General features: G+C 42.1%; 1 protein-coding gene across 1 annotated transcript; it reads right to left on the minus strand.

Annotated features, from left to right (window-relative positions):
* Nucleotides 1-6,762: 6,762 nt before the first annotated feature.
* On the minus strand, nucleotides 6,763-225,261 carry tlk2 (tousled-like kinase 2). Its single transcript, XM_060849077.1, has 21 exons — nucleotides 224,992-225,261; nucleotides 173,665-173,750; nucleotides 135,776-135,844; nucleotides 134,612-134,684; nucleotides 132,790-132,833; nucleotides 130,328-130,426; nucleotides 129,210-129,305; nucleotides 121,220-121,312; nucleotides 107,212-107,322; nucleotides 104,226-104,362; nucleotides 99,881-100,033; nucleotides 97,180-97,246; nucleotides 96,022-96,119; nucleotides 82,340-82,421; nucleotides 80,247-80,338; nucleotides 68,538-68,627; nucleotides 63,222-63,391; nucleotides 55,996-56,134; nucleotides 35,454-35,565; nucleotides 34,237-34,344; nucleotides 6,763-12,390 (listed from the first exon to the last, which is right to left on the minus strand). The coding sequence occupies exons 2-21, from the start codon at nucleotides 173,743-173,745 to the stop codon at nucleotides 12,223-12,225; spliced, it is 2,082 nt and encodes a 693-aa protein (XP_060705060.1). The 5' UTR covers nucleotides 173,746-173,750; nucleotides 224,992-225,261; the 3' UTR covers nucleotides 6,763-12,222.
* Nucleotides 225,262-262,278: the final 37,017 nt, after the last annotated feature.

Below are 262,278 nucleotides of genomic sequence, written 5' to 3' on the forward strand. Positions count from 1 at the left end.
ACTCCAACTAAGGGCCCATGCTGCTGTGAGTGCATAAGAGGTACAAAATCTAGATTAAAGTTACAGTTTTGTCTATAATCATGGAAAGTCCAGTTGAGGATAAAGAGACAATTGTAATCAAATTTCAGTCATTTTTCCATTGTGTGGAGACCAGAGCAATTACTAAACAAAGTCCATCACTAGAAAGAAACAGTTAACATTTTGAGGCTGGTATGCCATCTTCAGAACTGAAAAGTGTTGGAAGACTATTAAAAATATTTTTGTCAGAGGTGGAGGAGGAGTGAAGATGGTATTGAAGGTCAGTACAAAAGACATTTGCTCGTTAATGGTAGTGAAAGAGAAAGAGAGATGTAAATGTGTGTAAATTTAAGGTGTGAAAGAGAGGGACAAGGACCTCTCTCCTCAGAGCAAAGTAAACAAGAGAAGGCTGGCGAGGGTGAAGAAAGAATCCGTGTGTTCAGGGTTAGCTGGAGCCACAGACAGTCACTAACGAAGTGGCTGTAGAAGCCTTAGTAGAGAAAAATAAAAGAAGAATGGAGAACAGATATAATACAATCAGTTTCTGAAGTTATGGAATACAATGGTAAGATAGAAGTTGTGAATTGTCTAATTGGAAAATTAGGTGCTGTTCCTTGAGCTTGCATTGTGCTTCATTGAAATATTGCAGGCCAGAAATGTAGCATGGACAGCAAGGAAGTTTTTTGAACTAGCAAGCAACTTGAAGGTCAGAGACATTCCTATAGACAGTGTGGAGGTATTTTGCAGTGCGGTCACCCAGTCTGTATTTGATAGCACCAATGATCAGCGAATACAGTAGACGAGATTTGAAAGGAATACAAGTAGAAAGCTGCTTCATTTGGAAGGTGTAAGAAGGTGAATGGGCAAGAGGTACACATTCTGCAATTACATGGGAGGGTATCAGGGAAGTGAGGTATGTTAGAAGTGATGGAGGAGTGGACAAGGGTCATTGTGGGAATCCCTGCAGAATGCTGAAAGCGTAGGGGGGACAAGATGTGTTTGGTGGTGGAATCCTGCTGGAAGTGACAGAAATAACAGATGTGGTTACTAATAAAATAGCGTCCTTAGCAATTGAGCCCAAACAAATGAGCTCAAGTGCAAATAGAGATTGGAGAACCATTTGATTGAATCTAGTCAAACCAGTTCATAAATCAGAGATAATAGAATCGCCATTAGCCTATCGAGTCCACAATGACCCTCTGAAAAGCATCCCATCCAGATCCATCCCACTATGGGTCATCCACCTTACCTGCACATCCCTGGACACTAAGGACAATTTTGCATGGCCAATTTAGCTAACTTGCACATGTTTTGGATTGTGGGAGGAAACCAGAGCACCCAGAGGAAACCCACACAGACACAGAGCCAATGTGCAAACTCCACACACTATTAACCCAAGGGAACTGAACCCAGGTCCCTAGCAGTGAGGTAGCAGTGCTAACTAATAGTATTGGTTCCTAAAGTAGATGGATCCATAGCCATTGTATAGATTATAGAAAAGTAAATATAGTCAAAAAGATTTGTAAACCCAATTCCATGTTTGGAAGACTGCATTAACAAAAAAGAATGAGGCACTGGCAACTCTTAAGGTATATCGATTAAGGAAATAATGGCATTAAGATTGAGGGCTAAAGAAATACCCACTTTTCTAGCACCAAATGAGTTGTATCAAAGTGGAGTGATGCTATTTTGAGTTAAAGACTGCCCCAGCTACATTCTGAAGGCTGATGAATTAAGTTGTAGCTGAGATTTGAGGCTATGTAGTATATAGTAACAAATGGGAAAAGCATGTGAGAAAAGTAAAATACCTGTTTTATCCAATTACAATTGGCTGAGGACATATTGCAGGAACAAGGAAAAATGTTGCCAAAGAGTGAAAGTGAGGGCCCTAATAGCATGTCCCATTCCCAAAACTAGACAAGAAGTGATGAGATTTTTAGCAATGTGTTGATTTTATCAAAAATGTACATGTAATTTCAGCTTAATAGCTGTACCATTATCAAATGTGTTGAGGAACCAAGCCAAAGTGGCATGGTCAGCTGAATGAGGGAGCAGAATGTAATCCCAATACATGAAGCACTGTGGGCTGCCTTTAATTTCTTTAGACCTTTCAAAATGAAAACGGAAAAGCAATAATTAAGAATATTTGAAGATAGTAATCAAGAATTATTAAAGGAATTGCTGCACATTTTTTTAAGAGTAAGTAACCTGGCACTCTTTATAGCTATTACTTGCACTGCTATGGGGAGAAGTACAGTTGGGGGTGGGACATTGCAGGAAGTTTGTGGACGAGTTGGAGACAAGATTTGTGAATGAATGGAGCTTTGGCTGGCAACCAGTAGCTGATTGCCTATGTACTAGTGACCAATTTTATCAAAGTCCTCCATTCTGCCAACATGTGGATGGGTCCCAGGAAGTTGAACAGGTTGGTGTTGTGAATGTCAAGGAGCAGCAATCAGACCTCCGCAAAGGCAAGAGCTGTCTCTTTGCAGTAAAAACCACTTTAAGCCAGAAGAATAAAGACAAAATCCTGCAGATGCTGAAAATCTGAAACAAACAAAATGCTGCAGAAATACTCAGGTCTGACAGCATCTATGGAGTGAGAAACAGTGTGAATATTACAAGTCTGGTATGACTTTTCTTCAAAACAGATGCAGGAAAATGGTTGTTTTACATTTTTGACAGATTTGGAGGAAGAGCAAGGGGGCAGATGACATTGACACCCCACTGAGAGCAAAGTAACACACAAAAAAACCAGCTTTGTTATGTTTGTAAGGTCAAGGAGAAGAAAAATATATATCCATGCAAGGTAAAATAGAATTGGAGACATATCCAAGGAAGGAGATGTGGCCTTAGAGGACCCATTCTTTCCATTTTGCACTTTAATTTATACCCACCTTTTTGGTAGCCCTTTTTGTCTTTTGCATTGTACTTGCTACTCTGTCTGTGTCAAAAATATATTTAAAAACCCAGTTTCCAACACCATTTAGGTCTGTAGTAGACATTCCAGACTTGAAACGTTAGTATTTCTCTCTCCATAAATGCTGCTAGATCTGCTGAGTTTCTCTGACATTCATTGTTTGTTTAAACCTGAAGAAAGCCAATTTAATTTTCCTCATCAGTTGCTCAAAGTGCTGCCCATAAACAGTAAGCAGATTTTAGACCGTGGTTGTTGACACTGGCAACTGTGCTCAAATACACATGTGCCCATTCGGGAAAATCACCAAATACATCATCATGTAAGCATTATATGTGATGGCATGTGCAGTAGTGTGCATGTACCAGCAAGCATGAGCTACTGGGGGTCAGTTGTGGGGAGAGAGGACATGGGACTGGGTGAACATGCCTGAGAGTAAGAAGGGAAGGGGGCCAAGACACTGGTTGTCGGGTAGGGGGTGGTTAGTAGCGGTGATGACAAGAAAGGCCCAGGAGCCGGGCAGTCCTCTCCCTCTGTTTTCCTTCTTCCAGTTCACCCCCCCCCCCCCCCCCCACCCCACCAATCACCATACTCCCCTATTTCCCTTCTCCCTTCCTGCTACTCCACCCCATCATCCCTCCAGATATCTCCCAGAGACATTGGTGAGGTCACTTTTACAATACTGCATTCAATTCAGGTCTTCATGCTGTGGGAGAGATGTTGTACAGTACAGTACAGTACAGCATAGGACCAGGCTCCTCAGCCCACTAAGCCCGTTCTGAATCTTAATTCATATTTCGAACCGCTCCTTATTGTCCATGCATGGTTTCTATCCCTATGTTTCCTCCTGTTCATGTGTCTATCAAGATATGCTTTGAACATTGCTAACCTGCCTGCTTCCACATCCTCCACTGGCAGTGTGTTCCAGGCATGCACCACAGTCTGTGAAAAACTTTCCCTGCACTTCTCCCTTAAACTTTCCCCCTCACCTTGAACCTGTGTCCTCTTGTAATTGATCTGTCCACCCCATCTTTGACCCTTGTAATTTTGTACACCTCTATCCAAAGCCTCCATCTTTCCAGTGATAACAATGAGTTTTTATCCAACCTCTCCAGAGCAGGCAATATCTTAGTAAATCTTCTCTGTACCCTCCCCAAAGCATCCGCATCCTTCTGGTAGCATGGTGACGAGAATTGCACGCAATATTCCAAATGTGGCCCAAGTATAAAGCTGAAACATAACTTGCCAACTTTTACATTTGATGTCCCAGCCAGAAAGACAAGTGTGCTGTATGCCAGGACGTCAATGCTGCTAAGGGTTTTGCCAATTATAAAATTCACACCTGAATTTGATCTTCCATAATGCATCACCTTCGTGTGGATAAATGTAAGTTCCATCTGCCATTTCTCTGCCCAAATCTGCTAACTGTATCCCGCTATATCCTTTGACAATCCTCTTTACAATCTGCAACTTCATCAATTTTGGTGTCATCTGCAAACTCATTAATCAGCCCACCTCCATATTCTTCCAGATTATTTACATATATTCCAGACCACAAAGATCCTAGCACCATTAATTACTGATTTGCATGCTGAAAAGTACCCTTCCACTGCTACTCTGTCTTCTATGACCAAGCCAGTTTTGTTTACATCTTGCCAGCACACCCCGGATCCATGAGGTACCTTATCAAATGCCTGACTAAAGTCCACGTAGACAACATCCACTACCCTTCCCTTCTCAATCAATCATTCTTTTCACCGCCTCAAAACCCTCATTCAAATTAGTGAGACATGACCTTCCCCACACAAACACATACCGCCTATCACTGGCATGTCCATTTGCTTCCAAATGTGAATAAATCTTGTCTCAGTGTCTTCTCCAACAGCTTCCCTGAAGTCAGACTCACTGGCATTTAATTAACTGGATTATCTCTGTTTCCCATTTGAAACAAAGGGACAATATTGATTGTTAACCTTGAGGGTTTGGAAAAGATTTACAAGGGTGTTACTGGGATTTGGTATTTCAGCCAGTTGGAGAGGTTGATTACGTTGGGGTTTTTTTTCTCCTGGAATGTTGGAGGCTGAGGGGTACTTTATAGAGACTAATAAAATCACGAGGGGAATAGTTAGGATGAATAGCCAAGGTCTTTTCCCCAGGATACAGGAGATCAAAACCGGACTGCATAAGTTTAAAGTGAGAGGGGAAAGATTTAAAAGATTTGATTAGATTACTTACAGTGTGGAAACAGGCCCTTCGGCCCAACAAGTCCACGCCGACCCGCCGAAGCGCAACCCACCCAGACCCCTACATTTACCCCCTACCTAACACTATGGGCAATTTAGCATGGCCAATTCACCTGACCCGCACATCTTTGGACTGTGGGAGGAAACCGGAGCACCCGGAGGAAACCCACGCAGACACGGGGAGAACTTGCAAACTCCACACAGTCAGTCGCCTGAGGCGGGATCTTTAGCAGTAAATTTTTCACACAGACTTGGTGCATGTATGGAACAAATTGTCAGAGGAGGTAGAGGCAGGTACAATTACAACACTTAAGGAATCAGGATGGGTATATGGATAGGAAAGGTTGAGAACGATATGAGCTAATTAGCAGTTGAGGATATCTAGTCAGAACAGACAAGTTTGACCGAAGAATTTGTTTCCGTGCTGTACAACTCAATGACTCTATCTAGCACAGTCCCCCATCCCAACCCTGATCACCCCCTCGTCCATCCAGATCTTTCTCCCTTACCCCAGAATGCAACCCTCTGAAATCTGCAGAGCACGATTTAAAGTGGTGCCTAGCACACGTGTTGGTGTCAGCAAACTCAACCAAGACTTTATACAAGTGAACCAGCCACCCTGTACCTTCTCTAAGCAAGATAAAATAGCTGGAGGAGAATAGAGGAGCAACATTGAACAAGCTAAAAGGACAATTAAAGCTAACATTGAACAAGGATCACTGAATTTTCCCAGTCTTTTCCTTCACCAGAAAATCTAAGTGTCTTTGTCTGTTTGTGTATGTTGAATGGGTGGGTTAGAGTTTTAATTAAAAGATAAGTTGATGGTTTAAAACTACTTATCTGTATCTACAATCTAATTATTCAAAATAAATAACATTTCTTTTTAAGTAAAAAAACCTGATCAGTGCTTGCTGTCAACCTGGCAGGTTCGTTGGGGGGAGTTTTACCTTTTTTTTCGTAGTCATTAACCTCCTACAGCTATCTTTACCTTCAGGTTAAAGGCCCACCCACTACAGAGGTAAAAGCATCCCTGACAGGTTGATTAGAAATTATGTGGAATCATTAACTTTTGTGACAACCCCAAGAATAGCCAGCTTGACTTCCAGCACATTCAGTAGATCACATTCTTGATACACCTCACTGAGAATGGTGAAGCATCTTGAGGAGCCTACTCATACATGCAATTTGTACACATGTTTGTGCCTGCTTCTCCCTGGAACAATCTTCAAATCAAATTCTTTTTAAAATAGTTTTTCTTTAAACATCAAATCAGACACTGCTTCCTTTCTTATGCAGAAACCCAGTATATTATATATTCACTTCAATTTAGGCCAAGAGAGGTATTTAAGTTCATCTTCCCAATAACCAGAGAAATATTTTTCTAGCTCCGTATCCAAAGCTATGATTTGAAGTAGCAATATTTCATCAGCTATGACACCCAGTTCCCAGTCATAGCAACAGGACTGGAGGCTATCCAGAGCAGACAACTTGAACATCAGACAAGAGAAAAGAATTCAGGAATATTAAAAAAAATGTTATAAGTTTCAATTTATTAGCAGATGAATAAAAGAAACAATTTCTACACTGCAGCAGCTATCAATGGACATCTAACGGTTTGGAATCTGCACAGTCAAAGCAATACAATTTATTGAAATATACACAGCAACCCTCATCCACAGACTGGGTCATTAACCAAGCATGTATTTCACAGTGACACATACTCACAGGGGCTTCATGGTACCTTCCTTTTGATTCAAAAGAAAATATCCGTACCGGTTTAAACTCACCCCTTCATTTTGTTTCTCTTTTGTACATTAAAAGTAAAGCTGTAGTCTAGGAGAGGCTCATGTAGTTGAAATCAGAATCGTCATCATACCACTACAGTATACAGTTAAATAGAGGCATTTGTACAAATTTCATTTTAAAAAAACAGAATAGTTGGAAAGAGGAACCACAGGGAGAAATAAACTGGTCTGTAAGCTTACCAAACCAGGAATTATTCACAGTGTTTAAACTAGCTGCAATGAAATAAACTGAAAGGAACACTCAAAAAAACCAAAGTTTCGCAACATGTGCAAGTGCTGAATGACACTCAGCCATAAGAGCACGTTACTGAAGGATTTAGCTGTGGGTTGCACCTTTGAGATCTGACAGTAAGTTGGGGTGGGAAGGGGAAAAGAATGTAAAGGTGAAGAGGGAGGAGGAGTTAGTCAAAGATTATCCGTCAGCTGTGAATGAACTGAGGAACACAAAATTTCAAACAGAAAATAAGTGATAGATGGAAGAAACAAAAAGGGGTGTTTTCCATCAAGCAGTATGCACTTAAAAACTGGGATCCAAATTTGTGACATCAGTTTATTTTAATAAAGTCAGAATTATTTTAATCCTCATCTGAAAACGTTTCTGGAAAAAAAATTATATACGATCAAACCCAATATATTGGGGACTGACTAAACCCACTAAGAAAATCTTGTACTCTTTCGATCATGTGTCATGGAACTTCTGCAGGGTATTATATTCTAGGGTATTACAATCAGTGTTAAATGGATTAACTTTCCAATCTGCTAAAAAGACTTATCACATTCTCGTGAAATCCACCATAATAAACTAAGAACTGTAAGAACACCTTTAACTCTGTTGGATATTTATTAGAACAGGAATAAACAGGATGATTTGTATGTAAGCACCAAGTAGATCTCCTCCTCTGAAGAAAAGCGGCTCCAGTGTTTAAAATATTTAAGAAGTATTTTAAAAAGATATAAGAGCAACTTTTGCAACTCAAGTCATATTTACTTTGCATCACATCTTTTAATGGCTCATCAATAACGTGTAGTACAGTACCCTCTATTAGCTGCACATGCCTAAATATTGAGAGTTGAAATGAATGTTAAGACGACAGTCGAGATGTATGTGGGGAAAACAAAAAAAAATCCAGATCTTTCGATTCTGACAAGATGAGTCTCCTAGAGAAATAAAAAAATCTGAACTCTCACAAAGAGAATGACCAACTGTGCAAAATAATTGTGTTGACACATTGAAGAGAGATCTGCACAAATCTTATTTCCAAACATTTTCCAGAGATCCATTTCTGCTGTTCATACCATCCGATGTGATGGATTAACATCTTCTTGCACAAAAACATCAATTTAATTTTCCTCTGCCGATATTAAGATTTATCCAAGACATGTCCTTGTTTTGATTGTAAATGTTTGTTTCTGGGAGAATGTTTGTTTAGAATGATAATGCGCTGCTTGCAGTGATGAGATTAATGGTTACATGAACTTCCACAAATAGATCATGACCAGAAAATACAAAATTTCCAGTTTGTGCTGGGCTTTGGACAAAGTCAGTCTCAACTTTACTACGATTCTCCCTCCTTCCACAATCCACCATCATTTCAGACTCAGGAGAAATAAAAATGCAGTCCCAGAGATTTGGGAGCAAAGCTGAGAGTTACAGACAACATTTTGTCTTCTTAGAAGGGCTTTGCTATCAAGAACACAAGCACCAATCCTAAACAACTTGGCTGAAATACTTTTCTTTGCATGGAGCAACCTCTAGTTGCAAATCACCAGGAGCTAGACTAAGCTCTAAGCCTTTTCCCCAGGGATGCCTGCACATGACCTACAATTTCAGATAATGTTAGTTTTAAAAAAGAGAACATGACTTATTTCACAAGCCAACCAAATGTGATTACCACAGATTGCCAAACTGCAATTTACTGAACTTGAATTGTGCAATAATTTGCCTTGGTCCTTTAACAAAATCAATATAAAAGCTGAATCTAATTTTTAAAAAAAACAGAAAAGACATTTAACCAGCCCAGTGTTGTTAGTCCTTAATGATGTTTTGGAGACAGCTAGAGAATTCAGGCTGGTTACTCTGTATTAATACAAGTGTGGATGATTCTCTCTCAATTAGAGACTTATTCAAACATTCTGCACAGACAATGCCACAAAATTTAGATCAACATTAGCATTAATGATCAACCAGGTTGGTTTGCTTTTTTACTTTACTCCTGCAGCCTCTAAACTCAGACATGAATATTTACTTTGCATGCAGAACCACTAACTTCTGGACAAAACCAGGTGACAACAACCATATAACTTCATAGTGCCCTTATTTTCAATAACAATGACAATGATTCAATGGCTTCCTAGAAACTCGGAAATTTTGATTTATTTTGGGGGAGGAGCAAATGTAATGTATTTAATCTTATACACTATTTCTTAAGTAGTAATTTTTTCCATATTTCAACAAGGAAGCGCTCCTGTAGATGCCAGTCCAGGTATTGCCTTAAGGTTGAGTGGATCCAGTTAGAAATGGGAGCTTAAGGCTTCAATACAGCCACTCATGCAGAACTTCACTTTTCTTTGGAACTAAATGCAATCAGGCTTGGCCACGGCAAGATCTAGGAGCAATTCCAACCTTAAAAATTTGTAACATTGAAATTCTGCTCAGCTTTTGTTGACTAAACATTGACTAGCAGGATTTGTAGCAAAATCACTTCAAACAGGTTACTGGGTAAATCTGCACTAAGTTTTGTGAAATTACAATTCTCTTGTACTCAATTTTAGTAGTATATTCCACATTAAGCCATTTTGCCATCTGATACTCTCAACCCTCCATCAGGAATTCACCACACAAAGCTGAAGCAATATCCTTGTCTGAACAGGTTTGGATTTGAATTCTAAGCTATACCAGAGGGAAAGTTAATTTGTCACACTTTATCTTACTATTGTGAAAAGTTAAGATCAAAATACTCAATGTAAAAGTAAAGGGGTATTTGCCCCCTTTTAATAAAAAGAGGATCCTTAAACATTCTCTCGTTTGAAATGAGGGTGAATAGGTAACAAATTGTACAGTGCGGAAGGACATTAGTTGAAACTTACATATTTCAATAGGCCTAGCTTGTGACCTCAAGAAACTTGCTGATGAAAATTATGGAGGTGGAAAAGCAACAGTGATGCAGTGAGACCCACTGAGACAGTGCTTGCATGTACAAGAGAGGAGGAGGATAACGTAGCAGAAGGAAAATGAAAGATAAAGGCATCACGAGAAGGCAGAGGGAGGGAGAACACTAATAGATTAAGACTGTAGCACCCTCTCCAATCTAAGCCACTTTGGATGCAAGTGCACAATATGTTACTGTTGTCCGAGATTTCTGGTGCACCACACTTAGTAAGAAGTCAGGAACAAGACTACTCTCCCCAGAAAAGGATGTTCAGATTCAGTTAACCTTGACTGAGTAATCAATAGTGGCTCTCAATATAAAGGAAAAACATGGAGTCTTCTTTCTACTTCAGTGAAGGCAAACATGATAATTTAATTTAAGAGTGTTCAAATGGATTAACTAACCCAACAAACAAAAAACTGGGGCAGCACTGGCATGATGGATTAAGTGGCCTTGTTATGTTGTGTAAGGCTCTGATTGAGTTGAAGTTGCCTCATTTAACCTAAATTTTACTCCACTGCAACAAGAAATTTACTCCTTTTAAAAAAAAACTCCACACTTTTTGTTGCTAGTTTTTCCCTCAAACTCATGTTAAAAACTCACGTTTCATACAATATTTGGGAAAGTGTTCAAGAACTGTATTCTGCTTATTCAGAAATTTAAATATCTCCTAGGGGTATAGTGTTTTTGATACATCTGACCAACTATGTCAAACCCCTGTCCTGAGTTAGGTTTAAGAAAGGTTTTCCCTAACTCTAACTTGTCTGTGATCAGATGTAGGTGGTTAACTGGTTGTTTGGTTACACAACAATGCATGGTCCCTACATTGGTGGAAAGGGACATGTCAGGAGCAAATGGTGTCAATATTTTACTGATCTGAGCTAGACTGCAAAACATCATAATTCATTTCTCTGAACTTGAATTATTAATATACAAAGACAATATCCCACCCTGAAAGATTTATTCCTGTAAAATGAAAATAAAACAAGTCACGTGGAAGCCAGACACTGAAATTTGCCAGGTGAATATCTTCAGTTATTTAACTTAAAATTTAAAAAGAACTACATGGAAACCATGGATCACAAATATTAGTATACTGATAGAAATGCAAACTGAATTGAGAATACACATTCAGAAAACAGGAGTTTACCAAAAGCAGAAATGAACTGCCCAGGTTTGGGGAATGTAAGCAAGAGGGATAAATGAAAAAAAACATGAATGATGAAAACAAAGCAAAGAGAGGCTGAAAGAGAAGATGCCTCAGTGTCAATTCAAGGTACTTTTCCTGTTGCAGGTTCCTCAAAGCCTTAGTGTTGTCTGTGTCTCAATCTACATCCACCTGAGCAGAAAGTGAGCAACATATTAAGGTACTGAAGGAACAGTGCAAGAAAAAGCTACAGAGAAACAGAATCAAAAGGTCAGAGATATGGGATGGTGGGATGGGAAGGACTAGGAAGAGAAAAACTTCAATTTTTTTTTAAGAAAGACTAAAAGGACCTTGTGTTTAACTGACTCAAAAACAGCCACCAACACCAAGAGGCAGCTCCAAACTTTGGAACAATCAAGTCCCCACACTTGTGCTCAACGTGGAACAAATGTCATTCAGTCATTTTGCAGGTTGGCAGGGAAGTGTATATTTGGATGTATATGTGAATTTGCGTTGTGTGTGCTCGTTTGTGCACACCCATGTGTGCATTTGGGGTGAGGGGATAGATAGAAGATATCTTAGAAAGATTTAAAAACAAACACCCATCTTGCTTACTCTCTTCTAGCACACAGCCACTTTCAGTTCATGGCTGTGTCTGAACTACAGCCAAGGGACATGGGAGAAAGATGCAGATTCTGATCATTGTCCTTTTCATTAGCAGCCATCAGTCATGGTCCGTGATTCATAGCCTCTGCCATCGCCTCCTTGCTTCCAGCCTGGAGCATCGCAGTCTTTGTCCATCTCGCTTCAGAGAATCTGTGAGGACGTTCTTCCCCACGCTGGACAGACACAGAGAAAACACCTGGTATAAATCAGGATATTACTAGTACAGATTCTGTACTCCTTTTGTGTTATGTGCCCTCTTAGTGGATCGTCTGCATGCTCAGTTTGAACTGTTGTTATTAGATGATCCAGAGGTTGATGCAACCACACCTGGGCTGGTGCTAGATACCGATTTTCTAATATGAGGCATCAAGTATGGGTCACTGGCAAGTTGCTGAACATCTATCCGGTCCTCTTTACGATATGCCAGACAGCGACGAATAAAAGCCTGCAGCAGAATGAGAGAAAGAAAAATTCTCATTAAAGTGTAGAATTCCCAAAAGCTGACAAGCATCAGACTATCTTGGTATTGATAAGGAAGCAAATCAGAATAAATAAAGACATAAATATTTTATTCTGGAGTTAACTATTACAATCAAGAAGGGAACTGTAATGTAGGTTTTGCTTAATTCTCAAATGAGAAGATTAAATATTGCATGAATAGTCATGTGACATTTTCTTTGGAAAACCATTTGGAATTGTTCCAAGAGGAACGTGTGTCCAGGATGTCACAATGCAAAGAAAGACCATTCACTTTGAATTTTCTAATCATATCTGAAAAACTACACATTTAATAGTTCCTCTTTGCCCCCATTAACAGTCATAAAAAACTTTTATCAATTAAAACAGTGAATTTCAACATTTCTGCTCAGCATTTGCTGTCCTGACAATCCTCAGTCTCTAGTGACCACAGCCATCAATGAAAATCATTTTCCCCGATTTAATCGAAACCCCTAGCCATTTTGATCACTTTGACAAAATCCTTTCTTGTATCCCCTTTGTTGTGTTGAGCAAGCCAGCAATATATGACTGGTAACATTTATGCAGAAGACAGTTCCAGACATGCTAAATAGCAAATCTGCCCAACAATAGGGAAGAGATTTATGCAAATATCTTATCAGCTCATTCAGGATAGTTTTGGGGTGACTGAAGAGTTCAAAGGTTACAGGAATTCAGTGTGAATGTGACAGAGCACCAGAAGCAGATCACCAGTTGCAGGTCACTGTACTACCAAGAACATGTCTGAACTGCAAAGATTCTGAAAAGGGGACGCAGCTGACAAAGAAGGACCAGAAAAAACAGGCCAGTGAATAGTGCACCTGCTCAATTCAATAACTTGCTCTGCGGTAAATGTGGCAGATGCTGCCATGTTAGAGTGGGGTTCCTAAGCACATGGTGCTTAACATAGAGCTAATGACCATGCTCTTACTAAACTGAAGGCTGCCCATACGTACTCCATTAATATCTCTGAAAGCAAGTTACAGTTGATGAGGTGTCATTCAGTTTAGTTTCTTAGAATGCTTTATCCACAACAGGAAGAAAGGCAGACATTATCAAATGTGGCAAAATGGTACGAAGTGACTCAGTTTTCCAAGGCTAAAAAATGACCTCATGCTCCTCCAGCTTTTTTTTGCAGCAATTTATTTAACGCAGAATATCTTCTGGAAAATATAAATTATTTCTCTCTTTGTGGTTTTAACTTCCACATATACTTCTGGTATCTACAGATCTCTAAAAAGTCTTGCTTCTCATAAATTAAACAGAACAAGCTGCAGGTAACACCAGAAATTGATGGTAAATAAATCCATGTTGTGCAAAACAACTGACCATCTGTGACATATCTAAGTCATTTTTTAGCTGCTTATAAATGGCCAAACTGTCCAGAGAAACTGCTCCCTTCTGGAAAATTGTTCTCACACAAGTCACTTAAATGGCTATAGAATCCTAAACCATGACTTCTATAACTCACCTTGCTGCTACACCTGCCATGCCTGGTTATTTTTATTTGAATTAATCCTGGACTACCCTTGAAAATATTTATAAATCCACAGTCATGTCAGACCAGTACAAAATACATCTCTCTCAGGGTAGTAAAGACATTTAGAAGTCAACTGCCTGCCTAGCTGACAAGCAAAAACAAAAAGGCCTTAAATCTGGAGCCTGTGAGTTTGTCTATAAACCTGATCTTTCCCTGGTTAATCCCAACAAGCTAAAGAGTGCATTACATTAACTACATTTGGCTGTACATAATTTTGTAATGGGGTTATCAAACATTTCATTGTCAAGCAACTAACTGCCTAACTTGACTGATCTCCTTGGTTCCACTGACCCATAATACTGAGGTCACTAACACGTCAACAAAATCACACTTACAAACAAGTAAAAACAAGGGAAATGAATTACACTACTAAAATTGTGGTTTAAACTTTAAATGTGGCATTAGGATTGCTTGGTAAGAATGTTAAATTAAACAAGGTGAATTTATTTGTATTATACAAATCTCAGTAAGCATGTGGCAAAACAGAGCCAAGGTAACCATTGTGAAAGCAATCAAGAAACTGAGTTGAAGTGCCTATTTCTGAAGATTATTTAAATTTCCAGGAGGCACAAGAAACATACAAGCATGAATTTGAAGATAAATTTGCCAGTGTAAATACACTGCAGGTGTAAGCTGCAGTGAAGGGGTCTGTGGCGTGAGGTCTGGCTCTGAGGCTAAGAAGGGAAAGGGGGAGAGCAGGAGAGCGCTAGTTATAGGAGACTCTCTAGTTAGAGGGACGGACAGGCGGTTCCGTGGACATGGGCGAGACTCTCGGATGGTTTGTTGCCTCCCGGGTGCCAGGGTCCAAGACGTCTCGGACCGTGCCTTCAGAATCCTTAAGGGGGAGGGTGTGCAGCCAGAAGTCGTGGTACACATTGGCACCAACGACATAGGTAGGAAGAGGGGTGGGGAGGTCATTCAAGAGCTCAGGGAGTTAGGCTGGAAGCTAAAAGCTAGGACAGACAGAGTCATCATCTCTGGGTTGTTGCCGGTGCCACTTGACAGTGAGGCAAGGAATAGGGAGAGACTGCAGTTGAACACGTGGCTGCAAGGATGGTGTAGGAGGGAGGGCTTCAGGTATTTGGACAATTGGACTGCATTCTGGGGAAGGTGGGACCTGTACAAACAGGACGGGTTGCACCTGAACCAGAAGGGCACCAATATCCTGGGGGGTAGGTTTGCTAGCACTCTTCGGGGGGGTTTAAACTAATTTGGCAGGGGGATGGGATCTGGACTTGTAGTCCAGCAAGTAAGCTAGCTGTGTGTCAGGATGTCCAAGAATGTAGGGAGGCTGTGGAGAAGGTAGCACTGACAGGGAATACTTGCGGACACAGAGATGGGCTCAAGTGCATATACTTCAACGCAAGGAGTATCAGAAATAAGGTGGGTGAACTTAAGGCATGGATCGGTACCTGGGACTACGATGTTGTGGCCATCACGGAAACGTGGATAGATGAGGGACAGGAATGGTTGTTGGAGGTTCCTGGTTACAGATGTTTCAGTAAGATTAGGGAGGGTGGTAAAAAAAGAAGTGGGGTGGCATTGCTAATTAGAAATGGTATAACGGCTGCAGAAAGGAAGTTTGAGGGGGATCTGCCTTTGGAGGTAGTATGGGCTGAAGTCAGAAATAGGAAAGGTGCAGTCACCTTGTTGGGTGTTTACTATAGCAGCAGAGATGTGGAGAAACAGATTGGGAAACAGATTTTGGAAAGGTGCAGAAGCCACAGGGTCGTAGTCATGGGCGACTTCAACTTCCCAAATATTGATTGGAAGCTCTTTAGATCAAGTAGATTGGATGGGGCGGTGTTTGTGCAGTGTGTCCAGGAAGCTTTTCTAACTCAGTATGTAGATTGTCCAACCAAAGGGGAGGCCATATTGGATTTGGTACTCGGTAATGAACCAGGACAAGTGATGGGCTTGTTAGTGGGTGAACATTTTGGTGATGGTGACCACAATTCTGTGACTTTCACCTTGGTTATGGAGAGAGATAGGTGCGCACAACAGGGTAGATTTTACAATTGGGGGAAGGGAAATTATGATGCTGTAAGACAGGATTTGAGGAGCATAAGTTGGGAGCATAGGCTGTCAGGGAAGGATGTGGTGGAAATGTGGAACTTTTTCCAAGGAGCAGATACGACGTGTCCTTGATATGTATGTACCTATCAGGCAGGAAAGAAATGGTCGTGTGAGGGAGCCTTGGTTGACGAGGGAGGTTGAATGTCTAGTAAAGAGGAAAAAGGAGGCTTACATAAGGTTGAGGAAACAGGGTTCAGACAGAGCAGTGGAGGGATACAGGATAGCCAGAAGGGACCTGAAGAAAGGGATTAGGAGAGCTAAGAGAGGGCATGAAAAATCCTTGGCGGACAGGATCAAGGATAACCCCAAGGCATTTTATGCGTATGTGAGAAACATGAGAATGACGAGAACGAGGGTTGGTCCGATCAAGATCAGTAGTGGGAGATTGTGTATTGAGTCGGAAGAGATAGGAGAGGTCTTGAACAAGTACTTTTCTTCAGTATTTACGAATGAGAGGGACCGTATTGTTGAAGAGGAGAGTGTGAAACGGACTGGTAAGCTAGAAGAGATACTTGTTAGGAAGGAAGATGTGTTGGACATTTTGAACAACTTGAGGATAGACAAGTCCCCCGGGCCTGACGGGATATATCCTAGGATTATGTGGGAAGCAAGAGAGGAAATTGCAGTACCGTTGGCAATGATCTTTTCGTCTTCACTGTCAACGGGGGTGGTACCAGGGGACTGGAGAGTAGCGAATGTTGTGCCCTTGTTCAAAAAAGGGAATAGGGATAACCCCGGGGAATTACAGGCCAGTTAGTCTTACTTCTGTGGTAGGCAAAGTAATGGAAAGGGTACTGAGGGATAGGATTTATGAGTATCTGGAAAGACACTGCTTGATTAGGGACAGCCAGCACGGATTTGTGAAGGGTAGGTCTTGCCTTGCAAGTCTTATTGAATTCTTTGAGGAGGTGACCAAGCATGTGGATGAGGGTAGAGCAGTGGATGTAGTGTACATGGATTTTAGTAAGACATTTGATAAGGTTCCTCATGGTAGGCTTATGCGGAAAGTCAGGAGAAATGGGATAGAGGGAAACTTGGCCAATTGGATTGAAAACTGGCTAACCGGTCGAAGTCAGAGAGTGGTGGTAGATGGTAAATATTCAGCCTGGAGCCCAGTTACAAGTGGAGTTCCGCAGGGATCAGTTCTGGGTCCTCTGCGGTTTGTAATTTTTATTAATGACTTGGATGAGGGAGTCGAAGGGTGAGTCAGTAAATTTGCAGATGATACGAAGATTGGTGGAGTTGTGGACAGTGAGGAGGGCTGTTGTCGTTTGCAAAGGGACTTAGATATGATGCAGAGCTGGGCTGAGGAGTGGCAGATGGAGTTCAACCCTGCCAAGTGTGAGGTTGTCCATTTTGGAAGAACAAATAAGAATGCGGAATACAGGGTTAACGGTAGGGTTCTTAGTCAGGTGGAGGAACAGAGGGATCTTGGGGTCTATGTACATAGATCTTTGAAAGTTGCCACTCAGGTGGATAGAGCTTGTAAGAAGGCCTATGGTGTATTAGCGTTCATTAGCAGAGGGATTGAATTCAAGAGTCGTGAAGTGATGTTGCAGCTGTACAGGACTTTGGTTAGGCCACATTTGGAGTACTGTGTGCAGTTCTGGTCGCCTCACTTTAGGAAAGATGTGGAAGCTTTGGAGAGGGTGCAGAGAAGATTTACCAGGATGTTGCCTGGAATGGAGAATAGGTTGTACGAGGATAGATTGAGAGTTCTCGGCCTTTTCTCGTTGGAACGGCGAAGGATGAGGGGTGACTTTACAGAGGTTTATAAGATGATCAGAGGAATAGATAGAGTAGACAGTCAGAAACTTTTTCCCCGGGTACAACAGAGTATTACAAGGGACATAAATTTAAGGTGAAGGGTGGAAGGTATAGGGGAGATGTCAGGGGTGGGTTCTTTACCCAGAGAGTGGTTGGGGCATGGAATGCGCTGCCCGTGGGAGTGGTAGAGTCAGAATCATTGGCGACCTTTAAGCGGCAATTGGATAGGTACATGGATGGGAGCTTAATCTAGGATAGATGTTCGGCACAACATCGTGGGCCGAAGGGCCTGTTCTGTGCTGTATTGTTCTACGTTCTATGTTCTATGATTTTCTAATTTTTAAAAAAGCTTCTATGTTCTATGTACACTCAATGATAGGAAGCACAGCATGTCACTGAAGATACATTACATTACCCCTCTAATCATCACATTAGAGCAAGGATATGATTGCAGCCACTCTGACACAGAGATTTATCAGGATGCTGCTCAGGCTGGTGGGGTTTGAGCTATGAGAAACAATGGATAAATTAGGGTTGTCTTCCCTGCAGCAAAGGTTGAAAAGTTACCTGATACAGGTATACAAGATTAGGAGGGGTTCAGGCAGCTTAGATAGGAAGGCTATTTTTCCATTTTTTCCAACCAGGAACCATGGATTCAAGGAGAGAAGCAGGTGACTAAGGAGAAAATGGAGAATTCCTTCACCCAGAAGGTGGATAGAGTTTGGACCTCAGTGTCTGAAAGAATGGTTACATTAGAAACATGTAACATTTAAACAGCACTTGATTCACTTGTGTTTCTGTAGCTTCCAGGCTTATGAGCCAAGAGACAAAAAAATGGAATTAGTCAAGTGGCATTTGGGGCTACCATCTTGTGGCCATATTGGAGACGTGAGTTTCACAGGGTCAGGGATGGTTGTTTGATGTTCCAGGGTTTAGAACGTTTAAAAAGAACAGGGAGGGCGGAAAAAGAGGAGGGGGTGTAGCATTGTGAATCAGAGTGTATCACAGCTACAGAAACAAAGGTTGTTGAGGAAGGTTTGTCTACTGAGTCAGTATGGGTGGAAGTTAGGAACAGCAAAGGAATAGCCACCGCATTGGGGGTTTTCTACAGACCACCTAATAGCAGTAGAGAGATTGAAGATTTCATAGGCAGGCAGATTCTGGAAAAATGCAGAAGTAGCAGGGTTGTTGTTATGGGTGATTTCAACTTTCGCAATATCGATAGGAGCCGTTTTTGTCAGGTGTGTTCAGGAGGGTTTCCTTACTCAGTATGTAGACAGACCGACGAGGGGGGAGGCTATTTTGGATTTGGTGCTCGGCAACAAGCCGAGACAGGTGTCAGATCTCGTGGCGGGAGAGCACTTTGGTGAAAGTAATCACAACTGCCTCACATTTAGCATAGCTTTGGAGAGTGAAAGGTGCAGTTACCGAAGGAAGACATTTAATTGGGGAAAAGGAAATTATGACGCTATCAGACAGGAGTTGGGAAGTACAGACTGGGAGCAATTGTTCCACAGAGAGGGCACAGCAGACATGTGGAGACTATTTAAGGAGCAGTTGTTGTGAGTGATGCACAAATTTGTTCCTCTGAGACAGGTAAGAAGGGGTAAGATTAAAGAACCTTGGATGATGAGAACAGAGGAGTTTCTCGTCAAAAGGAAGAAGGCAGCTTACGCAAGGTGGAGGAAGCAAGGATCTAGCACAGCTTTAGAAGATTACTACAAAGGAGCTCAGAAGCTCCTCCAAGACTGTGTTAGGGAACTGGAGCTGGAGTTGGATGAACTTCGGATCATTCGGGAGGCAGAGGGGGTCATAGATCAGAGCTTTAGGGAAGTAGTAACTGCAAAGATTGCAGACAGATGGGTGACAGTGACGGGGACTGGGAGGAAGCAGCCAGTGTAGGGACCCCCTGCGGCCGTTCCCCTCAAGAACAAGTATACCATTTTAGATACTTGTGGGGGGGACGACTTACCAGGGGTAAGCAATGGGATTCAGACCTCTGGCACGAAGCCTATCCCCGTTGCTCAGAAGGGAAGGGTGGAGAAGAGCAGAGCAATAGTTATTGGGGACTTGATCGTTCGGGGCATAGATAGGCGGTTTTGTGGAGCGAGAGAGACTCATGTTTGGTATGTTGCCTCCCAGGTGCAAGGGTACGTGATGTCTTTGATCGTGTTTTCTGGGTCCTTAAGGGGGAGGGGAAGCAGCCCGAAGTCGTGGTCCACATTGGCACCAACAACATAGGTAGGAAGAGGGATGAGGATGTTAGGCAGGCTTTCAGGGGGCTAGGTTGGAAGCTCAGAGCTAGAACAAACAGAGTTGTTGTCTCTGGTTTGTTACCCGTGTCACGTGATAGAGAGTTGAGGAATAGGGAGAGAGAGAGCGGTCAATTGCGTGGCTACAGGGATGGTGCAGGAGGGAGGGATTCCGGTTTCTGGATAACTGGGATTCTTTCTAGGGAAGGTGGGACCTCTATAAACAGGATGGTCTACACCAGAACCTGAGGGGCACCAGTATCCTTGGGGGAAGGTTTGCTAGTGCTCTTTGGGGGGGTTTAAACTAACTCTGCAGGGGCATGGGAACCTAGACTGTAGATTTAGGGTGCTGGACCTGGAGTTTAGGGAAGTTAGGAACATGGCATCAATCTCGAAGGAGGGTGCCTGGAAACAGGAAGGTGGCTTGAAGTGTGTATACTTCAATGCGAGAAGAATATGAAATAAGGTAGGTGAACTTACAGCATGGGTTGGTACCTGGGATTTTGATGTTGTGGCTATTACGGAGAAATGGGTAGAACAGGGACAAGATTGGCTGTTGCAGGTTCCAGGGTTTAAATGTTTTAGTAGGGTCAGAGGTGGGGGTAAAAGAGGGGGAGGTGTGGCATTGCTTGTCAAAGATAGTAATACAGCGGTGGAAAGGGCGATGGATGAAGACTCGCCATCTGAGGTAGTTTGGGCTGAGGTTAGGAATAGAAAAGATGAGGTCACCCTGTTAGGAGTTTTCTACAGGCCTCCTAATAGTCCTAGAGACGTAGAAGAAAGGATTGAGAGGATGATTCAGGAGAACAGTGAAAGTAATAGGGTGGTTGTTATGGGGGACTTTAACTTTCCAGATATTGACTGGGAAAGCTATAGCTCGAGTACGTTAGATGGGTTGGTGTTTGTCCAATGTGTGCAGGAGGGTTTCCTGACACAATATGTAGACAGGCCAACAAGAGGTGAGGCTATACTGGATTTGGTTCTGGGTAACGAACCAGGCCAGGTGTTAGAATTGGAGGTAGATGAGCACTTTGGGGACAGTGACCACAATTTGGTGATGTTTACTCTAGTGATGGAGAGGGATAAGTGTGCACTGCAGGGCAAGAGTTATAGCTGGGGGCAGGGAAATTATGATGCGGTGAGGCATGACTTAGGATGCGTGGATTGGAAAAGTAGGCTTCAAGGGAAGGACACAAATGATATGTGGAGCTTGTTCAAGGAGTAACTATCAAGTGTCCTTGATAAGTATGTACCTGTCAGGCATGGAGGAAAGGGTCGTGTGAGGGAGCCGTGGTTTAATAAGGAATTGGAATCCCTTGTTAAAGGGAAGAGGGTGGCCTATGTAAAGATGAGGCGTGAAGGTTCAATTGGGGCGATTGAGAGTTATAAGGTAGCCAGGAAGGATCTAAAGATAGAGCTAAGAGCAGCAAGGAGGGTACGTGAAAAGTCCTTGGTTGGTAGGATTAGGGAAAACCCAAAGGCTTTCTATAGGTATGTCAGGAATAAAAGAATGACTAGGGTAGGAATAGGTCCAGTCAAGGATAGTAGTTGGAAGTTGCGCATGGAGGCTGAAGAAATTGGGGAGACACTGAATGAATACTTTTCGTCAGTATTCACTCAGGAACAGGACATTGTTGCCGATGTGAATATTGCGTCACAATTAATTAGAATGGATGGCTTTGAGGTATGTAGGGAAGAGGTGTTGGAAATTCTGGAAAGGGTGAAAATAGATAAGTCCCCTGGGCCTGATGGCATTTATCCTAGGATTCTCTGGGAAGCAAAGGAGGAGATTGCAGAGCCATTGGCCTTGATTTTTATGTCCTCGTTATCTACAGGAATAGTGCCAGAAGACTGGAGGATAGCAAATGTGGTTCCCTTGTTCAAGAAAGGGAGTAGGAATAACCCTAGTAACTATAGGCCGGTGAGTCTCACTTCTGTTGTGGGCAAAGTCTTAGAGAGAATTGTAAGGGATAGGATTTATGAACATCTGGATAGGAATAATGTGATCAAGGATAGTCAGCATGGTTTTGTGAAGGGCAGGTCGTGCCTCACAAACCTTATTGAATTCTTTGAGAAGGTGACTCAGGAGGTGGGGTAAGGCGGTAGATGTGCTGTATATGGATTTTAGTAAGGCATTTGATAAGGTTCCCCATGGTAGGCTGCTGCAAAAAATACGAAGGTATGGCATTGAGGGTGCGTTGAAGGTTTGGATTAGGAATGGGTTGGCTAGAAGAAGACAGAGGGTAGTAGTTGATGGCACCTGGAGTGCAGTTATCAGCGGTGTTCCACAAGGATCTGTTTTGGGACCATTGCTGTTTGTCATTTTTATAAATGACCTGGAGGAGGGGCTAGAAGGTTGGGTGAGCAAGTTTGCGGATGATACAAAAGTCGGTGGAGTTGTTGACAGTGAGGAAGGATGTGGCAGGTTACAGCGGGATATAGATAAGCTGCAGAGCTGGGCAGAAAGGTGGTAAATGGAGTTCAATGTAGCTAAGTGTGAAGTGATTCACTTTGATAAGAGTAACAAGAAGATGGGGTGCTGAGCTAATGGTCGGATATTTGGTAGTGTGGATGAGCAGAGGGATCTTGGTGTCCATGTACACAGATCTCTGAAAGTTGCCACCCAGATAAATGGTGCTGTGAAGAAGGCATATGCCGTACTGGCTTTTATTGGTAGAGGAATCGAGTTCCGGAGTCATGTTGCAGTTGTATAAGACTCTGGTGCGGCCGCATCTGGAGTATTGTGTGCAGTTTTCGTCGCCATACTATAGGAAGGATGTGGAGGCACTGGAACGGGTGCAGAGGAGGTTTACCAGGATGTTGCCTGGTATGGTAGGAAGATGGTATGAGGAAAGGCTGAGGCACTTGGGGCTCTTTTCATTGGAGAAAAGGAGGTTTAGGGGTGACTTGATAGGTGGTGTACAAGATGATTAGGGGTTTAGATAGGGTTGACAATGAGAACCTTTTTCCACATATGGAGTCAGCTATTATGAGGGGGGCATAGCTTTAAATTAAGGGGTGGTAAGTATAGGACAGATGTTAGGGGTAGATTCTTTACTCAGCAAGTCGTGAGTTCATGGAATGCCCTGCCAGTAGCAGTGGTGGACTCTCCTTCTTTATGGGCATTTAAACGGGCATTGGATAGGCATATGGAGGATAGTGGGCTAGTGTAGGTTAGGTGGGCTTGGATCGGCGCAACATCGAGGGCCAAAGGGCCTGTACTGCGCTGTATTTTTCTATGTTCTATGTTCTAAATGGGCTGAGGAGAGCCAGGAGGGGGCACGAAAAAGGCTTGGCAAGAAGGATTAGGGAGAACCCAAAGGCATTTTACTCATACATGAGGAATAAGAGAATGATCAGGGAGAAGGTAGGGCCGATGAGGAAGAGCGGAGGGAACTTGTGCGTGGAGTCTGAGCAGATAGCAAAAAACCCATTTAGGGCTTTCCCTTCGGTTTTCACCAAGGAAAGGGAACGTGTTGTAAGTGAAAACTTTGAGGAGCTGGGAAACAGTCTTGACCAGATCAAGATTGATGGAAGTTGATGTGCTGGAAATGTTGGAAAACATTAAGATTTATAAGTCCCCAGGCCCAGACCAGATTTATCCTAGGCTGCTCCGGGAAGCGAGAAAGGAGGTTGCTAAGCCACTGGCAAGAATATTTGCCTCCTCACTCTCCATGGGAGTCGTATCGGAGGATTGGAAGGAGACGAATGTTGTTCCACTTTTCAAGAAGGGTAATAGGGAAATCCCTGGCAATTACAGACCAGTCAGTCTCATGTCTGTAGTCAGCAAAGTTTAGATTAGATTAGATTCCCTGCAGTGTGGAAACAGGCCCTTTGGCCCAACCAGTTCACACAGACCCTCTGAAGAGTAACCCACCCAGACCCATTTCCCTCTGACTAATGCACCCAGCACTATGGGCAATTTAGCACGGCCACTTCACCTGACCTGCACATCTTTGGACTGTGGGAGGAAACCGGAGCACCTGGAGGAAACCCACACAAACACCACACAGTTGCCAGAGGCTGGAACCAAACCTGGGACCCTGGTGCTGTGAGGCATCAGTGCTAACCACTGAGCCACTGTGCCACACTGTGGAAAGAATTCTGAGGGATAGGATTTCTGACTGTTTGGCAAAGCATAGTGTGATTAAAGGCAGTCAGCATGGCTTTGTGAGGGACAGGTCATGCCTCACAAATCTTATTGAGTTCTTTGAGGAGGCGTCCAGACAGGTCGACAATGGGCGAGCTGTGAATGTGGTTTATATGGATTTCAGCAAGGCATTTGATAGGGTTCCTCATGGTAGGCTCATCCAGGGAGGTTTGGCTATCTTGCAACATATATGAGGTGAGGGAAGCCATTAGCGTCCCTGCTGATTACACTTGCAAGAAGTCCACCCATCTCCAGCTCCTCCAAGGCCGTGTTAGGGAACTGGAGTTGGAGCTGGATGAACTGCGGACCATTCAGGAGGCAGAGGTGGTCATAGGGAAGTAGTTACTCTGAAAGTTATAGAGAGATGGGTGACAGTGAGGGGAAGTGGGAGGAAGCAGCCAGTGCAGGGACCCCCTCTGGTCATTCCCCTCAAGAACAAGTATACCGTTTTGGATACTTGTTGGGGGGTGGGGGGGTGGGGGGGATGACTTACGAGGGGTAAGCAACGAGGTTCAGGCCTCTGGCACGGAGCCTGTCCCCGTTGCTCAGAAGGGAAGGGTGGAGAAAGGTAGAGCGATTGTTATTGGGGACTCACCCCCGGTTTTGCGGGGGCGACAGAGACTCACAATTGGTATGTTGCCTCCCAGGTGCAAGGGTACGTGATGTCTCTGATCGTGTTTTCCGGGTCCTTAAGGGGGAGGGGGAGCAGCCCCAGGTCGTGGTCCACGTTGGCATCAACGACATAGGTAGGAAGAGGGGTGAGGATGTTAGGCAGGCTTTCAGGGAGCTAGGTTGGAAGCTCAGAACTAGAACGAACAGAGTTGTTGTCTCTGGTTTGTTACCCGTGTCACGTGATAGAGAATCGAGGAATAGGGAGAGAGAACGGTTAAATGCATGGCTACAGGGATGGTGCAGGAGGGAGGGATTCCGGTTTCTGGACAACTGGGGTTCTTTCTGGGGAAGGTGGGACCACTATAAACAGGATGGTCTACACCTGAACCTGAGGGGCACCAGTATCCTTGGGGGGAGGTTTGCTAGTGCTCTTTGGGAGGGTTTAAACTAACTCTGCAGGGGCATGGGAACCTGGACTGTAGCTTTATGGTACAGGACCTTGAGTGTAGGGAGGTTAGGAACATGGCATCCATCTCGAAGGAGGGTGCCTGTAAACAGGAAAGTGGCTTGAAGTGTGTATACTTCAATGCCAGAAGTATAAGAAATAAGGTAGGTGAGCTTGCAGCATGGGTTCGTACCTGGGACTTCGATGTTGTGGCCATTACAGAGATGTGGGTAGAGCAGGGACAGGAATGGCTGTTGCAGGTTCCAGGGTTTAAATGTTTTAGTAGGGTCAGAGATGGGGGTAAAAGAGGGGGAGGTGTGGCATTGATTGTCAAGGATAGTATTACAGCGGTGGAAAGGGTGATGGAGGAAGACTTGCCATCTGAGGTAGTTTGGGCGGAGGTTAGAAATAGGAAAGGTGAGGTCACCCTGTTAGGAGTTTTCTACAAGCCTCCTAATACTCCGAGAGAAGTAGAGGAAAGTATTGCGAGGATGATTCAGGAGAAGAGTGAAAGTAGCAGGGTGGTTGTTATGGGGGACTTTAACTTCCCAGATATTGACTGGGAAAGCTATAGCTCGAGTTCGTTAGATGGGTCGGTGTTTGTCCAATGTGTGCAGGAGGGTTTCCTGACACAATATGTAGACAGGCCAACAAGAGGTGAGGCTATACTGGATTTGGTTCTAGGCAATGAACCAGGCCAGGTGTTAGACTTGGAGGTAGGTGAGCACTTCGGGGACAGTGACCACAACTCGGTGACTTTTACTCTAGTGATGGAGAGGGATAAATGTGCACTGCAGGGCAACAGTTATAGCTGGGGGCAGGGAAATTATGATGCGGTGAGGCATGACTTAGGATGCGTGGATTGGAAAAATAGGCTTCAAGGGAAGAACACAAATGATATGTGGAGATTGTTCAAGGAGCAACTATTGGGTGTCCTTGATAAGTATGTACCAGTCAGGGCAGGGAGTAAAGGGTCTTGTGAGGGAGCCATGGTTTAATAAGGAATTGGAATCCCTTGTGAAAGGGAAGAGGGCGGCCTATGTAAAGATGAGGTGTGAAGGTTCAGTTGTGGCGATTGAGAGTTATAAGGTAGCCAGGAAGGATCTAAAGAGAGAGCTAAGAGCAGCGAGAAGGGAGAAAAGTCCTTAGTTGGTAGGATTAGGGAAAACCCAAAGGCTTTCTATAGGTATGTCAGGAATAAAAGGATGACTAGGGTAGGTATCGGTCCAGTCAAGGATAGTGGTGGGAAGTTGTGCGTGGAGGCGGAGGAGATTGGAGAGACAATAAATCAATACTTTTCGTCAGTATTCACTCAGGAACAGGACACTGTTGCTGATTTGAATATTGAGTCACAAGTGATTAGAATGGATGTCTTTGAGGTATGTAGGGAAGAGGTCTGGGGAATACTGGAAAGGATGAAAATAGATAAGTCCCCTGGGCCTGATGGCATTTATCCTAGGATCCTCTGGGAAGCTAGGGAGGAGATAACGGAGCCATTGGCCTTGATTTTTATGTCGTCGTTGTCTACGGGAATAGTGCCAGAAGACTGGAGGATAGCGAATGTGGTCCCCTTGTTCAAGAAGGGGAGTAGGGATAGCCCTAGTAACTATAGGCCAGTGAGTCTCACTTCTGTTGTGGGCAAAGTCTTAGAGAGAATTGTAATTTATGAACATCTGGATAGGAATAATGTGATCAAGGATAGTCAGCATGGTTTTGTGAAGGGCAGGTCGTGCCTCACAAACCTTATTGAGTTCTTTGAGAAGGTGACCAAGGAAGTGGACGAGGGTAAAGCAGTAGATGTGGTGTATATGGATTTTAGCAAGGCGTTCGATAAGGTACCCCATGGCAGGCTAATGCAAAAACTACGGAGGAATGGCATTGAGGGTGCATTAGAGGTTTGGATTAGGAATTGGCTGGCTGGAAGGAGACAGAGGGTAGTAGTTGATGTTATAGGTTCATCTTGGAGTGCAGTTACTAGCGGTGTTCCACAAGGATCTGTTTTGGGACCATTGCTGTTTGTCATTTTTATAAATGACCTGGAAGAGGGGCTTGAAGGCTGGGTGAGCAAGTTTGCGAATGATACTAAAGTCGGTGGAGTTGTGGACAGCGAAGAAGGATGTGGCAGGTTACAGCAGGATATAGATAAGTTGCAGAGCTGGGCAGAAAGGTGGCAAATGGAGTTCAATGTAGCTAAGTGTGAAGTCAATCACTTTGGTAGGAGTAACAAGAAGATGGATTACTGGGCTAATGGTAGACTACGTGGTAGTGTGGATGAGCAGAGGGATCTTGGTGTCCATGTACACAGATCTCTGAAAGCTGCCACCCAGGTAAATAGTGCTGTGAAGAAGGCATATGGTGTACTGGGCTTTATTGGGTAGAGGAATTGAGTTCCGGAGTCCTGAGGTCATGTTGCAGTTGTATAAGACTTTGGTGCGGCCTCATCTGGAGTATTGTGTGCAGTTTTGGTCGCCATACTATAGGAAGGATGTGGAGGCATTGGAACGAGTGCAGAGGAGGTTTACCAGGATGTTGCCTGGCATGGTAGGAAGATCGTATGAGGAAAGGCTGAGGCACTTGGGGCTTTTCTTATTGGAGAAAAGAAGGTTTAGGGGAGATTTGATAGAGGTGTACAAGATGATTAGGGGTTTAGATAGGGTTGACAGTGAGAACCTTTTTCCGCTAATGGAGTCAGCTGTTACTAGGGGACACAGCTTTAAATTAAGGGGTGATAGGTATAGGACAGATGTTAGGGGTAGATTTTTTACTCAGCGGGTTGAGAGTTCATGGAATGCCCTGCCAGTAGCAGTGGTGGACTCTCCCTCTTTATGGTCATTTAAGCGGGCATTGGACAAGCATATTGAGGTTATTGGGCTAGTGTAGGTTAGGTAGCTTCGGTCGGCGCAACATCGAGGGCCGAAGGGCCTGTACTGCGCTGTATTTTTCTATGTTCTATGGATTCAGAATTGGCTGGTTGACAGAAGGCAGAGAGTGGTTGTGGATGGAAAGTATTCTGCCTGGAGGTCAATGTTGAGTGGGGTCCCACAGGGCTCTTTTCTTGGGCCTCTGCTCTTTGTAGTTTTTATAAATGACTTAGATGAGGAGGTTGAGGGGTGGGTTAGTAAATTTGCAGATGACACAAAGGTTGGAGGTGTCGTCGATAGTATAGAGAGCTACAGCAGGCTGCAGCGTGACATAGACAGGATGCAGAGCTGGGCTGAGAAATGGCAGATGGAGTTCAACCTGGATAAATGCGAAGTGATGCATTTTGGAAATACATATATCCCTCAAAGTTGCCACCCAAGTGGATAAGGTTGTTAAGAAAGCATTTGGTATTTTGGCTTTCATTAACAGGGTGATCGAGTTTAAGGGCCGTGAAGTTTTGCTGCAGCTCTACGAGTTCCTGATGAGACCACACTTGGAATATTGTGTCCAGTTCTGGTCGCCCTACTATAGGAAAGATACAGAGGCTTTGGCTAGGGTGCAAAGAAGGTTTACCAGGGTACTGGAGAGAAGGAGGAAGAGAAGAGACACGATCGAGGTGTACAAAATAATAAGAGGAATAGATAGAGTCAATAGCCAGAGACATTTCCTCAGGGCAGGACTGACTGGTACGAGAAGTCATAGTTTGAAGATATTAGGAGGAAGGTATAAAGGAGACATCAGAGGTAGGTTCTTTATGCTGAGAGTTGTGAATGCATGGAATGCTTTGCCAGCTGTGGTGGTGGAAGCGAAGTCATTGGGGACATTTAAGCGACTGCTGGACGTGCACATGGATAGCAGTGAGTTGAGGGATATGTAGATTAAGTTACTATATTTTACATTAGGTTAAGTCTTGACGCAACATCGTGGGTCTTAGGGCCTGTTTTGTGCTGTACTTTTTTATGTTCTATGTTCTAAGTCAGAACTTTGCCGACTGGCATGAATACAGTGGGCTGAATAGCCTCTTTCTGTTATATATACACAAGTTAATGAGGCAAGGCTGGCATTTGCACCACTGATGGAGGTGCTGAGTGGATGAACCACCTTAGTCTTCTTGTGAAGATTATAATATCACAGATGTCAATCTTTAAATAATTTGATTCAATCCACGTTGTGTCAAGAAAAGGTTGAGGCAGTGGATATTCTAAAGACTCTGGGCCCTGACTATGGTGAAGAAGACAAAGAAGAGGACAAACCCAATCCATCCAATTATCACTCCAGCAGACTACTCTTAATCAGCAAGAAAGTGATGAAGGTGTTGACTACTATTGAGCAGCAGTCACTCAGCAGCAACCTGTTCACGTTTCACAGTTTAGGTTTGCAAAAGCCACTTAGCTAATTTAGGACTTGTTACAGACTATACTCCAGACTTGGATAAGAGTTGAATTTAACAAGCAGGGCAAGACTGAAGGCAGCATTTGACAAAGAAACTGGTGGGAAAATTCGCTACTGTTTGGAGTCATACAAAAGGAATTTGGTAGTACAATACTTGTTGGAGTTCAATCATCCCAGCCCCGTGACATAGTATTGGAATTTCTCAAGGTAGTGTCTGCAGTCTCCAGCTGCTTCATCAATGAATTTCCCTCCCACATAAAATCAGAGTCAAAATGCTTGCTAACGACTGCACAACAATCCAGTATCATTCACAAATCTTTCGTTACTGATGTAGTTTATGGCGACATCTAACAAAACTTGACCAACATTCAGGTTCATACTGAATGAGGAAAGCAAAGAAAAATACTCCCCAAAATATTAGGGCATTTAAAGACTAGTACAGATAAAGAACTGTAAGATTTGAATATCAGTTCAAAAATTAATTTAAATTACCAGAGAAAGTAATGGGATTTAAAAGGGATAAATCTGGTCTAAACTCTCAGTGTTGAAAGAACTAACAAGTAGGTTAGACCAGTGAAACCCAGTGGATGTTACTTACCTAGATTTCCAAAAGACCTTTGATAAGGCTGCTGAGTAAGGTGAGGGCCCATGGTGTTCGAGGTGAGCTACTGGCATGAATTGAGGATTGGCTGAGAGTTGAGATAAAAGGTTATTTTTCGGAACCTTTTCCTGCATCCGAGGTGCAGGAAAATCGACATTTTGGGCAAAAGCCCTTCATCAGGAATCTGATCAAAATTTTCTAAAGGTTTACTTGCAGGTTGAGTCCGTGGTTAAGAAAGGAAATGTAATGTTGTCATTTATCTCAAGAGCTTTGAAATATAAAAGCTGAGATATGCTACTAAGACTTTATAAGGCTCTAGTTAGGCCCCATTTAGAATACTACATCCAATTCTGGGCCCCACACCTCAGGAAGGACATACTAGCACTGAAGCGTGTCCAGCGGAGATTCACACTGATCTCTGGAATGGCAGGGCTAACATACGATGAATGGCTGAGCATCCTGGGATTGTATTCATTAGAAATTTGAAGGTGGAGGGGAAATCTAATAGAAACTTACAAAATAATGCATGGCTGAGAAAAGGTGGATGCTGCGAATTTGTTTCCGTTAGACAGGGTTACTAGGACCTATGGGCACAGGCTTAGAATTAGAGGGGGTCAATTTAGAATGGAAGTGAGGAGACACATCTTCAGCCAGAGAGTGGTGGGCCTGCGGAATTCATTGCCATGGTGCGCAGTGGAGGCCGGGACGCTAAATATCTTCAAGGCAGAGATTGATAATTCTTTGTAAGATTAAGAATTTAAGGGCTACAGGGAGAGTGCGGGTAAGCGGCATCGAAATGCCTATCAGCCATGATTGAATGGATGAGTGGACTCAATGGGCCGAATGTCCTTACTTTCACTCCTATGTTTTATGGTCTCGGTGGCTGTGGAGGTGGTAGATGCATTGGTGGTTACCTTTCACAATTTAATCCACTCGGGAGTTGTTCCTGCAGGTTGGAAAGTAACAAACGTAAACCCATTATTTAAAAAAGAGGAAGACAGAAAACAATGCCTTTAAAGGTTTGTTATCCTGGTTTCAGTCAAGTTGTTAATAAAGAGGTTCTGTGGTCTTCATGAATGTCTGCAGTCAGTGTGGTGAAGAAACTCCAACAATGCTGTTACTTAAGGATTCAAGGATTTTGAAAAGTGACAATTAGAAAACTACAATCAAAATGGCACAGTGGCTCAGGGGTTAGCACTGCTGCCTCACATCACCAGGGACCCGGGTTTGATTCCACCCTTGGGTGACTGTCTGTGTGGCTTTTTCCGGGTGCTCCGGTTTCCTCCCACAGTCCAAAGATGTGCAGGTTAGGTGAATTGACTCTGCAAAATTACCCATATAGTGTTCAGTGACGTGTAGGTTAGGTGCATTAATCAGGGGTAAATTAGAGTGGGGGAAATGGGTCTGGGTGAGTTACTCTTCGGAGGGTCACTGTGGATTTGTTGGGCTGAAAGGCCTGTTTCCACACTGTAAGGATTCTATTTATAAAAAAAAACAAATTCTGAAAATGCCACTCGACATGAGATCTTTGACCTGAAAAAGGTTATTCTGCTTCTCAGCACAGATGCTACCTGACCTGAATATTTACAATATTTCTTTATTTCGGTTTCTGGCATTTACAGTGTTTTGTTTTTCAATAAAGAAACTGCATCAATTAATGTAAATAGATTATCTACAGTTCCAGTTTTCTCCCAAAACGAAGTGCCCTGATAGCAAACAGCTATAACTTTTAGTTTTACTGTTTGCAGCAGCATGATAATAAGAGTTGTGTTAGAACATAAAAGCAAAGGTTACCATGTTGAAGTTATTTAGTTATGTGAAGAATCTTTTATCCTCCCACCAAGTACTTTCTCTCTGCTTTGTTCCTTCTTCACTGTTATTTTTATTCATTCACATGATGAGGGCTTCACTGGCTGGGCCAGCATTTATTGCCCATCCCTAATGGCTGAGAGGACAATGAAGAGTCAACCATATTGCTGTGGGTCTGAAGTCACATGTAGGTCAAGATAGCAGTTTCCTTTCCTTAAGGACATTAGTGATGATTTTTCTGACAATCGGCAACAGACTTAAGATCATCATTAGGCTCTTAACTCCAGACTTTTTAAAAAATTGAATCTGCCATGGCAGGATTCTAACCCAGGACCCTAGAATGTTACCTGGGTCTCTGGATTAACAGTCCAGTGACAATACCACCAGGTCATCACCTACCCTAAGGAAACCGCTCCCTTGAGTCTCAATCAATGATACTTTGGAACTGGCCAATGATTTTCTCCCCAGGAAAAACTTGGGAATTCAAACAAACAATGAAGGAAACACCTAATTCCCACCACCAGGGATCATGATCAGGACTGAGATACTTTGAGTATCTAAAGCAAAACTGCCTGTTAAAAGTCTAAATGGATTATTACACTGTGTCCCCACCATAACAAGGTGGATATGGAGATGCATTGTAGCAAGACTCTGTGACGAAGAGGTCGTTTTAGAAGCTCTGTGTAAAGACATTTCTTGCTTAATCAAGGAGAAACAAATTAATACAAGGAAAATGATTTGTTTCGGTTACATCCTGCACTTGGGTTCCTATGCTCCAATCTTTACAAATAACTTTCTGGGTTAAAGCTATAACAGTGATGAAAAAGAATTTATTCCAAATTATTGGAAACAAAGCTTGTGATTATCTCAACTATTTAAGTATGTCAAAATAGAGAGTATGAAGATGCATTCAAGTTTTTACAATTTAAAAAGAGAAAATTATAAGCATAATAGATTTTAATAATGGATTTTAATTAACATTTTAGGCCACTTGCCTACCCCCTCCCCCCGCTCCTTGTGGGTAATCCAGATAACAATCTGACCATAGATCAAAATGGATGTTTAATGTTTGTTAGAAAAAATATTTTACTTAAGTTTACATTCCATATGACGAAACATTCTTTCCAAAATAAACATTCAATCGTTGACCCTCACCCACAAGTGTGTCAGAATTTGATTGTTTCCATGCAAACTTCTGTTTTAGAAATTAAATTCTTCACTGTTATTCTATCTGTGTAACTTAAACTGATATTAAATAAAGTTGTAAAAAATAGAAGACAGACTTTTAAATGCATATGTTAATCCTGTCAGGAAAGATTAAACTATGCTGCAATACAAAACGTTATGCAGTGGATACAATATAAAACACCAAACAGAATAACTGTCCCAGAATGGGGCAACACAATGGCTCAGTGGTCAGCACTGCTGCCTCACAGCGCCAGGAACCCGGGTTCAGTTCCAGCCTCAGACAACTGTCTGTGTGAATTCTGCATGGAGTCTGCACATTCTCCCAGTGTCTGCGTGGGTATCCGCCAGGAGCTCCAGTTTCCTGAATAATCCAAAGATGTGCAGGTTAGGTGAATTGGCCATGCTGAATTGCCCAGAGTGTTCAGGGATGTGTAGGTTAGGTGAATTGGACATGCTAAATTGCCCAGTGTTCAGGGATGTGTAGGTTAGGGGAATTGGACATGCTAAATTGCCCAGAGTGTTCAGGGATGTGTAGGTTAGGTGAATTGGCCATGCTGAATTGCCCAGAGTTTTCAGGGATATGTAGGTTAGGTGAATTGGACATGCTAAATTGCCCAGAGTGTTCAGGAATATGTAGGTTAGTTGAATTGGCCATGCTGAATTGCCCAGAGTGTTCAGGGATGTGTAGGTTAGGTGCACTAGTCAGGAGTAACTGTGGAGTAGGGTAGGGGAATGGGTCTGGGTGGGTTACTCTTCAGAGGGTCAGTTTTGACTTGTTGGGCCAAATGGCCTGTTTCCACATTGTAGGGATTAATAAAAAAAATTCTATAAGAATGAAACAGATTCTTTAAAGCTTGTTTGTGGAGCACCATTATGGTCTGATTTTACCTGGGCACTGTTGGTCACGATACCTCAAGAGTTCTGTGCTATTGTTAGATCCAAATGTATTTAGTGATCACGATAAATAGCAGGTCAGGCAGCTAAGTGCTAACAAGGTTCTACTTTTCTTACAGCTGTCATGTGCTTCAAGTGACAAACATACCTTTGCTTCTGCACTGTTCACTGGCTTCTGAGGGAACTGCACCTCTGTAGCTTTCAGAATTGTGTTTTCCTGAAGGATGTCCTGTTGGGACTGGTTATGACCAAATGGCTGAGGAAGAGAAAGCAAAAAGTTGAGCATATCAGAGTTTAAAAAACAGAACAGCAAGCAGTCATGACTGAATCTGAAGGCTCAAAGAAAAATAATTTTCAAAGTACTCCCCACCTGAATTTTGGTTGATATCTTTTGAAAAAGAAACTTCAAGAATCAATAGATATATCATTAGCTGTCAAAATTACAGGACTGTAAGCTTGCTAAAGTTCAGATACTACTGTTGAGATGGACACAAGGACTTCTTATTACACAAGGACTTCTTTAAAACAGAATTTCTAGTTATTGTTTGACCATGAACCAACAGAATCATGACTTCTAACTTGGAAGAAAGCTACATAAATTTGTCCTTGTGCAAAACAATCCTTGAAATCTATCTGCTATAATTTCAGTAACTATCAACGAAAGCTTGTTTATGACAAAGTTCTTATTTAGGATTCAGGTTTCACAGCAAAATTTGAACTCCTCCTGCATGGAGTCTTGGTTTGAATGATGGTATGCCCATCTAAGTTAGATAGTGCAGACATTCTGGAGGGTAAAAACAATTAAAATCTTGCTTATCTATAGAATCAACGTTAGTATATTTTTAATTCACCCAACAGCTTTCTCAAAGTCTCTCATTCAAATCTAGCGAGACTCTGAATTTTAAGCACAAAATAGTTATTTTTGAATAATAAATTGTATCATAATTACCTCCCACAATTTACCACCCTTAAATTTTATCACTTCATCCACCCCCACTCCCATGCCATCTCCAATCCATTTCATATCTCCCATACTAAGAGAGCGGAAAAAGTCAGAAGTCATCACCTGATAAAGGAGCAGCACTCTGAAAGCCTGTGATATCAACTAAACCTGTTGGACTATAACCTGGTGCTGTGTGACTTCTGACTTTGTCTACCCCAGTCCATCACCGGCACCTCCACATCAAGAAAGGGGAGGCAGAGGACAGTAAAATCATTTGCACTTATGTAATGTCTTTCTCAACCTGAGAAGTGGATGCAGCAAATTATGCTCTCCATCCCAACGTTGTAACACTACTGTGAAAATTAAAACAACTCTGCATAAAATGCAACTATTTTTAAGGAAAAGCAAGAGCCCAAAGTTACCTTGCGTCCATAGAGACACTGATAAAAGATAACTCCCACTGACCATACATCAACTTTATTGGAAATCTTCGGAGGCTCTTTCCCAACCACAAAACATTCAGGAGGCAAATACCTAATAAGCAAGAGAAAGGTATTAGAATATGGAGCAACAAAGTTCTTCCATCAGTGAAACAGCTACCAGACATGCTCGCAAGCAGCAGGACTCTTTGTGCTACACAGATAATATGAAATAATGCAGTAAATGAGCGTGATAGTAGTTCATCAAATGACTTGCCACTAGAAAATGATCCCTTCATCAGTCAGGCCAGTAGGATAAAAGATGATTTCAGACAATGTGCAAAAAACTCCAATTAACGTAAAATTAATCGCATTTCAATTTCCAAATAAGTTAAAATTAAGAATTCCTCAAAGAATCACAAAGCAAAAAATGTTAATTACTTGGAGGCACGCAAGAGGGCACAATCTCTCACGTACAATGCGACCCTAGATATTCAAACTATTCATACCTTCCCACTGTACCAAGAAATATAGGAACTATATACGCTTTGCCCACTGTAACCCTACCCCTACATATCTACAGCATCCTAACACAAACAATCTGCATTCTGCATACTATAACAACACAGCAAGTTATCAAAGTCTTGCCAACTGTAGGGCTGTTGATTCATCAGAGATAACTGGTAGTCATAACCAAAGGGTCACCACAATTCAAGCAAAGGTAGAGTTTTCAGAGGAGAGACCTTCACAGTAACCTCAGCCAGTGTGGGAATTGAACCCACATTGTTGGCACTCTGCATTGAAAATCAGCCATCCAGCGAACTGAGCTAGTCGATCAAAGTACTTGCTTGCCATAACTACTGAAACCGCGCCCAAACTCTACTCAGTGCATGAAAACATAAGCTGCGCACATACTGTGCGCATATGACTTACATTGCATTCACCACACTCGTATACACACATATTCACTTATGTGCAAGCAGTTCTCTCAATGGAACCCTTTCACATGAGGTTGCATGAACCTTGAAGGGCTCGGAACTAGCATAGAATGAGACAGTCAGCAAAACAGCACTTCCTAGGAGAAGAAGCTGTCTAAATTATGGCACACAGTTCAATTAAATGCTTGATGGTTCTGACATCAATCTAAACAATCTATCACAATGAGATAATTCCCTCTGTTTACAACATTCATCCAAAATGTACCTGCTTGCCTTGCATCAGGTGCTGGAAAGGCCACCCAGAAAGCCCAACCATTCAATGCATGTGTCAACTGGACTCTCAGGAGTAACTACTGCAGCTTTTTGGAGACTGCTTGCTTCATAACAATAACTTGTCTCTCACAAGTTCTTTAAGCCAAGTACAGAGACAACAAGTCAGCAACAATCAGGGGTGATGGCTCCTTGTGGTCAGCTGCACAGGAAGCTGGAAAAGGCACCAGTGTACTTTATTGTGCTGTTTTGATCATTGTCTGTGGTGAAGATGACTGAGGGAAATGGGTAATTTTAAACCAAAAACATAGGGAGCACAACAATCAGCAAAGTAGTTGACTCTTAACTTCTCTCTGGGCATTTAGAGATTGGCAATAAATGCAAGCTTAGCCAGTGACACTCATCTCATGAACAAACAAAAAAAATCTCAGATGAACGAACAAGCTAATTTCATGCACAAAGTGGCCTCTTGCACATTTTAATTCTACAAAAGCTTGCATGGTTCTATCCTTGAGGTTCCTTGATTCCACACAGTTGATTTTAATGAAATTGCCAAATGATGTCAATCACCATGTTTTGATGTGGTTGCAAACTGTTCTAAATAAAATGAAAAAAATTATTTTAAGCATCTTGCAGTTGTTACTTGTTCAAGTTACCCCACATGACCATTTAGTCTAGAGAAGTAAAATGAGGTGATTGATTGAATGGATAAAGGGTACATGAAGTGAGATTTTCCTGTTCTGTTGTAGTTAGTTGTGGCAGGAGATAGATGGAGGGATGGAAACTTGACATTTCATGTTGCAAGGCTCATTTGGTTACATATAAATCTTGCAGACTGAATGCTGTACAGAAACTACAGATCAGTACCAGCGCCTTATTAAAAATCGATTATATGGTGTACAAAAAAAAGGTGTCTGGACCAGGTGGGCTCCTTCAGATAATAATATCATTAATAAAATTAAGGGAATGAAAAGGAAAATAAAGAAAAGGAAACAATGACATGTTGAGTAATTATTTTCTTCCATTATTTAAAATTGAGAATCCCAACAATTCCAATATTTATTAATGACAAAGATGACAAGATATAAAATCATATATCTAAATCAGTCAGTCAGTCAGACCTTTGTAAAATCACAGAATTACAACATAGGAGAAAACTGATGTATCTGTACTCCTCTCCATGTGAACAATTCAATTCATTTCATGCTATTTTCCCACTTCCTATCTCTAAGCTGCGCAGTTATCCTTCTCAGGTAACGGTTTTTTCATCCAAAAATGTGGATGAAAGCCAAAAATTGAGATATTGAAAGGTTATTGAGAAGAACTGTGGCAAATGGGTTTCAAATGTAACCAAATAGTGGTCATGCATTTTTGAACTTAAAATATATCAAACAGGATACATCCTAAATGGTGAAGAAGCTAGAAACAGTGGAGATCCAGATACAAATATCATTAAAATTTCCTGAACAAGCAAATCAAATCAAAAAGGCAAACAGATTACTTAAATTTAAAAAATATAAGTCAGGCTGAGGGCTTGATAAATTGGAGGTATCTTGATTGGAACACAAGGATATATTCCCCTTGGAGGGAATGCAATGTAGATGAACACAGCACTCACTGCAAATGTTACTCAAACTGTATTAGAATCGCAGAAAAGCCCTTCAGCGCATTTTGTCTATGCCAGTCAAAAAAACTACCTAACTATTCTCATTCCATTTTCCAGAACATAACCCATAGTTTTGAATGCCTTGGCATCACAATGCATATTTAAATACTTAGAGTGAGTTCCAGATTCCCACCACTGCCTGAGTGAGAAAACGTTTCCTCGCATTTCCTCTAAACTTGCTTATGTAGCAAGAGTCAAAAGGTTCAGAAGAGATGTGAAGAAAATCTTTTTCACCCAGAGGGTGGTGGGAATTTTTGGAGGTAAAGACTCAATGGGGCAAACTGCCTCTTCAGCAATGCATGATTCTATAACCCTTTCCCTGAAATAATGGCCGCTTGTCAGTGACCCTCCATCAAGGGGAAAAGTTTCTTGCTGACTATCCTATCTATGTCTCTCAAAAGATTCTATACATCTTGATCATGTCCACTCCCAATCTCCACTATAGAAAGCAACCTGAATGTTCAATCACCCTTCACAGTTAAAACTAGGCAACATCCTGATAAATCTCCTTTCCAGTGCTATCATATCCCCCCATATGGGTTTCAAATTGCACAGAATAACCTAGTTGTGGCTGAACCAATGTTTTATATAAGCCAAAGTGAGGACTGCAGATGCTGGAGATTAGACCGGTGCTGGAAATGCACAGCAGGTCAGGCAGCATCTGAGGTGCAAGAAAATTGACATTCCAGGCAGGAGCCCTTTATCAGGAATGAGGCTGGAAGCCTTGGGGGTGGAGAGATAAATGGGAGGGAGGGGTGGGGCTGGGGAGAAGGTAGCTGCAAGTATAATAGGTGGATGGAGGAAGGGGTAAAGGTGATAGGTCGGAGAGGTGGGTGGAGTGGATAAGTTGGAAGGAAGATTTACAGATGGGACAGGTCATGAGGATGGTGTTGAGCTGGAAGTTTGGAACAGGGGTAAGGTGAGGGAGGGGGAATGAGAAAACTGGTGGAGTCTACATTGATGCCCTGGGGTTGAAGGGTTCCGAGGTGGAAGATGAGACGTTCTTCCTCCAGGCATCGGATGGTGAGGGAATGGCAGTGGAGGATGCCCAGGACCTGCATGTCCTCGGCAGAGTGGGAGGGGGAGTTGAAATGTTCAGCCACGGGGAGGTGGGGTTGTTTTGTGCCGGTGTCACGGAGATGTTCCCTGAAGCGCTCTGCAAGAAGGTGTACAGTCTCGCCAATGTAAAGGAGACCGCATTGGGAGCAAAGGATGCAATAAATGACAGTTGTGGAAGTGCAGGTGAAACTTTGATGGATATGGAAGGCTCCTTTGAGACCTTGGCTGGAGGTGGCTGCAGTTTTTGCAATTCCTGTGGTGGCAGGGCAAGGTCCCAGGAGGGGAGGGTGGGTTGTTGTAGGGTGTGGACGTTACAGGTAGTCACGGAGGGAACAGTCTTTGCAGAAAGCGGATAGGGGTGGGGAGGGAAATATATCGCTGGTGGTGAGATCCATTTGTAAGTGGTAGAAAGGTCGGCGGATGATGCGGTTTTTGTGGAGGTTGGTGGGGTGGAAGGTTCTGTCCTTGTTGCAGTTGGAGGGGTAGAGTTTGAGGGCAGAGGTGTGGGACATGGATGAGGTGCATTGGAGGGTATCATCAACCACGTGGGAGGGCAATTATGGTCTTTAAAGAAGGAGGCCACCTGGTGTGTTCTGTCGTGGAACTGATCCTCCTGGGAGCAGATATGGACGGTGGAGGCGGAGGAATTGGGAATACTGGATAGCATTTTTGCAGGAGGTAGGGTGGAGTTCCAACCTGTTCTTAAACTCTGTGCCTCTTCTAATAGAGGAAAGCATACATTTTGCCATCTTAACTACTTTATCTATCTGTCCTGATGGCTTAAGGGTCATGCACACCAAGGTCCCCCAACCCGTTGTGCTTCCCAGGGTCCTACCTCTACCGATTCCACAGAATCCCCACAGTGTAGAAACAGGTCATTTGGACCAATGAGTCCGCACCATCCCTCTGCAGAGCATCCCATCCAGACCCATCCCTCTACCCCATCATCGTAACCCTGCATTTACCATGGCTAAGCACATAATCTACACAACCCTGAACATCATGGGTAACTTAGCATGGCCAATCCACCTATCTTGCACTGTGGGAGAAAACTGGAGCACCTAGTGGAAACCCACACAGACAAGGAGAAAACATGCAAACTCCACTCATACAGTCACCAGAGTGTGGTTTTGAACCTGGGTCTCTGGTGCTGTGACTTCATGTATTCTCTTGCCTTGTTACTCCTGCACAAATGAACTCCATTTGCCTCTGGTCAGCCCATTTGACCAGCCCGTTTATATTTTCCTCATTACTAAACATCCCATCAATTTTTCTATCATCTGCAAATCTAGTGGCCAACTCTCCTACGTTTAAGTTTAAATCATTTGTATAAACAGCAAGTGTACAAAATGTATTAAGGAATAGAAGGTGAAATCCAGTAAATGGAGTTCAGTCAGAGATCTGTGATGTTTTCATTGAATGGTAAAATAGATTCAAGGGCTAAATGGGCTAATCTTGTCTTTACGGTCCTACGTTCACAGCAGGAGAGTAAACAATAAGTCTGGAGCCTTAAAGGGGGATGGACAGTGAAAAACTGGTTTAATAATTTGTACCATACTTGGAGGAGTCATGGCAGAGGGAACAAGCTTAACGCTTTCCTTTGCGATAGGGGACTGGGAAGGAATGGCAAATGGAGTTTATCATCTTTGAATCTAAAGGGCCCCTTTCACAGAAGACTGCAAGAGATATAGACAGCCAGAAAGTAACAGTAGATTATTGTCCAATTTGGACAAATGTCAGCCAACTAAACAAAGATGATTTTTTTTTATTCTGAGGTCTACCACTATTGTGTATTTAACTGTATGTGATTACAGGGGAACATCGATTATCCAAAGTACACAGGCGGAGAGTATTTCATTTGGTTAATCAAATTCTGGATGATCGAATGCCGGAAAACATAGTTTAGCCGAGCATCGAGATACTGCGACCTTGCTGGATAATCTAATATTCAGATAACAGATGCTGGATAATCAAGGTTCTTCTGTAAATTAAATGTACCTAAAACATACTGCTTCTCCTTTGAAATCCTCGTTATAACATCACTGGACACCCCATAATGATTTAAAGGTACAACTGTTATCTGTCAGGTAAAAAATTTACATTTGCTTATTTGTAAACAGAAACTTTTCAATGTTTCCACTGGCTGTACACTGTAAGGTTGTGTCTCATGGAAGACTGATACAAGGCTCTTTACATCATTTCCAACTCATGATTAAAAGTACACGGGTAACAAGAGGTAGACCTCCTGCAGACTCCCATTATCGCCTGATTCAATCATAATTGTAAGTCTTCTTGGGAATTCTTGAGAGTTACCAAAAGTTGTTAGAATTTAGCATTTAGTTTGAGTGAGAGCAATCTGGGTTTTGGACACAATTATGTTAAGCTAAAATAATGACAATTGCAAAGAAATTAATCAGAGTTGCTTGAAGTGGACTGGGAAAGGAAATGAACTGAAGAAATGGTTGAGGAACAACGGTAGACATAAAAAAGTCATGACTGACACAACAAAGATATATTCCGCTGAAGGATTCAAGGAAGGGGATAGACCATCCATGGTTTTAAAAAAAAAATCGCAAGAAATTGGAAGAAACAAAAGCAAGTAATATGGCAAGACTAGTGGTAAGCCAGAGGATTGAGAAACCAGCAAAAGATGACAAAAAAAGCAAGACAAGGGTAACTTTCAAATAATGTCAAAACAAATGGTGTCTTTAAATATATGAAAACGAAGAGGGAGACCAAAGTCAACATATGCTTCTTAGAGAAGGAAGCTGCAGAAATAATAATGGGGAGGCAGAAATTGGCAGAGGAGTAGAATAAATACTTTGCATTATGATAGAGGATGCAATACCATTCCAAAAACACCAAATAATCAATGGGCAAAAGAGGGAGCAAAATAATCACAATAACTTTCACTAGAGAAAACTGATTTGGGAAACTAATGGACATTATTAATTGCATTCTAGGGGCAGCATGGCGGCTCAGTGGTTAGCACTGCTGCTTCACAGGACCAGGAAGCTGGGTTTGATTCCAGCCTTGGGTGACTGGAGTTTGCACATTCTCTCAGTGTCTGCGTGGGTTTCCTCTGGGTGCTCCAGTTTCCTTCCACAATCCAAAGATGTGCAGGTTAGGTGAACTGGCCACGCTAAACTGCCCACAGTGTTTAGCGATGCGTAGATTAGATACATTAGTCAGGGGTAAATGTAGAGTAATAGGGTAGGGGAATGGCTCTGGGTGGGTTACTCTTCAGAGGGTCAGTGTGGACTTGTTGCGGGCCACATGCCCTGCTTCCACACTGTAGGGTTTCTATGATTAAAGGAAGTACCACAGGAAGTACTGGTGGTTGATACGCTGGTCGTAATCTTCCAAGATTCTTTAAATTCTGGAGAAGTCTCAGAGGTTTGGAAAACTACTAATGTAGCATCCTAATTCAAAAAAAGAGTGAGACACAAAACAGGTAACTATAGGCCAAAAGTTGTAACAACTATCAGTTAGAAAGTGTTGAGTCTATTTAAAAGGAGTTGAGAGGTCATGTTGCGGCTGTACAGGACTTTGGATAGGCCACTGTTGGAAAATTGCATGCAATTCTGGTCTCCTTCCTATTGGAAAGATGTTTTGAAACTTGAAAGAGTTCAGAAAAGATTGACAAGGATGTTGCCAAGGTTGGAGGATCTGAGCTACAGGGAGAGGCTGAACAGGCTGGGGCTGTTTTCCCTGGAGCGTCAGAGGCTAAGGGGTGACCTTATAGAGGTTTACAAAATTATGAGGGGCATGGATAGGATAAATAGACAAAGTCTTTTCCCTGGGGTCGGGGAGTCCAGAACTAGAGGGCATAGGTTTAGGGTGAGAGGGGAAAGATATAAAAGAGACCTAAGGGGCAACCTTTTCATGCAGATGGTGGTACGTGTATGGAATAAGCTGCCAGAGGATGTGGTGGAGGCTGGTACAATTGCAACATTTAAGAGGCATTTGGATGGGTATATGAATAGGAAGGGTTTGGAGGGATATGGGCCGGGTGCTGGCAGGTGGGACTAGATTGGGTTGGGATATCTGGTTGGCATGGATGGGTTGGACCGAAGGGTCTGTTTCCATGCTGTACATCTCTATGACTCTATGAATGTAGTGACAGCATTCTGAAATAGATAACTTAATCAAGCAGATTCAACATTGCTTCATGAAGGACAGGTAAGGGGGAACTAGTAGCATTTGTTTGGATTTCCAAAAGGATCATAAGGTAAAGCACATAGAACACAGAATGTTAACAAGGTTTCTTAGTAAGATAACACCCCATGGTGTTCAAGACAGTACATTAGCATGAACAGAGGATTGGCTATCTAACAGAAGTCAAAGAACTGGGATACAAGAGGCATTTTCACGATGAAAACTTGTTACTACCAGGAGTCAGTGCTGCGGTCACAATTATTTGAAATATATATAAATTACTTGGTGAGGGAAGTGAATGTACTTTTGCCAAATTGGTGTAAGATACAAAAATAGATAGAACGGAAGTGGTGATTTCCAAGGAAAATAGCTAACAGAGTAAGCAAACCCTTGGCAGATGGAATACTGCTGATTTGCACTTTGAAGCAGGAATAGAGGAACTGAACATTATTTAAATGGAGAAGTATTGCAGAAATCACAGCAGAGAGGTATTTAGGATTTGTCCTGCATATACCACAGAAAGCAGCAATAAACACAACAGTCAAATGGTATGCTGGCCTCTACCAAATGAATTGGATTTTAAAAAGGGAGGTGTTGTTAAAACCATAAAGGCATTAGTTTGACCATACCAAGAATACTAAACATTTTTGGTCCCCTTATTGAAAAAATAAGATTCACTGGAACTGGAGACAGATTGGAGAAGGTTCACTAGGCTATCCCCAGGTATGAGGGATTATAAGAGATAAGAAATAGGAGTGGAAGTAAGGCCATTCGGCCCATCAAGTATCTTGAGTAAACAGTGGAATTTAGAAGAATGAGAGGTAACCTTCTTTGAAACATACTAAATTTTAAAAAAGATTGATTAATGTAGATGCTGAAAGGTTGTTTCTCCTTGTGAGAGAGCCTAGAACAGAGGGTATAATCTCCAGATTAAGGGGTCACCCATTCAAAATACAAAACAAGAAAAATTTCTGTTGGGGGATTGAATCTATGGAATTATTTAATGCAAAGGACTGTTGCAACTAGTATGCTAAGCATATTCAAGGTTGAGACAGACAGATTTGTAATCAGCAAGGGAATCAAGGGTTATGGGAATTAAGGCAGCAAAGGTGAGTGGATGATGATCATATCAGCCAAGTCCTCATTCAATGGTGAAGCAGAGTTGATAGGGTAATGGTCTACTTTTCTTTCCATGTCTTTCGGGATGCAAATGGACAAAGCGCTCACAAAGAAGAGGTCTCTCTCTGGGTTATTGAACATCCTAGTCATCTTCACTCATGCTGAGCTTAAAAAGAGATTGCACACGGGCAGACATGGCACTAACAGATGTAAAATCATTCTATAGCCAGGTATTTATAGTTCAGAAACCATTCTGGGACATGGTCAATCAGTCAACTCACTTTCTTCTCTAATACAGAGGGATGCAGGTAGAAGACGACATAAATAGTAATTAGTTTCAAAGCAAACATTGGTTTTAAAAAAAAGCTGCATCAGACCCACCAAGGCAGCAACTGATTTGATCTTTTAGAAATGACACAATGACCAAGCTTCTCCTGAGGAGATTTTGAATTTAAATGCAAGTTTTTAAAATATAATACAAATACAGCTACATCTCCAGTGCAATGCACAGTTCAAACCTCAGGTCAGACTGACATTCCCCTTCAACTTACTGAACAGTGACTCCTCTGTTGGCAATATTGAAAAGCACAATATTGTAATTTCACCACAGCAATTTCAGATCCCTAATTCTAAGCAGCAGAAACTTTGCTTTCAATTACCAACAGTTTGCTATATGTTCCAATGGACAGAGGTGCCTCCTTACATTTGATTTCTTCCATGGTACAAAGTTTTCAAGTAAGCATCACGACAGCCACAACTTGAGAGGTTTCCCTGGTTTCTCAGGATCTAACTAACTAATAAATAAGTAGACATTATATAAAATAACAGCAATAGATGACTAATGTAGAAAAAGCTGTATTGCATTAGCTACTAGGTGAACTTGGATGCACCTGCATATATTATCTCAAAGGAATCTCTTAATTTTGGTTGTAACATTGGTGAAAATAGACCACATGGCCATGAATTCTATCACTGATGATTTGCACAACCCAAGAGTAGGATTAGGAGAAGCTATCAGTTGGGATAGTGATTTTGTGCTGACTAAATGTGATTGGTGGACCATCACAATAAAGTTAAATTTATCATTGTAGTACATAGCTCACGGCAAACCACAGCCAACTTAAATATGTATTAATGGTTAACTAGATTAGCAAGGTTATTCTAGAGGTCAATTTGGAGATGCATGTCCAGTGTGCTTCAGCACAGTTACACTTGACCCCTTACCTTGTCCAGAAGGATCACATTTGTACCCTGGGGGCTTTTTAAAGTCAACAGCTGATATTCCATTTTTAGCTGATATTATTATTGTTACCCTCTCTGCAAATGCTGCCCTCTCTTCTTTAGGTCTGCCTGTCATTACCCTTTCCTGAAAAAAAGCCCCTTGATCGTATTGTTTTTGCAAACTATATTCCCAGCTCCCTTTTTCCCTCCATTGTCCCTGCATGTGTTGCTGCCTCGCATATTCATGCTTGAATCCTTCAAATTAGGTTTCAGTTGTGAGGAAAGGGCGGGTAGGGTGAATTTTCTTTGGAACAGTGAAGGTTAAGAGACGGCCTAGAAAATGAAGGATATGGATAACGTGTTTAGCATGGCATTTTTTCCATTTGTAGAGGAATCAATAACCAGCGTACATCATCTTCTATCTCATACCATGAATCTAAGGGGAGAATTGAGAAGAATTCTTTTTAGCCAGAAGGTGAAGGGAGTCTGGAATTCAATGCCTCATAGAGTTAAGTCAGAAAATCACGCAACATTTAAGCAATGTTTATATAGTAACTTGCATTATGATAGTCTACAATGCTATGAGCCAAGAGCTGGAAAGTAGAATTAGTGCAGTCAGATTGTTGTTGCCTGGAGCAGGTATGATGGGCCTCTTTCTGTTCTGTAAATATCGGAGTCTCTGTGAGGTCTCAGTCCTGCCACACTATGAAAACAGTTCTGGCCAAATCACAAATAACATCCTACATGACTATAACAATGAAAAATTATCTGTCCTCAAACATCTCAATCTTCTGCAGCTTCTGGCATGTTGGACCACATGGCCCTCCTCCAACATGTCTCTGCTGTCAGCCAGCTCATTGGTATTATTTTCACCCAGCCCCATCTTTATCCATCTAAAGATTGAAAGTTATACTTCCAGTTTCCATACGCCTCATGCTCTTCACGGATCTGCACTTAGCCCCCTACTTTTCCTCCCCATGCTATCTTTTGGCAACATCACTGAAATGCTTTCTTAGAACGGCAGCAGCAAGGTAGGAGGTGTTTGGGTTCTGTGCCTGTATGCTACTGCTCTTCTGACCAACAACATTCTTGTATTTTTTTTTCATTTCTTCATTTCTCTTTTATATCAAAGTTCACCTTTTTCTTCTTTTCTGCAGCTGTGATGCAGGAAGACAATTGCAAGAGTCTGCTGCAGCAGTGGCAGCACAGTGGATCCAGTGACCATTCCTTGTGGCCATGGCTTTATTGAAGGCTTCATTGTCAGTGGGTGTGGTCTGGTCCTCCCGCTGACAGTGTGGCAGCAGCATGACAGTTCTGGTTTATTTCTCATGTCTATGGTGGCAACATGGCAGCTTCGGGCGGTGGCTGAAGTGGTAATGGTTTCAGCAATGACGACTTGGTGTGTCTGGTCTGTCCCTCTTTACTGTAGTGGTGATGCAGTGGCTTCAGTGTCAGCTTCAGCGGTGGCAGTCTGCTGGGTCCAGTCCAAAAATCTTTGTTTTGGCAGCCTCAGGGGCAGCTTCAGCAGCGGTGTTCCATAGCCACTTCAGAAAACCAGCAGCCATCCGAGGTAACAAAAAATTAACTCTGTCCTAATGTTTGTCTCAATTACTTCATTTCATAATTTCTGTAATTAAAATGCCCCTGAATTGTGGTAACTTTTTAATATATATTATTATCACAAATACAAGTGACAATGAATTGCTATTCTATTCAGAGTTAGTTTTCACATCAGCATTGAAGAAATCCAGCTTAACATTACCATCACCCCATCAACTTCACAATATTGTCAGGCTGGTCAGAAACCGAGTTCTGGCTGAACAGCACTTTCCTCCAGTTAAACATCGGGAAATTGAGGCCATGACAAACATCATTCCTTACCCATAGAGGAGAAAGTGAGGCCTGCAGATGCTCAAAAGTTCAATGATTCCAGATGAAGAGCTTATGCTGGTAACATTGACTCTCCTACTCCTTGGATGCTGCCTGATCAGCTGTGCCTTTCCAGCACCACACTTTCTGACTCCCTACTCATTAACTCAATCCCTATCCTTGGCCTACTTGAGACCAAGTAGTTTTGCATTAATATCTATCTTTGCACGATTGTTCAGCTCAGTTCACCACCTGTTGAAATTCTCATGCATTCTTACCTCAAGACATTGAGGGAGAAATTGTAGCACCCTTGTTATGTGCCTACCTCTGAGCCAGAAGCTAGGTCCCATGCTTAAACTTATTGCCTATGAAAGACATGTTTGGAATGTGGCCAGAGTATCAGCCTAGAAATCCTCCCAAGTGGTAAGAGTGACAGAGACTCCTGGTCAGTTATTCTGAAGAAAGCAGTCATAAACCATAGCAATATTTCACCCATAAGCATGAGCCATTACAATGGAGGTCATCTGGGCAGACTTGCTGTCTCGAAGCTCCAGTAACCCGGGTTCGATTCCATCCTTGGGCGACCATCTTTGGGGAGCCTGCATGTGTTTCAGTGGTTTCCTCTGCGTGTTCCAGTTTCCTCCCAGTCAAAAGATGAACAGGTTAGGTGGATTGGCCATGTTAAACTACCCATAGTTTCCAGGGATATGCAGGCTAGGTGGATAAATCATGGGAAATGCAGGGTTAGAGGGATGAGGTAGGTAGTCAGCTGTTCAGACGATCTGTGTGGACTTATTGGGCCGAATGATTCCAAAAGCACATTCTCAGAAATGAGGATAAAAGAGAAGACAGACAGACCTGACACCTGCTGGACTCGACAAGCTAGAGTCTACAGCACAACAACAGTCCCTTTGGCCCAAAACTGCTCCATGCCAACAAAAATTAGATCAGATTAGATTAGATTACTTACAGTGTGGAAACAGGCCCTTCGGCCCAACAAGTCCACACCGACCCACCGAAGTGCAACCCACCCATACCCCTACACTTACCCCTTCACCTAACACTACGGGCAATTTAGCATGGTCAATTCACCTGACCTGCACATCTTTGGACTGTGGGAGGAAACCCACGCAGACACGGGGAGAATGTGCAAACTCCACACAGTCAGTCGCCTGAGTCGGGAATTGAACCACTGTGCCACTGTGCTGCCCGCTAAAAATGTTCATCTATGTTAATTCCATTTCCCTGCACTTGGCCCATATCCTTCTAAACCTTTCCTATCCATGTATTTGTCCAAATGCCTTTAAATGTTGTTAACATACTAACCTTAACCACTTCTCCTGCCAGTTCATTCCACATGCATACCACTCTCTGTAAAAATGTTGCCCCTCAGGTTCCCTTTATTTTTTTCCCCTCTAACATTAAACTGATGCCCTCTAGTCCTTGATTCCCCAAATCTGAGTGCATTCACCTTATCCATGTCTCTCATGATCTTATACACTTTTAAAAGATCTCCCCTCAATCTCCTACGCGCTAAAGAAACAAGTCCTAGCTTGTGCAACCTCTCTGTTTCACTCAGACCCTTAAGTCTAGGAAACCACTTTGTGAATTTCTTCTGCACTCTTTCCAGTTTAATAACATTCTTCCCATAGCAAGGTAACCAAAACTGAATACAATTATCCAAGTGTGGTCTCACCAATGTCCTGTACAGTGGCAAAATAACTTCTCAACTTCAATACCCTGACTGATGAAGGCCAGTGTGCCAAAAGCCTTCTTTGCTGCCCTATGTATCTGTGACTCCACTTTCAAAGAACCATGCACCTGAACTCCAAGGTCCCTCTGATTCACTACAGTCCTTAAGGCCCTACCATTCTCCATGAAACTCCTACTTGGATTTGACTTTCCAAAATGCAAGACCTCACACCTATCTATATTAAACTCCATTTGCTATTTCTTAACCCACTTCACCAGCTGATTAAGGTCCTGATAACCTTCCTCACTGTCCACGATACTGCCTTTTTTTGTGTCATCTGCAAACTTACCAGTCACGCTTTGGACATTCTCATCCAGAATCATTGATATAGATAACAAACAGTAATGGACCAGCACCGGCCTGACACTCTCTACTAGTCACAGTTCTCCAGTCTGACAAATGTCCTTCCACTATTACCCTCTGCTTCTACCATCCAGCCAATTGTCTATCCAATTTGCCAGCCAGCCTGGATTCCATGTGATCAAACCTTCCAGAGCAGCCTACCATGTGAAACCTTATAAAAGGCCTTAGTGAAATCCATGTAGACCACATCAACTGCCCTACCCTACTCAATCTTCCTGGTCACTTCATCAAAGCACTCTGACAAATATGCGAGGCATGATTTCTCACAGACAAAGCCATGCTGACTATTCCTAATTAAACTTTGTCTTTCCAAATGCATATATATCTTATCTCATAGAATCTTCTCAAGTAACTTACCAACCACAGATGTGAGGCTTACTGGACTATAGTTCCCAGGCTTTTCTTTGCAGCCCTTCTTGAATATGGGAACAACATTTGCTACCCTCTACACTTTTGGGACCTCACCCGTGGGGAACAATAATGCAAATAGATCAGCCAGGGCCCCTGCAACAACTTCTCTAGCTTCATGCAATGTTCTTGGATATATCTGGACAGAACGAGGAAATTTATCCAATTTCATACATTCTAATACATCCAACACTGCCTCTACTGTGATATGAACTGTCCGCAAGATATGACCATTAGCTTCCCCAGGTTCCCAAGTCTACATATGTCTTTCTCCATGGGAAACACAGAGGAGAAATATTCATTGATGACCTTGCCCATCTCTTGCAGTTCGACACATGCCCACTTCGGTCCCTGAGGGGTCCTATTCTCTCTCTAGAAATTCTTTCTCCTTTAATATCCTTAAAGAACCTCTTTGGATTCACCCTCATCTTCTCAGCCAAGGCTATGTTGTGCCCCTTTTTGTCCTACTAATTTCCTTCTTCAGTAAACTCCTGTATCTTGTATATACCTCCCTTGATCCCATCTGCCAGTACCTGAGTCAAGCTTTCCTCCTTTTTTCTGGTCAAAGCCTCAATATCTCGTCACCTAGGCTTCCTATTACTGTCAATATTACCTTTCACTCTCACAGGAACATATAGACCTTGAACTGTAGCTATCTCACTTTTAAAGGCCTCCCACTTGCCGGAGGTCCCTTTGCCTGCAAACAAACTACTCCAATCAACTCCTGCCAGCTCCTGTCTAATTCCATCAAACTTCGCCTTTGCCAAATTTCAAACCTGAAACTGTGGACCAGTTTTGTCCCCTCTCCAGAAGTATTTTAAAATTATTACAACTATGGACTCTGGTCCCAAAGTGCTCCCCATTGTCACCTCAGTCCCCTGTCCTGACCTATTTCCAGTAGTAGGTCGAGTTTTTTTCCTTCCGGAGGAGAACATAGAAAAGTACAGCACAGAACAGGCCTTTAGGCCCACGATGTTGTGCAGAGACTTAATCCTAATGTAAAATATAGTAACTTTACCTACGCACTCCTCAACTCACTGCTTTCCATGTGCATGTCCAGCAGTCACTTATGTGTCCCCAATGAATCTGCTTCCACCACCTCAACTGGCAACGCATTCCATGCATTCACAACTCTCTGCGTAAAGAACCTACCTCTGACGTCTCCTTTATACCTTCCTCCTAATATCTTCAAACTATGACTTCTCATACCAGTCAATCCTGCCCTGGGGAAAAGTCTCTGGCTATTGACTCTATCTATTCTACTCATTATTTTGTACACCTCGATCAGGTCTCTTCTCTTCCTCCTTCTCTCCAGAGAGATAAGTCTGAGCTTATTCAACCTTTTTTCATATGGCAAGCCCTTCATTCCAGGCAGCATCCTTGTAAACCTTCTTTGCACCCTCTCCAAAGCTTCTGTATCTTTCCTATAGTAGGGCGACCAGAACTGGACACAATATTCCAAGTGTGGTCTCACCAGGGGCTTGTAGAGCTGCAGCAAAACCTTGTGGGTCTTAAACTTGATATTCCCGTTAATGAAAGCCAAAACACCATATGCTTTCTTAACAACCTTATTCATTGGGATGGCAACTTTGAGGGACCTATGTACTTGCACACCCAGATCCCTCTGTTCCTCCACACTGCAAAGAATCCTGTCTTTAATCCTATATTCAGCATTCGAGTTTGACCTTCCAAAATACATCATTTCGCATTTATCCAAGGTTGAACTCCATCTGCCAATTCTCAGCCCAGCTCTGCATTCTATGTTGCGCTGCAGCCTGCAGTAGCCCTTTATACTATTGACGACATCTCCAACCTTTGTGTCAGCTGCAAATTTACTAACCCACCCCTCAACCTCATCCAAGTCATTTATAAAAACTACAAAGAGCAGAGACCCATGAACAGAGCCCTGCGGGATGCCACTCAACACTGACCCCCAGGCAGAATATTTTCCATCTACAAGCACTCTCTGCCTTCTGTCAGCCAGTCAATTCTGAATCCAGATAGCCCATACTTCCTGACTTTATGAATGAGCCTACCATGGGGAACCCTATCAAATGCCTTGCTGAAATCCATATACACCACATCCACTGCTCGATTGTTGTCGATTTGTCTTGACACCTCAAAGAACCCAATAAGATTTGACTGACAAAGTCATGCTGACTGCCTTTAATCACACGCTGCTTTGCCAAATTGTCATAAATCCTATCCCTCAGAATTCTTTCCACAACTTTGCTGACCACAGACATTAGACTGACTGGTCTGCAATTGCTCCCTATTACCCTTCTTGAAAAGTGGAACAACATTCGCCTCCTTCCAATACTCCGGTACAACCCCTGTGGAGAGTGAGGAGGCAAATATCCATACCAGCAGCTTAGCAATCTCCTTTCTCACTTCGGAGCAGCCTAGGATAAACCCGGTCTGGCCCTGGGGACTTATCAATCTTAATGTTTTCCAAAATTTCTAGCACAACTTCATATTTCTAGCACATCAAATTCATAGGACCCTCTATATACTGCTTAAGGAAATTTTCCTGAATGCACTTAACAAGTCCACCCCATCTAAGCCCTTAATGCTTTGGCAGTCCTGGACTATATTAGGAAAATCAAAATCTCCTACTATGACAACCCAACTGCTCTTGTAAGTCTCCCCAAACTCCCTGTATGTTTGTTGACTATTTGAGGAACCATAGTACAACCCTAGTAACATTACCATTCTCTTCTTATTTCTTAGCTCCACCCACAAAGCCTCACTTCAGTTATTTCATCTCTGATTACTGCTGTGATATTTGCCTTAATCAAAAATGAAACTCCCCCTTCCTTCTTTCCACCATCTCCATCTCGACTGAAGCACCTGCACCCTGGAACATTAAGCTGCCAGTCCTGTCCTTCCCAGCCATGTTTCTGTAATGGCTATAATATCCCGGTCCCACGTATTCATCCACGCCCTGAGTTCATTGGCCTTACCTGTCAGCCCTCTTGCTTTGAAATAGATGCAATTTAATCCAATAGGCATTCCTTGCTGCCTTTGTGTTCCAACCTGACCTGCCTCTTACAGTTATAGAGATGTCCAACCAGGTATCCTAACCTAATCCAGTCCAATTTGCCTGCACTTGGCCCATATCCCTCTAAACCCTTCCTATTCATGTATCCATCCAGATGTCTTTTAAACTCTGTAATTGTACCAGCCTCCACCACTTTCTCTGGCAGCTCATGCCATACACACACCACCCTCTGCATGAAACCGTTGCCCTTTAGCAACCTTTTACATCTTACCCCTCTCACCCCAAACCTATGCCCTCTAGTTCTGGACTCCCCCACTCCAGGGAAAAGATCTTGTATATTTATCTTATCCATGCCCCTCATTATTTTATAAACCTCTATAAGGTCACCCCTCAGCCTCTGACACTCCAGGGAAAACAGCCCCAGCCTATTCAGCATCTCCTTATAGCTCAAAACTTTCAACCCTGGCAACAACCTTGTGAATCTTTTCTGAACCCTTTCAAGTTTCACAACGTCATTCCAATAAGGAGACCAAATTGCACGCAACATTCCAAATGTCCTGTACAGCCACAACATGACCTCCCAACTCCTGTACTCAATACTCCGACCAATGAAGGAAAGCATACCAAATATGTTCTTCACTATCCTATCTACCTGCGACTCTACTTTCAAAGAACTATGAACCTGCACTCCAAGATTTCTTTGTTCAGCAACACTCCCCTAGACCTAATCATTTAGGTATACAAGTCCTGCTAAGATTTGCTTTTCCAAAATGCAGCACCTTGCATTTATCCAAATTAAACTTCATCTGCCACTCCTCAGCCCACTGGCTCATCTAATCAAATTCCCATTGTACTCTGAGATAACCTTCTTCACAGTCTACTACACTTCCAATTTTGAGGTCATATGCAAACTTACTAACTATACCTCCTATGTTCATATCCAAACCATTTACATAAATGACGAAAAGTAGTGGACCCTGCACCAATCCCTCACTGGTCACAGGTCTCCAGTCTGAAAACCAACTCTCCACCACCACCCCTCTGTCTTCTACCTTCAAGCCAGGTTTGTTTCTGAACGGTTAGTTCTCCCTGTATTCCATGAGATCTAACCTTGCCAAACAGTTTCTCCATGAGGAACCGAGTCGAATGCTTTACTGAAGTCCATATAGATCATGTCTACTGCTCTCCCCTCATTAATCCTCTGCCATTTATTCAAAAAACTCAATCTTCATTTTACTATTCCTGATTACTGTATTTCCTTCCAACCTCACACTTGTCTCCCTGCTGTTGAGGATCCCACCCCAACTGTCAATGTAGTTTAAATGCTCCCTTGTAACAATAGCACACCTGGCTGCCAAGACATTGCCTGCCTGCCCCCGCACCCCCCACACCCCCCCCCCCCCAACCCCACCAGTTCAGATGCAACTCATCTCTCTTGAACACGTCACTTCTGCCCCAGAAAAGATCCCAATGATCTAAAAATCTGAATCCCTGCCCCATACACCAATTCTTACGCACACATTCATCTCCCATGTCCTCCTGCTTTACTCTCACTAGCACGTGGCACTGGAAGTAATCTGGAGATTAACAATGACGAGGTCCTGGTTTTTAACTTTTTTCCTAGCCCTGTATAATCCCTCTCTAGGACCTCAATTCTATTTCTATGTACGCCATTTGTGACAATGTACACAAGGACTTCTGGTTTTAATCTACATAAAAGTGAGGGAATTCAGAACCCTGTTGCCTGTGTCTTAATTCACTCCAAAGTGTTTACTTCTCCCCTGCTTCACTGAAATACACTGCATTCCAGTGTCTTGATTTTAAAATTCTCATACACGTCTTCACTCTCTCTATGGCCTTTGTCTTCCTTGTCTTTGTGATTGATTCCAGTACCACAGTCTTCCATTGGTAGTTATATCTTCAGCTGTCTGGGTCCTAAGCCCTCATTAAACCTGTCCACCTTCCCTCCTTGTAAAGGCAGTTCAAAATTTACCTCTTGAACCAAGCTTTTGAATTACTACCTGGGTCAGTGCTTACTTTATTTCAGAGGGATCCATGAAGTGCCTTTGGACATTTTATTACAACAAAAGCATTTATACAATTTTAAAAAAAAATTCTATTGCTGTTTCTTGCTGTGGGATCAATGGTATTGTTTTCTGTCTGGATGTTGTTGTTCTGGCCAATAAGGGAAGATTTCAGACAGTGAAGGTAGTGACAACACAGAAGTTCACAGAAGTGCATAAAATCCCTACAGTGTGAAAGCATGCCATTCCGGTCTATGCTGAGCCTCTGAAGAGCATCCACTTCCCCTACTCTACCACTCTGCATTTTCCATGACTAACCCACTAGTTTGTACATCCCTGGCCAATCCACATCTTTAGACTTTTGGGAGGAAACTGGAGCACCCGGAGAAAACCTATGCAGACATAGGGAGAAAGTGCAAACTACATATACACACACACACACACACACACACACACAGACACACAGACACACACACACTCACCAGAGGTAGAATCAAACCTGGGTCCCTGGCGCTGTGAGGCAGCAGTGCCAACCACTGAGCTACCGTGCAACAAGTACTCTGAAAACAAGTTCTGAACTGGTGCATCTAAAATTTACACTCAATTTATCCTGGATTGTAGATCCAAGGCAGAATAATCAGGAAACAGCTGGGTGGATGTGTCAAGCCAGTGAGCATCTTTTAAAGGTGATCTCACCAGTATGTGCCTGCTCCCTGTGACGTGAGTTCCATCCCATCTACTGAATTGTAGCTGTCATCGTCCATGATTTTAGATAACCCAAAGTCTGTGATTTTTATTTCTCCACAAGCTGTTCCGTTCACCAGGAGAATGTTACCTGTGAAAGTATAAAACCCATGCAATTTAAATTAAGAAATGTTTCATGGCAGGTAATAAAACTAATTATCGCAGCATCAGCCATCACTGCTCACTTTCAACTGCAAAGCAGTTTTCAAATCCACAAATTACAGAAAGTTATTCTTTGTAGAAATTAAATTATGCAATTTTTAGCATTGATTTAGAGTCATACAGACGTTCAACATGGAAACAGACCTGTCGACCATGCTGATCAGATATCCTAAATTAATCTAGTTCTATTTGCCAGCTCTTAGCCTATATACCTCTAAATACTTCCTATTCATGTAGAAGAAATTGAGGACTGCAGATGTTGGAGATCAGAGTCACAACGTGCAGTGCTGGAAAAGCACAGTCGGTGAGGCAGCTTCAAAAGAGAAGAGTTGATATTTTCAGCATAAGCTCTTCATCAGGAATCTTCCTGAAGAGCTGATGCTTGAAATGTCGACTCTCCTGCACCTCAGATGCTGCCTGACCGGCTGTGCTTTTCCCGCACCACACTTTTTGACCGTTCCTATTCATGTACCCATCCAAATGTCTTTTAAATGCTGTTATTGTGTCAACCTCCATGGGCACCTTTGTAGGCATCTTATTCCATACACGCATCATCCTTTGTGTGAAAAAGTTGCCCCTTTTGGTTCCTTTTAAATCTTTCCCCTCTCATCCTAAACCAATGCCCTCTAGTTCTAGACTCTCCCAACCCAGGGAAAAGACCTTGACTACTTATCCTACTCATGCCCTCATGATTTTATAAACCCCTATAAGGTCACCCCGCAATCTCTGATGCACCAGGGAAAATAGCCCCAGCCTATTCAGCCTCACCCTATAGCTCAATAAAGAGTTGTTCCATACAGTGAACAGATTGCCTCAGGGACCTTTTATGGATATTATGTAGCAGCAGAGAGCGGCGGGAGCTGGGCGGAAGTTCAGGCGGAGCGCAAAGCCAGTGGGAAGGTAAGCGATTGCTAATAGAGTGGGTGTGTTCTAAACCCCAGGTCCTACAAAGTAGGGTCTCCCTCCCTCCTCCTCTAACCTAAATTAAGAGTCCACAGACTTGCCACAAAAAGAGGGTCTAAGGAAGTTTGGATCGAAGAGTGAGGCTTCAGCTCAGGAGTCTTTGACAAGGAGGTTGAGTGAAGTGATTATGCCACAGTTGAAGACATGACTGCCCAGCTGGTTCAGTGCGCTCTGTGCTTGATGTGGGAGGTCAACGACTCTGGTGTGTCTGACTCATATATGTGTGAAAAGTGTGGGCACATTCAGCTACTGACAGAGCATATTGCAGCGCTGATGAAAGAACTCGAGGACCTTAGGCTCATCCGAGAGAACGAGATCTTTCTAGACAAGACCTTCAGCGAGGTTATTACACCAATCATGCCAGAAGAGAGCAGAAGAGAGTAGACAATGAGGAAGGCAGAGAGGAGACAGGTGCAAGAGACCCCGGGAGAAGTACCTGTCAGGAACAAGTTGAAGCTTTTGGAAACAGTAGAGACTGATGACACTGCCAGTCTGCAAGGCGGCCAGATCTGTCAATCAAAGGTTGGCGCAGAGGCAGAGCGGAAGAGTCGGACATCGCACAGAGCCGTGGTAATAGGGGACTCCATCGTGAGAGGAACTGACCGGGGTTTTTGTGGCAGCAGCCGGGATTTAAGGATGGGCGGCACGGTGGCACAGTGGTTAGCACTGCTGCCTCACAGCGCCTGAGACCCGGGTTCAATTCCCGCCTCAGGCGACTGACTGCGTGGAGTTTGCACGTTCTCCCCGTGTCTGCGTGGGTTTCCTCCGGGTGCTCCGGTTTTCTCCCACAGTCCAAAGATCTGCGGGTCAGGTGAATTGGCCATGCTAAATTGCCCGTAGTGTTAGGTAAGGGGTCAATGTAGGGGTATGGGTGGTTTGCGCTTCGGCGGGTCGGTGTGGACTTGTTGGGCCGAAGGGCCTGTTTCCACACTGTAAGTAATCTAATCTAATCTAAAAGATGGTGTGTTGCCTTCCTGGTGCCAGGGTGAAAGACATCGCAGACAGAGTGCGAGAAATCCTCAAGGACGAGGGTGAAGAGCCAGAGGTGGTGATACATGTCGGCACAAATGATGTTGGGAAGAAGAGGAGGAACATACTACAGCGGGACTTCGGAGAACTAGGAAGAAGGCTGAAAAGCAGGCTGTCTAAGGTGGTTATCTCTGGTTTGCTTCCAGTTCCTTGGGCTGGTGTGGCCAGAAACAGGGAGATAATGGACTTGAAAGTGTGGTTGGGGAACTGGTGCAGAAAGCAAGGATTTAAGTTCTTGGATCACTGGGGTATATTTTGTGGTAAGCATAAGTTCTACAAGAGAGACGGTTTGCACCTTAATAGATTAGGAACCAGCATTCTGGCAGACAGGTTTTCGACTACGTTTAAACTAAGTTTAAACTGGATGTTTAAAAAGAAAATCGAAGGGAAAGTTAGAACAAGGGAAGTCAAGAAAGACAACTGTATCAATGAGGCAGAAAACTCGAAAAGGGATCATGCTGTAAGGCTGAGTGAAATAGGGGTTGATGGGAAGGGTGAGAGCAGTAACAAATTAAAAATACTACATATTAAGTGAACGAAGCATTATACATAAGATGGATGAGCTTGAGGCTCTTTTGGAAATTGGCAGATATGATATTGTGGGGATAACTGAGACGTGACTTCAAGTGGACAGGGCCTGGGAAATGAATATTCAAGGCTACACATGCTATCGTAAGGACAGACTGACGGGCAGAGAGGGTGGGGTGGCCTTGGTGGTAAGGGAGGATATTCAGTCCCTTGCGTGGGGGGACCTAGATTCAGGGGATGTAGAGACAGTGTGGATAGAGCTGCGAAATACTAAGGGTAAAAAGACCCTCTTGGGAGTCATCTACAGGCCCCCAAACAGTAGTCTGGATGTCGGATGTAAGATGAATCAGGAGCTGAAATTGGCCTGTCGCAAAGATGTTACTACAGTTATGGGGGATTTTAACATGCAGGTAGACCGGGAGAATCAGGATGGTATTGGACCTCAAGAAAGAGACTTTGTGGAGTGCCTCCGAGATGGATTCTTAGAGCAGCTGGTGTAGGAGCCGACCAGGGGGAAGGCAATTCTGAATCTGGTATTGTGTAACGAACCAGAATTGGTCAGAGACCTTGAAGTGAAGGAGCCATTGGGAAGTAGTGACCATAATACATGAAGCTTCAATCTGCAATTTGAGAGGGAAAGGGTACAGTCGGAAGTGACAGTACTTCTGTTGGAATAAAGGGAACTATGGAGCTATGAGGGAGGAGCTGGCCAAAGTTCAATGGTGCAATACCTTAGCAGGGATGACCGTGGTGGAACAATGGCGGATATTTCTGTGTATAATGCAGAAGTTGCAGGATCAGTTCATTCCTAAACGGAAGAAAGATCCCAGGAGGAGGCATGGGTGACCGTGGCTGACAAGGGAAGTTAAGAAACATATAAAATTAAAAGAGAAAAAGTATAACATAGCAAAGATAAGTGGAAAAACTGAGGACTGGGAAGCTTTTAAAAACAACAGAGGATTACTAAGAAGGAAACACGCAGAGGAAAAATGAGGTACGAAGGTAAACTGGCTAATAATATAAAGGAGGATAGTAAAAGCTTTTTTAAATATGTGCAAGGCAAAAAAATGGTTAGGACTAAAATTGGGCCCTTGAAGACAGAAATAGGGGAATATATTACGGGGAACAAAGAAATGGCAGAAGAATTAAATGGGTACTTCAGATCTGTGTTCACTGGGGAAGATACAAGCAATCTCCCTGAGGTAACAGTGGCTGAAGGACCTGAATTGAAGGGAATCTATATTTGCCAGGATTTGGTGTTGGAGAGACTGTTGATAAGTCTCCGGGGCCTGATGGTCTACATCCCAGGGTACTGAAGGAGGTGGCTCGGGAAATTGTGGATGCGTTGGTGATTATTTTCCAGAGTTCGATAGATTCGAGGTCGGTTCCTGAGGATTGGAGGGTGGCTAATGTTACACCACTTTTTAAGAAAGGTGGGAGAGAGAAAGCAGGAAATTATAGACCAGTTAGTCTGACCTCAGTGGTGGGAAAGACGCTGGAGTCTATTATAAAGGATGAAATTACGGCACATCTGGATAGTAGTAACAGGATAGGACAGAGTTAGCATGGATTTATGAAGGGGAAATCATGCTCGACTAATCTTCTTGAATCTTTTGAGGATGTAACTCTGAAGATGGATGAGGGAAATCCAGTAGATATCGTGTACCTGGACTTTCAGAAAGCTTTTGATAAAGTCCCACACAGGAAGTTAGTGAGCAAAATTAGCACGCGTGGTATTGGGCGCAAAGTACTAGATTGGATTGAAAATTGGTTGGCTGATAGGAAACCAAGGGTAGTGATAAATGGCTCCATTTCGGAATGGCAGGCAGTGACCAGTGGGGTACCGCAGGGATCCATGCTGAGACCGCAGCTTTTTACAGTATATGTTAATGATATAGAAGATGGTATCAGCAATAACATTAGCAAATTTGCTGATGATACAAAGCTGGGTGGCAGGGTGAAATGTGGTGAGGATATTAGGAGATTACAGGGTGACCTGGACAAGTTAGGCGAGTGGGCAGATGCATGGCAGATGCAGTTTAATGTGGATAAATGTATGGTTATCCACTTTGGTGGCAAGAACAGGAAGGCAGATTACTACCTCAATGGAATCAATTTAGTTAAAGGGGCAGTACAGAGAGATCTGGGTGTTTTTGTACACCAGTCAATGAAGGCAAGCATGCAGGTACAGCAGGTAGTGAAGAAGGCTGGCCTTCATAACAAGAGGAATTGAATATAGAAGCAAAGAGGTGCTTCTGCAGCTGTACAGGGCCCTGGTGAGACCACACCTGGAGTACTGTGTGCAGTTCTGGTCTCCAAATTTGAGGAAAGACATTCTAGCTATTGAGGGAGTGCAGCGTAGGGTCACGTGGTCAATTCCTGGAATGGAGGGATTACCTTACACTGAAAGACTGAAGCGACTGGGGTTGTATACCCTTGAATTTAGAAGACTGAGAGGGGATCTGATTGAGACATATAAGATTATGAAAGGATTGGTCACCCTGGCAGCAGATTCCGCTGATGGGCGAGTGCCGAACCAGAGGACACAGCTTAAAAATACGGGGTAGACCATTTAGGACAGAGATGAGGAGAAACTTCTTTACCCAGAGAGTGGTGGCTGTGTGGAATGCTCTGCCCCAGAGGGCAGTGGAGGCCCAGTCTCTGGATTCATTTAAGAAAGAGTTGGATGGAGCTCTCAAGGGTAGTGGAATCAAGGTTATGGAGATAAGGCAGGAAGAGGATACTAATTAGGAATGATCAGCCATGATCATATTGAATGGCGGTGCAGGCTCGAAAGGCCTACTCCTGCACCTATTGTCTATTGTTTGCAAAAAAAACTGTCACAAGACAGCAGGAGATTGAGAAGGGAACATGATGGAGATGTATAAAATTATAAGAGGCATAGGTAGAGCAGATAGGAAGAAACCTTCTCTTTTGATAGAGAGATCAATGATCGGGGGATAGATTTATGGTGAGGGGCAGGACGTTTAGTGGAGATGAGGGGAAAGGCTTTTTCACTCAGACGATGGTGGGAATCTGGAATTCACTGCCTTTTAAGAGTGGTAGAGGCAAAACCCCTCATAACATTTTAGTAGTATTTAGGCATGCACTTGCAATGCCGAGACACTTAGATTTTTGATCAGTGGAGGAATCAAAGATTACAAGGAAAAGGCAGGAAAGTGGATCAGCCATCATCCTATTGAATGGTGAGCAGGTTTGAGAAGCCAAATGGCCTACTCCTGTTCCTATTTATTATCGTTTTCAGGCTAAGGCAGGAAAATGGGATTAGAATAGTTAGGTAGCTGTTTATGATTGGCATAGGCATGATGGGCTGAAGTGCCTTTTGACTCTAAGACGAGTTAGGAGCAGATTTGGCTTAACGCTTTCATCCATTGAAAATATGCCTGATTTGATAATCCTCAACTTAAACTTACCTCCATAATCCTCAATTTCCTTACTGATTAAATATCTATCTATCCCTGTCTGGAATGCACTTACCATTCTATCCTCAATAGCTCTCTGTGGGAAAAATTTCCATAGATGTGTTACACTCAGAACAAATTCCTCATCTCTGTTTTGACAGGGTGATCCTATACTCTCCCACAGGGGGAACCCATTGCTCTGCATTTACCCGCCATGCTGCTTAAGAACCTTACACCTCAATAAGGTCACCTCTCTCAACTCTTACTCTTTTAAGCTCCTATGAATACACGCCCAACCAACACAGTCTCTCCAACACATTCCCTCCATACCTGGTATCGGCCTAGTGAACCTTCTCTGGACTGCCTCCAACGCCAATACATCTTTCCATTGATTAGTAGCCCAAAACTGTTCACAGTATTTTAGTCTCATTAGTGCTTTGTACAGGTTTGGCAAAACATCCTTATTTTTATACTCCATTTACTTTTAAATAACAGCCATGTGCTGAACTCGTATGCTAGCTTTTTTTCTGATTTATTCATGAGGACTTCCAAATCCTTCTGTGCTGCAGCTTTCTGTAGTCTTTCTCCATTTAAATAATATCCAACTCCTCTACTTTTTTTGACAAAGTACAAAAACCCAAATCAAGTTTTGCCCATTCAACTAATATGTCTATTTCCCAATGCAAATCCTTTCCATTATTCCCAGTGTTTGCCTTCCAATCTATTTGTGCATCAACTGTAAACTTGGCAACAGTACATTCACTTCCCTCTCCAAATTATTAATAAAAATTGTATTTAACTGTGGCATTCCACTAGTTACAGTTGCCATCCTGAAAATGCTCTCCTTATTTTGCTTATAGAGCCAATTCTCTATCCATACTAATAAAATACCCCCAGCACTAAGGGCTATTATCTTATTCAGTAGCCTTAGATATGGTATCCTATTGAACGTCTTTTATCATCCTTTTTTTGTATCCTTTTCAAAAGTATTTTGAGAAAACGCAACTCAATATTCCTAGTTATTCTACCCTTTGATGATTATTACAAGGATAGACCCTCAGCAGAAATACGTACCTGGCTTAAGGTCATAGTGAATGATAGGGGGCTTGATCTCATTCAGATATTTCAGAGCGTTGACCACTTGCATGATGATGGAGCGCCCTTCCTTTTCTGACATCAGCTTGTGTTGCTTCAGGTAGAAATCCAGATCATTGCCTTCACAATACTCTAACACAGTACAAAACCTGAGGAACAAGATCAGGACATCGTTTTTTTTTGCCCTCTGTCCATGACCAAGAGATTTTATTTCCTCTAAGCATCATCACTTTCACTTGGAATCAACTTGGTTTCAGTTGAGAGAGATGACAGAATGCACTGATCAGCATGAGCAGCAACTATGGAATTTCCTTTACTCTTGTATTTTTCAGTTTTCATATATAAAATATACACGAACACATCTCATTCCTTGCTCAGTTAGGATTCATTACATGTCAAATCCATATACTGTGCTCTACTGTAGAACCAAGGAAACACATCAATATTCTGGATGCAACTCAAATATTAATGCAAAACACATGTCCAAAAATGCTAAGCAACGTTTTCTCTTCCTGCTACTTGATGAACTTCAGTATCCACTCGTGGTCCACATAAGCACCAAGGACATAGGTAGTATGACAGATGGGGATTTAAGGCAGAAATTCAGGGAGCTAGGGTGGAAACAGAGTTGTTATCTCTGGTTTCTTGCCGGTGCCACATGCTAGTGAGGCAAGGAATATGGAGAGAGGAGTTGAGTATGTGGCTAGAGAGATGGTGCAGGAGGGAGGGTTTTGGATTCCTGGATAATTGGGTCTCTTTCTAGGGTAGGTGGGACATCTATAAACAGGACTGTCTAAACCTGAACCAGAGGGGTGCCAATATCCGGGGTGGGGGGGGGGGGGGGGGGTGGGGGGTGGTAAAGGGGGATGGGAACCCAAATTGTCATTTGAGTAGAGAGGAGGTTGAGAGTAGGGAGGTCCAAAATAAGGTTTCAGGGTCACAAGAGGGCGCCGGCAAGCAAGAAGCTGGTTTGAAGTGTGTCTATTTCAATGCCAGGAGCATCTGGCATAAGATGGGTGAACAGCAGCATGGGTCAACACCTGGGATTTCAATGTTGTGGCCAGTTTAGAGACAAGGGTAGAGCAGGGACAGAAATGGTTGTTGCAGGTTCCAGGATTTAGATGTTTCAGTAAGAACGGAAAGGTGGTAAGAGACGTAGGGGTACGGCACTGTTAGTCAAGGACAGCATTACAGTTGCAGAAAGGATGTTTAAGGACCTGTCTACTGAGGTAGTATGGGCTGAGATTAGAAACAGAAAAGGAGAGGTCACCCTGTTGGAAGTTTTCTGTAGGCTTCCAAATAGTTCCAGAGATTTAGAGGAAAGGATAGCAAAGATGATTCTGGACAGGAGCAAGTGCGACAGGGTAGTTGTTATGGGGGACTTCAACTTCCCTAATATTGACTGGGAATACTATAGTTCAAATACTTTAGATGGGTCAGTTTTTGTCCATTGTGTGTAGAGGATTTTCTGACACGGTATGTTGATGGGCCAAGAGGCGAGGCCACAATAGATTTAGTACTGGGTAATGAACCCAGCCAGGTGTTAGATTTGGAGGTAGGTGAGCACTTTGGTGATAGTGACCACAATTCAGTTATGTTTACTTGAGCGATGGAAAGGGATAGGTATACATTGAGATCAAGAGCTATAGCTGGGGAAAGGCAATAACGATGCGATTAGACAAGATTTAGGAAGCATAGGATGGGGAAGGAAACTGCAGGGGAGGGCAAAATAGAAATGTGGAGCTTATTCAAGGAACAGCTACTGTGTGTCCTTGATAAGTGTGTACCTGTCAGGCAGGGAGGAAGTTGTCAAGTGCGGGAGCCGTGGTTTACTAAGGAAGTTGAATCTCTTGTCAAGGAGGAAGAAGGCGGCTTATGTTAGGGTGAGAAGTAAAGGCTCAGTTTGGGCAATTGAGAGTTACAAGGTAACCAGGAAAGACCTAAAAAGAGCTAAGATGAGCTAGGAGGGGACATGAGACATTGTTGGCTGCTAGGATCAGGGAAAACCTTAAAGCTTTCTATTGGTATATAAGGGATAAAAGAATGACTAGAGAAAGATTAGGGTCAATCAAGGATAGTAGTGGAAGTTGTGCATGGAGTCAGGAGATAGGGGAAGCACTAAATGATTATTTTTCATCAGTATTCACACTGGAAAAAGACAATGTTGTTGAGGAGGATACTGAGAAACAGGAATTGAGGTTCACAAGGAAGAGGTCTTAGAAATTCGGGAAAGTGTGAAAACAGATAAATCACCTGGGCTGGATGGGATTTATCTTATGATTCTCTGGGAAGCCAGGGAGGAGATTGCCGAGCCTTTGGCTTTGACGTTTATGTCATCATTGTCTACAGGAATAGTACCAGAAGACGGGAGGATAGCAAATGTTGTTCCCTTGTTCAAGAGGGGGAGTAGAGACAACCTTGGTAATTATAGTGTTAGAAAAGGCTATGAGAGACAGGATTTATAATCATCTTGAAAGGAATACGTTGATTAGGGATAGTCAAAGCAGTTTTGTGACGGGTAGGTCATGCCTCACAAACCTCATTCGGTTCTTTGAGGTGACCAAATAGGTGGATGAGAGTAACGTCGTTGATATGCTGTATATGGGTTTCAATAAGTTGTTTGATAAGGTTCCCCATGGTAGACTACTGCACAAAATACAGAGGCATGGAATTGAGGGTGATTTAGCAGTTTGGATCAGTTTGACAACTGGAAGCGGCAGATTCAAACCACTACAAATGCTGGAGGAAAGATCACAGAAGCGCTTCACAGGAGATTCCCAAGCACTGACGATGTCACCTAGACAGGGGATGAAACATCTGCAACACAAATTCCCAGCTTGGCGAACAGAACCACAACAATGAGCACCCGAGCTACAAATCTTCTCCCAAACTTTGAGTTTGGATCAGAAATTGGCTAACTGAAAGAAGACAGAAGGCAGTGGTTCATGGGAACAGTTAATCCTGGAATTCAGTTATTAGTGGTGTACTGCAAGGATCTGTTTTGGATCCATTGCTGTTGGTCATTTTTATACATGTCCTGGACGAGACATGGAAGGATGGATTATTAAATTTGCGGATGGCACTCATGTTGGTACAGTCATGGATAGTGTCAAAGGATGTTGTAGGTTATAGAGGGACATAGATAAGCTGCAGAGCTGTGCTGAGAAGTAGCAAATGGAGTTTAATGCAGAAAAGTATGAGGTGATTCACTTTGGAAGGAGTAACAGGAATGTACTGTATGAATGGCAAGATTCTTGGTAGTGTAGATGAGCAGAGAGATCTCTGTGTCCATGTACATAGATCCCTCAAAATTGCCACCCAGGTTGATAGAACTGTTAAGAAGGCATACGATGTGTTAGCTTTTATTAGTAGAGGGATCGAGTTTCAGAACCATGAGCTCATGCTGCAGCTGTACAAAACACTGGTGCGGCCGCACTTTGGAGTATTGTGTACAGTTCTGGTCACCGCATTACAGGAAGGATGTGGAAGTTTTGGAGAGGATTCAGAGGAGATTTACTAGATGTTGCATGGTATGGAGGGAGGATTTTATGAGGAAAGGTTGAGGGACTTGTGGCTGTTTTCATTCGAGAGAAGGAGGTTGAGAGGTGACTTAATTGAGACATAAGATAATCAGAGGGTTAGATCAGATGGACAGTGGGAGCCTTTTTCCTAGGATGGTGATGTCTAGCTAAGGGGCATAGCTTCAAATTGAGGGGTGATAGCTATAAGACAGATGTCAGAGGTAGTTTCTTCTACTCAGAGAGTAGTAGTGGTGTGGAACGCACTGCCTGCAACAGTTGTAGACTCGCCAACTTTACAGACATTTAAATGGTCATCAGATAGGCATATGGACGAGAATGGAATAGTGTCGGTTAGATGGGCTTCAGATTGGTTTCACAGGGTGGTGCAACACTGAGGGCCGAAGGGCCTATATTGCGCCGTAATATTATAAGTTCTCTCTCTTCTAGGGGGAATAAATTTTAAAAGCAACTCAGGACTAAGAAACTGTGACACTGAAGGCTAGAAATTCTGCTGATACAGACATTGGCAAGTTGCTTCGAATAAACTCTGCCACAGATTATACATGCCATCAAGTGGAAAAAAGTTCTGCTGGTTTCAAAACCCTCATGCTCAGGGTACAGCATTTGATAATGAAATCACTGTTTTTAAAATGCAACTGAGTGAACACTTTTTGCCAATCCCTTCAACCAAAGGACTTTTATCCATGGAGTTCAGATTACTTCAGCTAGAAATATGGCAATTCGTATTTCAACAACTGGCAAGTAATTTGGATGATACAGATTTAACAGCTGTTTAAATAATCATGTCAGCACAATATTTTCCATGCGCTACATCTACACTTACAATATTTGGCTGTGTAATACAAAAAAATGTTAAAAGTTATGTAACACTGAAAAATAATTTACTAGAGTATTCAACAGCAGCTTGCAATTAGTATTAATGAAAAAAATTGAGTGCAACCCGTACTTTTGAAATATGAATTCCTTTACATTATTGAACAAGATCTGTAACAAAAAAACTTACTTTCCTTAACGTTTCCTTGCAGGAATGTTGAGAAAGCCAAGAAGTTGATTTATAGAATAACATCAGCTAAGACTTGGTTAAGAGGACTTAACCCAAGTGTGCAACAAGAAAAACTTGTTTGATCAAAATGACAACTAAAATTCTAGTTACTATCACACCATTAAAACAGTCTATGATCGAATATAAATATCAAGAGCCAAAGGGATGTGCCTGGAAAGGTGCACTTTTGTTTAAAGTCTTTTTAAAGTGGAAAACAATATGTCCACTTTACATTTCTTTGATGATGTCTGAATTTCCGAAGGCACACTTCAGGAATATCACCCCCTGTTGCAGCTCACTTGGGTCAGATGATTGAGCAATTTCTAGGCTTTACTGAACATTCCTTCTCAATGTTTACAATGAAGTCACTCCTAAAGCCTCTGAGCAAATTATGTCATTTCAACCCAGTAGAGTCTAGTTAAAGGTCAAGACAATTATGTAAAAGAAAACTAAATTGCAGAAGTTTACGGCAAGACTATTCCTTCAATACACAGAGAAATTCTTCCGGAATGACTGAACAAAAGATCACAACTGTAAATCTTTAAATGCATAACCAGCATGAAACATTGTCCAGAGAAGTAATTAAACCCAAAGGTACATAAGATAACATTAACCCATGACAGAACTGAAATTCAACAAGCAATCTTGGGAAGGTTCTGTGAACATGGCAAGGAATACACTATAGCTTAAAAGGAAAAAAAAAACACTTACGAGTCTGTATCTAATGAGAAATAGTCATAGAGTCTGACTATCCTGGGATGATCCAATTCCTTGTGAATTCTATATTCTCTGCAGGCATGCCTGTAACCAAACAATTAACATTATCAGAAAATATGCTCAAAATCTAGATAATTGTTTACAAAAAATGTTACCATAACAAAGCACACGGTAAATTAACCTTTACAGGTAAGGACATAGCAAAACATGCTTTGGAAGCCAGGGAAAAAAGTTCATACGTTCATTTATCCTTTAAACATGACAAACAGACTGAATAATCACAAAATGCAACAATTAAATAGACACAAAGCAACCTAGATGCAGTAATGGAGGAACAATAAACCAAATTGTACAGTTTAAGACTCCTTGCATTCATCTAATGCAGTAATAGATTATCCTGACGCATTTAGAACACTAACTGTATACATCTTTCTGAAAAAGAAACCACAATTCAAATTTCTTTTTCTGCAAACAAGTGCACAAATACCCAATAAAGTTGGTGAACATTGCCTCATTAATGAGATAAACCAAGTGACAAATGGACTAACATACATTGGCTCAGTATTTTCTCATACCAGGTGTCCTGCTGCACTAAGTATCACCGTTAGAACTGAATAAATAGGAACAGAGGGCTGTTTGCCCCAGCACTCAATGACATCCTGGCTAATCTTCTTCCTCAGCTATACAGGCCTGCTCTCACTACATACATATCCTCAAGTTTCTAAGTACTCAAATATCTGTAACTCTTTGAACTGAATGTAATCAAAATTGATAATATGTGGCAGCACGGTGGCACAGTGGTTAGCACAGCTGCCTCACAGTACCAGAGACCTGGGTTAATTCCCGCCTTGGGCAACTGTCTGTGTGGAGTTTGCACATTGTCCCCGTGCCTGCGTAGGTTTCCTCCGGGTGCTCCGGTTTCCTCCCACAGTCTAAAGATGTGCAGGTTAGGTGAATTGGCCATGCTAAATTGCCCGTAGTGTTAGGTGTAGGGGAATGGGTCTGGGTGGGCTGCTCTTGGTAGGGTCGGCGTGGACTTGTTGGGCCGAAGGGCCTGTTTCCACATTGTAAGTAATCTAGTAATCTAATCTAATTGCAATTGAGAATTCTAAAACTTCACAATTCTTTTGAAAGAGATGTCTCATCTCAGCCCTAAATAGAGTATCCTTTATTCTAAAACTGGAGTCTGTCCTTGTTATGACTGGAGGGGTGGAGTTCAAGGGCAAAGATACAGGAAGTAGAGAAGATGCACTGGAGGGCATCACTATGTGGTAGAGGAAATTGTGGTTCCTGAAGGAGACCATCTGGGATGTTCTATGGTGAAACTGCTCCTCCTGGGAGCACATGCAGCAGATGCGGAGGAACTGGGAATAAATGATAGTGTTTTTTGCAGGAGGCAGGGTGGGAGAAGGAGTAGTCCCCTCATGAAGCTTGATCACATCATGCATTTCTAAATGCCCTGCATTTACATTCTTTATGAAATCGCCAATAACAGACATTCAACTATCTGGCCTATAATTACCTGCTATTCTGACCCCTTCCCTTTTCAAATAAGGGTTTTACACTGCTAGTTTTCCAATCCGCCTGGACCTTTTCAGAATCCACTGGACTACTGCCAGTGCATTTACTATCCGTATTACTATGTCCATTCACGCCTTCTAATGCATCCCATCATGTCCAGGAGATTAATCATTCCTGAGCACCTTACTTTCTCAAGCATTTTTTCTCTAATAACAGTTTTTGTACTTATTTCCTCTCCTACTTTTGCCCCTCAAGTATTCAGTAATTTTGGAACAGTGCTGTCATTTACTGTTAAAACTAATGCAAAGTATTTTTTCAGTTCACTTTCTGGTTGCCCATTATTTCTCCAACTTCATTCCCTCAGGGGCTTATGTTCATTTTGGCTTCTCGCTTCCTTTCACACTCAGCTTGCTTGGTCATGATGTCATTAAAACATTTACTTGTAACAAAAATTCAATTGTATTGTGAAGACCAAGACTGAAAAGGCATGTCGTAACTTCACATGGTCATGGCTGTACACTTAGACTTTCAATCCTAACATGAGCATTTCCTAATTGCAGTCAGGCACTGTATGTAATGTATGTAATATTGAACAACTAGCAAATAGTTAATTATTTAAATCCAATAAGATAAACAGATGTGTGCAATTTTGACAAACAAGCATTAACATGATAAATGTAACATATGGGCAATAAAAGATTTTGTAGCTGCACATTAGATCACTCAATATTTAAGAATGCGTTTCCCTTGTCGAAAAGGGAATCTAACGGATTCATTATTGTATATTTTTTTCTTTCAGAAGCTAACTGACAGGCTTTGTATTTTCAGTTTTGAATTTATATCCAATAATAATAATTTTCAGTATTAAGAACAATTTACACAAACACTTGTGATGTCAAGACATACAAGGTTATGGCCAAGTGCTGGAAACTGGGATGGGAGTAGTTAGGTGCTTGGAATTAACTCACCTACCCAATTTAATCACTCCCTTACCTCAGATACATAATCCAAGTGTGAGATCTCTGGCATCGGTCTTGTTAATTTCTCCTTAATTAATTTCAAAGGCTCTCTTACTTCATGCCCAAATATTAAGTCAATGAGAGTAACCGGAGTAGATTCATTTGAGGCATTTCTAATGGTAAACAATATGAATGGGATACCTTTATCCCAGTCATTTGGATAATCCTGAGAGTATGCCCTTAACATGGTCTTCAGGGTTTGATGCCATCTGTCCAAAGCTCCCTGGGATTCAGGATGGCACAAACTTGATTTAAATTGCTGCATGTCTAAGCTATCCATGACTACCTTAAACAGCCTAGCAATCAGGTTAGACCCTTGGTGTGACTGAATCTCTCTGGGTAGCCCATACCGTGTGAAGAAAGCTACTAACTCCTCTCTCACCCTTTTTACCTTAACATTCCATAATGGAATTGCCTCTGGAAATCTGGTAGACACATCCATTATGGAGTTAGCAAATACTGTTTCCCACTTTTAGTCTTAGGGAGGGGACCTACACAATCAATTATAATATGTGTGAAAGGTTCTTCAAATGTGGGAATTGGCAACAAAAGTGATGGTTTTATTACCGCTTGTGGCTTACCTACCATTTGGCATGTATGACATGTACGGCAAAAGTTAACCACATTCTTGTGCACTCCAGGCCTAAAGAAATGCATTGGTACCTTAACCTTGGTCTTCCTTGCACCCAGATGAACTTCTCCTGTAGTTCATGTTCCTAGTAGCTACCTGGAACACTTTCTGTCTGTATACTACTGGCAACACAATCTGGTGCAGTTCTGCCCATTTAACCTCTGCACTAACCTGCAGTGGTCTCCATTTTCATTTTAGGATTCTATTTTTAAGGTAATAACCTTTTGGAATACATTCTGACTCCTTTTCTGAGTATGCATCAACATACATATCTTTTATTCTCTCGTCTTTCTATTGCAACTCCATGAGCCTTTCAGGACTAAATACTTCTGCCTGACCCTCTGCCTGTTCAAGTATTTCCTGCACCATTACTTCAAATAGGGTGTCTGCTAACTGAATCTTCATCTTTCTCTTTAGTTTTTGTTTTGTGCTGTGACTTATGATAGTGGGATCTTGTTACTAAACAGTCTGGAAAAATTCCAGTGTATTTTTCTTTTAATTCTGTAGTTCCCTGGTCTTCCATTGACTCCTCTGCAACAAGGGGTGTCACTCCCACCTTGGATTCTGCTAAATTGTTCCCAAGAGCAAACTGTACTTCTGTAACTGACATGGTCAGTCACTCTCATTGTTACTTCCCTAGTTCTGAGTTGGGACTCTAACCTGATCTTGCATAGGGGATGCTAAATTTCTGTCCATCTATCCCACAAATTACACTCTCTCAGGTAACAGGTCCCAAAGATTACAAATACATTAATCTCTTACTGATTTCTCAAAATTATAACTTCTTTCCCTTCTCCTCCTCTTCTTTCTCAGTGATCTTTACCCACAGAGACGACGTTTTCATAGAGCTCAGGCACTAACTCAATGTTCAGCTCCTGCCTCGGCTGTGCACTCTCCTGCAGTTCCTTGGCTCTTCTTGGGTTTACTTCACTACTTTCACTGATGCCAATGGCTTAGCCTCTTTTACCACATCTTTTCTCACAGTAACTTTCTTTAACGAGCAGCACTGTGACTTTATGTGTCCCACTTTACCGCAGTGAAAATACCTGAAGCCTTTCACCTCCGTTCCATCTTCTTGGACTTCTTTTTTCACCTATGATTAACTATTACAGTATGTTGTAATATTAGTTTTGTAGTGTAGGATCTCCTCTTCTCCCAATTTCTATCCTTGACGGGATGAAATTCTTGCCGGAAGCTAAACTTTGCCTTATACACCAATGCATATTCATCTGTTATCTCTGCCACTCTTCTCACTTCTTGAACTTTCTGTTCATCCAGATGAATTATCATCATCTCTGGACATGAGTTTTAAACACCTCCAGCAGAATAACCTCTCTCAGAACCTCATAGGTCTTACCTATTTTTAAATCCCTTTCGGACTCAACATCAGTCTGACCTGGTTCATTATTTATGTTTCTGAACTGTTGTCTATCTGCTTCTGGTATCAATTCATAAGCACTCAAAATAACCTGTTTGACATCTGCGTAATCTCTTGAACCCTCGTCTAACTGTGCTGCAAGTACCTCACTAGCGCTGCCTACCAGCATTACACAAAAGTTCTCAGACCACTCTATCTGCCTAGCTAATTTTTAAAATGAAATAAAGAAGGCTTCACATCTTTCTCATCAAACGTGGCACTATTTTAACAGATTTGAATACATCACTACCTTCTGTCTTCATCTCCATGTTGTTAACTTGACTTTCCTGATTAATTCACAACGTCTGAAGTTCAAATTCTCTCTCCCTTTCTCTTTCTCCTCCTCCTCTCTGTGAAATAGATACCTGAGTTGGTTGCTGTTTTGACAACAATTTGAATTTAGCCAATCAGTTTAAATTATGCTCCAGGATACTTAAACCTAATCGAATTTGAATTTATTGTTTTTGCCAATCTTGAACCAATGAGATGATCCAAAGTTTAGGGTATTAAAAAAGCAGGCATTTTGAAAGTCAGAGAGTAATTGCCATCAAGAAAGACTGCTATTCAAAATACTCTATCAAAGGTACCTTTTTCATATGAAACGTCTTTGAAATAAAAGACAGAAGACGATCCAGAGAGATCTTCAGCCGAAAGAAGGATAGCGGAGACGACAGCCGCTGTGTGGTTTTGAAATTAAGTTGAAGTAATCTTAATGACGGTTTTATTGTTATAGAGTTAGAGGCAGATAACAACTATTTAAGAGAAAGGAAGCTTAGAGTTGTAAATAGTTGTTGTTCAATGTTCATTTTTAGAGTTAAGGAATAGTTTGATATTATTTTTCTTTAAATAGTGGAATTTGGGAGTTCACTATTACTTATACTTTAACAGATTACGGGGAAAAGTGAGCTTTTCTGCGTGTTTGGTTTAAGTAGCAGAAGGCTTCACTGCCATGTTATAACACTTCTTCCAGCTGAAGATCTCCCTGGGTTGCCTTCTTTCTTTTTACTGCAAATATGTTTCATATAAAAAGGTACATTTGATAGAGCGCGTTTCAATGGTAGTTACTCTGTCTGACTTTCAAACTGCCTGCATTTTTATAGCCCATCTAATTGTTTTTGCTCAATTGAACCAATCAATTAAAATTCAATTGGGCTTTAATATCCTGGGGCATAATTTAAACTGATGGGTAAAATTTGAATTGTTGTCAAAACAGTGACCAAAACGCAGGTATCTGTTTCACAGCTAAATATTACATACTTTCAATTTTCCAGTACACTCTGGACTGCTAGCTATTCATATGATAGGTACTTGCAATCTTTTACTCTCTCCTAAAGGTACAGTCCATGCCTTCAACTTCATAACAGCAGTTCATTCCTCTATGGACAGGAAGCAAGTGAAAAGTTCAGGTTGATGATCCTGTATCAGAATTGCTACTTCTTACCCTGATGATCAACAACCCTATTGATCTCTCATTCCCTGCCTCATCATCCCACCATGAGTTGAAAACAAAAACAGTTTATCTTCCTGATTCACTGTAATTCTGGTTAAGAATTGATGTCTACCCTACATTCTTCCAGTCAATATTCACCATGGGCATTGTTAACCACGTCAACATGGCATTTTGAATGGGTGCCATTTTCTTCAAGGGCACTCTTAATGCCCAACTAAGAAATTAATATGTCCAATTCCTCACCCTTAATTAATTCACCTTTCTACTTATGGCAAATTAATCTCACTATTTCTTGATGAAATCTTATATTTAAAGCATGATATAATTGCAATGGAAGTAGCACAATGATTGGTCCCGATGATGAGAGGGCATTCCTTTGATAAGAAGGTGAGTAAATTTTGTTTATACTTTCAAAGATTTAAAAGAATGAGAGATGATCTGGTTGAAACTGAGAAGGTGCGCAGGGTCATTTAGACATTGAGTGCTTATTTCCACTCGCTGGGGGATCTTGTAGGTATCAATCATTAAAGACTGAGATGAAGAAACACTTCTTCTTTCAAAGGATTAGATTAGATTAGATTAGATTACTTACGGTGTGGAAACAGGCCCTTTGGCCCAACAAGACAACACCGACCCACCGAAGCGCAACCCACCCATACCCCTACCTTTACCCCTTCACCTAACACTACAGGCAATTTAGCATGACCAATTCACCTGACCTGCACATCTTTGGACTGTGGGAGGAAACTGGAGCACTCGGAGGAAACCCACACAGACACAGTCACCTGAGTCGGGAATTGAACCCGGGTCTCTGGCGCTGTGAGGCAGCAGTGCTAACCACTGTGCCACCATGCCGCCCACAGTAAATCTTTGGAATTATCCATCCCAGAGAGTTATGCTTGTTCCATTGTTTCTTTCGCACTGTTTTTGTTTCAGCTTTCCATCTTCCTCAGTTCTTTGTTTTATATTAGTTGGGAAGATGGGCAGATGAGGATGAAAAGTGCAGTAAATGATGTGAAACCATGTAATCAAAGCAACTCATTTGAGTGTGTTTATAACTGTTAGTCAGTATTTCTGATGAAACAAAAAAGCATGGAGATGGTGATAGACAATTTTGCAAAGATTGAACCTTCAGACCTGAGTAAATTGTAATAAGGCAAGTTAATTCATGCAGGAGAGGCCTCCAAGTCTTTGACCAGCACAGACTTGATGGGTTGAAGGGTCTTTTTCTGCATTGTAGACTTCTATGACTCAATAAAAATATCTCCCTACTTTTGGTATTCATATAGCAAATTGCTCAATTTGGGTAACCAGTTTGTGAAGTCCTGACTGCCAAACACTAGGACTTATTGTCCCTTTTTCTCAATGCAAAGATAAACATTTGTACAAATTTAAGTTGCAAGTTTAGTATATGAGGTCTTTTCTTTCCTCCCTGGCACAGCTCCAGTACATACTTGCAGTGTTTAAAAGTGCTTACAACTTCAACTCCAAGTCAGATATTTTTGCAGTTGTAAATTACTGTAAAAGCAGAGATAACAAACCTGCATAAATAAAAATAAAAATAAAAATATCTTAAAAACATGGTGTAGAGCATAGCAACAAAGGAAGCACACTTAAATAATTATTCCATCCTTTAGAACTTGCCAGCTTATAAAATAAAGCAGTTATGAATTTAGTAGTCCGATCCCAGGGGAATATAGCTGTAGTGCAGAAAAATGAAAGGTTGCAACACATAAATCACAATTGAACAGTTGCAGGCCAAGACTGGATTGAATTTCTTATGATGTATTCCATATGCTGTAGTACAGTTACAAGCCACCAGTTGATCACTAATTCTGCTTCTGTCTCATCATATATATTCACATATATTACATAGGCACACATAAACATATATTGAATTGACAGCCTAAATTTCTTTCTAGTCAGTACAATATACCCTAATGATTGTTTATAAGTTAACACCACTTGGGTTGTGTGCAAAAAACATGAACAAAAAGCCTTTCAGAATAGAGGTAAGTGATTACATCAAAAAAGCAATTTTGGCGACAGTTGACTCAATGCTGCAACTGACTGCAAAACACTTTGAGAAATTCCACAACAGTAATAAACCAAGCTTCTTTTTTTAAAGAGTAGTCATGCAATTAACTTAAATGCTTCATTTAAAAAAAAAATTAATTGTCACATGGGGTCAAAGAAGAGTTGACTGTACAGTAAGTCGACCGTATTATCTAGGTAGTAAGTGAGAGGAGTTATAGAACATAGAAAAATACAGCGCAGTACAGGCCCTTCGGCCCTCGATGTTGCGCCGACCAAAGCCTACCTAACCTACACTAGCCCAATAACCTCCATATGCTTATCCAATGCACGCTTAAATGACCATAAAGAGGGAAAGTCCACCACTGCTACTGGCAGGGCATTCCATGAACTCACAACCCGCTGAGTAAAGAATCTACCCCTAACGTCTGTCCTATACCTACCACCCCTTAATTTAAAGCTGTGTCCCCTAGTAACAGCTGACTCCATTAGCAGAAAAAGGTTCTCACTGTCAACCCTATCTAAACCCCTAATCATCTTGTACACCTCTATCAAATCTCCCCTAAACCTTCTTTTCTCCAAAGAGAACAGGCCCAAGTGCCTCAGCCTTTCCTCATACGATCTTCCTACAATGCCAGGCAACATCCTGGTAAACCTCCTCTGCACTCGTTCCAATGCCTCCACATCCTTCCTATAGTATGGCGACCAAAACTGCACACAATACTCCAGATGAGGCCGCACCAGAGTCTTATACAACTGCAACATGACCTCAGGACTCCGGAACTCAATTCCTCTACCAATAAAACCCAGTACACCATATGCCTTCTTCACAGCACTGTTTACCTGGGTGGCAACTTTCAGAGATCTGTGTACATGGACACCAAGATCTCTCTGCTCCTCCACACTACCAAGTAGCCTACCATTAGCCCAGTAATCCATCTTCTTGTTACTCCTACCAAAGTGAATGACTTCACACTTAGCTACATTGAACTCCATTTGCCACCTTTCTGCCCAGCTCTGCAACCTATCTATATCCCGCTGTAACCTGCCACATCCTTCTTCGCTGTCCACAACTCCACCAACTTTCGTATCATCCGCAAACTTGCTCACCCAGCTTTCAAGCCCCTCCTCTAGGTCATTTATAAAAATGACAAACAGCAATGGTCCCAAACCGATCCTTGTGGAACACCACTAGTAACTGCACTCCAAGATGAACCTATAACATCAACTACTACCCTCTGTCTCCTTCCAGCCAGCCAATTCCTAATCCAAACCTCTAATTCACCCTCAATGCCATACCTCCGTAGTTTTTGCATTAGCCTACCATGGGGTACTTTATCGAACGCCTTGCTAAAATCCATATACACCACATCTACTGCTTTACCCTCGTCCACTTCCTTGGTCACCTTCTCAAAGAACTCAATAAGGTTTGTGAGGCACGACCTGCCCTTCACAAAACCATGCTGACTATCCTTGATCACGTTATTCCTATCCAGATGTTCATAAATCCTATCCCTTACAATTCTCTCTAAGACTTTGCCCACAACAGAAGTGCGACTCACTGGCCTATAGTTACTAGGGCTATCCCTACTCCCCTTCTTGAACAAGGGGACCACATTCACTATCCTCCAGTCTTCTGGCACTATTCCCGTAGACAACGATGACATAAAAATCAAGGCCAATGGCTCGGCTATCTCCTCCCTAGCTTCCCAGAGGATCCTAGGATAAATGCCATCGGGCCCAGGAGACTTATCTATTTTCATCCTTTCCAGTATTCCCCAGACCTCTTCCCTACATATCTCAAGGCCATCCATCCATTCAAATCAGCAACAGTGTCCTGTTCCTGAGTGAATACTGACGAAAAGTATTGATTTAGTGTCTCTCCAATCTCCTCCGCCTCCACGCACAACTTCCCACTACTATCCTTGACTGGACCGATACCTACCCTAGTCATCCTTTTATTCCTGACATACCTATAGAAAGCCTTTGGGTTTTCCCTAATCCTACCAACTAAGGACTTTTCATGTCCCCTTCTCGCTGCTCTTTGAGTTCTGTCAAAGCTGTAAGATCTCTCATTTTTAGTGAGACATAGAGTTCTGTAATTCTTTTCCCCACTTTACATAGAACATAGAAAAATACAGCGCAGTACAGGCCCTTCGGCCCTCAATGTTGCGCCGACCCAAGCCCACCTAACTTACACTAGCCCACTATCCTCCATATGCCTATCCAATGCCCGTTTAAATGCCCATAAAGAGGGAGAGTCCACCACTGCTACTGGCAGGGCATTCCATGAACTCACAACTCGCTGAGTAAAGAATCTACCCCTAACATCTGTCCTATACCCACCTCCCCTTAATTTAAAGCTATGCCCCCTCGTAATAGCGGACTCCATACGTGGAAAAAGATTCTCAATGTCAACCCTATCTAAACCCCTAATCACTTTGTACACCTCTATCAAGTCACCCTTCTTTTCTCCAATGAAAACAGCCCCAAATGCCTCAGCCTTTCCTCATACGATCTTCCTACCAGACCAGGCAACATCCTGGTAAACCTCCTCTGCACCCGTTCCAGTGCCTCCACATCCTTCCTATAGTATGGCAACCAAAACTGCACACAATACTCCAGATTCTTATACTCCACACCAGAGTCTTATACAACTGCAACATGACCTCAGGACTCAGGAACTCAATTCCTCTACCAATAAAAGCCAGTATGGCATATGCCTTCTTCACAGCACTATTTACCTGGTTGGCAACTTTCAGAGATAAATCACTTTCTGTGGTTCAGAAATGGCATTCTTGATTCAGAGGTCAAATCGTGTAGGTTCAGGTCTCACCCCAGAAACCTGCGCATATTAATCAAGATGATATTCCAACACAGTGATAAAGTACTGCTGTTCTGTTCTTTCAGAGGTGTCACTAAACTGAGGCCCAGTCTGCATGCTCAAGTAGATGCAAAAGATCCATGGCAGTATTTGGAAAGACAGAAGTGAAGTTTGCTTGTGTTTGATCAATACGTGACATTCAAAAATATGTCACAAATACAGCTCTGAAGGATAGACATACTGAACTCAAAAAATATAATCTGTTTCTCACTCTACAGACACTATCAAACCTTTCAACTTAAGTTTCTCCAGCAGTTTCTGTCCCTATTTCAGATTTCCAGCATGTAGTAGTTTGCTTTTGTTGCAAGTACATGCGTATGGGACTCTTATGGGTGCAAATTTACTGCTGTGTTTAGAAGAGTGACTCACTTCAAAAAAGTACTTCAATGGCTGTAAAGTGCTTTGAGATATCCAGATGATGTGAGCAGCGCTAATAAAGCTACTCAGCATGGCATATTCAGCATCAGAGTAAGGACAGACCAAAATCTCTGAAAGAAGGGTCACTCAACCCAAAATGTTCACTTTGATTTCTCTCCACATATGCTCCCAGACCTGCTGAGCTTTTCCAGCCATTTGCATTTTTGCTTAAAATCTCTGGGAGCATCACCAAGCAAAGCTTCCAACAAGCTCCAATATTGTGACTCTTGGCTAAATGGTAGGAGGAAAAGCGCTGCTGTAAATATTTGTTCAAGTACAGAGAAATTAAGAATTCAGATACACAACTGTGCAGAACTCTTTCTTACTTACTTGTGGTAATTTTCTTTCTTTTCCTCCCGCCAGGTTTTATTTAACTGGTGAATTTTTACTGCTACGTATCTCTGCTCTTGTAGATCAAATGCCTATTCAAAAGATTCAAAACAGAGTAATTTTATTTTAAACTTGGGTCAATCTTCTGAACAAATGTTACTACCAATAAACAGCAGCAAGTATTTTTTACGCTGCAGAAGATCCAATTCCAAATTTTCACTACGACCAAAGCATGTTTGTGTGTAGTGACTGCTTTGTATAATTTCTCAGTGGACGTAAAACAGAAATTTGAGTCAGTTGAACCACTTTGAACTCCCAGAATACAAATTCCACCAAATTCCCTTTACTGTATTCAATTGTTCCTGAGACAAGTCAGTATCTTGGCTTCAAATATCCTTCCTGGGAATCTGTTCAAACTGTTATCACTGTGTAAAGATATCTACCCTGGCACCCATCTTAAACACACTTCATGCAAACCTGACCTACGTATTTTTCCTTTCCATTGTCCCAGTACATCTGGTAGTGTCTTCAATTTCCCTACATCATAACAAATTTCTGCAAGGGCCCCTTGCAAACAGTCCACAGCATGACCTCAAACATACAGACACTATAGTTCAGGAAATAGTGTGTGTGGACGTACTTGTGAGAGTGGAGATGCCGTGTCATATTCTATAGGGAGCTCTGATGTAGCACAACATTTGCTACATGTAGCTAGATGCGTTCCATATGGACAAAGTATGCAACTGATTTCTCATTCTCATTGCTCGCTGCTGCATTGCAAAAATCATTGGAACAATATGATGTGAAACAATGGCAAAGATTAACATTTTGTTTCTGTCATAGACTGATTATTAAAATAACATTCCAAAAATATAACAATTGTAAGCACAGTAATGCATATCTTTACACCACTGGTTTGCATGTAGCCTTTTGGTGACAATACAGTGGTACATTTTTCAGGTACCCTGACACATCTCGTAACAGACTGGTTCGCACCTACAACACTTTCACTCTCAATTCACTATTGGGATTACTGGCTCAGTAACGTTTATTAATATAAACCATAGTATCATTTCTTGTCACAGACTCGACATGATTGGTAAAAATATTCACCTCAATTTATTAGGGAGAGGAAATGCAGTGGTAATTGTCACCAGAGATCCAGGCTGATGCTTTTAGGTCAGCTGTTTACATACCTCCATAGAAGATGGTGAAACTTGAATCAGTGAAAATCTGGAAATAAAAAACCTGGCCTCATAGTGACTGTGTAGCTAGTGTCAATTGTTGTAAAAACCCATCTGGCTCACTAATGTTCCTAAGGGAAGGAAATCTGCCATTGTTATCTGGTTTGGCTCTCATGTGACTCCAGACTCATGTTTGACTCCGAACTGCCCTCTGAACCTAGCAAGTAGCAATTAGTGATTGTCCAGCCAGTGATGCCTCCATCGCATGAACTAATTTAAACAAAAGTTCTCTTGAAGCAAAAATTACAATTAGGAGAAGAATGGGCAATTCATCCAATTTCTGTTGCAAATCTTGCTCCTATTCTTCTAATAAACCCTTCCCTAAGGATACCATGTAAAGATTAAAAACAGTATTGTTTGTGGTAGCTACAAGCACATCATCATGCAGAGCATGCTGTGCCTACATCCAATTATGGTGGTGAAATGGTTAAATCAGGAAATGCAATTTTACGGATAAAGTATCAGAATTCAAATCCAGTTCAGATAAAGGTACGGAAATCTCCTCTCTGTGGTTTGGAAGGGTCTTAATGAAATTAGTTTGTCTAATCTCAATATATTCTGCACTGGAGATGAACCTAACCAGAAACTGCCTCTCCCGTGACACATTCACTTAAGAGCGATACAGTGTGCATCATGTAGTGCTTCAAACAGAAAGGGTTTTGTTCTCAACTGACAAGCCATGACTGATGGGGAAAGGTTTAAAAGATTTGAAAGAAATCCATGAGGGGAAAGTGTATATTTTGTTATTCCCTTCTGTTCCTTATTGTAAGAACATATTGGATAAAAGATGAGCACAACATTAAAGGCCGAAGGGAGAGTACTGTGCTGTACTGTTCTATTTTAGCATACCTTGTATACTTCACTGAAGCCTCCTCGTCCCAACAGGTGTAGTAGCAAATACCTGTCATTTAACGTAGGATGGTCTTTAAATCTGCAACAAGATGTTCATAGAACCAGCTGAGTCAACAGAATAACCACAATGTTTGTATAACTGTTTCATAAGAAGTTTATATTACATTAATGGTGAATGTTATGCCCTTATTCATGGAGGGCTGCAAAAATAATCCTGGGAACTATAGACCAGTAAGCCTAAAATCTTGGTAGGTAAGTTACTTGAGAAGATTCTGGGAGATAAGATGGACGTGCATTTAGAAAGACAGGATTTGATTTGGAGTAGTCAGCATGGCTTTATGAGTTTTTTACTTTTTAGAATTTTTTGATGAAGTGACCAGGAAGGTTGATGAGGGCAGGACAGTAGATGTGGTCTATATGGATTCCAATAAGACCTTTGATAACATTCTACATGGTAGGCTGCTCTGGAAGTTAGATCACATGGAATCCAGGGGGACCTGACAAATTGAATACACAATTGATGGCAGGAAGCAGAGGGTAATAGTGGAAGGACGCTTGTCGGACTGTAGGCCTGTGACTAGTGGACTGCCTCAGGGGTCGGTGTTGAGCCCATTACTGTTTGTTAACCATATCAATGATTTGGATGAGAATGTCCAAGAAATGATTAGTAAGTTTGCAGATGACACTAAAATAGGCCTCTCTAAATAGGCCTCACTAAAATAGGTTAACGGATATTGCAGCAGAACCTTGATCAGCTGGGGAAGCAGGCTCAGAAATGGCAAATGGGTTTTAATATAGATAAGCATGAGGTATTGCATTTTGGAAAGTCAAGTCAAGGTAGGAGTTCCATGGTGAAGGTTAGGGCCTTAAAGAGTGCAATGCAACAGAGGGATCTTGGAGTTCAGTTGCACGGTTCTCTGAAAATAGAGTCATGGTAGACAGGGCAGTGAAGAAGGCTTTTGGCACACTGGCCTTCATCGGTCAGGGCATTGAGTATATAAGTTGGGAAGTTATGTTGCAGGTATACAGGACATTGGTGAGGCCACACTTGGAGTATTGTGTTCAGTTTTGGTCACCTTGCTGTAGGGAAGAATGTTATTAAACTGGAAAGAGTGCAGAAGAAGTGTACAAGGAGATTGCCTGGACTTAATGGCCTTAGTTATAGGGAGAGGTTGGACAAGCTTGGACTTTAGAGTGTAGGAGAATGTAGGAGGATCTTATAGAAGTGCATTAAATCATGAGAGGTATGGATAGGGCGAATGTACTCAATCTTTTTCACAGGATTGGGGAATCGAGGACTAGAAGGCATTAGTTTAAGGTCAGAGGGAAAAGAATAAAAGGGAGCCCGAGGGGCAACGTCTTTTTAACATAGAGGGTAGTATGCATATGGAATGAGCTGCCAGCGGAAGTGGTTGAGGCGACTATATTCACGAATAGTCCAACGAATACAGCAAAAGGGACTGAGTGGAAGCTAGGTAATTCGTCAGAGGAAAAACAAAAATTAGTCAGAAACCATGAATGACAATGCTACATGATGAAATTGCAGACAGCTGAAAATCCAATGGTTTGTCTGACATATCAGGAGGGTGTGGGGCATAACACCCAAAAAATAAACACAAAAGAATTACTTACTCATATTAAGAACAAAATCCATAAACAAGTCAATGAAGCCACATTACTACCAGGCAGGCATGTCTTCTGTTTAAGTAATGCAAGTACACCACCTACAGGACTTCATGAGCATTGGCTCTATATCTAGCAAAATAGAATTACAAGCTGCGCAAAACCCTGGTTAGCGCACATCTGGAGTTCTGACACTAGTTCTGGGCATCACACCACAGGAAGGATCTAATGGTTTTGAGAAGAATGTAGCAGAAATTTAATAGAATGACTACAAGGGTTAAATCCTGTGAGAAGGAATTTCACAAAGTAGGGATGTGTTCTCGAATGTAGAATATTAAGGGAAATTCAAACGAACATTCCAAGAGATAGGGCAGAGAAAGAAAAAACTATTTTCACTGGCTACGGAGGCAAGGAAAAGGGGACATTTTCTTAAAAACTAGAGCCAGCCCATCAAAGAGTGAAATTAGGAATTTCTACACAGACATAGGACGGTAGAAATTAAGAACTGTCTTCCACAAACAGCAGTTGATTCTGGATCAAGTGTTCATTTTCAAGTTGAATTAATTGAGTCAGTCACAGATGTACAGCATGGAAACAGCCCCTTCAGTCCAACCCATCCATGCCGACCAGATTTCCCAACCCAATCTAGTCCCACCTGCCAGCACCCGGCATATATCCCTCCAAATCCTTCCTATTCATATACCCATCCAAATGCCTTTTAAATGTTGCAATTGTACCAGCCTCCACCAGTTCCTCTGGCAGCTCATTCCAGACACGTACCACTCTCTGTGTGAAAACGTTGCCTCTTAGGTCTCTTTTATATCGTTCCCCCTCACCCTAAACCTATGCCCTCTAGTTCTGGACTCCCCGACCCCAGGGAAAAGACTTTGTCTATTTATCCTATCCATGCCCCTCATAATTTTATAAACCTCTATAAGGTCACGCCTCAGCCTTCGACTCTCCAGGGAAAGAAAGCCCCAGCCTGTTCAGCCTCTCCCTATAGCTCAAATCCTCCAACCCTGGCAACATCCTTGTAAATCTTTTCTGAACCCTTTCAAGTTTCACAACATCTTTCTGATAGGAAGGAGACCAGAATTGCACGCAATATTCCAACAGTGGTCTAACCAATGTCCTGTACAGCCGTAATATGACCTCCCAACTCCTGTACTCCATATTCTGATCGATAAAAGAAAGCATACCAAACGCCTTCTTCACTATCCAATCTCCTGCGACTCCATTTTCAAGAAGCTATGAACCTGCACTCCAAGGTCTCTTTGTTCAGCAACACTCCTTAGGACCTTACCATTAAGTGTATATGTCCTGCTAAGATTTGCTTTACCAAAATGCAGCACCTTGCATTTATCTGTATTAAACTCCATCTGTCACTTCTCAGCCCATAATGTCAAGATCCTGTTGTAATCTTAGGTAACCTTCTTCACTGTCCACTGCGCCTCCAATTTTGGTCTCATCTGCAAACTTACCAATCTCCCAGGGAGATAGTGAGGAAACAGATCGATCTGAGACGGGTACAGCTGAGAACAGAAGTGAGTCAAACAACCAGGGCAGACAGAGACAAGGTAGGGCTAATAAATTAAACTGCATTTATTTCAATGCAAGAGGCCTAACAGGGAAGACAGATGAACTCAGGGCATGGTTAGGGACATGGGACTGGGATATCATAGCTATTACAGAAACATGACTCAGGGATGGGCAGGATTGACAGCTTAATGTTCCAGGATACAAATGCTACAGGAAGGATAGAAAGGGAGGCAAGAGAGGAGGGGGAGTGGCGTTTTTGATTAGGGATAGCATTTACAGCTGTGCTGAGGGAGGATATTACTGGAAATACATCCAAGGAAGTTATTTGGGTGGAACTGAGAAATAAGAAAGGGATGATCACCTTATTGGGATTGTATTATAGACCCCCTAATAGTCAGAGGGAAATTGAGAAACAAACTTGTAAGAAGATCTCAGCTATCTGTAAGAATAATGGGGTGGTTATGGTAGAGGATTTTATCTTTCCTGACATAGATTGGGACTGCCAGAGCATTAAGGGTTAGATGGAGAGGAATTTGTTAAGTGTGTACAAGAAAATTTTCTGATTCAGTATGTGGATGTACCTACTCGAGAAGGTGCAAAACTTGACCTACTCTTGGCAAATAAGGCAGGGCAGGTGACTGAGGTCTCAGTGGGGGAGCACTTTGGGGCCAGCGACCATATTTCTATTAGATTTTAAATAGTGATGGAAAAGGATAGACCAGATCTAAAAGTTGAAGTTCTAAATTGGAGGAAGGTCAATTTTGACGGTATTAGGCAAGAACTTTGGAAAGCTGATTGGGGGCAGATGTTCACAGGTAAAGGGACGGCTGGAAAATGGAAAGCCTTCAGAAATGAGATAACGAGAATGCAGAGAAAGTATATTCTTGTCAGGGTGAAAGGAAAGGCTGGTAGGTATAGGGAATGCTGGATGACTAAAGAAATTGAGGGTTTGGTTAAGAACAAGAAGGAAGCATATGTTAGGTATAGACAGGATAGATCAAGAGAATCCTTAGATGAGTACAAAGGCAGTAGGAGTGTACTTAAGAGGGAAATCAGTACGGCAAAGAGTGGACATGAGATAACTTTGGCAAATAGAATTAAGTAGAATCCAAAGGGTTTTTATAAATACATTAAGGACAAAAGGGTAACTAGGGAGACAATAGGGCCCCTCAAAGATCAAAAAGGCAGCCTTTGTGCGGAGCTGCAGAAAATGGGGGAGATGCTAAACGAGTATTTTGCATCTCCTGTGAAAAAGGATATGGAAGATATAGAATGTAGGGAAATAGATGGTGACATCTTGCAAAATGTCCAGATCACAGAGGAGGAAGTGCTGGATGTCTCGAAACGCATAAAGGCGGATTCATCTCCAGGATCTGATCAGGTGTACCCAAGAAGTCTGTGGGAAGCTGGAGTAGTGATTGCTGGGCCTCTTGCTGAGATATTTGTATCATCGATAGTAACAGGTGAGGTGCCGGAAGACTGGAGGTTGGCTAACGTGGGTGTCACTGTTTAAGAAGCGTGGTAAGGACAAGCCAGGGAACTATAGACCAGTGAGCCTGACGTCGGCGGTGGGCAAGTTGTTGGAGGGAATCCTGAGGGACAGGATGTACATGTAATTGGAAAAGCAAGGACTGATTTGGGATAATCAACATAGCTTTGTGCGTGGGAAATCATGTCTCACAAACTTGATTGAGTTTTTTGAGGAAGTAACAAAGAGGATTGATGAGGGCAGAGCAGTAGATGTGATCTATATGGACTTCAGTAAGGCATTCGACAAGGTTCCCCATGGGAGACTTGTTAGCAAGGTTAGATCTCATGGAATACAGGGAGAACTAGCCTATTGGATACAGAACTGGCTCAAAGGTAGAAGACAGGGGGTGGTGGTGGAGGGTTGTTTTTCAGACGGGTTAACAAAATATAAAATCCATCAAATGGATATGGGACAAAGGCAGGCATCTGGAATTGAGCTACAGATCAGTCACCTCACCTGATGATAGAACAGGTTTGATTGCAGTAAACTGTCCCCCGTATTCCTGTTGAGCTCTGGCCCCATAGATTGGAAATGCCACTATTTTATAGCTGACCACATTACATAACCTCGCTCTTGTAATATTACCACACCAGTACATTACCTTCAAACTCCATTCCAAATCATAACATTAATTCCCACTTGCTCATTAGCAATCTTAGAATGACTGCAATCCGGCACTCATTATTTGGCCTGTTATGTCCACATTGGATTTCTGCAGGGACAACTCAGCTACTGTTACTCCCACATCTTTTCCTCAAAGCCTCTTCATATCATGTCTCTTCAGGTAATTATGCAGTTCCTTTCTGATAGTTATGATTGAATCTACCACCACAACATGCTCAAGCATTAGATTCTAGATCATAATGACATGCTTCATCTCACTGATAATACTTCTGCCATTCACCTTAGATCATAAGATATAGGAGCAAAATTAGGCCATTTGGCCCAGTGAGTTTGTGCTGCTATTTGATCCTGGCTGATATGCTCCTCACCCCCATTTTCCTGCTTTCTCTCCATTTCCCTTCAACCCATCATCAATTAAAAATCTGTCCAACTCGTCCTTAAAATTACTCACTGTCCCAGCATCCACCACACTTTGGGGGTAGCAAATTCCACAGATTCACAACCCTTTGTAGTTTCTCCTCAACTCTATTTCAAATTTACTACCCTTTATCCTAAGGCCATGACCTCTCATCCTAATATAGAAGAAAGAATATAAAACAGTACAGCACAGTACAGGCCCTTCGGCCCTTGATGTTGTGCCAACCTTTTATCCTACTCTTAAGATCAAAGTAACCTATCCAAGGCACTAACCGAATGTGCCTATCCAAGAGTTGCTTCAAATGTCCCTAATGTATCTGGCTCTACTACCACCACCAATGGCAATGCATTCCACGCACTCAACACTCTGTGTAAAGAATTGACCTCTGACATCTCCCCTAATCCTTCCTCCAATCACCTTAAAATTATGCCCCCTTGTGATAGCAATTTCTGCCCTGGGAAGACATCTCTGACTATTCACTCTATTTATGCCTCTCATCATCTTGTACACCTCTATCAAATCCCTTCCCACACTTCTTCACTCCAATGAAAGAAGCCTTAGCTCCCTCAACCCTTCTTCATAATACATGCCCTCGTAAGAAGGATCATCCACAAGAGGAAGCATCGGCTCCACATCTACTTTATCCCCACCTTTTATCACCTTGAATATCTCAATTTGATCTTCCCTCATTCTTCTAAATAAATACAGAGAGTATAGGCCTAAACTGTTTAATCTCTCTTCATACGACAAACCCTTCATCTTTGGGATCAATCTAGTGAACCTCCTCTGAACTGCCTCCAATGCCACGACATGTTTCCTCACATAAGGGAAGCAAAACTGTGCAGAATACTCCAGCGCAGTCTCACTAATACCTTGTATAGTTGCAATAATACTTCCTTATTTTTGTATTCTATTCCTTTAGCTATAAAAGCCAACATTCCATTCATTATTATCTCCTGTACCTGCATGCTAGTTTTCTGTGACTCATGAATAAGCACAACTAGATCTCTCTGTACCAGAACACCCCAAAGTCTCCCCCCATTGAGATAATAGGTCGCCTTCCGATTTTTCAACGCAAATGCATGACCTCACACTTAAACATGTTAAACTCCATCTGCCACATTTTGGACCCACTCTCCTAACCTATTTACATCCATTTGTAAGGTTCTCATTTCCTCATTGTAATTTATCGGCCTGCCTATTTTTTGTGTTATCCACAAATCTGGCTATAGAGCTTTCTATACCTGTATCCAAATTGTTAATGCAGTTTGTAAATAGATGGGGATCCAAGGAATGAACCCTGTGGCACCCCACTGATTACATCTTGCCATCCAGACAAAACCCATTTATCCTGTAACCTCCTACCTTTAAAAGAGAAGATTAGGATTTCTCAACTTATCTTCAACCTACATATCTCTCTCCCACATCCATATAACTGTTTCTGACATCTTTTATGCACCAACATATTCACACCCTTTCTAAACAGCAGTATCCAGAATTGAACACAATACACCGGCTGAGCTTAAACAAATTGTTTTCCTCTGCAACAGAAAATCCTTGTAACTGCATTGCCTCCAGTTACAAAGCCTGCAATTCTATATGTCTTCTTTATTACTTTCTCAACCTGCCTTGCCACATTAAAAGGTTTGTGTACACAGAAACACTTGTGCATATACGAAGCCTGTTATGTGCCACTTGGTCTACCTCATTCCCAAGAATTAGATCCAGCAAAGCCTCTTTGGGTCAGAAAGATGCGGACACAAAATTTTCTCCCAAACACACTTGAAAAACTTTATCATAAACAAACAACTGCAGATGCTGGAGATCTGAAACAACACAGAAGTTGCTGGAGAAACTTTGTAGGACTGGCATGTATCTGCAGAAAGAAAACAGAGTTAATGTTTCAAGTTTAATGGTCAATGGACTGGTAACATTAACTGTTTTCTCTCCATAGATGCTGCCAAACTTGCTGAGTTTCTTCAACAGTCTCTGTTTTTGTTTGAGAAACTCTTCCTCCTATTTACTGTTAATGCCATCATTATCCCAGTCTGTAATATGATAATTACACTATTAAATTCCTTGCAAATTTATTCCTCTATATCTTTTCTGCCAGTTAATGGCCTACACAATATACTATGTCCATTGCTCAATGCGGTCTCCTCCACATCGGGGAGACAGATGCAAACTCATGGAGCGGTTCAGAGATCATCTCTAGAACGCATGCACCAAACAACCCCACTGCCCTGTGACAAACCACTTCAACTCCCCCCAAGGACATGGAAGTCCTGGGCCTCCTCCACTGCCAAATCAAAGACACCTGCCTACTGAAAGAAGAACACCTCATCTTGCACTTTGAGACCCTACAACCACCCGGCAACAACATCGACCAGTTTCCAAATCTCCCCACTGCCCACCTCATCCCAGATCCAACCTTCTAACTTGGCACCGCCCTCTTGACCTGACCTATCTGTCCATCTTCCTTCCCACCTGTCTGCTCCATCCTACCCACCAACCTTTCACAATTACCTTCCATCTGCGTCCACCTGTTGCCTTCCCATCTTTCCCTCAAATTTATTTCTCAGCCCTCTTCGCCATCCAGATTTCTGATGAAGGTCTTATTCCCGAAGCATTGACTCTCCTGCTCCTTGGTTGCTGCCTGATCTGTTGTGCTTTTCCAGCACCTTACATTTTGAACCTGACTCTCCAGCATCTGCAGTCCACACTTTGTCCTACACAGTATATCTAGCAGTGTAATGGTACCACTATTGGTTTCTTAGCTCTAACCAAATTGATTCTGTCCATGAACCAGCCAGAACATGGGGAGGGGTGACATATGGGAATGTCACCCAACTAATAATCCAGAACCCAGCCAATAATTCTGGAGACAGGTTAGAATTTCACTAAGCTCAAACTCATTTTTGCAGACAGAATATAAGTGTTCTGCAAGCATTCACCCAGTCTACATTTCCTCTCCCAACTGTAGAGAAACCAGAGTGTGAGCAGCAAATGCAGTCGACCATGCCGAGTGAAGTGCAGGCAAATTGCTACTTCACATTGGGCAAATATGAACCGAGTTTCCAGACGCTTGCCACTTCAACATACCACTGTGTTCCCTGGCCAACATCTCTGCTTAGGCTTGTTGCAATGTCCAGCAAAACTCAGTGCAAGTTGGAAGAACAGCATCTCATTTTCCATTTGGGGATCCTGCAGTTTTCGGAACGTAATATCGAATTCAATAAATTTTAGGGCCTGAGCACCCTCTCTCATGTCCCTTCCCAAACTCCTTCAAAACAGTCCTTGTCATCACATTGGGAGAAAGTGAGGACTGCAGATGCTGGAATCAGAGCTGAATGTGTTGCTGGAAAAGTGCAGCAGGTCAGGCAGCATCCAAGGAGCAGGAGAATCGACGTTTTGGGCATGAGCCCTTCTTCAGCACCCGGTCAGGCTCATGTCCGAAACGTCGATTCTCCTGCTCCTTGGATGCTGCCTGACCTACTGCGCTTTTCCAGCAACACATTTTCAGCTTGTCATCACATTCACAAACAACCCACTGTCAGCTATTAATGATTCCCATTAGCAACTATTGATTCTCCCAGGTTACCCGTTACCTATTCCTTTGTCTGCACAACTGCTCTCTCTCTCTCTCTCAGAGCTCCATCTCCACCTATCAGTTACTTCTTCACCACCCCACCTCCATCCCAACTTTTTCCTACCTACAATCAGTTCAGAAAGAGAGTCACCAGACCCAAAATATTAACTCTACTTTCTCTTCACAGATGCTGCCATATCTGCTGAGTTTCTGCAGAATGAGAGGACATGGAATGAATGACACACAATGTATGGCTGAAAATGTGTTGCTGGTTAAAGCACAGCGGGTCAGGCAGCATCCAAGGAACAGGAAATTTGACGTTTCGGGCCAGAGCCCTTCATCAGGAATGAGGAGAGGGTGCCAGGCAGGGTAAGATAAAAGGTAGGGAGGAGGGACTTGGGGGAGGGGCGATGGAGATGTGATAGGTGGAAGGAGGTCAAGGTGAGGGTGATAGGCCGGAGTGGGGTGGGGGCGGAGAGGTCAGGAAGAGGATTGCAGGTTAGGAGGGCGGTGCTGAGGCAGGTGCTGAGGAAGGAGATGTGGCTGTGGTAACGAGTCTGTTTGAGAACGTGGCTGAAGAGCTTCTGTGCAGAGGAGATGACCTGGGGGGTGCAGTGAGAGAGAGACTCACTGAAATCCTTGTAGAGAGAGGAAGAGAGCTTCTTCAAGGCAGGCATCCTTGCAAGAGGATTCGCAGTAGGTTAAAATCTTCGAGTAAAAAGTGAGGTCTGCAGATGCTGGAGATCACAGCTGAAAATGTGTTGCTGGTTAAAGCACAGCAGGTCAGGCAGCATCCAAGGAACAGGAAATTCGACGTTTCGGGCCAGAGCCCTTCATCAGGAATGAGGAGAGGGTGCCAGGCAGGCTAAGATAAAAGGTAGGGAGGAGGGACTTGGGGTAGGGGCGATGGAGATGTGATAGGCGGAAGGAGGTCAAGGTGAGGGTGATAGGCCGGAGTGGGGTGGGGGCGGAGAGGTCAGGAAGAGGATTGCAGGTTAGGAGGGCGGTGCTGAGGCAGGGGCTGAGGAAGGAGGTGTGGCTGTGGTAACGAGGCTGAGGAAGGAAGTGCCTCCTGCAGCAAAAACTTCCAGCTCGGCGAACACAATCACAACAACGGACACCCGAGCTACAAATCTTCAACCAGACTTTAAACATATATTACATGGCTGAAGTGAGAGAATTTTATTTATTGGCTCACAATGCATGGTTAGGTCAGCATTTATTGCCCATAAATTGATCATGTGTGCCCAGAGGTACATGTAGGCCAGACCCGGTATGGTTGATCTTTCCTTCCCTAAAGGACATTAGTGAACCAGATAGGGTCTTTTTTTGTCAAAAACAACAACTGACACTGGTTAATGGTCACTTTTAGTCCAGCTTTTCAATACAGTTCTTATTGAATTCAAATATCAAAAAAAAACCATGGTGGGATTCAAAGAACAAGAACAAGAACAAAGAAAATTACAGCACAGGAACAGGTCCCTCGGCCCTCCAAGCCTGCCATTGATCCAAATCCTCTATCTAAACTTGTCACCTATTTTCTCAGGATCTGTATGTCTCCGCTCCCTACCCATTCATGCATCTATCTTAAATGACGCTATCGTGCCCGCCTCTACCAACTCCACCGGCAATGCGATCCAAGCACCCACCGCCCTCTGTGTAAAGAACTTTTCACGCATATCTCCCTTAAACGTTTCCCCACTCTGGGGAAAAAATGCCTTTTGCGATCCACCCTATCTATACTTCTCATGATTTTGTAGACCTCAATCAGGTCCCGCCTCAATCTTGATTTTTGTTATGAGAGTAATCCTCTATTCCAGGCAATATCCTGCTGAACCTTCTCTGCATCCTCTCCAAAACATCCACATCCTTCTGGTAATGTGGCGACCAGAAGTGTACGCAGTGTGGCTGAACCAAAGTCCTATACAACTGTAACATGACCTGCCAACTCTTGTACTGAATACACCATCCAATGAAGGAAAGCATGCTGTATGCCTTCCTGACCACTCCATTGACCTGCATTGCCACCTTCAGGGTATAATGGACCTGAACACTCAGAACTTTCTGTACATCAATGATCCCCATGGCTCTTCCATTTACCGTATAGTTCACTCTTGAATTGGATCTTCCAAATGCATCACTTCGCATTTGCACGGATTGAACTCCATCTCCAATATCTCTGTCCAACTCTCCAATCTATCTATATTTTGCTGCATTCTCTGACAGCCCCCTTCACTATCTGCAAATTTGCTAATCAGGCAACCGATATCTTCCTCCAAATCACAAATAACAGTGGTCCCAGCATCCCTGTGGAACACCATTGGTACGGTTCTCCATTTTGAGAAACTCCCTTGCACTACTACTCTCTCTCCTGCTGCCCAGCCATTTAGATGGTACACCTTGGACCCTATGTGACTTCACTTTCTCCATCAGCCTACCATGGGGAATATCATACACCTTACAGAAGTCCATGTATATGACATCTACAGCCCTTCCCTCATCAATCACCTTTGTCAGTTCCTCAAAGAATTCTATTAAGTTGGTAAAACATGACCTTCCCTGCATAAAAGCATGTTGCCTATCAATGATAAGACCATTTCCTTCCAAAGAAAATAGAAAGATTCAAACTCATGTCCCTAGAATCTCTGGGAATCATGCCCCAGCAATTTCTATTTTGGTTTCAGGTTTCCTGTATGCAAAGTTCTTTATTTTACTTTTCCTTTCATTCTGACTCTGGTGTTGTTTACATTGGTTTTTAAGCCAGGCTTTTGACAAGGCTCTACATGATAGACAAGTATAAAATACATCATGAAGACATTTGTACATTTGTGTGGTTGACAGTGAAGAGGAAAGCTTTAGACTGCAGGAAGATGAAGATGATCTGGTCAGCAGAACAGAAGAGTAGAAAATAGAATTCAATCCTGAGAAGTTATGTTATGGGAGGTGTAACAAGGCATGGGATTACACACTAAATGGGCATAGAATCTTGCAGAGTCTTGGGGTGTAGGCCCACAAATCCTTAAAAGGTAACAGGAAAGATCGATAAGGTAGCTAAGAAGCATACAACATGCAATTCTTTATTATCTGAGATGCAAGGAGACAATGCTGGAATTATATAAAGCACTGGTTAGCTGGTTGCTAGATTAAAGCTTTCATTCTGGTCACCACATTGCAGGAGGGGTGTGACAGGACAACATCAAGTTCAGGTGAAACGTATGCTGCCGGGAGTTAAATTTTAGCTATGGGCAAAGGTTCAATAGGCTGTGGTGTTTTTCTTTGAACAGAAGTGGTTGAGAGGTGACAATTGAGATGCATAAAATTGTTTGGGGTCTAGTCAGCACAAACAGTGAGAACATAATTATGTTAGCAGAAGGTCAAAATACAGATTGAAAATAAATGGTAGAAGAATTGATTAGATAGGATATCCTTTCAACCAGGTGATAGGGACTTAGAACTCACTATCTGAAAGGGTGACAGAAGAATAAAGAGTCACATATAAAAAAGAACTTGGATATCTATTTGAAAAGCTGTGACTTGCAGCACTAGCAAAATAGTGCAGGCAGGTGTAATTAAGCAAAGTAGCTCATCGGCCAGCACAGATGAGTTGAAGGGCCTTCTCCTGGTGCAAACCTCCTGTAAATTCTAGGGCTTCCATGTTGTTGTAAAACCTTTCTGCTCCTTATTTCCCCTTTACAATAGTTGAGCCTAGTTTTCAAAGCCTTGACTAGCGTGTTGAATTGTCTCTAAAAGCGTCTTCATTGGTTCTAACCTCTGTTTAGGTGCAACCTACCTTCCTGAAAACCAGTCCCATTGTCCAAAGATTCAGAAACCATTCCTTGGTTACCTTGCTATTATTAACACTGTGGGAGTTCCTTCATTTCAGTGACTCTAGAGGCTCACCAATGTCAATTATAGACAACCAGTGATGGCAATAAATGCTGATCTTGGAGTGCCCACACCCAAGAATAAATCAAATTAAACAAATGGGCATTCAGATCAGGTTTTAGGTAGTGTTTTAGGTATTGTTTTAATTAAAAGTGAACTTTTTTTTTAAGGTTCAAGGGGGATTGAAATGGATTTTTAAAAAAACTAAAATGAGTAAACTTCTCTCAGTTGTTCCATATATACTGCAGCCTCAAGACTTGAGACCAAGCCAACAGTGAAATGTGAGAAAGGTACTTCCCTCTCTCCACAAGATATAGTCAGAAGTCACATAACACCAACAGATTTATTTAAAATCACAAGCTTTTGGACTGCTGCTCTTTCGTCAGATGACTTCTGACCTTGTCCACCCCAGTTCAACACTGTCATCTTCACATCATAAAGTACATATTTGAGAGACAGTGATAACTTACTGTGAATTATCTTCATTGTGTATCCTCTTCAGTTCCCTTATGTGTAAATTGCGTACTCGTTCCAACCGCTCTAGTTCTGCTTGTATCTCTGCCTCCTCCTAACGCAAGGAAAAATAAAGTTTAAGAAGGAAAGATCACAATCCAAATAAACTATGCCCAATGCAGACAGAACAATACATGTAGCACTGAACACAGCAACAAAACTCAAATGAAGCAATAAACAGACTTTAAAATAACTGCATTTTGAAATTTTCTAGTTAATTTGAAAGAGATAATGTTGACTTCGCCAACTACTTGCTGCACAACACTCAGCCAAAGTCAGTTAAGGACAATCAATCCAACCAAAAACCCCTACATAAGGCATCAATAGAAGGCACTTTCTTTAGAGTACCAGCAACAAGAAGAACTGTCCCGACTGCAGCTTGGCAAACAGCACATTTGCAAACAAAATCAATGGGAAGAGGAGAAAAAAGCTAGTTCATCCAGTCTGCCCCACAGAACAATGTCTGACCAAGACTGGGTCAGCCCAAGGTGTACCACAGCACTGAGCCAATTGGAGCAGGAAGTTCCATGCATTTTGTACCTAGTGAACTTAAGTAGTTAGCAGGAGTGATATTTCTCTTCCAGCTGTGCTAGAAAGGATTGCCCATGTGGCAGCAGGAAGAGGAGGAGCAAGGTCAACTGCGGTGCTCGCTACATTCATCATTCAGACTCAGCAATGGAAAGTGGTCACTTGATTGAAGTACCAGAGGATGCCAATACAAGGAGAACGGTGTTCCAGTAAAATACTGCTCTTATTGTTAGATGTTCTTAGGTTTAAGGTGTCTTGGTGAGATCAGGACAAAGCAGTTGAACTGCACAGATTTTTAAACTTTTCTATTCCACAGAACCCTTAAAACACAGAAAATACACACACTCTCCCAAAGGTCCCTGTCCTGACTCCATAAAGCAACAAAACAAAATTGGCAGATTTCTCCATAAACAAATATAAAAATCAGAACTGTTCATTGCAGCTTAATCTGGATTTAAATTTTTCTTCATAGTTGTTAGAAAGAGGAAAGAAACAGACTGAATCTATCTTTGAAACAGTGACCCCCGTTTGGACCCTAGTTTGGAATAGAACATAATCCTTTGGCACAGGTTGAAAGCTTAACAAACCTTCTTTAAATGGCCTAATCTTAGTTTGAAGATTTCTTCCTGTTCGTGGTATTCTGCTAAAGTCAAGCTGCAAAAATGAAAAACAAATTAATAGATTTCTGCTGAGATTAATTCTGGCATCACAGATTACAGCACATCCTTGAGAATTTTATCTTGAAACATTTTCACTCAGGGTTTAAAAACTATTCAGGACCATTTACTTAGCAAACTTCAGGCTTGGTGAAGTGAGATGCCTCATGATTTGGTCTAATTCAAAATAAACTGGTACAGAGGAACCTCGATTATCCAAAGGGGATCACAAGGTGCTGATAGAAACATTACGTCAAAGATCTGTTTCAACCATGATTGTACCTGCAAGCAAAAGATGCAATGATTAAAAACAAACTCGGCTCACTGAAAAGCTGCCAAGAACAGTCAGAGACAGTCCAGGCACCCTCTCTAAATGACTGACCTACCATTCTCTCTCTCTGTCCACCCACACTTTCCCTGGAGGTCTACACAGGGGTACCTTAAATCCCCTTCCCCAACTAATCTCTCCTACATTGTCTTGTACAGGATAGAGGTGGAACCTGCCAAACTTTTCTATGTGCGTGTGTGCGCGCCTTTGCACTCTATTTGGAGGCAGCAGCAGTGTTACTGTTGGAGTACAGTCCGGCTGCTGAGGAAAGGGGGCGGGGCTGCGGACAGGTCTTAGATGGTGGGTGGGAATGAATGGGTGGGCATTGTTGGGAGAGGAGTAGGGACAGCGGGGTTGAATGCAGGCAGGGGGGCAGGGTGGGCACGGATGGGTTTGGGGGCAGGCACGGGGCGTGAGCGGACAGGTTTCAGGATGGGGTGGGAGCGGGCAGTGTTGGAGGCGGGCGGTGTGGGAGCGGATGAGGGCGGGGTGGGAGCAGACGGGGTTGGGGGCCGACGGGGAGTCGGGGTCTGGTGCACAGTGTGCTTTTGCCTAATCTCTTGAAAGGAGAGCAGACTTCACAGAAAACTCCGAGCTCCAGAGGAAATCAATTAGCCAAATAACCAATTATCCAAATGAAATAGTGCCTGCCCATCACGTTTGGATAATCGAGGTTCGCCTGTAGATGGTTCTTTATGCACGCAAGTTTGCCTTCCACCTGAAAGTCAGCACCTCTTGACAAGGCAGCACTCTCTCAGCACATTAAAAAAACCCAAAGGTAGTTCCTTGAGCAGCTGTGATTGCAGATGAAAAAACGTGGCTTGATCTCAAGTAACAAAACTAAATTGAATGGCTACTTTTTACGTAAAACTCAGTAAAGCTACACAATTCCTCCCAACTAATTTGGAAAATATCACAATTCCCCATAAAGAAAGTGAACACAAAAGCACATCTGTATTCCTTGTTACTTGCCATATTCAAAAAGATATGATTACTTTTTAAACATAAACCTAATGGAAATACAACTTTAACGAATTAGATCAAGTTTGATGTGTAAATTACACTTTTTGATCTTCACTAACAAACCAAGGCATTCCTTTTTAAAATTACCACGAATTGTATGTGGACAAGAAAGAAAGATTAAATCACCTTGTAAGTTCAATAGCATCAACCAAGAAAAGAATATGATGACCCTCAATTACAAACACTGTATATCGATATTTTTCTCTCAACAATAACTATGAGTTATTATCCAGGGACTTCTGATAAAATTTCAAAACTAAAAAATGCTCAATTGCTACTGGTAATTTCAAATGATTTGATGTAAATTCATATCACATATGATAAGAATTTATAGGCATTCAGAACAATTGAATGGAAGATACCAGGTGCTACTGGAGTGGGAAGGAAAAGAAGAGAAAGGACAGCAACCTTTCAAACATTGGTGGCTGACAGCAACATGACAAGGCCATCTTGTCTTTCCAGGCAGAGATGGCGGCACAGAAGATGTAACAGAAAATTAATGACATGAAATTTATGACATTAACATTTTCTAACTGCTTTGTTAGGCATTCTTCATCATCAATTTTTGATGTAATTTTGAGGGGTTCATGCCATCTGGACAGTCTACTACTTAAATCTGTAAAAAAAAACTTTCCCCACAAGGTCCCAAGGCACCTGCATGACAGATAGGAGGTATGAACTCTAGTAAATATTCTTCATCAGGTGGCATCTGCCTATGGCAACTTTAGTGAACAAATTATTCTGTTGCAAATACAACTTAAATATCCAGGAATACTTCATTCCAAAGCAGAATTCCGCCAACAGATGTTGCCAAGCATCCAAAGTGGCTCAATACAAAATGCAATTTTTTATGCCAATTTTCCAGGAATACAGGTAAAGGTAGATACAATTAGGTCTGTTATCAACTGATGAACTGTTCAATGGGACATCTGGAGACCCTCTGAAAGCTGCTCATAAAATGACGGCCATTTCTTCCTTGCGCATTTTTTCACCAGAGATGCAAAGATGAGAAACCAGGTCTGTTTTCAGCCCAGTTACGACTATTTATCCATTACCAAGGAACAGTGGTCACTAACATCCATTCCTTATTGTCTTTTATAATAACAGACATATTTATAGAAGGAGGATTTCAGGACTAAGTACAGACTCTAAAAGCCATCAGGTAAGTAGGACAAATTCAACAACAGTGAAAGATGATTTTAAAAAGACCAGAAGGGCCAATTAATTGACTGTACAGCTGAATAGTCACTTTAAGATCAATTTGCTTGCAACCTGACTCACGTCTCGTTTTCTGCTCCGTTTGCTTTGTTCTTCCTCTGTTTTTGCTCATTATTTGTAGGTGGCATCTGACACATGGCTGCTGGTTTCCGTTTTGCTAACAGCTTCCTTTGTCGCTCAATCTCCTCTCGCTGGGTGTTTATCCGCTCCTGCTGTCTGCATAACAAGTTAAAAATTAAAGTGGTGCAGAAGCAACTTGGAGAGAACACTATTGGCAAGGAAATTTTGGCGGGATTTGCTTAAATAATTCAACTCTGTTAACAAGTTTTAATGGACCAAACATGGTACATCTGCAACCAGCCTCAACTACTGAGTCCCCCATCTTTCACGCCTCCATGCACTTGTAGACACACACACAAATATGCTAGACATCATCAAGGAGTGTTCTCTTCACAAGCTAATAAATAATCATCTTAAATTCAACATTTGCTTTGTTTTGGGGATTAAACTAAAATTATTTGGATATGAACAGGGGAGGGATAATTAATAAGTTTGTAAATGACACCAAAATTGGAGGTGAAGTGGACAGTGTAGAAGTTTACCTCAGAGTACGACAGGATTTTGATCAGACAGGACAATGGGTTGAGGAGTGGCAAATGGATTTAATTTAGATAAATGTGAGGTGCTGCATTTTAGAAAGGCAAATCAGGGCAGGACTGATTACTGTAAGTTCCTGGAGAGTGTTTCTGAACAAAGAGATCTTGGAGTGTGGGTCATAGTTGCTTGAAAGTGGAGTCTCAGGTAGATAAGAAAGTGAAGGCAGCGTTTGGTATGACTCCCTTTACTGGTCAGCGCGTGGAGTATAGGAGTTGGGAAGTCATGTTGCTGCTGTACAGGGCACTGGTTTGGCCACTTCTGGAAAATTGTGTGCAATTCTGTCTTCCTCCTATAGGAAGGATATTGTGAAATCTGAAAGGTTTCAGAAAAGATTTACAAGGATGTTACCAGGGTTGAAAGTTTTGAGCTATAGGAAGGTCAGAGGTTGAGAGGTGATCTTACAAAGGTCTATAAAATAATGAGGGACATGGATAGGGTAAATAGACAAGGTCTTTTCCCTGGGTTGGGGAAGTCCAGAACTAGAGGGAATATGTATACGGTGAGAGAGGGTAGATTTTAAAGGAACGTGAGGGGTGATGTTTTCACGCAAGGGTGGTGTGTGTATGGAATGAGCTGCCAGAGGAAGTGGTAGAGGCAGGTACAATTACAACATTTAAAAGACATCTAGATGGGTACATGAATAGGAAGGGTTCAGAGGAATATGGGCCGGGTGCTGGCAGGTGGGACTAGATTGGGTTGGGATATCTGGTCGGCATGGACGGGTTGGACCGAAGGGTCTGTTTCCATGTTGTACATCTCCATGACTATGGTTGGCATGGACAAGTTGGACCAAAAGGTCTGTATCCGTGCTGTACACCTCAATGACTCTAAAATGGAACGAAAGAACAAAATAATATGGATATTCTTACAGGGCAATGCGATTTTAAAAAAATCTGGTTATGGGATGGGATTGGCACGACGAGAATTTTTATCCATAACCAATTTCCTTTGAAAAGGTAATGGTGATAAGCTACCTTTGAACTACTACAGTCCACTTGGTGTACACACATCCACAGTATTTGTTTTGGAAGAAACATCCAGGATGTTGACCCAACAATGAAAGAATGGCGTTATAGTTTCAAACCAGGATGATTGGTGGTGTTGCCTTCAATCTGCTGCCCTTGCTCTTCTCAGTGGCACAGGTAACTGGTTGGGTGTTGCTGTTACAGAGTCAGAGTTATACAGCACGGAAACAGACCCTTCGGTCCAACTCGTCCATGCTGACCAGATATCCTAAGTTAACTTTGTACCATTGCCAGTATTTGTTCCATATCCCACTAAACTCTCCCTATTCGTATATCCATCCAGATACCCTTTAAATGGTGTCATTGTACCAGCCTCCACAACTCCCTCTGGCAGCTTGTTCTATATATGCACCGACCTGTGTGAAATAGTTGCCCCCTTTACATTCCTTTTAACTATTTCCCCTCTCACCTTAAACCTATGCCCTCTAGTTTTGGACTAGCCTACCGTGGGAAAAAGATTTTAAAAATCACAACACCAGGTTATAGTCCAACAGGTTTAACTGGAAGCACTACTTTCAGAGTGCTACTCCTTCATCAGGTGGTTGTGGAGCACACAATTGCAGGACACAGAATTTATAGCAAAAGTTTACAGTGTGATGTAACTGAAACTATACATTGAAAAATACCTTGACTGTTTAAATCTCTCACAGGTTAGAATGACCACGTTAGTTTCATTTCTTTCATATGTATTGGTGTCAACCCAGATAATGTGTTAAAGGTGTTAGCCCCCTGTGTGCTGCAGTCTGTGCCAAAATGTTTAGATTGATTCTAATCTAAAAAATACATTAACAGAATCTTACATGGATTCATGTAGTTTCTGAACAAAGTTCAATGTAACTATGTGTGTGTGGGGAGTGGGGGGTTGAGAGTGTCTGAGAGAGAGAGAGAGAGGAGAGAGAGAGGGGAGAGAGAGAGAGAGTGTGAGAGAGAGTATATGTGTGTGTATGTGCCCGCACGTATGAGAGTGTAAAGGGGTCTAAGTCTGTGAGAGGTTGCATGTATGAATGTGTGTGTCTGTAGGAGTGTGCGTGTGTCTGTGGGAGTGTACCAATGGTAAAGGCAATGAATATTTAAATGTGGAGCACTAATCAAGCAGGCAGCTTTTACTTAGACGAGATTGAGCTTGAGTGTTATTGAAGCTGCACTCATCAAGCCAAGTGGGGGAGCATTCAATCATACTGACGACTTGGATCAACAGGCTTTCGAGAGTAGGCTGTGAGTTACTTGACACAGATTATGTAGGCTCTGACCTGTTCTTCCCACTGCAACATTTATATGCCCTTCCAGTTAAGATCCAAATCAATTATTACTTCCACCAAGTTGAAAGTGGGAGCAACAGGCCAGAGTTTGTTCAAGCTTATTAGCTGCTGATCTAGAAAATGTGGGATTGTGTGGCAATGGGAATCCAATTTCTACCTGTAATTGATGCTAGTTTGTTTCTCCTTTAGATCCTTCATCTAAAAAGGTTTATTTATTCCCATTCTGCTCTAACCCAGTGAGTTACTTTATTTTATCAGTCAACCCTCTTCCCTACTCATTGTAATTTTCTGGCGTCCTTTATAAGTCTCCTTCTTATATCTGTATTTCTGCATCTTGCCTTTCTTACTCATCTTCTGCTGACTTGGGTGATTATTCATGGAAGGATTTACATGCCTTTGAGGAGTTATTGACAGTACAATTTTACTGCATATCTTCTTTTTGGAAACCATTCAGCTCTCGGTACAAGATACATCAAAATACCAAAAACGTGATCGCTCAATTTCCCTCCTCACCACAGTCTTATCTATCCAGTGAAACATCATTGGCTGCAGAGTTTTAATACTTGAACAAAATACCAAACATAATATTATTCTTCAGCTCTCAATAGGAAATCACTACAAGGCAGATTCTACATATTCTGTAGTGCACGCCTGACTTTCAGGGCAAAGTGAGGACTGCAGATGCTGGAAGTCAGAGTCTAGATTAGAGTGGTGCTGGAAAAGCAAAGCTGGTCAGGCAGAGGAGATGACCTGGGGGGTTGCAGTGAGAGACTCACTGAGATTCTTGTGGACAGAGGAGGAAAGGATGCCTACCTTGAAGATGTTCTCCTCTGCCACCTTCTCCCCAGCCTCACCCCCCTCCCATCTATCTCTCCACCCTGGAGACTCCCTGCCTTCATTCCTGATGAAGGGCTTTTGCCTGATGAAGTATGTTGCCTGACCTGCAGTGCTTTTCCAGCACCACTCTAATCTACATCTGACATTCAGCCTATTCTAATGAAGAAAATCAAGTGGGTCCAAGAAAGGGTGGTCAAACACATCGCTGAGGTGGGGAAGGTGAAAGTCTCAACCATGTTGGGATAAGCTGTGTGAGGGGTATGAAGCAGGAACATTAATGCGAATACTATGTGCCCATTTTTAGTAATTCAGGATGGAAACAGACCCTTCAGTCCAACCCATGCACCAACCAGACATCTCAATCTAACCTAGTCCTATTTGCCAGCATTTAGCCCACTTCCATCTAAGTCCTTCCTATTCATATTCCGGCAGCTAATTCCATACACGCACCACGTTCTGTGTGTAAAAGGTTATCCCGCAGGTCTCTTTTTAACCTTTCCCCCCCTCACTTTAAATCTATACCCTCTAGTTTTGGGCTCCCCCACTCAAGGGGAAAAAGAATATAGAACCCGACCCTATTTCTGCATTTCCATATATTGCTAGTCAGAGCTCTCAGTGGTCAGTACTTACTTAATAAGATTCTGAAATGCGTAACCATCTGTCCATTGCTCAGTGAATGAAGCTCCATGCCGCACTGTAGTGAAGTGCCCAAGTCGCAGCCGATCCTGCATACTTTTGTCACGACAGGCAAGCTTTTCCTGCTTTGACTAAACATTTTTTAAAAAAGTAATGGATTAAAAAAAAACTACACATTAAATTGCTAACTCTTCATCCACTGAATTGCTGTGGTCACAAAGAATGACATCCTAGGATCACAAAACTAGAAAGGCTGAAGAAACCAAAACCACTGTACATCCATTGATCTAAATATTCTCTTATTTCTCTTTCCTTTGTCTTCCAAAGTTTCCCCAAAATAGTGACATCCTGTGACTGACATTACTGACTGGTCAATTGCGTAATCCACTGAATATTGGGAAGTGGAAAGAATATTGAACCAGACACTCAGCATCTTGTCCCGTTTTGTTCTAGTGACAATATACCTACTATCAACAGTCCACAAGCAAGTAGACTGAGAAAAATAACACTCAACATCCCATTAGTTTGGCATGCTTTCAAAATGCCACCACATTGAATCTGACAAAATAACTGATTTAAGAATATAGAAAATAATTTGCGAAGTTCTGCCTCAATATCATGATCTGAGTTGAGCATTCAAATCGACTGTCTCCTTGGGAAATGGATGTCAATCTTATATTGTGAGTCAACTACATGAATGAGACAGCATTAAAAAAAATGTCTCTCCAGACAGATACCATTCACAATCGTTCTAGCTGCTGATCAACATACCCAATAAAATGGAGGCATTCCAAACAAAAATGTAAATGTATTCATTGTTAGTAGAATATAATAAACACATTATAATAAATCACATTAAATCTCTAAGCAATTAAAATAGGAATTCTATTGAGTGTTTCTTATTATTTCATCCCAGTTATTGGATTTTTGAGATGGCAACCAATCGAATTTAGGGGAGAAGGCAAGAGACCACTCCTGTATGGTACGGGGACTGATTAAAAATGCTCAAAATCTGCAAGAATCATTTAAACTGGATGAAAAAAAATGCAACAAAATACTTTCTAAAAAAATTCATTTATAGGAAGTGAACAATGCTGACTGGGCCAGCATTTATTAATCATCCCTAGTTGCCCTTGAAAATATCATGGTGAGCTGCCTTCTTGAACTTCTGCATTTCATTTGTTGTAGGTTGACCTATGTTGCAGTTAGGGTGACAGTTATAGGGTTTTGACCCAGTAACACTTAAGGAACAGCAATACATTCCAATTTCAGGGTGACGAGTGGGTTGGAAAGATGATGCATAAAATGTTGGTGTTCCCATATATCTGCTGTCCTTATCCTAGATGGCAGTGGTCATGGGTTTGAAAGGTGCTGCAGAAGCAGCTTTACTGCATTTCTCTAGTGCATCTTGCAGACCACTGCTACTGGGGGTCAGTTGAAGCTGGAGTGAATAGTTATGGGTGTGGAGCCAGTCAAGTGGGCTGCTTTGACCTGGATGATACCAAGCTTCTTGAATGCCATTGGAGCTGCACTCAATCAGGCAAGTGGGAAATGTTCCACCACACTCCTGACTTGTGCCTATATTGAATAGACTTTAAGGAGACTTTATCTCTGAAAGTTGCCACCCAGGTAAATAGTGCTGTGAGGAAGGCATATGGTGTACTGGGCTTTATTGGCAGAGGAATTGAGTTCCGGAGTCCTGAGGTCATGTTGCAGTTGTATAAGACTCTGGTGAGGCCTCATCTGGAGTATTGTGTGCAGTTTTGGTCGCCATACTATAGGAAGGATGTGGAGGCATTGGAACGAGTGCAGAGGAGGTTTACCAGGATGTTGCCTGGAATGGTAGGAAAATCTTATGAGGAAAGGCTGAGGCACTTGGGGCTGTTCTCATTGGAGAAGAGAAGGTTTAGGGGAGATCTGATAGAAGTGTATAAGATGATTAGGGGTTTAGATAGGGTAGATACTAAGAACCTTTTACCGCTAATGGAGTCAGGTGTTACTAGGGGACATAGCTTTAAATTAAGGGGTGGTAGGTATAGGACAGATGTTAGGGGTAGATTCTTCACACAGCGGGTTGTGAGTTCATGGAATGCCCTGCCCGTATCAGTGGTGAACTCTCCTTCTTTATGGTCATTTAAGCGGGCATTGGATAGGCATTTGGAAGTTATTGGGCTAGTACAGGTTAGGTAGGATTCGGTCGGTGCAACATCGAGGGCCGAAGGGCCTGTACTGCGCTGTATCCTTCTATGTTCTATGAGTCAGACGTTGAGTGACTTACTACAAATTTCCTAGCTTCTGACCTGCTTTTGTAACTACAGCATTTATAGAGCTAGTTCAGTTGAGTTCCTGGTCAATGATAACCCCCAGGATGTTGATAGTAGGAGTATTCTGTGAATTGACAAGCCATACACAAGAGGATGGTACTGAAAACACTTTCTATTTTACACAACAAGACTAGCCTCCACTCGTTCCTTCTTGTCCTCAGGGACTACAGTGGGGCCATTGCAAGAAACCAAGAATTAAAAGACTTGTGTTAAAGCCAATGGAGTACTTTTAAGAAAAGCTTGGCAATCAATTTGTGAAGAGCAAGAAGTCATAAAAAGCAATGTGGTAATGACTTGAAAACCTCTTTCTCATGGATGGCAGCTAAGAAATAATCATTGGCCAGGATACATCGACAAACTGTCTGCACTACTTGAAAATACTGCCATAGGATCTTTTGTATCTGTGTGAGACAGCAGACAGGCCATCATTTTAATGCTTGTTGACTTTGAAAAAGAGACTAGTAGAGAGTGAGACCTTGCTCAAAGCCACATTGATGGGAAAGCAGATGCTGCTAAAACAAAGTCAATCAAAAATTTTCATGAAACCAAGTTATGTTCTTCAAACCATGAAAGTTCGCTCCACAAAGAATTCTACCAAGAGTTTCCAGTGGATCAGTCCTTTGAAGGTTAGCATCTCAAATTAATGTCCATAATACCTTTTCTATTAGTAGCTTTTTACTCATCGTCACACATTTATTTAACCGTTCTTTGTATCTTTCGAGCATTTTCTGTTGCTCATCTATTTGTCTTCTTAAATCACAATTCGTCTGAAAGAGAAAGAAAGAAAATCAATAAACCAATGCATTTAAAACAAAGTACAACAGCTTCTATCATTATTGATGATACTAACACTGCTTTTAAGTTTAATGACAAATAATGAGCACGTCTAACATACTTCACTGTAATTAAAAAAGTTTAATTTTGTTGGTGAAAGAGTCATTGGGGATAAAAACATTGCTGCCCTTCAATTGTGCCCTCCTAGCTTACAGATGCCCTATTGGGAAAGTTAAAAACAGAGAGTGTACTGCAGTTGAAATATTGTGTTTGGGCTGTTACTGCAATACCTTCAACAGTCCATTCTTTTTAAGTAGGTTAACTAAAAAAAGAAAATAAAATCAGAAACTCCAATCCCACGCTGCGCATAGACAAGTTCTGAATCACTGAGGTGACAGAAATAGTTTCCACATTAATAACCAAAAAACTCTCACAACTTTCCACACAGTTAAGCTCATTAGCAGTTTGTGGGATATAAGTCACCATAATTTCTTTATTAACAAAAGGGAGTTGTTGGGATGCAGCATTGAATTAGATGCTGGCCTTGCAGCTTCTTATCCAGTCTAACCTGAGATAATGGTTTCTTTGCTCAAGCTGGCTAGAAGCATCCTGCAAATGTTTAAAATATTGGACCATCCCAACTTGGCCCTCAGCAAAAAGCAGACAAAAGCTGGCACGTGGAGAGTTGGAAATCTCACTTGGAGGTCACTGTGGATGACTCATGAAGTGGAAAAAAGTGTCATTAGACTGCAACACAAGGATGCAGTTTTGAAAAGGAAGATACTGATGCAAGGGGAGCTTTACTCGGAGGATGCTTTTACTGGGAAATTGTTTGGTATTCTCCACATTACTCAGGAATGTGCACATTGTGACTCACCAAATATCAATCTTTCATTATCAGTAGTTCTTTTCCTGCCCTTGTTTTTTGAAAAGATGTGCAACTAAGCAAGACTGTAAAATGCTTTCTGCTTCTGATGGTAGTGAAGATAATCAATTATAAAATTCACCAAATGTCACTTTGAGGAACATTAGAACTACCAGAGAAGTAAAAACAACTGAGGATACATCTAAATTAAAAATAAATGTTTCTCCACTTCCACGATAAATGTCAAGTTTTCCAAAATCATCACAACTGCCTTTAAATGGAAGATTTCCTGACAACAACCCCTAAAGAGATTCCTAATCATGTTTTACAGAAGTTGTGCATTTTTTTGAATGGCCAAAATGTCTGTTCATGCTAGTACTTGATCAGCTGGGCTGAAAAATGGCAAATGGAGTTTAATATAAATAACTGTGATGTCTTGCATTTTGGAAAGTCAAATCAAGGTAGGAATTTTATGGTGAATGGTAGGCCTTAAGGAGTGTAGTGGAATAGAGGTATCTTGGAGGTCAGGTTCACAGTTCCCTCAAAGTGGAGTCACAGGTAGACAGGGCAGTGAAGAAGGCTTTTGGCACACTGGCCTTCATCAGTCAGGGCAAGGAGTATAGAAGTTGTGTAGTTATGTTGGAGTTGTACAAGACATTGGTGAGGCTGCATTTGGAATATTGTGTTCAGTTTTGGTCACCTTGCTATAAGAAGGTTGTTATTAAACTGGAAAGAATGCAGAAGAAATTTACAAGGATGTTGCCAGGACTCAAGGGTCTGAGATAGATGGAGAGGTCAGACAAGCTAGGCAAGGACTTTTTTCTTTAGAGAATAGGAGATTGATAGGGGATTTTATAGAAACATATATGATCATGACAAGTATAGTTAGGGTAAACACACAATTTTTTTCCCCCAGAGTTGGGGAATCAAAGACTAAGGGCATCAATTTAAGGTTAGAGGGGAATGAATAAAAGAGAACCTGAGGAGCAATGTTTTGTACACAAAGGGTGGTACGCATATTGGATGAGCTGCCAGCATAAGTGGTTGAGGCAAGTAGATTAACAACATTTAAAAAGCATTTGGACAATTACATGGGTAGGAAAGGATTAGAAGGCTATGGGCCAAATGCAGATAAATGGGTTTAGCATGAACAGACATTTTGGCCAGCATGGACCAGTTTGGGTCAAAGAGCCTGTTTGTGATGTAGGACTCTAACTAGGACAGAAAACAGGATGAGGCAAACCTTCCTGGTGAAATAATTCACTGAATGGTACTGACAAACATATGATTATTCCCCCATTTCAATCACAGATAACATTTGGAGCAGCTTGGGCAGTAAAGCAAGTCCAAAAAAACCATGTTCACAAAAATATACATCTCAGCGTATCAAATTATCTCAGTTAACATAATACTAAAGGCAAGCTAACCAACACAAGCGGTTTTACATAACATTTATAGCTTGTACTTGTGTTCAGGTTCTAACAGGATGTATTTTCACCTGCTGTGTTAATATTGGCCACATACTTTATTCCAATTTGGAGTTGAAGGGGCGCACTACGACTGCCAATACGCTCAATTTCTTTTGGCATGCAGCCAGGACGCAGTGCATCACACGTTAGCTCAAACAAAGAGTTCACGGGCAGAGTGCACAGTGCTTAGAACAGTCGCACCATTCACGATTCATTTGCAAATTCAGTTCTCCAGCTGTTACTGACCTTGCATCTTTCCCAACTTCAGACTAGACCATTCCCATAAGTTACTATATACACTGATGTGGTTGGCAAGAGTATGCACTGTGGAACAAAATGCTAGAAAGATGCAGACTCTTTCCAGTTCGATTTTGTCACTAGGGACGTTTACTTGCATTCCAGTATATTTTATTTCACAGGATAAAAGAATCCACAAATAAAATCACCCTTTGGACTGAAGTCAGCTTCATTTCCAATTTGAAAGGGCAGCTCATTTCACAAACAGGACACGTCAGGACTGGGCTGCACAACAACAGGCTTCTTTCTGTCTCCAAGCTCACGTGGCTGTATAACATGTTGGGAAATGGTCCATTTTCCCTTTACTGCCTGGTAGACACACACTTCAGTTTTCAGGTCATTTTAAAGAAAAAATGAATTATGACATGGGGAGCTGTTGCTTTCTAAGATATGGACACCCACCCACCCCAAAATGCTACTTCAATCTGATATTTCAAGAGACTTACTTTCGCTGCACAACAGTCAGACTAAAATCATGGAAGCCGATGTTTGTCTGCAATCACCTGCTTTTCAAAAGTCTAAATTAGATTCTGTAATAATGCTGATTTGCATTCAATTTGGTTTTTAAAAACCAATCTCCTTGTGAGAGTTTAAACTAATCCTTTACATGGATTTGAATGATTCAATATACAACTCATACGACAAAACAGGAATTTAGTGAAAATACATCTTAACATTATGACAATTTGGACAAATAATCTGGAATAAAACAACCTACTTTACAGCAATAATTATGAAGCATTTCTACCATTAAATCCATGAAAAAAAAATCAGGCTTGTATCTCCTTTTTTACTAATCTCAAACACAATATCATCCATAATTAAGTAGACAATTTATGACTAGATCAGAATTAGAATTTAAAAATTAGTAACATAGGAATGTATTAGATTGAAGACCACTGCAGTTCACCTCCAGTATGAGAAATTATTCCTGCAGTTATTTGTTTCACTACAGACTAGGGCAACATGACGGTGCAGCAAACAACTTTTCACAACAGAATCAGAGCTCCTGGAATGGCAATGAAACAATCAATACAACGTTTGCCAAACAAAGCAACAAGTGAATTAAAAGACACCTTCTGCATCAAACAGGCACAGGCAGAATAGTAAACGTCAACAGAAACAGATGTAATCTAAAGAAAGATGATCATCGCACGAGTAAGTGTCAGTGACAAGACACACAAGAGGCCTGATTTAAAAAGTTATTATTTTCAACATAATTTGTTGCCAGACTTCTGTGAAGATGACTCCATTTCACCTTAACCAAGACTGATACAAGCACACAATTCTTGAACACAAATTATGTAATTAAATAAATAAAGCTTGAAAATATCATCTTAAAAAAAAACATGAGAACACAACAAACAGGAGGATTAGCGCACATAACCCATCATCCTGTCCTGCCAATCAATATGATCATGGCCGTTCTACGTATTGGTTAGATTAGATTACTTACAGTGTGGAACCAGGCCCTTTGGCCTAACAAGTCCACACTGACCCTCCGAAGAGCAACCCACCCAAACCCATTCCCCTAAATTTGCCCCTTCACCTAACACTACGGGCAATTTAGCATGGCCAATTCACCTAACCTGCACATTTTTGGACTGCTGGAGGAAACCAGAGCACCCGGAGGAAACACATTCAGACACCGTAAGAATGTGCAAACTCCACACATACAGTCGCCTGAGGTGGGAAGTGAACCTAAGTCTCTGGTGCTGTGAGGCAGCAGTGCTAACCACTGTGCCACCGTGCCGCCCAAATCGCTAACCACCGTGCCACTGTATTCATATCCACTTGCCTGCCCTCTTCTCAAATTTACTGACACCAAAGATCTTTGCACTCCAACCTTGAATATGCAACCTGTGAAAACAATCTCTAAGTATACAACAATTCTTTCGTCCCAGGAACCTGTTTAGTGGCCTGTTGTTGTATGTCTTCCTTAAATATGGAAACCAAAATGGTATATAATATTCCAGACGTGATCTCACCAAAGGCCTGTACCAATACTAAGGCTTTATTTGTGTACTCCAATCTCTTGCAATAAAAGCTAACATGCTATCCATCTCGTTCTATCTGCACTTCTACTTTCTCTGTTCTTTGTACAGGCACACTCAAATCTCTAAGTAACATTTACAACTTTCATATCTTTTAAAGAATACACTGCTTTTCAATTCTTATAACAAATCAGTCCTCACCACTCCTTACCTTTCCATTTAGCTTTGTATTATCAGTAAACTTAGATATATTACCCTCTGTTCCCTTTGACCAAGTCACTAATACAAATTGTAAATAGCTGAATTCCCAGCACTGATCCTTGCAGCACTCCAATATTCACTGCCTGACAACTTGAAAATGCCATGTTTAAGCCTATTCTCTGCTTCCTGTCCCTTAACCAAACCTCTAACTGTGGTAATCTATTGCAGAATCCAGAAGAATAAATCTCTCTCTCTTCCGGGTATGGACTACTCACTGAAAAACTATTCCACAAGAGCCACAGCCTTCCAGAGCCTCGTCCATTTGAACACCGTTCAATATAGTGTAGTCAGGAAGTGTTGATAAATATTTGACCAAGACAAGACATCCCAGTTGCTGTTGCTAGACAACTTGCATCTTTCAGCTTAAGGTTCCTGGATATCTGTCAGCTGTGAAACTCTTGGGTAATTTTCTCTCCTAATTTCATGGTAGGGACAATGCAACTTCCAGTCTTTAGACATGTGCCCCAAGTTAAAGATGATCAGAAATAATACTTGGAACATGGAAGAAGCACGAAACCACAAATATTTTCTCTTCCCATCTAATTCTGACAAAAAGCAATTCAACCATGGAACCGACAGGCAAACTGGAAACAGTATTGGCTACGTGAAATGCAACATCTTTTTTGGTGCTCCAGAAAATGAACGACAGTGTATTTTATCCAAAGGTTGTGTGCTTATAAGAACAAAACTCTCAACCCTTTGTAATTAGATGCTGGATTATTTTAAAATGATTTATATTATTTATGCTGTGTTCATGGATTATTGTGCATTGTTACACAATGAGCCTATATATTTGTCTGATTAGATTAGATTACTTACAGTGTGGAAACAGGCCCTTCGGCCGAACAAGTCCACACCGACCCGCCGAAGCGCAACCCACCCATACCCCTACATTTACCCCTTACCTAACACTATGGGCAATTTAGCATGGCCAATTCACCTGACCTGCACATCTTTGGACTGCGGGAGGAAACCGGAGCACCCGGAGGAAACCCACGCAGACACGGGGAGAACATGCAAACTCCACACAGTCAGTCGCCTGAGGCAGGAAATGAACCCGGGTCTCTGGCGCTGTGAGGCAGCAGTGCTAACCACTGTGCCACCGTGGTCTTCTTGCTTCAATAGAATGAGAAAATATGGCCTTTATCTTGTGCACTCTTCATCCTGGGTTCACTATTGTGTACATTGTGAACGCAAGGATTCAGGCTTTAACCATTAGGGCTTTCAAATATGCAATCTAACCATGAATATGGAAAACTGTTGCAAATAAGCCAAAAACTACAGCAGCATCATTTCAACAAACAGAATGCAAACAACTGCAACTCTGTTTGATAAAGTCTATCACACAAATTATAATACTAGCATTATTTTAGAGACACTTTGCTAGTGGCTGTTCCTGAGTCTGGTGCCATCTGGTGGAATTGAAGAACAAAACAATGTCTTTGGAAAATCCAGTCTACACAAAGCAGGCCCCCTACTACTCAAAAAGAAATCCAAATCCATCCTTAAGAAATGTCTATAAAATCACTACTTAGTTCAACCAAAATTTTTAAAATGTATGCTTGCATAACCTGCTTCTCTGCCATTACCACAAAAAAAATCAGCTTAATCTCTCACTATTTCTTTTAAAGTAGTTTAAAAAAATATACTTTACTGAACAAGCCCTATAAAAGTAAACTATTTAAATCATTCCCATTCTGGTAGTTTGGGTGCCCCCTGGATGCTTATAAAAATGAAATGTATTAGTCCCCTCTTCTATCTGACTCACAGAACAAATCCAACTTCAGTTTTTCATCAATATTGCTATCAAATAGCTCCCCTACCGGGGAACATTTTTTACTGGGCAGTCTGTTCTGTAGCACTAGGTCACTGCCTAGATAGTCACAAACTGAAGTTGAAATTCTGTGCAGCACCAAGTTCGAAAACCTTCCGTCACCAGACGCCCAAAGACGTTACTCAGTCGTACTTCAAAAAAAACTCAAATCTCAATTTCTGAAGAATCAGCTCACATCTCCATGAGGGAAATTAATGGATTTGAAAAGCCTGTGATAGCCCCACACATTCTCTCTATGCCTGCAGGGTATATAATGCCAGCCACATAAGTTAAATCAGCACTGAAAGTCCATTCAAAACATTGCACAGCGACTTGTAGGATGGATGCTAGAACAACAAAAACATGTTTTGGCAAAATATGCTGAACAAAATTCCAATAGGGAACTCTTTTTGGCAGCCACTTGCAGTGCAATACTATTAGATCTACGTGCCGAATTAAAGCTGGGAGATTTTGTGGTTCAAAACGTTTTGCAATAGAAAAGCACCAAAAAAAAAATGACAATTTCAGTGGTTTTTGCATGAAACGCATTCAATTCAAATCATAGCAAGCCAAAATGTAGAACAATTAAGTTGGAGCCAACCATATGGATTAAAGTGTGGCTGTTTCAATGCAAGGGGTATCAGGAATAAGAGTGATGAACTTAAGAGCATGGTCCAGTACTTGGAACTACAATTAGATTAGATTAGATTACTTAGATTACTTACAGTGTGGAAACAGGCCCTTCGGCCCAACAAGTCCACACCGACCCGCCGAAGCGCAACCCACCCATACCCCTACATATACCCCCTACCTAACACTATGGGCAATTTAGCATGGCCAATTCACCTGACCCGCACATCTTTGGACTGTGGGAGGAAACCGGAGCACCCGGAGGAAACCCACGCAGACACGGGGAGAACGTGCAAACTCCACACAGTCAGTCGCCTGAGGTGGGAATTGAACCCAGGTCCCTGGCGCTGTGAGGCAGCAGTGCTAACCACTGTACCACCGTGCCGCCCCTAATGTTGTGACCATAACGGAGACATGGATTTCACAGGGGCAGGAATGGTTGTTGGATGTTCCAAGGTTTAGATCTTTTAAAAAGAACAGTGATGAAGGTAAAATAAGAGGGCGAGTAGCATTGTTCGTTACAGAGTGCATCACAGCTGCAGAAAAGGAGGTTGTTGAGGAGGGTGTGTCTACTGAATCAGTATGGGTGGAAGTCAGTAACAGGAAAGGAGTGGGTGTTTTCTATTGACCCCCTCCCAATAGCAATAGAAAGATGGAAGAACAGATTGGACAGCAGATCTTGGAAAGGTGCAGATGTAACAGCACTGTTGTTATGGGTGTCTTCAACTTTTCCAATATTGATTGGAACCGCCTTAGTGCAGATGGTCTGGATGGAGCTGATTGTATCAGGTATATTCAGGAAGTATTCCTGACTCAACATGTAGATAGAGCGACTTGCGGGGCAGCATCTTGGATTTGGCAACGAGCCAGGCCAGGTGTCAGATCTCAGTGGGAGGGCATTTTAGCGACAGTCACCACAACTGCCTCACCTTTACCATAGCCTTGGAGGGGGATAGTAACAGCCAGTATGGGAAGATATTTAATTGGGGGAGGGAAAATCATACTGCTATTATATAGCTGTGGAGTATACATTGGGAACAATTATTCTACGGGAAATGTACAACAAATGTGGAGGCTGTTGCGAAAGTTGGATAACTTTGTCCCACCAAAGCAGGCAACAAGAGAAGAGGAGCTTCTCGTCAAGAGGAAGAAGGAAGCTCACTTAAGGTTGAGGAAGCAACAATACGGCACAGCTTTAGAGGAATACTGGGTAGCTAGGAAAGAATTCAAAAATGGACTGAGGAGAGCTAGGAGGGGGAATGAAAAATCCTTAGTGGGAAGGATTAGGGAAAACCCAAAGACCTCCTACACTTAACGTGAGGAATAACAGCATGATTAGAGAAAGGGTAGGGCCAATCAGGGATAATGGAAGGAACTTGTGCCTGGAGACTGAAGAGGTAGGGTAGGCTCAAAATGAGTTTTTTTGCTTCAATAATCGCTAGAGAGAGCGACCTTGTTGATAGTGAGAACACCGTGGATCAGGTTAATAGGTTTGAACAAATTGATATTAAGGAAGTGGATGTGCTGGAAATTCTGGGAAGCATCAAGATAGATAAAGCCCCAGGGCCAGACCAGATATATCCAAAGTTACTACGGGAAGCTAGAAATGAGACTGCTGTGCCTCTGGTGAAGATCTTTGCAACCTCACTCTCCATGAGAGCAGTACCAGATGATTAGAGGGAGGTGAATGTTATGCCTCTGTCAAGAAAGGGAATAGAGAAATCCCTGGGAATTACAGACCAGTCAGTCTTATGTCTGTGGCAAACAAGGTACTGGAAATGATTCCAAGAGATAGGATTTATGACTATTTGGAAAAACATAGTTTGATTAGAGATAGTTAGTATGGCTTTGTGAGAGGCAAGTCATGCCTCACATACCTTACTGAGTTCTTTGAGGATGTGACAAGACAAGTTGATGAAGGGCGAGCAGTGCATGTGGTGTGTATGGATTTCAGTAAGGCATTTGATAAGGCTCATTCAGAAAGTTAGGAGGTATGGGATACAGGGAAATTTGGCTGTCTGATTCCAGAATTGGGTGGCCAAAAGACAACAGCGAGTGGTAATGGATAGAAAGCATTCTGACTGGAGGTTAGTGACTAATGGTGGTTGCAGGGATCTGTTCTTGGGCCTCTGCTCCTCGTAGTTTTTATAAATGACTTGGATAAAGTAGTGGAAGGGTGGATTAATAAGTTTGCCAGTGACATAAAGGTCGGTACTGTTGTATATAGTTTCAAGGGCTGTTGCAGTCTACAGCACGACATTAACAGGATACAGAGCTGGGTTGAGAAGTGGCAGATGGAGTTCAGCCTGGATAAATATGAAGTGATTTATTTTGGAAGGTTGCATTTGAATGTTGAATACACAATTAAAGACAAGATTCTTGGCAGTGTGGAAGAGTAGCAGAATCTTAGGGTCTACAAACACAGATCCCTCAAAGTTGTCACACAAGTTGATAGGGTTGTGAATAAGGCGTATGGTGTTTTGGATTTCATTAACAGAGGGATTGAGTTTAAGAGTTACGAGGTATTGCTGAAGCTCTATAAACCCCTGGTTAGACCACACATGGAATACTGTGTCCAGTTCTGGTTGCCTCATCATAGGAAGGATGTACATGCTTTAGAGATGGTGCAGAGGAGATTTACCAGGATGCTGCCTGGATTGGAAGGCTTGTCTTATGAAGAGAGGTTGAGTGAGCTAGGGATTTTCACACTGGCAAGGAGGAAGAAAGGTGACTTGATAGAGGTGTGTAAGATAATGAGAGGCATTGATAGAGTAGATAGCCAGAGATTTTTCTCCAGGGCAGAAATGGCTGTTACGAGTGGTCATAGGTTTAAGGTGACTGGAGGAAGGTATAAGGGAGATATCAGAGGTAAGTTCTTTACGCAGAGAGTGGTGGGTGCGTGGAATGCACTTCAAGTGGTGGTAATAGAGCCAGAGACATTAGGGACATTTAAGTGACTGCTGGACAGGCACATGGATGGCAGTAAATCGAGGGTTGTGTAGGTTAGGTTGAGTTGATCTTAGATTAAGATAAATGCTCGGCACAACATCATGAGCTACTGTGCTGTACTGTTCTATGTTCTATATACACTGATATTAATCCAACCATATTAAAACAATAGTTTACCAAGGAGATTTCAGTCAAAGCTGAGACTCAGGCTGACACATTTCAACTTGAGCGATAATCAAATATATGACGACTAAATGCAAGGACATATCAGTTTGAGTAACTGTCCAAATATTCAAAAGGTAGAAAGAAGTAGGGAGTGGTTAACTGCAGAAAAGAACTTCAAAGAGACTGGAGTTTCTGATGGATCATTTCATCTTCAGCATGTTCAGTTTAAGGGAGGAGCACCTTAGTCTCCACCTGGAGAAAACATATATGCTTCCTCTGACCACCTACACTGGCCTGTGTGCACTTTCCTTCATTATTTATAAGAAGTAGTGGCCTTTAAAAATTACCTGTAATTTTCTTTCATGATGATAATGCAGAAAATAGACAATAGGTACAGGAGTAGGCCATTCTGCCCTTCGAGCCTGCACCACCATTCATTATGATCATGGCTGATCATCCCCAATCAGTATCTTGTTCCTGCCTTATCTCCATAGCCCTTGATTCCACTATCCTTGAGAGTTTTATCCAACTCTTTCTTAAATGAATCCAGAGACTGGGCCTCCACTGCCTCCTGGGGCAGAGCATTCCACACACCCACCACTCTCTGGGTGAAGGAGTTTCTCTTCATCTCTGTCCTAAATGGCCTACCCTTATTTTTAAGCTGTCTCCTCTGGTTCGGGACTCACCCATCAGCGGAAACACGTTTCCTGCCTCCAGAGTGTCCAATCCTTTAATAATCTTATACGTCTCAATCAGATCCCCTCTCAGTCTTCTAAACTCAAGGGTATACAAGCCCAGGCGCTCCAGTCTTTCAACATAAGATTGTCCTGCCATTCCAGGAATTAACCTCGTGAACCTACGCTGCACTCCCTCAATAGCAGAATGTCTTTCCTCAAATTTGGAGACTAGAAATGCACACAATACTCCAGTTGCGGTCTCACCAGGGCCCTGTACAGCTGCAGAAGAACCTCTTTGCTTCTATACTCAGTCCCTCTTGTTATGAAGGCCAGTATGCTATTAGCTTTCTTCACTACCTGCTGTACCTGCATGCTTGCCTTCATTGACTGGTGTACAAGAACACCCAGATCTTTTTGTACTGTCCCTTTACCTAACCTGACTCCATTTAGATAGTAATCTGCCTTCCTGTTCTTGCCACCAAAGTCGATAACCATACATTTATCCACATTAAACTGCATCTACCATGCATCTGTCCACTCACCTAACCTGTCCAGGTCACCCTGTAATCTCCTAACATCCTCCTCACATTTCGCCCTGCCACCCAGCTTTGTATCATCAGCAAAGTTGCTAATGTTACTATTAATACAATCTTCTATATCATTAATATATATTGTAAAAAGCTGCAGTCCCAGCACTGATCCCTGCGGTACACCACTGGTCACCGCCTGCCATTCCGAAAGGGAGCCGTTTATCACTACTCTTTGTTTCCTGTCAACCAACCAATTTTCAATCCAAGTCAGTACTTTGCCCCCAATACCATGCGCCCTACTTTTGCTCATTAACCTCCTATGCGGGACTTTATCAAAGGCTTTCTGAAAGTCCAGGTACACTACATCCACTGGATCTCCCTTGTCCATCTTCAGAGTTACATCCTCAAAAAATTCCAGCAGATTAGTCAAGCATGATTTCCCCTTCATAAATCCATGCTGACTCTGACCTATCCTGTTACTGCTATCCAGATGTGTTGTAATTTCAGTATCTTTCCCACCACTAAGGTCAGACTAACTGGTCTATAATTACCTGCTCTCTCACCCCTTTCTTAAAAAGTGGTACAACATTAGCCACTCTCCAGTCCACAGGAACTGATCCTGAATCTATCAAACCCTGGAAAATAATCACCAACGCATCCACGATTTCTAGAGCCACCTCCTTCAGTACCCTTGCATGTAGACCATCAGGTCCCGGGGACTTATCAGCCTTCAGACCTAACAGTCTCTCCAACACCAATTCCTGACAAATATAAATTCCCTTCAGTTCAGGTCCTTCAGCCACTGTTACCTCTGGGAGATTGCTTGTGTCTTTCCCAAAGAACACAGATCTGAAGTATCAATTCAATTCTTCTGCCATTTCTTTGTTCCCCGTAATATATTCCCCTGTTTCTGTCTTCAAGGGTCCAATTTTAGTTTTAACCATTTTTTTTCACTTTCACATACCTAAAAAAGCTTTTACTATCCTCCTTTATATTTTTGGCCAGTTTACCTTCGTACCTCATTTTTCTTCTCTGCATATCTCCTTCTTAGTAATCCTCTGTTGTTCTTTAAAAGCTTCCCAGTCCTCTGTTTTCACACTCATCTTTGCTATATTATACTTTTTCTCTTTTGACTTTATATGTTTCTTAACTTCCCTCATCAGCCATAGCCACCCCTGCCTCCTCATAGGATCTTTCTTTCTTTTTGGAATGAACTGATCCTGCATCTTCTGCATTATACCCAGAAATATCTGCCATTGTTCCTCCACTGTCATCCCTGCTAAGGTATTGCACCATTGAACTTTAGCCAGCTCCTCCCTCATTGCTCCATATTCAACTGAAATATTGTCATTACCGATTGTACCCTCTTCCTTTCAAATTGCAGATTGAAGCTTATTGTATTATGGTCACTACCTCCTAATGGCTTCTTCACTTCGAGGTCCCTGATCAATTCTGATTTGTTGCACAATACCAGATCCAGAATTGCCTTCTCCCTCGTAGGGTCCAGCACCAGCTGTTCTAAGAATCCACCTCGGAGGCACTCCACAAAGTCTGCTTCTTGAGGCCCAATAGCATCCTGATTCTCCCAGTCTACCTGAATGTTAAAATCCCCCATAACAACTGTAGTAACTAGGATCAGACTGCAGCAGTAGCTTAGTGTCTTACAGAACCACTGAGTCTGAAGCAAGCTGTTAACACAGCACCTCTCTTCCACAGGGAGTAAGGTTGGATTATTTGCTTGTGTTATAGACTCAGGACTAACTCTGTGCAATTTATTATAACATTAATGCTACTGACAGATAATTTCTGCTCGGTCATTTGATGGCTCAAGAGATGCCAAAGGAGAAAAAGTAGCCAATTAAACTGGACCAATAGACACAGGTGATCTACTTGTCTTTTCATGTTGATATAATTCTAGGCAATACTCTGAAGTGGTGCTCCACGATACAGTAGCATTGGCCGCAAATACAGTTTACTTTTGCAGATGGAGTCTACTTTCATTAATTCTGTCTTCATATCATTTTCATTGTCTTTATTTAAGTTTAAACCCTAACTTCAGACCCAAGTTTCTCACCTTCAAACTAAACGGGAGATTCAATCAAGTTATGATCACTTACCAACTTATTTCCTCTCCACTATACCACAGTTACTCTGTCATGGGTGTAAAGTGATTTTAAGATATACCTCTGCAGTTCACTAAATTAAAAAAACACAGACTTAGTCAAAAACAGATTTTTTACCCTCAGTAAATCGTCAATTCTTCCCTCCTTTTTCTCCAGGTCAGAACTTTTGCTGCTTTCCAGGGCAGTTAGTTTTTCCAGCGTGAAGTCTGTCTGCAAACACATGAGACTGTTTCTTTAGTAATGTTTTTAAATGCAGCTTTCAGAGAAGAACAACAGATAACAACAGACAAAATAGGATTTATTTTAACTCATTCTAGCATTCCCATTTTCTAAGCATGATCGACAACTACGAATGGTGTATATGCACATAAGTTAGTTTCTGGCATCTGGGTAAAAATAATCAAATATTTGCACATTGTTTAATTATTATTATCCAAACTTGCAAAATTTCAAAATTCAAATGTTAACTGATCTAAAACGTTATTATTTTAGCTAAATGAGTGTCATAAGAAATCATCACATTTGTATGTAAAATGAATATTTCTCATATTATGTTATATCACTATCTCTGGACATGGAATCTAGCCAACAGTCCAATATGATGTGTTTGCAACTCAAACACAAGCCTTAGTTTAGAAATTCAGTGCATCAATGCAACATGTCTTAACATGGTGAACATTAGACAGGGATGTTCCTCTCCACAGGCTTTCAGTTTTATGAGCTTTGAAACAAATATTTATAAATGAATGTAAATGAGCAGGACAAGTGACACAAGCACACATGATGTAACCAGCAGCCCCTAACCCTAACAAAACACACTTTCTCCAAATTCCCAACACGACCTCTTCCAAACCCCAAATTAAAACAGGAACAAAAACAACTTAAGGGAGTGATTTTGAATTGCAAATACATGTAGATCTAAACATTTATTTAACTATTCTGGATTAGACTCCACAAATTAAAAGCCAAAGATTGAAATGAGATGAGAATGTCAGGAGGAACGGTTGTAACAAACATATGGAATGAGATATTCAACGATGCTCAGTGCTAATTCCTTTCAAAATGAAACTGCACTAGTAATTAATGTAGAAGCAAAAGCACTCCACAGATTGCAGGAAGATGGTAGCTTTTTGGTAGTGTCAGTTGACAATGAAACCAGAGGTAAATGTTTATGTGCAGGGACATGGGTTGAATCCATCATAGCAGAATTTGAAATCAATTAATAAAATCTGGTACTGAAAGCTGAACAATAGTAACTATAAAACAATCAATTGTCATAAAAACCCAACTGATTCAGTAGTGCCCTTTAGAGAAAGAGATCTACAATCCTTATCAGGCATGACCTACACCTAATATCTAAACACCCTCAGCAATGTGGCTGTGTAAATAAGGGTGAATTATATGCTGGGACTGCAAATTCAAAATAGCAGATGTTCTGGGGGCAATTTAAAAGAAAAGTCGTAATGTCATTTGGACCAGTGATCCAATTGCATCAATTCAAAGAAAGTATGTTATTGCAGTCAAGTGCTTGAAAGGGAGAGAACCCCAATACTGTTCATGAATGGAAGGTTTATGCTGCTGAGTTTACAACAGAGTAGAAAGCTATTAGTTTTGGCTTAAGACAGATTGTTCAATAGTTTCAATTTAGAATAAATGGGAGTTCAGTTTCTCCTAGCAGGAGAAGCAGGTTTTTAGTTCGGAAGAACCAGTCACCCTAGCTGATGTGCTTTAATTTGTGCAGCTTCTAAGCCAGGAGAACGTGGATAGAGGTCTTCAAGTTATGAGAAATTAAGTAATTTAGACTATCTGGATTGTCAAAGGTTCATGATCCTAGACTTGGAAAGAAATAATAAAACTGTCTCCACAGTCCATAGAAAAGGAGCTTAGAAACCAGTTAAGAAAAAATCCAAATAGTTCAGACAGAAACAAAAGATCCCTGGAATTCAGTATTTTTAAAAAGGATTGCACTGGGAAACAGGTTGAACTTTTGTTTTGCTGTTCATGTGTGAAATAAACTTAACAATCAAATAGAAAATCTTGACAAGAACAGAACAGTTATGTACTGCTGTTAAAGAACATATGCAGTCTCTCATGTGAATATGTTCCAGTGACTGGTAACCAATTGCAACAATTAAACGTATCCATCGAGTCAGGTTTCCTTCTGGGATGAGTTGCCCAATATTCTAATCAGCTCGGCTCATAGTAAATGACCTGCGTGTCATTAGGAGCAAGCATCAAGGGCAATCGGGATGGGGAACAAATGGTGGTTCACATCCAGTGAAAGAATGAGAAAAGAAACAGTGGGTTCTACATTGTTGAAGATCATGGATGTGCCATCTATGCAACTGACTTCTTCTCAATCAAAAATGGTCCCAACTCAGCCTTGAACATATTCAATGACCAGTTTCCAATGCCTTCTGGCGAAGAGAGAGGTAAAAGGGGTGGAGGAGTTGCATAACTGGTCAAAGAAGATATCACAGCTGTGCTGAAGGAGAGCATTATGGAAGATTAAGCAGTGAGGCAATATGGGCAGAACTCAGAAATAGGAAGGGTGTGGGGTAACAAGGATAGGATTATACTACAGGCCTCCCAATTGCAAACGTGAGATAGAGGTACAAGTATGTAGAAAGATCAAAGATTTAGGAGCAACAGGGTGGTGGTGATATCTGGGATTCACTTGGTGTTAGAGGTGCAGATGGAGCAGAATTTGTAAGGAGCATCCAGGAGGGTTTTCTGGAGCAGTATGTAAGTAGTCGAGGGCCGAAGGGCCTGTACTGCGCTGTATCCTTCTAGTCCAACGTGGCCATACTCAAGCTGGTGTTGGGAAATGAGCCCGGCCAGTGGAGGACTACTTTGGGAGTAATGATCACAATTCCATAAATTTTGGAATACTCATGGACAAAGACAAGATTGGTCCTAAAAGAAGAGTGCTAAATTAGGGGAAGGCCAACTATACCAAAATTTGGCAGGAGCTGAGGAATGTAGATTGAGAGCAGCTGTTTGAAGGGAAATTCGATATGTGGGAAGCTTTTAAAGAGAGGTTGACTAGAGTTCAGGAGAAATATGTTCCAATGGGCGGCACGGTGGCACAGTGGTTAGCACTGCTGCCTCACAGCGCCTGAGACCCAGGTTCAATCCCCAACTCAGGCGACTGACTGTGTGGAGTTTGCACCTTCTCCCCGTGTCTGCGTGGGTTTCCTCCGGGTGCTCCGGTTTCCTCCCACAGTCCAAAGATGTGCGGGTCAGGTGAATTGGCTGTGCTAAATTGCCCGTAGTGTTAGGTAAGGGGTAAACGTAGGGGTATGGGTGGGTTGCGCTTCTGCAGGTCGGTGTGGACTGGTTGGGCCAAAGGGCCTGTTTCCACACTGTAAGTAATCTAATCTAATCTAATCTAATGGAAATGAGGGATAGAAATGGCAAGATTAGGGAACCATGGATGACAGGTGAAATTGAGACTAGCTTAGAGGAAAAAGGATGTGTACGTAAGGTCTAGGCTACTGAAGACAGATGAAGCTTTGGAAGAATATCAGGATTGTAGGACCAATCTGAAATGACTAATTAAGAGGGCTAAAAAGGGTCATGAGATCCTTAGCGAGCAGAGTTAAGGAAAACCCCAAAGCCTTTTATTCATATATAAGGAGCAAGAGGGTAACTAGGGATACGGTTGACCCACTCAAGGACAAAGAAGGAAAGATATGCGTGGAGTCAGAGAAAATGGGTGAGATTCTTAATGAGTACTTTGCATCGGTATTCACCGAGGAGAGGGGCATGGCGGATGTTGAAGTTAGGGATAGATCTTTGATTGCTCTAGGTCAAGTCGGCATAAAGAACGAGGAAGTGCTGGGTATTCTAAAAGGCATTAAGGTGGACAAGTCCCCAGGTCCAGATGGGATCTATCCCAGGTTATTCAGGGAAGCGAGAGAGGAAATAGCTGGGGCTTTAACAGATATCTTTGCAGCATCCTTGAAAACAGGAGAGGTCCCAGAGGACTGGAGAATTGCTAATGTTGTCCCCTTGTTTCAGAAGGGTAGCAGGGATAATCCAGACAATTACACATCTGTGAGCCTGACATCAGTGGTACAGAACCACTGGAGAAGATACTAACGGATAGGACATATACCCATTTGGAAGAAAATGGGTTTATCAGCAGCATGATTTTGAGCAGGGAGGGTCGTGTCTTACAAACCTAATAAAAATTCTTTGAAGAGGTGACAAAATTGATTGATGAGGGGGGAGATGTAGATGTCATTTAAATGGATTTTAATAAGGCATTTGATAAGGTTCCCCATGGAAGGCTGATGAAGAAGGTGAAGCCGCATGTGGTCCAGGGTGTACTAGCTAGATAAACAGAGGTACCGGCTGGTCAACAGAAGACAGCAAATAGTGGTGGAAGGGAGCTTCTCAAAATGTAGACTTGTGACTAGTGGTGTTCCACAGGATCTGTGCTGGGACACTGTTGTGTGTGATATAAATAAATGATTTGGAGGAAGGTGTAGGTTGCCTTGTTAGCAAGTTTGCAGATGACACTAAGATTGGTGGAGTAACAGTTAATGAAGGGGACTGTCAGAAAATACAACAGAATATAGATAGATTGGAGAGTTGGACAGAGAAATGGCAGATGGAGTTCAATCGGTGCAAATGCGAGGTGATGCATTTTGGAAGATCCAATTCCAGAGCAAACTATACAGTAAATGGAAAAGGCCTGGGGAAAATTGATGTAGAGAGATCTGGGTGTTCAGGTAGATTGTTCTTTGAAGGTGGCAACACAGGTTAGTAGAGTGGTCAAGGCGGCATACAACATGCTTTCCTTCATCAGACGGGGTACTGAGTACAAGAGTTGGCAGGTCGTGTTACAGTTGTATAAGACTTTGGCTCGGCCACATTTGGAATACTGCGTACAGTTCTGGTCGCCACATTACCAAAAGGATGTGGATGCTTTGGAGAGTGTGCAAAGGAGGTTCACCAGGATGTTGTGTGGTGTAAGGAGAGGTTGAGTAGACTAGGATTACTTTCATTGGAACGGAGGTGGTTGAGGGGGGACCTGATTGAGGGCTACAAAATACTCAGGATCACCAGTTCAAAGTGAGAGGGGAAAGGTTTAGGAGAAATATACATGAAAAGTTCTTCACACAGATGGTGGTGGGTACCTGAAATATGCTGCCGGCGGTGGTGGTAGGGGCAGCAACGATAGCGTAATTTAAGATGTATCTATGAATGGGCAGGGAGCAAAGAGATACAGATCCTTAGAAACAAATTTAGATACAGGATATGGATCGGTGGAGGCTTGGAGGGCCGAAGGGTCGGTTCCTGTGCTATAATGTCTTCTGTTCTAAATGTCTTGCTACTACTTAGTTGTAGGTAGGTTGGAATGTGATTAAAAGAAGCCAATATCAAGTTCAGAATGGCAAATCACATTTGACAAATATATTCCAAGAGGAGGTGACTGATCTGGTGGGCGAGAAGAACCCAGAGGATTGACTTGTTTACTTGAAAGAAATTCTATTGTTTCCCCAGTGACAGACCAACTGACCTGTTTTTTACTTTTTTGTATTCTTAATTAACTTGCTCAAAGAAATTACATTCCACTGGAGCAGGTAGGACTTGTAACCTGGGTCTCCTAGCCTGAAGTACAGACAGAGAGTGCAAGAGAGCGACAGAGGACTGGTGATAAGTTTAATCTTATGAGTCATCATGCCCCAGGCAAGGGACAAGGTGAGAAGGCCAGCCTTCATGGTGACTTCAATCGGTACAGGAATTGTACCCGTGGTTTTGGCATCACTTTGCATCACAAACCAGCTAACTGCACTAAGCAATCCACCAAACTAGACTCTTGTGGTGCAGTGGTAGTGATCCTACCTTTGAGCCAGAACATCTGGGTTCAAGTCCCACCTGCTTCTTTGAGCAGGTTTATTGGAAAAATAATTGTAGGGCTCTCATACTATTTCCCTGATACGCTGGCTGAACAGGATAAAACTGCTTTTTGCATGGTTACCAAATTCCACTTTGAAGAGATTTTTAAGGGGCTCTTGTTACACTGAGATACTGTCCCTACCTCTCAGCAGGCAGACCCAGTTTCAAGTCCAATCTGCTGCAGAGGCATGTAACAACATCTGTGAATGGGACGTGGACAGAAAAAGAAACATCAAGGGCTCTTGTGGTGCACTGGTAGTGCCCCTACATCTGAGCCAGGAGATCAGGGTGGCATGGTGGCACAGTGGTTAGCACTGCTGCCTCACAGCGCCTGAGACCCCGGTTCAATTCCCGACTCAGGCGACTGACTGTGTGGAGTTTGCACGTTCTCCCCGTGTCTGCATGGGTTTCCTCCGGGTGCTCCGGTTTCCTCCCACAGTCCAAAGATGTGCAGGTCAGGTGAATTGGCCATGCTAAATTGCCCATAGTGTTAGGTAAGGGGTAAATGTAGGGGTATGGGTGGGTTGCGCTTCGGCGGGTCGGTGTGGACTTGTTGGGCCGAAGGGCCTGTTTCCACACTGTAAGTAATCTAATCTAATCTAGGTTCAAGTCCCTTCTGCCAGGGTTTGAGAGTTTGATCTATCGGGAGAGGCTGAATGGGCTGAGGTTAATTTTCCTAGAATGTCAGAGGCTGAGGCATGATCTCATGAAGGTTTATAAAATCATGGAGGGCATGGATATGGTGAATAGTCATGGTCTTTTCTCCAGGGTACGGGACTCCAAAGCTAGAGGGCATAGGTTTAAGGCGAGAAGGGAAAAATTTAAAAGGGACCAAAGTGGCAACGTTGTTACTCAGAGCTTGCTGCGTGTATAGAATGAGCTGCCAGAAGAAGTGGAGGAGGCTAGTACAGTTACAACGTTTAAAAGGCAACTGGATGGGTATATGAATATGAAGGGTTCAAGGGGATATGGGCCAAATGCTGACAAATGGGACTAAATTAATTTACAATATATCAGCATGGACGAATTGGACTGAACTGTCTATTTCCATGCTGTATAGCTCTATGACCCTAAGCTAGAGGGTGCATTACAACATCCCTGAACAGGCTGATTCGAAAATAAAAATAGGCATACAAAAAAGGAATAACATACATTTGTATTTGAAACCATCAACGATAAATTCCTGAAAAAGACAATTCAGGGACTCTTGTGGGGTAGTGGTATCATCCCTACCTGCCAGGAGGCTCAGTTCAAATTCCATTTGTTCCAGAGGCGTGTAATGCCAGATTGATTCTCATTTGGCACCTTCCCAGAACATAAGGAATTTTGGAAGATTACAACCAATGTGTCCACTGCACATCTAGCTACCTCTTGTTAAAAATCTTTGCACATTCCATCATTTTTTCACTACGCCCTTGCAATTTTCTTTGGCCCTCAACTATTTACTCTTTCTTCTGTTTTAGAACAAATGCAGACATCACTAAATCTAGTCCTGTTTCCTAAATTATTGATGCATAGCGAACAGAACCAGAATAGTGTAGCATACAATTACCCTCTTTCAACTGCTCTAGGAAACACATTCAATCCTTCTTTTTATTAAAGAGCAATAAAACTGTTGAATTCAATTGATCATATCTGCTATTTGGTATTCTTCCTCTTCCTGAGGTCTAATCTCTGCATTTCTCTCTTCCACCTCCAAAGAGAACGTGTTTGTCAGACGTGATCTCTCTTTCTGAACTCTGTATTGATAGCTTCTAATTGTTGTCTCTCCTACCTAACTTACTACTCTGCAGTTATCTGGTTAGCTGGGTCTCAGGTTTTGATAGTGCTTATTAAATTGAGTAATTTCCCAGTCCTTCTGCACACATCAAAATAAGTACAATATTTTCTAGAGCCTCCCCAGTTTCCTTCATGCTTTGATGCTTTAAGCTTTTTGTCCTTCTTGATCTCAGCAAACCTGATTTTCCTCCACTCCCTATTAACACACAACCCAAAACTTGTTCCTTTGGGCATATTGGAAGGGTATTCAAGCCAATTCCATTTGCCATCCCCTTCTGGGTCCCACTGTATATTTAATATTTCCCATTTAACTTTTCCTACAAATGGCACTTAACTGGGGGAATGAAAAGTGCTATGAAGCTGAAGCTAAATCAGAAAATGATGAGGGCAACATTTGTGTGGTCCGTGCATTACATACCTGTAATTGTTTGTGTTGTACATTAATGATCTTTTGTGAATTACAGGAATGTTCTGTGTTGGCCGATCCCACTGACGAAGGACTGCCATGCTGAACCTCAGATTTAAAACAGAAGGACTGTGTAAAACTTCAAATCTTAAACTGCTCCAACTAGGTTTAATCACTACCACTCTTTTGAATCGCTCATATACTAAAGAGATAGAGGCAACTTCTCCCAAATGGCTAGCGAACTCCTGCCATTCTATGCCCAGGCTTCCCTGTATTACACAGCTTCACCAACTTCCTACACTCAGTTAAGACTGGGGGAGCTAAGATTTCTAATCAGGTCAGAACCTTAATCCTCTATTCTATTGATTGTCATGTGTGCGCTTTCACAAACTGACCACAATGGCTTTTTGATGAGCTTTACCCTGCATCAAAAGCTCCTTGTCCCCTTTTTAATATATCAATCCCTGATCTGTCTTTCTCTTCCCACAACTTTACCTTCCTTTGAAAGGTTCTCCTTTTTTTTATCCAACCCGTGCAATTTGTTTGTGTTTTTCACTCCCCATCTTGTTGAACAAGGCATCCAGACATCCATTTTATTTTGCTCCCTCTCCCTTGCCAACTATAAAACAACTCCTTGGGTTACAAAGACCTATATTAAAAAAGAACACTGAATACTGAGCTTGAAAAAAAACATTTCCCAAACCAACGAAATGCAGTAAAAGCCTAAAAACTAGTTATCTGTCCTTGCCCCTTGTCCATCCAACTGGGGCCTCCAAGATAGGCCACTAAATTCCTCTCAAAGAATTTTACTACTTGGATGCTTCATTTCTTGTCGATCCCTATGTTGTTCTGCCATCCATTTCTCTTTCTGAATGAGTGGAAATTACAGGCACTGAGATCTAGAGGCCTAGTATTAACCAGCAGCTGCAACTATACGACTCTCTAATTTTAAACTACAATCTTCCCGATCTGTGTGGTTTAGTATCACATAATCAGACCAAGGTGCCCCATGGAAAGCTCTAGCCAGGGTGGAGTTGACTTAGGGATTCAGTGTTGCAATGATGCATTAAATTATAATGCTTGACACGTACTAATTTACATACATTTCCTAGTAAGTATTTAATACTCACAGAAGGTGATGAATATGATAAGGAATGTTGTGGGGATGAACGAACCACGGGTGGTACACTCCGCCCTGGACTTGTGCCTGTAACACTGCCACCTGCAAACTGAAAAACAAATAACATTTAGTTAGGATATAGTATTGATGCACATTTACATCCACCATCCATTGTTTTCCATTAGAAAAGATGGGCAAACAGAAATAGCATAGACTATAAAGCAGAGCAAAAAAACTGCCAACTTCACTTTACTATTAAAAAAAAGTTTGACCCCCAACTTGACTTTTAAACAAGGCAAAATGGTAAAGTACACTATACTATAAAGTTAAGTTTAGAAAACTCCTATATAAAGCTGTTAACATTTAGGGCAGCACGGTGGCTCAGTGGTTAGCACTGCTACCTCACAGCACCAGAGACCCAAGTTCAATTCCAGCCTTGGGTGACTGTCTGTGTGGAGTTTTCACATTCTTCCCATGTCTGTGTAGGTTTCTTCCCACAGTCCAAAGATGTGCAGGTTAGGTGAACTGGCCATGCTAAATTGTCCCAAATAGTTCAGGAATGTGTAGGCTAGGTGTGTTAGCTGTGGGAAATGGAGAATTACAGGGATGGAGGGTGGGGTGGGATGCTCTTTGGAGCATCAGGCAGCATCCGTGGAGGAGAATTCACATTTAAGGCATAAGTCCTTCACCACACTCTCAACTCTGATCTCCATCATCTGCAGTCCTCCCTCCTCCTCTCTGGAGGTTCGGTGTGGATTCAACAGGCCGAACGCCTGCTTTCACACTATAGGGATTCTATGATAATAAGACTCACAACTAAAGATGCTGCTGATTAGAAAAAAAAATAGAACTTGCTAGAGAAGCTCAGCAGATCTGACAGTAGCTGTTAACATTTCAAGCCCACTGACCCTTCTTCACCATTCTGAAGGAGGGTCACTGGACTCAAATGTCAGCTGTTTTCTCTCCACAGATGGTGCCAGATCTATTCAGTTTCTCTTGTGAATTTGATTTTGTTTGTTTAAGAATTTCCACTTTGTTAAAGGACAGTCACTCTATGTTCAGTATCTAAGAAACAACTCAAGGGAATAGTTGAAAATGGCTGTTTACAACAGGATGTACAAATGTGATCACTTATTTAAAATTAATTATTGGGGTGGGGGCATCACCGGCAAAGCTGTCAGTCATTGTCGATCCCTAGCTGCTCTTGCAGTATTACGGATGAGTTTTCTTTGAGAGCCTCTTGCAGTCCATGTGATGAAGGCACTCCCAGTGTGTTAGGAAGGGACTTGAAGGGTTTTGACTCGAGAACAGTGCCTGACATTCTTATCCTTTTGCAGGTTTAGAAGGTGCTACTAATCAAGCCTTGGCGATTTGTTTCTGTGCATCCTGCAGATACCACATGCAGCACTCAGTAGACTGTAGTGGAGGAATAGAATTTCATGCTTCACTATATTTCAAATACGCTCAAACGTTATTTTGCTATCAACTCAGGGACAGGAAGCATTTTATCAAACCAGTAGGCTGTTGTACATACTTATCTCTATAAAAGGTGATTTGTTGGCAGTGCATCTTAGCTTTTCGTAAACAAACTATTTTGTTTTTGAGGTGAGTGAGCTGCCCTGGACAACGACAGCAGCTGCTCAAGGACAGCTTCGACTTTGGAAAATGATGTAACAATATTTTTGCAAATTAGCAGTCACCCTTGCGATGCCCTGATGTGCTTACATTAAATGTTTCACTAGATGATACTTAATTTTCTCAGAATGGTGATCACAGGCAGAACCAGTTCAATCTTCTATTTTCCAAATTTCAGAAATTCTGGTGGGAAGTCCTTAGGACTTTTCAGACTTTTTTTTAAATGGACAAAATGCAAAACTAAAACTCCAAGAAAGGGCAGACCAAAAAAAAGTGGATGTGTCAGGGAAATAAGGTTTTCTTTTAGTTATGAACAGGGTACAGATTCTGATACCTGAGTAGATAAACAGAAAGTAGGGATTAAAATAATGGCACGGTGAAATTTTTAGTTGCAGGAAATGATTACAGTCATAACACTATTCAAATGTCCAATGTATTGCATACCACATGCAATATCTTTATTTTTAGATTTGGGCTTGGTATATTGATAATACTATCCGCTAAAATCTACCTAGCCTAAAAACACTACTAACAACTGGAAATAAGTGAAAGGGTTAAAATTTCACTAAAATGTTGAGATAAACCAGTCTACATAATTTTATATTTATATTTTTCAAATTATGTATGGCCTCATTTATTTATTTTTACAAATAAATGAGGGTTAATTCTTCGAATGCTTAACTCTTCATGAACACAGTCACTGGACAATAACAACAATAGGTAATAATATACCTTTTATTTGTCAAAGCTTTTAGGATGCTACTGATGAGGCAACCCACACAACTAATAAACTGTTCAATTTAGTGACATATGGCTACTAAAAACCTTGCAACGTACCTCAAAATAATCACTAATTTTATGACCCCTTGGAGTGCCTTTGCCTACAAAGAAAACAATGAAGTATTAGTAATCAGCAAGAAAGTATTTCCTCAAGGTCAAAAGGTGGATTTGACATTCCTCTCGCCCACAGGTTCTAAATAATAAATAGCACAATCTAATCTGAACAGAATAGGTTGCAACTGGATTGTTCAAGGCAGCCACTTCAGTTAATGGTTCCATGGCCAAAGACAGCATAAGATCACGCAGCAAGTCATGAACCCGTATCTGTCACTGAACTTAACTTGCATTCGAGGCTAGGCTGGCCAGAGGCTTCCTTGAACACTCCTACTTAGCTTTACCTACAAGAGGGCTGTTGAAAAAGACACCTGTGATGTTACCAGCACTTCATTCCTTTTCAATGCCAGATCTCTCAGCCCTTGGGAATCACATACAGAGATTAAGGTTAAATAGGCTAGGTTTGTGATCAATGCCACCACTAGGTGGAGCATCATTCACACATGTGCATTCAAAAGTTTAAAGTGATAGATCAAACTGCCTCAAACATTTCCTTTGACCCACATGCAATTACACTGCAAATCTTTTCAGAAGTAATGGCAGAGAGAAACTTCCTTCAATTGGATTCACATTAGAAGGGGAAATCAAAGCTGCTACCAGTCCTGGTGCCGTCACAGTATATATGTTACATTACATAAGTAAATACAAAATTGCTTCAGAACATTGTAAAACATATAACAAAGTTTCCATGATCCTGCCTCCAGTAGCTCAAAAAAGGGTGACCTTATTATAATTGAAGCAAAATTAAAATCATTTGCCCTACAGTCTAAGCATTAAGTCATTAAAACCATTTTGGCTGTAATTCCTGCAAAGGCAATTTCATTGTCTTTTGTCCAGCATGCAAATACAAAACCTCACAGGGCTCCAGGTTCAGGTCTTGATCACTGTTGTTTTTGACAGCAGTGAAAAGCTGCAAAATACATGAAGATCACCTACAACTAAGGCTTCTGCTTCCTATTTCATGTTGGCCCTTGCTTCCCTTGCAGCACTCTCACCATCCAAGCCATTAACACACCATGGAAATGCACTCTAGCATAAGTCACTATTTTCAAGAGAGAAACAGTTGAATTTTCTCTTCTTAAATCAGGTTTGCTTGAAAGGATGGCAGAAATAGTAACATAAAAAGAGAATTGGATAACTACTGAAAAGTGAAAAACTTAACAGGACAGTAAAGAAAAATCAAGGAACTATGAATAATTGGATGGCATTGCTAAAACAGCCAGCAGAGTCACAGTAGGCTGATAGACCACCGTATGTGCTGTGCTAAATTCCACAATTCTATGATCTACATTGAAATTACAAAATTGATCTCTATGGAATCAATTACTTGTCAATTTTTACAGCATTTGCAGATTGCATTAAGATAAGTGAAAGACTGAATGCTTGTTTATCTAGGAATAATTTTTCATCCATTTTGAATGCAGAAGCCAGTTAAAGGCTTGGTAATCCTATGAAATGCCTTAGGGCTTTTTTACTACATTAAAAACACTACATAAAAGCAGGTTTTTGTACACGGGCTAGTAGGAAATGGGTTTGTCTTTCCATGCCAACTTAGGAAACAAGATTTATCAGCAAACAGGCATTAAAATTATTTAAACTTGTGCAGAAGCAAAACGGCACCTTGTTCTATATGCTGTTGTCCCTTCAAGAAACTTTTCTTTAAAAAGAAAAGCAGAAGTGTTCTAAACCTAGTGTTTGCAAACAGGCTCGAGCACTATAAACATTAGCATAGCGTTGGAAATAAAAGGATTGCTCTGAGGCTTACCTTGATTGGCCTCATTGTAGGGATCCGCCTTTCGCTTCCGCCCTCGCTGCTCATTTTGTTTCTTTTCAGGTGTCTAAGAGAAGGAATAAAAGATTTGGCCCAAAGTTAAAAACTTTCTTGCTCTGTAAAGTTGCAACATACTTGAGCAAATTTATATACAGTTAATCATACTTGACTCCCTCCGTGCGTCAAATCCAAGGAAAGGGAAAGAGAGAAAAATAAATAGAAAAGACAATAGCACATGGATTATAACAGGGGCAATAGAGTCTTTGCTTTTCTCCAACATATAAATGAAGGGGTCCTCCCAATGAAAGGAAGGAGCCAACTGCAATATGGAGTCAACTGATCAAGACCAGAACCATCACTGGTGCCACACCTACTCTTCCAGCAGCACTAGAATGCTCCCTCTACGTTATCTCACTCTGCTAAAACAAGATGGTCTGGTCCCCAACCTCTAAAATAAATCAGATCCTTTAATTCTGAATACGCTCTTTTCCAAAGAATGGTTCTAGGTACATGATCAATCTTATTAGAATCCCTACAGTGTGAAAACAGACCATTTGGCCCAACAAGTCCACACTGACCCTCTGACGAGTATCCCACCCAGATTCATTCCCTTATGCCTATTACTTTACATTTTCCCGAACTAATACACCTAGCCTACACATCCCTGAATATTTTGGACAATTCACCTAACCTGCATATCTTCCGGAGAAAACCCACACAGACAAGGGGCAACTGTGCAAACTCCACACAGTCGCCCGAGGCTGGAATTGAACCAGGGTTCCTGGCACTGTGAGGCAGCAATGCTAACCACTGAGCCACCGGTAGATGCAGGTCAGCACAGAAATTTCAAAATATTTCACACCACATTGAGGAAAGAGAAAAAACAAGCTCTCATGCTTATAACATTACATTTGACGGGGTTTGGAGCCCCTCAACCTGGGGAATAGGTGATTTCAGCATTACAATGGATATATGAAATATTCAAATTTGAATTTGCATACAAGATACTTGTTCTGCTTTCAAGGATTGTCCCAATTCAGAGGGCAGGAAACTGTAATCGACAGAAAAGATGCAGTTCTAAGGGACAAGCACTATTTGCTTATTCAATACACATGAATCAGCAAAATCTTTACACATCACAACCCAACAATTACTAACCTCAGATTCCTTATCACTCAGAGATCCCAAGCTACACAAGCTCTGGTTGGAAGACTCATTTACTGGCATCTACAACAAAAGAAACAAAAATAAGTTAGATTTTATGTAATCTCTGCTTTTGCAATCTGTACCAAGTTCAGTCATCAAGTGGAACAAATTGGACATTACAAAATTCTTATGTTCATGATGGATGTTGTCTGTAATGCCCTAGAGTAGAATAATCCACAGCAGGGAAATTAAATATTGATCTATTGCAGTGAGATTTTCTCAATAATGGTTTAATCTACACTGCAGATAAAAAGATGAAAGAGCAAGCCTGCTTTCGATTCCTGTCATTTCTTGCATTTTACCAAATCAATTTAAAAGCTTACCAAAGTATATGTTAGAACCCAGTCAGAGTGCAGGCTGTATACTACATACAACAATCAATACACATGGCTTAGATTACAGCAGGAAATGCAGAATGACAAGTCATGCTTTGATTTTAAAAAAAGTCCAGAGACTCTGTTGCTGTCCACCATTAATAATCCCTGCTGGAAGTATGTTTTTTCAGACTCTGGGTGAGGAGAGATAAAGTGATATCCTCCAGATAAAATAACTTGCTGATAGTCAATACATACAAGCATTCAGATTTCTCAACCATAACAAAATTAAAATCATGAATGCAAAAGTGAGAAAATTAAAGCACATGAACTCCAAATCTACTATTCTCTATCCTTTGAAGGTTTTTACAACATGACCTTTTATGTAAATCCCATGGGATGGTCAGATAGCTGATTGAGAGGTTATTGCAACGTTAACTTACATTTTACCCAGTGTCACTGAAACATGGCTGGAGGTTGTTATTGCATACATCCTAACTGTACACTGTACAACTACGCCTAGCTCTGGAAATCAACAGACTTCTACTCTAGAATATGTTGCAGTGTGGTGGGTAGTAACTCCACTGGTGAACCAGAAGCTCTGGACTCAAGACACTCCAAGACTGGATGGTCATAAGATCCTAAGACATAGGAGCAGGAGTAGGCCTGAAGACCAAGGGAAGTTGGCCATTCAGACCATCGAGGCTGCTATGCATTCAATGAGAACATGGCTAATCTGACAACCCTCAACTTCACTTTCCTGCTTTTCCCCAGAACTCTAGACTCTCTTACTGATTAAAAATCTGTTTGCATATATTCAAAGCTGATGTAAACAATGACCCAGCTTCGTCTGTTCTCTACAATAAATAATTCCACAGCTTCACTACCTGCTGAGCGCATAAATTCCTCCCCCTGAATGTATTGCGGGATATGCCTTCTTGTGGACCCACTGACCAGAGGAAACAATCTTTCCACACCTACCTTGCCAAATGAGAGGTCACCTTTCATTCTTCTAAATTCCAATGAGTACAGACTCAAATCTACCACAAGACAATCCATTCATAGCTGATATCAATCAAATGTATCTTCTCTGGGCTGCTTCCATTGTCAGTACATCCTTCCTCAGATAAGAGGCACAAAACTGTTTGCGATATTCCAGCTAATAGAACATAGAACATTACAGCGCAGTACAGGCCCTTCGGCCCTCGATGTTGCGCCGACCTGTCATACCAATCTAAAGCCCATCTAACCTACACTATTCCATGTACGTCCATTTGCTTGTCCAATGACGACTTAAATGTAAAGTTGGCGAATCTACTACCATTACAGGCAAAGCATTCCAAACCCTTACTACTCTTTGAGTAAAGAAACTACCTCTGACATCTGTCCTTTATCTATCACCCCTCAATTTAAAGCTATGCCCCCTCGTGCTCACCATCACTATACTTGGAAAAAGGCTCTCCCTATCCACCCTATCTAACCAAAAAAGAGAAAATGCTGGAAAACCTCAGCAAACCTTGCAGCATCTGTAAGGAGAGAAAAGAGCTGACCTTTCGAGTCTAACTAACAAAGCTTTGACAAAGGGTCAGTTAGACTCAAAAGGTCAGCTCTTTTCTCTCCTTACAAACACTGCAAGACTTGCTGAGATTTTCCAGCATTTTCTCTTTTTTGGTTTCATATTCCAGCATCTGCAGTAATTTGCTTTCACCCTATCTAACCCTCTGATTATCTTATATGTCTCTATTAATTCACCTCTCAACCTTCTTCTCTCCAACGAAAACAGCTTCAAGTCCCTCAGCCTTTCCTCGTAAGACCTCCTCTCCATACCAGGCAACATCCCAGTGAATCTCCGCTGCACCCATTCCAAAGCTTCCACATCCTTCTTATAATGTGGTGACCAGAACTGTGCACAACACTCCAAGTGCGGCCACACCGGAGTTTTATACAGTGTAGCATAACCTCATGGTTCCGGAACTCGATCCCTCTATTAATAAAAGCTAAAACACTGTATGCCTTCTTAACAACCCTGTCAACCTGGATGGCAACTTTCAAGGATCTGTGTACCTGGACACAGAGATCTCTCTGCTCATTTACACTACCAAGAATCTTATCATTAGCCCAGTACCTTGCATTCCGGTTATTCCGACCAAAGTGAATCATGTCACACTTGTCCACATTAAACTCCATTTGCCACCTCTCAGCCCAGCTCTGCAGCTTATCTATGTCTCTCTGTAACCTACTTCGTCACTATTCACAACTCCACCGACCTTTGTGTCTTCTGCAAATTTGACTCCAGGATGAACATTTCCCATCAACCACCACCCTCTCTTCTTTCCCACAATCCTATTCCTCTGTATTTTGTACAATAGCCTACTGTGGGGAACCTTATCAAACCTTCAGGGGAACCTTGCTGAAATCAATATACACCACATCAACCGGTTTACTCTCATCTACCTGTTTGGTCACCTTCTCAAATAACTCAATCGGGTTTGAGAGGCACGACAAAACCATGCTGACTGTCCCTAATCAAATTATTATTTTCTAGATGAGTATAAATCCTCTCTCTTATAACCTTTTCCAACACTTTACCCACAACTGAAGTGAGGCTCACTGGTCTACAATTACCAGGGTTGTCTCTACTCCCCTTCTTGAACAAGGGAACCACATTTGCTATCCTCCAGTCTTCTGGCACTATTCCTGGAGAAAATGGTTGACTAATATCTTGTATAGGTTTAGCAAAACCCTCCTATTTAATATTCCATTCCCTTTGAATTAAAGGGCAACATTCCAGTTGCATTCCCTAATATCTGCTGAACTTGGATGCTAGTTTTTCTTTGATGATTCATGGACAAGAACTCCTGAATCCCCCAGTTCTGTAGCTTTCTGCAGTCTTTCTCTACTTAATAAATAATCAGCTCCTCTATTTTTCCTGCTAAAGCACATAGATTTATAGGTTTTTCACACCATCCAGTCTGATCTGCCATTCAATGATATTATGGCGGATCTGATAATCCTCAACTTCACTTTCCTGCCGTTTCACCATAACCTTGGTCCTTTTGATTCTTTACATGCAGAGAAAAAAAATTCTTCCTTATCTCTGTTCTAATTGGGTGACAACTTATTCAGAGATTATGCACACTAGTCCTAGACTCTCCCACTAACGGAGACGACCTCGCCTACATGTACTGTCAAGGTGTTTAATATATTCCCAATCCTTTGACTCATCACAAAATTTTGTTACATTATATCAAATTAATTTAAAAAACACAATCAAGGAAGGCACATTGCAATGGCCAAACAGGTTAAGCATCAATTTGTAAATCCCTCCAATTCTATATTAATGGCAGGTAGCAAAAATAGGGATGTAACCTGGTCTGCCAACTGGTGGAAATACAGTTGAAGCTGTAGCATCAATATCAGTACGGACTACAAAACGTATGTCATAGTGTGGCAGCTGGCAAAAAAGCTGGTGAGGATCAGATTGGTGCTAACAGCATTGGGTTGATCTCTGTGCCAGCTACGTTGGATTTAAGACCTTCCTCCTTGCCCTACTAGTGGTGGACATCAGGACACTGCGGGTTACACCTGCTTTTGCATAGAGTACTCTCAAGGAAAAGAAGAATTGCCACAGGCAAAGTTACCATATTTGAGGAGCTACCAGAAATGGGAAAAGCAGGAGGTCATGACCTTCATTACCCGAAAAGCCTTTGTTAAATAAAAAGCTGTCAGTATTTATTTTAGGCATAGTCATAAGACAAAAACTTAGCATTTCCAAGCAAAGCAGTTGGAAATTTGCCAAATGCCTCTGATAGCATGTACACTTTGCATAAATACTAAATAAAATACACATATTGAATGCATTAACAGAAAGAAATTAAATACACAACTCTGAATGACAGCATTAACTTTACTGTAATTTTCAGTACTTAATTTTATGTAGTTTTAGTTACACTAAGAATTTTGCAGCAATGATTTCAGCAGAGCTGGGCTGAGGAGTGGCAGATGGAGTTCAACCCTGCCAAGTGTGAGGTTGTCCATTTTGGAAGAACAAATAAGAATGCGGAATACAGGGTTAACGGTAGGGTTCTTAGTCAGGTGGAGGAACAGAGGGATCTTGGGGTCTATGTACATAGATCTTTGAAAGTTGCCACTCAGGTGGATAGAGCTTGTAAGAAGGCCTATGGTGTATTAGCATTCATTAGCAGAGGGATTGAATTCAAGAGTCGTGAAGTGATGTTGCAGCTGTACAGGACTTTGGTTAGGCCACATTTGGAGTACTGTGTGCAGTTCTGGTCGCCTCACTTTAGGAAAGATGTGGAAGCTTTGGAGAGGGTGCAGAGAAGATTTACCAGGATGTTGCCTGGAATGGAGAATAGGTCGTACGAGGATAGGTTGAGAGTTCTCGGCCTTTTCTCGTTGGAACGGCGAAGGATGAGGGGTGACTTGATAGAGGTTTATAAGATGATCAGAGGAATAGATAGAGTAGACAGTCAGAAACTTTTCCCCCGGGTACAACAGAGTGTTACAAGGGGACAAAAATGTAAGGTGAAGGGTGGAAGGTATAGGGGAGATGTCAGGGGTGGGTTCTTTACCCAGAGAGTGGTAGGGACATGGAATGCGCTGCCCGTGGGAGTGGTAGAGTCAGAATCATTGGCGACCTTTAAGCGGCAATTGGATAGGTACATGGATGGGTGCTTAATCTAGGATAGACGTTCGGCACAACAACGTGGGCCAAAGGGCCTGTTCTGTGCTGTATTGTTCTATGATTTTCTAATTTTTAAAAAAAGCTTCCAAGTACATTCAAACTGAAACCATCTAAAATGAAACCATTTGGAAACAATAAAGGTTGTGACCATAAATCCTGTTCTTTGAACCAAAAGTATCATTTATGACACTTACATCTAGATAATAGTATTTGTTAAAATAATCTGAAATTATAAAGTGCAGCATTAGACTTTTATACCCACAATAAAAACAACTTTAAATATTCAAAATAAAAATTGTGAAAAAAAGTATATTTTATGTTAATACAATGCAACAATGGGTAGCTCAGTGTTTAGCACTGCTGCCTCAAGCACCAGTTTGGGTTCAATTCCAGCCTCGGATAATTGCCTCTGTGGAGTTTGCACATGCTCCCCGTGCTTTTCTGGGTACTCCTGTTTCCTCTCTCAGTCCAAAATTGCCTAGGTTAGGTGGATTTGCTATGGGTTTAACAGGGATAACTTAAGAGAATGTCCCTCTTCGGATGGTCAGTGAGGACTTGATGGGCTGAATGGCCTGCTTCTACACTGTAGGGATTCTATGATTCTAAGAAGAAAAGGTTGTCAACCACAAATTGGATTATTAAAAGAGTCACATATGCCAGCCCTGGGAAACGTGTGAAGGAGGGGCTGAGAAAATGCATCCAGTAAACATACCACCAAACGAAACTGGACACAAGGGTGGAACGGTGGCTCAGTGGTTAGCACTGCTGCCTCACAGCACCAGGGTCCCAGGTTCGATTCCAACCTCGAGCAACTGTCTGTGTGGAGTTTGCACATTCTCTCAGTGTCTGCGTGGGTTTCCTCCGGGTGCTCCGGTTTCCTCCCACAGTCCAAAGATGTACAAGTGAGGTGAATTGGCCATGCTAAATTGCCCATAGTGTTAGGTGCATTTGTCAGAGGGAAATGGGTCTGGGCGAGTTACTCTTCGGAGGGTTGGTGTGGACTGGTTGGGCTGAAGGGCCTGTTTCCACACTGTAAGGAATCTAACCATCTAATCCAATCACATCCTAAATCTGGGTGAAAAGGGAGGGCATCGAGCAGTGAAAAAGCTGAATGTAATAACAGCCTTTGGGCAGAATTCCCTGCCATATTTCATCACTTTTCTCTAGCATTACTGTTACATCCTGTAGCTGGAAATGTGCCATAGTTGTTCTTATGCTAGAATCTAATGAATTGTGGTTCACAACCTCTGCAGTTAGGTTTGCTCCATGGTTTTGTAACTTTGCAGCTTTTCATTTTGAAAGTTGATTATTCAATTTCACATCCATCCACTCACTTCCATCTTTAAACTTAGACATCTTTATTGCTCTCCTCCTTTAGACTCTGCACTTAGAAACCTCTCATCTTTACTGACTGCAACCATCATCCAAACTCACCATGCACTTTCACCTGACTTTATAGTACTTCTGCCATTTCTTAGTATCTTTTACCACCTAAACTCCATGACCCATACTCATAGCTATTTCCTTGACTGTACTATCTCATGTGGCCTCACTAGTCCCTTAGAATCAATCACACCTCACCTATATCCTGCCCAAGCTCACTTTTGTGTTTACCCTTGGAAAAACTCCCTCCTGATTCACTGACTACATTTCCAAATTCCCTCTATCGCCTTTAGCTGTCTATATACATCAATGCTGTAGCTACTGACCTGCTCAATCCTAACATCACCTCCATCGTTGAGCCTTAGTCACTTGGGCATCATGCTGGCTCTTTGGTTAGCACTGTTGCCTCACATTGCCAGGGACCTGGGTTCAATTCCACCCTCAGGTGACCGCATGGAGTTTGCACATTCTCCCAGTTTCCACATGATTTTCCTCCAGGTGCTCCGCCTTCATCCCACAGTCCGAAGATGTTTAGGTTAGGTGGATTCGTCTTGCTAAATTGTCCAGGATGTACAGGTTTGGTGGAATAGTCATGGGAAATGCAGGGTTACAGGGATAGGGTCTCTGGGTGGAATGCTCTTCTGAGGAGTGGGGTGGACTTGATGGGCCAATGGCCTTCTTCCACACTACAGGGACTCTGACCCTTACTTTGCTTGTTTCCCTGCTACAGTCTCACTTCGGCTCCCTTAAGGCCACTTGGCCTACAACCAGCTATTCACCACCAGATTTTGATGCATTACCTACTCTTGCAAACTGTTCATAATCCCAAGATCTTTCTGAAGTGCTAAGATATGCCATAATATCTCTTTTAAAAAATCCTTCTTAAACCCCTTTCCCCACTCGTGGGATACGGGCATTGCTAGGTGAGCCAGGATTTATTGCCTATCCCTAGGTAAGCTCTCTTGAACTAGTTTATTTGATTTAGATAGACCCACAATGCCTGTTAGGAGGGAATTCTAGGATTTTGACACAGTAACATTGAAGGAACAGTCATATAATTCCAAATCAGGATGGTGAGTAGCTTAGAGGTGAATTTGTAGGTGGTGGTGTTCCTACGTATCTGCTGCCCTTGTCCTAGATGGAAATGGCTGCAGTTTTGGAACATGCTGCCTAAGGAGCTTTATTGGATTCCAGCAGTGCATCTTGTAGATAGAACACACTGCTACTACCGAGTGTCAATGGTGAAGCGAGTGAATGGATAGGGTACCAATCAAGTCACTGCTTTGTAGTGGAAGCTTCAAGTGTTGCTGGAGTTGCACTCATCCAGGAATATTCCATCACACTCCTGATTTGCCTCTTGTAGATAGAGGACAGACTTTGGGGAGTGATGTGGTGAATTCCTCACTGCAGTATTCCTAGGCATTGACCTGTTCTTGTAGCCACTGTATTTACATGGTAAGTCCAGATGAATTTCTGGTCAGTAGTTACGCTCAGGATGTTGATAGTGGAGGATTTGGTGAGGGTATTACCACTGAATATCAATGGTTAGATTGTCTCTTATTGGAGATGATCATTGCCTGACACTTGTGTGTTACTTGCCACTTTTCAGCCCATATCTGAATACTATCCAGATCTTATTGCATCTCATTCCTCATTCATAGGTATGAGGAGCACATGGACCTCTTTGTCATTATCTCACCTGTTTGCCTCCCTTCTCCACCAGGGCAAACCTCAAGATTTCACCCTGTCCTAATTCTAATCTCTCAGCATTATCTAGCTTACCTATCACTCCTCCTGCCTTCTTCAAGCTCATTTTGTCAATAGAATTCATCTCCTGCTCCCTTAACCCCATTCCCACCTAAACTGCTGGCCACCTTATCATTCTTCCTGTCTCCTACAGGAGATGGCATTATCAAATGTTCTCTCATCTTGGGCACTGTCCCTCTCTCCTTCAGATCAGTTGTCAATCCTTGACCCCACTGTCCTTACAAAAAATTGCATCATGTCCATCCTCCTTTCCTCAAGTTCTTGAAACAGCTGCCTCTCAAATGAGCGTCTGCTTTTTTTGATCCAATCAGGTTTCTGGCTCTGCCACTGTAACAAAATGCTCTGCCCAAAATTACAAATGACAGCTTATGTGACAGTGACTGAGCTTTTGTTCCTGGCCCTTGACATCTTGTCTACAACTTATGATAGGGTTGAGCACAGTATCCTCCACAATTGCTTCTGTTGTTGTCCAGCTGCCTGAAACCATACTTGCCGGTTCTATTCTTATCTGTAATCTTAACCAAATAAACCATGTGAAATGGCTCCTCTTCCTATAACCATAAAGAGAAAATCAGTAGGAACCTAGGAAAGACTGCATGGATTCAAGCATCACTAAATTTATTTTGAGATAAATGATGGAACAATATCAGGAAGGTTGGTGAATTCAAGCTCAATGTTGCATCGATCTAGAGAAATCTCATTTCGGGTGTCTGCTGAGGTGAGATTCTCCACGGATAGGTAAAAGAAAAATATTAAAGAAATGGGATGGGTGGGGATATGGATGGAAAAGCGAAAGAGCGCGAGAAGAAATTAGAACTCAGAGGCCAATGGCCAGTTTGCGGCGCACCTTCTTCTTAACAATTGCAATGCATGTTCCAACTGATTAAGGTGACACAGGAGGTAGATGGTCAGTTATGTTTTCAGATGGCCAGAAGTCATACGACACCAGGCTACAGTCCAACAGGTTTATCTGAAATCACAAGCTTCAGAAAGTTGCTCCTTTGTCAAGGTGAAGAAAAGCACACTGGCACAGAATTTATAGGCAGAGAGATCAAAAGATGAAAAGTACAACTGGTCTATGAGGGTACTCTAAGAACGGGACACGGTGCTTAACTCATTGATCACCAGTTCCAAAGTGCTACAGCAAAAAAGCGCAACAAATGACAGACACAGGACACGGCTGAGTACCTCCCCAGAGCAGAAAAACTAGGCCTTGCTCTTCACAGCCTTCAACATGCCATAGATGACAATAAACATCGTACCAAAATCATCCCTACTCAACTTCAAATAACTGCCAAACCTTAAACAGACTATTGTTTGCAGCAAGCTACCGGCCTTCAGGACAACATCGACCACAACACCATACAACCCTGTAGTGGCAAGCTCTGCAAGAGATGTCAGATCGTTGGCACAGACACTACCATCACACATGGGAACACCACCCATTACGTACATAGCAGATACGCATGTTACTCGGTCAATATTGTCTACCTCATATGCTGCTGGCAAGGATACTACAAAGGAAGAGTACTCCGTCTCAGTTGGGGAGGGCTTCAGCGATCAAGGTCATTCAGCCTCTAATCTTCGGGTAAACATCCTCCAAGGCTGCCTTCAAGATGCACAATGCATGGTGCTCTGGTTTCCTTTCACATTCAAAAGATGTGCAGGCTAGGTGAATTGGCCATGCTTTAATAGCCCAGTGTTCAGAGATGTGTAGGTTAGGTGCATTAGTTCGGGGTAAACGTACAGTAGTAAGGGAATTGGTCTGGGTATTTTACTCTTTGGAAGGTCCGTGTGGAATTGTTGGGCCTGTTTCTACACTGTAGGGATATCATGATTCTATGATACACAACAATACAGAATCGCTGAGCTGAAACTGATAACTAAGTTCTGAACCCAGGAGGACGGCCTCAATCATGATCTTGGGTTCATGATGCACTAGATGTAACCCCATCATACTGTTCTCTACTTGTAAAATCATCCTTACTTTCCTGTACTGACACCATCACTTTGATAACTTGCTAGGATTGCTCTACCTTAATTAGGTTGTACAGTCTTGAATGACATGTTACTTTGGTGAGCCCCTTGACATGTGACTCTTACCCTTATCATGTTATTCCAGTCATTTGGTTTGTCTCCAGCACCACCTTATTTTTAATTTTTTTCTAATAATCTCTCTGCCTCGATTAACACTTCACCCACACCGTCTGACACTTTTGATCACTTGCAGAGACTTATTATTCAGCCTGTTGACACTCCACTCAGACCATTTATATGATCTTTTGACCTCTCTGCCTGTGTGCCTTTCTTCACTTCTCGTGATGAAGGAGCAATATTCTGAAAGCTTCTGCTTTCAAATAAACCTGTTGGACTATAACCTAGTGTCATGTGACTTCTGACCTTGGCCACCCCTATCCAACACCAGCACCTCTACATCATGTTTAGAGATGACACAGCATTTAGGTAGGGTCAGAGTGGGAAAAATGACAAGGCCACCACAGAGAAAAACAAAACAAAAAAGGAAAAAAATAGACTGAGTCACAGCAGAAGAACACAGTGAGGTCAGTCAGAAAACAGACCATCAGAAAACTATCAAGGCCCAGAGCACGGGGATCTAATCAGCAGCTATCAACTCATTGCTGTGACCAATGATCATTCTCAAAAGGGGCTGAATGAAACAGAGCATCTTTATTCTGCTGTTCACACTAAAGCAACAAGACTGCTGTCTCCTAAGAATACAGGTATATGCATTTGTCCTACACAGTGCCTACACTCCACGTGTTCTCACCTTATATTCCCTGTAATTATTTTGTTGATGCAGAGCCATTCAGCAACATGCTAAACAATGTGCATGAAGTTTCCCAGTGGCTGCACAGCTTATAGGGAACTTTGGTCTCAGTTACCCCTGCCACTGGGCTCTGCCAGGACTGTGAGGTAGCCAGTTTGCAGCAGCCAGCCAGCCAAATACCCTATTTCGTCAGATACAAGAACTTATGGCAACACCATTGCTCCAGACTTTGATGCACGATTGACTGCACCATCATCTGTGTAAGGGACGGAGAGGGACATCTGCAGCACTTGCACAATGCCAGGAGCCAATGATTACTGGACCAACCATTGCCAAATCCAGTCTACTATCTACATCAGCTTGGCCCAAAAGCATCAGTGACAGAAACATTGCCACAGACACAACCTCAGTCAGTGCCTCCCAACCAACACAGCAATGCTTATCAAACAGGAACCGCAGAAATGTCCACAGCATCTAGACTGCTTGAAAATTCATCATAAATAGTGCTTGCAAGTAGCCTTTGGATTTCCTTATCAGGAAAGAAGAACAATTTGATGAAAAACAACCCGGAAATCCAAAAGCTTCTAAATCACAACGCAAGGTATTCCTGAACTGGAATCACCGATAATAGCCTAGATAAATAAAGCAGGTCTACAGACAAAGATAAAAAGGTTCAACACAAAACTCATGACCATAGAAAATGTTGTGGACAGAAATAGTGCAGGAAACATAGTCCTGACTGGGCTAAATGCTGTCTCGGGTCCAGGTATCCAAGCAGCTACTCCATTGAGAATTAGGAATAAATTTAAAATCCTCAAGGACAGAGGGACAGTGAGTGCTCATTGCAGCATTCTGAGGATCTTCTCAATCAAGGCTCAGTCTATGATGGGATGTGGTCAAGGACACTTACATAGTATGATATTTGAATCTCAGCACAATCTCAGCCTGATACAAGATTATAAAGGTTATCTTACAGCTATGAACCAATAAGGTCACTCGTAAAGACAGAATCTCCACCTGAAAACCTATGGCAGAAAAGCACTTTTGTCTCATGTACACACTTCAATACCCTCTCTTGGAAGGAGAGCAACATGCCACGAGATCTCAAGTACGCTGTAATTTTGACCATCTTCAAGGAGTCATGACTGAGAGGTGTAACTACATAGCAGTATTCCAGTTGCCTGTCACAAAGAAAGCAGTTGTAAGAATCCGCCGCTTTTAACAGTTGAAGAGACCTTTCCAGAGTCAATGCAGATTCCATCTTGGAGGAACAATAGACAGGATCTATACAACAGGACAAATGCCAACAGCATCAGTAGTAACTTTTCAGACCTCAATGGCATTTGACTCTTAGCTGGGTAGAGTTATGGAGCATTCACCTCAAATTTGGTTGCCCATAGAAATTAATTATCATTCTCTCCCTTCTGCATGATGTCACGTAAGCAATGATCCTCACCAATGGAGGAGGACAAAGTGCGGACTGCAGATGCTGGAGTTCAGAGTCAAAGGTCAGGCAGCATCCTAGTAGCAGGAGAATCAACGTTTCGAGCATAAGCTCCTCATCAGGAATGAGGGGGAACAGGATGCCAACTTGTGGGACATTTCAGAGAAAATCTCTAGGACACACGCACTAAGCAACCTCGCCGCCCTGTGGCCGAACACTTTTAACTCCCCCTCCCACTTCGCCAAGGACATGCAAGTCCTGAACCTTGACCACCGCCAAACTCAACCACCTGACACCTGGAGGAAGAATGCCACATCTTCCACCTTGGGACCCTCCAACCACATGGGATCTATGTGAATAGATGTGAATATGTGAATGCTTCCTCATTTCCCCTTCCCCTCCAACTTATCCCAGATCCAACCTTTCAACTTGGCCATGCCCTCTTGAACTATCTTACCTGTCCATCTTCCTTCTCACCTATCTGCTCCATCCTCCTATGCGACCAATCACCTTGACCCCCACTTTTATCCACCTACTGCCTTCCCAACTATCTTCCCTCCCAGCCCCATCCTCTCCCATTCATCTCTCAGACTCTTTGGATAACCCCCTCATTCCTGATGAAGAGCTGATGCTCAAAATGTCGATTTTCCTGCTCCATGGATGCTGCCTGACTGACTGTGTTTTTCCAGCATCACACTCTTCAACTCCTCACCAATGGATCCAGCGACCCAACGTTTATGCAAATCCCAAATCCATGACACTTTCCACTGATGTTGGGTTATTCTACACAACAGATGGAAAATTGTTCAAATGATGTCATTTCCAATCCAGAGACCAAAATCATCTCAACTCTGTCACTGAGCTGCAGGATGCAGATGATATTTGATTATGTGCACACTCAAGAGGCCAGGGTCCAATCTATTGTTGACCAGAGAACGCAAAAGTGGGCCTTAGACCCACCCTCCCTGGTCCAGGAAATCTCCACATACGTTCAGGATACCACCGACACCCTCCACCGCCTCCAAGACTTCTGTTTCCCTGGCCCCCAACACCTCATCTTCACCATGGACTCCAGCCCCTCTTCACCTCCATCCACCATGACCAGGGCCTCCAAGCCCTCCGTTTCTCCCTCTCCCGATGTTCCTACCAGTACCCTTCCACTGACACACTCATTCATTTGGCTGAACTGGTCCTCACCCTCAACAACTCCTCCTTCGAATCCTCCCAATTTTTCAGATGAAGGGGATAGTCACGGGCACCTGCATGGGCCCCAGCTATGCTTGTTTCTTCGCGACTACATAGAACAGTCCATCTTCCAGAGTTATACTGGCACCACTCTCCACTTTTACCGCCGCTACATTGATGACTGCATTGGTGCCACATCGTGCTCCCACGAGGAGGTTGAACAGTTCATCAACTTCACCAACACGTTCCACCCAGATCTAAATTCACCTGGACCATCTCTGACACCTCCCTCCCCTTCCTGGACCTCTCCATTGCCATCAACGATGACCAAATCAGCGCTGACATTTTTTTTTAAACAAACCCACCAACTCCCACAGTTACCTGGATTACACCTCTTCCCACTCTACCTCCTGCAAAAATGCTATCCCGTATTCCTAATTCCTCTGCCACCTGACCTGTCCCATCTGTCAATCTTCCTTCCCACCTATCCACTTCACCCTCCTCTCTGACCTATCACCTTTACCTCCACCTCCATCCATCTACTACACACTCAGTTAACTTCTCCCCAGCCCCACCCCTACCCCCTCCCATTTATTTCTCCACCCGCGAGGATCCCAGCCTCATTCCAGACGAAGGGTTTTTGCCCGAAACGTCGATTTTTCCTTCTCCTTGGATGCTGCTTGACCTGCTGTGCTTTTCCAGCACCACTCTAGTCTTGACTCTGATCTCCAGCATCTGCAGTACCCACTTCCACCTTAAGCTAAACAATCCAGAAGACAAAATAAATCACTAGTGGCCTGCTCCACAATACTGTCTCTCAAATGTCAAGAATCATAGAAAGTCACTGGACAAGATAGGTAAATTCCCATGCCTTCAGAGTATCTTCCCAGTGAGGACAGAGGTGGTGATGAATTCACTGTCACCTTCAGTGGCCTGCATTACAGTTGGTCATTTGAGCTTCAGAATGTTTGATGACTAAGATCCCAAACCTCAAACTCGTGCTCTATAGGGCAGTAGAGTTAACTGCCCTTGTGCACGCATGGAAAACATGCCCACTGTATAACAGACATTTCAAATCCCCCCAAGAAATATCACTAATAATACATTTGCAAAATCCTGCAAATCCACGGGGAGTAGAAGTGCTCCAATATTAACGCATCTCTCAGGCCAGTTTTGTGAATGGATTACAATCAAAATTACGTTAGGCAGATGACATCATCTGCATGCCTCCCAAGACTTCCAAACTGAAGCTATCTACTCTGCGTGTCATCACAGCATGCTATAACCAGGAAAGTAGAATAACATGTCAGGGTCCTGCAATGCAACTTGAAAAAAATATGCAATATCATCACTGAATCTGGCACAGGATTGGTCGATTAGGATAGAGGACTTCCACAAAGGAGCCAACAACCTCAGATGGAGAAAAAAACATTAACAGCAAAAACCCAACCATCCCATATACCGACTTTCACTGGCATCACCTGTAGCATGGTTTGTGGACGCAGAACTGTCTATTTACTCACCTCAGAACCTATAGAATATAGAATAGAAGAAAGAAAACCTCAACCCAAGGCAGTGCTTAAGAATTATAGGTAATTGAGAGGTAGTAAAGTGGAGTGTTACATGAAACAGAAGTATCACTGAAAGTGAAAGAAAGAATCTAGTAGAACGTGGGGAGATCGGCCTTACATTGTGCAAAGACCTGGGCAGCATCAAGGAGACAAGAATGACGACTGCAATAACACAATGTGAATGCGGACATGGCTGTGGAGTAACAAAAAAGGACAACATCCTGAATTAGGATGTCAGTGAAGATTGCAAAATCATTGAAGGAAAAAGCCCGAAGTGTTTGAACATCTATTGCAAAAGGAGAACTATGTTGAAGTGAGTGGGACTGCTATAGGTCTCTTAAACATGGGCAGTCAGGTGCTCAACTACCGAGGCCCTAAAAAGTGAAGTATCTGAGAAGGTAGGGGTTAGTATGAGGGTAGAAATGAAGAAATTTTTTTGAATGCTGATGCTCACACAAGAAATGTTTCCAGCTTCCTGTACTACATTTTTCACTAAATAGTTCAAGTCTGATAACCGTTAAAAATATTTATAGAGCAGTGGAAAAAAAACTAAAATTTATAAACAATACCATGAATTGGAGTATTGTTCCTACAGTCACTTCCCTTCATGTAATATCTCATCTGTTATTTTTAAGTACAGGTCACATGTTTTGATTGTATAAATTCCATTTTAGATTGTGATTACCTACATCTACTTCAGATCTAAAAATGACAGGGTTCTCCTTGAATACAACAATCCCAGTACAATGTTCCAGCAGGATTTCAATATAAATAACTATTTTTTAAAAATTCCACTAAACAGCCATTTTAAAAAAAACACAGCACACAATTGACAGTATACATGATAAATAGTATAAAGCCCTTTGGGGCAGTATTTAACAAACCTCAGCTATAGCTTCCACGATTAAACACTGACAGGCCAAATGATCACTTTTTGCATCAAACATTTGGTAGCTTTTGGACTGAGCCCAAACCTGCTGTTTCCCCCTATCTTCTGCAAGAACCTAAGCTAACCGAAAAGATGTCAAACAAGTTTCCACAAAATCTGTGCTTTGAAACAAAGATTCAGAATCAAAATGGAAGCTGTTGTTTTTATACAAATAGCCTTCCTTTTTTCTTTTCACTTTTTCCTCAGGTGCACAAGAAACCAGGTCATCAGTGCAGCTCAGCCAATCACTTGTAAAGACATCTTATCATTTCCTTTATTTTTGGACTGTAGCCTATATTGCAAACAGCAGATTTAGAACATAGTCTTGTTTTTCTTTTTTAAAGAATTTTTTTTTCCCTGAGGAAATGATTGCATATGCAGCAAAGTGTGATTCTGTTTTGGCACAAATTTAAATATTTTTAATATCTGGTCCCGTTTGCTGGTAAATTTTGCTTTTTGCTAGCCACTTCAAGCTGATAGCTGAGCACTTAACAAGAAGGACACTAGAGTTGAACTTTATTTCTTTATTTTTATGCCTTTACATTCTATGTTTTGGTTTGTTTATCCCATGTTTTAAAGATGGTGCTGGAGAGTGGCAACACCATACCACACTTTTCACTGTATTTTATAACAACATACAAATGACAATAAATAAATAAATAAAGGAAGATACTGCTTGAAATCAAGGAGGCTGTGCAAATAAATGGCTGGAGTCCTAAAAATCTTGTTTAACAGAGCACATTGCAAGCTGTATACAATATTATATATTTCTTGCAACAGTGAAATCAAAAGTAAACACCATGCAATGACCGAGTTCGGAAATAAGGGACAATTACTTGACAACATTTTGACTGGCTTCTGGACAGGGATTTGGGGTTGTCTGGAGCCACTGCAGGACAGAACTTCCCAGCCTGCAAAGGGAAATTTTAGAAAAAAAGTGTTGCTCTCTCCCATGTGGAGGTCCACAAAGCTTCCATTAACAGCTAGCTGTCTTCCACTTACTTTTCTCTGCAAATTCCCTATTTAAGGGATTAAACGATCTGTAAGGCACCAAAATAAGAAATTCTCAACCAGTGAAGAAAAGAAAGCATCTGGATGTAAACAACTGTACCAAAAGCAAAGAACTAAAAAGGTACTGAAGAGGAGAAAGAAAACAACTCATCGAATCCGATGGTCCAAATTGGTGCTATCGAAATGCGTTCCTCTGATTTTTTTTGCCTTTAATCTACATGTGCTGACTGTCTTTATATGTTTGTCTGTAGATGAGAGGTATAATTAAAATGGGTAGAGTTCAAGTTATAGAGCCCAATTGGCAATTCATATTCCTAATTACCATTAATTAAAAACAACTTATTCGTAATAAATTTTCTTGTTTTCTTGTTAAGCACAGAAACCTGGTCAGCGCTCTCTTAACTGAAGTAACTAGTCAAATCAGGTAAACTGGGAACTTGGAAAAGGATGACTAAGTCTTTTCACATTTGTAACAACTCCTGGAATTACGAGGCTTGAATTCCAGCACACTATCCCAATGAGTCATGATACTCTATTGAGGTGCATGGACACATCAGGCAACCATTTTATTTAAGAAAGAAGAACAAAGAAATTGCCAATCAGAAATATTCAGTAGGTTCGTGAGTGTAATGATTGTAATGAAGTCAGCCACGTTGATCTCATATAAGAGGAGTTCCCTAACTGCGGCTGTTAATCTGATCCGATCAGGGAGGCATGGCTGACAGATAAGAACAATGTCAGACATTCTAATCACTTGGAAGATGACTCTGAAGAAACTGAACCAGTATCAAGGACTTTCTACAATCTCCGAGAGGGTATTTCATTGGCGTGGAGAGTAAAGCACGCTCCTGAAGAAACGCGTTCACAACAGTATCTTTGAATTGTGGTAAACATTTCTGGCAGCATGCTGTTATTCGGGAAGCTTGACTCATTCAACCCTGTCATCAAAGATTGGGCTCAGTATGTGGAAACAATACATTACTTTTTCAGGGTAAATAACATTGGGGACAATGAAAAGCAATGCGTAATTCTCTTGATGGCTTGTGGACCTGCAGCTTTTGTGGTTGTTAGGAGCCTTACTTTCCCTGAAGCACCCGGTACCAAAACCTTATGAGTGTTAATGGATTCAGTTAAGGAATATTACAACGCGAAGCCTTCTCTAACTCGGAGATGCTATTGTTTTTAACTCGGCAAATTGAGAACCAAGGGAGTCAGTACTGGGATTTTTTATGAAGTTAAGACAACTGTCAGAGACACGTAACTGTGATTAAACTCTTAATGAAACGCTGTCAGACTGGTTCATATGTGGGATTAATGATGTAACTATGCAAAAGCAGCTCCTAGCTGAAGCCCAACTGGACTTCAAACAGGTGCTACAACTGGCTTTAACATTAGAAATCATGACAAGTGGACAATATGAGTTGCACGGTATTCCAATGGAAGTGGACACCCTCGCTACTTTAAATGAACTTGGGGTACACCGCCTGAGCGAAGGCAATGGCAGAGCCACACTCAGGACATATCCTGAACAGGTGGAATCTAGGTGGGCCCACAGCAAAACTCTCAAAAAAGCCAAGCCTCGGCCGAACAGTTAACATTTTCTTCAGCATCTGGGCCAGCAAGCCATGGTAGGTGCTGTTAGTATGTGGATTTGAGATAGTAAAGGAGTCCCACTAGACCAAAAGTGGAGTAAAAGAACTCATAAGCTGTTATACAGGAGAGCGTGCACACCCTGAAAAGTTCATCTACATTTGGCTTGGACCAGTTAAATTGCTTAGCAAAATCCAAATCAGACCCAATCAAAATGAACGTCTGGTTAACTAATCATCTGGTTCTAATGGCGCAGCCAACTTGGCTGACCTCATTACAATCACTACACTCATGAATCTACTGGTTATTTCTGGTTGGTAATTTCTTTGTTCTTATTTCTTAAATAAAATGGTTCCAGTGATTGCAGAAACAGTCTTTAACAAAATTCACTCTGGACTCCAAACTGCAAGCACCTGCAAGACTTCATTAGACTGAGAACCCATACCAGGGAACCATTATAGATTAAAAGCACAACCTCAGTTCTGGTCTCTTATGAGAAGCAGCTAGTTGTTGCTAAAGGCTTGGACCAAAGCTTGATGGGGTGAAATTAGTTGAGAGAGAGATTCAACATTTTTTGATTAGAAAATGGCTGACAAAGTAAAGTCCTGATTAAAAACCCAGAAGTCTTTCAGAAAGGTCCAGGGACTATTAGAGGAGCCAAGGCTAACTTGCATATTGATCAGGAAGCAATTCCATGATTTTGCAAGGCCCACTCACTGCTATTTGCCTTATGGCAAAAGTAGATACAGAAATCAGAGGACTGGAAATCAAAAGAATCGTCAAATCAATCCAGTTTGTGGAATGGTCAGCACTGGTTGTACCAATTTTAAAGTCTGACAGGTCAGTTTGCCTTTGTGGGGATGAAACAAACGGTAAAACTTTTTTTTTCGCAGCAGGATAAATAGCCAATTCCTCACATTGAGGATTGAGAAGCAAAGCTGACAGAGGGGGTACCCTTCATGAAGCTAGACATGAACTATGCGTTCTTGCAATTGTGGTTAGATGAGGATATCCATAAGTGTGTTACAATTAATACCCATAAGGGTTTGCACCAATATACGAGACTACCATTTGGGGCATCCTCAACCTATGCAGCTTTTCAGCAGATGATGGAGAACATTTTACAAGGTCTACCCCCAGTCGCCATTTATCTGTATCATGTGGTACTGACAGGAAAGACTAATAAGGAGTACTGAGAGAACTCTGAGTACTTAGATGTTTCTCCCAGGTGGGTGTACAGCCAAGGAGGGAAAAATGTGTGTTTCAAGCACCACAAGTGACTTAGTTGGGCCACAAATTCAACAAAACTAGGTTTATACCCATTGGAAGATAAGTCGAGGGTGATCAAAGGTGCCCCGACTCCCTTGTCTATACTAGAGCTTAGGTTTTCCCATGGGCTGGTAAATTATTATGGGATGTTCATACTGGCATCCACCTTTGCATCAGCTTCTAAAAAAGGGACAGCCTTAGAAATGGTTGTGTAGCCAAGCCATAGCTATTTCTTCAATTCCCTAGAAGCTATCATACTCTAAGGTGTTGGTGCAAGCAAGATCTGCTAATTATATGTGATGCCTCCCTGTACAGAATCAGGATAGTATTAGTTCAAAGATAGTCCAATGGAAAGGAAGGCCTAATAGTGTATGCATCCAGGGCAACGCAGAGCATAAATACACCTAGACAGAGAAGGAAGGTTTAGTGGTCATATTTGGAGTCAGGAAGTTTCACCAATAACTTTATTGACCTAAAATTGTAATAACAACAATCACAAACCCATAGTAGGTATATTTGAAAGAGGACAAGGCAATGCTGTTGACAGCTTAGGGTGAATTCAGCAGTGGGCTCTAATCCTAAATGTACACAATTACAAGTGAGAACACTGTCTGCGAGGCCAGTAGCAAATGAGGATGCGTTAAGCCACCTCCCGCTGGCAGACACACTCCTGATGATACTGCCAGAACATAGAACATTACAGTGCAATACAGGCCCTTTGGCCCTTGATGTTGCACCGATCTGTGGAACTAATCTGAAACCCATCTAACCTAAACTATTCCATCCTTGTCTGTATGCCTGTCCAATGACCAATTTAAATATCCTTAAAGTTGGCAGGTCTACTACTATTGCAGGCAGTGCGCTCCACGCCCCTACTACTCTGAGTAAAGAAACAACTTCTGACATTTGTCCTATATCTATCACCCCTCAATTGGAAGAGTTGGTGATGATTTTAAATTTTCTAAACACACTTCCAGTCATACCTAACAATATCATGACTTTGGACACAAAGATCATCTGATCCGGACAAAACTGAAACAGCTAGTGATAATGGAGGAAACCAAAGGGACATCACAACTAGTAGGGAAACCTTTCTGAATCCAAAGAGACCAGATCATAGTGAAGGAGAGTGGGGAGCAAGTGCAATTGCATCAAGCAAATGTCACCACCAGATACTGGCTGATCTCCACAAGGGTCACCCAAGGAGTCTCCGACATGAAGATGTTGGCAAGAAGAGGTGTCTGGGGCCAAGTTTGGATTCAGACATCGCTGCTTTGGTTAGGCGGTCCCCAGAGTGCCAACAAGGTCAAAACATACTGTCAGCAGCTCCCCCAAATTAGTGGGGATAGATGGGCAAACCCTGAACTGGGTTACACATCAACCATGTAGGTACTTCCATGGGTTCAATTTTTTTAGTCATTGTAGACGCCCAAAGTTGTTTGGCATGCATAGGCATCATATGTCAAACATGGGAACTACAATAGAAAAACTGCACATCTATTGTAGTACACAGACTCCCAAAAACATCAGTCACAGGTAATAGACCACTGTTTACCAGCAGGGAATTTGACTATTTATTATATGTCGAATGGGATTTAACATACAAGGACAGCTCCATATCATCTATCACCCAATGGTTCGGCAGAAGGAGCGTCCAAACACTGAAGGCAGCCTTGAAGAGAGTCTACAGCTTTGTTAGATACCAAACTGTCCCAATTCCTATTTGATTATAGGACAACTCCTTGTGCAAGTACAAGGAGAGGCAGAGCTGTTAATGAGCAGAAGACTAAATTAGATTAAATCTGATCTTCTGGACCTGGAGGGGATGATGAAATTGCATCAGGAATGCCAGTGCTGACACAAGACTCCGCCAAATGAGACAGACATTTTACTAAAGGGGATGAAGTTTGGTGTAGACACTACGGTAATGGCCTTGCATGGCTAAAGAGTTTAGTCAATACAATGTCAAGACCCGTGACTTGTAACTTTTGGGTACTAGCAACGGTCCTGTAAGTGCACATGGGCACGAAAGCTGCGAATTCGCAAACAGTGCAGGAGCAAAACGTGTCCTGCTCCTCAGAAAAGCCAGAAAGGCTGTTAGAACCTGTAGGTTCTCCCTCTCTGTCAAGTGTAGAAGTGATACCTGAATCGGAGATGGACAAGATGGAACTGGACACATCGACACCTTTGCCACTGGAAAAGAATGAATTTCTCCCAAGACGCTGTGAGTGCAAGAGACAAGCTCTCGTGTGTTACGTACTGCCCTTCTATTTTCTTATTCAAAATGGTGATGGATTAGCAGTGCAGCGTGTAGGCTCCTGCTTGGAGCTCATTCATCTGCGTGTATGTGTTTTTCTTCTTCCACTGCTCTTTTGTTTCTTACTTTAAACTACTTACCTTCTGTGGAGAGAGGGTTTGTGCAGAGTGGAGGATATCAAGCCAGCATGGCTGCACAGAGAGCCCCCAGCAACTGTGGCGGCAGCATTAGCAGGCAGCCTGAGGTCTCCCAGCATGGGGAGAGGGAGCCCAATGTGGTAGAGGAGCTCAGCAAGGAGATTGAGCCCCTGTGGGGATTGCAAGACCAGTATGGCTAAAGCATGCAAGAAGAACTGTGATACTGAACCTCTATTTCTTTATTTTTCTACTTTGTACTATGTATGTTTTTACCTTAGATGGTGCAGGAAATAGCGACTTTGTACACTTTTCACTGTACTCTTGTATCTCTGTACTGGAGTACATTGGATAATAAAACCTAATTCTATCTGATGTAGAATTGGAGGAACCTGACCAGGTGCTAAAATTCCCCAGGAGGCACTACAAGAAAAAGAGCCGACTTACGTCCTCTGACTCAGAGGGCAGGGGAATATATTGACTATAACAAGGTCAGCCAGGTGGACCTCATAGAATGGGTCTGTTAATCTGGTCCAATCGGGGAGCCCTGGCTGAAAGATATAAACAAGAGTGTCAAGATGCTCTGACATACTTGACAGCTGACTGAGGGAGCTGGATCAGTGTCAAGGGCTTCACTCATATAAATAAAAGGTGACTTGGTGATGGGATACCAGTGCCTGAAGAGTTATTTCAGTCATGACCTGAAAAGGGAACTCTCCTGCAAATCCTGGCCAACCCCATCCCAATTTTGACCAACCATTCAATCCACGTGCACTTTTCTGACTGTTAAAGCACGTACCAAAGATAAGTCCCATTTCCTTCTGAGCTAGTGGCAACAATGTCAGTAAGACAATGGCTGATATCGCATAATGCTGCTGCCTCTGGAAGCACAGGATCATCACTAAATGCTTCAGCCTCATCTTTTCCCTAATGTGCTAGATTCCATCATCACTGAAGATGGGAACATTTGCAGAGTCTCATCCTCCATTAGTAGTTTAAATGCCCACAACCATCCATGTCTGGACATGGCAGACCTACACAGCGGAGATCTGATCTGTTGGTTTTGGTCTTCCAATCCCATTTATCATTGAATGGCAAATTTGGGTGTGGTGGAGGTTTGGGCTTTCCCTGCTTCTGCTCTCATTCTCTCAATTTCTATGCGCCTGGTTTTATTTCCATCCTTTGGCTTTTTCTTTGATTTTTCCATTTTTTTTCTGGCTAACTAGGTTGGAGGATGCTGTAGAGAGTTTGTTCATATTGAGAGAAGACTGGTTGCAAGGATCTGAACATGAAGCCAGGCCCCTGTTCCTTTTTCGCCTGGCTACAACCCATGCACCTAGAAGTAACCATGCCCACAATCTGTCATCTTAACTAGATAATTAAACAAGACATTTTGAGAGGATTCTTATGAATGCAAGGAGGCTGGAGTTCAGGACCCATTTGCTTCAAAGGTAAGTAAGAACATCTCTGAGCAGGCTGATTAGAAAACATTAAAAAAGGATATTTGTTAAGAAAAAAAGATTTTGATAACTTACTCGGTTATGACATTGACAGTAATTTTATTAAAATTCCTGTGTTGCAAAAATTGTTGCCTAAATCTTATACACATTTCAAATCAGGCAAATGAAGTGCAGATTTCCATGAAAATGCTAATTTGAAATGATTAGATTAGAAAGGGTTCCGAATGAGTTAAGTTGGTTGGATCTATTAGCTGGCTGAAATTCATGAAACTTTACACTATTCAGTTGACATTGGCATTTTGCACTTACTACTATCTCCAATCTAAAATGCATGCACACAGTGGGCCTCACAATGCTACTAATGGTTAAGTAAGCAAAAATAATCTTTATTTCTCCGCCGCAGCTCCTGATAAACACATGACTTCATGGCAAGAGTAGAGCTGAATTACAAAGAAGTAAATTGAAGATGGCGCAACTCCTCCCTAGCCAGTAGGGAAGACTTCCAGTGGGAATAGAACAGTGATTTGTAACCATTAACACAAGTTGCTTGTGAGCTGCGGTTTCTCTTTTGTCATCAGATGCATAGACAAGTTTGTGGTACAATTGGGGCATATTACACAGTATCCAGAGCCCTAGTTTACTGTGGAACGACTTCTACTTCAAGCCATTTTGATAACACAAAGAGCAACCTTGGCTCGTCAGGTTTCATTTTCATCTCGATTACTAGCATAGAAATGGAAAGCCAGCTCTCTAATGAGCCTTAGCTCACAAGTTTGAGGCAAACTTTAGTTTCCTACAGGACTAAAACCAGAGAACTGTCTGTAATTGTTAAGTTGGCACTCATTCCCATCAGCGTTACATGCATGGTAACGAAGGCATCTTTCCATTAAGGTAGAGGATTCTCATCCAAGTATCTTCATCGAAAGCATGACCACTGAACTGATGTGAAAAGCATATGACGCAAGCCTTAGCTGGCACTGGAATTGAACTGGCTTAAACCCGAACATACAAAACCAACATCTCTTTCCTTAGTTATCACAATAATTCTTTGATCAATCTAGGTTAGCATTGAGAAAACAATAAGCAGCTGAAACTTGAACAGAATTAACATTTAAATTAGATTTTTCTGGGACAAGTAATTATAAATGCCAGAGTGTTTTCTAAAAACCGATGTTATTGACTGGCAGCATATTCTTTGTATAATTGTGGCATTCAATATCCCTCAACACACCAGCCAAGATTTCTCTCTATTCTGAGGTCAAGTATATTTTTTACTGCAATGCGAAGTGTAGCTGCAGTTCCGGCGATGTTGCCCCAATGCGTACCTCATCACTGCCTTGAAACTCCAGTTTTCAAGAAACTAACCCATGCATTCTCCTGTCTAATCCAGATTTCCAATAAGGTTTGCTAGCAAAACTTAATATCACCATAAGTATATTATTCCCATGTTGTTATCACATGGAATATCTGAGTGCTCATGAAAACCATGAGGGCTTTGGATCATCTGAACAGCAAGTGTACCTGCCAGTCTATTTAAGCATACTGTCTCCAAGCTTGAAAGCACCATTACAGACACTGCATAAAGACAGATACTCTTTAGTCAACCCTTAACTGGAGAAGATGCAAAATAAAATGACTTCATTCAATCAGTACATCTAACTTGGAAAGTGACTTGGAATGAAGAAGTAAACTTCGCAGTTTTGCGAATTGTGTTACAATATCTATAGTCTCAGCAACATTGCATCAGCTGATAACCTGAATGTATTGCAGCTTTGGCCAGCACTGTGCCAGCCTTTTGAAGGAGGAACCATGAAGAGTTTGCTTTCTTCCCATCTGTTTAATCTGATTATGTTAATTCAAAAAGATGATCACATTCTATATTATACAAGATCATTAAAGTTGGAACATGAATGTCACTCTGCTCAGTTTCAAATATAAACCTGGTGTGGTGCGCATGTTTGATTCTACACTTTAAATATACCTGTGCAAGTGCCTAAAGTTGTAGCATGTGCCTACATTGAGATGTCAGATTTCTGTTATTGAAACCTAATCTGCAATTTCATCTTGCAAATGGTAACCCTTGACACCTCACTGCCCAACTCCTGTGAGAGGCACTAAATTCTATTTGGATGCAACTTTCCCACATGTTGCCCAAATGCACTTGAGCCAGAGTACATTTGCGAATTGAATAAAGAGAATGCTTCAATCCAACAACTGTAACATTTACTTTATTAGTGGGGGTGCTCACAGAAGTCAGCTCTTCAGGATTTATCTATTTTATATTTCCTCATTTACAATGTACAAAACTCTGGTGCGGCCACATTTGGAATATTGTGTGCAGGTCTGGTCACCACCTTACAGGAAGGATGTGAAAGCTTTGGAAACAGTTCAGAGAAGATTTACTAGGACATTGCCTGGTATGGAGGGAAGGCCTTATGAGAAAAGGCTGAGGAACTCGAGGCTGTTTTCATTAGGGAGAAGGTTAAGAGGGGACTTAATTGAGACATAAGATAATTAGAGGGTTAGATAGGCTCTCACTGTCACCCTTTCTCCTCGGATGGTGCTGGCTAGTACGAGGGGATATAGGGATGTGGAACGCATTGCCTGCAACAGTACTAGACTCGCCAACTTTAAGTGCATGTAATCTGTCATTGGATAAACATACGGATGTTAATGGAATACTGTAGGAGACTTAGCAGCTGCAGACTGTTGCGCCGACTTGTGGAACCATCGAGGGCCGAAGGGTCTGTACTGTGCTGTAATGTTCTATGCTCTATGGATAACCAAGCAATTTTGCAAAATGGTTTATGTTTAGGCTTGAAATCCCTATACACAGTCCATCAGACTCTTTACAAAAGCTATCAAAATTGTTAAATGGTTTGAAGACTTGCATTTGTGTTCTTAAAAAACACCTCCGCTGCGGAAAAAAAAATCAGGAGAAAAAGAAAAAGTGTGGTACTGGTCTACCAGCTGACTAGAAATGTTTATTTCTGTGCTTTGCAGTTAATTGCTCTTCCTATTAAAAAAAGGACTATTCATCCAGGAATGTACGTAACCAAAGCTGATGGTGGTGATGGCACAGTGCACCCCGAGCCAATTTAGTGAAGGTCTGTGGGATGTGCTTCTTATTGCGAATGAAATTTTGCAAAATAATGTCCATTTCAAAAACATCCACAGCTAAACTAGTTGCTGTATTTTATCTGGTTGGAATGTCTTATTCCCGAAGATCATTCAGTGACCGCCCCCACCATCACCCTTTGCCTGCCCACAATAACTGGATGTAGATTAAAAGACAATATTAGCAACGTGCTAATTTGTTTTATAGTCTAACTGCCTGACATTCATTTGTGGCTGAAAGGTAGGCACGATAGAGGGGCAAAAACCCACAGCAAGGGCAAACTAGTGATCCTAATCAATCATTCTCTCCTGCGACATTGACAGGAACGTCATCAGGTCACACTTAAAAACTTGGAACTACATTGCTGCTCCTCCACTATTCCTGATCAAAATCTTGGAGCTTCCTTCCTAACAGCACTCTGGTGTAACAACAGCACATGGACGACAAGATGGAAGCTCACCACCACCTTAAAGGAGATTTAAGAATGGACAAGAAATTATGGCTTAGCCAGCAATGCCCACATTTTATGAATTAATAACTTTAAGAATTTCAACTTTTGAGATGGAAAATTTTCCCACATGAAACTTCTCTGGCAGGGCTACCAGGAAGGTAAATTTCCCATTTAAATACAAATGGAACCAATGGCATCCATTTTGCAGCAGCCACCAGAGTGGTGAGAGCAAGTAGCTGAGTGGGTGCAGTCAAATTAACCTTTGGGATGGTGAATGAGCAATATATTTGGGCAGTGGCTAAACCAGACACACTACACATGTAGTGTCTTCCACCCGCCCCCCTCTTCTACCCAAAATAAAATCTCTGGTGTGTTGATAGGAAAACCTTACTTTTTTTTCTTTATAGGGGGCTGGTAAGTAATGTGACTGTTAAAAAAGTGAAATTTCATTTATCTATTTGACATTATAGTTGGACTAAGTTAAGCTCAAGATTAAAAATGACAGGAGATCTCAGACCCATGTTATGCTCCTCTTGCTCAATATGGGAGCTCAGGGACATGGCTGATGTCCCAGACTCCTCCACATGCAGGAAGTGTGTCCAGCTGCAGCACATGACAACTCTGAAGCTGTGGATGGACTCACTTTGGAGCATCAGCGATACTGAGGAGGTCGCAGTTAGCATGTTTACAAATTGGTCATATCGCAGATCAGGATTACTGAGGGAGAAAGAGAAAGAGAATGGGTGACCAAAAGACAGAAAAACAGCAGGAAGGCAGTACAAGTGTCCCCTGAGGTTATTTCCTTCCAAAACTGCTTTGGATACTGTTAAGGGTGATTGCTCAACAAAGGGAGGCAACAGTAGCCAAGTTCATGGCACTGTGGCTGGCTCTGCTAAGGGCTATATAGTCATAGGGGATTTAATTGCAAGGAAAGTAGATGGGCAGTTCTGGGTCAAAAACGAGACTCCCAAATGGCACGTTGCCTCCCAACTGCACAGATCAGGGGTGTCTCAGATTGACTGCAGGACATTCTGAAGGGGGAAGGTGATCAGCCAGCTGTTGTGGTGCATACAGGCCCCAATGATATAGGTAATAAACAGGAGGAGGTCCTACAAGCAGAATTTATGGAGTTAGGAGGCAAGTACAATATCTTCCTATATTCCACGAGATCTAAGTTCGCTGACCAGTCTACCATAAAGGAACCTTGTCAAAAGCCTTACTGAAGTCTATACAGATCACGCCCAATCCCCTTTACCTCTTCAAACCAAACTCGATTGAGTTCAAGAAACATTATTTCACACATGAAGCCATGTTGACTATCCCTAACCACTCCTCGCCAAATACATGTAAATCCTGTCCCTTGGGATTCCCTCCAACAACTTGCCCAACACGGATGTCAGGCTCAGTGGGCTACAGTTCCTAGACTTTTCCTTACTATCTTTCTTAAATAGTGGTACTATGTCAACCAACCTCCAGTCTTCTGGCACCTCACCTGTGACTAATCGACGATCCAAATATCTCAGTAAGGGGCACAGTAATCACTTCCCTAGCTTCCCAGATTTCTAGGGTACACCTGATCAGATCCTGGGGATTTATCTACTTTTCCGCGTTTTAAGACATCTAGCACCTCCTCTGTAATATGGACATTTTTCAATATGTCACCATCTATTTCCCAACATTCTATTTTTCTACAATAAACACTGATGCAAAATACTCATTTAGTATCACCCCTATCTCCTGCAGTTCCACACATAGGCTGTCTTGCTGAACTCGGAGGGGTCCTATTTTCGCCCTAGTTACCCTTTTGTCTTTAAAGTATTTGTCAAATCACTTTGGATTCGCCTTAACCCTATTTGCCAAAGCTAGATCACGTCCCCTTTTTGCCATCCTGATTTCCTTCTTAATATATTCCTACTACCTTTCTCCTCTAAGGATTCACTCAACCTTTGCTATTTAGCTTCTTTTTATTAACCAAAATCTCAATTTCTCTGTCATCCACCATTCCCTAAACCTACCAACCTTGCCTTTCACCCAACAGGAGCATACTGTGACCTCTCAGCACCAGGGATCCAGGTTCGATTCCAGCCTCAGACAACTGTGTGTGGAGATTGCACATTCTCAACGTCTGCGGAAATTTTCTCAGTGTTCCAGTTTCCTCCCACTGTCCAAAGATGTGCTAGTTAGGTGAATTGGCCATGCTAAATTGCCCAGTGTTCAGGGATGAGTAGGTTTGGTACATTAAATCAGGAGAAATGTTAAGTAATAGGGAAGGGGAGTGGGTCTGGGTAGGTTCCTCTTCGGAGGGTCAGTGTGGACCTGTTGGGTCAAAATGCCCTGTTTCCAGACCGTAGGGATTCTATGATATACTGTCTCTGGACTCGTTCTCTCATTTTTGAAGGCTTTTTTTTCTAGCCAACCTTTTACCTACAAACATCTGACCCCAATCAACTTTTAAAAGTTACCTTAGACTTAGAGTGGAAACAGGCCCTTCGGCCCAACAAGTCCACACCGACCCGCCAAAGCGCAACCCACCCATACCCCTACATTTACCCCTTACCTAACACTACGGGCAATTTAGCTTGGCCAATTCACCTGACCCGCACATCTTTGTGACTGTGGGAGGAAACTGGAGCACCCGGAGGAAACCCACGCAGACACGGGGAGAACGTGCAAACTCCACACAGTCAGTCGCCTGAGTCGGGAATTGAACCCAGGTCTGACAGGCGCTGTGAGGCAGCAGTGCTAACCACTGTGCCACCGTGCCGCCCAAAGTTCTTGCCTAATACTGTCAAAATTGGCCTTCCTCAAAATTTAGAATTACAACTTTTAGATCTAGTCTATCTTTTTCCATCACTATTTTAAATTTAATATAATTATGGTCGCTGGCCCCAAAATGTACCCCAATCACCTGCGCTGCCTCATTTCCCAAGAGCAGGTAAAGTTTTGCACCTTCTCTAGTAGGTGCATCCACATACTGAATCAGAAAGTTTATCCTTGAACAGTACTCCATAGTTTTAGACTCTTCAACTTGGGACCTTCCCGCCAAGCTAAGATTGGAGTTTAGAAGAATGAGTGACAAAGAATGAACATACATTTGACTCAAAGGTTCTTCTGGGAAGGGAAAAAAGTTGATCAGTGCAACTCAACAATTTCTATTAGTATCTGATGAGCAGAGTTTGAGCCTTGCAGGGAGTACAGTGTGGATTTACAAGAATGATACCTGGACTTCAGGTGTTAAATTATGAGAAGACTACAAATTAGGCCTATTTTCTCTAGAGATTTGAAAGTTAAGGGATGGTCTGAATGAAATCTTCAAGATAGTAACAGGAAAAATTAGTAGATAAAGCATTTCCACTGAATGAAGATTTTGATCTACAGGCCAGACCTATCAGGAAAAATGTTAGCGAACACCCTTACACCCACAAGGGTGGCAGAGATTTGGAACACTCTTCCACAAATGGTAGGTGCTGGATTAGTTAATTTTTAAAATCAGAGGAGTTTTTTTTGGTTAAACAAAAGACACTAAGAGACATGGTCTAAAGGCAAATATTAAGAGTTAGGCCACAGATTGGCTATGTCTTTGGGACAGGTTCAAGAGGGTGAATGGCCTACTCTGTTCAAGTTACTGTAGCTATAAAAGATTCCACTACGTAGCATATTCATAACTATGTTACAAACAAGATCTTCCCCTTGATCCAACATTTTGTCCTTGAACTTTGAAAGCAAAGAGCAGAGGTGAACCTGGACTATGATTTGGCTTATTTTTACATTTGAGCAATGTAGTGGGAAACTTGAAACAGCTAGAATTGAGTGACCAATGTTCAGGTGGGTCACAGTGGAACAGCAAACCTGATTGGGGAAAAAGAAAAAAAAAAGTGTTCATAATCCAGAATTCACATCGCTTTCAGACAGTTTAAAAAAAACAGACATTTGCAAACACTTTTCATGAATTCTGAAGGGAGTACACCCATCTGAAGGGCTCAACAACAGTCAAAGCAGAAACATTTTAAAAGCCAGTTTTCACCATGACACGATTGTAGTACTGATAATGCATTATACAAAGAAAATCAGAATTAATAATCAAATCTGCAATGAAATCTGGCCATTGCTGATTGGTTCAACCATCATGACACTAATTTTCTCCCCAAACACCTTTCTCCTTATGCTTTATCTGCCTTTGTTATCATAGTAAGATGCCAGAGGAGTGGTACCATTGTACCATTATTAAAATATAGACATGGGGATAGAGCGGGAAATTACAGGCCTGCAAAATCTAACCTCAGTGGAGGCAGTTATTAAAACGAATGCGGAGTGACAGAACAGCAGAGATTTATCAGAGTTAGTCAGCATGAATTTGCTAAGGGAAAGTTATATTTGACAATTTAGTCAAATTTTGATACTGCAACCCACCATGTTGATGTGGGCAACCAACTTGATTTGGTCTACATGAACTTTAGCAAGGCTTTTGATAAGGTCCCACAAGGCAGACTAGTCAAGAAAGGAAGTGCTTTATTAGCGGAGACAGAAAAAACAGAGGGTGACAGTAGAGGGATGCTTGTGCGACTGGAGATCTGTTTCCACAGAGGTTCTACAGGCCTCAATCTTAGGCCCTTGCTGTTTGAGGTGTACGTTAAATGATTTAGATTTGAAATATAGGAGATATGGTCAAGAAGTTTGTGAACAACATGAAAATTAATAAGATGTAAATAGTGACTTAATGTAATCATATCAATGGACTGGTCAAGTGAATACAGCAGTCATAAAACGGAATTCAACCCAGAAAAGAGACAGAAGTAATACATTTAAGCAGGGCTATCCAGCTAAAAAGATTACATCATGTATGATAGTACCTTCTCGGGTACTGAGGCTGAGCGGCAGATTAGGCAAGAGCAAAGAGGTTTATACTGGAACCTGTACAAAACACTGGTCTGGCCACAACTGGTGCACTGTGTGCCGTTCAGATTACTATATTACAGGAAGGATATGATTTGAGAGAGAAGACGCAGGGATTTACCAGAATTCTTCCTGGGGCTGGAGGGCCTGAGTTAAGACAGACAGAGATGGTTTTCCTTGGTGCAGTGAAGACAATGAGAGGAGTTGATAGAGGCATATTTAAAGATTTAAGGGCGTAGATAATTTGGCCTCCTTTTCATTAGTAGACCATATCTAACTCGTGTAAATCTGTTTGGTGTGCCACATAATCCACAAATCTGCAAATTTGCTGTACCTTGGCTCAGTGGTAACCCACTTGCTGCTGAATCATTATAGTTCAAGCTCTACCTCAGAGACTTGAGCACAAACTCCAAGCCAATACTAACAGCATCATACATCTTTCATGCTGCACAAAACGATACCACTTTTAGATGAGCTGTTAATTTGAATGACTTATCTTTCTGTTCCTGCATCATGTTCTCTGGCAACATCCAGAGACTTATACCTGGTCACATCCTCTTTGTCATCTACATGTTGCCTCTCAGTGACAAAATTCAAAAATTACAACACTAGTCTTCACATGTATATTGGCAGCACCTAGCTCTTAGTCACCATCAACATTGTTTATGCCTCCACTGTTGCTACATGATCAGATTGCTGATCCGACAACCAATACCAGATGATCTGAAATTTCCTCCAACAATTGGAAAGGTCGAAAATCTTCTTATTTTGTTCACAGTTCCCACTGCAAGCTCCATGCTCTAGCTATTGACTCCATCCTTCTGCCTGGCAACAGCCAAATATTATTCTGTTGGTAATCTTCAGGTCATTCCTTCCCAGAGGAGAACAGACCTCATTTCCATGCCATCACCAAGACTACTGACTTTCACCTCTAAAATGTCACGACTTCATCCCCATCTTAACTCATCTGCACTGAAACCCTTATTTGTGCTTTCTTTACTTCTAGACTTGACTATTGCAATACATACCACCCGCAGTAAACTGGAGGCGACCAAAACTCTGCCGACCAAATCTCGAGTCACATGCTCGATCACCCTGTGCTCACTAAATCTACATTAGCTAGCTAACAAGCAGGACCTGGATATTTAAACTTTAATCTGCAAATCACTCAGGTTTTGCCTCCCCAACCCCATTGTCTCCTCCAGGCCCACAACTGGAAGATATTTAAGTCTGGCTTCTTGTGCAATCCCAATTATAATCGTTCGGTTACTGGAGACTATCTTCAGCTGCCGAGGGCCAAACTCTTGAATTTGCACCCTGCACCTCCACACCTCACTTTCCTCCAAGATGTTTCTATTTACTTACCACCAACCTATATCTTTGACTACCCTCTGGTCATCTGACCTCTACCCCATGTAGGTCATTGCTAAATTTTGTTTTATTACAGTTGTGAAATATTTCAGGATGTCTCATTACATTATAAAGTGGCTATATAGTTTAGTAGCAGCAACAAGCACGTGAGGTCCCAATAGCTCTCTCAAGGTGAGCATAAAAAGAACACATGGCTCTACTTCAAAGAACAAAATTTTCACAAGATTCTTGAAAATAATCATTTTTCAATCAACATGAGTAGATAATACTTTAATCATGCCTCCTGTTTTTGTTTCATTGCCAAATTAGCTGCCACATTTCCTTATATTACAACAGTGACTGTATGCCAGACCCGGGGTATTTAATTTTGAGATGCCTTGAAGTTGTGAAATGCAATATATAAATGCACATTATTCCCTTCTTTAGCTACTGTTGATTGTTAATTCCAATTAGCTCTTCTCAAATCTGTAGCAGGGATTACTAGAAGGCAAGCGTGAACACAAACCTGGCTGATCTTCCCAGAATGTTAATTGAGACACTAAGGCCTATCAGAACAGGTCTATAGACAATAGGTGCAGGAGTAGGCCATTCTGCCCTTCTAGCCTGCACCACCATTCAATATGATCATGGCTAATCATCCTTAAATCAGTATCCCCTTCCTGCCTTATGACCATAACCCTTGAGAGCTCTATCCAACTCTTTCTTAAATGAATCCAGAGACTGGGCCTCCACTGCCCTCTGGGGCAGTGCATTCCACACAGCCACCACTCTCTGGGTGAAGAAGTTTCTCCTCATTTTTGTCCTAAATGGTCTACCCTGTATTTTTAAGCTGCGCCCTCTGGTTCGACACTTACCCATCAGCGGAAACATGCTTCCTGCCTCCAGAGTGTCCAATCCTTTAATAATCTTATATGTCTCAACCAGATCCCCTCTCAGTCTTCTAAACTCAAGGGTATACAAGCCCAGGCGCTCCAGTCTTTCAGCATAAGGTAGTCCCGCCATTCCAGGAATTGACCTCGTGAACCTACACTGCACTCCCTCAATAGCCAGAATATCTTTCCTCAAATTTGGAGACCAGAATTGCACACAATACTCCAGGTGTGGTCTTACCAGGCCCTGTACAGCTGCAGAAGAACCTCTTTGCTTCTATACTCAGTCCCTCTTGTTATGAAGGCCAGTATGCTATTAGCTTTCTTCAGTACCTGCTGTACCTGCATGCTTGCCTTCATTGACTGGTGTACAAGAACACCCAGATCTCTTTGTACTGCCCCTTTACCTAAATTGATTCCATTTAGGTAGTAATCTGCCTTCCTGTTCTTGCCAAAGTGGATAACCATACATTTATCCACATTAAACCGCACCTGCCATGCATCTGACCACTCGCTCTGTCCAGGTCATCCTGTAATCTCCTAACATCCTCCTCACATTTCACCCTGCCACCCAGCTTTGTATCATCAGCAAATTTGCTAATGTTATTACTAATACCATCTTCTATATCATTAATGGGCGGCACGGTGGCACAGTGGTTAGCACTGCTGCCTCACAGCGCCTGCAGACCCGGGTTCAATTCCCGACTCAGGCGACTGACTGTGTGGAGTTTGCATGTTCTCCCCGTGTCTGCGTGGGTTTCCTCCGGGTGCTCCGGTTTCCTCCCACAGTCCAAAGATGTGCGGGTCAGGTGAATTGGCCAAGCTAAATTGCCCGTAGTGTTAGGTAAGGGGTAAATGTAGGGGTATGGGTGGGTTGCGCTTCGGCGGGTCGGTGTGGACTTGTTGGGCCGAAGGGCCTGTTTCCACACTGTAAGTCTAGTCTAGTCTAGTCTAATCTAATATATATTGTAAAAAGCTGCAGTCCCAGCACTGATCCCTGCAGTTCTCCACTGGTCACTGCCTGCCATTCCGAAATGGAGCCGTTTATCACTATTCTTTGTTTCCTTCAACCAACCAATTTTCAATCCAAGTCAGTACTTTGCCCCAAATACCATGCGCGCTAATTTTGCTCACTCACTTCCTATGTGGGACTTTATCAAAAGTTTTCTGAAAGTCCAGGTACACTACATCCACTGGATCTCCCTTGCCCATCTTCAGTTACATCCTCAAAAAATTCCAGAAGATTAGTCAAACATGATTTCCCCTTCATAAATCCATGCTGACTCTGACCTATCCTGTTACTGCTATCCAGATGTGTCGTAATTTCATCCTTTATAATAGACTCCAGCATCTTTCCCACCACTGAGGTCAGACTAACTGGTCTATAAATTTCCTGCTTTCTCTCTCCCACCTTTCTTAAAAACTGGTACAACATTAGCCACCCTCCAATCCGCAGGAACTGATCCTGAATCTATCGAACCCTGGAAAATAATCACCAACGCATCCACGATTTCTAGAGCCACCTCCTTCAGTACCCTGGGACTTATCAACCTTCAGACCTAACAGTCTCTCCAACACCAATTCCTGGCAAATATAAATTCCCTTCAGTTCAGGTCCTTCAGCCACTGTTACCTCATGGAGATTGCTTGTGTCTTCCCCAGTGAACACAGATCTGAAGTACCAATTCAATTCTTCTGCCATTTCTTTGTTCCCCGTAATATATTCCCCTGTTTCTGTCTTCAAGGGCTCAATTTTAGTCTTAACCTTTTTTTTGTCTTTCACATACCTAAAAAAGCTTTTACTATACTCCTTTATATTTTTGGAGTTTTCCTTCGTACCTCATTTTTTTCTCTGCATATTTCCTTCTTAGTAATCCTCTGTTGTTCTTTAAAAGCTTCCCAGTCCTCCATTTTCCCACTTATCTTTGCTATGTTATACTTTTTCTCTTAACTTTATATGTTTCTTAACTTCCCTCATCAGCCACAGCCACCCATGCCTCCTGAGCTCAGTTAACTCAGCAAAGTTCAAGGGATCAAATCTGGAAGCTCCTAGATTGAAATGGATAAAATACTTCATGTTGACTCACAAGATAAGCCAGTGCTCTGGAATTTTGTAAGAGAACTATTGCTTACTGTGCATCATCTGATTGAGAGCATCATTAATGTCTACATTTTAAAGGCATAGAGTTGTACAGCAAGGAAACAGACCCTTCAGTCTAATTTGCCAACTACATATCCTAAATTAATCTAGTCCCACATGCCAGTGTTTGGTCCACAACCTTCCAATTCACATAGCTATCCGAATGCCTTTTAAATGTTGTAATCATGAAGTCGAAACATGTGGTGCTGGAAAAGCACAGCTGGTCAAACAGCACCTGAGGAGCAGGAGAGTCAACATTCCAGGCATAAACCCTTCAAGAATGAGGAGGGGGAAGGGGGCTAAGAGATAAATGGGAGGTGGGGGTGAAGTTGGGGGAGGTGATAGGTGGATGCAGTGGGAGGCAATTGTGAAAAAAGGTGGCAAGAAAGAAGATGGACAGGTAGGACAGTTCAAGGAGGGTAGTGTACCAGCCTCAGCTACGTCCTCTGGCAGCTCATTCCACACATGCACCAACCTCTGAAAAAAAATGTTGCCCTGAGGTCCCTTTTATTTCTTTCCCCTCTCACCTTAAACCTACACCCTCTAGTTTTGGACTCCCCTACCCTGGGGAGAAAGTCTTGGCTATTCACCCTATCTATGCCCCTCTCAAATTTTGTAAACTTCTACAAGTTCACCCCTCAGCCTCCAACACTTTAGGGAAAATAGTCCCAGCCTATTCAGCCTCTCCCTACAGCTCAAATCCTTCAACCATGGCAAAACATAATAAAAGAATGTTAAGCCACAATTGTGTAACCTAACAGCACAAGGCAGCAGTTCAGAAATTGCGACATTAATCTTCTTTATATTCTATTTGCTAGTTGATAGCCCTGCTGCCTCACAGCGCCAGGTACCCAGATGCAATTCCGGTCTTTGATGACCGTCTGTATGGACTTGTACATTCTCAGTGTCTGTGTGGGTTCCCTCCCACAGCCCAAAAAAAAGTACAAGTTAGGTGATTGTTGCATAATGTCCAGTGATGCACAGGCTATGTGGATTAGCAATTGGAAAATGCAGGGATGGAGCAGGAGGACTGGGTCTGGGTGGGCTGCTCTTCGAAGGTTTCGTGCAGACTTGATGAGCTAAATAGCCTCTTTCTGTACTGTAGAGATTTTAATGATTTTCCCATTAGAGTTTGGGTTTGTACTGGAAGTCAAATAGTATTTTACCACCTCATCCTGCAAAACAAAAACTCACCTTGGTGACGCCCATTCCAGTGAATCTTGCTTCCAGCAGCTCCTGTCGCCGTGGGTCCAGACTGTGCAATTCTTCCATCATTTCTGCTGAAAAAAAAATTCAGGTACATTACATATATTCCCATATATATATATGCAAATATAAACTTGTCACCCCTGTAGCACTCTTCACTTCAGCTCTGAGGCATCAATAGCTCTCACTTACATATCCCTAGTTCTTCAGAAACTCCATTTTCCAACTGATCACTTCCTTACTTCCAAAGTTTAAAGCTTTCCTACTCAGCTTTGAACAGTATGTCTTTTAAAAAAAAACAGGATCAAAAACAAAAACTCATGGATAAATTGGAAAGCAAATCATGGCTGAACTCATTTCTTCAATTATATCTCTTCACCCAAGAGCCACACAACACTGACTAACCCATGTGCAATTTCATTGGCATTAAGGTTTTATTCTGCAAAGGGGGCAAGTGGGATGAAACACTTCATAGTCTTGAATCACCAGGTCAACAGCAGTGATACTGTCGGGCTAAAATGGGCAAACTGACTTAACTGTCACCCAAACAGTACCAGCCTACCTACCAATGGACTCCCACATTATCCAACCAGAACTACAGCAACACCTACAGTCTAAAACAGATTTAGCAATAAACATTTGGTTGTTTTTGCTTTGGTTCTTGATTCCAGGAAAATCGAGCAGCTCAGGCATAGACAGGATGTTTAATAATTAGCTGGCACAAGCCAGTACAGACGCATAAATTATCATAAGTCTGATATTATCCTCTGTACCAATCACTGAGCTGGAAGCTGATAGATCCAACTACTACAAACAGCACAGACTACTTAGGAGGAAGAAAACAGCGTACAGGGAGAGGAGACCATTCATTCATGGAGCATGTGCTGGCTTCTTAAAGTACAAAAAAATCCAGTTACTTCCACTTCCTAGCATTTTCTCCCCTTCAAGTATTTATCCTTCTGAAGGGGAATATTGCGTCTGATTCAACATCAATCAGGCCACTCATTCTAAATTCAAACTACTTAAGTATATAAAATTGTTTCCCTCTGATTTTTTTTTGCCAAACACCTCAATTATCTTTCCACAGATTTAAAAGAAATGAAAACATTGGTACTGATTGCATCTCAACTATAAATCAAGGTTTGTATTAAAAAGGCGGAAGTCCTGTTTCAAGCTGGATTAAATTACAAGGGCTAACAAAGTAGTATTAGCTACTAGAACAAAGATTTGGCTTTAGCACGAATGCCTCAGAGTTTGAATAAAGTCAACATTTAAACCAGGAAACAACCCTGAACCTAAACATATTTTTGTTCCTTCATCACGACCAGGGCAAAATCCTTGAACATTATCTTCGACTTGATACAAGTCCTTGGAACTCCCTCCACGGTCATATGGACAGGAGTTCTCAGGTGGCTGCTCAGTACCACCAAAGGGATTTAGGAGTGAGCAATCAATGCTGGCCTTGCCAGTGACACCCAAACTCCCAAAACACAATAGTCACAGAATAGTGATTCATACTTTCGAGTGTAATATTACAAGATGTGAAAATAAAGTCATTATTACGTTACCACCATCAGGCTGCTCTCTTATTGGACAGACAACTGGTGGCGATTTAACCAGAGGTTGTGAGTGTGTGAGTGCGAGACAGAGAGAGAGAGAGCTTAAACCTGCCATCTCACTGAGCTAGCTGACTCTCCACTGCAAACGCACTGCATTGATCAGGTACTGTGTTTTCGAAAAGATCTTAAACTAATTGCTAAACTGATATGCCTATCCTAAAAGGGTAGATAGACTGAAAAGATCTGACAGCATTACAGTATTTGAAAAGTACACAAACACTTTGTTACTGTATATTCGTAGACTGTGTTTCAGAACATTTATTCCCTAAAATCACTGCTAAAGATTCATCTTATGGCTACACACAAATGGTCTACACACTTGATTTTACATGAAGCACCCTGGGACATTGCTGCCTCTATCAAATCTCAGTTCTTCTGGAGGCAGATCCAGATCCATGCTTCACCTGGATCTCAAAGAAACCCAAGGCCACATCTGTTGTAATTTGCATTGATTGCAGTCATTTTGCATATACCAACAAGTTTCAGTAGCAATAATTGAGGATCTTCTTCTCAAACGTCAGCTGTTCCTGATTTTAATAAATTTTGAATGTGGGGGTGAGAATGTTTATAGGGTATAGGCAAGCAGGGAAAGAGTTAAGTTCTGAATTTTGTGAAACAAGAGGTTCAGCTGAGCATGACTCAGATCAGATAACTTACAGTAAACAATGTAGTGCTGGTGGCAAGGGCAATGGGTTAACAAGGTGAAAAAGTATTCATTACATAGAGCCATTTAACAAGAGGAGGTAGCATTCAGTGTGTAATGGCAGTTAACAAGGTGAAAAATATTGTTATATGAAGTCAGTTATTCACTGTGTAACAGTTGACTGTTTAATCCTTACTATTGGCACTCACTGATTGTACAGTCACCCAATTAATCTCTATGTTGCCTTATCCGGATACTCCTCCCTGTGAAAGGACTATATAGTTCACTGAAAAACTGTTGTTCCAGCCAAGACCGTGAATTCCTGTCTCTGTGCACATGGGCGATCATTCTCTCTCCCTCCAGGGCCCGGAATAAAGATGAAGGAGGTAAAACTACACAGCGTCTCTGAATGTTTTGCTTCGACTGGGGGCAAATGGGACAACAGAGGAGGGACAAATTCATGTTCCATCATTTAAAGGCAGTACCACTGATTGCAACTGAATTCTTTTATAATATGAACTACTTCTAGATACACCAAAAAGAAAAAAAAAGGTTAAAAATCAAAACACCATTTTACATTAAAGGTTGGATAGAAGTTTGAAATAATTATTTTTATAAATGCAGAAGTTTGCTTATATGAAACTAACTTGGAAAATGGTTTAGAAATCTGTCAATACAGTATGCATTTAATTTTTTTGTAACTTGAGTTAAGATGATTACAAGTTGTTAATTTTACAAGATCACATCATTCTATTCTTCACCTTTTTCTGTTACTACACAGTTTCTCAATGCGGCTGAACCCAAATCTCCATTTCCATGTTCTGTGCACTTACCTTCCTCCTCTTCCAACACAGGTTAGAAAAACATCACTGGATTAAGGTTTAAACCTTATCATCCCCGCTCCCCCTCTCTTCCCCCCCCACCCTTCCATTCACCCAGATTGGTTTCAAGGTTTGACCAAAGGAGGAAGGAAAGAAAACCCAAGAGAAAGTTAATCAAGTGCGTATTCATTGATGTTTTCAGATTGCTTACAAGAGACTGTATAACAACCCAAGAGACGCAAAATGATTATTAATGCTAATGAGAAATAGCAAGTGGAACACAAAAGACAGAGTACAGAATTGAAAGAGAGGGTGCATACGTTAAGGAATTCTGGAAGTACATACCCACCCAACATTATCCTCTTAACTAAAGATTTGTTTTAAGTTATGAGTATGTGACCATTGTAAAGATAGTCCTCTGTATGCTCGTTGAAATACTCGGAGGACTGGTGCGAAAGGGAAGAAGCTTGGAGCAGATCAGTCACCACCTTATAGAATGGCAGGGCTGGCTCAAAAGCGCTGAAAAGCTGACACCTATTCCTTACCTTTTTACACTGTAGTAGAATCAGTTTTAGGGTAAGTTTTGGCTTTTTTGTGATGGAAACAAAAGCACCAAATTAGCTCAGATCAAAACATTGGTAGAATAAACAGGTTTATCCAAGATGTGATTTAGGACAATCAGTCTGATGACTGAGGTAATAGATAAGGATGTGATAGTTTGATGCTGATCTAATGTTTTTGTAATTCATTCACAAAATGTTGGCCAAGGGCTTATGCCCAAAACGTCGAATTTCCTGTTCCTTGGATGCTGCCTGACCTGCTGCGCTTTTCCAGCAACACATTTTCAGCTCTGATCCCCAGCATCTGCAGACCTCACTTTCTCCTCCATGTCAGTAAAGCCCACATGCACTGCCCACACCAAGAGGCCCTGATACTGTTGTAGTGGGCCTTCTTTGTTTTGGTGCACTTGAGTTGCTTACTTGACTACTTCCGAAATTAAATTATTTGATGGGAGAATTGGACTCACTTGGTGACCAGACTGAGCAAACTAATAAAAGCCAAAAAAAACTGCAGATGCTTTAAATTAGAGACAAAAATAGGAATTGCTGGAAAACCTCAGCTGGTCTGGCAGCATCTGTGGAGAGAAATCAGTTAACATTTCGGGTCGAGTGATTCTGAGGAAGGGTCACTCAACTTGGAACTTTAACAGATTTCTTTTCACAGATGCTGCCAGACCTCCTGAGCTTTTCCAGCAAGTTCTATGAATGAACCAGTTAGGTTATATATGTGGACTCAAAATATTACCTTGCTTGGTCTCCATGGATGCTGCCTGACATGCTGTGATTTCCAGCATTTTTTCTCCAATAGGTTTTTAAGTATATTCTGACAGGAATCTTGCTAATATCAACTTGTTTTTTTGTTCAATTCCAGATTTTAATTCAAATCCTTATGTTTTCATGGTTCAATTGAACTCATTTTCTGAGTTAGTCCAGCAACATAAAACATCACGCTACAGAGAAAGAGAGATAGGCAAGAGGGGGAAAATCAGTTTGTATCCCAAAGAATGATTCTTTCAGGGACACTAGAAGGACAAATCATTGTTAGACAAGTTCTGGGTCCAAAGCAGATGGGAAAATACAAATCAGGAAAGGGTCAACTGAGATAAGCAGCAACATAGCTTTAGGAGGACAGATTCAAGCCATTTTAAAAGCAGCATACGGAGCGACAAGCATTAAATGAACCATGGTCAGCAGCACAACACTTTGGAATTTTGATTAGAGCCACTTTGATTAGAAGTAACAGCCAAAGGACAGATTGGAAAAATTTAGGGAATTCTGCTGTAAAATATATTTAAAAAGTCAAGAAAACAGAGGTTGGAAATGGGATGGTTGTTTGGAGGCAAGAGGTCTTTTTGTTCACCCCCGTTTTAAAAGTTGCAGGGAATTATGACATTGGTTTGGAAGTGGATAGTGCATACGCAGAAAAACATTTACAATACCAGTTACCATGCAGAACACAAAACAGGAAACTGGCTGATCTGCAATTTAGTGCAAATGAGAACAAAAGTTGGCTCACATAATGAAGATCAACACATGGAGTGGAGAGTTGGGCAAAGAGGTGAAGGTGAACATCAATTGGGGTCCAAGACCAGGGCAGGGAACTTGTGTAAATGTTGGGTTTAGCAGACAAGTGGACAACTCAACAGAAAACTTATTTTGGGTACAGGCCTGACTCAAAAATAGTGATAGAATGCTATCTGCACTTTCTAGCAAGATCCTAGCAGTGGATTGGTTGTGGAAGGCAAGAGAGGGGCCTACTAGGTTGAAGATGATGTAGTACAAGATCTGGGTGATAGATAGCTAAACCAGTCATGTCCCTCAGAAATCAAAAGGACACTGAGCTGAATGTAAGAGTAAAGACTGAGACATAGATTAATAGGCAAAGTGGGAGACAGTAAAAACGGTGCTACTGAACACCGAACACAGTGCAGCACACTGTACAGGTCTGCCAGCCAGTTGGTTTATGTCTGTCTAGATTTAGTACACACCACACAAGCCACCTTCCATTCTTATTACTTTGTACTTCACTGTTCTTATATCCATCAGCAATGCATTAACCCTCTGACTAAATACGTCAATGCTTTCTGCATTAACCACACCACAGAACAGAGTGTTCCACATTTTACCAGCGTGTAACAATATTTCTCATGGTTCCCTTATGAGGCCTTGTTCTGATTTCTATTGTTAATTTTCTTGAGCTGGCACTTAACTGAATCAATAAAAAAATTCCATCTAAATTTTGAAAAGTAGTGAAGATATACAACTTCACATTAGAATGCAAAACTACATTTTGGACACTAGGTCAGACACATTTATAAAATAATTTGTTTGAATTTGGAAACTAAAATGTGATGAGCAGGAAAGCAGTACTAGAGACAAAAGTTTCCTATCCAATCTTGTCTGTGGTGAGAGTGTTTCTTATGCAGTTACAGATGCAAAACAATCTTACAAGATGCAGCTAGTCATTAACCTGGAATCTAAAATTTGCAAGTCATTATAATTCCCTTCTGACTAACTTCAAGATTTTACAAGCAACTTCAATTACTTAGGTTTAACTAATTAGACCATGTTTCCCACAGGAGTCAGCTGAGCAATACTCTTTTAAAAAAAAAGAATAGGTCAGGTTAAGCATTTATTCACCACGTTGGTGCTCTAGGCAACACATGAGCAATGCCACAGGATATCCACTAGTGCAATCAAAATAATCTTCAGCAACAGCAAACCAATGATAGCAAACAGCAAAGATTTCAAATAATCCATAATAACTCTGCACGTCCCTGACGTACTTCTAGACATTCTCCTCTCCTTAATTTGGTACGTCAAAAACAGATGACCGTTTTATTTATTTCATTATCCACTTATTTTTCTGCCCTAGCCATCAATACAATGGTGGAACATGTTGTTACTTCTGTTGTCATGACTGCATCCAAACCCTGAATCTAAATGCCTAATGTTTTATTATAGTCTCTCTACCGGAGAATAAAATAAAACAAATGTACATTTTGTCCACTTAAATTAACTTTAGTTGAAATTTCTAATGCCTTAATTTCCCCTTTTTGAAAAAGATCATTCTCCCTCAGCTGCTGTGCAATAATTCCAGACATCAGGTTCCACCATTAACCTGTGACTCACCAGAACCCAGACTTCCTGGAGATGAATGTGCTCTAGTGACCTGGAATGGGAATACAAATGCAGCTGCTGCCCTCAGCTGAGAAACAACAGCTAAATATGCAGCAATTCTCCCAGAAAAATATACCTCCTGCTTCCAAGACCTAGTTTCAAAAATCACAATTTGCACTGTAAACAAACAAGCCAAGGTGACAAAAAGCTGAAAGGCCTGTACTGCATATACCAAGCAAGATTGATAACAAATTGAAATGGATGCAATTGGCTTTGCCCCTAACAAGACAAAGCAATTATTGTTTGCCACTGAATGTATTAACTCAATAACCTCTGATAAATTTTATATCTACAGTCTGAATAAAATCAATATTTCAAAAATCAATAATAGTTTGCATTTGACTGGTTTTTAAAAAATTCAAGAAGAATATAAAATCATACCAATGTTTTTTGTTATGAATTGCTTTTTCTTAATTGTTTCTTGGAAGATGTTTGCTGGCAAGATGATCATTTATTGTCCATTGTTAATTAGCCTTGAAGACGTGCCATCACAGCCAATAAAAGAAATCAAAACAGAACTCTTACACATAGGTTGCTCTAACTTTATATCATAGAGTCATAGAACTATACAGCATGGAAACAGACCGTCTAGTCCATCTCATCTATACTGAACAGATTATTAATAGAGTCCCATTTGCCATCATTTGGTCCAAACCCCTCTATTCATTTCCATCCAGATGCCTTTTAAATGCTGTAATCGTGAAAAGCGTGGTGCTGGAAAAGCACAGGTCAGGTAGCATCCAAGGAGGAGAGTCGATGTTTCAGGCACAAGCCCTTCATCAGAAAGGTGGAGGGGCAAGGGGCTGAAAGATAAAAATTGGGAGGTGGCAAGGTGATAGGTCGGTGGGGAGAGTAGAGTGGACAGGAAGGAAGAAAAGATGGATAATAGGCCAGTCCAAGAAGGCAGTGTACTTTGTCTGGCAGCTCATTCCATACACACACCACCCTCTGCATGAAAAGGTTCTCCCTTTTAAATCTTCCCATCACCAGGGGAGAAAATAGCCTACTGACTTATTCTGATAACTATGACCATATACAATTCATTTAGCATTAAATTTAAATACACTTTATGCACCATAGCCCACTTGGATGCCAAACACCAGTCCACTTTGCAGAAATTTACTTCACCTTGAGGAAAATGTCAGTTCACAGAAGGGTCACTCAATTAAATTCCAGAGATGAGATGAGTGGTTCGTTTTATGAGGAATGGTTGAACAGTGTTGGCCTATACTCAGGAGTTTAGGAGGATGAGGAGATCTAATGGAGGTATATAAAATGGGTCGCCAAAGTAGACAGTATGGATGAATCCCTTTGGAAGATTTTTTTAAAATTGGTTTAAGCCAAAGTACACAATATTTAAAAACAGGTAAGGAATTAATTATTTCAAAAAAGGATTGTGAATTTGTGGAATTCACTTAGCTCAGATAGCAGAGGACACCTCAAAACACGTGCAGATACAACAATTTCAGCAAGATCATGGAGAGATGATGGGCAAAACATTTTGAACAGTATTGTAACAGTGTTAATTAGGCAGTAACTAGGAGATAGCACTTCCTCATTGCAAGTTGATGATCAATTTATGCTTTACTTATAGCATGCCATTTAGGGATTAAAAAATTTCCAAAAGTATTTGACTACCATTGCTTCATACAAATGTGAGGAACTATGCTTGGAGCACAAAACATTCCATGACAGCAAGGCAGGATGAAGTTCTCACGGCATTCTCGAGTACAACCCTGGTTTCCTTCCTGCTAAATTCACTGACATTATTAGGCATCACCAGATATTTAACACAAGTAGTTTCTAAATCAAAGCATTTACATTACACAAAGGCATTTTGAATGGTGTGTAACTGATATTTTTCTGTATTCATCACATTCCTTTAATTTCCGTTTGTTTGTTAGAGCAGAATACATCCAGGGATCTCAACAGCACCTTAAATTATGAAAACATCTTAGAAGCTCTTCAGATTGTGAACTACATTTGCAGTATAAGAAATTTTGATTTTTTAGTATTGTGCAGCTGTTCCATTTACCTGGAGACTACGACCATCTTTCCTAACAAGACAAAAAGATGAATTGGAGGAGAAGTACAAAATGCGGAGGACTTAAAAGCTTAGTCATAAGTTTACTAGTCACGCTCAATGATATAGACCATATCAGATGTGTTGTCCAGGGACAAATTTGGTCTCTCAACACTACGTTGTATGCTTTGTGAATGCACTACCAAGAGATATTGTAGTGAACAAATTTCAGATGGGGAAGCAGTTGTGATACTTAACACAACCAAAATGTCCTAAAAAAAAACTTGTGTTTCTGTTAAGTACTAAAATGAGGAAAACGGTGCATAGCGAAATGGCATAAGAGGCACCCAAACCTCTCTTTGCAGCAATGATGAATTTCAACAGGTTTTTAAACAGTGCAGCTGTCGCGCCACCAGCAACCTCAAAAATGAAAAAAAGAAATAAATGGAACAAAACTAGGAATTGCTCCAGAAGCTCAGGAGATGGATGAAAGCAAGTTTTACTTCCAGTCACCCTTCTTCAAAACCCAAGCATCAACTTCATTTTCTCTGCCCATCTGGTTTATCAATTTCTACTTATATTTCACATATTCAGCATTTGAAGTTCTTTGTTTCAGTTAGAGAAATAAATGAAGCTCAGGTTGCTTAGAGTAACTTTTCTCTTGAGCATACAGGTTGTAAAGGGTGATCTAACTGACATGTTTATAATTTCAAGGATTAATAGGCTCAGTTCTGAATGAGTTAAAGTCATAGAGGTGTACAGCACACAAAGTCTGCACCAGTCAAAAACAACCGACTATTCTAATTCCATTTTCTAGATCTAGGCCCACAGTCAAGACATCACAAATGTACATATAAATACTTAAAAATGCTGAGAGTTTCTGACTCCATCATTCATAGAGGCAGTGGAGTCCCAGATTCCCACCAGTCACTAGGTGAAAAAAGGAGGTTGGTGCTGGAAAAGCACAGCAAGTCAAGGCAGCATCTGAGGAGCAGGAGAATCAATGTTTCAGGCAAAAGCCCTTCATCAGGAACAAGGCGGTGAGCAGAGGGAATGGTGAAATTGGAGGGGGGGGGGGGGGGGTGAGCTGAGACTGTGATAGGTAAATGGAGGAGAGGGTAATAGTGATAGTTCATAGAGGAGGGTGAAGCAGATAGGTGGGAAGGAAGATGGACAGGCAGGACAGTTCAAGAGGGTGGTGTCAGGTTGGAGCTATGATAAGCTGGGGCAAGGGGGTCGAGGAAACTGGTGAAATCAACATTGATCCGTGTGGTTGGAGGGTCCCAAGGCAGAAGGGGAGGCATTCTTCCTCCAGGTGGTGAGGGAGTGGTGATGGAGGCGGCCCAGGACCTGCATGCCCTTGGCGGAGTGGGAGGGGGAAGTTGAAGTGTTCGACTACTGGGCAGTGGGGTTGGTGGGTGCAGATGGATGTGGAGGGCTCCTTTGGGGCCTTGGACAGAAGTGAGGGTGGGGACGGGGAGGTGTGGGTGCAGGTTTTGCAATTTCTGTGGTGGCAAGGGAAGGTGCTGGAAGGGGAGGGTGGGGTGGGTTGCTGGGGCGCGTGGACCTGATGGAGTTCTGGAGGGAACGATCTTCACGGAAAGCGGATGGGGTAAGGAGGGAAATACATCTCTAGTGGTGGGGTCTGTTTGTACGTGTGGAAATGGCAGAGGATGATGCGATGTATATGGAGGTTGGTGGGGTGGAAGGTGAGGACAGAGAGGTTCTATCCTTGTTACGGATGGAGGGGTAAGGTTCAAGGGCAGAGGGGCAGGAAGTGGATGAGGGCACCAACCATGTGGGAGGGAAAACTGCAGTCTTTAAAGGAGGAGGCCATCTGGTGTGTACTGTGGTGGAACTGGTCCTTCTGGGAGCACATGTTGCAGAGGCATTGGGAATAGGGGATATAATTTTTACCAGAGGCAGGGTGGGAAGAGGTGGAGGCGTAGTGCAGGTACCTGTGGGAGTCAGTGGATTTGTAGAAGAGGTCAGTGTTCAATCGGTCACCGGTGATAGAGATGGAGAGGTCCAGGAAGGGGAGGGGTGTGTCTGAGGTGGTCCAAGTGACTTTTAAGGCTGTGGCGGAAATGTGTGGAGAAGTTGATAAACTGTTCAACCTCCTTGTGGGAGCATGAGGTAGCACCAATACACAGTCAGTCAATGTCGCGGAGGAAAAGCTGAGGAATAGTGCCGATGTAACTGTGGAAAATGGATTGTTCCATGCAACCGATAAAGAGACAGGCATAGCTGGGGCCCATGTGGGTGCTCATGGCTACCCCTTTTGTCTGAGGAAATGGGAGGATTCGAAGGAAAAATTATTGAGGGTGAGGACCAGTTCAGCCAAACGATGCGTATGGGACACCACCCACGCCCTCCACCCCTTCCAAGACATTTGTTCCCCAGTTCCCCAAGCCTCATCTTCAGAATGGACATCCAGTCCCTATACGCCTCTATCTGCCACGACCATGGCCTCTGTTTCTTCATTTCCCTGGCATACCCACCAGTATCCTTCCACGGACACTCATTCCTCTGCCTCTGCTCCCAGTTCCACCATAGAACACATCAGATGGCCTCATTCTTTAAAGGCCACAATTGCCCCTCCCACATGGTTGAAGATGCCCTCCAGCACATCTCATCCACTTCCTGTACCTCACCCCTTGAAGCCCACCCCACCATATGTCCTCACCTTCCACCCCACCAACTTCCATATACACTGCATCATCCTCCACCATTTCCGCCACTTACAAACAGACCTCAGAGACATATTTACCACCCCAGCCACTTTTCGCAAAGACCATTCCCTCTACAACTCACTTGCCAGGTCCATGCACCCCCTCCCCCCCAAACTCCACCAATGCACCCTTCCCTCCCAGCACCTTCCCTTGCCGCCACAGGAATTGCAAAACCTGCGCCCACACCTCCCCCGCCTCACTTCTGTCCAAGTCCTCAACAATGAGGTTAGACCAAAGAGTGTTAATGGATGTTATCTACCTGGACTTCAAGGTGGCCTTTGCAAGGTGCTGCACAGGAGGTTGCCGAGTAACATAATGGTCCGTGATGTTAGGAGGCAAGATGCTAACATGGATAGAAACTTAGCTGTCTGGCAGAAAATGGGGATAAACGGATCCTTCTCAGGATGATAGCTGGTGACAAGTGGTGTCCCGCAAGGTTCAGTGTTGGGACCACAGCTCTTCACTTCATCCATTAATGATCTAGATGAAGGAACGGAGGGAGTTCTGGCCAAGTTTGCAGACAATACAAAAGATGGTAAAGGGATAGGTAGCATTGAAGTGGCAGGGAGGCTGCAGAAGGGTTTGGACAGGTCAGGAGTGGGCAAAGAAGTACAATGGAGTACAATGTGGTAAAGTGTGAGGTCATGTACTTTGATTGGAAAAAAAAGAGGTATGGACTATTTTCTAAATGGGGAGAAAATTCAGAAGTCTGAAGTGCAAAGAGACTTGGGAGTTCCAGTCAAACTTGCAGGTTGAGTCAGTAGTTAGGAAGGAAAATGCAATGATGATATTTGTTTTGAGAGCATTTGGACATAAAAGTAGGGATGTAATTGAGGCTCTAAGGCTCTCTAAGATTCCTGATGAAGGGCTCTGGCCCGAAACGTCGAATTTCCTGTTCCTTGGAGGTTGCCTAACCTGCTGTGCTTTAACCAGCAACACATTTTCAGCTCTGATCTCCAGCATCTGCAGACCTCACTTTTTACTCTAAGGCTCTGGTCAGACCACATCGAGTATGATGTGCTGTTTTCGGCCCATATCTCAGGAAAGATGTACTGGCCCTGGAGCATGTACAGAGAAGGCTCACAAGAATGGTCCCAGGAACGATCAGTTTAACATATGAGGAATGTTTGAGGACTGTGCCTATATTCAAATGGAGTTTAGAAGGATTAGGGGTTGGGGGATCTATTTGAAATTTACAGAATGCTGAATGGCCTGGACAAAGATGATGTTGGGAAGATGTTTCTATTGATAGGAGAGAATAGGATCAGAGGGCATAGCTTTAGAGTAGAAATAAGGAGAAATATCTTCAGGCAGAGTGTGATGAATCTATGGAATTCATTGCCACAGAAGGCTGTGGAGGCCATGTCATTGAGTACTTTGAAGACAGAGATAGATAGGTTCTTGGGGATCCAGGGTTATGGGGAATGGGAGGGGGAGAAAGGGTTTGAGAAACCTAGCAGTCATGATTGAATGACAGAGCAGACTCGATGGGATGAATGGCCTAATTTCTGCTTCCATGTCTTATGGTCTTATCTGCAGTTCTTGGTTTCAGTCTTTAACTCAAAACCTTGAGTTGTAGTGGGGAAAGAAGCAGAAAGCTGTCTTCTATAATTTGAAACAAAAACTTCAAAGTTATTTGTTGCAATTATAAGATGGAGTTTTTTTTCTCCTCACCTTTGACAATGAAGGCATGGAGCTCTTTTGGAAATAATTACCCTGGTATGTTGACCTTTCATTACTTTTTAAAATGTAAGAACACCAAATTCCTTCCTAAAGGATCAAACCTTCTCTGATCACCATTGACCAGGAACCAAGTAACTGTAGTCCAATAGGAATGAGTCAAAGCTTTGCAATCAACATTACTGCTAACTTTTTAAAAATAGAACAAATGCAAAATGGCATTCATTCAGCAGGATAAAGCGTTCTGTGGCAGAAGTTACTACAAGGTTTAGTTCACACATGGTCTTGACCAAAAGAGTTTGGCTGTATATTGCTCCTAAATATTTCAGAGTCTTCATTTTTCCAATACAAGTACTCAGTTTCTATTTTTAGGCATACAGTCCAGAATTTCTCTTCTCAATGCCTAGGTCAATGGATGGAAGATTAGTCCTATATTACAGTGCATTTATTTCCAGTGGACCACAAGGCAAATTCATCATTTCCTTACAATTACAAAAAGGGAGTTAGTGAAACACAAGGTATGTAGGCAAGGTCGTGGAAATCAGCCCCACTAATCACACCATTTATGGTGGTGACTGGAAGCAGAAACAGTACTCAATGCTTGTAAAATCAAAAATGAACACTGCAAGTAGTCCCCTAGTTTAAAAAGAGAATGAACATACTGACAGAATGAAATGCAACTGAATTTATTACCGAATTTCATTTAGAAATTTAAACCAGCGCAGTCCCTGGTTTGCTAGCAGCTCAGCAGCTATAGGACACAAACTGAGATACAGGATTTGCGGTGCTGGTAGAGCACAGCAGTTCAGGCAGCATCCGAGGAGCAGTAAAAATCAACGTTTCGGGCAAAAGCCCCTCATCAGGAATACAGACAGAGAGCCTGAAGCGTGGAGAGAAAAGTGAGAGGAGGGTGGGGGTGGGGAGAAAGTAACAGAGTACAATAGGTGAGTGGGGGAGGGGATGAAGGTGATAGGTCGGGGAGGGGAGGGGGAAAAAGGAGGATGGATAGGTGGAAAAGAAGATAGGCAGGTAGGACAAGTCATGGGGACAGAGATGAGCTGGAAGTTTGGAACTGCGGTGAGGTGGGGGAAAGGGGAAAATGAGGAATCTGTTGAAGTCCACATTGATGCCCTGGGGTTGAAGTGTTCTGAGGCGAAAGATGAGGCGTTCTTCCTCCTGGCATCTGGTGGTGAAGGAGGCCCAGGACCTCCATGTCCTCGGCAGAGAGAGAGGGGGAGTTGAAATGTTGGGCCACAGGGCAGTGTGGTTGATTGGTGCTGGTGTCCCGGAGATGTTCCCTAAAGCGCTGTGCTAGGAGGTGCCCAGTCTCCCCAATGTAGGGGAGACCGCATCAGGAGCAACGGATACAATAAATGATATTGGTGGATGTGCAGGTAAAAAAACTTTGATGGATGTGGAAAGCTCCTTTAGGGCCTTGGATGGAGGCAAGGGTGGTGGTGTGGGCGCAGGCTTTACAATTCCTGAGGAGGCAGGGGAAGGTGCCAGGATGGGAGGTTGGTTGAAGGGGACCATGGACCTGACCAGGTAGTCACGGAGGGAACGGTCTTTGCGGAAGGCGGAAAATGGGTGGGGAGGGAAATATATCCCTGGTGGTGGGGTCTGACAAACTGCGATAATAATTTCCAAAATCCTGATAATGAGTGGGTGTGTACCACATCAAAATGATTTGAGCTCATACGAATACCAGGATTCTGTCTGAGTTTTCAAAAAAAAGTTGGAAAACCATAGATTTTGTACATTCATTCAAGTGATGATTCATAACAGTTTAAACCTGTACTTTAACTGCACTATTTTCATGCCCCTTGAAGTCTCTACATTTTTTTTTGAAGTGGTCTTTCCTTAAATTTCTCCAATTCAAAATCTCTAGGGTGACACGGTGGCTCAATGGTTAGCACAGCTACCTCACAGTATCGGTTTGATTCCAGCCTCAGGTGACTGTCTGCATGAGTTTCCTCCCACAATCCAAAGATGTGCAGGTTAGGTGAATTGCCATGCTAAATTACCCATGGTGTTCAGGGAGGCATAGCTTAGGTGCATTAGTCAGGGGTAAATATAGGGTGGGGGTGGTTACACTTCAGAGGGTCAGTGTGGACTTGTTGGACTGAAGGGAGTATTTCCACACTAGGGATTTTTATTCCATTTCTAATTCTACTTTAACACATGTAGGTGCCTCAAAACTTGCTATAGCTCCTGATGGTGCTGAAATTAACAGCTCACAATTCAGGACAGTACAAATTTTCAACATCCACTTTTGGGTCAAAACTTGTAGGCATTATTCTTCGTTGTCAGTTTAATGTTGAAAAATGTCACTCAAAACACCAAGACACACAGTTACTAGTTTGTTTCTTCCTCCTCCAGATGCAGTTCAAACAAAAAAAAAGGTTTCAGGTCAATCGACTGGATTTTGCAGTAGTAAAGACAGGAAAATGATCAGCACTGACCATCATAACTCCTCTGTAATTGACAGCAACTTCCAGAAACAGCGCATGTGCAGTTAAACATAGTAATCCAGAGGGCCGTGTCAAATGATGTTTCATTTCTCTATTGGGTCCAGTGCCGAAAGCAATCAAAATTCAGAGCTAACTGGAAATGACCCTTTTCACCAATTAGTCTTGCTGTTAGACCCCTTCAGCCCACTATCAAAAATGTAGTGAAACAGTCTGTTTCATTAATCAACCAAAGTGAGAAATTTTTAAGTCAAGTTTTCTCATTTTGGAAATGCTCTAACCTATCTGATATAGTAGCCGTTTGGTCACTTTTTTTTAAAACATAATTTGGGTAGTAAGTGTTGGCAAATTAGTTTTGTAGTAAAGGACACCAGGTTTGTTTGATCATTTATGCACTCTAGATCCTGGCACTTTCAAACATAAGTCATTAGATGGTAACCTGGAGTGGGAACTGTATTTTCTCATCAGTCCTTTACTCTGCTGGTTGTGAGTGACATGACAGATTGGTGTACTTCAGCTCAAGGTAGGTAATCCTCAAGTAAAAGTAGCATTTACAGTTAATGTAGAGTCAAGTCATTGGTCCAGACTTTGAGCTCAGTGATGAGATGCTTCTCCCAGCTGATCTTCATGCTGCCCAGAAAGTGTCTGTGACTTGGATTTTCCCCTTTGCGTTTTGTATCAAACTGGAGGGCTCTCCAGGCATCAAGCAAGTGATGGCATCTAGCAGGTTACACAACCGATTTATACTGAAACGTTCTCCCTTACAGTGAACCATGAAATAACATGCCCTCATTATCCTTCACGGTTCATTCTGGTGAAACGCATGTTTTGTCAATGCAAATGGCTATTTTTCTATACTGCGAAGTTACAGAGGAATGCAACTTTCGAGTTATACGAGAACAAACTGCACTTTTCAAAATTAATTTTAGAGTAAGCAGAGCAAGGGTTGGTGCATGAAGGTAGAAGTTGAAATATCAGCAATTTTTTTTGTAGCCAATATTCTTCTAGTTTTGCATGGCGAGAGAGATTGCTTTTGTTCTATGTAATGACACACCAAACTCAACACCGCCCACCCCTCCCCGGTGATTGGGGAGAATTTGTACTTGCAGAATTACATTTTATTTTGCTCAAAAACTCAAAAAAAACAATTTACGTCTTTTTCAATATATAATTTCAGTTACATCACACTGTAAACTTTTGCTATAAATTGTGTCTTACAATCTTATTCTCCACAATCACCTGAAGGAGCAGCGCTCCAAAAGACCTGTTTGACTATAACCTGGTGTTGTGTGATTTTTAAACTTTGCACAGTCCAGTCCAACACCAGCATCTCCAAATCATGACAACAGATGAGATGGAGCCACGGGTGTTTACGAAGGGAAAATCAGCCAGCAACAACTAGTTGATTGGCAACCAGCTGTTGATGACAAAGGCCTGTCAGCAAAAGCTTCTTGAATGGTTCCCAGGTAGCTGAACAGTGTGGGTGTGAAGGTTTGGTCAGAAGCCAACTTTCCTCTGCAGTAAAAATCCATCGTCTGAAAAGAGCCAGTTAGTTATATGTTGTGGCTCTTAAGTCAGAGACTTCAGAAGTGAGAACCCGTCACCCTTGGCTACCTGCAAGTAGTAGTACCTGAAAAAGGAAAATAGAGTAGAAAAATGCTGACAAGCAGAAGGATCACCTCAGGTGAATCCTATGGATAGGAACTATCTTCCTAGTGTTTCCACGCATATATATTTTTAGGCAGTTTTATATGGAGGTTAGAGTATTAACTAGCAGTGTTATAGGTCAATGGTTCATAATTGTTTGAGCATAATAATTAGAATTTATTTGCACTAAAAAAGTTAAATAAAAAGTAGAGGGAAAAAAAACCAGGGAATGAGAGAAATGGAGCCAAAAAGAAAATGTTCCTTCGGATATTTACCAAAAATGCCAAAGTAAGTCTTGGCCGTTCGTATTGATGGATAAATTGGACAGAGACCCGGGTTCAATTCCCGCCTCAGGCGACTGACTGTGTGGAGTTTGCACGTTCTCCCCGTGTCCGCATGTGTTTCCTCCGGGTGCTCCAGTTTCCTCCCACAGTCCAAAGATGTGCGGGTCAGGTGAATTGGCCATGCTAAATTGCCCGTAGTGTTAGGTAAGGGGTAAATGTAGGGGTATGTGGGTTGCGCTTCGGCGGGTCGGTGTGGACTTGTTGGGCTGAAGGGCCTGTTTTCACACTGTAAGTAATCTAATAGCGTGTATTTGTAGACAGGAGGCAAGTAATGTACCAGAAATAGCTGTAAAAATCAAGAATTGAAAGAGGAGCGAAGAAATAAAGAAGATTATAATCTCCAGAGAAACTGTACTGACTAAATGGTTGGAATTGCAAGTTTAGTTGTTCCTGGATCCTGATGAATTGCTTTAAAAAGTAACTAGTGAGACAGTTAGTGCCTTTTAATTTTCCAAAGCTCGAGGCAGAGGGGTGACCTTACAAAATTGAGGGCATGAATGGGTAAATAGGCAAAAGTTTTTTCCCCGGGGTCAGGGAGTCCAGAACTAGAGGGCATAGGTTTAGGGTGGGGGGGTGGAGAGACCTAATGTTTTCCACTCAGATGGTTGTATGGGTATGGAATGAGCTGCTAAAGGAAGTGGTGTAGGCTGGAACAACTGCAATATTTAAGAGGCGTTTGGATGGATATATGAATAGGAACGGTTTGGAAGGATATGGACCGGGTGCTGGTAGGTGGGACTAGATTGGGTTGGGATATCTGGTCGGACCGAAGGGTCAGTTTCCATGCTGTATATCTCGATGACTCTAAATCTGGGTAAGTTCCTTTAGATTGGAAAATTGTGAATATAACTCCTTTATTGAAAAAAAAGAGGGGGCAGAATGCAAGCAACCAAAGTCAGTTAGCTTAACATCGGTCAGGCAGACAGAAAATGATAAGCTATTAATAAAGACATTACAAAAAACAGCACTTACGTAAGTTCAAAGTAATCAAGGAAAATGATAATGATATTTAAACCAATTTACTGGAGCTTTTTGAAGTAGTAGTTTATACGGAGGCTAAAAAGGGGAACTAGTGGATGCATTACACTTTATTATCAGAACGCAACTGAATCCAAGAGATGAGAGCATCCAAATGCATGAAGCACAGAAGGTTAGCCTGCAGATACAGCAAGTGAATCAGGAAAGCTAATAGAATGCTAGTTTTTTTATTTTAATGTGAGGGGAAGTGAATGCAACAGTAGCAGGTTAAGCTTTAGTTAGTTATCTAGGGCATTGGCTAGACAACATCTAGAGCACTTTATACAGGTTATTGTATTTACGGAATTGGAAGTAGTTCAGAGAAGGTTACTCGACCGGTACCTGGAATGGGCAGATTGCTTCATGAGGAAAGGCTACATAGGTTCAGCCTGTAGACTCTGCAATTTAGAGGAGAGCCAGAGGTTAGTTAATCTTTGGAATTCCTTTCCTTTTAGGGCAGTGGATGCAAAATCTTTAAATATTTTTAAGAGGTAGATAGATTCTTGATTACCAAAGGGATAAAAAGATTAAATTGGGGTAGCAAGAATGTGAAGTGGAGGTTAAAACTAGATCAACAATCTTATTGATTAGCAGAGCAGGCTGAAAGAGTCAAGTGGCCTACTCTTGTTCCTTGTCCATTTAGAAATCAAGTCTGTGCTTTCAAGCTGGGTCATTATGAAATCTTTCACTTCTGTGATGACTGACTAGCAGGACTTAATTTCCAGTGCACTAACCCAGTCAAGCGTAAAACCGCACTACTTCAAAGTGGAATTGGTGGTTCAACACCCATTCCACAGAATTGGAACACAACCATGGTCTACATTCTTGTGCTATTCTCAAAGCATGCTTCATCCAAAGTGTCACATTCAGAAGAGGTATGAACTAACTCTTCACTTTGCTCTCCCGATCAAGGTGATATCGTACTGAAGATCCCACGAAGGCAAGTTTGCACTTCAATAGCTTTGATTAGAAAAATGATCATGACACAAGGATAAAAAGGAGAAAGAGTCAAGCTTAAAAAACGAATAAATCAGGATCCCCAAAGAAGGGGGTTTGGAGGTTTTTTTGAAAGAAAAAGGAAAAATTCTAGATTTAGAAAGGGACCTAGCCAGCTGAAGGTACATCTGCAAATTGTAAAGTGAAGATGGAAGATCAGTCAAGAATGCATTACCTGCTTAAATTGCTTCAAAGACCAGCAGAGGGTAAGCAACTTTAGAAGTAGAAGTACATCACTTTTATACAAAACAGAGATTGCAGTATCTGCAACCTAGCAAAATATATGATCAAAGAACTACTTGAAGAACAATGCATTGTTGTGACGATTCAGACAATGCTCCTTCAATTATCATAGAAAATACATAAAAACAGAAATTGCTGGAGAAACTCCGTAGGTATGGCAACTTTTTTGAAGAGAAAAACAGACTATGTTTTAATCTAGTGACCCTCCTTCAGAACTGGAGAACCCAAAAGCTGAACTGAAGATGGTGAGAGAGCTACTGACTTTGAAATGTGGCTAAGTGTGGCATTGAAGAGTCTGAACAAAATGAGAATCAATGGGAAATCAGGAGGAAAACTCTCCATTGGTTGGAGCCAACTTAGCACAAAGGAAGATGGTTATGGTTAGTAGAGGTCAGTTATTTCAGCTCCAGGACATTGAAGCACCCTGAAGAACTTGTGCAGCAGTGGCCTTCTCTCCATCACAAGGTCAAAAGTAGGGATGTTCCCTGATGACTGCATAAACGTTCAGTATTGTCCGCCACCCTCCAGATACTGAAGCAGTTCATGTTGAAATATAGTATGACCTACACAATATCCAGACTTGGACAAGTGGCAAGTAATATTTAAACCACATATGCACCAGGTAATGACCACTTCCAACAACAACAGGTCAAAGGATAGGAATTCTGATGTGGGCAACTCCCTTCTTGAATCTCAAAAACCTGTCTGCCTTCTTTGAAAGGCACAAGTCAGGAGTGTTTGATGGAAGGTTGCCCACTTGCTTTGTGAAATGCAACTCTAACAGGCTGGATACCATCAGGACTAAGAAAAGCAGTCTGCTTGGTGGGCACAACCATATCAAAACATTTATCCCCTCCATCACTGCAGCAACTGTGTATACAATCTACAGAACGTACTGCAGAAATTCACCAATACTTCTTGGACAGCAGTTATCAAATGCTAGACCACTACCATTTCGAAGACCAAAGGGGCAGCAAATGCAGGTGGTGTGCCCATGCAAGATCCCCAAAGTATTCACCATTCAGACCTGTAACTATAAATGATCATTCATTCACCATCACTGGATTAAAATCATCACTACCCATCCCCCCCACCCCCCACCCCACCACCCCCAGAGCACTGAGGACAATAGTTCACCACAAGGCGACTCAACCAATAAGAAACCTTAAAATAAATAAAAACAGAAATTACTGGAGAAACTCAGATTTGGCAGCACCTGTGTAGAGAAAATAGCATTAGTGTTTCAAATCCAGTAACCCTTCTTTAGTAACCAGAAAAACGTCTCCCTTGAACAAACTATCGGAAAATATCACCTCCGGTGCTATCAAGCAGCACCTGCACAGCAATAGCCTGCTCACAGGCATGCAGTTTGGATTCTGCTAGGGCCATTCAGCTCATGAGCTCATTACAGCCATGATTCAGACACGGACCAAAGAACTGAATTCCTAAGGTGAGGGGAGGCAAGAGTGTAACAGTCCTTGACATCAAAGGCCACTTTTGCCTGATAGTGGCATCAAAGAGCCCTGCCAAAAGTGGAATCAAAGAGTCAAAGAAGAAAATTGCTGGTTGGAGTCAAACCTAGCACAAAGAAAAAGGTGGCCATGGCTGTTGGAAATCAGTCATCGCAGCTCCAGCGCATCACAGCAGGAGCTCCTCAAACTAGGATCCTAGGTTTAACCATCTTCAGCTGCTTCAGGTGACTTTCCCACAACACAAAAAAGGTCAGAAGTGAGGATATTTGTTGATGATTGCACAATGTCCAGTATGATTTATGATACTAATAGATCATATTCAAATGCTGAAAGGGCCGAGCTGTATCAGACTTGAGTTTAAGAGTAACATTAAATGCTGCACAAATGCAGGCAATGATCAACACCAATTAGAGACAAAAGCCTGGGGGAAATTATCCTCGAGCAGAGACTAAGCTGGCCTAGTCATAAGTGCAGAGGCGAGGAATACTGCAGCATATTAACGTCTCCCGACTCCCTCAATCCTGCCCACCATCTATAAAAGATCAAAGTCTGATGCTGGAAAAAGCATAGCAGGTCAGGCAACACTCTGGGGCGGCACGGTGGCACAGTGGTTAGCACTGCTGCCTCACAGCGCCTGTAGACCCGGGTTCAATTCCCGACTCAGGCGACTGACTGTGTGGAGTTTGCACGTTCTCCCCGTGTCTGCGTGGGTTTCCTCCGGGTGCTCCGGTTTCCTCCCACAGTCACAAAAGATGTGCAGGTCAGGTGAATTGGCCAAGCTAAATTGCCCGTAGTGTTAGGTAAGGGGTAAATGTAGGGGTATGGGTGGGTTGCGCTTCGGCGGGTCGGTGTGGACTTGTTGGGCCGAAGGGCCTGTTTCCACACTGTAAGTCTAGTCTAAGTCTAGTCTAATCTAATCTGAAAAGGAAGAGTGTCGACGTTTCAGGCATAACCCTTCATCAGGAGTGGTGGTGGTGGTTTTGGGGGGGGGGGGGGGGGGGTGGAAGAAACTAAGGATAGGGCAAGGTAGGTGGGATGGCAGTAAGTGGGCAAAGGCAGGTGGTGATTGAGGTAGGTCTATGGAAAGACTGCAGCAGATTGGTGAGAAGGAAGAGGTCAAGAGGAGGGCGCTAGAGACACCACCCATGCCCCCCTCCTCCTTCTATAACTCCAATTCCCCAGTCGCCAACACCTTATCTTTACCATAGACTTCCAATTCTTTACACCTGCCATGGACGGCACAGTGGCGAGCACTGCTGCCTCAGCGCCAGAGACCCGGGTTCAATTCCTGTCTCAGGCAACTGCCTGTCTGGAGTTTGCACATTCTCCCAGTGTCTGCGTGGGTTTCCTCCCACAGTCCAAAAATGTGCAGATCAGGTGAACTGGCCATGCTGGATTGCCCGTGGTGTTGGCTAAGTGGATGTGGGGGAGTGGGTGTGGGTGGGTTGCTCTTCGGAGGGTCAGTGTGGATTTGCTGGGCCGGGGGAGCCCAACTCAGCATTGATTACTGTACGTAATCTAAAATGTGTGTCCTCCATGAGGAAGGCCTTAAAGTGCTCCATTTCTTCCTCTTGTGCTGACCTGCCCAGTCCCCTTCCTCAGACATTCAACTGGTGGAACTGGCCCTATTCCTAAAAAACTTTTCTTTTCAATCCTCCCACTTACTACAAACCAGAGTGGTGGCTATGGGCATCTGTATGAGTCCCAGCTATGTCTGCATCTTCCACAGCTACACCAGCACTATCCCTCACCTTTACCTCCACTAAACTGATTGTGGGAGCTTGAACAATTTGTCCACTACACCAACACCTTCCACCCAGACCCCACATTCACCTAGGCCATCTCAAACACCTTACTCCCCTTCTTGGACTTCGGTCTTTGGCAACCAACTCAGCATTGACGTCTACTTCAAACCCACCAACTTCCACAGTTACCCTAACTACATCTCCTTCTGTAAAATAAAAAAAAATGCAATCCCTTACTCTTAACTCTTCTGGCATATCTGTTCCCAGATTCTGGATTAGTGGTGCTGGAAGAGTACAGCAGTTCAGGCAGCATCCAAGGAGCAGCAAAAATCAACGTTTTGGGCAAAAGCCCTTCATGAAGGGCTTTTGCCTGAAATGTCGATTTCGCTGCTCCTTGGATGCTGCCTGAACTGCTGTGCTCTTCTAGCACCACTAATCCAGAATCTGGTTTCCAGCATCAGCAGTCATTGTTTTTACCTTAGATCTGTTCCCAGGACAAGCTATTCCACTCCAGGAAATCCCAATGTCCTCCTACTTCCAGGACCGTTCTTTCCCCTTCCTTGATCAACAATGCCCTCAAAATCACATTTCTTGCACTTCTGTCCTCTAACCCTACTCTCCTCCCCACCGCCGCACCCCCCCCCCCCCAAGCCCCTGCTCCTTATTCCACCCCATTAATCTCCAAATCCAGCATATCATTCTCTGCCATTTTTTCACCTCCTACAATAAGTCCCACCAAAAATATATTTTCCTCCCCACCTCACCTGCATTCCTTTGGGACCGATCCCTCCATGACTTCCTAGTTAGGTCCACATTCCCACCAAGCACCTTTGCCTGCTGCTGTGAGAGATGTGAAACCTGGAAGTGTGAACTTCAAAGACCCTACACAAGCAAAACCAAATGTCATTGACAAAATACCTTGCAAGAACTGTAACAAAGCACTACATTGAACAGGCAGAAAACTAGCCATCAGGATAGATGAATATCAACTAGCCACGAAAAGACATGACCCACTCACTAGTATCCTCACATATGGATGAGGAAGGACACCACTTCGACTGGGACAATACATCCATCCTAGAATAAGCCAAACAGAGACACGCACGAGAATTCTTAGAAGGATGGCATTCCAACTAGAACTCAAATCAACAAACAAACATTCACTTGGATCCAATTTCCCACAACTCCCCTGCCCCAGAGAAGAACAGGAAATGACATCACCAACCAAAGGAAACCCAAACATATAAATCAAAAGTGGCTACACCACCAGTGCTTCATTCGGAGGCTCACTGAAGATGTTGCTAGTAATGTGACGAAACGGCTGAAAACTAACCTTTCAGGTCAGCAAGCAAATCTACATCCGGTATGAAACCTGTGCTCATACCTCCCTCCCCCGCTAACCTCACCACACTCCAAGGCCCCAAAAGGATGATTCCAAATTCGGCAGAAATCCTCGAACATTATTTACTGGATCCATTACTCTCTATGTGGTCTCCTCTACATCAGGGAGATAGAGTACAAGCTCACGGAATGATTCAGGGAACATTTTCAGATACACCAACCAACCCCACCTTCCATTGGCCATCCATTTCAGCTCCCCCAATGAGGACATGTGTATACTTGGCCTCCTCCACCACCTAAACAAGGCCATCTGCAAACTGGAGGAGGAGCACCTCATCTCGTGCCTTGGGAGCCTACAACCACACAGCCTCAACATTAAATTCACTAGTTTCCAAATCTCCCCTTCCCCCACCCCTCCTACATCCACCCTTTCAATTCTGCTCCACCTTCTCGATCTGAACTGCCTGTCCATCTCCTTCCCACCTATCCAATCCACACATCCCACTGACTAATCAATCACAAATTACCTCCTACCTTCACCCACCTATCGCCATTCCACCAGTTATCCTAACTGCACACCACTCTTGCAAAAACAAAGCAATCCCTTATCTTATACATCATATTTGTTTCCTATCCCCCTTCCCCAGTCCTGAAATATTATGCCTAAAACGTTGACTCTTGCTTGATAGATGCTGTCTGACTTGCTATGCTTTTTCCAGCACCACATTTTTATCAAGTGGCTTCTCCAGCAGCTACAGTCCTCCATATCTCCCACCATTTATGAGGCACAATGCAGGAGTCAGATAGAATACCCCTGCTTGCCTCGATGAATGAACTACAACACCACCTAAGATCAATACCATCCAGAACAAAGCAGCCTGCTTGATTAGCGTCACATCAACAAGATTCTGTTCTTACACTACTCAACACAAAAGTAAAACCTGTCCATCAGAAGACAGAAGTTATTAATTTGAACTGAGTATCCTGATCGTCCAGATGAGTGTCACCAACCAAGCTTGACATTATCCAGAACGTGATTGGCACCCTATCAACAAACAAACAAAAACACTTACACCACTGATGCTCTACACACTTCTGCAGTGTGTATGGTCTTAAGATGCATTACAGAAATTGAACAGTCCTTAGACAGCACCTTCCAAATTCACAAATCACTACCATCTACTATGTGCCACAAGAGCATCAGAGATAGGGGGACACCACCATTTGCAAGCTCCCCTCCAAGCGGCTTATCTTGACTGGAGTATAAATTGCTGTTCCTTCAGTGTTGTTGGATCAAAATCCTGGAACCTCCCCCTGTAACAGCATTGACTGTCAACCCACAGCAGCGGTTGAAGACGTTAGCGCATCACCACCTAAAGAGAAACAAGGGATGAGCAATAAGTGTTGCCCCAACCAGTGATGCCCAGATCCCATGACCGAATATATGAAAAGAAAGAAAATTTCTTCTCACAAATACTTAACGGTGATCGAGGTTCTCTGCCTTTTTTTACATCTACTCTTTCAGCTCTAGAATGGAGATTAGGAAACCCAATGTCCTTGCACAAACATTTAAGCCACCTTTAACATTGAAATTCCTTGATGTATTTTCACAGAAGTGGCTTTTGCCAATAAAATGAAGGTCAAACCTGAGGAGGAGTTTTTACATATGTATACACTGTGGTACTGGTCACAAATAGAACCATTCAGAAAATGGTGTTTTGAAATGTTTAATATTTGTTATTTCAATGACTGACAGTAACAGTCAGCTCGCTAGACAAAGAGATGGTTTGACATAATTAACAATCCTCACTAGCACTACATCTGCCACAAGTATTAAATCAGCACTACAGAGACCGAAGGAACTGTTTCGGTGCTATACATCGCTATGACTAAAAACTAACTGCCAAGCATCTTCAGAATCATAGAACAATACAAAATAACACAACATCAAGGGCTAAAGGGCCTGTGTTAACTGTTTATCCTAAAATCAATTAACCTACATACCTTTCATTTTACTATGTGCCTTTCCAAGAATCACTTCAATGTCCCTAATGTATCTGGCTCCACTACTACTGCTGGCAGTGCATTCTACTCACCCACTCAGTGTAAAGAACCCACCTCTGATATCTCCCCTAAAACCTTCCTCCAATCTTAACATCTGCCCTAGGAAAACATCTGACTATTCACTATCTATGCCTCTCATCATCTTGATTTGGAGATGCTGGTGTTGGACTGGGGTGTACAAAGTTAAAAATCACACAACACCAGGTTATAGTCAAAACAGGTTTAATTGGAAGCACTAGCTTTTGGAGTGCCACTCCATCAGGACTATAACCTGGTGTTGTGGATTTAACTCTCATCTTGTGCACCTCTAGCAAGAAGGAGTGTCTATGTAAATATCAGTCTTCATCATTAGCACTCATTATACAAGGGAGAGCCACTTTCTGCTGGCAGGACACAAGCCTCTCAAGCTGACATTCTGCAGCACGAGGCTCCATCTGTCCATGGAGCAGTTAGACTGTGGCCCAGTAAGTGTTCAGCTCCAGTCTCTCTCGCGTTGTAGAGTTGTACAGCACAGAAGTAGACCCTTCGGTCCAACTCGTCCAGATGTCCCAGCCCAATCTAGTCTCACCTGCCAGCACCCGGCCCATATCCCTCCAAACCCTTCCTATTCACATATCCATCCAAATACCTTAAAACGTTGAAACTGTACTAGCTTCCACCACTTCCTCTGGCAGCTCATTCCATACATGTACCACCCTCTAAGTGAAAAAGTTGCCCCTTACATCTCATATCTTTCCCCTCTCACCCTAAACCTATGCCCTCTAGTTCTAGACTCCCCCACCTCAGGGAAAAGACTTTGTCTATTTGTCCTATCCATGCCCCTCATGATTTTGTAAACTTCTATAAGGTCAACCCTCAGCCTCCGACGTTCCAGGGAAAACAGCCCCAACCACTCTCCCTACAGCTCAAATTCTCCAACCCTGGCAACCTCCTTGTAAATCTTTTCTGAACCCTTTCAAGTTTCACAACATCTTTCTGCTAGGATGGAGACCAGAACTGCACGCAATATTCCAACAGTGGTCTAACCATTATCCTGTACAACCGCAACATGACCTTACAGGCCCTTTCCTTGCAGCTATTGCTGTTGAGTGCAATTTGGAGACCAGGTTACCCCAGCTTGAAAAATGAAAAAGCCTAATTAAAATGCACATACCATATAATAGCCCAACAACTTTTGAAATTTGGGGTGATACATGGTGGAAAAAGTGGAAATTCCTTGGCAAGGAATTAAGGGATACAGGAGAGTGTGCGCATAAGTGGTGGTGAAATGCCTATCAGCCATGAGTGAATTCGATGGGCCAAATGGCCTTACTTCCACGTTATATCTTATAGTCTTATGGCAATACCTGTCCTTCATCAGAATCGTCCATTGCAGCACAACTAAACTCAAATTCACTGTGGAAGAACTGGTGAGCAGACCAGTGGTGTTAAGTCTCCCCAGATGGGAGATTAGGCAGAATACTAGGCAAGACCCCTCAAGTAGTTAGAATCAGAACACATATTTGGACAATATAGCTGCATTGCTTTTCTGGGAACTACTGCTTAGTTCAGGTTGCAGGTTTGCTTGCTGAACTGGAAGGTTTGTTTTCAGATGTGTCGTCACCATGCCAGGTTATCATAGTAAGCCTCCGGTGAAGTGTTGCTTCTGTCCCATTTTCTATTTACATGTCTTGGCCTGTTAAGGTGGGTGATATCGTTTCCAGTTCTTTTTCTCAGAGGTTGGGAAATGGGGTCCAGATTTATTGATGACGGAGCCAGGCCTCGAGGAATCCCGTGCGCATCTCTGTTCAGCCTGTTCTAGGAAAGACGTGTTGTCCTCCTTTGGCTGTATGTAAGGATACTAATGATAGTGGGTCATGTCTTTGGTGACTAGTTGATGTGAGTCTATCCTGATGGCTAGTTTCCTGCCTGTCTGATGTAGCGTTTGTTACAGTCCTTGCAAGGTATTTTGTAAATGACATTAGTTTTGCTGGGTTTTTTTACTTGGTTTGTCAGCTATTGTTAGATTTGTGGGCTACCATAATGCCAAGAGGTCATGAGATTATAAGCAGGCAGGGAAAGAGTTAGATTCTGAGTTTTGTGAAACAAGAGATTCAGCTGAGCATGACTCAGATCAGATAAGCTACTTTTAACAATATGGTGCTGCAGGCAAGGGGAATGGGTTAACAAGGTGGAAAAGAAGTCATTACGTAGAGCCATTTAACAAGATGGGGTAGCATTCGATATGCAACGGCAGTTAACAAGGTGGAAAATATTCATTATGCGAAGTCAGTTATTCAACCTGTAACAGCAGATGGCTTAATCTTTACTATTGACACTTGCTGATTGTAATGGTCATCCAATTAATATCTATGTTGCCTTACTTGGATGCTCCTCCCTGTGAAATGACTATATAGTTCATGAAGAAACTGCTGTTCCAGACATCTGTGAACTCATGTCTCTGTTCACACAAGCAATCATTCTCTCCCCCGCCAGGGGCCAGAATAAAGATGGAAGTGGTAAAACTACACCGTGCCTGAGCGTGTTTGCTTCGACTGTGTGGGGAAGGAATCGGGACAACGGTCAGAGTAGTCTGGTAGTCATTTCAGAGATGTCTTTGATGTATGGTATTGTGGCTAGAGTTTTCGGGTGTTTTGTCTGCTTGTTTGGGCTTGTTGTTCAGGAATCGATGGTCTGTGTAACCTTCACTTCTTGAATACGCTGTATTGGTAATTTTCTTCTGCTGCTTATTGCTCCTGGGTGTGCAGTGAGTTGTAGCCCGTTTAAATAATGCCCTTATGCAGCTTGGTTTGTGGGTATTGAGATGATTGCTTCTATAATTAAATATCTGGTCTGTGTGTGTTGCTTTCCTGTAGACATGGACTGAGAAGTAACAGATAGAGTTTAATTCAGATAATGCGAGGTGCTGCATTTTTGGGAAAGCAAATCTTAGCAGGATCTATATACATTTAATGGTAAGGTCCTAGGGAATGTTGCTGAACAAAGACCTTGGAGCAGAGATTCATACCTTCTTGAAAGTGGAGTCGCAGTAGATAGTATAGTGAAGGCGGCGTTTGGTATGCTTTCCTTTATTGGTCAGGAGTATTGAGTACAGGAGTTGGAAGGTCATGTTGCGGCTGTACAGGACGTTGGTTAGGCCACTTTTGGAATATAGTGTGCAATTCTGGTATCCTTCCTACCAGGAGGATTTTGTGAAACATGAAAGGGTTACAAGAATGTTGCCAGGGTTGAAGGATTTGAGCTACAGGGAGAGGCTGGATAAGCTGTGGCTGTTTTCCCCGGAGCATTGGAAGCTGAGGGGTAACCTCAGAGGCTTATGGAATCATGAATAGCATGGACAGGATAAATAGACAAAGATTTTTCCCTGGGGTCAGGGAGTCCAGAACAAGAGGGCACAGGTTTAAGGTGAGAGGGAGAGGGAAAGATATAAGAAGGGATCTAATGGGCAACTTTTTCCAGACAGAGGGTGGCGCGTGTTTAGAATGAGCTGTCAGATGAGGAAATGAGGAAATAGTGGAGGCTGGCACAATTGCAACATTTAAAATGGCATCTGGATGGGCACATGAATAGGAAGGGTTTGGAGGGATATGGGCTGGGTGCTGACAGGTGGGGTTAGATCAGCATGGACATGTTGGAACGAAGGGTCTGTTTCCGTGTAGTACATCTCTATGATTCTAAATGTTCGCTCCACAGTGCCCATTATCCAACTCAAACTTTGGGTCTGTTAAGTGGATGACACCTTTGTCATCACAAAACGGATGAAATTAGAGAAAACCTACAACATTCTTTCTGGCATAAATTTCACAAAGAGGAGGAGATCAACAGACTCCCCTTCCTAGATGTCACAGTAGAACGAACAGTTAATGGACCAGCATCTACAGAAAAGCAACACATACAGACCAGGTATGTAACTACAGAAGCAAATCATCCCAACATCCGCAAATAGAACTGCATTATTTAAACAGGTCACAACTCACTGCAGCACCCAGGAATGATGAGCAGCAGAAGAAAATTATCTATACAGCACATTCAAGAAGAACGGGTACTCAATAAACACAGTCTGCCAATTCCTAAACAACAAACCCGAACTAGCAGACAACACGTCTAGAAACTCTAGCCACATTACCATACATCAAAAGGCATCTCTGAAATGACTACCAGATTACACTGATCTCTTGGCATCATGGTAGCCCACACACCTACCACCACACAAACAGTAACTGATGAACCTAAAAAAAACCATATACAAGCAACCAGCAAAACAAATATCATTTACAAAATATCATGTGAAAAGGACTAACAAACACTATATTGGACAGACAGACAGAAAACTGCCACCAGGATACACCAACACTAAATAGCCACCAAAAGACATGATCAACTAAATCACTAGTATCCTTACATACAGTCAAAGAAGGACGACACATCCTTCCTGGGACAAGTTAAAAGACACGTATGGGAATTCCTAGAGACCTGGCATTCAAACAGGAACTCCATCAATAATGGATTTGGACACTATTTACCTACCTCTGGAGAAAAAGAAAACAGGAAATGTTATCTCCCACCTTAAGAGACCAAGACACACAAATAGAAAGCAGGACATAACACCAGTTATTCATTGGAGGCTCACTGATGTTACCTAGTATGGTGACGAAATGTCTGAAGGCAAACTTTCCAGCTCAGCTAGCAAACTTCCAACCTGAACCTCAACCTGAGCTACAAATCTTCTCAAAAATCGCAACCTACTACTTAGTCCCACCTCTCTTTATAAGTTATAAACACTTCCAAGTAGAAATCCAATTCCCTGTTATATGTTACTACTGAGTTTGTCACCATAATTCTTTCTAGCAATGCATTCCAGGTCACCACAACTCACTGAATTACATTAGTTATACAATGAATAGGACAATACAACTTGGACCCAATCCAGCTCTGCTGCTCAAATTTCAGTGGAATAGTAGTAATGGACATGAGAAACTTGCAGGTCTTTCCATTTGAAGCGTCAAAAGATGCTTGGTAATATAAACATGGAAATCTAGCCCCTCCGAACATAAAATGGTTTTCATGTCATACAAGATATAGTTTTTTGCAGCCACCCACAAATACCATATAGCAAAGATTCATTAAAACCAGTTTGCAAGTCTTCCTGGCCACTGAGGTTTCCCCACAGTTTTACAACCAGTTACAGAATCAGGAGGCAGGAGGGCAGCTACACAGACAAGCTGCTGCTCGGAAGAGCTTGTTGAAGCAGCTTGAAAGAGAGGGAGACAGAATCAGTCAATTTTCAGCAACAAGAGAACAAAAATGCAAGCAAGTAGGTCAGTAGAGTAGGTTTTAGTGAAAATGAGGCAAAGAACAGTGTCAAGTGAGAGGGACAGAGAGCAAAGGGTGCTCATCCAGTAAAATGAGGACCCCAGAAAAACCAACTATAAAAATCATTTTAAGCTTATACAACCACAGCATAAAAATGGCTGATGGCAGCAATTTGAAATTATAATGTAAAAACTTTTAAACAAGCAACACATTGTCACAGGAATTCATCTTGCAATATTCAAATGTACTACTTTAAACTACAACAAAATTTTCCCTTTTGTAAAACAGGTTTCTTTTTAAGTTGTCAGAGGGGTTTGGCATCCCCCATTTCGGATTCCATCTTCTTGCTTTGAAACTGTAACAGTTTGATTTTTTTTTGTTTTCTGGTGATCATCAATCATTCACCATCAGTAATTAGTCAGCATGGCATACCAATAAGCCTTATTTAAAAATCAGGTCTTGCCCTCAGTACATTTCAAAGGAGCTGAAAGGGACGAGCAATGGATAGCAGACTAGGACATTTCATGCCCAAAGGAATACTAGTTAAAACCATGTGATGCAAATGAACAGTTGATTCAAAACCTGAAGGTGGGCATCCCATTGCCCCATAACTATTGCAACTGCTCACGTGCATGATGATGCTAGAGGCAAAAATGTGGGTAAAATAAGTTACATACATCCTTTCCATGAACTGAACATCAACTACACTACAATCCTTTTAAAAAATACAGCCAGTGAGGTAATTAAATGGAGTCGGCCTCTGAATTAAGGGATTAAGTAACCACCCCTTAACTATAGTGTTGATTATTACAGTTCAAAACTAACAGGATAGGTAGTTTTAAGAATTAATGTCAGTGTTTTTGCACTAGGTAATACAGTTGCCAACCTGTTGTAATCAACAGCTTAGTTTCTTTTAAATTATAGATTTCGTAAAAGAAATGCAAGAAATATTTGTGAGTTTTAATAACCGAGTCATTAATTAAAGACACAGGAAGGTTTGCATGGCAAACTGTTGCCAGTGAAAGGGAAACAAAACAGGAACTTAGTTCAAAAACAATTAAAAACCATTAGCTTCAACATCTTAAACTAGCAAGTACCCCTCAAAACAATGTGTCTCTTGCACCTTAAAAAAAAATTTAAAGTTGTTACATGAAGATTAGTCCTTAGTGGTCAATACAGTCCTGCAAGATTCCTTTTCAATTAATGAGTTAATGGTCACCTCAAAATGGTAGATCAAGGAGTTATATGCTTGCAGTCTCTCCAACTTAGACTGAACACAACCAGTTCCATTCTCCCAATGCAGACCACTGCCATTTAAATAGTTATCAAAAGGTGCCATTTCTAACATTAAATCATGCCAACAGTGGATCAGACTTGTACTATAGAGCTAAGTAACATTCTGGTCTCCTAAGTGTTAAAATAATTCATTCCAAAAAGATTAACATCCTAATGCTTTTCTTAAAAAGAAATGGAGTGAGGGCGCTGCTGTCTGGGCCAGCATTTATTAGCCATCCCTAACTGCCTCTGGGCAAATCAAGAGTCAACCACATCGCTATGGACCTGGAATCAAAAAAAAGGTAGGCCAGACCAGGTAAGGATAGCAGTTTCCATCCTAAAAAAAAACAGTAGTGAACCAGATGGATATTTACAACAAGTTGACAATGGTTTGGTGGTCATCCTTCGACTTTTAATCAGAGATTTATTTTTATTGAATTCAAATTCCACCATCTGCTGAAGCAGGATTTGAACATCGCCAGAACATTACTTGGGTCTCTAGGTCAACAGTCCAGTGACAATGGCACAAGGCTTGGTGTTTCCAATATCTTGGAGGAGAGCCATAAGATCATTTAAACAGTTTTGCATCCAGTTTAGACATGATAGAACAGCAAGAAAACAAATGCTTCCTGTGCTCTAGCCATTGAAGAGGCAGTTTCAGTTCAGATTTAAATCTCTAATATTAGTGGGTAGCAAATGCTGAATATTTTGAAATGTGTTCTCGAAATGAAACTTCCCAAATAAAAGTCAGAATTACAGGCAACTTTGGTAGAGATCAACATTCTTTGAACTTGCAATATGAAGGGAATCAATGAAGTCTTAACAATAATTAACAGAATTTAAGCAGTTCAGCCTCAAGTTCTAATATTCCCTAAAATCTTAAAACATCAAGTTCAAAATTCACTCTTTAATGCAGAGTGTTCGCAAGACGAACACAACTAAGATATTATAATACAATACTTTCATCGGGTTGAAGCCTGACCACAATCCAACTGTTTTTAAACCAGGCATTGTAGAATTTCAAACAAATCAGGGGCTCAACACAATCAATTTGCTTTAAAAGGTTATAAGTATGATAACTGTACAACATTATGTCCTTTTTAAAACTCCAATGTAAAAACAAAATCTGCCCCATTACATAGCTGACAAAACACATTGAGATCCCAATTCAATGAGGCAAAAACAGTTATTTTAACAAATCAAAATTTTTAAACATCAAACTTTACATCGAAATTGCCTTTTCTAGCCCAAGTATTAGAACAGCCTTAATTTTCAGCGTGTTTTTTTTGCCTCCTCTCACTGAAATTACACTGATAAAAAGAGAAAGCCCTCACAGTGGACCACATGGCACTGCAGTCCAAGCCACTCTCCTCCCCCAGAACAAAGCCTCACAGAGCCTCAAAATTCCACTACTAGGGACGTTAACCCCTTGCTCAAAAAAAACTCGCTCAGACACAGAGGGCTTTAACCTCAGCACAATGCAGAGGACTCAAACCTCAACCCAAATGCACCCAAGGGGGCTTGAACCCCATTACCGCGCAGAGGACTCTCACCTCAGCCTGCCAGCATGCTTGTGAAACTGTGTCTCTCGACTAACGAGTTACCATTCAAGGAATCCTTAGAATAGGGAGTAATCAAGTGAGGGGACTGTCTCTGGCATAAAGGAATCTTAACTTGGTCCGTCTCAAGACACCAATATTCCAGAAAGCCGCTGACACTGTCCGATCGTAATGTTTCATTTGGATCCTGCCGTCTGTGCAAATATTGTCATCCTGACCCTGACACCCAGTCAGTCGAAGCAAAACACTCAGACAGAGAGTGTAGTTTTACCTTCATCTTTATTGTGGGCCCTAGAGGGGGAGAGAACAATTGCTCACGTGCACAGAGACAGGAGTTCACAGTCTCCTCTGGAACAGCAGTTTTTCAATGAACTATATAGTCATTTTACAAGGAGGAACATTTAAATAGGGCAACAGATATTAATTGGGTGACCGTTAATAGTAAAGTTTAAGCCGTCTGTTGTTATACAACGAATAAGTGACTTCACATAAATGAATATTTTTTACCTTGTTAACTGCCTTTACATACTGAATGCTACCTCATCTTGTTAAATGGCTCTACCATAATGAATATTTTTCTACCTTGTTAACCCATTACCCTTGCCTCCAGTACTGCATTATTAACTGTAAATGGTTATATGATCTGAGTCATGCTCAGCTGAACCACTTGTTTCACAAAATTCAAAACTCTTTCCCGGATTATACCCTATACATATTCTCAAATTGGCTGTTGCTGCACTTTGAAATGTATGGCATAGTTTATAACCTCCAAACATCCAAAAGTACTTTGCAGATTTAGAATTTGTTTTGATGTATAGTTATTGTTGTAATGTCAAGAACATAGCTACAAAATTACATATTGCAAGCTCTCATTAGCAATGAGTTACCTACACAGAGACACCCTTGCTCTTTCTACCAAAAAATGTGAAGGAACCTTTCACATCCACCCATGGGCACACCCTGTTATCTTTAAAAAATGAAGTTACAATGATGTTACACGTAGCATGGTGGTAGTTCAAATTCTACTCCAGGACCATGAACTTGGGCACAAGCCAAGACTGATGATAAAAGAGGAAGTGCTGCAATGCCATAGGTGACATTGTTCAGAAGCAATGATAAATGAGTCAATCACAGAATAATGCAGATGATAGGAACTATAGGCTAGTGGTGAGCCTGACCTCAGTTGTTGGTCACATTTGAGAACCCATTATCAAAGGAATAGGTTATGTAGCACTTGGAGGTGCATGATTACATAGGGCTGATTCAGCATTGACAGGGGGTGGGGGGGGGGGGGGGGGGGGGGTCATGCTTGACAAATCTGTTAGAATTCTGAGGTGGTAACAAGTAAGTTAGACAAAGGACAGCTGGTGGTAATGATCTATTAAGTTTTCCAGAAGGCCTCTGATAAGATGATGCACAGGAGGTTGCTAAATAAGGGCCTCTGGTGCGAGGGGTAAGGTATGGCATGGAGAGAGGATTGGCTAACTGGCAGAAGGCAAGGATAAAGGGGTCTTCTTCAAAAGTGACAACTGGTGACTAGTGGAAATTTGCAGGAGTCTGTTGTTTTGGGACCACAGTTAAAAGAATCATAGAATCCCTACAGCATGGGAGCAGACCATTCGGCCAAACTTCAACCCTCTGAAAGCATTGTATGATGCTGCCCAGAAGTTATTCATGTTATATATTAATGATCTGAAAGAGGGAATGAGGGCATTGCTGCTAAGCTTGCAGATGACAACGATAGGTGGAGGGACAGATGGTTTTGAAGAAGCGTGGGCATGGTAGGAGAACTTGGATGGGCCAGGAGAATGACAGATGGAATAGAATGTAGGAAAGAGAGGGGTTATGCACTTTCATTAGAAGAACAGAAGTGTAGACTATTTTCTAAATATGGAAAGGCTTTAAAAATCTGAAGAATAAATGGACTTAGAGTCAAGTTCAGGATTCTCTTAAGCGCTAGCAATAGTTAAAAAGGCAAATGCAATGTTAACATTCATTTCAGGAGAGCTACAGATGGAATGCTAAGGTTCAATAAAGCGCTGTTCAGACTGCATCTGGAATATGGAGAGTAGTTTTGGCACTCAAATATAGCAGAGAAGTTCCCACTGGTGAATTGGTTAGCATTTACCCTTCAAAACAACAGTCACAAATAGATCTGGTTACAAGTCCACATAGGAGAGTTTGCTGTGAGCACACTGGCCACCATGTTTCCCACATTAAAAATACAGTGACTGCATTGCATTGGCCAAAATGCATTCAGGATATGAAAAACACTAATTGTATTTTTATTTTGGCCAACTCAACCAAATGGTGAGAAAATGGTCAACAAATGTTGACCTGACCACAACAGTAAGAAAATTAGGATTTTACCACATTTTAGGTGGCAAACACCTAGCCCAAACGTGTGGTGCTGGAAAAGCACAGCAGGTCAGGCAGCTTCCAAGGAACAGGTGTGTTGACATTTCAGCCATAAGCCCTTCATCGGGAACTGGGTGGGGCAGAAGCAGCAGAATTTGCATGCCCTTGGCGGAGTTGGAGGGTCAACTTCCCCTCCCACGATATACAAATTCTGGGCGTCCTCCACTGCCAAATCAGAGCCACCCAACCCCTGGAGTAAGAAAGCCTCATCTTCCGCCTTGGGACCCTCCAACCACACAGCATCAATGTCAATTTAATTAGTTTCTTCATCTCCCCACCCCCATCTCATCCCAGATCCAACCTTCCAACTCAGCACCCTCTTGAACTGTCCTACCTGTCCATCTTCCTTCCCACCTATCCACTCCACCCCATCACCATCTACCTATTGCCTTCTAAGCTATTTTCCAACCTCTCCTATTTATCTCTCAGTACCCTCAGATGCTGCCTTACCTGCTGTGTTTTTCCAGCACCAAATTTTTTTTTTTAAACTGATCGCCAGCATCTGCAGTCCTCACTTTCTCCCAAACTTAGAGCCCACACAAGTGAACAGATTTTCAGTTGCTGTGGCAGAGAGAGCTTCAGTCTATGACTTGACACTGCATTGGAATGCCACCTTAGTTACTGCATGTGATATATGAGAGTGTGTACTTTTATTGAGATCAGGAGTAAATAGCCCAGATGAATGAATCAGATTTAATGTAAAATAAGACAACTAAAATGGCTCAGCTCACATTCCTTAGAACTGTCACGGCCAACACCTGAGCAGCTGAAGGAAAAGATGGAAACAAGGATAATGGAGACTTTGAACAGGATACAGAGGTTTAGCTAGACATTCCCTGGATGGAGCATATTAGCTATAAGAAGTTGGACAAATGTGGATGGTTTCCCCTACAACAGAGGCTGAGGGGCAACCTGTTAGAAGAATATAAAGTTATTTGAGTAACAGATAGTCAGATTCTTCTTTCCCACTAGGTGTTAATATCAAATATTAAAGGGCACAAGCTTAAGATGAGGGGGTAGAGTTTAAATGCAAGTGTAAAGGCAAGCTTCTTACACAGAGGATGGCATGTACCTGAAAGAAGCATCAGGGGAGATGGTAGAAGCAGATACAATAGTAACGCTTAAGAGGCATTTAGACAGATACATGAACAGGAAGTGAAGAGGAGAATATGGACGACATGCGGGCAGATGCGATTAGTTTAGAATGGCATTGTGGGCAGTGCAGATATGGTGGGCCGAAGGACCCGTTCTTGTGCTGCACTATTCTAAGTGGGAATCAGCTCTTTGATCAGACCAAGTTATAGACTCAGAAATTGTAAGAGACCCAAAATGGCGTTATATTTGAGGTACTGTATTAACTCAAACGGCAGCAAATTGAACTTTTCAAAACTGCATTTCAACATTTGGCATGGATCTAATTTACTGGATTACAGATTTAACGCAACATATGTGTACTGCATATTAAGTGGAATAGAATTTCACTAACATTTGGATTTTGTATGCTTCCCTTTATCAGTCAGAGTACGGAGCACAGGAGTTGGGAGGTCACGTTGCAGCTATACAGGACATTGGTTAGGCCACTGTTGGAATATTGCGAGCAATTCTGGTCTCCTTCCTATCGGAAAGATGTTGTGAAACTTGAAAGGGTTCAGAAAAGATTTACAAGGATGTTGCCAGGGTTGGAGGATTTGAGTTATAGGGAGAGGCTGAACAGGCTGGGGCTGTTTTCCCTGAAGTGTCGAAGGCTGAGGGGTGACCTTATAGAGGCTTATAAAATCATAAGGGACATGGATAGGATAAACAGACAAAGTCTTTTCCCTGGGGTTGGGGAGTCCAGCACTAGAGGGCATATGCTTAGGGTGAGGGGGGAAAAGATATAGACACCAAAGGGACAACTTTTTCACACAGAGGGTGGTATGTGTATGGAACGAGCTGCCAGAGGAAGTGGTGGAGGCTGGTACAATTGCAACATTCAAGAGACATTTGGATGGATATATGAATAGGAAGGGTTTGGAGGGATATGAGCCAAGTGCTGGCAGGTGGGACTAGATTGGGTTGGGATATCTGGTCGGCATAGACAGGTTGGACCGAAGAGTCTGTTTTTGTGCTGTACATCTCTATGACTCTATAATTATAAAATTATAACATAAAACTCTTCATACACATCATATTCCGTCTACAATTTGAATATTCATGGAAACAGAAAGCACCATTCACAGGGGAAGAAACCATACACATGGCCTGGTGCAGAGGAGGCTACAGTCAATCGTTTGGATTGTCAAAACACAAGCAGAGTCATTGTGGGGAGGATCCACATAAATGTGGGATAGGATTCAATTATCATTTTGGGGCAGCACAGTGCCAGGGAGCTGGGTTTGATTTCAGTCTCAGGCAATTGTCTGTGTGGAGTTTGCACATTCTCCCCAGTCTGCATGGATTTCCTCCAGGTGCTCTGGTTTCCTCCCACAATCCAAAAGATGTCCTGGTTAGATGAATACATAATGCTAAATTGCTCAAAACATTCAGCAATGTATAGGTTAGGTGCATTAGTTCGGGGTAAATACAGGGTAGGGGCGAAAAAAATGGGTTGAGTGGGTAACTCAGAGTCAGTGTGGACTTGTTGGGCTGAAGGGCCTGTTTCCACACTGTAGAGATTCTGTGATAAATTAGGCTTTTTGTCCTGGATTCCTTCACTACACTCTAAACAATGCATTAAAAGAAAAAAAAACAAGAAAATTTGCACTTGTTCCCCCCCCCAACCAAGTTGAAGCAAAATACTCTTACCCCCTACACCTTTATCTCGGGCCTTGAAGGGAGACAGAATGATCGCCCATGAGCGCAGGGACATGGGTTCCCAGTCTTCTCTGGCAGTTTCTCCATGAACTCTATAGTGAGTGAGTGTGAGTGTGAGTGTGTGTGTGTGTTGGGGGGGGGGGGGGGGGGGGGGGTGTCGATAATAAAGATTAAGCCATCTGCTTTTACACAATGAATGTTCTTAACCATACTAGCTTCATACAATGAATACTTTTCATCTCGTTAAGTTAACCTTACATACTGAATGCTTCAATATTGTTAAATGGCTCTACATAAATGAATGCTTTTCCACTTTGTTAACCCATTACCCTTGCCTCCAGCACCCCACTTAACTGTAAGTTCTTATCTGATCGGAGTCATGCTAGCTGAACCTCTTGTTTCACAAAACTCTTTGCCTACCTGTTTACACCCAATAGCATTCTCACACACCCTCGAAAAAAAAGTTCAAGTTGGGCTTTTTACTGGTAACTCCAGGCGCTTTCACTGTTCAGATATAAAAATGATATGCAATTGAACTCTTAAATTCAAATGGGTTTCAATGATCCCTTGCAGCCCACTGCATTCTTGCACCTCACCGCATCTCTGAGTAAACCTAGAACATGCCCAGAGTCACTATTAATGAAAGTATAAACAGGGAAAGCCAAAAAAAAAATTTTAGGACAGATGATTCGACATATGATCATTCAATTTGTTTGAATCTTTAGATGGTCAATTCAGGAGGGAAACATAGATCCATTATCTGCATTTAAATAAAACCAGTAATAGTAAAAAGTATTCTGAATAATAACTTCCCCCACAGATTGAACAGCAAACTCGGGTAAAAATTTGCCTTTTCAAAAAAAAAAGTTTTGATGCTGAGGGGTGAGCAACACTGACATGGTTAACATTTATTATCTACCTTCAGCTGTCACTTGAACTGAGTGGTTTCCCTGGCCAATTCAGTGGGCTGTAAACACAGTCAGTCATAATGCTGTTGGTTTATATTTGCATTTAGGCCAGACCGTGCAGGGATAGCAGATTTCCTCTCTGAAGGACATTAATGAATCACTTGGGTTTTAAATTACTCTTGATGACATTTCCACAGTCATCACTATAAAAAGAACAAGATATAGGAAAAGAATTAAGCTATTTCACTATCAAGTCTACTCCATCATTCGATCATGGCTGATTCGTTTCTCAAACCCATTCTCATGGCTTCTTCTCATAATCCTGGACTCCCCTATCAAAAACATCTGTCTTAAATACATTCAATGCTGCAGAGCACTGAAAGCCAAAATCACTGAGATGAACCACCCTGTGGCTAAAGAAATTCCTCCTTACAGTTCTAAAGGGTCATCCTTTCACTGAGGCCTTGGGTCTGAGTCTCTCCTGCTAGTCAAAGTCTCCATGTTCATAGAATACTGAGAGGCCTGAATAGTAAGTGTCAATGAGATAGTTTACGTACAGACTCAATTTTCAACTTCTCCTAGTGTGAAACACTTAGTCCAGAGATCATGCTCTTAAAACGACCTCTGGACCCTCTCCAATGCCAGCTTATCATCTCCTAGGTATGGTGCCAAAATTACTCAATATTCCAAATACAGTCTGACCAGAGCCTTATACAGCTTCAGCACTAAATCCCTACTCTTGCATTGTCAATAGCACATTTGCCTTCCTGATAGTTAACTGGACCTGCATGTCAACCTTACGAGAATCCTGAACTAGGTCTCCCTTTCTGAAGCCTTTCCCTATTTAGAGAAATCAATCTATACCTATTATTCCTACTAAAGTGCAGAACCTCACAGTTTCCCATATTATATTCCATCTGTTTCACTTTCCTGAAGGGCTTGTGCCCGAAACGTCGATTCTCCTGTTCCTTGGATACTGCCTGACCTGCTGCGCATTTTCAGCAACACATTTTCAGCTATATTCCATCTGTCACTTGCTGCCCACTCTGAGCCTATCCAAGTCCCTCTGTAGCTTCTTCAACATATTCCACCTCTCTATCTTTGTGTCATCTACAAATCTGGGACAGTTTTTAAAATTGGGATTAGGAAGGGCAAACAACAGGTTTGTCTCTGTGGTGTTTTTCTTTAAAAACTGGGCCATAGATGGCAGTTTGGGTTCAGAAAAGCCAAATGCAATGACTTTCATTTTAAAAAAAAATCATGTTACCCAGGAGAACAGTAAAAGCTGCACCCACAGATGCTCAACTGCCTGGTACACTGAACACAGACAGGACAAGGTGCTGTGACATCACCACAAAGTTTGATACAAAATATAATAAAGGAAGAAATATCACAAAACATCTGATGTTATCTTAACTATATTTAATTGAAGATGCACAGTACTTGCTAGCCCATGCCTGGTCAGTATTGTCTGCAACCAGAAAACAATGCATCAATTTACTGAAAACTAAGTTTGGAAAAAAAATTTTAAGCTTGTTGAACCAAAGCCATTTAGAAATGATCCAATAAATACGCTCGGTATGGAATGACCTGGTTCTGCTAATATAACTTGCAGTCATCAAAACAGAAATAGGGGAAAGCACAGACTTCCAAAGACCAAACGTATACCACTCCTCATTCAGCATATGTGGATCTCTCCTTTCAAACATACATTAGAATTTTGTTTGCCCACTGACAAGTGACTAGTTCTGTATATATCCCCTACAGCTGGCTAACAAATACATTTTAAATGAAATGAATGTTTTGGATGTGACATGCTTTAAGAACCAAAATAGAAGAGCCCAGACTATATACCTAAAGCACGTTAGCAGCAGGCCCTTCAGCCTGCCTCCTTTAAAAATATTTTAAAAAAGGGGCTGCATGCCTGCTTTAAAACAGCACAATTTCATTCATTCACTTAGGTGCAAGAGTTCATTAGTGTTTAAACTTGAGAATTTTTTTTTAAAAAATTGTTTTTGAGTTTGTTGGAGGTGCAATGGAAGAGGCACTTATCAAATTATTAATGTCAGTAACAAGTCTTCTAGCATGTATACAAACTCTGAGTCAATGCATCCTTTCTATAGACTCATGGGAGGGCAGGGAGGGAAAGCACAAAACCAAAAAGTGCACATCTGATGCTATTCTGACTATGCCAAGAAACCAAAAGGAAACTTCAAGCCCATGGAAAATGTTTGAAGACATAAGAATAATCTTATAATATGGACCACATTATCTGAGCACCCAATTCCACGTATTCTACATTGTTAAATCCCTCAGCACAGAATGAAGCCAGTCAGTCCACAGTTGAAGAGCTGTCCAGTGAATCCGGTTTCTCTGACCTTTCCCCTCATGAAATGTTCTTTATTAAATATTCATCCACTTTTTCTTTCAAAAAGTAATTTATGGATCCTGCCTCAACCAGTTCCTGGACAGGCATTTCAGTTTTCACAACCCTCTAAAGATACCTCATTCCCTTTTGCTCTTTAAATTATGCTAAATTTGTCTCCTCTAATTTATCAAGTCAGCAAACAAAAATGTATTTTTGGTTTCTTGTGGGCTGCAGTGACAGTGTCCCATTCTCTGGGCCAGGAGACATGGGCTCAAGTCCCACTGCTCCTGAGGTATGTAATAACATATCTGTACTGATAGATTTAAATCTAAGTGTCTTTTTATTTATCCATGTGAAAAACTTCAATTTGGAGCACTTCTATCAGCACCAAAATGTCCCTAGACTTCTCATAACTAAAGCATCTAATTTCTCATATCATTTTAGTAAATATCTTCTAATATTGTTTCCAGGAACATGGTATCATCCTTCATGGAGGTACTCATCACAAGAAACTAAATTGTAACTAAAATTAAAAAAAACTGAAAATGCTCGAAATCTGAAAACTGAAAAAGAAGAAGTCACTGAGCTCAAAACATTAATTTTGCTTTCCCTCCTCAGATGTTGCTAGCTTTCTCCAGCAATTTGCTTGTACTAAATTCTCATCTGAATAAATAATCTGCACACAAAACTATCACCTGGCTTTCGTACTTAAAGTTTCCATTCACATAGAGCTCTTCTGCTCACATCAACTTGCACTCAAACTATTCGGAACTCAACTTTCAACCCCTTTTAAACATTTGCCACACATTTCTCCAAATGTCATCAGATCGGTCAACATGGACCAGTTTTGGCCATACAGCCTATCTTTATGCCGTAGGACTGTATGACTACAATTCTAACTGCCCAAATGCTAACCTGCATGTCTCTTACTGGGAAGTGCTTGCAAGTTGACTTGCAACTAACCAAGTTTTTTTTATATATGAGTCATACAGCATGGAAACAGACTCTTTACTTCAACCATCCATGCCAACCATAATCTCAAAACTAGTGTCACCTGCCTGCACTTTGCCCATATCCCTCCAAACATTTCTTATTCATGTCCTTATCTAAAAAAGGTCTTTTAAACCTTGTAACTGTACCCAGATAAACCATTTCCTCTGGAAGTTCATTCCACACGAATCACTTCTGAAAAAAAAGCAAATTACTATCTCATCTCACTTTAAAATATGGCCCCTATTACACCTGCTATTCATCTCATCTATAGCCCTTATGATTTTATAAGCTTCTATAAAAGATCACCCCTCAACCTTCTACACTTCAGTGGAAACAGTCTCAGCTTCCCCTTATATCTCAAACCCTCCATTCCCGGCAATAACCTGGGAAATCTTTCCTGAACCCTCTCCAACTGAAAATATCCTGCCTAAAAGACGACGACCAGAACTGGTCACAGTATTCCAGAAGAAACCTCACCAATGTCCTGTACAACCCCAACATAACGTCCCAACTCCTATACTCAAAAGGAGCGAGCACTGAAGGCAAGTATGCTAAATACTTGTGGTTCTGTTCGCCAAGCTGATAATTTGTGTTGCAGACGTTTTGTCCTCTGTCTAGGTGACATCCTCAGTGCTTAGAAGTGCTTCACAGGAGGCTCCCGTGTTGCTTCCTCCGGCATTTATAGTGGTTTGTCTCTGCCGCTTCCGGTTGTCTGCTCCTGCTGTCCACTGCAGTGGCTGGCATATTGGGTCCAGGTCGATATGTTTGTTGATAGATTCTATGGCTGAGTGCCATGCCTCTAGAAATTCCCTAGCTGTTTTCTGTTTGGCTTGTCCTGTAATAGTAGTGTTGTCCCAGTCGAACTCGTGTTGCTGGTCATCTGCATGTGTGGCTACTAAGGCTGGCTGGTCATGTCGTTTCGTGGCTAGTTGGTATTCATGGATACTAATTGTTAGCGGTCTTCCTGTTTGTCCTATGTAGTGTTTTGTGCAGTCCTTGCATGGGATTTTGTACACTACATTGGTTTTGCTCATGCTGGGTATTGGGTCCTTTGTCCTGGTGAGTTGTTGTCTGAGAGTGGCTGTTGGTTTGTGTGTTGTTATGAGTCCTAGTGGTCATAGTAGTCTGGCTGTCATTTCTTAACCACCCTGTAGTGACGCAAATGTTAAACAATTATACATTCTGAACCCTTAGGTGTCCGTTTGACAGCACTACTCAGGGCCCAACCATTCATTGCAAAGGCAGGACTTGTACATCGATCCAAATTAAACTCCATTGGTCACTGTTCAGCCTATTGATCCAATTGATAAAGATCCCTTTGTAATCTTAGATAACCTTCTTCACTATCCACCATACCTTCAAATTTGGTGTTATCTGCAAACTTACTAACCATGCCACCTACATTCTAATCTAAATTCATTTATATAAAAATTACACAAAGAAGTGGACGCAGGACAAATTCTTGTTGAATATCATTGGTCAGATGCCTGGTGTCTGGAAAAGAAACAACTCTCTAACTTCACTCTATCTCCTGTCAATTTTGTTAAGTCAATTTTGTATCTAATTGGCAAGCTTAACCCAAATCTCATGTGGTCTAACTTTACTAACTAAATCTACCATGTGGAACCTTGTAAAAATGTTTACTTGGACTTTAGTAAAACATGTCTACAGCTCTGCCCTCAAATTAGATTACTTTAGATTATTTACAGTGTGGAAATAGGCCCTTCGGCCCAACAAGTCCACACGGACCCTCTGAAGAGCAACTCACCCAGACCCATTCCCCTACATTTATTCCTTCACCTAATTCACTACAGGCAATTTAGCATGACCAATTCACCTAACCTGCACATCTATGGACTGTGGGAGGAAACCTGAGAACCCAGAGAAAGCCCATGTAGACATGGGGAGAACGCGCAAACTCCACACAGACAGTTGCCCGAGGCAGGAATTGAACCCGGGTCCCTGGTGCTGGTGTTAAAACCACTGCGCCAAATCTTCTTGGTTACTTCCTTAAAAAAAACTCAATCAAGTATGAGACAACTTCCCTTGCACAAAACCATGCTGACTATCCCCAATCATTCCTTACTTCTCCAAATGCATATAAATCCTATCTTTCAGAATCACTGCCAACAAAGTCAGACACACAAATCTAGGCTTCTCCTTTAATCCCTTCTTAAACAAGAGGCACAATATCAGTCAGTCAATCTTTAGACAGCTGGCACCTCAGTTACAGATAATATAAATATTGCTACAAGGGGCCCCACAATTTCTTCGGTACGTCCCACAATATCCTAGGTGAAGTCCCGGAGATTTATTTTTGTGACATCAGCAAGTTGATACGGCACCATTATTTCCAGGTCCACATAATTCACATTTGGGTTAAGTGACCCTGGGTGCCTACCCCTCTTGGCTGAAGTGCATTTATTGACCATTAGTCTCCACATTGTCTCAACGCCAAGCCACGTGGTCTTTGATATTCCGTAAATGTTTTCACTAATCTACTTGACACATTAAAAGGATTTACACATTTGTTTGATTACAAGACATACATTCCACAAATTTGTGTTGATGCACTGCAGAAATTCACCAAACCTCCCTACAAACCTTGCAAGCTTATTCTCATCTATAAGGAGGAGGGCAGCAGATGAATGGCAATACTGCAACTTGCAAGTTGCTCTCCAAGTCAATCATCCTGAATTGGAAATATTATTGTTCCATTAAATGTCAAAAAAAAAATCCTGGGACTCCTTTCCTAATGATACTGTGGACCTACCTACACCAAATAAACTGCAGGAATTCAAGATGTCAGTTCACTATCACCTTCAAGGGCAACTTGATAGGACCAGCCTGAAGCTTCCAGATCCCGAGAAGTGTGTTATTTGTATAAAAATATATATCATAAAACAAAAACTTTACACAAGTTACTTTGTTCTTAATTTTTTAAAGTAGATTTAAAAATCAATTTTAGCCTGCATCTATTTGTTTAAAGAATAGTCTACAATTACCTGACACTACCTTTTTTTTGGTTTTGAATTTAGCAGTTCTGTAATATATATTCCAAATATCAGCTAGTGGTTCAAGCAGAACCTTAAATTCTCAATAAAAATACTATAAAATGAAATCAATTTCATTTTGTTCTGTCACCTAGCCCTGTTTTTGCAAGGATCAGAAAATTATGGCTTCTTTTGTTGTTTTCTTATTACGTTGGGGAAAACAATCTAGATTGAGGAGAAGTCCTATAGGCTATAAAACCTACTCTATCCAGTAGATATGTACACAGTTATTCAGTCATGGGCATCACTCTCATGCAACCTACTGATCCTCTACTTTGGGGGAGGGAACTTTGCTTCCTATCTCTTCAGCCTTGATGGTGCTCTGAATAGTGGGCCTTGGCCCTTCACTTAGTCTTTACTGTCAGCAAAAGACAATTTCTTTTGTAAAAATAACATTTGTAGTTTGGTAGAGCAGCAGCACTAATTAAACTTTAAGTAAACTTCAAAACATACAAGAAAATAAAAGATGGCCTATTCAATGACAATGCAGTAAAATACTGAAAAATATTGTACCATTTACAGCTTTGCAGGAAAGATGAGAAATAATTCATTTATAAGTCTTTAACTGATGCCCTAGTTTAGTGTTGCTGGAACTTCCTGCCAGGTCACATGATTTATTGTCAAAATGTTTACTCGCCTGCACTAATGTCTAGTCCAATACCTGCATCGTCTCTTACTCAAATAGTAGGTTCACTAGAAACACGCAGTTATTAATACTGCCAGCTTTATTGTAAATACAATGCAGCATCGCGCCATCTCAATAGTGATAGGATATTTACACAACCATTGGGTCACAAATATATTTAAAAATATAAACTAAAGGAATTCTGAATTCATCATATGACTCACTGATCCAAAACTTTATTTGTCTATACACAACTGAACAATCTGGAATTGACAGTTTCATGGTGTCTCGGCAGATCTTGATTATTAAGGCCGTTAACAAACCATGGTACACCAGTTCGGTCTTCAACATCTCTTGGAAAGCAAGCAAGGTCAGGAAATTTGAAATGTTTAGCATTCCCTGCCTCTCTGGGACACGCAAAAACTTACATATACAACTTTGCATCACCACTGTAGAATCTGCACCAATGGGGGAGAAAAATGTGCACTATAGGCTAGGTCAGCCCATATACATTATCCAATACACAAAATGGCTGAATACAGTGACTACTTTGGAATGAGTGTGGTATAGCCACAATTCATGAAGACTGTGGAATAAACCCTGAAGTAAAGCTTCTCAAACAAAAGTTTGCTTCTCTTGCAGTGCCACTCACTTCCCCCAATCAAATTGACAGTCATATGTCAAATGCATGCCACTTTGCAATGAGCTCTCAATGCCAATGGAGGTTCTAGCTAGTAAGCTTATTTTCTCCATCAAGTTACACCTGGAGAACAGAGGTGTTCCAGAACACCGTGGGCGGCACGGTGGCACAGTGGTTAGCACTGCTGCCTCACAGCGCCAGGGATCTGGGTTCAATTCCCACCTCAGGCCACTGACTGTGTGGAGTTTGCACATTCTCCCCGTGTCTGCGTGGGTTTCCTCCGGGTGCTCCGGTTTCCTCCCACAGTCCAAAGATGTGCCGGTCAGGTGAATTGGCCATGCTAAATTGCCCATAGTGTTAGGTAAGGGGTATATGTAGGGGTATGGGTGGGTTGCGCTTCGGCGGGTCGGTGTGGACTTGTTGGGCCGAAGGGCCTGTTTCCACACTGTAAATAATCTAATCTAAAAAAACATAGTTCAGTTCACTGACAGCTTAAAACAAAGAACATGATTACAAGACTATTTAATTCACTTTCTGTATCCTTTTAGGTACCCTAACTGGTCAACTGACTAAAGACTATTTTGATTCATTTGTTAAAAAAAATAGACAAATAAGGCAAGAATGACCATTTAGGAGCTAGTAAAATAGTTATGCCAAAACACCAAAAAGGCAAAAACAAAGTATTTGCAATTCTTCAGCTATTAAGGAAAACGTCTGGTGCATCATACGCAATCTGAAATTAAATCTGACTAATAATTCTAGTCTGACTCAGTCTGCATGCAAAAGGCAGGTATCACAAGCTGTGTCTCAAGTAGATACAAGATTGAGCACAAGTCAGACAAATGAAAACATGTCTAAAAATATTCCAACAGAATAATACCAGGGCAGGTATTTGCCAGCACCCTCCAGTTTTATAAAGTCATTCTGCATTTTCCCATTCACCCCTTACAAAATTAAGTCAATGCTGAATAAATCCTTACAGCTATGGCTAGCTATCAGGAACTGTTCTGCAAAGCAGCAAGAGGGGAATTTCTCTGTCACAACTAGCAAGTCTACTAGAACTAATGTTTCACAAATATGCTGATATCCTAAACAGAATAAAAAAGGTGATGACATTTAATATTAACAGATCCACAGACAAGAATTACATGTAGTCAAGTGCCCAGAAAGTCATGCATGCCATCTTTCATGGTAATAGGATGAAATTTATAGCTTGGATTTCAGCCTCAACTTACACAAAGGTTGGCGAAAACCCATGCTAAGGCTACCCCCACATTACATTCAGCCAGTGTTGAGATATAATCCAAAACCTAGTTTTCCAGTAAATGAATAGAAAAATGGTCTTCTGAGGGCAAAAGGTTATTCAATAACCAGGTCATGATGCTCTTTCAATAAACACAGGCAAACAAACAATCACAACCCACAAAGAACATGGGAAAACTGTAATGTGATAAACAAAGCAAAAAAAAGTTATTTTTCAGAAAACGTATGAATCACAAATACACATTTATCAAAATCACTCCAACTTTCAAATTTAATTACACAGTAGAAATATAACAAGAAAACATGGCCACTGTTTGCATTCAACAATTCAGAATTAGATGATCTTCCAGGAATAAACTGAGAACACATTCCAGGAGTACTAAAAGACATCCAAAATCATATGCATAATGTTAAGACAGTCAAATAAGCTTCAAAAGTAAAAAAAATATTTGTATACAATTAAGCTTCCGATATTTAATGATCTGATAAAAGTGGTTTATACCAGTATGATACTTTAAAAAGGATGGGAGCGTGCAAGCATCCCTAGTCAATACTGGGCAAAGTAGAAAAAATATTTTCTAACTTCTTTACGGGTTAGGGGGTCCTGTATTTAGAGACTTGACACGATTAGAAGTGAAAAATAACCTTTTCACCTTGGTTGAGTGGGCAACAAAGGAGGAACAAGAGCAGAGGGGGTGGGGTTAGGAGAAGGGGCTAGGAGATGGGAAGATGCCTACCCACCCAGAGGGATGAAATAGACTGATAAGTTTCTTTTTAAAAAAAAAGATGGTTTGAGTGAGGGAAAAAAAAGGTCTTTCCCTATTCTCAGTGCTACATAACAAATACCCCAAGGTGATTTTATATACAGGATATCTTCATTCTCTCCAACCCCCCACCACCAGACACCACCCCCCAAAAAAATCATAACTCACTATTTTGCAAGGGCTCTGCCGCTAGGACCTCTTGCGCAGCCGCAATGCCCGCTACCTGTCAATTGCACATGCGCTCGTTGGTAGCTAGGCGGATAGCCGTGAGTACGCGTGCGCAGTACGAGGGATACCACCGCCGTACAACAATAACGCATGCGTGGAGGCGCGGGACGAGGACACTATTTAGCAACACTTTTTTTGAGTGGGGGGGGCAAAGAAGAGGGGAAAGGACGGGAGGGGATAAAATAACCAGTCCCATGTCTCCAGGAAGGGAGGGGTAGTCTGAATATGAACCCCTCGGTGACACACCCTCTGTCAACCACGGCTAAGGTGCTTCCCTCCCCACACTCACCCCCATCACCGCCAGGCCTCAGGCCTCGGGCTGGAAGTTTGCCTCAGGAGCCCCAGGCAAGGCGGCGGCCGTTAGAAACAGGCCGGGGAGCCCGTCCCTTCCCCACACCCCCTCCGGGGACAACCACCTGCAGCAGCCGTGCGGGAAAGCCGGGTAGATGGAGGAGGAGGTCCCGAGGCCCTGTCCCTCCTCCTCCACTCCCCTCCCCCGGCACCAAGCAGCTGGCCTTACCTGCTGCTGTTGTTGTCCGGTTGGGTCTTCCCCCGGCAGCGGATCCCTCACACCGTGGACAGCTTTGGCCTGTGACCGGGGCCCGGCCTGCGGTCAGTCAGTAATCCGCTCCCCTCCACCCCCGAGACTGCGAGCCGGAGACAGGCGGACAGCCAGGGAATATCACGGGGACTGGTGGCGGCCTGAGCAACGCGACATCGGTCCCAGAGGCCGGGGAGTCACTGGCTCTTAAAGCGAGGATGTCCCTTTCGGGGGAGGAGGGGGAGAGAGGGCCCGCCGAGCGATTAAAAGTTAATCAACAATAAAGCGGAGTGTGTCCTCTCGCGAGACTACAACAAAAACTCCTCCCACCCCTCTAGACTCGATACCCAAACCCTAATCCTGTGGGTGCAATGTCTGCACAATTTCAAACTTCTTGCAATTTATTTCCACCACCGCCAGGGAAGTGACCTCCTCCAATTGTGTTGCTTGCACCAGAGGATTTGAGGTATATGACCATCATCAATCCCCCCATCAAACATACAACTGCACAATGAGCAGGGAATCTCAAGCTTCTGGCGTCAGGGTTTTCATTACACTGGCATCGGGCTAGTTCTCAACAAGACCTCCATCTGTTTCTATGTTTAAAAAGAAGAGATCTTGAATTTAAATGGTACTTTCAGATATACAACTGATTTATATTTAAGTCATTGTCGGAATGTGGGATAAGCTAGCAGACACCTGCATGTCAACAAACAACAATGTGAAAAGACCAATCTATTAAGTGACAATACTGGCCACAATGCCCCTGATCTTCCAAAGAATGCCATGCGATTTTTATCCCCACTTGAGATGCTCCATGTGTCTCAGATTTAAGGTCCCAACTTTATGTGGTGGTGGTGTTTTCAATGCATTTTTATCATGAGCAAATTTTGTTTTCAAGTTTGATTAATTCTGTTCCTTGTGACTCTAGCTGTTTTCAGTGACGTTTAGCACCATGGACTTAATGGATGTTTCACCAAAAGAGAGACTTCAGATCAAAACTAATCATGGTCCCATCATGATTTTTAAAAAATAATTATTTCACAAGATATAGGCATAGTTGACTCAGGTAGCATTTGTTGCCTATCATGAATTGAGAAGATGGCGGTGAGCCAAGTTGAACTGCTCCAGTCCATGAAGTTTAACACTTGATCTGGCACCTGTCCGGTTTTGAATTGGATAGACCTGTTTTCCAGTGGAACTTCCTAAAATATGCACCATACAGATTCTTCTTTCTTCGGTTTGTTTTGTGTCTGATGATGTAGAAGCACTGAATAATATAAATTTTAATTAATTTTCATGACCGATTTAGAAAATACAATTAAGTCCTTGATCGCACCCCCATTCTAAGCCCACATCTTGTATCATCAACCCTTTGATTTTGGACTTGACTAATGGTTAGATGTTTATCCTACATACAGGGGAGTACTGTACTGTTATTATGTTTATTAATGTTTTATGCAGAGTGATTGCTAGATAATTGATTACAGAATTTTCTGTACAGTAATGGCAAAAGTGACATATGAAGATTGCCCAATTGTAAAAGTTAACAAATAAGCTTTTGCTGCCAAGAATGACCTCATATTCCCGAAGGAAATAAATAATTTGCATAATAATACATTGCATGATCTCATGGATCAAAAACACTGCATTGCTATTGAAGTAAAGTCCCACTAGCAGCAATGAGATCAATCATATGATAATAGTTTGTTATATTGACACTAGTTTGGGGTAATTATTGGCCAGGACATCTGGAGATCTTCCCCTGTGCTTCTATGAATCATACAACTGAGAAAGACATCAATTTATTTAACATCTAAACTACAAGGTAAACTCACATGTTGCTGAGTAATCAATTCCCAAGTAACTAAGGTAGCAGTTGGTTGTTTTGTTCAATCTGAAAAGTAAAATATTGATTTTGTTTAACATCACATCTTTTGTGTGTCAACTCATCTTAGCAATGACATCTCGTCTTCATCCATTTTCGGTCTTGAACTCTTTGTCCAGGCTGACACTTCAGGGCAATACTGAAAACTGCAACATCAGAAGTGTTGTCTTTCAGATGTGATGTTAATCCAGAGTTCTATCTGCTAAGTGCTAATGGAGGTTGTGACAAGGTCAACCATCTTGAGACACATGGACATGTCAGGCAAACAGGGATGGTACACCACAATAGTCATGGAGGATATAATGACCGATTTACAAATTTCAGATCTATCTTGGATATACAATTACCTTCCCCATTCTCTATCTTCCTGCCTTCCTAAATCCTGTTGTCCTCCAATCCTTGAATACTGCTGAATTTGAATACTACATTTAGCCTTGCTTCCCATTTAGCAACTAGAGATTGAACAGTCAAATAAATTCTTATAGCTTTGGGCTGGTTCTGACTTAAAACATAACTTGAGAATCTATCACAGTACAAGTGAACTAAGTGCACTTATGATCAATGTTTATAAGGCATTCAATAAGCCAAGTCAAAAGTGTGGTACTTTAATAGCACAGCTGGCCAGGCAGCATCTGAGGAGCGGAGAGTTGACGTTTTGAGCCTGAGCTCTTCATGAGGAATGTCTTCGAGCTTATGCTGAAAACGTTGACTCTCCTGCTCCTCAGATGCTGCCTGGCTAGCTGTGCTTTTCCAGCATTATACTTTTTGACTCTGATCTCCAGCATCTGCAGTCCTCACTTTCTCCCATTCAATAAGCAAAGAAAACCAAAAGCTCTGTATGAAGTATATAGAGCTCAAATTCAGACATTGCAACTGGTCAACAATTTGGTCAAATACATACTTATATCTAGTAGTGTAATAGATGCATGTTATTCAGACAAATATTGTCCACATACCCTGTTCTATTCTACATAAACCAGACTACTGTTTGGAAACTAAATGTTCTTCAAACCAGCATCTACAGGAAAACAGCACATACAGACCAAATACTGAACTGCAGAAGCAATCATCCCAACACCCACAAACGAAGCTGCATTAGAACATTATTTCAACGAGCCACCACACGCTGCAGCACAGAGGAACTACGCAGAGCAGAGAAAAATCACCTATACAGTGTATTCAAAAAGAACGGATACCGAATGAACACAGTCCATTGATTTCTCAGCAACAAACCCCAATAAGCAGACAAAACACGTTCAGGAAACCCTAGCCACTCTCACCTGCATCAAAGGCATCTCAGAAATGACTGCCAGAATACTCATATCTCTTGCATCATGGTAGCCCTTAAACCCACCTACACACTAAAACAGCAGATAATAAACTTGAAAGACCCTATACAGACAACAAGCAAAACTAATGTCATTTACAAAATACCTTGCAAGAACTGTAACAAATACTACATTGGACAAACAAGCAGAAAACTACCCACCAGGATACATGAACATCAACTAGCCACAAAAAGACATGACCCACTCTCACTATTATCCTTACATACTTATGAGGAAGGATACCACTTTGACTGGGACAACACATCCATCCTCGGACAAGCCAAACAGAGCCACGCACGAGAATTCCTAGAAGCATGGCATTCCAATTGGAACTCTATCAATAAACACATTGACTTTGATCCCATTTACAACCCCTGAGGAAAAGAACAGGAAATGACATCACCACAGGAAATGACATCACCAACCTAAAGAAACCTAAACATATAAATAGAAAGCAAGTCATACCACCAGTGCATCAATCAGAGGCTGATTGATGATGTTATTTAGTATAGTGACAAATCGTCTGAAAATGAACCTTCCAGCTCAGCGAGCAAACCTACATCCAGAACTTCAACCTGGGCTACAAATCTTATCAAAACTTGCTAACTAAATGTTCTTTATGGAAGGAGTTCTGCCACCCTTACCTGGCCTGGTCTACATGTGAATTCAGAACAATAGCAATATGGTTGTCTTAACTGTTGTCTGTGTTAACCCAGCAAGCCACTTAGTTCAAGGCCAGTTAGGGATGGGCAACAAATGTTGGTCCACAACCAGTAAACAAAAAAAATTAAAAAGGGCCTGTTCAACTAGTCAATGTGAACGTGAGTTAATGTACTTCAATTCTGTTTTATCACCTTAGCTCCCTTTCCCTTAAAACCCTTAAACAACAAAAAAAAACGCCTATTGACCTAGCATCCTTTGTTAGAGAGAATGATGAATCTCTGCTAACCTTTGTGGGGGAAAAAAAGTGCTTTCTGATTTCATCCCTGAATGAACAACTCTAGACTTAAGATTATGTCCTCAGGCCCCAACATTTAATGATCTGCCCCTCCTAATAAAGAAATGTTTTTTCTTTATCTATCAAATTCTTGAAAGCACATCAATCATTTACTTGCTCAATTTCTCCTCCAATGAATGCAATCTATGTCTTTGAAACCTCTTCTAATAATTTAAGCTGTAAACACCAGCACCATTCTGCGAAAGCTGTCACACTATATCCAGGGTCAACATCTGATTTTACCATTGTGGTGCCCAGAACTGACTACAGCACTCATGTTCGGATCTGAATTTGGAGTTATTATGTTCACTTATTGAGAAGATAACATTTAACAGGTTAGAAAGAGTAGGTTTCACCCGAAGAATTAAAGTGACACTATTTGGACTTTCCTTCATAATATCTCCATGTTAGCTTTGTATCATACCTGTTACAAGTTCATCGTTATTCTCAGGTGCTTAATCTAAATTATTGTGTTGCTGCTTCATCCTGAGGTATTTTCTTGACTTTCTTTTTTAAAAAGTGATTATTTACCTTCCACACACTCAGGGGAAGGTGTAAAGTTGTTTTCAGCAAAATCAGCACTGGAACTCCCATTATCAGTATTATTTGGTACCACAGGGCAAGCCATTTAGCTAACTGTCCTTCATGCCATAGCCCAATGGTCATCATGAAGGTTCAAGTTCTACTCCATGTATTTGAGCCCATAGTGAATCTTGAGTACGTTAAATGAATGGAAAAGGTTCAATAGCACATTTGCAAAAAAGATCAAGGGACTTCTCTTTAGTGTGCAGGCAAACATTTATCTCTCAACCAAATCATAAATTTATTTTGTTGTTTGTTGGAGTTTAGTGTACACAAATTTAACTGCTATACTTGCCTGTTTTGCAATTTCACCAATACTTCATTAGCTATAAAGCATTTTGAAATAAATGAAATACACTGTATAAATAAATTATTTTTATAAAAACATGAAGGTCATACACAAAAATTATGTGGTTTTGTGAGTAGCTTTGAATCATAAAGACTAGTGCCACTACAATAGAAACAGCAATGTAACTGGTTCTGGCAACAATTTTTATAATGTGTTAGTCTTGGAGCAGCAGTAGCACTTTTGTCTCTAGATTATACAACTGCCTATTAAAATATCACTCATTCATGATACAGGGGATACAAAGGAATCTGTTATGCTGTCCAGTTCTATGAGTTCCTTTGCTGCCAGTGAGGAGACAGGCTTAAGTGAGATTTGAGTTGCAACACTGTACAACTGCTAGGAAGCCTACACTGAGTTTTAATATGGTATTCCCTTGCTGTACCAATTGTGTGATTTTAAAATTTGGATCCCTTGTGGACTCATTCTTGCTGTTTCTGAAACCTGCTCCAGCTGTACAGGACTTAAAGTTTCTGTATCCCTTCAAATCTGGACTCTTCCACCCTCCTAATTTCTTTCTACATCACTGTTGCTTGTAACTCTACCAGTGGAATCTCCTCTCTAAATCTTCCACCTCGACACCACACATTGTTCCTTGATGACACTGCTTGCCTCTTTAACCATGCATTTGACTGTCTTAATATTTCCTTTTTTGACTTGGTGTTACATTTTACCCGATTGTTTATCAGTGAAAGAGAGATTGTTAAAAAAAAAGTGCTATTGCTACGTTTCCCGCAGAGACCAATGGCTAGTAAAAGGAAATGGATTTCCCAATTAAAGAAATGAAGGACAAGATTTCACTTTTTTTTAAGACTTTTACTGTAACAAATAAATGAAAATCAATCTATAACAAACATTACTTGATACGAAGTAATTAAGTAAGAAATTAGCCAACAAACATAATTAAAATCCATATTATGACACCTTTCATTGCATATTGCTCTTCTGACAGAAGTCCCTCAATGATCCCAGTCCTCCATTAGGCTTACTTGTCCCTGCCATATGAGGTTCAAAGTTCTAATGTACTTCAAAAATAATTTCGCTCAATCCAAGTAATCCACATTTGATGTTCACTAGTAGAGTGGTTCTCCAAAGATCTTGCCTCTTCTGCTTCTTTCCTTTTAAAGAGAAAATAAACAATTACAGGCATCTTGCTTTGTTGTCAATGGAAGCAGTCATTCAGTTTCATCTTAACAGTAGACATTTTGTTCCTCTCTGACTATGATTCAGAAAACAGCTGTCAATGTTCTATGATATCCTGTAAAAACATATTAAAAACATATTATCTTGTAATGTTAAATAATGTCAATTCCATCCCATCATGTCCTCAGCATAGTCTGCAAACTCTAAATTTGTATAGCTCGTTTAGACATTTGTTACTTTTTTAGTATTTCAATGTTAAGAAATAAAGGGCAGCCCTGCTTTATGTTTTAAACAAAATAAAGATAATTTTATTACACAGCTTTTGGTGAAATTACCAAGTAAACAATATACAGCTATTAGCTAAAATATAAACTTTAAAAGATTAAACATAAGTACAATATACATATTCTAAAGATTCCTGCTATCATTACAGGACTGGTTTAATTATAGGTTTCTCTTTTATAGGTGCAAGTGTTGAAAATGTCAAGTCAGAATTCAGCAGCTGTGATGTAATTGGGTAATTGGAAGTTGCTTTCGCAGATGGACTGAACAGAATAAGTTCTGGGCCAGAGTGAAAGCACCTTTATTTCACTTTTATGACACTTCAGATTGCTAGTACAGTATAGGTCTCCTTTAGATGGTTTGCTCTCCCTTGTCTCTATTGGGTACCATCTTTTTCTGATGGTTTTGCTGTGAGTTCTGAGTTCTGCTCAAAATGATGGCTTTGCAGCCTAAAGTATTAAAACCAAAGCAAAATGACTGTTATGTTAATTTCAAATAAACTATACAGTTCTACTAGGCAAATAATTTGATTGTATTCAAATTTCCAGTGGTGTCCTTCAAGTCTCCTGTTTTTACAGAGTCTTTGTATTTTCACATCTTTAGAAGGATCTATTGTATTATCCAAGGGTTAATTGAATTCTAAATATATGCCTTTATGATTAGTGCTGGGGTAACCTGTCAAGCTATGGTTTTATTTTATTCATATTTGAAATGCAATGAGCTGTGTTTGAAACAGATTCTTTCTTAGAATACTTGCATGTTACGCGTGTGGATTTTAATTTTCCTTTGAACAACATGGGTAATGATGAGGAAATAGAGATTCTTCATGTTGAGAAATAAAAGTCTAATTTTCTCCTTTGGATTTCAACAGCTAGATCTCACTAGTACCCAGTGAGATCTAATTTGCATACATCAATGTCTCAATTATCACCTAATCATGCCTCATTTCGATGCAGGTTGCTGTTCTCCCAGTTACAGATGAAAAACTAGATAGTACCACTTCTCAATTTGAAACTTACAGCAGTTGCCTTTGGCTGTGTCTCACTGCCGTCTTCTTTGAGCCCTTGCGTTAACTGTCATTTGGCCAACATTAAGCTGCCCCAACCTTTCATCTATGAAAGTCGGCATTAGCAATGTACCAGTTTCATCAAATTTTCATGGCATATCTCAGGTTAATTTATATTAAAGTTCAGCATTTCACTCTAGCTTTTTGGAGCTTGCTGACACCTTATATTGTAACGGTGCTGCCAGGCTCTGTTGTGCACAGAGGCACAGTGTCATACATCAGAACAGGGTACATCTCAGGGCTCTCTGCTTGCTCTCTTAGCTCTCACTCACTTTGCATGACTTCACAGTATTGCTGCCTTGCTTTTTGGGCATTGCCACTTGTTCCAGAATTTAGAAGCTCACTGGTTCTGTATTGCCTTGCCTTTTAGCACAGATACAAAGTTAGGCAGCTTGTCATGGTTATAAAACAAAGAACTGCAGATGCTGGAGATCTGAAACAAAAACAGAAATTGGTTGTGAAACTCAGCAGGTCTGACAGCATCTGTGGAGAGAAAGCAGAGCTAACATTTCGAGGCCAGTGACTCTTCATCAGGACTCGGGTTCAGTTTGCCTGCACTGAATAGTCAAGAGGTGGACATTTTGCTGTTTGGCACCATGGTACATTAATGTCACGTATGCACCATGTGTTTCTCAACCTCACATGAAGGATTTGCAGCAGAGGAAGTTCCAGAGGACGAGTTTACAAACTTCACTACTATTCCCTCCAATGAGCAAAGCTTAGTGCTGCCATTCAATGAGGATATTCTGGGACACTGTCTCGAAACTGAGACACCTGCTGGAGCAGGACTTGTGATCTGAAGGGGTAGATAATGCTGGGCTTTATTGGCAGAGGAATTGAGTTCCGGAGTCCTGAGGTCATGTTGCAGTTGTATAAGACTCTGGTGAGGCCTCATCTGGAGTATTGTGTGCAGTTTTGGTCGCCATACTATAGGAAGGATGTGGAAGCTTTAGAACGAGTGCAGAGGAGGTTTACCAGGATGTTGCCTGGAATGGTAGGAAAATCTTATGAGGAAAGGCTGAGGCACTTGGGGCTGTTCTCATTGGAGAAGAGAAGGTTTAGGGGAGATCTGATAGAAGTGTATAAGATGATTAGGGGTTTAGATAGGGTAGATACTAAGAACCTTTTACCGCTAATGGAGTCAGGTGTTACTAGGGGACATAGCTTTAAATTAAGGGGTGGTAGGTATAGGACAGATGTTAGGGGTAGATTCTTCACACAGCGGGTTGTGAGTTCATGGAATGCCCTGCCCGTATCAGTGGTGAACTCTCCTTCTTTATGGTCATTTAAGCGGGCATTGGATAGGCATTTGGAAGTTATTGGGCTAGTATAGGTTAGGTAGGATTCGGTCGGCGCAACATCGAGGGCCGAAGGGCCTGTACTGCGCTGTATCCTTCTATGTTCTATGTTCTATGTTCTATATTCATCCTATCCCATGGCCATCAAAGTGATAGCTGCACTGAAGTCTAATGCAACTAGCTCTTTTTAAGAACCCACTGGAGACTCTACATGTATCTGGGATCTCTCAATCCTCAACTCAAGGCTGTTACCAGTGCAATTTGTACCAGATCACCCAATTTTATTTTCTTTCCCTCTGACAATACCAGTGCTATAGACTTTGCCAAAACAAAACCCGAAACAACTACAGATGCTGTAAATCTGAAACAAAATCAGAAGTTGCAGGTCTGGCAGATATCTGTGAAGAGAAATCCATGTTAAAGTTTCAGGTCTGGTCACCCTTCCTCAGAACTGATGGTAACTCAGAAAATGTTGGTTTATATAAAGAAGATAGGGTGGGAGGAAAGGGTAAGGAGTGAATGATAGATGGGGATAGGGTCCAAAGAGACAGAAGAACAGTTGGACAGACAGAGGAGTGGATAATGATCGCTATTAGTGGATAACAGTAGGTAGTGTGTAATGGCAGACTATGTGATAACAAAGCCTGGTGTATAGGGGGCTAGAACGTGGGACAGTTCAGGCCCTAAAATTATTGAACTCAATTGAGGGTGGTTCCCAAGCAGAAAATGAGGCATTGTTCTTCCAGCTTGTGTAGAGCTTCGCAGGAACACTGCAGCAAGCCTGAGACAGAGACGTTGGCCAGGGTACAGCGTGGTGTGTTAAAGTGGCAGGCAACTGGAGCTCAATGTCTTTTTTGTGGGCAGGATGAAAATGATCTGCAAAGTGGTTACCCAATCCACACTTCAATTCCCCAATGTAGAGGAGAGCACATTGTGAACAGTGAATGTAGTAGACTAGATTGTGCGAAGTGCAGGTAAAGTTCTGTGTTACCTGGAAGGTATTTTGGGCTCTTGGAGAGTGAGGAAAGAAGAGGGTAAATGGGCAGGTGTTACACCTCTGACAGTTGCAGGGGTAGATGCCTTGGGGTTTTTGGGAATGAAGGAGAGTGGACTACTGTGTCCTGGAGGGAACGGTCCCTGCGGAAAGGAGGGGAGAGGAATATGTTGGTGGCAGCTCACTAGTGGTGGTGGAAATGGCTGTTACTGATCTTCTGGATGTGGATGTTGGTGCAATAGTTAGTAAGGACAAAGGGAACTCTATTGCTGTTGCAGGAGGATAGAGAGGGGATGTGGAAGGAATTGCGGGCAATGGGTCAAATCCAGTTGAGGCCCCTGTCGACAATGGTAATGGGGAATCCTCAGTTGAGGAAGAAGTTTCTAAGTTGGCCTCATCGGAACATATGCAACTGAAATGGAGTAGCTGGGAGAATGGAATGGAAGCAAGAGTGTGGGGATGTATAGTCCAAGTAACCTTCGGCATTAGTTTATTTATAGTGGATATTAGTGGCCAATCTATTCTCAGAAATGGAAACAGAGGTGTTGAGAAAGGGAAGGGAGGAGTCAGATAGATTAGGTGAAAGGAGGGCGGAGTGGAAATTGGAAGCAAAGTCGATGAACTTTTCCGACACTGAATGAGAGAGGGAAGCAGAACTGATAAAATTGTTGATATATCATATAAAACGTTTTGGGTGGGGCCTGGAATAGAACTGAAACAAAGAATTTCCACATACCCTACAAAGACACAGGCATAACTGGGGCCCATGGCTGGTACCCATGGCCACGTTTCTTACCTGAAGAAAGTGAGAGAAGTTAAAAGAGAATTTGTTGAGGGTCAGGACGAGCTTACCCAAGCAGAGGAGGGTAGTAGTGGGTGGGGACAGCTCAGGCTTTTGCTCCAGGAAGTAGCGGAGAGTCCTGAGACCATCCTGGTGGGGGATGGATATGTAGTGGGATTGCATGTCCAAGGTAAAATCCATTTGTGGATTTTTGGAATGAGGTCGAAGTGAGCTGTGCAGGGCTGAGGGACTATCAGCTTTGGAGTTAGTGGGGGGAAGATCACTTGATGAAATGAGATCAGTGATCGCAGTTGATACAATGGCATGGTGGTTCAAAGTTCAGGGAAAGATAGGAAGAGGTATCTGGCAGCTGGTGCTCATCTTCTGCAATGCAGAGGTCAGTATGCCAGACTGCAACAGCATCATCCTTATCAGCAGGCTTAATAACAAAGTCAAGATTGGATCTAGGTGCATGGAATGCAGTCAGTTCCAAGGGAGATAGGTTGGATTGGGTGAGGGGCGTAGCGGAATTGAGGCAATCAACGTCACATCAACGATTCTCAATGAACAGATCAAGTGCAGGTAAAAGGCCAGAGGAAGGAGTCAAGGTGGAAAAGGAGTGTTGGAGGTGGGAGAAGGGGTCTGTGGGACAGGAAGAGGACTCTTGTTCAAAGAAATACACATTAATTTCCCTTCCTCAACATCTCTGTTTCCATTTCTGGGGAAAGACTGGCCACTAATATCCACTTTCACAGTTATCTGGACTGTACATGCTTGCACCCTTGCTTCAGTAAAGACTCCATTCCATTCTCCCAGTTCCTCTACTTCTGTTGCATATCTTCCAAGGAGGACAACTTTGACAAGGGAGCCTCGGAAATGTCCACCTTCATCCTCAACTGAGGATTCCCCAGCATCATTGTCGACAGAACCCTAAACAGGGTCCAACCCATCTCCCACACTTCCGCCCTCATCCCTCTCTTCCCTCCTGTAACATCAATACGATTCCCCTTATTCTTACTTACTATCCCACCAGCATCCACATCCAGAAAGTCATCAGCCGCCATTTCCACCATCTTTAGCGAGACGCCACCAACTGACACGTATATTCCTCTCCCCTCCCTTTTCCGCCTTCTGCCGGGACCATTCCCTCTTGGACACCCTGGTCCATTCTTCCTTCACTCCCAACAGACTTGCAATCGCCAAAAGTCTAGCACCTGCCCATTTATCTTCTCCCTCCTCAGCATCCATGGGCCCAAACCGTACCTTCCAGATGAAGCAGCACTTTTCCTGCACTTCATACAATCTAGTCTACTGCATTTGCTGCTCACAATGTGGTCTCACTACATTGGGAAAAGCATAGACTGGGCGACCACTTCTCAAAACATCTACATTCTGTCCTTAAAAAAAAACTGAGCTTCCACCCTGTACCCTGGCCAACATCTCTGACTCTGGCTTGCTGCAATCTTCCTGCGAAGCTCTGCACAAGCTGGAAAAACAGCACCTCATGTTCCTCTTGGGAACCCTGCAGCCTCCGGACTCATTGTCGTGTTCAATCATTTTAGGGCCTGAACTGTCCTATGTCCTAGCCCCCTAGTCCAAACATCAGGCCTTGTTATCACAAAGTCTGCCATTACTCATTACCTATTGTTAGTCAGGTGTCTGTTGCATTCCTCCTCATCTGAACAGATCATGTGTATGTGCAGGGCTTGTCCATATGTTTTAATATGTTTAGGGTGAAAGTTAGAGAAGTGCAGCATCGTGAGGTTATCCGTGGGTTTGTGGTAGAATAAGGTGCTGAGGTGCCCGTCCTTGATGGAGATGTAATCTAGATTTGTTCAATATATTGTATTAGTTGCATGCACGTCACTGTGATCTTTTGCCATAAATTCTGTGCCTTATGATCCTGCTCCAGAGCTACCTGATGAAGGAGAAGTGCTCTGAAAGCTAGTAATTGCAAATAAACCTGTTGGACTATAAGCTGGTGTTGTGCAATTTTTAACTTGTAGTAGTGAAAGTAGTGGACTATGAACCTTTGTGGGAGTTGGATAGAGAATTACAGCGAGCGTGAGGGAGTGGAGAGAAGATCTGTCTGAGGGCTGTGGAGTCTCAGTCTTTGAACCTAATTAAGGTAAAGATCGTCAGCTTTCTGAGTTCCTGTCATGTACAAGGTTATGGGAAATCGGGCAAGTGAAAAGCATTGAAGTGTTCAATCGGCCATGCTCATTTTGAATAGTGGGCTAGGCTTGATGGGCTGAACAGTCTATTCCTATTCCTGGATGGTGGCACTTACCCTTGCTGAGTCAGATGTTCATAAATGTAGTTGCGGAATTGCTGCAAATTCCTGTGGATTATGGACTCTGCACTAAATTGATGGCTACTTCAGACCAGGCTGGCAGTATTAGCAGCCGTAGTCTCCTCTGGCAGCCCTGAGGACAGAAGATGGCCCTCCTCTCCATTACTCTGACCTCCAGATCCCTATCGGTGAAGCAACATGTTCCTCCTAATAATGATGACTGCAAATGTAGAGCAACACACTGTGGGCAGTTGCTGGCTTCACAGTTTAAATTAGTATACAATGGGAGTTTAAATATGGCACTGGAAACTGGTGAACACTTCCATCTCATATTGAGTTTAAGTTTGCGCAAGAGTATGATTGTGGGGTTGAATGTGTAGTAAATGAGGTGAGTAGTGGTGAATTGCATAAGAAAAGTTGCAGGGCTCACAAAAGGAACCCTGCCTGAAACTCTCTGAAATTACCATATAGTCAAAATGTGGGAAGATGCTCCCAAATGTTTTTTAATTTTTTTTTCCCAATAAATGCAATGAAAACATGAATTTTGAATTCTTATTTCTACTAGTCATATTGCAAAATATCTTGTGATTGAGAATGCTGTATACGTGTGTATGAACTTCACTGTGATGGACTGCAGCAGTTGAAGAAGACAGCTCACCACCACCTTCTCAAGGGCACTAAAGGCAGGCAATAAATGCTGGCCTAGTCAGAGATGCCTACACTCCATTAATTTATTAAAATAAAAGAAATAGTCCAATATTGGTATACTTCAAAATGCATGTCTAAATGTGTATTTTTCTCAAAGTAAGTCCTTTAAACTAATTACACCACTTCAACGACTGTTTGAGATGAAAATAAACTCACTTTTATGGAACATTTGCCATAATTACATCTGGCTTTTTTTTTGAACATCATCCAAAAATCACAATCAGTAGCCTTCTGGTTTTCATCACAGTTTTGGTGTTAACTGATTCTTCAGATGTTTGGCATTGCTTCTGTATTCAAAGAATCACCTGCTTTGTCAGAAGCTGGTTCTTCCGAAAGAGTTTGAACCATGGCCTAAACTGTGAACAAGTGGGTCCTGCCTTTTATTTTAGTAATTACTTTCTGGGATCTATTTTAGTTTGCCATCAATTCCAACAAAGTAGTTCTACTACATTTCTTATGTATCACTATGATTATCAAGGGAAGGCACAGAACATTATGTGCTCATTTTGACCGAAATTGTGTTTGTTGTTTCTTGGGTAATTCTGACATTTTGACTGAACTGTTTGTGTCCAACTTTTATAGACAAGTGACTAGAAACAAAGTTCATAACAGCCTCATCATCAAAGGTTTAATGGGTGTATACTAGGGCAACTGGTTAATTCTCTCCCAAAAGCTGGAAAAATTCAACCATGGGGACAGCGAGTCAGAGAAAAATTGCCTCAGTTTTTAAATGTAGTGCATCGATGAGGAACTGCTCCTCCAATTACAGACTATTTCCCTTCCACTTGAGCTGTTTGTAAGCTCATTCGTGAGCATTGCTGGGAGGGGTAGAGGTGGCTACAAGCATGGTGGGGAAAAGAGAAGGCTGCAAAGGCGTTGGGGAGAGAGAGACTCCAAGATGTTTGGAGATGATGGGGAGGCTGCAAAGGAGGGAGATTAGTTTTAAACCTGTCAGTAATTAAATACACAATTAATTGGGAGCCAGAAAATTTGAAATCACTGAGGTAATTCCTAGTATAAGGTTAAGAAATCCTGATGAAGGGCTTATACCCGAAATTCTGCTTCTCGGATGCTGCCTGACCTGCTGTGCTTTTCCAGCACCACACTCTTGACTCTGAATGCCATAATAGTCAACATTATGTGTCAGTTATTAAATATAAATCTGAGACTGAGATCAGAGATGCAGTAAAGGGATCCAACTTCCCAGGCTAAGGTGGTCCAGCTTTCGGTTTATGCATTGGAAATGCATTAGGCTGTGATCTCACCTACTGGTGGAATTTATGTTTAAGGTGAAGCTTTCAGTGTGTAGAAATGTGCATCAATTTTCTTAAAAGAAAAACTTGTTCTGGATACATCTGAATTGTACCAATTAGAGTACTGTGATGCCTAGAGAATTAATGTTTTTTTTAATGGATTGTAAATTATCTTTAATGGAAGGTTAATAACTATTGAGCACAATAATGAATTCTTCCAAATCTGCTTGTGTGAGTCCAAACACAAATGCAGGAATAATTGTCACTACATGACTATATCACCTAATGAATGAGCCACTGAAAATGAGAAAAAAGAGCCCCTGAAACCCAATAAGTAGCCTCCAAAAATCAAATAATAGCTCTTGAGTAAATCTCAAGAACAGCTCTCAAAAAAACATAATTATTTTGACTCTGGGATATGGAATAGTGCAGTGTGCATTTGTTCCATATTTTAAGAGGCAATCACCCAAAAGTTGTTTTCCTTCCAAGTTTTGAGCAACCATGAAATGAGTTTTATTTTTAAGCTATCCTCACTGATCCTTCAGCTGCTGGGTGAGAAGGGATGCATAAGGGTTTGATTGTTTGATGTAGTTTTGGCATTTTGGAATAGATCAGAATAAAATTGAGGGCCATGTTGGGACAAGCTCCTCAGACAATCATGACAGGTCGACATGGTCAAGAAAGTAAGAGCCAAGGGATCCAAAGCAGTGCGTCTCATTGGATCTCAAATTGGCTGAGAGGCAGGAAGCAAAGGGAATAGTTGAGGGATGTTTCTATATATCAGTCTTTTTGTAGTGGGTGCTGCAATGATTGGTGCTAGGGCTCTTACAGTCTGAGGAGTACATTAATAACTTGGACTTAAATGTAGGGGATATGATCAAGTAGATGACACAAAAGATAAATTGGTGAGAAGGATAGCTATAAACTAGAGAGGCGGCACGGTGGCACAGTGGTTAGCACTGCTGCCTCACAGCGCCTGAGACCCGGGTTCAATTCCCGACTCAGGCGACTGACTGTGTGGAGTTTGCATGTTCTCCCCGTGTCTGCGTGGGTTTCCTCCGGGTGCTCCGGTTTCCTCCCACACTCCAAAAATGTGCGGGTCAGGTGAATTGGCCATGCTAAATTGCCCGTCGTGTTAGGTAAGGGGTAAATGTAGGGGTATGGGTGGGTTTCGCTTCGGCGGGTCGGTGTGGACTTGTTGGGCCGAAGGGCCTGTTTCCACACTGTAAGTCTAATCTAATCTAATCTACTACAGACTGGTCACATGGGCAGAGCAGCAGCAAATGGAGTTCAACCCAGAAATCAGGAGGTAATGTACCTGGCAAAGACTAACAAGGCAAGGGATTACAGTACACTATGGATGCTTGCACTATAGAAAACATTGAAAGTCAGAGTGACCTTGGCATGCATACCCAGAGAAGGTAGCAAGGCAGGTAGATGAGGTTAAGAAGGCACATGGGATACTTGCCTTCATTAACCAAAGTGTAGAATACAAGGGCAATGAGATTATGTTGGAATTGAATAAATGCTGGTTCAGCCACGACTGTAGCTGGGGTATTGTGTGTAGTGAAGAAAGGCTTATGCCCGAAACGTTGAATCTCCTGTTCCTTGGATGCTGCCTGACCTGCTGCGCTTTGCCAGCAACACATTTTCAGCTCTATTGTGTGCAGTGATCTACCTACAGCACATGGACTTCAGCAGTTCTAGAAGGAGGTTCACCACCAGGAATGGGCAATCAATGCTGTCCCAGCCAACAATGCCCATGCTGCACAAGTGAAGAAAAAAAAAGCTCAGGTCACCACACGTGATTCCACTGTGCACAGTGCACAGATTGACCAGGGTGCTGCCTGATCCAGTGGGGATAAGCTGCGAGAAAAGATTGGATACGTAGGGATTGCTTTCCTTGGAGCAGTGAAGGATGTGAGGAGACCTGACAGAGACGTCCAAGATTATGAGGGGAATAGATAGGGTGAATAGGAAGGCATTTTTCTTATTAATCCAAGGTCAATAACCAGGGTAAAGGAGCTTAAGGTAAATGATAGAAGCTAAGAGGAAAGTTGAGGAGATAGCCTTTTCTTTCCCAGGAGGAGGTGGAAATATGGAACTCACTGCTTTAAAGGGTGATTGTATTAGAAATGTTTATAACAGTTCAGCAGTATTTATATATTCATTTGCATTGCCATCACTTTCAGGGCTATAGGCCAAAAGTTGGAACATGTTATGAGTTACTCAGATCTTTGTTGATTGTGCAGAGACAGTGGGCTGAACGCTGTCCTTCTGGGCTGTAAATGTCTTTGAATGCATAAAATAGACTAATGCATCCATGATTCATTCTGTATTGGCATTTTGACCCATATGAGTTAATTTGATTCACTTCAAGCAACTGATGATGAGTACCAGGCAATTGTCAATGCTTCCTCATGGAAGTTCACAAGAACTACACAAAATAGCTGAAATAAAAACTGAAAATGCTGTAGAAATTCAACAGGTCTAGCAACATCTGCAGGGAGAGAAACAGAGTTAACATTTAGAGATCGGCATGACTTCTTTGGAATCTAAAGAAACATTAATTTTGCTTGTTAATACCTGCTGTGCTTGTCCAGGACTCTGTTTTTGTTTCAGATTTACAACATCCACAAGAGTTTGCTTTTATTAAAGTATCTGAGCTGTCAGACAGTTTTGTTTGGTGGTATTTTTCCACAGTTTGTATATTTGTGTTCTATATATTTGCTCACCAGTAATTCAAGGTAATTGTCTAGAGCAGACTAATAATCAAAGCCTCTGCATTCCGACTATTCCTATGTGTTTACTGTGGAGTTCTGCCATGAACCTCTTATAGAACCAGGTACCATTGCTCTGTGACCTAAACTGATACAACCCTGTCCAAATGATAATTGTACTGCTGTGGAATGGTTTCAGTTCTTTGCCTGTGCCCTGGTCAAATTACGTCCAAACATGCAAAGTCCATTCACAGTTTCTTTACCACAGTGAGTAAGTTCCAGGGGCCATTTCAGTTGCTGCGATTGGCAAGTTTTGTCCACCATGTGTATATTATAGAGATTGTGCCTAGATCTGAGCCCATGTGCAGCAAATGTGATAGTGCAGTAGTGACAGTGTGTTTTTTTCACATTGTCTCACTCAATATTGTTGTCATGCTGTGCAAGAGGTAGAATCCAAAAGTGCATCCTAGGCACTAGTATTGCCTGTATTAGAGACTTTGATCCTGGAATAGTTACTAGCAGTTATGAATTCTGAATACTGATCCCTCTGGGGAGTGCAGTCAGAGTCAAGCATCTGGCCCCTGGCTGGGTCAGGTGTGTGGGGTAGGTGGGGCAATGGTCTTGAAGTAGACTGGAAGAACAATGAAATAATTGAAGGATTATTCAATGAGGCTTTATAGGTGGAGCTATGAAATAAGAAGGGGATGGTGATATTATTGGGATTATAGGCCCCCAAATAGTCAATGGGAATTAGAGGAAGAATTATGCAGGGAGACTTGCAGGAACAATAGTGTTATCAAAGCAGGGAATTTTAATTTTCCTAACATAGACTGGGACTGCCAGAGCGTTAAGGGCTTAGATGGGGTGGAATTTGTTAAATGCGTTCAGGAAAGTTTCCTTAACAGTATATAGAGGGTCCTACTCGGGAAGGGGCAAAACTTGATCTCCTCTTGTGATATAGGGCAGGATAGGTGATCAAGGTGACAGTGGGGGAACAATTTGGGACCAGTGAGCATAGTTCCATTAATTTTAAGGAGAGGGACAAAACTGGTCCATATGTTCTGAATTGGGGCAAGGTGAATTTTGATGGAATTAGACAGGAGCGAGCAGGGGTTGATTGCAATAGATTGTTTGGAGGCAAAGGGATCTCTGGCAAGTGGGAGGCCTTTAAAAGTGAGATAGCTAGAGTCCAAGGTCTATATGTTCAAGGCTTCCTGCCTCCATTCCTGATGAAGGGCTTTTGCCCAAAATGTCGATTTTCCTGCTCCTCGGATGCTGCCTGACCTGCTGTGCTTTTCCAGCACCACACTAATCTAAACTCTGGTTTCCAGCAACTACAGTCCTCCCTTTTGCCTTCATGGTTTATATGTTCCTATGAGGGTGAAGGGCAAGGTTGACAGGAATAGGGAACCCTGGATGACAAGAGATACTGAGACATTGACCAGAAAAAAGATGTGGCTCAGGTACAGACAACTGGGATCAAGGGAATCCCTGGAGGTATATAGGGGATACAGGAATTTACTGAAGAAGGAAATCAGGAGGCGAAAAGGGGGCACGAGATAGCTTTGGCTGAGAAGATTAGGTGAATCCAAAGAGGTGTTTTAAGTGTATTAAAGGAAAAAGAATAACTAGAGAGAGATTTGGGCCCCTCAAGGACGAAAGTGAACATGCATGTGTAGAACCGCAGGAAATGGGCAAGGTTCTTAATGAATATTTCTCCTCTGTGTTTACTGTGGAGAAAGATATGAAAACTGGAGAACCTGGGGAAGTTAGTGGTGATATCTTGGGGACAGTCTTCATCACAATAGAGAAGGTTTTCGATGTATTAGAATGTATGAAGGTGGATAAATTTCCTGGTCCTGACCAAATATATCCAAGAATACTGCAAGAGGCTAGAAAAGAAATTGTGGGGGGGCCTGGCTGATATTTTTGTATTGAGTGAGACAATTTCGTTAGCCACGGGTGACATCTCGGAAGACTGGAGGGTACAAGTGTTGTGCCGTTATTCTAGAAGGGCAGTGAAGAGGGTTACCTCAGATTACAACAGGATCTGGACCAGATGGGCCAATGGGCTGAGAAGTGGCAGATGGAGTTTAATACAGATAAATGGGAGGTGCTGCATTTTGGGAAAGCAAATCTTAGCAGGACTTGTACACTTAATGGTAAGGTCCTAGGGAGTGTTGCTGAACCAAGAGACCTTGGAGTGCAGGTTCATAACTCCTTGAAAATGGAGTCGCAGGTAGATAGTATAGTGAAGAAAGTGCTTGGTATGCTTTCCTTTATTGGTCAGAGTATTGAGTACAGCAGTTGGGAGGTCATGTTGCGGCTGTACAGGACATTGGTTAGGCCACTGTTGCATGCAATTCTGGTCTCCTTCCTATCGGAAAGATGTTGCGAAACTTGAAAGGGTAGAGAAAAGATTTACAAGGATGTTGCCAGGGTTGGAGGATCTGAGCTACAGGGAGAGGCTGAACAGGCTGGGGCTGTTTTCCCTGGAGCGTCGGAGGCTGAGGGTTGACCTTATAGAGGTTTACAAAATTATGAGGAGCATGGATAGGATAAATAGATAAAGTCTTTTCCCTGGGGTCGGGGAGTCCAGAACTAGAGGGTATAGGTTTAGGGTGAGAGGGGAAAGATATAAAAGAGACTTAAGGGCCAATTTTTCATGTAGAGGATGGTACATGTATGGAATGAGCTGCCAGAGGATGTGGTGGAGGCTGGTACAATTGCAACATTTAAGAGGCATTTGGATGGGCATATGAATAGAGGAAGGGTTTGGAGGGATTTGGGCCGGGTGCTGGCAGGTGGGACAAGATGGGTTGGGATATCTGGTCGGCATGGACGGATTGGACCGAAGGGTCTGTTTCCATACTGTACATCTCTATGACTCTAAGGGCTATAAAGAAAAGCTTGGGAACTACAAACCAGTAAGCTTAACATCTGTGGTGGGTATGTTACTTGAGAAGGTTCTGAGAGATAAGATATATATGCATTTGGAAAGACAGGAGATTAGGAGCAGTCAGCATGGCTTTGTGTGTGGGAGATCATGACTCACAAAGTTGTTAGAGTTCTTTGATGAAGTGACCAGGAAGGTTGACGAGGGCAGGGCAGTAGATGTAATCTACATAGATTTCAGTGAGGCCTTTGATAAGGTTCCACATGGTAGGCTGGTCCAAAAGGTTACATTGTATGGGATCCAGGAGGAGCTGGCAAATTGGATTCAAAATTGGCTTGATAGTAGGAAGCAGAGGGTAATAGTCGAAGGATGCTTGTCAAACTGTAGGCCTGTGACGAGTGGAGTACCTCAGGGGTCAGTGTTGGGCCCATTACTGTTTGTTATCTATATCAATGATTTGGATGAGAATGTACAAGACATGATTAATAAGTTTGCTGATGACCCTAAAATAGGCGGTGTCATGGACAGTGAGGAAGGTTATCAGAAATTGCAGCAGGAACTTGATCAGCTGGGGAAGTGAGCCAAGAAATGGCAAATGGAGTTTAATATAGATAAATGTGAGGTCTTGCATTTTGGAATGTCAAATCAAGGCAGGGTGAATGGACTGTAGTGAAACAGAGGGATCTCTTCACAGTGCTCTGAAAGTAGAGTCACAAGTATAAAGGGCAATGAAGAAGGCTTTTGGCACACTGGCCTTCATCAGTGAGTATAGAAGTTGCTAAGTTATGTTGCAGTTGTATAGGGCATTGGTGAGGCCGCACTTGAAGTATTGTGTTCAGTTTTGGTCACCTTGCTGTAGGACGGATGTTATTAAAATGGAAAGAGTGTAGAAGAAACTTACAAGGATGTTGCCTGGACTCAAGTGTCTGAGTTATAGGGAGAGGTTAGACAAGCTAGGGCTTCTTTCTTAAGAGCATAGGTGACGGAGGGGGATCATATTGAAGTTCATAAGATATGAGAGGCATGGATAGGGTGAATGCACTCAGCCTTTCTCCCAGGGTTTGGGAATCAAGGTCTAGAGGGCATTGGTTTAAGGTTAGAGGGTAAAGAATAAAAGGGAACAGGAGGGACAACCTTTTTACACAGAGGGTCGTACACATATGGAATGAACTGCCAGTGAAAATGATTGAGGTGGGTTCATTTACAACATTTAAAAGGCATTTGGACAAATACACGGATAGGAAAGGTTTAGATGGCTATGGGCCAAGTGCAGGGAAATGGGATTAGCGTGGATGGACATTTTGGTCAGCATGGAACAGTTTGGGTCAAAGGGCATGTCTCTGTGCTGTAGGGCTCGATGACTCTCTGTGACTAACCTTTCCAAGCATTTCAAAATGATGGATGTCAGAGCCACTGGGTAGTAGTCATTAAGGTATGCTGCCTGTTTTTCCTTTGGCACGGAGATGATAGTGGTCTTTTTGAAGCAGGTGGGAACCTCAGATCAGAGTAAGAAGAGATTACAGATGTTTACGAATACTCCCACCATACAGGATCTGAGCGCATGGCCGGAAATTCCATCCGGACCAGTCGCTTTCCATGGGTTCACTCTCACGAAGGCTGATCTGATGTCTGTGGCAGTCACTGTGTGTGCACCCGTGGCTGTCGGGGCAGATGATATCATTTCACTTCCATTCAAAACAAGCATAGAATGCACAATTCTGAGCCTGCACAATTAGGAGCTGAAAGGTTAAATTCTCAGCCTTAAGGTATGAAAGCATCAATGGATCAATGTGCTGAGGTTAAAACAAAGAACTATGGATGCTGAAGATCTGAAATAAAAGTGAAATTGCTGGATAAACTCAGCATTTCTGGGGCATCTCTGCACAGAAAGCAGAGAAATTGTTTTGAATCCAGTGACCCTTCTGAAGAAGTTATCCAGTTTAAATTTCACATCGGTTCCTCTAGATGAACACACTGTTCAAGACAAATCCCTTTTTGGGGAGATGTAAAACCAAGGCTTTATCTCGCACATGGGTGGACCTAAAGGCCCCATAAAACCAAAGTGATTATTTGGTTCTGTTTGCAGGAGCTGGTTGTACACAAATTGGCTGCCACATTTCCAGCATTGCAGCAATGACTAGACTTTGAAAAGTGTTCTATTGGCTTAAAGTGCTTAACGATGTCCTGATGTAATGGAAGGAACTCCATATCCGCAAATCTCACTTTTTATTTATGAGCCATATCTACTTTACGTTCAGATAATCAATATACATTCAAATGAGCCTAACAGCCTCCTTCTATACTGTAATATTCAATCATTCTATTAACTGCATCCTCAGCTAGTGAAGATGCAGATGGTGACAGTGCTATTATAAATCTCCATGGGGTCAATCCAAAACTCAACCATTCAGATGGATAGAAGACTTGAGCTTGTTTTCCATTTACTTTTTCACATATTCCTTAGTAAGTAAATGTATTTGAAATCTCCTGGTTTCTTTCTTAAACAAGAAGTCTAGATTTTTACATTTAAGTAAAACAGCATCAGATTCTCGAGATGCAGCTCCTGGGAGCAGGAAGCCAGTCTGCAGTTAAGTTCTTGGAAATTTAAAAACGGATCACGCTTCCTGGTGGCCAGATTTGGGAATCTCTTTCACATGTATTTGCATGTCATGTTATGGCTACTAAAAGGCCAGCTTGTTAGAATTAAGTTCCCCTTCCCCCTCAGCCCACAAGTGATCAATATGTACCTGCTGATTCCCAACTGTGCAGCATGTGAGGTCATGTGCTTGTTGGACTTTGAGCGAGTAACAGCTGCTTTGTCCATTTTTTGGGTGGAGGGGAGTGTTTGTCAATGCCAGGCTGTGACTGAGATTGGAGCTGAAAATGTGTTGCTGGTTAAAGCACAGCAGGTTAGGCAGCATCCAAGGAACAGGAAATTCGACGTTTCGGGCCAGAGCCCTTCATCAGGCAACTCTGGTCCAGGTTGCACTGGGCACAGAGAATGACTGAGGGAGGAAGGTATGTGTATAATGGACATGGAATCTGCTCAAAAATGTCAGTTTGTATGAGTAATGGGGGGGAGTGGGGGGCAGACTGGCCAGAGCAAGATGAAAGGGCTAAAATGTTTGGCTGCAGTCAATCATCCTGAGAGTTCGTGAGATGCTCCAGACCTATGGGGAGCGAATGTCTGTCCAGTTGCCCTGGCATCAAGCCTTTGGGCCCTTAGAGAATCACTTTTCTGCCCAAACCCAACCAAAGTTTTCACCATGGTCCTTGAGCTTAGATAGGCAACAAGCTGAGAACTGCATCATCTCACACGCAAAGCCAACCCACCTCTGAATTTAGACAGTAAAATGGAAGATTTCATCTCTGTAGCAGAAACACTGTGCTTTCATCATGCTTTGAATAACCGGATGTTGGAGCTAATTGGATCGTATCATTTGTAAATCTAATTTCTTGGGTAATCTAAAGAAGTAGATTTGCAAACTCTGGGGAATGAGCCCTAAGGGCTTGCTGTTTTTTTTAATGTTACTTTGTCATCCTGTCCCTGGTGGTTTAACATCTGCTTGTGCTAATTTCTTTCCATCTCTTACATCACTGCTACTCTCACACCCAGAGGACAAGCTCATTGTGAAACACTAAAAAATATCCTGTTTGTGCTCTTCTGTATGGCTAGCTATAATTTGTTTTCAGATTTATCTTTACTTTGTTCTTGAAAATGATCACTTTGGATAGATTGTGAAAGGATTAAATATTTCTCAAACGTTTTGCCTATGCTCTGTACAGCACAAATCTAAGTCAAATATTTTGACTAGCTTCCAGATGGTTCACTGAACAAGATCCTGGCGTCACACAGAGGTCAGCATGTCTCAGGGTCAATCCATTTAGGGTTTAATTAGTTTGGAGGCACTCTAGAATTGGCTTCACAGACTAAGGGAAGAAAGAACCATCAACAGAGTCTCACTCTGGTCCAGGGTTTTCACTCCCCCGCTGGATAAGGTTGGAGTTTGAGGACAGGAGCAGCTAATAACTCTGGTCATTGAATTGTCCACTGATACCAAGTCCTGATTGGGGAGAGGGTGGAGTTTTGCCAGTCTTCTGCAAACTTACAAATCGTGGAGAAAGTGAGGTCTGCAGATGCTAGAGAATCAGAGTTGAAACATGTGGTGCTGGAAAAGCACGGCAGGTTAGAGTCAGGCAGCATCCGAGGAGCAGGAGAGTTGACGTTTTGGGCATAAGCCCTTTACCAGGAATGTGGGGTGGTGGGGATGGGGTAGAGTGGGCTGGGAAAGGTAGCTGGGAAGGCAAAAGGTAGGTGCAGGTCGGGGTTGATTGTGATACATTGTGGGAGGGCGGAGCAGATAGGTCGGTTGGAAGATGGACTGGTAGGACAGGTCAAGAAAGTGGTGCCGAGTTGGAGGGTTGGATCTGGGATGAGATGTGGGGAGCGGAGATTTGGAAACTGATAAGGTCAGGCAGTATCTGAGGAGCAGGAGAGTTGCAGTCCCTGCTGTATTTTTCCAGCACCACACTTTTTGATTCAACCTTACTAATCATCCCTTGTGTATATTCTCATCCAAATCATTGATATATCAGCAATGGGTCCAGCACCAATGCCTGAGGCACTCCACTACTCACTAGGCCTCCAGTCCAATGAACATCCTTCCAACAAGTAATGTGACATATCAACTCCAGCTTCTCAGATTGCCTTGATCCACTACAATTTGCCTAATGTCACAACAGGTCCAAGGCAGACACCATTTCCTTGGCCCCACATTCATCCTGGAACATCTGGGTTACACAGATACCTATGTTAGAACTGCTGTTTATTGACTTTAGCTGTGCCTTCAAAACCAATAATTCCAACAAAACTCATCACAAAACTCCAAGACCCTAAGACTCTGCTCCCTTTTCTGTAACTGGATTCTTGACTTCCTGACCCAAAGACTACAATCAATAAGGGTAGGCAATAGCATCTCTTCCATGATAATGCTCAACACTGGTGCCCTACAAGGCTGTGTACTCAGCTTCCTACTATACTGCTTATACACACACTACTGTGTGGCAAATTCAGCCCCAATTCCATTATAAATTTGCTGATGACACAACTGCAGTAGATCAGATCTCAGACAACAACGAGACAGAGTACAAGAGATAGGCAGCTTAATGGCATCTCTCCCTCAATGTCAGCAAAACGTAGGAGCTGATCATCAACTTCAGGAAGCGACCAACAATCTGTCCTGGTCCATCCATGTTGACACTTTAAACAAGAAAGCACAACAATGCTCCTATTTTTTCAGAAGGCTCAGGAAATTCGGCATGTCTGCAATGACTCTTACCAATTCTTATACATACACTGTAGAAAGCATCCTATCCAGATATGTCACAGTGTGGAATGGTGACAGCTGTGCCCAAGACTGCAGGGAATTACAGAAAATTGTAAACGCAGCTCAGTCCATCACAAAAACCAACCTTCCTTCCATTGACTCCCTCTACACTTCCTGTTGCCTTGGGAAAGCAAACAATATAATCAAAGACCCCTCTCACCCCAGTTATACTTTCTCTCACCCTCTTCCATTGCGCAGAAGATTCAGGAGTTTGAAAGCATGTACTGACAGATTCAAGAACAACTTCTTCCCTGCTGTTATGAAATTTCTGAAGAGACGTCTCATATATTAAAGTTGATTTTTCCCTCCACCTTCTCTGTAGCTGCAACACTGTATTCTGCATTCTGTTCTATTACCCTGATGTACTTGTGTATGGTATGATTTGTCTGGATAGTACGCCATACAGTACTTTTCACTGTATGTCAGTACACATGACAATAATAAATCAAATCAAACCAGATCAAATCAAAATCAAAGTCATGTGAAATAGAATCCAATTGGTTTTCAAAACATTTACAAAACTAAAATATACACTTTGCTTCACCTGCTGGAGAATTTACAAACCTAAGAAGGATGAACATATTCAATTCCTTCAGATTCTGTTAAGCTCTAAGTTTCATTCTTGAGGTTTTAATCACTTGGAGCCATTAGATTAGATTAGATTACTTACAATGTGGAAACAGACCCTTCGGCCCAACCAGTCCACACCGACCCGCCGAAGCGCAACCCACCCATACCCCTACATTTACCCCTTACCTAACATTACGGGCAATTTAGCATGGCCAATTCACCTGACCCGCACATCTTTGGACTGTGGGAGGAAGCAGCTGAAGATAGCTGAGACTTAAACACTGACCTGAGACACTAAAGGGTTCTTGCGGCACAGTCATATCTTCGAGTAAAAAGTGAGGTCTGCAGATGCTGGAGATCAGAGCTGAAAATGTGTTGCTGGTTAAAGCACAGCAGGTCAGGCAGCATCCAAGGAACAGGAAATTCGACATTTCGGGCCAGAGCCCTTCATCAGGAAGGGCCATTCCTGATGAAGGGCTCTGGCCCGAAACGTTGAATTTCCTGTTCCTTGGATGCTGCCTAACCTGCTGTGCTTTAACCAGCAACACATTTTCAGCACAGTCATATCTCCCTATCTCTGAGCCAGGAGACCCAGGTTCAAGTCCATGTGAAGAATCACTTTGTAATGATACAGTAATCACTCTCTTCACATTTCCAGAAAAGTGCATCCTCCATCTGACGTTGACTGATTTCAGATCAAGCTTTAGTCTTTCAACATTAATGGCCACATCAAAAACAGCTCTGTTCCATGGATTCATTCAGTGAGGAGGGTTTTAAAGTGGCATTTGTAACATTTGACTGAGTGTGGCACCAAGTTGCCCTCGTAAAGCTGAAGTCAATCAAAGCAAAAGCTCTCCCTTATTGGAGTCATAACATAAGACAAAGAAAAATGGTTGTCATTGTTGGAGGTCAACCATTTCAGTTCCAGGACATCACTGAAGGATTCCTCAGTGTAGGTATTTTTGAATCAACTTGCACAGGGATGTTATGCCACAACTCTGAAGCAGGTGGGACTTGAACCTGGGTCTCCTGGCTCAGAGATAGGGAGATATGACTGTGCTGAAAATGTGTTGCTGGTTAAAGCACAGCAGGTTAGGCAGCATCCAAGGAACAGGAAATTCAATGTTTCGGGCCAGAGCCCTTCATCAGGAACGGCCCTTCCTGATGAAGGGCTCTGGCCGGAAATGTCGAATTTCCTGTTCCTTGGATGCTGCCTAACCTGCTGTGCTTTAACCAGCAACACATTTTCAGCTCTGATCTCCAGCATCTGCAGACCTCACTTTTTACTCGAAGATATGACTGTGCCACAAGAACCCTTTAGTGTCTCAGGTCAGTGTTTAAGTCTCAGCTATCTTCAGCTGCTTTAGCACTCTCTTCCATCCACCTCCATCAAGACAGAATCTCACTTTCTCCCTTTGACATTCATGGTTTGAACATCACTGAATCCTCCACTAAAAGCATCCTTGAGGTTACCATTGATCAGAAATTTAATTGAAACCACAAATATACTACTAGAGCAAGTCAGAGGGTAGAAATTCGGGTGAATCCCCTATTTTATTTGGCACTTTTATTTTAATAAATGGCACTCCTTTCACTTTACATCTCTGTGTGTGTAGCCATGAATGTCATTGCTCCAGCATGAGGCACACCTCCATCGTCATCTGGAAGCAGGAGGAACAGGGCAATGGGTGCTGCTGGCACTTTGGCCATCCTCCTACAACTTCCCTATATTTTTCTAGATGCTCTTTCCTAAAGTGTTAGAATCAGAGAATCTGTACAGCGTGGAAACAGGGCCTTCGGCCCAACAAGTCCACTGACCCTCTGAAGAGTAACCCACCCAGACCCATTCCCCTACTTTATTATCCAAAGTATACCCCTGACTAATGCACCTAATGTACACAACCCTGAACACAATGGGCAATTTAGCATGGCCACGTTGATGTGTATATGTTAGTCAGCAATACCTAGGGCAGGAAGTGCACAGCAAACAGGAGGACAATGTATTAGAATGGCCAGGGAATAGGGGTCCTTATGCAGTTTGGTCTGTGTATAATGTTGTTTCCCTTTAAAAGCCTAACATCAATAGATCCTACAGCTCTCTGCCTCAAAAGGTGAATTGCTGATCCCACCTATTGTGAGTGTACAATTGCATACTTTTGGTTTAAAGCTTTTTGGAAGGCAAGTGACTTACTGTTTCTGTCTCAATGAGTCAATGAGCTCCAAACATTCTTTGGCTTTCCCATGGGCTCCATTGGCTTCGCACCTTCCCAGGTCCCCACCAAACTTCTCAAAATGTGTCTTAACAAGGTAGAAACTGTTGGCTAAACGGCCGACTCTCCCTAACGTAGCCAGAGTTCCTAGGTTGTGGTCTAAGTGTGGTGGCCTTCATCTTCAATATTATACAGAAATGGCAACTTTGAAAGACAGAAAGATGGAATTACACTTTTACCAGGATCTAACTTCAGGACATCTCGGATTGCTTTAGAGTCAATTCAATATTCTTTCAATGTGTAATCACTGGTACAATGTCAGAAATGCAAAAGAAATGCAGTAATTCTGACAAACAGCAGTGTGATAAGTGAACAGATAATCAGTTTCTGATGTTGGTTGAGGTGTTATTATAGGCTAAGATAATTGGGGGACCTCATCTTTTTTATTAACACCACATGATCTTTTATATTCACTGTTTTTTTAAAATTAATTCATGGGATGTAGTTGTGGGCCAACATTTATTGCTTACTCTTATAGTTCTTGAGGATCTTGGTGATGAGCTGTGGTCCTGAAGTGCTGCAGTCATGAGAAGTTGGAACTCCTTCAATTAACATCTTATGTGTCACCTAAGTGCTCAGCAATGATCATCTTCAGCAAGGGAGAATCTTGACATTCAATGAGCATGGTCATTGCTGAATTCACCCACTACCAGAATCCTGAGGTTACCATTGACCAGAAATTGAAGTGGACTAGCCAAATAAATACTGTAGCTACAAAATCAAGCCAGCTGTTAGGAATTCTGCAGTGAGTAATTTACCTCCTGGCTCCCCAGTGCCTGCCCATTACCTTTAAAACACACATCAGGAGTGTGACAAAATACTCCCCATTCACTTGAGTGAGTGCAGCTCCAACAATATTCAAGAAATTTGTCACCACCCGGGACAACGCAGCCAACTTGATTTGTCACCCTGTGTAACATCTTCAACATTCAGTCCCTTCACCACCGAGGCACAGTGGCAACCATGTGTACTATTTATAAGATCCACTGCAGCAACTCATCAAGGCTTCTTTGACAACACCTTCCAAATTTGTAACTTCTATTATCTGGAAGGACAAGGGCAGTGGATCCATAGGAACATCTCTCACCTGCAAGCTTCGCTTCAAGCCACTGACCTCCATAAGCCCATCATAGAATCCCTGCAGTGTGGAAGCAGGCCAATCAGCTCATCGTGTACACACTGACCCTCTGATGAGCATCCTACTCAGACCCACCTCCTTACACTACAACCATGCATTTCCCATGACTAATCCATCTAGCATGCACATTCTTGTACACTATGGCAATTTAGCATGGCCAATCCACCAAATCTGCGCAGGTTTGGACTGTGGGAGGAAACCGGAGCACCCAGAGGAAAGCCACTCAGACATGGGAGAATGTGCAAACTCCACACAGTCACCCAAGACTGGAATCAAACTTGGGTCCTTGATGCTGTGAGACAGCAGTTTTAACCACTGAGCCATCTATGACTAAATAAAAAGGCAGCACCTCCAACAGGTCAGCATTTCTGTACATGAGCATTAGGCTGGATTTTATGCTGAAGTCTCAGGAGTACAACTCAGGCCCCAACCTTCTAAGTAAAAGTTAAGAGAGCTACCCACTGAGGCAGAGCTCACAGATAGCTTGGTGGAATCAGATAGCCATAATGACTACAAGCTACATAAGGTTTGAGGGTGGGACCGATGGGTCGGGTACGTTTTGGCGCTGATCATTTGGCCCCGCTGTTTTGGCACTCATTATTTTGGCGCTGAGCTGTTTTGGCACCAATTCAGAATAAACAAAAAGTCTTGTTTGGTTGAAGAAGAGAGGATGACTAATGACCCGATGTAATTTTCTCAACTTGCAAGAGTTGATAGTCAAAGCTGTAATGACCCGCTGTAGATTCAAATCTCGTTTTGTAATCATTTTCTCATTTAACAATTGTTAATAGTCATCTACTGTCTTGATGATACTTAAGCCCTTCTGTCTTCACATTGGAAAGCTGTAATACAATTTTCTTCCTATTTTCTTGTAGAGCCCATATCAGAGATGGCTGAAAACATTCTAAGCAAGAGAGACAAACCAAAATTTTCACAGAATGGTTATCTATATGTGTTATCGCCAAAACAGCTCAGCGCCAAAGTAATGAGCACCAAAACAGCTTAGAGCCAAAATGGTGGGGTCAAATGATCGGCACCAAAAGGGCAGCGCCAAATATTCCCATTCCGGGGACCGATATAGCTCTCTCACTAGAAAGTAACTCAATTCAAGAGCAGTTGGTGCTGGACAACTAATGCTGTCTTTGCCGGTGAAGCCCTAATCCCATAAAAGAATACAAAAATTCCAGGCTGACATATCCCTTGGGTCCGATGGCCTGCATCTTAGTGTCTTAAAGGAAGTAGCTGCACAGATGATGAATGTATCGGTTGCAGTCTTCCAATGGTCCGATTGATTCTGGAAGGGTGCCAGCTGATTTAGTTAACTGCAAATGGAATGCAAGTGATTCTAAAGAAGAGGGAGAGAGAATGACAAGCAAGAAATTGTAGGCTTGTTAGCATAACATCCATTGTTGGAAAAGCCATTCTTACCTCTCTCTGAAATAGCCTAGCTATTCAATGTGAAATAAATGGCTCACCTCTTCCTTCTCAGGAGAATTTAGATTTAGGCAATAAATGCCGGCCTTGCCAATGACATATACATTCACATCTGTGAATGAACTAGACAGAATACTGATATTTAAACAAAGATATTGGCACCATCTCATTTTATCGTGTAAAAACCACCTTTTACTCACTGCCAATCAATAACTGATCTGCTGTCCATTCTGTTGTCGGATTCTCTCTGTCATTGAGAGCTAATAGCTTCAGGCACACAAAGGGTTCAAGAAGTAATAACCATGGACACTGAACTAGAAGGAAAGAGCATGTAATGTCATAGAGTCATAGAGTGATAGAGATGCAATGACAAAGTTCAAAGAAGAACCTGCTGCAGAACATGCCCTTGCTGATAAATCCAGTATTTATCTAGTTAGTAAACAATGGTACATGTTTGTGGTGGGAGAGACAGCACTTCCCTATAGTCATTATTATTGATTCTTTCTTTTCAGATACTGGGCAGTTGCCAGGCTAGAAACCTAACTGAGGATTGCTTTATTGTGCAATACAACTGAATAGATAGAATCAGTGACTTGCATTTCTATAGTGCCTTTTACACCTCAGGACAGTCCAAAGTAATTTATTGTGAATTACCTACTTTTGAAGACACCGCTGAAAACGTTGACCAAGGACCCACCAATTTGTGCACAGAAGCTCCCATAAATAGTAATTAAATAAATAGTTAGATCAAGTGTTTGGAGATAAATATTTGTTGGGACCTTTGCTTTTCTTTGAATAGTGTCATGCAATAGGAACACTAGTTTGCTTACAGCATTGAATGATATCATGAGGGGCAACGGCGCTGCAGAGCTTTGCCAACTTGCCACAGAGCTGGGATTGAATATATTGTTATAAGACAGTTGGTTTTAAAGGGTTAACATAGATGCTTTCGAACAACTCCACCTACTGATATATAAATGACCTTCTGAAAGGTCAGTTTTTGTTATTTAGATGTTAGTCAGTTCTACAGTCTACAGCTGTTCAGCAAAGACCTATGTTAGTATCTGTTAGGATATAACAATGTCTCTGCCTAATCTTAAGATCATGTAACCTTACTATTATGTAATAAGCTACATAGAACATAGAAACATAGAACATAGCAAAATACAGCGCAGTACAGGCCCTTTGGCCCTCGACGTTGCGCCGACCAAATCCTACCTAACCTACACTAGCCCAATAACTTCCATATGCCTATCCAATGCCCGCTTAAATGACAATAAAGAAGGAGAGTTCACCACTGCTACTGGCAGGGCATTCCATGAACTCACAACCCGCTGCGTAAAGAATCTACCCCTAACATCTGTCCTATACCTACCACCCCTTAATTTAAAGCTGTGTCCCCTAGTAACACCTGACTCCATTAGCGGTAAAAGGTTCTCAGTGTCTACCCTATCTAAACCCCTAATCATCTTATACACCTCTATCAAATCTCCCCTAAACCTTCTTTTCTCCAATGAGAACAGGCCCAAGTGCCTCAGCCTTTCCTCATACGATCTTCCTACCATGCCAGGCAACATCCTGGTAAACCTCCTCTGCACTCGTTCCAATGCCTCCACATCCTTCCTATAGTATGGCGACCAAAACTGCACACAATACTCCAGATGAGGCCGCACCAGAGTCTTATACAACTGCAACATGACCTCAGGACTCCGGAACTCAATTCCTCTACCAATAAAGCCCAGTACACCATATGCCTTCCTCACAGCACTATTTACCTGGGTGGCAACTTTCAGAGATCTATGTACATGGACACCAAGATCCCTCTGCTCATCCACACTACCAAGTAGCCTACCATTAGCCCAGTAATCCATCTTCTTGTTACTCCTACCAAAGTGAATGACTTCACACTTAGCTACATTGAATTCCATAAATCTTGAATTACATCTTGTAACTTAACTTCATGTCTCTTCTGTTAAAGGCTTATTGGTAGCTAATCCTTCACTTATTACTATTAAGCCTTCCAAAATAGGATTAAAAGAAGGATTTGTGGCAGCACCCAAAGAAGATACTATCATAACCATGTGCCAGCTGTGGGCTTCTCTGGTCCCTGGTTTGAATGAATCACGAATGCACTTTGTAGTGAATATACCATTGGGTTAATGGAATAGGAACATCCCTGATCATATTTCAATCATGTTCTTTGCTGTGGATAAAGAGCATTATCCACAACCTTTTGCATATTCAATTGTAGAGTCAGAATGTTGATAAAATTAATGGACCATGTCTTGCAAACAAATATGATCACCCAGTCAACTTGTAAAACTAGGAGTTTGCCAACTGGCAGGAACTATAGAGTCTGGAAAGAGCACCCCCAGAACATGGCATTTGATGTAGGCTGTTAGTTCCTTTAACACAATCCATATGTATTTCACGCTCTGCCAAAAACAGAATCTACATTTGTTTAACATTTGGGTTCAATTATTTGTAACTGGAGATATAGTGGATGTAGGTTTTGCAAATAGATTACCTTACCATATGTCATTCATTTGTCAGTGCACAGCTTCTTTTGGATTGTCCGTGCCAATATCTCTCCCTTGAATCTTTTCGAGGAATCTGCATGCATAATAAAACAAATGCACAAAGGGAAATTGATCCTCTGCTTCTCCCTCACAACTCCAGGCACCAGAGGCTCAGTGTAGAGATAGGTTTTTAAGGCAAAGCCTCTGAGGTGCACAGCATTCTAACTGTGACCTGAGTAATCATTGAAAGAGACTGTGCTCAAGGGGTGAAACTGAAGCAGCTCAGAACTGAGAGCCCTGCTGTACAATTTTCGAGTATGTGGTGTTAATAAATACCTTCAGGACTGGCCTGAAGTGACCTGAACAGAGGAGCCCACACTAACATTCATGGGATTTCCACAGGTATAGAACAGTCTCATTTAAAACAGCAATAGTTCAAGACGAGTATTGTCTTATGTGTGATGCATCTCATCACACACAAGGTCTTTATTGGATAAGGTGGCGATGAGTCCAGAACCGGGGTCACAGCCTAGACATATAGTGAGGCCATTTGGGACTGAGATGAGGAGAATGGTCACCCTGTGGAATTCTCTGCCACGGAAAGCAGTTGGGGCCAAAACATTGAGTGCTTTCAAGAAGGAGTTAGATAAAATGTTCTTAAGGCTAAAGGAATCAAAGGGTATGGGGACAAAGCAGGAACATGCTGATCAGTCAGATGAACAGCCATGATCATTCTAAATGGCAGAAGAGGCTTGAATGACTTAATGGACTACTATTCTCCATGTTTCTATATATTTCAGTCAGTCCTAGCAGGGCCTTAAGCTAATCCCAGAATCTAAAAGAATCAGCAGACAGCGTTATTACTCATTTACATGTATATAATTCAAGATGGACAATTTCTGCAGTGTTGCCACATTGAGGGATAGGCTTCTCCTAGTCCTTGACAACAAAGTTGACTCAGATGTACAGCATGGAAACAGACCCTTTAGTTCAACTTGTCTAAGCCAACCAGATATCCTAAGCTAATCTAGTGCCATTTGCCAGGATTTGGTCCATATCCCCTTAAATCCCTCCTATTCATATATCCATCCAGATGCTTTTTAAATGGTGTAATTGTGCCACCCGCCACCACCTCCTCTGGCAGCACATTCCATACATGCACCACCCTCTGTGTGAAAAAGGTGCCCCTCAAGTCCCTTCTAAATTTTTTCCATTTCACCTTAAGCCTAATTCCTTTAGTTCTGGACTTCCCTACCCTGGGGAGAAAACATAGGCTATTCACCCTGTCCATGCCCCTTGCGATTTTATAAATCTCTACAAGGTCATCCTTTAGACTGCGATGCCCAGGGAAAATAGCCCTAGCCTATTCAGCTCTCCCTATACCTCAAGCTCTCCAACCCTGGCAATATCTTTGTAAATCTTTTCTGAAGCTTTTCAAGTTTAACAACATCTTTCCTGCAGCAGAGAGACCAGATTTGAATGTAATATTTTATAAGCAGTCTCTCTAATGTCTTGTACAGTCTTAAAAAGACCTCCCAGCTCCTATACTCAATGCACTGACCAAGAAACGCAAACATACCAAATGCAGTCTTGATCACCCTGTCTACCTGTGACTTCACTTGCAAGGATCTACACACCTGCACCCTAGATCTCTTTGTTTGGAACAGTCCCCAGGGCCCTCTCACTTACTGTATAACTCCTTGATCTTACAAGCTCCTTCAAATTCAATTCAATGAAAACATGGTGTCTAACCTCCCTAACCATTCACTGGTATCGAATCAGATGAACACAGAACATTACAGCGCAGTACAGGGCCTTCAGCCCTCGATGTTGCATTGACCTGTGGAACCAATCTGAAGCCCATCTCTCCTACACCATTTCATTCTCATCCCATATGCTTATCCAATGACCATTTAAATGCCCTTAAGGTTGGCAAGTCTACCACTATTGCAGGCAGTGCATTCCACGTTCCTTCTACTCTCTAAGAAACTACCTCTGACATCTGTCCTATATCTACCACTCTTCAATTTAAAGCTATATTTCCTCATGCTAGCCTGCACCATCCAAGGAAAGAGGCTCTCATTGTCTATCCTATCTAACCCTCTGATTATCTTGTATGTCTAATTAAGTCATCTCTCAACCTTCTCTCTAACAAAAACAGCATCAAGTCCCTCAGCCTTTCCTTGTCAGACCTTCCCTCTGTACCAGGCCGCATCCTAGTACAACTCCTCTGAACCCTTTCCAAAACTTCTACATCCTTCCTATAATGCAATGACCCGAATTGTATGCAATACTCCAACTGCAGCCGCACTAGAGTTTTGTACAGCTGCAGCATGACTCCCTGGCTCCAAAACTCAATCCCTCTACTAATAAAAGCTAACACATCTTATGCCTTCTCAACAACCCTCTCAACCTGGATGGCAACTTTCAGGGATCTATGTATCTGGACACCGAGATCTCTCTGGTCATCTGCACTACCACGAATTTTCTCGTTAGCCCAGTACTCTTTATTCCTGTTGCTTCTTCCAAAGTAAATCAACTTACACTTTTCCACATTAAACTCCATTTGCCACCTCTCATCCCAGCTCTGTAGCTTATCTGTGTCCCTCTGTAACCTGCAACATCCTTCCACACTATCCATAACTCCATCAACCTTAGTGTCATCTGCAAATTTACTAATCCATCCTTCTACACCCTCATTCAGGTCATCTATAAAAATGGCAAACAGCAATAGCCCCAAAAACAGATCCTTGCGGTACACCACCAGTAACTGAATTCCAGGACGAACATTTCCTATCAACCACCGCCCTCTGTCTTCTTTCAGCTAGCCAACTTCTGATCCAAATTGCTAAATTATCTTTAATCCCATGCTTCTGTATTTTGTACAATAGCCTGCCATGGGAATCTTATCAAATGCCTTACTGAAATCCATATACACCACATCAACCGCTTTATTCTCATCTACCTGTTTGGTCAACTTCCCAAAGAACTCAATAAGATTTTTGAGGCACGACCTACCCTTCACAAACCCTGTTGACTATCCCTAATCAACTTATTCCTTTCTAGATGATTGTAAATCCTACCTCTCATAACCTTTTCCAACACTTTACCCACAACTGAAGTAAGGCTCACTGGTCCATAGTTACCAGGTTTGTCTCTACTCCCCTTCTTGAACAAGGGTACAACATTTGCTATCCCTCAGTCTTTTGACACTATTCCTGTAGACAATGATGACATAAGGATCAAAGTCAAAGGCTCTGTAACCGCCTCCCTGGCTTGCCAGAGAATCCTAGATAAATCCCACCTGGCCCAGGGGATGTATCTATTTTCACACTTTCCAGAATTACTAACTTCAATTCCATCAGGTTTAGTA

Source organism: Hemiscyllium ocellatum, chromosome 32 (genome assembly GCF_020745735.1).
Source record: "Hemiscyllium ocellatum isolate sHemOce1 chromosome 32, sHemOce1.pat.X.cur, whole genome shotgun sequence".
In the NCBI taxonomy this organism is placed as follows: Eukaryota; Metazoa; Chordata; class Chondrichthyes; order Orectolobiformes; family Hemiscylliidae; genus Hemiscyllium; species Hemiscyllium ocellatum.

Excerpts from the sequence above, each read along its gene's own strand:
- tlk2 (XM_060849077.1), bottom strand. The coding sequence starts at position 173,745 with ATGATGGAAGAATTGCACAGTCTGGACCCACGGCGACAGGAGCTGCTG. Across the intron at positions 129,306-130,327 it reads TATCATATTCATCACCTTCT|GTTCAGCATGGCAGTCCTTC; the intron begins GTGAGTATTAAA and ends TTTAAATCTGAG. Across the intron at positions 34,345-35,453 it reads AGTGTCTCTATGGACGCAAG|CCATTTGGTCATAACCAGTC; the intron begins GTAACTTTGGGC and ends TCTCTTCCTCAG.